The 288,358-nt window shown below is 40.5% G+C and overlaps 1 protein-coding gene across 1 annotated transcript; it reads right to left on the reverse strand.

Annotated features, from left to right (window-relative positions):
- Positions 1 to 3,168: 3,168 nt before the first annotated feature.
- Positions 3,169 to 231,556, reverse strand: KLF12 (KLF transcription factor 12). The gene is made up of 8 exons (XM_066545072.1): positions 230,595 to 231,556; positions 168,571 to 168,634; positions 144,452 to 144,541; positions 90,737 to 91,280; positions 75,756 to 75,891; positions 63,383 to 63,442; positions 24,643 to 24,800; positions 3,169 to 9,071 (listed from the first exon to the last, which is right to left on the reverse strand). The coding sequence occupies exons 2-8, from the start codon at positions 168,589 to 168,591 to the stop codon at positions 8,890 to 8,892; spliced, it is 1,191 nt and encodes a 396-aa protein (XP_066401169.1). The 5' UTR covers positions 168,592 to 168,634; positions 230,595 to 231,556; the 3' UTR covers positions 3,169 to 8,889.
- Positions 231,557 to 288,358: the final 56,802 nt, after the last annotated feature.

Here is a 288,358-nt window from a genome sequence, read left to right on the forward strand (position 1 = left end):
CAAAATATGTCTGAGACACCATTTAAAACGATAACACTTGTTCATTTAAATCTTTGAGAATAGAGTGGAATAATCATCCTCTGACAGAATTTCATTAGGGGACTCCCTTTACATTATCATAGGGCAAAAATCACCTTTTTACAGTAAGAGGAAAAAAAGCTCTGAGTATATTTACAATACATACACTATACATAAATACAAGAACAACACTTACATAATATTAATAAACTTATAACATAGGCATTGCCTAAACACTACATAGTATATAAATGCAGAGGAAACTATTGGGAAATTAGATCTTCAGAAGTTTACTTTAAGTTTTGAAGAAAAGTAATTTTTGTATTTAAAAGCTTTTGAAAAGAAGGCAAAAGAAAGTCTAAAAAACTAATATGTTTGCCTGCTAGCACTGGTATTTTTATTCCTTTTAAATGTAGGAGCTCTATTGACACTACTATCTCTATGGGGTTACTGATAATGGCCCTCCCTTTTCCATCTTATCTAGGAAAAAGACTGAGGTGCTGTACACACTAATTCCATTGCTGTGAAGCTTTCAGTCCCAAATGAATCGCTTGGTAAACTACGGGATGTTTTTGTATTTTTACACAGGAAGATTAAATAAACGCTTATTGGTGCGTACAACAGTAATGACCTAATTAGAAGGAACAATTTGGGGCCAAATACAATCCCATCCTTAGGTTTTCATTCAAATAACACCATGGGGGAATTTGCTTCGTCCATAAGTAACTTGGCCAAGAATGATATTTTTCAGTATTGTTTTTTCCTGAACACAGCTGAAGAACTTTCTGATTTAATGGTATTTTTGACCCCACATGTTGATAGCAGTGTCCAAATCTCTCTTTCCCTTGATGTGTGTATGAAATGCATGTGCCTGTGTGTGGGTTGAAGGTCTTAAGGCTGATGGTACATGAAACTTAAGTAATTCATTACTATCTCTGTGTATATTCTACAAATGTGCAAATGGGAAATACAACTTTGTAAGGACAGACAGAAGGTCAAGAGAGCATATTGTGTAGGTGTTCAGTGAAGAACTTACATTACCAAGGAAGCCATGTATAGGACAATCAGAAGAGAAATAAACCATGCGGGTTTTTTTAACATGGGAATGTGGCAGTGAAAAAGTCTGAAACCAGAAATGACAACAACGGCTCTGAATCGTGGTAAGTATTGGCTCAGCCATGAAGATTTGGCTCAAGCTGTCTTTCCAAAGCTCTTTTATACCTAGAAAGGCAGGGAGAGGGAGAAAAGTGGTATCTGAACCTATTTGTGTATTTCATGGTTGATGCTTATGACAATCAATCAAAGCCATCACCTGTGGTCCCGTATCAGACACTGAATTCATGTTTTTATATGCTGAGGTCACAGCACAGGGCAAGGTTTAGTGAGCCAATGTGTGAACCACCTCTTCTTTTGCTTCTGAGAGCACCTTGGCTCACTGAAACTTCTGATTCTGAATTGGGAAAGATGTTGCAGTTCATTTATATGGACAATAGGACCTCAAGTAATTTTTTGTATTCTTGTTTTTGTAATAGCTAAAATTCATATGCCCAGTTTTGTTTCTCTGGAGGACTGAAAAACTCTGTATTGAATAATGTAAAAGTTACCACAAGGGTAATTATTTCATAATTCAAAGTCAGGGAACAAGAGCTGCTATAAAATAATGCTTGCAAAGCAAAAAAACCCAAAAAACAAAAAACAAACAAACAAAAAAACAACAAAAAACCCAAAAACCAAATAAAACCCCAAAAACCCCAAACCCAAATAAAATAAAAAAGCCCCAAAAAAGTAAAATCAAAACAAAACAGACTAAAAAAACAAACCAAAAAAAGAAGAACCCTTACTCAGAGTTTGCTTTTTAGAATGAAGGCGAAAAAAACCTGTCTCATTTTGGGATGGTGAAGATAGGGCGCCCTTTCCTACCGAAGAACTAACACATGCAGGGTGGAATCAGCCAAGCCTTCCAAGATGGCAGCTTTCTAAGGGTGCCCTCTTGTAGTTGCTGTTGCTCCAGAACAAAGAACAGAACACTCCTCTCCAAGAAGGGCTCAGGTACTGGGTAAGAAACTAGATTCCTTTCTCCTTCTGACAACACATTCCCTGATGTTCCCCTGAAATCCCTAGCATGAGTTGTATTCTTTTATGGGCTTAATATCTGGAGATAAGCTCAGGACAACAGAATAAGTATAAGCATGTTCTGATGGGATTATTTCTGCCAGTGGTTAACATTTAAATTTGTTACTGAATGAGCAACCTTGTCATGTAATTAACTTGTGCATGAATACCTAATTGTTACATGTGTGTCCATGTGCACCTTTTTTTTTTGGGTGGGGGATTGGTTTTGGACCTGCACGTTCATCTGTGTATGAGCCTCAGTGAGACTCCAGCAGTACCCACTGATGGCAGCAGAAGCCTAAACAAAATGCAGGATTTCTCAAATACAAAATTATGCCTGGATAAATGACAGGTACAAATTCAGAGGATGGAAAGCAATCTTCCTGGGCAAAGGCATCAGGACAACCAGTTACATTTTGATTTCCAATAAATTAATTTTTAAAAATAGAAGAAGCATGAGGGCTGGCGTTACATTGCTATTTTAAGAATCCATTAGCAGTAGTTAATATTTACAAAAAAACTGAGAAAAAAATAAGAGTGCAAGAGTCACAGCTGGCCATTTTCTGGTAAGATCAATTAGTCTACGGATGCAAATGTTTAGGCCACTCAATATAAAAATCTCCATACTTCATTTTAGAAATATCGACTTCTTGTTTGCTATTCAAATAGTCTCTAGACAGACAGTCCCTAATTTTTCACTCATTTGTCCCCAAAAGAAAGCGAAGTGATATATTTTGTCCACTCATGAAGTCAACCAAGATGATATTAAATACTATGAGCATTACATGATGAAGAGAAAGGAGACATAAGGTGAACTCTTGTGTTTCCAGAGTTCAATGCAGAGGATTTTTCAAGAGAATCCCTGTTCTTTCATATTCCCTAAAAAAAAAGCTCCATTGGGCTTATTGCTGGTTTTGGATTACTTCACTAGAGAATACCCTGGATACATGGTCATATCCAACATAAATTGGGAAGAAATCCCCTAAAACACTGCTCTGACAACAACTTCCAATCACACCTACTGAGAATTGGTACAGCTACGAGTCATTTGTAAACTAAGATTTATTTTCTTCTTACAAATATATGACAGATGTTATCTGAGAAAATAACTAAAACCTCTAACACAGTATCTCAACATGTGAACATACAAATGGCACTTTGTGTTTGTTTCTGTGCTGCATTATTGTTCTCCAAGTAAAATTTCATTCTCACCTTACTGTTAACAGAATCCCATTAAGTTATTGCTGTGTAAAAGTATAGGAACATCCCATCAGTTCTAATTACAGGCACTTTCAGTTTCTGTTTCACCTCTAAAATAGATTTCAGGCTATCTCACTGAAGTGTATGAGTATTTTAAATGTCAGAACTGTCCTGCTACAATGGATATTCTTGACATGTTACTGCACCTAGAAGACTAAACTCCCCTGGAATCAGCAAAAAGCAGCTGCCTATTTCAGCTTTGCAACCTTTAATCAGGATGCATTGCAGTTGGGGAAATACAAGAAGAAATAAAATCATATGAGTGTTTGCCATTCCTGTATCTGCAGTTCATTGTAAAATGCCAGAAGGAAAAAAGAAATCACAAACCGACAAACCTTTCATATGGTTTTCATTTTGTTTAAGTGTTTTTTTCCTTTATTCAGTCAAAGACATTGAGCATTGACTTATTGACATGGAAGGACTCAGTATAACTTTGCTATATCACACACCATCTGCAAAACAGCAAAGAAGTGGCCACTCCATTTTGCAGAGAAAATACACTCTGATAAAACAGAACAATTTACTTCTTGAGTCTTGTGTTTTAGCTTTGCAAGGCATTATCCTAACAGTCTTCCGATGAAAACTGGAGGTAAGGATTGTTTAAAAATGTATTTCATTTCAGCTATTTAACACCCCACGTAAAACTTGAGTTTGAAAATTCTTTTCCATTATCACATGTATTACAGAATATTTTAACTGTTACAAGTATAGTAAAATACTTTCAAGTTACTTTGATTTCTAAAGATGCAGTATCCTTACAGTTACATTTTTATGCCAAAACCTGATTTATTGAGGAGAATATAAGCCTTTTCAATGTTCCAGTGGGCATTACTTCATAAGCATACATTACATAGCAACTGCTACACTATAGCAAAACTGAAAATACAACAATTTCTTTGTGCAATTCTCCAGTCACGAATCACAGGGAAAGGCATAACACAATAACATGAGCTGGTTACTTAAGGTAGTATTTTCTGTAACAGTGTTTACTTAAAATTCTTCCTTTTCTGTTCTGTTTTGTTTTGGGTTTTTTCCTAAATTTTAATTTTAAATAAACTTGTATTACCTGCACATGGGTAGAGACACTTGGAAGTTCTGGGGATCATATGCATGAATGTAAACATGAGCATGTGGGAATAGCATGGATTTACTGAACGATCTTAAGACTTGACTGCTGTGGAAGACACAGTTTCACACCATGACCTTTCCAAACTCAAATTCAAACTAAAAAGTAAGTGGGATATTGTTAGTCACACCTACTCTGATTTTGAAGTATCCACCTTCAATAAAGGGGAAAGAGATTTTTTTGTTTTACATTAAACAGCATTTATTACCAGAATTTAAATTTATAAATGGCAACTAGAATACATTTTCAATGTGGCTAATGGAAAAAGAGGCTTATGATCACTGCTATTCTCATTATTAAAGGGGAGAAAGGCTGTCCAGCTATTTGTCCATGCTCTGCACTGCAAGTTTACCTGAACATCAACATCACTGATGTAATTTTCAACACTGTTAATTTTGTTATACATTACTCCAGCAAATAATCATATATACAAGTCAGTCTAAATCTATTTAATTAATTATGCAAACATGAGAATAAGGAATACTGCATCTTCATCCCCAAATAAAAACTGCTGTTGCAATGAGCCAGTTTTACAGTGCTGAATATAAGGGGTGCTCAAAAAATAATGACACAATTAAAATTTTTAAAAGTTTAGTATCAAAGCTGTTTGCTCATTACTTTTTCCTAAAATGCTGGCTCCTGACAAATCCATTTAGAACTTTTGAAAATACATGAAATCTGACACTTCATGGCATAATTTCCCTTGCAAGCTGTAACATGCAATGTGATGGCATGGTGGACTGAAATCTCTTGTCTTTCTGAAGGAATTGGACACTGTATGCTTGTGTATCCCAACTGCTCAATTAAGATGGTCCTAGTGGATCGTGTCAGGATGAGTTCTGGTATTTCTGCATGCTACACATGATGTAAGCCTTCGCCACAGCCATGAAATGTCACAGTCCTGTGGTGGGGTACCAGGACTTTTGAGGAAACTACCCCAGAGCGATTGCCCATGGTCTTTGCACAAGCACAGAAACTTGGCAGGCCTGAAACAGAGCCAATAAAGGCAAAGACACACTGAGGATTTGGAGGACATCAGCTCTACATTCAAACACCCCCATCCTCCTGAGTAACTTCTCTTAAAAATACTTCTAAGGGGACAAAACCCAGAAAACAACTCCATGGAGTAACTGGAATCAAAGCCTGCAGGTGCTGGTATGAATGAGAACCTTATCAAGAACCAGACTGTGTATCTGAAACCCAGTGGTGGACTACTGCTGGTTGTGCAATTCATCTACAGGTAACAGCAGCATGAGAAGCCCTTGCACATGTGCTGAAAGGCTGAGGATGTACTTCCTGCCTGGGAAATAACAAAATGTAGCACACGCTCCTTTACCTTTTGGCTTCATTCTCCTACCATTGCCCCACTCTGTGTCTGTGTCCCTCAGCATTACTGCTGCTTTAGCCCTCTATCATTTTGGGGTTCTTTGAATAAAACCAGACCCTCTTTCTGTTGCAGTGTTTCCAATTCCTATTGTAATAGGCAACCAGCTGAAAAGCCAGGGATTTACACAAACCAACCTCGGCCTTGGGAGATGAGTCTCTCCAGGGTCTGTTATACACATGCTCTTCCACAGGGCATTTCAAAGCTGAACACTAAAATTAAAGGCCTCTCCAGCTCTCTTGTAGTTTCTCTGTCTTCACTGACAACAGGGGAAGCCTAAAAAGGAGCACTGATCTCTCCCAGTTGTGCCCTGCAACTAATGTTTGAGAGTAACATCACATCCTCCTGTATGCTAACAGAATGCCCAGCAGGAGCTTCTGCTCGAGCAAAATTAATTTTCTATGAGAGAAAAAAACCCCCACCCACAGATCCTGAAAGGAATTCTGTATGCCATTGGTTCTTCAACTGAATTACTGCTATTCAAATAATTAGTTGGTAAAATATTCTTGAGCAAGAAAAGAATTTTATCAATGGAGTTCTATCTGACCTGACTTCTTTCCCTAAATGTCAACAATGACAGATGCATTTAAGGGGATGATATTGAAGTCCACAAAATCCAGACCTCAGACATAATCCATGAAGCACCTCACATACAATACTTTGACAGCCAGTTTTTTAAATCAACAGTAGCAATGCTGCTCGTAAAGACACAGTTCTGCTGCCCTGCAATGCCTCATGGTCTATCCAGAAGCCCTGCTCTGTCCCTGATTTGGAAATGGAGTCTAGAATGTTGTCAAATTTGGTGGAAGTAGATCACCAACATGGTCAATGGGAATTGACAGAGGCATTTTTCCCACAACAGCTGTGAATAATTTGTGTTGAGTTTCTCTACTGATGAGTGGGCAGTGGGAAGCCTGAGCTTTTTGTAAGTTCTTTCAGAGAGCTGATAAACTATCCATACTGGGGAATATTAAGGATATTTGAAGACAATCAAACTCTGGATCTTGTGAATGCTGTTATAAAGTATAATCCCAGTCATATTAATCCTCAATTAACTGTAATTGTTTTTGTATCTGTATGGATACTCTGTGTTGTTTTTTCTTAAAGATTACCTTGATTCCAGAATCCCAACATTACTACATTTCCTTCAGAAATCTGGTATTAACTGAGATGGTCAAACATTTAAAAACAAACAAGTGGCATCACAAATTTAATCTGGAATTCCTGGAATAAATATTCATAATTAAATGCATTGCAAAAGACCTTTATGTTTACATCTTTCATCTCTAAGCTATGAAAATCTCAACACTTAGAAAATATTGCCAAGCCTCCCCTTTGTCAAATTTAGCTGAATAGGCAGATCCTTCTGAGGAAAGAAAGCAGAAAAACACTATTCTGTTTGCATGAATAACTGATGACTAAGAATTTCTCTCTTTCCTACATAATTCAATTAATACAAATTGGTTTGCAATTACAGGGCTGTATGGGAATGATCAAGAATTTCCTTTTATTTAATATGAAAAGGCTTGGATTGAGAATCCAAGCAGAGGCAGCCACTGGTACCCATACAGAGTTCCATTTAGATCATACTAGACAGCTGGCAAAATCTTGTTATTCCCTAACTTCCAGGGAGAACTCTAATGTCTTGCAGAGCACAACTGCATATTTCTCTGTCCTACTTACAGTTCATCCACTACCTCCTCAACAATCAACTCTTTCCTTTATCTTTTCTGCTTTCCAGACACAAGCATTATGTTAAAGGAAATAAAAGTACTTAATTGTGGCGCCTAGCAGGTCAGTGAAACCAACAAAAAGATTAATTTAAATGCTTAAATCTTACATGCTGTTTCTGCATACCCCCCACTTCTGTTGGTGTGGAGTAAATCATTGTCACAAGAGCCATTTTATTAATTATTGCTTTTTCTCTGCAAGAGATGCAGCCGTTTCTTCTCTGTTTTGTTTTGATGATACATTCAATTCCATCTCAGGAATGGCTATACCACTAACCTTGGTACCAGCAAGTACAAGATTTGACTATTTCCTTGGGTTCAAATAATGGTTGTGGGGAAGAGCATACCTGCATGAAAGAAAACAGCACACTGAGAATAGGGTAGTTGTTTTTAGGTGGTCTCTTTCTATACAAATCAGAAAATGGATCTAAATAATTCCATGGTAAAATACAGATACTTAATATGGTATTTCAGCAGAGATGCTGCTGCCCTTTGCTTATTTTACAGACTTCAACAACGACGACGACGAAAGAAAAGGAAAAAAAAACATAAAAGAAAAAAGTTAAATGGCTGGTGTCCTCTGGGGCATAATGACAAGTTGTGGTATGATATTAAAATGCCACCATCATTATTGCAAAAGTCTGATCAAGCAAACCTCCAGCTCCGGCAGCGGGACCTCTCCAGCAGAATCCTCTTGCCTACTCACACGCAGCTTGTCTGTAGCACGGCTCCGGTGCAGTGCTGACACCGGCCAGATGGTATTGAAAACAAGGGGAAAAGATGGCATCATACAGATCTAGCGGTCTTCTCTCATCATCATCATCATCATCATCACTATCATCATCGTCATCATCATCATCAGTTCATGGTATCTATACTCCAACCAGCAGTGATTTTTCAGGAACAAAATGTCTGGCAGCTGAGAAAACATACAAGCTATAAACATTTTTTGTCAAAGGATGCAGCATGTAAAATAATGCCCATTCCTGTAGCATCTCGGCTGCTATTTCCCAGGTGATTGTGATGACACTTTCAGGGGGTAGCCATGCTGAGGGGCAGACAGAGTTAACTTCAGATGGCGAGGAGAAGAGTGGCACTTCTTTTCCTGCTTTTTTTGAATTTCTGTTATTATTTTTCGTTACAGACATCAGGGAAAGCCCTGCCTGTTAACACTGTAGAGGGGGATTCAGCCCTGCTGAATTCACTGTGGGTAGTTAAGAGACCCAGCTCTTAAACTCAGCTGGAACAGGTAGCATTTCTCAAACCAGCATGTGCCTGCGGCGGTGGAGCGCCAAGTGATCCGAGCGGGAGAAGCTGCGGTCACAGTCTGCACACTTGAATGGCTTCACTCCCGTGTGCTTGCGGTAATGCCTCGTCAGTTCATCGGATCGAGCAAACTTCCAGGTGCAGCCTTCCCAGGTACATTTGTAGGGTTTTTCTCCTGGGAGAAACAAAAGAAAGAGGGGAAGGGGGAAAAACAGGTTGTGACTTTCCCCTTGTTGCCATTAATCCCCACAATCCCCTCTGCATGCCTCCCATGAACATGCACTGCCTAGGGGTTGCTTTAGGCCAAATTACACAATTATGAGGTACTGGATCTGCTGAATATAAGGAAAAGAGCCTTGACATTTATCATTCCCGTGGCATTCACGTGACTAAGAAAATCAACAGGATTAAGGCAATAATACAGATCCTACCTTGCAGGGGTGATGTGAGTATTAACATCACACTTGTATGGTAAATATGAGAAGAGGGCTGTGTAATTCTCATATTTACCATACAAGTTTGCAACCCTCATCCTGTCAGGCTGCACTTTCTCCCCAAATGACCAGATTACCTGATATTTCTGCAATTTACCATGGGCTGACACAGACTTCACATTATTCTATGATGTTTATGAAGGTTTTTGATTATTTGTGTAAACAGCATTCTGGGACATTTCTTAGTAAGCTGGTAAAAATCAACTACAATTTCCCAATGAAACATAAAAATTCGGTCTGCAAAACCTCCTCTTTATTTACTGCAGCTGCTTAGTAAAAATAATTTTGCATAATATGTGTACAATTTTTAAATGTACTTAGCCATGGAACTTGCACAACACTGTTCATAAATACCCATTTACTTCAGTGAGCTCAGACTTGGGCTAATGTAGATTTTTGGAAAATCCAACCATCTTGCTTTATATTTAAGGGTAAGAACAATGTTGTATCATGTCAGAGGAGAAGATTAATACAGCCAAACTGGATCTTGTGCTTGCATAAAGCAAAAACTGTTTAAAATCCCATTCTGGCCATGTTTTTAGGCTATACTTCTTTGTGACATCTATCACTCACCTTCAGTGTCTATAGAAATACTCTCGGCAGTTACCTTGATCCCATAATTCAGCATAAACCAAAACTGAGGAAAGGAGACTGTGTGAGGTCCGTATTTATCTTCCTTTTGTGTGTCTAAAATTTTACTTCCCCTTCTGAAACCAGCTAATCACAACCTGGACAACAAAAGGGCATCTCTGCAACAACTGTTTCCTTTGTTAGGCAGAATCATTCTTCAGTTATTTATTATCTCATATGAATCATGAGCAGCTTGCAAGGAATTATTTCAATTATATGAACCACTGACGCAACACTTGCCTTTTCATAGGCAGAACCTCCCTCCTTGCGTCTCTTCAAAAGTCAATAAATGCTTTGCAGAGAGCCCTTGGTTTCAAAAGAAAATTCCCAAGTAAGAGTATCATCACAAAGTTCAAACAGCCCTGAAAAATCCAGCTGAAATGGCCTCTGTTAGGAAACTGAGTGCTGTACAGACATCAGCATGACATGTCAGCGAGGTTGTCAGCAACATTTGAGCTCCTTGGGTTGGTACCTTCTGTGCACCATCTGGGCTGTGCTGCAGTTTTGAAGTCAGATGGGGGTGGGAAACAGTTGCTGTGAGGAGAACCCAGCAATCAGGGCTCTGACCACAACCTGTAGTTGCACCAGCAGCAGCTCAGCCTAGATAATTTTGTTCTCTCCAACCAAGCACAGAGCACCAAACAGTGCTCATTGCCACTGGGTGGCCACAGCGCTGGGCACCTCAAATCCAACAGCTGCTGCGAGCTGGACAGGCAGGCACAAGCTACATGGCAGATGGTGGGATGCACATTCTTGCCAATGACACAATCCTACAAAATGCACTCAAATTTGCCACCAAACTGTCTTACATAGATATTCTTGCCATAAACAGTTGGTGCAGAGCACTGTACAAATATAGCAGTACCCTCATCCAACTTGGCAGGTTGATTCCAAGGCTCCCATCACAACACATCAACGTTTTCCAAGTGCAGTGCTTGTCCTGCCCATCCCTCAACACACTTAAACTCTTGTTCACCAGATATCACCTCAGTTGGCTTCTTTGGCCACAGACACTTTCAGACAACAAATATTTCTTAGGCTCTGGATTCTTACTTAGAAGCATCTGAAATTCTAAACATCTTCAGGGAAGGAGACTCAACTACTTCATTGGACAACCCGGGTGAGGAATTTTTTCCTAATATCCAATCTAAACCTACCTTGGTACAACCTTGGTGTAACTGGAGGCCACTTCCTTTTGTCCTATCACTTATTATCTGGGAGAAAAGACTGACCCACACCTTGCAACAACTTCCTCTCCAGCATTTGTAGAAAGCAAGAAGGTTCTCCTGACCCTCTCTTTCTCCAGCCTGAGGAACCCTACTTCTCTCAGTCATTCCTCATAAGACTTGTGTCCACACCTTTCACCAGCTCCACTGTCCTTCTCTGGACACACTCCAGCAGCTCAATGTCCTTCTTTTAGTGAGAAAGACAAAATTCAACACAGGATTCAAGGTGTGGCCTCACCAGTGTCAAGTGCAGGGGCACAATCACTGCCCTGGCCCTGCTGGCCACACTCTTGCTGACACAGGCCAGGATTGGCCTTACCTGGTAATTTTCTTTTGAAACCAAGGGCTCTCTGCAAAGCATTTATTGACTTTTGAAGAGCTGCAAGAAGGGAGGTTCTGCCTACGACTGGCCTTCTCAGCAGCTGTTGATCAGCATCCCCAGATCCTTTTCTGATGGGCAGCTTTCCAGCCCTTTCCCCAGCCTGTAGTGCTGCCTGGGGATGTTGTGACCCAAGTGCAGGATCCAGCACTCGGTCTTGTTGACTCTCACAAAATTGGCCTCAGCCCATTGATCCAGCCTGTCCAGATTCCTCTGCAGAGCTTTCCCACCCTCCAGCAGATCAACACTTCCCAATTTGGTGTCATCTGCAAACTTACTAAGGGTGGACTTGATCCTTTTGTCCAGATCACTAATAATGATATTAAAGATATCCATGAAATCCTTGCCCTTGTTATACAGAATTCTAGATCTTCCTTCCCTCAGCAGGAAACAGAGAACTCAATGCAGAAAATGATGGTTTGCACAAGAAATACCAGAAAGAGTTTTTTTTAGTTCATCCATTAAAACAATACCATTTTAGGTAAGAAATGAAAGTCAGGTGACAGAAGGATATGAGTGCAGATCACTCAGCTGGAGTTCCCACACGTTGCTTCCAGCATCCCTCCTCAGTGAGTCCTGCCTACCCAGCCCTCATGAAGTTATGTGAAAGAGACAGGACTGACGACATTCCTTGCAAGGTATTTACTCCACTGAGGGAGAATCACTCTTACAAGCTCAACCTAAGAGAATCTCTTTTTGTTTTCAATTAAATATATATATTTAGTGTAAGAAAGAAAAAAACAGCCAAAGTAGTGTTACTGTGAAGATATTCACTCACAAGCTCCTTAAAAAGGCCGCTGTAAAGACAACTGTGAAAGATGATTGTTCATTAAGGTTTATCAACATTTTACACAAGTCTAATTTTTAGGGAAAGAACAGTACTTCTGCTTTTCTCTTAAAACAGCTACATTATCTGTGCATGCTCAAGTGCTAGAAAAAAAATTCCTTCATATACTAACTCTTAACCTTTTGTTTGGTGTCATCCCTGACATGAAGACTGACCACTGGGTTTGTCAAAACCAGAAGACCCAAGAGTTCAAATGATAGAGAAAGGACCAGCGGGAGCAGAATTGCTACAAGCTGAGAAGTTGGTGTCAGCTATCCCACACCAGCTTTGCCTGATGAGAGCTTGAGCACTCACGGCTGAAATCCTCGGTGCAACCAACAGAGAGGAGCTGGGCCTCAGCAGGGCAACCCAGAGAGCAGTGTGCGAGAAGGTGGACAGAACTGGAAGAACTTAACTGCAGTGCATATATATATCTCTATCTATCTATCTCTCTGCATTTCCAGACTGGATTGCAGTGGAGTTGAAATCAAACACTCAACCATTCTGACTCAGACACTTCTGTCTCCATGCGAACACTTGAGTTTAAGTGTTTAAGAAACTCTTGGGCTTAAAGTATGGGCACATTTTGACTCCTTGTGCACCCAGACACTCAAATTCTCATTCAGCTTTAAGGAGCAAAGGCAAGCTGTGTGAGTTTTGCCTGGGGTGGTGGAAACACAGGAATGAAGAAGTCAAAACAGCAGACAGTTTTGGGAAACTGGAAGCAAGAAGAGCTGCAAAAAGAGACTAAAAACATGTGGCAATTAGGAAGAGGAGAAAAGGAAAACTGGAAGAAGATAAAATCCTGTTAGTTCAACATTCTGAATCTGTGAAGTTTTAAAGAACCTATCAATCTAAAAACAGATGCCTGAAGCTGTGAACATTTGCTGACCCTCTAGTTTTGCATGTGCCTTTGTGAGCTCTATTGTTTTGTCCTGAAACCTGACAAAAATATCCCAAACCAGAGAAATTCTGATACTATTCTGCAGCTTTGTCCTGCAATACATGGATAGTGAACAGTATACCACAACAGCCATTTACATAGAACAAGCAGGACCCTGGAGCATAAAAAAGTATTTCTAGACAGCCCTCTGTAGAAAATGAGTATTTTCTATTATTTGGGGGAGTTAATTACCAAGTTTTGAAGGGATGAGTCAATGCTCCAAATGGGAATAGTCATTTCTCAATCTTCTATTAACACAACATCTATTTCTAAGAGCCCTCCAAAACCATGCCTTTTGTAGTCCAGATGCGACAAATCAAATTAGTTTAATTACTTTTACCATATTATTTTTCTTAACCTACCATGACTCCTCTCACTTAGGCACTTAGGAACATGGTTACAACTGCTGCTCATTAAATCCTCCAAAACTCTTCAAGTATTGAATTAATAATGCTGAATAATGACCACTGTTCAGCCACTTCAAAATTTTCCACCCTTCACACAGCCCAATATCTTTCTTCCCATATCTTTATACATGTACCCTGACATCTGGAAGACCATTCACTCAAGCAAATAAATCTCTTGAACTTTTACTTTATAACCTGATGACATTCACATATTCCTTATTAAAAAAACTCTGTGTAGGTACCAGCCCAAGACATGCCATGTAATAGACAACAGAACCAGGGTCTGTTTTGTGCCATGCAGAATTTCCCATGTAGGATGTTCCTCAGCAGTTATCCTCTGCCCATCAACTAGCCGGTATCAACAGTATTTAATGCCAGACCAGATATTTCAAAGACAGACACCACAAAACCACCATGTAAATAGTTATGGGTTATTCTGCCAGCAGGGAAACTGTTCTGGAACTCCAGGAAACAGAGCTGGGCTTATATTCATTCCTTAGGCAAGGAATCTTATTTACTGCAACTGCAGATGCCCCATGTACTCCCTCTGCCCATTTGCAGTTCCCTTCATTTATGTATTATTTAAGTTTCATTTACCCAGCAGTTTAGCAGGCTCTTGGCAACCATGAGGTAACACTGCCTACTACCATGACAGAAAATATCCCAGTGCTCAAGCTGTAAACAGTTCTCTTCCTCTGGCATCAGCTCCCCTCTCTTTCTGGTATTACAGATAAGTGCCATGTCCCTTCTTATTAATGTCCGCTTCAGATACCCCTATCTATCCATTTTTTCTGCACATGGAATTGTCACAGTGACTCTTGAGTTATTGTGTCACTTCTCTGCAGCTCCTTCCTGCAGTGGCACTCAGCATTTTGAAATGTTGCTAACACTTTTATTCCAAATAAGAGACAACGAGGAAATAAACATAGGGGACTGTTCAGGGGTAAAGGTTTAGCAATCTAGTCAGATTTTTTTCTATGTTAAGCTTACATCACCCTGCGAAGGACAAAGTTAGAAAGCATACGGAAACAAAACCTGATGTATAGGTTTGTGTAGTAATTCCAGACAGGGAGGATGGGGGCATGGAGAAGATGACCGCTAACCCCATTCACAACATACAATGGGTTTTTAGTGAAATTTGCACAGTTTAATAGGTGGAACATGCCCAGTTCTGCTATATAAATATTTATGCCCCAAGTTTCTACTGTCATTATTTTGGAGAAGTATTCCCCACACAAAAACAGAGTGAGGTCGTAAGGATTGAGCCCAAAACAAATTGGAAGAAAATAAATAAGCCAACAATCATGCCTCTGCCCATGTCTGATATGCTACATTTTCTAGTCAAAGTGAACAGATCTGCAGTTTTTCAGGGTTGAGGACATCTCCTGGTGATTTCTGGTTTGATTTCTCCTACAGGATGTTATGCAATATATGTAATGTGCAGTATTTATGTCAGCTGTTTTCAGCTCCCATGTAAACACCAGAATTGTTCTGAAGCATACAGGACAGTCCTAAGTGCACCCACACTGACAGGATGCTAGGAGAAGAAATCATACACTGAAAACCACAAATGATGGCTAATTAGATTTTGCATTTCTACTAAAAATAAGAAATTTCAGGCAGAAAAGAATCTTTTAACAGCAAAACACTATCTGATAATGAACATCCTCAGGCACTCCCAGAGGAAGAGGGGAGCTTAGCTTTCAGACACGGGGAAAGGGAAAAATGACAATTCTTACATTTTATGTGATATTTTTATTAGTATAATTTTTTAATGAAAAAATAGAGCACTTATCAAGCACTTTACAACTTTCAAGTGCCTTATAAAGATTTTTCGAAAATATAATCCCTCATAAAAGTCTCTTTCCACAGTAGTACTGTGTAACAAATATCAAGTCCATTCTGCAGGTAGGAAAACCAAACCAGTGAGTGTCAGCCTTCCCAAAACTGCTGAGAGTGAACAGCAAGGCTATGACTTATACATTAGGAAACACCTTACTTTCTGTAATGAAAGTGTTAGAACTTAGCTTAAACCCCTTAAAACTTTGAAATATTTTCAATCATTTTGATGCAAAAATCTAATTCAATTATTTACTTAATGCAGTCACTAATTCACTCTCTCTCTTTGGTGAACATAGGCAATTTGACTTTTATGTTTCAGTATTGTCAAAATATGCAAATAAAATATCTTTCCAGGAAGAGATTAGTTTCGTATCAGTTGAGCAAGTCTGGCAAAACAATTTCTACGAGCAGAACAGGAACATACTGTGCTGCCTGGGACACGTCTTGAAGTTCAGGTTTTTATTTCTTGTTCTCAGTCTGACTTAGGCAAAGGACAGGGACATGGTTTCTTCACGTGGAAACCAGGAACAAAACAATTTCTTCAGTTCAAATATACAGTGACAACCTCCACTCTAGAAGAAGAGACAGAACTTCATTACACTTCGGCAGCCCTTGAACTCACCATTTACAAACTCCACTTAATTTACAGCTATCCACTTGTGATAATTCAGGTAGGAGTCCTTTTCTCACATCAAAACACACAAACACATTTTCATTTCACTGCACTGATGAGCTTTGGTTCTGTTTGCCATCCTGGCCCTTCTTCTCACTCCCCCTGCAAGACCAGTCCCAAGTGTGGCAACCCTGCTTCTTTCCTTCCACTACTGTTGTCTCACTGTCACTCTAGGTATACAGCTGCCCCCGTCTGATGCTATTTAAATACAAATCCCAGCAAAAAAGCCTTTGGGACTAAAATCACAAAATTCAATTCACTGTAATTTCAGAAGGCAAACCCATTCTATCAGTCTCTGGTCTGTTCTGTAACCACATGCACAGAAAAATGAGAAAGAGGGGGAATCCAAGCAAATTCCATATCTTCTCTTTTTGGGGCTTCTGCAGAGACTTTGCCCCAGAAAGGGCCCTCCTAAGCACTGTGTGACATATGAATGAATTAATGCTTGGGGACAAGGATTAGTTACAATACATTGCCAAGGGCACTGCTGATGCAGTATGATAAATTTTGACTCCTGTAAAAATAAAAAATGTAAAACATTTGGAAATGTAAAAGGCCTCTTCCTGTACACTTGAATGCAGGAGCCAGACCAAATCCCAACAGTTCATGAAAAATATAATTTTATTAACCTTCCTGAAATTTGTTTCCTGTATGATGTGGTGTGTATATGTAAGTTTAAGTATATCTTAAGTGCATATACATATACACTTAACAGATAACAGGTATCTATTATAGATATATTTGTAGTGAAAGATGACATAGAGTTTTCTTCTTCACAACAGCCATAGCAAATACATGAGACTATTGAATTTCCAGTGCTGTGGGAAAAAAACTGAGGTTTTGCTTCTTATAGCAGCCTTCACTCACTAAAATATTTGGGAAAGGTGATGCAACAGATCCATACTTCCAAGCGTATGGAGGGTGCCAGCAGATCTGCACATTTACATTTACTCTCTTTAACTGGGGTGCTGCAGGCTTGGGCTTTAGTCGGGCCTTCCACAAATAAAACAACTTTCCTTCACTGTGGTCTACTACTGCAAGGGAAACACCAAACAGGTCACACTTCCCTACCCATCCACCTTCAATGCTGGTACTGTCACTCCTCCTGGCATTGTTCTACCATGTTCATCAAGAGAAATACTCATGTTTCTTAGTATGAAACTTAGACTTTCCTTTTGTTCCTTGAAAAAACCAAAAAACCCCAAACCAACAATGAAACTGGTCAAAGAAATAATAAAGAAAATCCCAACCAAAAAATAACTAAAAGGCTCCAAGGGATGAGCTTGGTCTTACAGTTTTGCACAACTGATTATTTGGTGTTTGCACTGTGCTAGAAATCAGGCTCAAGCAGAGGATGGGCACTGCAGTGCTGAGCTGTGTATAGAAACAGAGCATTAAAAAAACCTCACCTCCCATTTAAGTGAGTTGGAAATGGAATTAAACTTCCAAAAGAAAATATACCAATTTTTATCACAATAAAAATCAGATTAAATATATATAACACTTAAGAAAAAAATCAGCTGAAAGAAAAAATGCAGGAGAGGGGCAAGGGGAAAGCTCATTAATGTGACTGAAATATCACTATTTCATATCCTATGTGGAGAGAACACTGAAGTGTAGAAAATAACTCCTCATCCTACACAGGTTTCATCAAATCTTTTTACTTTCCCATGAAACAAGAAGTTTTTTAGAATTTACCCATGTTTCTAACTGCTTATTTACAAAATTGAAGACGGAAAACACTAATTTTCATGATCTACCTCTTGTTTGCTTTTATGCACGCAAAAAAAAAAAAGCAGGAAAGAAGAAAACATGAAAAAACATTTTTAAAAAAGCTTTTATGAGGCTTACTTGCAGTTTTGAGCATGCTGCACTCTCAAAGACTGTGTTTCTGATCCAAGGTTGCCCCGACAAGGACAGGATAGTCACGAGCAACTTCAGACACACTTCCCAAAAAACATGGGTTATCACCAGCAGCAAATTATTGTTCCCTCTGCTGGGGACTGAGTGGGCTGCAGGAGTTGGAAACCCTGTACTGTGTATTTATTCCTCCAGGTCTGGGTGCAACATCTGGGAAAATGTTTTGGAAGCAGTGGGAGTAAAGACATCTTTCTTGTCTTCATGGCACTTCAGGGCTACACATGGTAGACCACAATCACGCCAGAGACCTCAGATGAACTGCAGTTCTTTGGAGGTAGAGCATTAAGTACTGAAAGGTTGGCTTAGAGAAAAATCTTATTCTGCATAATGAAATTATCATTATTCCCTCGTGCCACACACAGACAAAACACATATGCACCCCATCTTTACAAAGTCAAGGGGCACTGTTGAAAATATTTTTCATAACCTTGAGACTGCAAATAATCACAGAGGCAATTAGACTTGCTTTCCCATCAAAGTGCCTTGGAATAACCACACGGGCACTCTTCCATATCGGCACAGCATCAGACCTACAATGCAGAGGAATGACTCCCTGTGTGTAAGGTGAATTCAGAGCTTGCAAACCTGCCAGAAATGAAAACATTTAACTTTCCACAGAGCAGCTATTGGAAGAGAACTGGATGTACAAGCTCTTTCTGGTATGGACACCTGCCTGTAACTAAATGGGCTCAGGCAATGATCTCACTACATCCAGAGGCTCCCACTTCTGCATCACCTTTCTAGGCTGTGGTGGCTCTGGTGAGCCTGCCCTCACACCCTTGCTACACCAGGAGATACCCTGCTCCAGGAGACAGCTGCTCTTAAATATACTTCTGTCCTGAAATGTGAAGCCTGCCACATCAATGAGAGTAGGCTGAGGTTTCCTTTATTAAATAATTAGTTTATCTTCTAAAGAGAAACTGCATGAAGAAAGAGAAGAAAGGATAGAAAGGAAAACTTCTGTGAAATATACTAGTTTTCACATTGGAAAGCTCTACTGTTTATTGAAACTGGCAGTAAAATTTAAACACTAAAAGAAAGTATTTCTTACAAAATAAAATCATCACCCAACACAAATAGACCCTCCTATTTTACTTAAAGCAAATTAATTTTTAAATTGGCTTTGTTTATTTAAATTCCCAGTTTCTGAAACAGCACATGAACCTGCTTTTGGAGGTTTTTTCACTTGATAGATTTTCATGGTACTGGAAGAGCTCAGGGACAAGAAGAACATAGGACATGAGAAAGAAAAGCTGGGGTTTTGAAGAGTGAGTCTGGCAGGTAGGTGACAAAGATGTGTTAGAGACCAAAAATCTACACAGTTCAAGTAAAATCCAGACAGATTATTTAAAAAAATGTTGCTTCTTCCCAATATTTGTATAAAGAAGGGATTACAAATCTGTAAATATCTCTCTGGAACTTATAGTCAGCAAAAGGCATTAAACAGACCTTAAGAAAACAACAGGTAATGAATGGAGTTTCAAAACCTACAGAACAAAAATAGCTTTTTTGGTGCCTCTGACTTTTTAAGTCCACTCTGAAAGCTCTCAAAGGAAAATGTGAACAAAGACTAATGACAGGGGCCCTTTCATATTAAAATAATATATGGAGCAACAGTGAGTGAGAGGAATGCAATGTTTGAAAAAGCACAGACTAAATAAAACACCCATGTACTCACTAGTTCTCTCTCTTCTAGGGTGGTGTCTCAACACAGCTACAAAGGAACATCTTGGGGAGGGAATGCTGTCATTTTCTCAGGTACAAATCTGTACTTCTGAGATGTTTACTGTCTCCATGTAAAACTGCTGAAGACCCCTTGACACTGACAAATAGGTTTCATTACGTCTGTGGCTAAGGTATTTGCTCTCATCTCTCAGGAATGATATAGGCGTTGATCAAGGACAAAGCACCAAACCCTAAAACAATTCACTTGGCCTGGGGGCTTTATTCAGCCTGGCTCTGCAAGAGCCTGACAGAGCAGCCCCTCTACTGCAGCAGCAGCACTGAGAAGGGTGACTGAGACCAGCACTGGCTGGGGCAGGACAAAGAGCAGCAGTTGCAGTCCAGTATCTGAGTCCCACAAAACTGCTCTGGTTACTGACCCTGGCCTCCTCCACTCCTCCATGCCTGTGGATATATGGTGCTTACACCCATGGATTAAATCCATTCCCACTTCATGCTGCCTGGAAAGTCCCAGGCTTTTGCAGCTGCTGACCCCACAAAGCCACACTGTCACGTTCTACCACAAATTTTTAACTAACAACTGAAATAAGGTTGCACAGAAATACAGAATGCTGATTACTACTACAGTAAATGAAAATCCTGTGGAGGTGAGAGACAGGGAACAAATCTCTTGTGTTTCAGACGCTAAAATTATGTCCCACATTACCTCAAAGCAGGCATCTTCTTTCTTTGTTGACTTCTTCAGGATGATTCATACAATGCTTTAAACTCCTTAGGCTTCTCCATGTGCTAAGGGGGTAACCATGATGAACTAGAACTGGATTTAACCATGAGCAACTTCAGATGTTTAGACGTTCTTACAGTGGAAAGAACCAATATTACTCAGTCTGTAGGACTCAGATGTCCTATTGGAAGTGTCAATAGCAACTTCAGTGTTGCTTAAAAGGACTGAAATAGCCACTACAGATCATAAAACAGCATTCTGACTTGTTTTCTTCTCCAACTTCAAAGTAAAAGCAGCAAAGTGAAGCAGGTGGGTCCCACCAGGGCTGCACAGGTGCACACCCCTTGGAAACAGCATTTACACTCTCCCCATTCCTGGGGCCAGCACCAGCACCTGTGCCAAGTGCAACACAGATGAACACAAACCAAGAATGCAACTCATGGCTGCTGGTTTTCCCATTTTTAAAGATTATTCCTTTGTGGAATCACACATTAGTAATTTTCTTTAAGTTCACTGAAGCAGAAACTAGCTCAATGCAAGTCCAGTGAGCCAATTTCTCACAGTTTCTCCTTGCAGAAAGAGTTAAACCTGAGCTGCAAGATTGCCTGCGAGCCCTGAAGGCTCTCCATCACACCTGATACCTCCTGATAGCTTTATTTGATGATCTGGCAAAACAAAAACAAGAAGCTGATTCTAGAAAGAGAAATTTAATACCAGAGCTTGTGCTTTATGCAATGCTCTATCTATCAGAGGTTTCACTTGCAGCTTTCCCAGTCGGAGAGACAATACATAATTCAAGTCCGCCCCCCAGTGGACTCCATGCCCACACCAGCAAACCAAGTTTTGAGGACACTGGTGGCAAGTATTGAAGAGCTAGATGACAGCATATTTAAAAAACCTAGGAGTTACTCCAAGAGAATTAAATTCAACTGTTACCATCTATAATATTTTGTTTCTGGTCTCCATTAGGATGAAAGGAAGTATACCTTCCAACCAACAAATCTGTTCATCCTATCATAACACCACATTGTTTTTCCTCCTGAGTCTAAACTACTGTGAATGTTTCAGTGTCTATGCACTGAATAATGCATACAAAGTAATGTAGTTTGAAAAAGACCTTTAAGATCATCGAGTAAATGAAAAAAAAAGTTCTCAAGCACATACTGCTTAGGTAAACAACTGTCAGCAAGATCAGCCTGCCTAAAAAAAATAAGGTACAGATTATGCAATGCTGAGTTTCTGTGATCTTTTCTCAGAAAGTTTCCTACTGAAACTTGCTCACTCTTGCGTGCATAGCTGTCATACTTCATTTATACTTATCCAAAACTGCACTAATTACTGTGGGTCATACGTGAATAACTAACTTCTTTTGCCTGAAGCAAAAGTAAAGGCCAAGATAAAAAATGCAAGATGAGATTAGTACATGGCCAAGTACAAGATGAGTACGCTCATGGCCAATGCTACATGTAAGCCTGAATATACCAACTTCTCATCAAGACCTCTGAAGTGTCCTGTAAAACACATTTAATTTTAACAGCATGACACAGGTTTTCTCACTGGATCCACTAGCTAAATTCAGCACTGACCATTTTTTCTAGACTACACTTCTTTCATCAAGCCTTCTGCAATGTCACTATAAAGCAGTTAGTTATCAGCTGACTATTTAATGAAGGTTTTGGATTCGATGTTATTTTTCTTTTTCCCTGAAGTAATAAACCAGCTACCAGCATGACTACGAACAGTTCAGCCAGTTGTATGTTGGCGTGGGAATTCGTTTCAGTCAGTTCACAGTCTGGAAGGTATCCGGGCTTCCTCTGTGCTCAGCAGTGAAGGAGAAGCACCTTTGCAAGCCAATCTCTGGGTATACCTCAAGAGGGAATAACATGCCCCAGAGGTGCCAATCCCTCTTCTCTGACTACCCAGAGATCGCAGACAGATAGCAAAGCCTTGACACCAGCTGCCAGGGAACCACGGCTGGGGATATGGATCCTACGATTACAGCAGGCAGACAAACTCCTTTTGTGCTGGTGGAGAGCTACATATGCTTAAACTGGGATTTACCTACATCCTCTCAAGCCTTCAGTGCCTACTTCTGAGCACCCTACGTGCACAGCCTGCCCCATGAGATCACTGACAAATTACAGACATCCAACAAATGTAATTATCAGTGTTTTAAAATGTTACAGCAGAAAAGAGCCTCCTCTGTTTCTGGGCTGCCTTGGGTGTGACATTTCTGAGATTGTCCACATCTAGTTTGGTAACTCACATGATGATTGCTTATACTCCTGGGCTGGTCGCCAGTCTGGCAGGATAAAGAAGAGTGACTTCCCTGTGGTGTAAGCAGATAAATGGTATTTTTGTTTCAAACCAAACCCACTATGGCTCTTCTCTGCTGGGCTCTCTGTCATTGAATCTGTTACAGCTGTGCAATGCTCAAAGGGTGATACAGGCAAGAAAAGAAACAACACATAAATCCAGCAGGGGGAAGGAAAATGACAGAGTAGGGTTAGACTGGGATAAAAGAGGTAAAACAAAAATGACAGAAAATGGTGACAGGGTAAGGGTAAATAAAAGATATTAGAAGAGTAGTGATGAAAGACCACATTTAAGATGGGAAAGAAGAGGGAAGACGGAAGAAGAATCAAGACAGGACATGACAAATAACGACAGAGCAGAAGGCTTGTCTTAATGGGAAGAGATGAAGAAACCAAGAAAATTGGCCTGGAAGGAAATGTAATGCAATTTCCAGATCACCAGAACATTTCTGTTGTTTAAGGAAGGTACTCATACCTTACAGAAATTGTTTTAGTAGGGAATATTAGGATGGAGCCTTGTTCCATCCTCCTCTCAACAGAAGTCCTACCAGCCAAAAGACATACTGGAAAAAGTGATGGAGATGCAGCCTCAATTGAAAGGGAGAAGCCTTTACTTAATTTTCTAAAACAATATGTCATACTCTTTAGAGTACATCAGATCACAGAAGCACCAGCAGATTCTCAGCAAAGAGCAACATTGTCCTATACACTGGATAAACACCATCTCTCCTCCAAGGAGTTACAGGAATGCTGAAGTCCATTAAGAGCACAGAGATCAATAAATTTGATTTAAGCAAATCAGCATCAGAGTAAGGAATAGCACTGAGGCTCAGAGTGTTCTTTTCACTGCCTTTCCAGCCATCCAATCAATCCCCTTTTAGACTTGCTCTTGACAGCTTCAAATTGCTGCTCCTGAGTTTATCCACAATAAAATTACAACTATTACACATCACTACTTCCGCTACCCTTACATGCCTGTCACACAGATTAGTAGCAGCCCATAAAGTTAATAAGGACACCAGGTATTGAGTGAGTGTTAAGTATGGTCACCCCTGAATGGGGCCCAGCTCCTCTAAGCATCTCTCTTGCACCTCTGCTGTAGGGATCTAGTGAGACTGATTCTCATACAGTGATGACTTCCCTCTCCAGTATGGGATAGGTACCTCTGAAAGCCTCCAGAAAGACATACTGAGGACTTGAGTTTACCCTTGAATTGAACTGAAGGATTTCAGGAGCTCTTGGCATCCAAAGGCTACATCCGTAAAAGCAAGTAGTTTCAAAAGAAAGAGTGAAAAAAATGTTGCTGAAGATTCATGACCACACTATATGCTCTTGAGACTTTTCTCTGGACTAGCTCTGGTTGGTCCCAAGCAATGACCACACTTTGTTTGTTGAAGCACAGCAAGTATGTCCCCAGAGGCCACTTTTCTGTTGAGTTTTACCTGAGAAGAGTCTGGTTGGTGCTGCCACCAGTCTTGTGCTGCCAAGAGGGGATGACAGGGAAGTTCCACTCAAAAGAACACTCCTGATCTGCACCAGAATGCCAATGCACTCACAGACATCTCTGTTATTCAGGTGCAGGCCTTTGGCTCTTAGTGTAGGATGACAAGCTCATTATGCCCTAAACTGGACAGAAAGGCACCTGCTTGTCTTAACCACAGTGCACAGTGCCAGCAAATCTCACCTGTGTGCGTTCTCCTGTGAGCCTTCAGGTGGGAGCTTTTTGTGTATACTTTGTTGCATCCCTCAAAGTCACACCGATGGATGCGCCGCTTCCTGGAGTCTGGAGACTCAGACCTCCTCTGACGCCTTGTGCTCTCAATACTGAACGGTGAAATTGAACTGAAAAACAGAACGGAAGCAAAAAAATGAAGCAAGAGTTTGGTGTATAGCCTGGACCCCAAAAAATCAGCTCTAACAGAAGTGACTGTGCTAGAAGGGACGTAAAAAAAATGAATTATCTATTTCCCTTTCAACATTTTGACACAATTAGTGCTTGAATTAGAGCATATTCTGCAGTATGAAATAACTGAAGTTTTGATTTAGAAGTGCTTATTTGCCCAAAAACCCCCACCATGATACTTGAAATACTGCTCCAATAGTGAAGCAGCCTGACTTTATCTGAGCTCTATTTCTATTTGACATGTGTCCAGGTACAAGCTCACTGAACTGTTTTCTAAACAAGTTTATATATAGCTTCCATAACTTCTCTTTGACAAGTTTAAATAGATAAAAAGCCTGAAACCTTTTATGAAAAAGTGTTTCCATTACCCAGATCTGAACTATGGATCCTCACAATAGGCCAAACACCTGTTGTTTGCTAGAATACAGACTGCTAACAGATCCAGATCACCCCGCAGCAGTGATTTTTCCATTTTCTCATTTAGCAGTTCTCAATCTATCACGTGCAAGCCAATGAAATTTATTTTCTTTCAAACCACTGATAAATGAAGTATAAGAACAAGGCCAGAGAACAATCCCCACAGAAACACATAAATGCTTATCAAAGAAACTCCATTTACAGCAATGTCCTACAGCCTATCAGTTACCCTAATTTTAAGCAATTAAAATACAGCATTGAAGTAATGTTGTGTTAGTTTCTAAGTACAGTGTGTGCTGGACCTATTACTTGAAACAAGCCTTGCTACCGCAATGCATTTGGCTTGGTTAGATAAATTATTATCAAGTTGGAAGGCTGTGATTCAAACCCTCATTGACTGCCAGTAATCACACCACCCAGCCATAAATCATTATTAACTGATCATCCTATCGACCTCACTATGGTTATATTGCACAGCAACCACCATCACCCACAGCTACAGCAGCCTGTTTAGTTAAGTACTGGCACAACTCTGCCCTTCATCAGGTTTCTGGGGCTTCCCAGGTTTATTGACATTCAGGGTAAATGGGCTACACACTCATTAGCCTGCTCTTTTAGACTCTTAAGATCAATCTGAATGAAAAGAATGAACCTTTGAGGAATCCAAGGTACTGAGGCAGGCATTTGAAAGGAGCACTGATGTTGAGGCATCTGCTGGGAAGCACCTCTGTTAACACTGACCTGCAGGCTCCTGTCAGAGGAGCTCCTGCACAGCTGTAGCTGTTACGGCACACACTGAACTCCTGGAGCTTTCCAGAACTTGCTGAGGAGTACTCATATGGGATTAAAAGTTTGTGTAAAGCATCTCACACCATTAGCACATGATTTCACTGATGTTCTAACTCTCTGCATACTAATCTCTAAGCCTTGAATTAGTGGTAGTCCAAAGTATGCGGTTTTAGTTTTGTTTAAATATTTTCACAGTAGAATCCTAATTTGAAGCACTAATGGGGGAAAAGAGTACTTTCTTTCTGAACAGTACTCTTTTAACACATATTCATATTTTACCTGCAGGCAAGAGATTCTCCAGATTAATTATTTTTGCCTATAATATGATGCATATAAGCAGATGTGCAGAGAATTCCTGGAATGGAGACAGAAGCAGACAGAGAGCCGTAGTAACAACATTAGTTGGCAAAAATCATCCCCAAGAGACTAAGAAAGATTAGCACTTTAACTATATGACTGGAATAAAGATATGTCTAGCTCTTACAGAAATGGCTTAAGAATTGCATTTAAGCAATTGTTCTGAATCTCAGAACAAATAAAAGTCTTGGGTTAGACAATTCACTGAGAATATCTTCACTACTCCAGTAGGGTTTTCTTTTTTTTAAACATCCTACCAGCTGAAATAAAAGCAAACTTGTAAATCAAATGTTAAAGCTCAATACTGAACACACAAAATCCAGTGCTCAAAACCAGGAAATCCTGATCTTTAAAAGTAAATATTTGTGCATCTTTTTTCTGCAAGCATCTTATGTCTTAAAACCCTGTTTTGTAACAGAGTGTTCAGATCCTGGATAGTACAGCTCACTTAAATAGGAGGAGGATCAAGCTTAAAATGCTGCTGCAATTTCCAGCCCCGAGACAAACAGAACCTTGAGAAGAGTCAGCACCTCATGAAAAGCTATTTATCACATATGAGAAAGTGATCTCACTGCTGGGAACCGCTCTGTGCTTTCCCAGATATTTATACAGAAGAGGATGGCACAGAGCAGTGCCATGAAGGTGGCACACGATCAATGCTGCTGCTTTTTAACTGGATTGCTCCCTCTTTTGAAAAAGTGCAGCACCCTACTTATCCCACAGGAGGGAAAATAACTGAGTAAGCCACAGAAGGTGATGAATATTGTCACCATCCCCTGAGAGCTTCACAGTCTTCGCTTGCTCAGCACAGCAAGGAGAAAAGCTCTTGTCAGCTAGAACCAGCAAATGTCACCTCACGCCTTCCCTTCGCAGCCCTGCAGCTTAAATGAGAAACTAACCAGCAGAGGACACCCACATGGCAAGCGAGAGCATATGTCCAGGGTGGTTTTCCTCTGCCACTTGAACTCCTGCGGCATGGGGGGACCCCCAGTGCAGACATCTTCAAGGGTGTTAAAGAAGCCAGAATCTACCTGACACCACCAGTGTGGTTTTAGCCATCACCAAAGACCCTTAAAAAAGCACAAAGTGCTTTTTTGAGCTTCCTCAGGTTAGTCCCTCTCACAGTAACTTCCAGATGATTTGGTGATGTTCCTTGCCATGTGAACAGGAAAGGGACACGTTCTCCTTTCTCAAGCAATTTCTATACAATACCCTCACTGATCACACAGACAAAAGTATAGTTCTCAAAACCACATTTGGTGCTTTTTGAAGGCCACAGAGGCTTTGCTAGGTGTCTCTGGTCAGGACAGGGTTTCCAAAACTACTGTTTGATGGCACCATGGTAGACAAAGACTTTGAAATGTGTCAGGGAATTCACAGGCATTTATTTTTTCAACTAACTCACTTCTCCTTTTTGTTTAAAATTCTATAAAACAAATAAAGGAAAAACAGCACAAAAAAGACCACAATGCCCCTCTTCCCCAACCAAAACCCAAACCAACCATATCATAGCAGCCTATTTCAAATTTAAGTGTCCCCCCAGCGACTGCACAGAGGGAAGACTCAGAAACCCATCATCAGCCAAGAGCTACCAGGGTACCCTGAGGAGGAGCTGCCAATTCTTCTATTAATGGCCATGATCTCAGGCAGCCTTCAACGTGGGCTTTTGCAGTAGGACTGATGCCACACTTAACATCCCAGCAGGAGGTATTAAATTACTGCTGAAACATGAAGTTTGAAAGATAAATTAACAAAGAAGAAAACTGAGTTCTGACCAGTCACCTTGATGTTTATTTATTTGCAGCTTGTTATTTCTAAAACCAGTGTAATTTCTATGTTAGTGTAGAAATTGTTAGACCTAATGGGAATCCTGGGAGACTGCTGGCTGCCTCCATGAGCCACTGCAACACCTGCAGTCAGTACAGTTCGTAGGGTGAAATAAATGCAAGCATTTAGGGTGATTTATAAAAATTCAGTCGTGTTACTTTCAGCTAGAAGTCAAAACATACATCTTTGCAACTCACACATGGCCAAGTTCTTGTCTCTCTGATACAAACAAGTCTGCAAAACCTAACACCGACTGGGGCTTCACCACTAGATGGCCATGAAGTTCTGCTGAACGTGATCTACACTGCATGATATGTGGATCCTAACAAACCTGGTTGCAGGATTATTTTTCCTTTCTATGAATGCTGCCCATGACTTCCTAGATGTTTTGCCTCTGTTCTGTGTGGACAGCGAATAGCCCTTGGCATAGGCAGTAACACTGTTAAAAACCACATGTAATGGGTGAATTTATACTGATCCTGTATTTTCTGAGCAATACACCAAGCAGAGCTGCCTGGGGAACACAGTTTGTTTATTAAAGCCTTGACCTGTGTTCAGTCTCGTGACACACCACAAGTCCCTGCACGCTGGCTGCACCCCACTCACAGTGTGCTCAAGTGCACTCACCCTTTGGCAAACACCCAGGGTTACCTTTGGCCACCCAAGCATGAGCTCCTGGGTGCTGCTGGCATCCCACTGAGATCGCCAAGGGCTGGCTGACAGGGCCAGCGAGGAGCGAGGGACGTGCAGCAAGCCACGCTTCGCTCTTTGCTCTACAAACGCAAACAGTGTCCCAGTGTTGCATCTTCACCCTTGTGATTACCATTTTTACTCCTCCTTGGCCCCTCCACTATGAGCTCAGACTCTTTGGAAACACATCCTGCCTGCCTCCAAAGTCCTCATGGAAAAATACATTGATCCAGGGCTAAGAGATGAAACCAGTTTGTACCCAACATCCCTGTCACCTCACCTAAGTCTCTCCTCTACAGCAATCAGGCTCCATTACCCTCTTCTCTAGCCGGTCCTGTAGTTAATTGAGAGACTTGAACCCTAGTAACAGTCTGTGGCTGCTAAAAGCAGATGCTCTCTTCCCTTTGGGGTGGGACCCAGGACGTATCAGCCATGTCCCCTCCACTCTGGCTGCTATGGGAAGAAGAACCAGATGGGGCTCAGGCCCGAGCAGCATCTGCTCAGCCTGGATCAGGGGCTCAGCAGGCCAGCCCATGTAACACCAGTTGTGGTCCTCTTGTGCTTCTCAGCCCCTGGGCTCTGAGCACAGGATTTGGCTGAGATGGCACATCAGGACAGTCCCACTCCAGCTGCTTTCTGTAGTGTTGGCACTGACACTTGTCTGATTCTGCAGCAGGGCAGAATTCTGCCAGGGCAGGACCCACAGTAACGAGAAGAAAATTCTGCCAAAAAACATCAGAGAAGCTTTTGGTAGCTTGACTCCCCAAGTAGGAGAGTGGGCCAAGTACCTGCACTGACATATGGCAGAGGATGGGAACCTGTGGCCGTGGGTTAGGGGAGTGTCACCACCCCTTTTAGTGGCAACCAGCTGTGATCACCACAGCTTCCATGTAAATTTAGAATATGTGTGAAGAAATTGAGAACGTGGACATAAGCAATCAACATCAGGAACAAATGGAAAATCCAGCTTTTGTTCCACAGGAAAGTCACTTCTTGTAATATGTGAGTATAAAACACACAGAAAAATAAACATAAACAGATAAGCTGAAAACAAAAACTGGGAGATATGACCACGCTGAATAATTATGAGCTGATGATGCGTTTTGGCAATACATGATAGAAGCAGTCGTATCCCACCCTCAGTTCAATTTTGGACATTCAGATATTTACAGGTTTTATGTTTTTAAGGGAAAAATATGTCACTATACAATACTCAAATATTCAAATAATGTATAAATTTAGCAATGTGAATCTTTACTTTATGAGACATGCAAAGCTTCTGGGTCAGCCCGTAAGTTATAGTAATTAAAAGTGCAGGCAAATTAAATAAAAGCAGAAAACTATTACATGCCTGCATTCAGATAGTAATGAGCAGTTGAAGAAAATCCTTGGATCTCTAGCATTTGTTCAGTGTTCAAAGGGAACCAGGGCTGCAGGGAGAAGCATCATGGGTTTTGGCTGCTTAACATTTATAGAAACTAGAGCTGTTAAGTGACTAACTATAGACATAATGTTTTTAAATCCCAGCCTTTGGATTCAGTGTGGGATGGCATCCCCTGGGCACACTGAACAACAGGCTCACACACCTCCACAGCAGCTGTCAATCCTCCTTTGGTTCTCAGGACAGCTGCCCACCAAGAGCCCTCAGAAGCAGGGATGACCATAGTCCCAACACCTTTGCTTGGCTCCTCTGGCACTTTTCTGAATGAACACACCCGCAGGAGCACACTACTAATTCATGGAGCTGATGTCACTTAAGACAAAGTATCTTCTATTAAGACCCTAAATTTCACACGCTAACAGACATGTGAGTACTCTGTGCCTTTTTGAAGAGCAGCTTTGAATCATATTTCCCAGATTCCAACTCTCAATTACTTTATTTTGTAGCACCTTTTCACATAATGCAATTTCATTTTCTGGTAGGCCATGTAATATTACCATCCCACTCAGGATAGTGGTTACACTACACAATACAGCATGAAGAAATATGACATGCATTTTATTTCTCATTACAATTTATAAAACTCCTTCTAGTAGTCAGATGCCAAAATCCTACAAAAACATAGCAGGTTTTTTGCTATAAAATGCTTAAATATCAGTGCCATCTCCTAAAAATCTTCACTCAAATATTTATTTTTAAAAAAATTACGAAGTTGCTTCTGTCCCCTGTTCATAAATGGATGCACATGCATATATACACATGTATTTTTTTCTCCTCTTTGATTCTTAGATCCTATTTAATGTTTCATGAAAGGCAAACAGCTGCCTTAGGAATGTTAGACATTAAAACATATCAAACAGTACTTAAAGCAATCATAAAAGGAAAATATGTGCTACTCTTTTATTAGCAGCAGTTACTTCAATCACTGTACTTTAAGGTGATGTTACACTCGAAATTATACTTTTTGTCAAGAAAGAAAGGAGGAATTTGGCAGCATACACAAACAGCACACATATGAAATGGGAAAATTACATGGATAAACAAGACAGAGATAAAAGAAGATTTGAATACATTTGGTTCAGAAAGTGCTTGAGCTGGAGCGAAGCTGCACAAGGAGCAGATGGGTGGATGGGAGTAGGAGCACACAAGTTTCTCCTGTTATGCTCTGAACTAGATGCCCCACCACTGGCTGCTGCCAGAGGCAATACCCTGGCAAAGAGCATCCTCTGCTCCAGCTCCATATGGCCATTCCCACCCATGCTGTTATATTCCTGACCTGGGCAGTCAGCAAACAAAACACCCTGCACATCTTTGACCTTATCTGCAGCATTTACTGTTGAGACCAGGTATTAGAACTGCCTTGCAAAACCCGAGTGTGCCACATCATTGCTCTGGCTGGGGTGGAAGTGGAAGCACAACTATACGTGGAATAAACTTCTGACAAGAAGAAAGAACTTTGGGGGCTACTAAGAAAAGCACTAATGTAAACCACAGCACACACCTTACCAAAACTATTCATCACTTCTGCTACCAGCTGCGTTAAGCTGAGACATGAGACATTTGTTTGATCTTTCTGATCTATATTCATGCTGTGGGATCCAGGAGCACTTTCCAGCTCTTAGGATTGGGTGCTCTGAGGTGCATTCCAGCTCTCAGTGGGCTGAGACCCAAATACACACCCTATTCTCCTCTTTCATGCTGCTCCTCTCTTCTGGCTTTCTAAGGAAAGGAAGCTGGGCCAGAAACCATCTATGACATGCTCCAACACACCCCCCAGATCTGGTGACTGGAGGACTGTAAAGCGCTTCTGACAGAGAAAATCCACAAATCAAATCTATGATGAACTCTGAAATGTCATAGGAAAAAAACCCATCAAAACTTTTCCATCTATTTTACACTTATTAACCCACAAAGTTTTACCCTAGAGAGCTATTGTGTAAAAAAGCAAAGGAATGACATGCTAACTACCTTGCACATAGGCATTGCCTACATTACTAATATGTTTCTTCCTGGTTTTGAGAAAATTCACGGATGTATGACAACTTGCACTGCTACATCCAGCAGCAGCCAATCCTAAGCAACAGCAACTCCCACACCAGCCCTACTGAATTACCAAGATGCTCCTTAACAAGGATGAATTTCATGTTTCTCCTAACAGGCCAGAACATACAGAGTTTGTTTCTACCTGCAAAGGTTTTAGAAACATTTGACAGGAAGGCTATTATGTTTTACACACAGACTTAACATTTTCAGTAATATTAAACAATTCCGTTTCACTGCTCTGCCTTTCCCTTGGTTTGGACAGACAGACTCATATTAAATGAGACACTTGTCCTTAGATTCTGTCAGAGATTCTGAGGTGATACATGACAGCAGCTTACATATATTTGAAGTATTTTTTTTCTAACATGTGCATGTTACAGAGGATGCACAGCTGCAATATTAACGCTTCCAGCTCATCAGGATGGTTGAACAGAGTGCAAAGACTGTTCTGGATGTCAAAGCCCATGTTAACACCTCTTTTTTAACATGGTGTATTATCATGGAGTAAAGACTAACAGAAAAACTCATCTGTGGAGGTAGATATAGATTTTCTGCTGAGCCAGGTTCTTCTGAGGTAGACCTAGTTGTTCACAGTCTTGTCTTGTTTAAGGATGAAAATGTTTGAAGACAGAAAAAAAACCCAAAAAACAAAAAACAAAAAACCAGCAACAGTTTTCTGGGCAATGAGCTCCAGTGCTCAGCCATGCTCATATTCTAAAAAGAGTTTCTAATGAATGCTTTTTGTTTTTTCTAAATAGTTCCTACAAGGTGTTTATATTCATAAACACATGTATCTACATTATAATGGAATGCTACTAAGTGACCATGAGCTAACATAAACCTTCACTTCTCTTAGAAAAACTTCCAAAATTAACTTTGTTTTAGGCTGATGTTTTTTTTCTCAACAGGAGTGAAAATTCATGAAAAAAGGAAATCTCAAGCAATGGGGAAACACATCTTCACAATGAACTTGCAAGTGGACTAAAGTGCATGGGCAAGGGTCTGTTCCTTGGATTTGAAGACAAAGCATTGTGTACCTTCCTGAAAGCAGGAATAATTCCTGAAATCCTATATGCCACACATGTTTGATGCGTGCTAGTTCAGGCCTGGGAGCTGAACCTGGGAGCTGGTCTAGCAGAGAAAAAGCATCTTCTTTCATCTCCTCCTTTCAGAGCTGGCAGAACAGCAGTGATCATTCACAGGATCTCCAGCCACACTAACTCTCCCTCCAGACAGAGGCTGCATCAATGCCGAGTCTGTTCTTTCTTTCTTGTTTCCTTCTAAACAGGGCAGAAAATTGGGTAACTGAGTACCTACAGCTCAACTCTGAGATCACAGGGTGCTGCTTTTTACCTCTCCTGTTGCTGATTCATACTTTTTCTTCACACTTTTCTGGCAACACATATTACAAACAAGCTTTGTCAATACTGGTAATCTCAGCAGAAAATTATTTAAAAAGGGAAATAAAAATGACTCTTGAGTAATTTTTATTGTCTGTACTATGTTGCAGACATAGGATAGAGCTGAAATGTTCATCATGGAAATAAGATGAGTATGTACATATATGTATGTCTTTCACCTTTGTTCTGGTTATTTGTTCAAAGAGCACAGGCCCTCCACTTTCTAGTGCACCTTGCACCAGAATGTTCCACCTTGCTCTCCAGATTTCACTTTCTTCTACTATCTCTAATTCTGATTCTTCACAGTGTACAGCACAGTAGTCAGCCCCAGTGACTGTACAATGACAACTCTTGCCTGTGCGTCCACCTCCTCTTGTTGACCAGAGTAACAAATGTAGTGGTGATTAAAAATTCTCTGTTTCTGTTCTCTATCCTTAGCTGACAAAATTGCCACTAACATCTTGCCAAGTCAGTGATATTAAATGAGGACATTGTTTCCATTGGGACTGAAGATCATGTGAATGACCTTTACTTTCCTCCTGTTCAGAAGGGTTATTACTGATAAGTTAAATATTTGATTACCCTAGATACCTATGTGAAATGCAATTATGGGTGGTCATCTGTCATACTCTGGTTCATCAAGCAGACTCTGTTAACTACTAAATGGTTGACCACACTGAAGTGTACATTTTGGTGTTTATTTACGTAAAGACAGCCTACCACCCCCAACAGAAAGCCATCTCAGAAGCCCAGATTTTTTATGCCCTACAGCCCTTTACAAGCTCCTGTGTGAGAGTATATATTGCCAAGTATTCATCTGTAACTGAGATAATATAACTACCATACCTATTTGATCTGTCTAGGAAAAAAGGGACTAAATAATTTCACTGATTTGGGGGACAAAAAAGTTACTGAGTGCAAGATCATACTTCAGGGATTTGGGTTTCTCTTCCTAAGATACTTTCTAATCAAAAAATTCTGAGATTTATAGTATTGTTTGTTTTGTTCTTCCAGAGCACCCTCTCCTATTGAAAGAAATTTCTTATTAAAAGATCAAGAGAAAAACACCCTATAAATCTAAACTGTACCACTCCAGGGCTCTACAGATTGTGTTAGCAAGCATTTTCATTAACAAGGAATCCTGATGTATTTATTTACACAAGAAATGAGGTTTTCTGTTCAGTATGCTACCTTGTTCCTGGCTTTACAGCCATGCATATCAATGATGCATTCCTTCATTTGGATTATGAGATCCTTGCCACACCTTCATGGCTGTTTTGTGTTTGCAAAACAAAGTAGAGTGAGGTCCCAGTACATGAACAGAGTACTAATACACTACCGCAATGTGAAGAAAACCCACTACCTCTCCTTGCATCTGTAGTTTTCCACACTTATTACAGCAATAGTCTCACCTGAAGCAATGCTCTGGGCTTCACCAGGCCAACCTCTCATAGGACTTTCCCAAGGACTGCCACTTGTCTCTTCCTTAATTTCTCCCCTCTTCCCCCAGATTTACCAATTAACCAATTAACCTCTCTAGAGAATCAAAGGGCCAGGTTTTGTCACTGAGTGTCATAGTTTACAGAGGTAGAAATTTACACAGTTGTAGTTTCTGTATTTGCGAGTATTTGGAAGATTTCTGGTGGCTTCATCTGTACCCTGGATGGAAAGTGTTCCTGAAAGCTGCAGAAACCACTCAGACATACAACTTCCAAGAGAGGGGAACTCATGACTACCATTTATGAGCTGGAAGAGTTACTGCATCTTTTTACTGGTCTTGCACAGACCTGTTGCATCATGTGGGCAACATTCCTTTTCTTCTCTTTATTATTAAAATCAACCCAATTTCCAACCAGCAAACAGTCAATCTGTGGTACGTAGAGTTTTTCCACTTGTAATTAATTACGCCACAGAGCACTAATGTACTTTTCACACACATCAAAAATCCAAATTTCAACAATTCTTTGTTTATCATTACACCAGCTCACCAGCCACAATGATATCCAGCTTGTACACAGGCCTCAAAGTCTGGCAAAGCTCCCATTCTCTTCAGTGGAGTCAAACATAGGATTTCCCAACAGAAGGAGGAAACAACAGTATTGTTTTCATGAACTGGTCCTCTTAACGCTTCCTCAACAAGGCAGAATTGCATTCAGACTCTCATGAGCAAGTTTCATGAGCAAGGCAAGGTTTGATTAAGACAAAAATTTCTTCTGTAAGCAGGCATATGACCATAGTTTACATTTTGTACTAGGAAATACATCTTTAACACATCTGCTTGTCACAGAAATTGTTCCAGTTGTACTCAGGGTACAAAGTCTATTTTTCATGATAAATACACCACAACACTTTTCCAAGAGCCTTGATTAGGCTGGTAGCCAAGAAACTCCACTCCTCTGGGCTTCACTGGGTCAAGGTGACTTCATGGGCTTCCTCTCATGGTCATCCACTTGAAAAACTAGATGGCCCTCACTGTTGCTACTCCCTGGTCAGGGAAAACTACCAATCTTTAGGATGACAATAACCTTCTTTAGAAAGGCAAGAACAAAATCCTGATGGCTTTTTGCCATCAAAATAAAGCTCAAGATTTCGCTCCGCGCATGCTCCACCTCTGCTAAAGCAAAAACTGAACTGAGGACCTGGATGTTTATATTCACTATTACTTTGTATGTGAATTTATGCAGGGATTTAAACTGGGTAAGATTTAAATGAAGTTGCCTCTTCAGGTTTTTTGAAATGTAACATAATGCCTTCTGCTGGCAAGCCACATTTCCCCACTGGTAAAAGGGCATATGTCTCCCCTTGGGATGTCAAGTATTCAATTATTTGAGAGAAATTATTCTGCTATTTCCAACAAACATTTCATGCTCTGTTCAGGAAAGGATAAAAACATACAAAGTTGAACAAGCTTTGCAACCATCAGATTTTTGTACCTGGCCCTTCCCAACACACCAGCAACAGGGAAAAAAATTCCATTTGCAGGCTTTATGAAATCAGTTTTATTTCACTTCATCCCACAAGAATTAGTTTGGTTAATCACTTGGTAACTATGCTGCCCAACAAAAGAAAGAGAATTCATAGTCATATAGCTCAGTAGTTAGATGAACATTTTTTAACAGGAGGTTAAATGGCCACCCTTTTTCAGGTTAGCAAACTTTGTCCTTTGATTTGAAATTGTCTCAGGGACAAGGGAAGGAACCGAATTTCCATCTATGCAGAAAAATCATCCTGTCACCAGCAGAATTTCTTGCAGACACCTTAGTAATGGAGATCAGACATCCTTCACCCACCTTGTCTCCTATTCAGTGTTACATAATACTTCCATGGCCTCGTTACCAATACTTGATGCATTTATTCTTTACACTACCATCATGACAATTTATTTTCACACTTGGAAGCACACTCACATTACAAAGGAAATGTTGCAAAGAAGCAAAGGGAATCTGCTCTCTTGGAAGCTGTCATATCCCTCCCAACTGTATCACCTACAATGCTGAGAATCAAGGGATGGTAACAATGGGACACTCCATTCACCTTGCTAATTTATGCATGTTGCTCATTAGCAGAGGTCGACACATCTGAGCGGCTGGAAGACAGGGCTCTGAATTTCAAGTATCTTAACTGTGCAGTCAGCAGAACTAGTCTAGGATCCAGTGGTCTCTTGTTTGCCACAGTCTTCCTGCATATATTAGCCCAAAGCCAGTTGTGCTGACCCAGGATGCAATTCCTTCATCTCCGGAATTCCTATTGCTTCCCTGAAAACATTTATTCTCCCAAATCTTCACCAACAGGACATTTGGCTTAATAACTTAAATCCACATCAGGACTCATTTAGTTCTACTTTTTAAATTTCCATTTTGGAGAAAAAACCCCAAGAAAATAGCCACACCCACTTCTAGATATTTTCCCCTTCCTAATCTGTTAAAATCTCTGCCTGTTTACTATATGAGATTTGCCAAACAGTATCAGTCACCAAATAAAGCATCAGCTAGTGCTGCCAATATAGTAATTAAGAACAACTAGTGTGCTTACACTCAAGCTTTTATGGGAGAAATCGGAGTCTGTTAAAATCTAGCAAAACTCAACTCTGCACATATGTTGTTTTGCTTTGTTTTGTTAAATGGGATGGAACATACCAGAACTTTAAAGATCAAAAAACACCCATAATTTCCTAAAACATTTGGAGCCTTCACATGCAGTAAAAAGGGATAATTATCAGAGCATTTTGCTGTCACAATTGTTCATTTGGAAGAGGCACAGGAAAAAAACAACCAAATCCAAATCCAAAACTCCCAGCATAACAGAACGGCATCGCTGTAACTGCAGTAAATAAGAGGAAGTGTTAGACAGATGGACGGGGACATCAGCATGGCATTCAGCACAGGATCAGATGAGACAACAATGGCCATCACAAGCAACTGCCTCAGTAAGACCAGCCAGACATGTCCCCCTGGCAATGGGGTCTCCATACCCCATGGGCCCCATGGAGCCACCTCCACTCTGGGCAGGTGTCCCTGCTGACACTGCCTCGGACGTGAGGGTGATTGCTCACGGCACCTTGTGACTCCTCTTTCATAGAGGTGAAGGAACACATTTCAAGGGGCAGAAAGAGCAGGGCTCTTCCTTTCCACCCCACTTCTCATTTCTTTGCCTCATTCCATACTTTTACCCAACACAGAAGGGATGGAGCAAGGAGGACTGTTGTCACAGTCTGAAGTAGAGTTTGACACACGACCACAATCTGGACACACAACTTGATGTGCTAAGCATTCTTTTCAGGAACAATGGTTTTGGGAAGACATTCACTTTAATTACATCCGTAAATCCTCTTTGGAAGCTCCCATTTCCAAGGCCACCTTTTCCCCCTTTGCCTGGGTAGGAAAGTGGAAGTCTGTACTGAGTTTCATATCAGCTGTAACAGCAACCACAAAATCCGTTTCTCATTTGTATCTCACACTTGGCCACTCAAATACTGCCATATGAGTTACACATATGTAGGTAGTGTTTAATACTGATAGAACTGATTTTTTAATAGTAATAATGTTAATTAAGTGTGACCCAGAAACATCTTGTGGCACCATAAAGTCCCTCTCCTGCCATGCACTCACCCCACAACAAGCATAGAATGAAGGTGTAGCACTTCTGCCAATGTATTTGCTCCAGGTAGTGTTAAACAGCTTTGTTTCTTGGCCAGTTATTTCTTGCTCTTGTTAGGGTCTTTTCTACAAAAATAAGCTGTCTGAATTTCAGTATATTTTATGTTCAGTAAATTATAGTCATTTTCATAATATCTTTAAGCTTTTCAGTGGCTGATGGCCTGGCAGGTGGACCTTTTGCATCTTTTCATACTAGAAGCCTGACAAATGTCTTCTGGAAAAAGCAGGCAGGGAGAGGGTATGTAAAATCACAGAATATCAGCCAAACAAGTGGTGCATAGTGCACTGCTCTCTACTTCACACCAGGATGGTAAATCCTACAGTCTTGTTTCTGTGGCAAAAAACTGAGCAATAACAAAAAATTGTCCAGTGCTCATCTGGTTTTGTGACAGGCTGCTTTTATTTCAGCCTCTCGAGTTCAAAGAGCAGAGATGTAGTTTACACAGATGTCCCATGGGTGAGCTTGTATTTCTGAAGGGCTGAAGTCTAAACCTGCCCATCTGAAAGCACTGCATTTAAAAGCCATGTTGAAATACAATTCTTATGAAGTCTCACATCATTATTTCAATGCCCACTTTACTCAACAATACCCTTTGAAAGTATAGACAAATTAAATGCACAGCTTCTCATTAAAGAAATGTGTTACATTTTAATAGAGTGAAGACGGGGAAAGGAGGAAAACATGGCTTGGAGCCCCAGAGCACTGCACATGATTTCTCCTGGGTATTCTTAATCCTGCTCTGTATGATCTTTGTAGGGGCAATTGTGGGCATATTACCCCTACCTCCTCTCCCTCTTCCTCCTGCCACCACAGTATCAGAGTGGTATCATCTTTTTGGGATGGGACTGAATCACATGGCTGTGTGAAAGCACATGTTTTCCAGGCAAAAGAGTAAATATTAGCACTAAACACAACCAGCAAATGCTGGAAGTAGGTATAGAAAACATCAGAAAGTAACCTGTCCTCATTTCTGACTGGGCTGTAAGTCAGAAATGCTACTTTACTGTTTACAATGATTGAAGTGAGTGTTTCATCCTTCAAGTACGTGCACATTTTAGGTGATTATCATTAGGAGAAATCCTTACTGACACTTATATGGTGATGATGCCTATGGTGCTACTTCATGCTTTTCTACCACATACACATAACCAGACAAAATACAAGCCAAATACTGGCATGAGATTTCTAAAAAATCTCTTAGGAAAATGTTAGGTTTTCTTTTTATAAAGTAGTGATTTAAAAAATAATTGAATAAAACAATTGTGTGGCCAGACTGCTTCTGCTCTGCTGGCAAACCTGCCAGAAACTACAGGCTCCCAACTCTGGGACAAAAGAGCCATTATAGACCAAATATTCACAGGAACTCAAAGCTGCTACCTCATGTTCTGGCAGAAGTCCCTGAAAAAGGTGGTGCTGTGATTTATGTGCCATTCAATGTTGTTTTCAAGACATTCACTGAACTGAAGAAGCACCATTAGAATACATCAAGCACACATCAAAACCCATCTAAATCAACAGTGGCTGAAAATACATCATGTGTTTGACATACAGTAATTGACACGTCATATTTTATTTGACATTTCAAGGACAGTAGTGCCTATTTAAATGGAAACACAGTAATAAAAATATTTTTTACTTGAGCTAACCAAAATCTAATAGGGCATCTTGATGAAGAGCTGTTCATTAAATATCAGAAGAAAAAAAATAATTAAAGCTTTAAAATCTCTAATGACTCAAATTATGAAACACAGAAGAGTCAACTTACAAGAAGATAACTCTACTAAAACATCATTATCTTGGGGGAAAATTCTGGCCACACCGGCTAACAACCTCCTACTGATTGCCATGGAGCCATCGTTTCAGCCATCCCTGTCCACTCCCTTTGCAGCTCTGCCTGGGTTTAGGTTTACAACTAAAACTGCCAGGACTATCAGCATGACAGCTGATACAGAAACATGGATTAACATGGTGGGAGTACAGGGAGCCATGCACACAGCATGGGTCACGCTCTTTTTCCCAGCACAGACAAGACATTGTGAGGTAGCAGAATTTTGAATCACATATGCTTCACCTGACACCTCATCCTCTCTCCTGAAGGCAGCTGCATAGGGACATCACCTGTAATAACAAAGGTCCTACAGGACATCTTGACAGAAGAAAGGGGGATGTAATATAAACCATTCAAGGAGCAGCAGCCACATATGTTACTCTTTACAACAGGACTAGGAGATTCCCTCAAATTTAGCACCCAACAAATTGAGAGCTCACTGTCATAATTTCTTCTTTCCCACTTATAAAGATCACTCACAAAAGGTCCTTACATTCTTTTTTTCTCTTAAATAAACTAAAGGGTTTTTTTTTTTCCCCTCACCATATGTTGTGATGCAAAAGTAAGGTGCTGACAGTTTTTAAACTGAGGGCTAAACTGACTAAATTAATCTGCTGTCACTGCTTTCATCTAATGCATGCTGTACAGTCTTAATTGATTATTTCTTGTTCCATCTTCTCTCCATTTCCAAGACATGAGGTTGCACTGCCCTGAACTGCCGTTCAGTCAAGCCAAATGTATTTAACTCTTTTATTCTGCCCTCTTAGCTATACCCTCTAGCAATCTAAGCAGTTTGCTGCTTCTCTCAGGTTTTATTCAGATTTGTACATGTACTGAATGCAGCACCCTTCCCTGAAATAATGCCACATAACCACCAAATGCAGGCCAGGACCCACGTGCTGTATGTGTAATCTAATGATATTGTGTTGTGTGGATGCCATGTAGGAAAAGCCATTGTAAATGAGGATGGGTGGCCAGCATAAACAGTGAAGCAAGCATGCAGAAACCTAAAATCCCAGTAAATACCTGCTGTGATGCATTCCTCCCCTCCATTTTTTTTTCTTTGTAAGCTCTTACTTCAAAGAATGCAATGAATTTATTAATGAATAAATGTTCAATCTGCCAGAGAATACAAACAAACTAATTTACCTCTTTTTTTAAACTAAGGTCCTCATAAATTCTGAGATGTCTATGCCCAAGTAAGAAAGTAAACAGAAATCTTTTGTTAGTGTAGAAATTTATTAAACCAGAAGCAGGAAAAGGAGATGAGAAGGCACTAATCATGTTAGGCCAGCAAGCAGAGAATTTTAATCCCCCCACAACCCTCAAAAAGTTTTTGGTGAGTCTTTTTAATTGCAGCAACTACAAAGAAAAATAGTATGAGTAATGTGTCATATGTCTAATTCTCCTTTCAAAACTGTGGAGAATTGAGCAAGGTAGAGAAAGATACAGTGCCAGAGTTTCATTTTAGGCTTCAGAATTAAATACAGAGATCAAGTAGTTCAAAGGACATGAAAGAAAAAAGACTTTACGTACTTTGTGAATTTAACTTCTTCTTAATAGTTATGTCTACGCTGCCATAACAAGACAAGAGCATGCTGGGGGAAAATGGAAAAAGACAAAACTACTAACGAATGTGAAGTCATTTTCAAGACTCAAATAGGATAATTCAAAGAATTGAGAACAAAAAGGAAGGGTAACACTATAAAGCAATTTTGACAGCCCTCCTTTTAGAAAGTGGCTGAGCAGATTTATCAAAGTATGTGAAATTCCTGATCCCAAGCTGAACTTCCATGAAAATAGAATCATATTCCTTGCTGTTCATAGGTCAAAGAAATGCTGCCAGCACCAAAGGAAAGGACAAAGAGCACTTTCTGATTTTAAATTAGGGAGTGCTCCATGTATAGACACAAGTGCCTCTATATATCTAGCTAAAATGTGGTCCCTGAGCACAGTGTGTTTACACATTTAATTGACTAAAACCGAGAGGTCAAAGTCTAAATAGCTGAAAATTAAAAGAGTATTCAATGACACAAGTAAAAAGCAGGCTAAGTGAAATATATAGAAAATGGAAATATGCAAACTTACTCAAAATGCTTTTTCTAATTAACAGCTATATCAAGGCTCTGGAAGCAGGATGCACCAGAGATGATTAGACACAATGATCCTGTAATAGGTATCTTTTCTGAAAGCACACACAGAACCAAATGTTAGGACCCAGTATTTCAAGCCAGTAGATGCTGTGCTGAGTCCAGTTCTGCTCTGCTCTACCTGATGTTTGCCCTCTTTCCCCCGGCCCCATCTACAACCCATCAAGGAGAATGAGGCCCTGGTGGTGAGTTCCACCACCCTGCAAGCCATACATCAGGGATGAGCCATTCTCATACATTCAAGTCAGGACAGTCTGGTTGAAATGCCATACTTCTACTCCTACACACATGCAATGGGATCCATCACTTCAGGAACTGGATGAGATGTGCTGCTTTATGCAATGGCTGTGCTATGATGCAGCTTGCTTCCCAATCCTCATGAAAACAGGAGCTTCTGCTTGCCCCACAGCAGGAGAGCACAGGTACCTGGTCTCATCAACAGTGTTTGCTTGCTCCTGCAAGCTCAGAGGTTGGTAGGGCACTGCCTTCATAGGAGAGACTGGCCTTGTGCAAGAGAGGTTCTCTCCCCAGAAGGACCCATCATGGATCTTCCCTCGGGGCTGTGAAACTGGATGATGAGGAGCAGAGGGAGCAGCAAAGGAGACAAAGACAACTGAAGGCATCAAATGTGACAAATGTAACACAGGACAAAATGTGTCTGTCATTGTTCCAGTTCGAGGTGCAAGTCTTCAAGTTGTGCAGACTAAGGTCATTAATTGTAAGTGCAATTATGAGAGGGAAAAGTGTAAGACAACTAAACGAGCAGTTCTTCCCTTTGATCTTTGAGTCCAAAGCCACAGCCTTACTCCAATCAGCTCCACACTGATCTTTTTTGTGCACCTGCACTGCTCCATCTCCCCCATTAAGCTGCCTCCTGTTTGCATGCTAACTTCTCAATATGGTGTTACACAAAGGACTGAGAGGCTGGAGCTGAAGAAAAATCTGAGGGGGAGGGCACAAAGCAGATGAGAAAAGCCCTGCAACATCTCATTGGGGAAAGCCCCTCTGTATACACCCTTTTACACACAGGCTGCCTTTTCATCCATACTCCCAGGATACTCTGCACGCCCTTGCAAAGAATGCCATCAGCTTGGAAAGTACTGAGCAGACTTTTCAAACCAAGCAAGAACAAGCAAAAAGACACTTGTTGGGTTAACAAGTCCTAACAGAGACCACAACTCTCACAGCATCTTTACGCCTACTCTTCCAAATCCAATTTGCTTTCAATGCAACTATGTACAGAAATACAGCCACAGAAGGGTTTAAAATTCAGGTCAAATATTTAGTTGGCCAGAAAGAGGCCATGCCACCACAGAAGCTCATCTTCTAACCACCTTGATTACCTGCTACACACATACTTTCAGGTCTATTGTTATGTTACACAGTTTGGGTTTCAAATGAAAATTTAAAGAAGACTCAAAACACCTCCACAACTCAACTTGGCTATTAGGTGAAGTTTGGAATTCAATACTGTATTATAAAATTCAACATTTCAAAAGATGAAAAAGTAAAACAGGTGTTTCAGCATATCCTAGCGATATCATATCTTGGAATGAAAACTACATCATACTGAATACAATGTTGAAGGGAATGTTTTCAGTCCTAGTTATCTGTACCCAGCTTAGCCAAGATTTTTTGTCAACTCCTCTAATCATGTAATAATTGTATGTCTATTGTAGGTGTATTGTCCTCCTTTTAGCACTATGTTAAGTATCAATTTTCATGTGATGAGAACATTTTAATTGAAATTAATACATTAGATTACATGTAAACAAAAAAGCACTTACTAAAAATAAAAATTACTTTTAGAATTTCCTATTATTACTACTGAAATGAAAAGCAAAGAAAGCGGTTCCATTGCTCTGAGGGGTTTTCCTCTACTATTGTTTTCACATGCATATTACTTGAATGCTACTCCTGAAGAGGCAAACAACGTCAGGTCTTGACTCTAGATGGCAGCAGCCTCCTTTAGATTTTGGTTTCCTCCTTCCCTAGTGTCCTGGTCTTTGTTCCTTATCGCTCCAAACAATCCTATACTTCCTTCTCTTCCCCCAAAATAAAGATTCAGTGCTCCAAGCTGCACAGTTTGGGGAAGGTGACTGGAAGGCATTTTCAGTTAAAGAAATTAGGCCATTCCTGTAGTCAAGGTTCTTCAAAGCATACAGGATAATTGAGGTCTGAAATGGGAAAAAAGAAAGGAAGATTTTTCTTCCCCCGCCCCCTTTTCCTATCAGTCACCTGGAGAAATATTGGAAAATACTGCTTTTTTTAGCTAACAACAGCCCCTCAGAAAGGCAGGGGCAAATGACAAAGAAAAAGGAAAAGAAACACCAAAGAAATGGAACAAAAAGGGGCCATCTCATAATGAATCTGAACTGGGAAAAAAGTCTAACTAAACAATATGGCTTTAAAGCACTGAACAATTGTACAAATCTCTCTCTTTGGACATGGTATACTGACACTATGCTGGTGCAGTCTACTAGATGAGCCAAGGCCACTTTATGTATCATAAAACTTAACACACAAAGAAAGCTACTGCTCAAGGAAAAACACCTTGTCTGAATGCCTCTCCTTTTCTCCTAATATTTACCTTTAGCTCTGGCACTCAGCCACCAGTATTGGGCAGTATGTCCTTGCCCCATCCTGTTGCTAGTGTCTTCCCCACAATGGGTTTAGTTTGGATACTGTAACTCCACCAGCTCGTTATTCACATGCCCATTGATATGATCACAACTCCAATGAAACACATGAATACCTTAAACAGAGATTTCCAGAGGTTCATGTATGCATAATTCCCTAACATTCGTAAACTGCTGCAATTAGAGCTGATTCTGTGAGCCCTAGAGCACACAAGACACTTTATTTGGGCAAACAATCTCAGTTCAGCTGGATCAGACCCCTCTGTGCAGTTTCCCATAAATGTGTTGTAAAAACCAAGCTACTAGACTTTAAGTTCACAGAATTTCAGAATTAAGTTCACAGTTATCAGAATTTTGAGGATTCCCACATACATGGTATGGCCATGGTTGGGACACACAGAGATATCAGAAAGCACTCAGGGAACAGACTTTTGGAATAGTTACAGATGGAAGGCACTTATTGTGCTGCTCTAGAGCATCAACATGTTATGTGTGGGCTATTTTCAAAACTCTAACCCTAACCCTCTCCACCCCAAGCCACAGACACCTCTAATGGTATGGAGAAGCAGGTTAGGGAGCTAACATGTGCCAGTGCCCTCCCTGGCATGATTCACCACAACTCAGCTGAACTTGGGTACCCACACAAGACAAGTGGCAAATACCCACGACTAGGGACAGAGACTGGACTCTGCCTGTTAGATTTGCCCATTCATCTGTGCAACCAGGTTATCCCTGCTGCTTTTGGGAAAGGAACTAACATCACCAAGTTATGTCACTGCTAAAGGGCTCAAATGTTAAATCAACAAATGAAGACTTCCACTCACATATATTTCAAAACTTGACTTCCTTGTCACATCACAGCTGAAGCATCTCAGACACAGAGTGTCTTCTAGAGGACCACACTCACGCCATCCCAAAGCTTTTTAAGGAGCAAACCCCTACTACCCAACACTGTCAGAAATAGTTCTGTGTTGTGTGTGGGCAAAAAACCCTGAAACTGGTGGATTTAAACCTTAAATTCTGCAATTGGATCCAAATGGTCAAACTTGTGTCATTGTGGGACCCCACGAAAATGAAAGGCATTCTCTGAAGGTGCAAGGCTTGCTTGCATGCCTGTACTTGCACCACCAGGATCAAAATCTTTGCTTTTGGGTCTAACACAATTACAATTCAGAAATGGCAACTGAACCATGGCCACTTTCAAAACTGCATCTCAAGGGCCCAACACAATTTATGAGAGCAGCAGAAATCACCAGTGGTCTCATCCTTAGGACTACAGTAATAAACAATTCATTTTCGTGCTACCAGAAAGAGCAAAAAGAGAGCAAACAAAGCAGTAAACCTGCATCTTCCCTTTACTCTCAATTATTATCAGGTTTATCTATAATTCATTGGTTTTACTATGAGAATCAACATAAAATCTGTTGAACAGACTTCAGATTTATGAATTTATTTTCTCAATACCCAAGTGAGGCTGATGGACAATGTTACTACCATTTTTCAGAGAAAGCAATGACTTACAGAATAATTAACGGCCCAATTTTTTTTCTTCTATCTTCTTTCTTTCTTTGTATTCTTTTTTACAATAGAAATATAGAATGGAATGGAAAATATGGGTGATTAGGGCATCCTTAAAAATGAGAAATCTATGCTAACCAGGGTGGCATTTGGCAGATAAGAAATCCTTAGTCACAATCCCATATACTTCCTGAATGTAAAGGTGTGTTTGATTCAAGATAATTTATCTTTCAAACTCCGTTTTTCTAGCCTTCACTGGGTGCTCAGTTTAGGATTAGAACTCACATAATAATTTTCAAAGAGGGAGGTTTTTTTTCTCCAGGATGATATCTTTACATCTCCATTTGTTATGTTCTCTTCAAAACTCATTCTTTTTTTCTGTTTCAACTTAGTTTAGTAGTTTGCTTAGACTCCTTTGATGGCCAAAGGAAAAACAGACCCAGGGAGACACTGACAATCCTTGGGATAATTCACCACATTTGTCTTAGACATAAATGCTTTCAAATGGGATGGAAAAGTCCACCTCTCTCCAGTAAATGCAGAATGAACTCTTCTCATCAAAGCAGTCATACCAAGAGAAGCACCTAATATTTATTTATCTATTCATGGCAGTATCTTTAGCTGCTATGCTGAAGGCAACAGGTGACACTGGGAAATCATGGTAACTATTTTCACACAGGTGATAAAAAAAGGTGGGGATTTGCAAAATATTGTTAAGAACAGAGAAAACGGAATGGAAAAAAAAGGAGACTTATTTGGTTTAGAAGCTGTTTGATTGCTCAACAAATTGCTAAGTCATTTGCCTACTTATATTTACATATGTGTGCATTTATGAAAATACAGTCTGAGTGAGGCACAGTGGAAGGTGTCTGGAGGCAACACATGGCATGCTGATACACTCTTGACTTTAATGTATCAGACTTGTAATGAGGGACTAATTTGGTTCTAAGCACTAGCTTGGCAGAAACAAAATACTTATAGACTATTAATAGAGAAACTTCTCACAGAAGCTGTGACCTTTATGACTTAGCATGGTTTACAGCCCTACCTCTGTTACAATTAAGCAGAGCCTTACTGCAAAGCAACAGATTTCTGCCTTTTTTTTTTTTCTCCTCCAGTTGTAAGGAAAGGACTGCTAAAGTAGAGCTACTGTTTAGTACACATCCTGATGCAAATCCCTTCTGCAGTATGGAGGTGTACTGAAACACAGCAGGTTTGTGGTGCTCTGAACAATGTTCCCTAATGTCCTGCGAACATCTACCCTCAACAGCCACCCTAAGCTGAAGGCCTAAGGAGATTTAAAGACAATGATCCCTAAAAAAAAATTAATAACTAGAAAATATTATCAGTCACAATGTTATTGTGGAATTGGGGGAAGGGGTTAGAAGTTTATTGAAGAGATTACTTCTTTCACTTCCAAGTCAGACATATGTAGTAAGTTTCTAATGACTTTGAGTATAATTAAACATTTCAAATCAGTATTGCAAATGCCTGATGGAAAAGAGTCATGAAACACATCAGAGAGGACAGTCCATTTACTATTTCAGCCTTTATTTGCCAAGCCATTTGTCAACAAGAATACTGGTTGTTAAGGTCACTGAGACTGGAAGAGCCAGGGAAAAAATATATCAGGACCATTTTTAACACAAGTGATGCAAGTCTATAACTCAGGAAAATATGTAATGCAAAATACACATTATCATTTTTTAAACACACTAAATAAAGTTTTTTTAAATCGTAAAAGATTCATCCAACTCCATCTGCTAACTTCTGTAGTTCACAGCAGCAAAAAGCATCAGTGAAAGTAAGTATAAAAGCACAGGTGCATGAGATTAAAAAACAAAAACCAAAAGAAATAAAATAATGCAAAAAGACAACAAATTAGTTCCAGAAATACAAGCTAAAGAGATATTTGGAAATAATTACACAAATAGGCACAGTAATCCTAGTTCTTCCTGGCACTGCAGAAATGAGGAGCTCTACAGGGATATGCCAAGAGGTCAAGCAGCTGAACAAGCAATGAGCATAATTTTGCTATACCTAAAACAATAACTGAACAAACCACCATCTCTTCAGAAGTAAAATGTGAGAGCAGCTAAATGACTGGTATTTCTGCAGTTTTATGTTTTGTAACTAGTTGTGCCAGAAGAAGTGATGTTCCCAATGTTATGAGTGACAGAGCAGTTCATGGTAAGCATGTTTCTTTAATTTATCCTAGTCTTAGTAACAGATTCAGACGATGGCAGATCTAGGATTAATTTGGTCTCAAGAAGAGAGTGCAGAGTGGAAAAGGCTCCCCAGGAAAATGATTTCAGTCACCTCTTTGACAGCTGGCCCACAGCCATGTTACCCTGTGAATGCCAAACTTGTGAGATAACTGAGGGGAGATAGTAGAGCTCTGCACAGCCAAGAATGTAATGATAGGAAGTGGTTATTCACTATTTTTTTCAAAGAACTGGGGACCTAAATTGAACAGAGGGAAGAACTTCTTTATTTCTTTCACATAGCACACACTTAGAGCTCACTGCCACTGTATACAGTAGGGGCCAAGAATATAGATGAGCTCAAATGAGGATTAGACAAGTTCACAAAGGGCAGGGCCATATATGGATATTAAACGTAAGGGTCAAGTAATAACCTCAGAAGCTGAGAGGCAGAAACTACTATTTTTTTTAATGCTGTAAGGTAGAAGATGGATAGAGAAAGGGGACTCAGGTGTTCCAGAAGAATAATCACTCTATCACAACCTTGTTTCTCTGCTCTTTTAGTAAACACTAACCAGGTTACTGGGTTCACTTGGACATCAGTGGGAAGGATTTTAGACTTTGGTCAGTTGTTTCTACACACACACACTAGTGAAACTTGCCCTTTTGAAACCACCTTTTACATGCCAGCTTTAGTGAAGGACTCCCATATCAGAGGAGTAGGTTTGCTAGCTCTTATGCCAACAGGACTAGGAGGACCTTCACACTACTTAGGTGCTTACAAAATACATGACAGCTTTAAAATGACAGCTTTAAAAACAGCAGACCAAAGGAAACATGCTCATCAGAAAGGAGAAGGTTCAACTTGCAATACCAGGTTGTCATTTTATGCAAGGCAGGGCTGTTCACTGTACATTGTCCATTGTTTTGTTCATGTCCAACCAGATGACAAGCTGATGAGCATCATACCACTTCTTATTCAAGCACATTTCACAGGCCAAGAAGGACAGGCCAGCAATCTTCTCAGTATCATCTAGCCCAGGAAACAGGTGTAGGGAGTATGAAGAAATATCTAAGGGCATGGGAAAGTGAAATATCTAAGGGCATGGGGAAGTGGCGAGTGGGCTTCTCAGTCTCACTGAGATAGGCGAGAGGAAGGGTAAGGAACCACTGCCAAGGCAAAAGGGGAAGGGACAGCAGCAAAAAAAAAAAAAAAACAAAACAAAAAAAAAAAAAACAACATGTAGGCTATGTAGGCTGCTGAGGTTCCTGAAAACATACTTTAAATGGCAAGAGGAAATCTGAAAGGTTGAGAAGTGGCAGAGATTTCAACAGCTAGCTCAAAAGAGCAAGTCTCCTTCCTTGATCTCACTTTTGGGACAAGTACCTCCAAAAACACTCCTGTTCTCAGAACAGGGTATCTTAGCTACTTTCCTTCACCAGGTCTGGTGGTAGAAGTAACAATAGCATGAAAACTACTTTAATTTTCTCCATTGAAATCACTGTAGTGTTTAGTGCTCATACCAGGCTCAGACACAACAGTGTTTAATGATATTACCATGACACAGTGATAGAGAGGGTGGATAAAAACCTAAAAAAAAAAGAAATCAAAAACCCCTCCACAAAATTGCTTGACAAGTAATTTTTATGAAATGAAAATAATTTACACAGCAGTTTTACAGAAAAAGGGAATTATGCCATTAATCAGCACTGCTGGATAATTACACTGTACATGAGGCCTTGCTTTTAGAGAAAAAATATAAGCTAATAAAGACAGTCAGACGATCGGTAATGGCAGGGCTTTTGGGAGATACCAGAGACACAAAGCTTAATAATTTACCACTAAGGAGTATAATGACTGAGAAACCAAATTATTTTAAGTTTACATTAATTTTCCACCCAATTACATATTTAACATTAAATCCAAAAGCTAGAGAATTCCCCTCAGCTGTGAACAACCACAGCAACAATGAGAAAGCCAAGGGGATGTGATCTCGAACATGACTGGACTCTGAATGTATCCTTCCAACTGCTGTGTACATCCTTAATATTCAGAGGTCTGCTCGAGAATTAAAGCCAGTTCACACTTCCCTCCAGTTACTGCCGGTTCAAATAAGGTCTCTCCCTAATACAGTCAGCTGCAGTCAATCAATTTTCTTTGTGGTGTCTCTTTGCACCTCCCAAGCACCAGCAGCAGATGGCTCAGCCTGGCTGTCTCACTGCCACATTTGTAAGGGAGAAACCAGTGAAAAGTTGAACAACATTGAATTAACAATGAAAATGAGGACTGGAGTGTAATGAGAATGTTTCACTACCTTTGCATCGTAAGCAATTTAGCCCTGATTATTACTGACCTCTGGCAATACTGCATCCAAGTAAAATGTGCCATTCTAAAAAGCAGGGATATACTGGAAGGCAGACATTGCTTCTGAGTGTACTCATAAATAAACCAGAGCATATCCCTTCCTGTGTTAGAGGCTTACCTTACAGCTGAGTTATCAGCATTCAGCAGTCCCTCCCTACTTTGTGTCCGTGCAACAAACAACACAACTTGGTATAATACACCTGGAAAATTATAATAATAGTAATAATAATAATAATTATTATTATTATTATCACTTATGTGGCACCCAAAAGAGCATTAGGTACTTCACAAAGTAGTTAAAAAGACAAACTATGTGCTACAAAGGGCTAATACTCGCTGAAACAGTAGAACTACACAGGGCGGAAAAACAGGAGGAGGTGGTATAACAGGAGGAAGTATACAGGTTACAGGAATAACATTAGGCAGTTACTAATCTGGGGGACATGAGGTTCAGTGCATGCTGCCTCTTCTTATTCCACACTGAGTTCACAGGAATCCCTGTGACAGGACATTTTGTTACTGTGCTTTCCAAATCCACTGATTTTTTCTGGAAGTGTTGTTAGCTTGCATGCTAATCTTAATCTTTTTGTCTTTGAAGGTGTTACAAGCTGAAAGCAGATACATTTAAAAGTTTTGCAGTTCCAAAGTAAATATGCCTATTAAGGATTCAGCGGCAGCAGGCATGGATTTTGAAACTTTCACTGGTTTTACGGTGATGGCACAATAGAGCCCGTGACTTTGGCCAAGCTGCAGTAGGCACAAAGATGCACAGGAGCAGCTCTTTGCCCTACACACTGCATAGTGCACCAACATCCCACACTGAGGGGCTCTGCACACTTAGGGACCCTGCACACCACTAAGTGCAGCTGAATGTGTAGTCTATTGCCACTGAAGTGCTATGGTGCTGTGTGAGCCTGCCCCTGCTGTGCACCTTGGTGTCCCAAGAGCTCTTCCCTCTCTCCTGCCAGAGGGATCACAGCATCCTTCACGTGCTGAGCACACTGGGGTCAGCCCAGGGAGCAGGCAGAATAGAAGGAAGGTGAATTAAAAAAACTGACCAGGAAAAACTACAGTGCTCATTATCAGATCCATCTACCCATACTAAAACAATGGCCACACAGTTCCCTGCACTCTGGGCAACCACATTCCATCCAGAACAAAGCATGCTGCTGGCGCCTCCAGAATATTAATAATAGTAAGGTATGTACTGCAGCAGGAGGGAGAACCACAAGGGGTAGCGCTCCATGGGGCTGGCATAAGGAACGGATCTGCTTCAGGCTGCCTGCCAAAGGCACTGGAAAACTTGACTTTTCAGAGGCTGCCCAAAGATGCTTTTCTCCTGCCTGCAGGACTCTTTGGAGGGTTTTGCCCAGACCAGGCTGTACTGTAGCCAAATGCAGGTGGGAAGTATCCCTGCTCTGCTCACTCTCCAGCCTCTCCAACTGGTACTGCTGCTTCCTGATGGAACAGTCACCAGGATCCCTCAGCACCCTACAGATAAAAGCTTCTGGTTCCATGACATCCTGCCATGCACATGGGGCTTTTTAGAGGTCACTAGAGGCACGGGTGAGTATCTTAGAAAGAAATCACACTCCCTAGTCCTACAACCCAAGGGGAAGCAAGTCACAATGGAGGCTGCCAGAGGGACTATTCAGGTTTGCCCAGGACCCACTGCAAATGCAGGGATTACAATGGTCTCCCAAGACACAGAGGGGAGAAGAGAAAAATTCACAAAATGCTGACAGAAACACCTCACTCCTTGCTAACAGCCTCTTATACCAGAAGTTTTGGTATGGGGCAAAAGCAGCAAACCAGCATGGAGAAAGGAAGGGACACAAGGGGGAAAAAATATTGAGATGCCAGTGTCCATTGCACAAATGCAATGGTGCAGCCTTTAGCATGGGGAGACATGTCCAAGGGAAGTGTGTATTCATGAACAATCTGCTGCCAGTTCAGGTCCTGCAGCACCCTTAGGCTTGCACACACACACACACACAACACATCCCTGAGATGCAATGTATCTCCCACTTCCTTCCCCATCAGATGGCTGACAAACTGCAGAACAACACAAAGAAAAACCACTGCTGGCTTAGTCAAAAGGATTGCAGACAGATAGCTGCTAGAAGCATTACTAAATATGTTGATGTTTCATAACAGTTTGATCTCACTGCTGTTTGTGTTTCTGGTTTGTGTACAGCAGGAACAGCCAGTCAAGGTGATGCATTTGCTGTGCAGATCTGCTGCAGCACAGTTTCACCGGTGGAACCGATCCAGGCTTCACAGTTCCCTGCTACCCACAGCTTCCCCTTGCTCTGGGAATGTGCTGTGGTGTACTGAGAGAGCCCAGCTCCCTACAGAAGTGCACACAGAAAACTTAAACCTTGCCTACATGAAACTTTCAGCTTTCAAACTACTAGCAGTGAGTCCACAGGTGAAAGAAACAACTTGGCTTCCATATGTACTGAGCAGAAAGAATTTGAGATACCATCTATTTTTCAAAGGATTAAAGCTAACATGTATCTATCTCAAAACATCAGCCTGCCTCACAAATACAAACATGCAGTTATAGTTTTCAGGGATACATTATCTCACATCATGGTATATGCCAAGGGATTAACCTAAGCCTTGGAGGTATGATTTAAAACTGATTTTGATAAGCCACTGACACCTACTAAATATAACTTTGTTTTCATAGGAAAAAAAAGTTCTTTAGGAGTTTCTTCTGAAAAAAATAGCTCTTTGAGGCAATCCTGAGGGTTCCTGGAATTTTTTCACATGTTCCAAAAATCATCCTTGTGAAACCCTGCACAGTCATGCCTCCCATCAGTGCTGCCCAGAGAATGCAGAGCTTGTATGGCTCCTGCTCCAGGTGCCCCCAAGCCCTACAGCTTGAGGTAGGTCCTTCCCAACCAGAGTTAACTCTCTGTGCCCAAGTAATTTCCATGTGACTTTGCAAGCTACTCCTTGAAGAGAAAAGCTTAACTAAATGATCACCTCATTCTAAACTAGTTCCTGTACATATAAGAATTCCTGTGAGCATAACACTGAAATTTACTGAAATGCTTACTTTCTTGCACTGGTCGATGGAGTGCATGTTACTTTACAGAAGCTAATACAACTCTGTCCCCGTTCCTTACAAAGGACCAGCCACAGTTTCTCCCCAAGAGGGAGCACATCTCTGCACTTACACAGCCTATATTCTTCCAGGACTCTTTATTACCATTTTCCCTACAGCTGATCTGCTCTGCACAGATTTTCTGCTCAGTATGAGGGGCTGGGGAGGGGGGCATTAATTATACAGCAAGATGGAGCAGAGCCAGGCAGCCCCTCTGGTGCACTGTCTCCTCCATGCACAGCCTTCTTCCTGCTGCTTTGCAGCTACAAGGATCACCTGTTGGTCTTGGCACCTTCCCAAGCTGGGGCCTAGCGGAAATGACAGAATCAGCTAGAAATGAAAGCCAGCTCCTATTCCAGCAACCCAAATGAGGGAAATACAAAAACAGATGATGGCAACGTGATCTAGCTGCTGCACGTGAGAGACAAGAGGGGGGTGGGGTAGAGGGGATAGATAAAGGGGTAAATGTTAGACAAAAACCCCAAAACAAATAAAAAAGCCAGAAAACCTCCAAAACCACTAAAAGGAAGCTTTTTTCCTGCTATAGTTCTCTTTTCATATTCAGCACAGCAAAAACATTAGGAGAGTTTTTCTCCATCTGAACACCTGCCAACAGGGAAAACTAGCTACCTTGTTCCTGCTCCTGCTGGAGTTGTCAGATGTTTCCATCTCCCAAATGAGAGATGTCAAAGGGATATTCAGGTACACAGCACAAACAACCTGCCTTTTTCAGGCCAGCTCCTCTCTGTACTGCACGGTGACACACAAGCTGTTCCAAGAGCTGTGTAAGGAATTCCCTTCTTCCACACTAGTGCTCAGCAAAACCTTTTACTTGATGTTTGGGTGAGATGCAATGCTGTGTAGCAGGAAGATTAAACATTACTCGCCTCTCATTTTGATCTTCTGGGCAGAAAAAGCAGATAAGTAATCCAACAGAAAAGGTAACCATCACTAACTATTTAAAACAGAGCAATGCTGCCTTTAAAATGATAAAAATACAAGCTAATTGCACACTGCATTTCCATATCTAAGTAGTTTCAAATGAGCCCTTGAAATCCATATTTACTCAAAGCAGTAACCATCCTAACATCCTAGATCTCTCATCAAATTTCTCTGAACCCTTGAGTTGAGTGACACCATATCTATTTACTCTCTCCAATACCTTAGCAGGCTTTAAAATGAACTTTAAACATTTTTTTAACCCAATAGTTTTTAGAAACCATAACAATAAAAGCAGGAAAAACCTAATTCTTAAAAGGAAGTTTATTTCCTCTCCAAGAGCAATGGAATGGGTCCCTAGAGCTCCCTTCTTCCTGAGAAAACACTCTATGAATAATCAATGTAGAGTCCAATTCCTCAACAAGCACCGAGCCTTTAAACACACCCAGCATTCAGCAGTCTCTGTGACTCTGGCCTTTAAACTGTAACACTCTTTGCCTTTCTCTCCCTGGTTTCCCAAGCATTCTTTATTCTTTTCTTTCCAGCAACTAGGTAGGTAAGCAGAAGCAAAATTTGAGCAGTGGGAGCAAGCTGGGGCTAATTTGCACCTTATGAATTATTCAGGCCCTCCTGATTCCTGCACCTGCACTGAGGCAGGAAGCTTGCGAGGAACAGTCATTACTCTTCTCTTGGGTTTGCACAAGCTTGGTTACTGCTCAGACACTTTGTTCTGTAACCAAGGGCTTCAGGTCTTGTACTAAGCAATAGGAATGGGAGAAAAAAAAAATAACTGCATGCTGTCAACCCCCCTCTCCTGCCTCAAACCCAGGATAATAATTCAATGCTGTTGTGAGACAAATGAATTGTAGGGTGTATGGACTGATGCTGAATTTATCTTACATATGCTAATCCAGATCAGAGCATCAGGAGAGAAAGAGCAAATGGGTGCTTGAGTTGGTCTTGTCAGACATTTACTCAGCTGCATTAAATTGCACATTTAAACTTCTCCCTAGCTCAGTAGGGAATATTTCACGTGCATCAAGTATTTCACAAGCTAACCTGATCATTAAGGCATCCTTCTCCCCAGATACACCACAAATAAATTCTCTGCCTGGCATTCTGGCTGACATAAGGGCTGCTAACAGTTTAATACTATTGGAAAAGCCTATATTGTGTTTGCAACAGGGTGGATTTAACAAGCAAACAGGTCTTTTTCATCTCTATCTACTATTATCTTGATAAACAGAATGTGACACCTAACTGCAATTCCAGATACAACCCATGAATCTAGAGAGCCATTAGGAACACTTGCAGAGAGGAGATACAAGCCAATTAGCACTATGAACATTTTAAGATAATGGTATGTTTTTGAGCTAATATGCTAAGGCAAACAGATCTAAAAGTATTACACAAATTCAAAGCAGCAAACACCATCTTTACTGTATCTCATGTCCACAATTGCACTGAGTATCATTAGGTCTTGTCCTTTGTTAACATTGCTGTTCCCAACAAGTTCTCCAGTTAAAAGCTCGTCTCATTAATCCCAAGCAGCTAAGCATCATGCTTTGATTGATTCAGTAAAACAGATCTGTGGTAACTGATAATGAAACCTCTTTAATCCCCTCTTCTAAAAACACCAAGTCAAACACAAGCGGTGAGCATTCAGAAAGGTACAGTCAATCCTTATCAAATCTTTGCTTTTCTTCTTTCTATGCCTAAGGAAGTTAATGCATTTTCCTGTCGATGCAGGCCGTGTGATTGGTCCTCTGCTTCTCTTATCGCATTCCGATCCAACAATAGGTACTCTGGCGCTTTTTTAAGGTATTTTAATCGAGCATGTAAACACGTTTTATTCTTTGATGCTCTTTCATTCAGCATCATTAATCCCCAGCATGAAATCAATAGACTTAAAACATTTAATCACGTCAAAACGCAACATACAAATCCACAAATGACTTCAGTTCATCACACACACTGAATAGCTTGCAAATTGGAAACTATGCCTTCTTTTTGCCTTGGGAATCAGTAAACCCTAAGCTAGTCTTCCACTGAAGCAAACAGATCCTTTCTCCAAGAATCTGCCATTAGGCAAAAAAAAAAAAAAAAAAAATTGATAAACAAAACATGGGGTTTTCTGTTTGCTCTGTCATCTTTTTTTATCCCTTACAGTCTCACTGGCCTTATGAGAAACCCTTGTTTTACTGCAATCTCTTGACAGTATGCATGTTCAAAAAAAGTTTAAAAACAATTACAGTAACTGGGTTACAGAATGTACTGGAGGTAGGTGTAAGAGAATGGAAAAACATCTTTGTGGTTGCTTGCTTTCCCTTTTTAACAGCATACATTGTTTCTCTGCTTGACTAGAATGCAAAAGGGACAATAATCCTAGGCACTTAAAAAAAAGGAAAAGAGAATAAGCTCAACCTTATATATGATTATTATTTCCAAAGCCTGTAGGACACAGAAAGTGACAAGAATCACTTTGATGGGGCAAAAGTTGTGGCTGAGATGAAAAAAGGGCAGAAACAGGTAAATAGACAAAAGAAATAGTCTAGGTAATGGAATAATATCTTTAATTCTACTACATTAAAAAGCACTGAAAGCTTGCTAATTTCAAAGAAGAAAATCCACTTTGGAAAGTGGTGAAGTGTGAGAATGGGCATGCTGAAACCCTGATATGGGAGGCAGACACCAAAAAGCCTGCCTAGATCCATGACCCCATCCCACCCACTGTCCCATGAAGAGTCCTACACAGCCTCCCCCAAACCCATGAGGTCCTTCACTATTAGGATGGAGCTTCTCTGGGTACCAACCACTAGGCACATGTCCACACAGACTCATTCTGGCAGCTGCCCATTTTCCACCTACAGGCAGAGCCCTGTCCTGAACTTTGCCTGTGCTGTGTGAAGAAGCCCCAAAAGGCAGGCAGAGTGCTGATGGTGGTGGCACTGGCAAGGTGCTGTACTGTAGCCCTGCAGTCAGGTAATTCACCCAGAGAAGGAGCACCACCCCAGCAATAATCTAGCTATACAGATGCAGGACCTTCTGCCCAAGTGTCCATGGAAGTGAGGCTACTCTGTAATCAGGAATGCAAGATCCACAAGGCTAAAAGGTTGGGCAGAAAAGGGGGATCCTGGCTCCATACTGGAAATCTGGACACTAAGCATCTAGAGAGGAACAGTGAAAGGTCTGTTTCAGTATCCATAGCTGTTTCTGGCCCGATGTTGCTTCAGGAAAGGGAGCCTACAGTCCCAGTCCTGTCCATGCTCAGGCAAGGATACAGATTCTTCTTACCCACTCTCCTTCCCCATCCCATAACTTCTGTGTTCCTGTTTATACAGCTGCCCATATTCAGCAAGAAGGGAGATGACACTCCACTGCTCCCCTTGTATCTTATCTGATTAGGCCTGCACCAAGGATCCCAATGAGGCCAGCTTGTGCTCAGAACCTACACCTCAGGTCTCCCAGTCTGTTGATGAGCTAATTAATGAAGCTCATCTGCAAAAGTGGCAAAATTGCTGCTGCTGCTGCCAGTTTGCTTGACAAAAGACTCATCTCTCCTCCATTATAATCCAGAAAGGGCTACAGAGTGTACCTCTGAGGGAAAACGATGCTTTTATTTCCTAGTGGTTCTCTATACAGTCCATAATGATTGATCTGATGTAACTGGGCTGTGTTTCCAGAGAAGCACGTACATTCCCTAGGCCACTAAAGTATACACCTAAACTAGATGGGTAAGGGCTCCTTTTTGGTTGTTCCTGGGACATTGAATTCCCTCTAGTGACTATAATGAGGAATTCAAGTGCTTTTCCTCAGAGGTCAGCTCAACACGCAAAGCTTAACCTTAATATACAGGTAGAAGTTTCATTGCACAACGAAGCACAAGTGCTACTCATTCAAGCATTAAAAAAGTTTTCTGAGAGTGTAACAGAGGTATCAGTGCCTCTAGTGTAGCACAACATAGTCCCACTCTAGTTGAGAGAGGGAATGAAAATTTCATAATAGGTATGACTAATCTAAATTTTACTGTAAGTATACAGAGTATAAGTGACCTCTTGATTTTGCAGTTTTTCCATTGAAAGTAATGTTTATGCACTGAGCTGCATGAAGGAAAATATGTAGATTAGGGAATTGCTTCAAATGCTTTGCCTATCCTAGATGCATTAATTTTTCATTACCTCATTTATGGAAAAAAAAAAAACAAACCCAAAAAACAAAACAACAACAAACTAAGAAAAAAAGCCCAATAAAAACCTGAAGTAAAACTAAAATGTGAAATGAGGACATTCCAAATCCAGCAAAGAGAAGATCAAGCATTTTCTGCTGGCAGTGCACTTAATTATTACCAGTAACTTCCTATTTATTATCATCATCATCATCATCATTATTCTTTATCCTTCCTTTAAAAATGATCCAGACTACCTCTGCAAATGTGTGGGGTTTTTTTTTTCTGTTTGACAGATGCTAGATTCACTTTTGGCTGAAAGAAATCAAAATTTAGACACAAGAAATACATCCTTTAAAGCCTGTGCTCTTCAGTTAACAATTTGGTTCTGGAGATGAATTGCAAGTAGAGACTTGGGCCTAAACAATCTTACTAACTAATGGGAATGCTAACAAGTAAAGCAGTGTACTCTGCACTGCAATGCTTATTTTCTCTTTGAACTCATGACAAATGAGAAGGACTGCTTCGAATTAGTCTTACAAATGTCAGCAATACAACAGAACACTGCAAATGTTCGTCTTTGAACAGTGGAGAGTCAAAGCGAACTGAGGTGAAAATGGTGTCCAGCAGAGCAATTCAGATCAGGAAAGCCATCCAACTCCAAAGCAGCTTGACCTGAACACAGCCCCAGAGGCAGTGCCACAGCTGCCAGCTAGACAGTAGCCAAGAAGTTAGCAGAGGTGCAAGCCAAGAAGCCAGCCATGAGCCCATGTGCCAATGCAGGGAAGCTGTATTCCAGAATTTGGCATCTGGGTCCTCCAGCTGCCAAACATCTCCCATCTGGCTGAGCCTGTGGACGAGGTGTTAAAAAGAAGATCAGGGAAGATTATACAAGAGCTAAAGCAGTACCCTTAGCAAGACAGCAAAGATGAAGAGGCACATTGTGCCCCCAACATGTGAAACTCATACACATTATCACTTTGTTCCCAGTGGATCAGAGGAGGCAGTCTGGACAAAACGCTCCACGTTTTAGAGGAAATTAACAGTTAGATGTGCATGAACTGAGGCAACTGTCCCAGCCTCTGGCCATCCACAGAGGTCAGCAGATGCAGATTTGCGTGGAATTGGTTTGGAGTAAAACTTGCAACTTTTAGTAGATTTGATGAACCCAATAAGAAAAATTAGAAAAAAAAACCTACAAAAATGTTTCTTCAAGACTTTGTGATCCTGTGATTCTGTTCCTCCGTCATCACAAAGAAATTGAAGTATCAAATTCTGTACTTTCCTAACTGGAATACCATATTTCTTGGTGTAATTTTATGAAAGGATAACCTTCTTGCAATTTAGTGGAAAAAGATAAGTTTAGTAATACCAAGTTGAAAAATACCCAAAACTGGGTAGGCATGAAATTTAATTCAAATGAAATATATCCACGTATGTAGCTGCATTTAACTGCAGCAGAATTCACTTCTGACAAGCATTTACTGTTCCCAAACTCCAGCAGTGCCATACCCCAAGAAGAGGGACCAGCTGTGGGGAAGACTCCTAGCACTGTCAGCAGTTTCAAGTGCACCATAAGCATTCATATTTTCAAATAATGCACCGACTTTGATGTTAATCTAATTGATCTTACTTCCACCTTTCAATCTACAGGTCTACCAAATGAGGTTTGACAGATGTGTCTTCTTGATCAATTAGGTTCTTTATTTTAAAAACACGTAACCCCCCCCCCCCCCCCCCAGCTCTTTTCCAAATTTCTGCTTTCATTAGAACCTATATGTCTTGCCAAATGTTACCTTTCGGTCTCATCTCGCTCCAGCCAGAGCATACCAACTTTCAGCAGTTTAGAACTGCTGCATGAGATGACTTAGCCATCTTCCTCTACATCTAACCATGCATGTTTTTCAGAGGGCCTCATGAGTAGGATCTCATATTCATTACTACGGTATGTAAATACCAAGTAAATTCATGAGGGATTTTTAAAGCAAAATACTGACAACATCAACAAAGACCAAAAAATTAACAACATAAGTGTCCTTCTTGAAAATGCTTCTTGCAGAATAGATGCCAACATGCAAAATGTTATATAGTTAATTTAATGCCAACTAAAGAAGGCTGCATTAAAAACTGTATCTGAATTATGCATATGTTTTAGAAACACAACATTTTGAGAGACTAGTAGGCTCGTCAGAATAATTCCTGACATTGCACTGATAATACAATCAGATCAAAGAACATTCTAGGGATTTTTAAAAATAAATGTATCGTTTCAATTTCATAGTAAAGGAAACCTTAAAAGATTTTTATTAGCTCTAACAGAGAAATTGCTCTTGCTGCTACTTTGAAAATGTTCAAGTAATAAGATCCTGCAAATTTTTAATATAAATATACCAGTTGTAGTACAATTAACTGCAAATTGGAGATAGGAGTAGTCTTGAGGAATGACTTCTGTATTTGACTACTCATTAGCAATTTGAAAGTGTAATTGCTCTTAAACATGCTTTCTTCCTAATTTTATTATGAAGCTTAGCGGTACTTATAAATGTGAAGAATTTGATTTATTCTGGAACATACTTGTTTATATTGAATGTGTGAAGTTGTTTTTTCTTCTGTACTCCACAGACAGACGGAACACAGGTCACTAAGAGCAGACAGAGCAGCAAGCTGATGGGTTTACACTTGCCCCATAATAAACACAACTCCAAAGAACATTCAGAGGGGCGCACAAAACAAACAAAAGCAGGGAGGAGGACAAGCAGGCAAGCAAGCACACTGAGAGTGGACATTTCACTGCATACTGCTTTAAAACCCACTAAAGCAATATCCATGAATCCCACAAAAACAGGAACCCTACCAGCTTTGGTACATCCTTCTGTCCTTTGACATCATTTCTACCTGGGCAAGTGGGGTGAACCCAAGGGCCTTTATGGTATCACAGCACTTGCTGAAGCCTCCCAATCACCCCCTGCCACTGGACTGGCATGTAAGCCCTGTGCCATCCATCTACTAGGAACATTAACACAGGAAGGTTTTAAAATTGTGCCCTCCTTGAAATAAAATGAAGAAGATGTTTGCAAAGAGCTCTTCCTACATTTTGCAGCTTTGCTTCACAGTAACTGGCGATGATCCACTATAACATGAGCTACATTGATGCACATCAACTTTGTAACTCAAATTCAGTAGACTACTTTGAACACTTTAAACTATATCATTAAACATCAGAAAAGGTATTTTCTATTCTTATATTTAAACACCGTGATTTATTAAAAAAAAAAAATTAAAAAAACTGCAGCTTTCCCACCACCCTCTGAGCCCCAAGATAAAAAAAAGCAATTGCAAAACTCAACTTCAGATCTTGCCTAGCCCCACATACCCCCCAGTCATGACATAAAGAGGGAAAGAAACCTGAAAAGCACTGCTACTAGACTTCATCAATAAAACAGAATATTATATAATACACAATAAAATGCTTCATACCTGGAGTTGAAAAAACGAAAAGGGTTAACAGCTGACCTGGCACAGCCCCACATGCTCTCTCTGGAAATTGAACACAGACAATTAGGAATTTTAAGTTACCCCAAATAATCGAAGGGGACTTAGACAAGCTTGAGGAACACTTACTGCAAAGTTAAGTAAGGCACATAGCCTCAGTGTGGAAGACACTTTAGGATTTTCCCATTCACTCAAAACTCTCCTCAAACTGAATTTGCTCTGCAGATGCCCCATCTAATGATAAGTAATTAATTAGGAGCTCTGTGATTGATTTTCATGGCAGCAAAGTCAAAGCTTAAGGACCCACATGTCACTCAGTGGTAATTCTGGATCATGATCTATCATTTTTTTATTAAAAAAATCATCAGCAACAAAGAAGTAAACTCTAATGAGAATCTACAGCAGGCAGACATTGCATGAAATGGCTGCAGTGAATGTCTGCTCCCAGAATTCTGCTGCATCAGTAATATTATTTCCACACAAAACCAAAAAACTTAGGCTTTAACATTTTTACTTAGAACTGGGACTCCGGGGAAAATATACAATCTTCTAAAATACCATTTTGAATAATGAACAACACCAATATACAGTGCCATAGCTGTACAAACTCCTGTGCTGGTTGAGATTTGGATTACGTGAAATGTTCCTTTTCACTGACAAATTCTGATCTACTGCAGGTGCTCAAATAAGAAGCTCCATACAGATGGCTTTCGGAAAAAGTTCCACCAAGTTAGGGGAAAAAAAAAAGAAAAACCTGCAGAAAGCCAAGAACATGAATAAGCCCCTTTGGTCCTTCTATTTGTGATTCAGACCTCAAATGTACTGTGAAAGCAGTCTGAGGCCAATGCCCAAGAAACTAGCAAAAATATTAGAATAACAATATGAATAATAAAAAGCTCTAGCACACTAGCAGTTGAATGTATTTGTACTGAATATGTTTTGAATCTTTTATAATGCTCAATTAAAATATCCAGGTTGGCATAGGAACTGATGAAAGTGAAAAGGAAATTTTCAGAAAAACTTTGCTTCATTTATATAATTGCATTTTACACTGGCCCTTGGAAACCTACTAACAATCCATTTTCTCTCAAAATTTTGCACTGAATGTTTTGAACCTGTCACACTTCCCTGCTTCAAGTCTACAGTAAATAATGGCTTTCTTTACTGTTTTTGCCATTTGTTAGATGCTAAATTTCTGATAATGACACAAATATGGTATGCAGATGACAAAATGATGTACAGAATTTTTGAAGTGTAAGTTATTAGCTCTATCACTGCCTAACAATTTTGGTTTTTTCCCACACTCCATGTAGAGTCTTTTCCTTCTCAGAAATATGTATCACCTACTGTCTCACTGTATCAAATAGGTACAAATTTTATTTTACAGCTGTGTCAGTACCTAATCAAAGAGCACTGTGACAAAATCTCCCCTGCCCAATCAGCCCTCAAATGAAAGCAACATGCACTGGAAAAATGGTTACTGGAAACCATTAAGACCAGTGGTTCTCTTCCATGTCAATTAATTTGCAATCATCTCTGTGCCTCATTGGAAAATCATTTATTTGCACAGGTGACATAAACATCAATTTATTACCTGGAAGTCATAACACTAAATTTTGGACAGTCCTTTTCATAAAGTTCCCTTTTTAACAACTAAGCAACAGGGCAGACCAAAATACAGTTGCTGAGGTTAAGTATTTGCATGCTGAATTTTTGACAGTGGGAAATTTAGCAGGCATCTAAAACTCTGTTTAGAACCTACAGTATCCAGGCACTGAAGCAAAAGACAGTCAGGTATCATCCAACAACCTCACTGACACCTTAAAGTTATTGTGCTCCTTTCTGTTTGGTGTGAGAAGCAAACGGCTGTGGCCTCCCACCCTGCCTCTTCTCCAATCCAGAAACTATGGAGAGAAATACCTAGTCCTTGCCTCTGGAACTTGAAGCTTATCTGTGCTATGAAAATGGCTAAAACACATCTCAGACCATGTTATCAGCATAAAAAGGATCTGTAACAGTCACTTCCCAATCCAAAATGCAAGTGTAGAATAAAGAAGACGAAAAGGACCACTCCTGAGTATCTTTTGCACACAAATGTAGATATTTGGCTTCCTGAGTTAGTGCTCTAACACCAGGTTTTTATGCCAGAGGTGGGTGGCTGCACCACTGCTGGCTGTCACAGTTTCACACAGAGAGATGGTCAATGGGAAGAGGACGGCACACTCTGGGTGTTACAGCAGGCAAAAATAGGTAAGCTCAGAATTTGATCTCTTTATTTCCACACTGGAAAGTTGGGAATGTGAGCTGCTCTTTTTTTTTTTTTTTTTTCCAAACTACTTTAATGAACTATTACAGTTCAGAAGCCCAAGCTCCAAAGAGAGCAGAAACAACTCACAGCCAAGTACCCACCCAGGATGTAAGCGGAGACATCTCTAGGAAGGTGATTGCTCTGCCCATTGAACTTCAAAGCCTTTAACTCTTTGTTGACTATACTGTGGGAGTGTTAATGCCTGCCTTGTGCAGGTGCTCTGCCACAGTGATGGAGCCAATCACCTATTTCAGAAGCTCACAACACCTCCATCAGACCTTCCCCAAAGCAGAAAAAGCTGCATCTTGTCTCAAGTGCCTGTGCTGCTGTGGCTCATCTTGGTCCTGGGTACCTGCAGTGCTTCATGTGTGTTGCAAGCATTTGGGGATAGTTGAACCTCTATGTGATGCAATATATTGGCAAGGATGTACCTGTTACAGAATTGCATGTACTTGTAGTTCCTCTCAAGCAAAAGGAGAACCACCTTCTGTTATTCTGCCTATAGGAATGGCAAAAGATCTCAGAAATCATGTGGTGATACAGACAGCCGAGCAGTTCTGAAGTGGAAAAATGGAGTGCAAAAGGAATCAACCTGTTCAGCTTGGTAAATAATTTTCAGCAAACAATTTATTATACAACATTACTCTATTATTGTGCTTTTGAAACTTTTATGACTGAGATTTTGGTCATTATTATAGTTCCTCCTGTGAACTTATTTATCAATGGTTTGACTCTTTGGCCCTGACAAGCAACTGATTATAGAAACAGCAGTGCTCATCAGTTCTTAAGAGAAAAACCATGGTGACTTCTATGTCTATCTGACAGCACTGCGTGTCCCTGATTTATCATGCATTATCCCAGCACTATGCTAAATATTGTACTTTTCATTCAAATAATTGAGGTACATATTTTGACAAGACTGGGACTGCTGACTTTTAATGAGTACATAAACCAAGTATTTCTTTTACAGCCTGATGTCAGCTTCTGGTGATTTCCAGGTTAATTTATTTTTCAGGCTCTGTTTGCAGTGCTGGGCTTTTCAGCCAGCAGCAGATCCTGTCCACAGGCCTTAAGGTGAGCACTTTCTAGGGCAGCCTCTGGCCCCAGTGCCTGCCAGCCTGCTCCATGCCCCCCTGAGCTAGCAACACAGGCTAGACAAGAGAGCTCTGGCAGTTGCTGCCTCCTCTGATCCACCCTGGTCTCTTCCTTATTTTCTGCCTGCCTCAGCTTTCATATTTCCTTGCACTGCTTTATCCTCTGGCAACTCAGTATATTTCGCAAGGATAAAAAAAAATATGACCCAGAACCTCATGCTTGACACATTTTGGTCACTGCTCTAATGATGGAGGTGCAGAGTTTGACTCTGAAACCTGTGACTGTGATTACTCCAGGATTAGATACTATAATATCAGCCATTGTGTGCTGCTTTACTCCTTGTTTTAGCCTTCAATTCCTTTATTTTGACTAGAGTAATTTCATATGTGTGGCGGCTGTGAGGTCCAAGTATCCTTTCTGTGATGTATTCAGAATAGTAATGCTCATGTTCTAAGTCACATACACATGGACAGTGGCACCTCCTTGGCACACAGGCTCAACACAAAAAAACCCTCTCTTCATATCCATCATCCAAGAGCTTCCATTCCCTCCTCTTTTATCTCCAGCATAAAAAGAACTTGCTGTGAGAAATGAGGTTATGGTGAAATCACTACTAGTCAAAGAGGATTTAACTAATAGATGGGGAAACCTACCACAATCTTTTCCCATTATGCAGGAGAAAGGAAAATGGCAGGACAAAAAAAAGTAGGTTAATTTTTTTTATTCCTGTATTTACATGCTCATTCAATTATGCCTTGCCAACAGTGTTCCCCTCTTAATAGTTCCCTCCTTTTACATGCAGTTTACATACCCGTGACCTACACAACTTTTGTGTAGGTTTTGCATGCATTGACCTGAACACTCAGGACAATATTTCCATAAATCAGTGTAAGCACTGCTATTAAGATTTAATTGTGCCGCATGTACGTCTGTCAAAATCACAGGAACTGCCTTATGGAAAAGGAAAGATAAAAACTTATCTAATCTAGATAATGAAACAAGAAGTAATTTTGGCTCAAGTGACAACAGAGGACAATGCTCTTTCTTTTTCTTATCAGTAAGTCAAAGTAGCAGTTCGCTGAGGAAGTTTTATTGTGGCTTTTCCTGGCAGTGTTCTGCTATCCAATCCACACCTCTGAGTATTTGTTATAGCTCTAAATTTCTTCAGGCACACAGCTCTGTCCTTGCTTTCTGTGCTGATTTAGAAAGACAAAACATAAAAAGCTGAATAACGAATCACTGGGGAAAGAGATGCCAAACAGGTGTACAAACTGCTAACTGGGTCGTAGTAACTCATAATGTTATTTATAATTCATTCTTTGGAGTCATGCTCTTCAAGCAATTACAGAATGCCTGCCTCACTATCTGTAAAATGCATTTCACATATCTAGCAACTAATGACTTGAGCTTCACTCTGGAGCAACACATTTTAGTGGATTAAGCACGGGAGCAAGAGGCAGATGTACCTGATCCCAACTCATTCTCTCCTTGGCTGCATGGCCTTGAGCAAGTCACTAACCTGTGGATAATTATAATATTTAAACACACAGGGGACCTGTACAATTTAATTAGTTAATGTTTGCAAAGCACTCCAAAGACAAAAATGCTTTATGAATGATAATCACACGCTATTGTTTCATGGCATTTTATTCCAGAGCATGTTTGTGTAAACATGTTTAGAAATGTAAAATTCCAGTAATGGCAAAGTTTGACAACTACCTTAAAATGACTGGCACTTCTCAGACTGAAATTTAAATTAATTAACAAATTTAACTTATGCTAAGAAGACATTTATATGTGAATTAAATATAGACACTAAACTGAAGCTGGGAAACAAGATCTTTTAAAGTTTCTTTGTGACAGATAAAGGAAGTGAAAAAGACATACAGAAGGTATCAATGAACCAATACGTGTAACTCTTTCACTGCAAGATAATGGTGCCCCAAATAGCCGAAGTGTTGAGTTACTTTTCTTTTCTTTAGCATCCAGACTTCTGTTAGTTTCAGGACTAATCATTAGACCAAACAAAGTTCATGGCAAACAGAAATGAGATTTTGGACTTTAAGAGAACCAGGATTCCTTAGTTCTTCAAGCTTATTATGTAATTAATTTAAATATTTTTCTCAAAAGGAAAAAATTACTCCTAGCAATGGTATGGTAAAAGCTCTGGAATGACCCACTCAACAGTCACGGAAACTTATTTTGACAGAGGAGACAGGAAGTTATGATTTTATGTAGATCAAGGTAAAAGCACTGTTATTTTCAAATTAGCTTTCTTCAGGGAACAACTGACAATACCCCAATCTCCTGATACACTTCCATTTAAGCAACACAGCCCTTTCAAAGCAGGAAGTGATGTTAATTTCTCTGTAGAAGCTGGTTTTGATTTACAGTTGCCATTCACCTGGCCATTGTTTCCAATGATCTTTGGCTGATGGGGAATCCTATTATTCTGGCAAAAGGCCTTGGGACATATAATAGAAAATTTTCATACCAAAAAATCCTAGTGCATGCACAAGATGGCATCCTTTGATTTTACTGCCCTTTTGTCAAACATCACATATTTTAAAAAAGGAACCTTTTTAGAACAATATGGGTTTATTGGATTATTGAAACCCCAGGTTCATACTTAGTGCCTAAAGAGCAATTCCCAAAGGTATATAGGTCTTTCAAGCTCTTGAAGTCCTTAATAAGGGCTTCAGGCCAATTCATTTTTATAAACAAACAGATGTTTCTGAGTATTCAGATTTTGGTAGGAATAGCTTTATAAAAGGTCATATAAACCCACTGTAGAAGAAGTCAGTACTTCTTCAACAAGCTGTCTGAACTGCATGTAGGGAAGGCACGTGGGTAGGAGAAATCACACCTGTAGTAGTTGGGGCAAGTCAAATTTAGATGTACTAAGTTCAGCTTCTTCTCAAGCCACAAACTTCCAGCACAGCCTTAGAAAATAACATAGAAGGGGTTTCCTCATAAATAACTTCAGCAATGTAAAGTTTTATCACTCTCTAAACCATTTGTCCAGGTTTATTTACAGCTGCTGGGGAAGACAGATACCTTCTGAAAGGTAGATGAGCATAACTGATAACATGATTAGACCCAGAAATATCTCTCCACTAAAGAAATCCAAAATACTTGAGCCTAACTTTTAGATATTTTGCATTGTGAGAGAGGAACTTTGCTGCAAGGTAATGTCCAAATTGGACAGCCCAGCACTACCAGAGGGTGCCTAAGATAGCTGAGACACAGCCCACTGCCAGCTCAGCAGTGCCCTTGGCTCAGTAGCCAGCGTCCAACCCAGCAACAGTTTTCACTGCAGAAACCTCTTCTTTTCTGCCACAGGATACTTACTTGAGACTGCTGACAAAAAATAAAACAAAACTAGAACAGAAACATCCCTGAAATAATGACACAGCGGGGGCACCAACCATAACAGATGCCTTGCAGGGCTCTATGTCACTACTGTCTTTCGCTTACGTATCTGCACAAATGGCTCTCAATACTTGTAGCAAGTCAGTTCAGTTTGTAGAACAACTCTGGAGGAGGCCAAGGAGAAGTCTCACCATGTTACAGCCTGTGGGGACGTCAGAGGCCCATAGACAGTTCTTTCTGAGTGTGTGGTCCAATCTCCCTGCAATTCCAGCAACTATGTAACCTTCTGCTCTAAAGTCTTGCTGCAATGGAAAAATGCATCCCACACTTGGGTACTCTTCATGAGACAAGTAAAATTGAAATTCATATATTCCCACAACTTCACTTCGAACCAATTAGTGTTCTCCAGTGGAAAAAAAAAATCCTTTATTGAGGAATTCTGGATGAGCACTAGCCAATTCTCCATATGTAAAATCACCACGCAGTGTGATTTTGTGTGCCAGTTTTAAAATGAGCACGGGCAGATGTACCAGAGAAGAGGGAAGCAAAGTTCACACAAACACTACTGAAACACTCTCGCTTATGTTTTTTGGAGACTCAGGAAAAAGTATTTTGTCTGTAAGTGGAAGGAAAAAATGAGGTGAAAGTTCCCTATAATGAATAGCTCAACAGTAGTAATGATTGCAACCGAAGCAGGAACACAAACTAAAACAAAGAGTAGAAAATGAACAACTGATGGCAATAAAGATACAAACTTCTAAAGAGGTAAAAATAAACCACAGAAGTTGATTTACAAAGAAGAAGAGGAGGGAGAAAAAAAGAGATTTAGGAAAAATAAATCAGATTTGAAAAGTATGTACTAATTTAAGAGAGTACATTGGTATGGTGGCTATGCTGTCTGTCTGTTGTGGAGTCTCCTTTTTGCTTCTGCAAATACTGCTTTGCAGTATTCAAAACTAACTCTTACTGTACTGCAGTAATAGATGCCAGAGAAGTTAAAAATAAAGTAAGATGATCACATTAACACCAATGTATCAATCACATAAAGTAGCCAAAGAGAACAGGGGTAGAGTCCCTCATCTCATTTTCATACAAGGACTCCGAGGCACCCAGCTCAGCCTAAAGAGGAATTCATGTTAAAAGTCAGAGCAGTCACATACAAATGACAAATCCCATCTCTGTGAATTAACTGCAGCTATAACTACAAGTAGACAGGATTTTCTCTCTGAAATTTCTGTCTCTCTCTTACTCCAGAAAAACAATACGCTATCTGAAGCATCATCAGTTTATATGCACAGTTCCTCTTTTCCTTGACATTTAAAAGAAAAAATGGTTCCATCAAAGGAGTTTCCTCCACTTACAACACCTAAGGAGAAAAGAAGTCTAGAGAGAAAGAGCAATTTCTGCACCTTTGGATTTTTACCAACATACTGGTCAAAAGTTCATGCTAAAAATCACCCTCTGCCTCTCCTGCTTCTGCAAGTAGGAGATCTTAAATTATGCATATTCAGGGAGGGAAAGCTTAATGCTGTAAAATAATATACTTTATCACACAAGTGTGCAGGAAATAAGGAGATGAATGCTCTCTTCAGGGTTTGCATTAGTAAGTGCCAAGAAGATGGCTCCTGAGGCCATCCTGCATCAGTTCTGCCTAGGGATGGAAAGGCTGCCAGGCTGAGGGAATAGCATGCTGCCTCTGTGAGGGACCCTAAAAAGTTTTACTGGTCTTCAAGGGGTTGACTAATGCCTTCTCCTCCCTTGGCTTCATAAAGATTTCTGGAGTGTATCTGAAACTTGGTGCTGAATGTATGATGCTATTCTTGCTGTGTAATAAGCATCGGTGGTGTCAGGCATATAGAGGCAAATCTGCTCTTTGTTAGATGTTACATGTCAAAATGAGTTTGTAAAACACGCCACAGAAAGGATGAAATGCTGCTTACAATGCAAAGCCCACTGAAATCTACATAATGTTGCAATATTTATTATCAGCCAGAGCGTATTATCTGAGATTAATAAACAATTCTTAGTCCATATTTTGTAAGACATAACAACAGGAAGAAATTTCACTGAAGTACCCTGCTTGAAATAATGACTTTATTTATCTATAATTTTACATTATTGATTGGGTTTGTTGAACTGAAGGAGAACTATGAACTCATTCCAAAAGAACTACTGAGAAAGAAGTCTGGAAGCTCAGCCAACATAAAGCTTGCAGCAAGAAGGCAATTTTCCTGAGAAAAAATAGTCATACTTGGTCACTTTACAAATATGCAAGCAAACTACATTCTGTTTGTGCAAATAAGAACTAATGCCAAACACGTGGCTCTTAGTGTTTCCTTGTCACAATTTTTATTCGTAAGAATTTTGTTCCTATAAGCCTACAGTGGACCCAAAACAAAGCAGCAACATAGGTGGATGCCACCCAGTTTAAGAGGACATGAAAAGCAAAGCCTTCAAATAGGCATTCCAAACCGCCCTGTGACCCAGCTAGGTAAGCACCATTTCCAAAGCAACAAGCTTAAAAATGGCTGTATTAAAACAACAGTTATTCCCCAAAAACGGACAAGCTGATTTCCCTGTGGTTAAAAGGTGGCAGACTGAGATGCAAGGGAAGATGCAGGAGCATTCAGTACAGTGCTGCCACTCCCAGTTTCTGGCCCAGCAGCTCCCCAGTCAGGGACTGCCGTGGCCTCACCTGGCACCAGGGATGCGCAGCGCTGACCTGTGTCTCAGGCAGCTGCTGCACCACCCCTGGGCCATGGAGAGGAACGGGAGCTCACAGCCTGGAGTCTTTCTCTGCCCCTGAATTAGCTCCAACAGGGCAGAGGGATTGCTGCCTGAGCGTGCCAAGCACTACCCAGCCCTATGAAGGGCATGAGGTAACTGGCTGGGATGCAGATAGCCACACAGGCAAGATCAGTCCTGAGCCCCACAGACTGCACACAGGGAAAGGCAGGAGGCAAGGGAAGGAAGGCAAGGCACTGAGGCAATCCTTCACAGCCCCACATGCTGTGTGAGGAGCTCTAGAGCATCAACCCAAAGCAAATGCCTACCACCAGATTCTGAAAGTCCCAGAGTCTGAACTCCCTTCCTGCTCTTAGAGAATAGGTGGCAGTAGGCAAATATATACACACACACACACATATATATATATTCATAATCCTTATGCAGAATAATTTAAAACATGTCTGAAAAACAAGCAGGAAAATATCAGCTGTTGTCTCACACCTGCTAGCAAGTAAGCAAGCACCTCCAATTTGTATTTTGTTTAACAAGACAAGACAGTACAACAGCAATTGGTACTGAAGAAAAGGAGGCTCCCATCACTTTGGAAGTACTGAGGTGCAGTTCCCAGCCACTCTCTGCAAGAAGTTATTTTCTGGGCAACTATTCACCAGAAAGAGCTTACAATCTCACTTAGAAAACAATGCACTCTGTGGGACAGTCATCCAGACTCGAGGGCCAGCCTGCCTCCCTCAGGCACTAAGCTTTGACCTACACTTCACTGACTGCTGAAGAGTCTTTCTATGCATGTCCCTACGCTGCCCGGTTATTCAGCAGAACAGTAGGTGCCTTTCCATGTCCTCAGAGGAAATTCCTGTCTGCTAAGTTTAGATGCTGAAATTGAGCACACAGGATCTCCCTCTGGAAGGCTTCAGAGGCACTTTCCTCTCTGCAACAAGGCTATGTAGAATGAGAGCTTCTTTTTCAGTGGACTCTTTTGCTAAACATCTAATATTAAGGTACATATTAAATGCCTAAAATCAAAATAGAGCCTGCCCTGTAGAGCACAATATTGCAGACCAAGTAAGAAATAGACTGAGTGCAGTTAGCATGAAGTGCCAACATTCCTTTTCAACTCAGCAGCTGTATGTGTGGTGTCCGTGACTGAGAATGAAGTAAAGATGACAAATTGCAGATCACAGTCAAATTAGATTTTCCTAATGGGGCTTTTGAAATAAACTAACAGATTACTGTTTAAATAAAACCTGTAACAAGAAGGAGTTGATGTTGTATTATTAAATTTCTTAATTTGATTCTTAAGCTCCAGAGCCAGTCAAGTAATAGTCAACATATTTACCTTCACAAACTGTGGAATGCATTGTACGAAAGCTAAAAAAGCTTCCCATGGTTTGACCAATTCTCTAAGTGTTCAAGCAATATCCATCACGGAGAACAGTATCTGCCTGCCAGTCATATATTAAAATTATCTGCTAGTGCTCCATACTTCCTTTGTTCAGTAATTAGACAGTGCAAAATCATTTACTGCAAAATCACGATGCATTGTTTTATTTTTCTGGCTTAGTATGTGTGCTATAAATTGAGAAAAAATACTTAGCACTTCAGGGCCTGCTGTTGTGACTAGAAAATTGAAAATACATATGGGACCTGTCTATCAAGCAATAGCCTCACTGGCAAAGAAACCCTCCCCTCCTTTATCACTGTTAGAAAGGGAGCCTGCTAATCACAGAACCAACACCTTGTCTTGCCTTGCTCACAAACACCTCTCTCTCTGCTTAAGGAGAATATCAGTTTGAGATTCACAGTTATGGTGCCTGGCTGACAGAGGAGGTAGTACATGTCTGGCAAAAAAAAACCCCAAAAAACCCAAAGGCAGTACCTCCCCAAACATGACTTAGCTCTTTTAGCTGCTGATGTCCAGGAAAACAAAGTAAAACATTTTTAGATACCATATTAAGACATTTAAAATGCATCTATAATAACTTATACAATAGCAATGTCTAATGGCCTTCATTACAACCATTTTTACTTCATAATGCCCAGAATGCCCATATTTTGAACTTCTCAGATAAAGTAACATGTTTTGTGGGTCTAGCACAGGCTTCAGTGCCTGGAGGCTCTAGTTCTATTTCCAGCTCTGCTTCAGACCAACAGGGTGACCTTTACGCATAACCTCATTTTCCTCACCTATAAAATTGGGATATTAATACTTATTTACCTCACAGTTGGTTCCCTTCCAGCTGCTACAGTGACTGACCAACCTCATGCATCTACAGAATTACAAATGTTCATGATAAACTGCTTCCTTCTTTTCAAACAAGCAGTGCAGGTACTAAATTAAGAAAATATTTGTCCACCCAGTTAGCAAAAGTACACAGAAAAATAACCTCAGTGGAAAATTGTTCGAAGCCCCTCAAGTAATTTCCTTCAATGACACTGTCCTTCAGGAGAAATGCTACTAGTTCCTATCTGACAGCAACTAGAATCAACTTCTTGATGCTGCTTTCAGTCAAGGAAAAAATACACGGTTTTTGAGTGGTAATCTAACCCGGTCTCTCTTTGGAGAGGATATAAACCCACTGCATGCTTTCCAAGTACATCAAGGAGAAGAAACAACTTCAATATGAAACTCAATAATCAGGGCAGAGAGAAAGAAAGGAAAAGATGGTGAGAGAGACAAGAGATACAGTCATCTCTCCCAAAAAAGGGAATAAAGCTCCAGGGAAAGGTGCTGGCAGGTATGCTGCCTGCAGGCAGGAGGACAGCCCTGCAGCAGCGGTGCCTCTGTCGGCCTGGGAACGCCTCAGCAACACTCATCTTGTCTGGGAACGCGATACTTACTCTTGTACTGCTCTGGCTATGGAGAGCGCTGTAGATCCAGTTTCATTAACGCTATCTAAGGTCACATTTGGCAGGTCGTCATCATCACTGTCACTTTTAATTTGTCTGGGAGATAGGCCTCGGGGGTCCATTTGTGCTGGAAAGAGACATATAATGGATTAATATGAGTGTGCTGAAATTAATCTTGTCCCAGAACAACATCAGGGTGCACAACACGTCTGCCTGCTCCGGCTGGAGAGCACCGCTTGTGCCGAGCTTCCCAAATCAGCTGATAGGTGGGCAAAGCCACCCAGTGGTGCCATAGCTGGATGTGAGCACTTCCAGGGGCATGCAGGTCTGTGAATTCACAGAGGCTACACCAATGCACTCAGCAGGACCTTAAAACCACTTCTAAGACTGCATCCAACAAAATCCCAGTTTACTCTCATGTAACTTATGCTGCCTGACTTCAGAAAGCGAAGGGAAAGGGAAGAAGGGAAAGGATTACATCTGCTTTGAACAACACAGAACACTCAAGAGTACATTTGACAGCAAAATTTCAGGAGCAATCTCTGATTCTGAACGTTCATTGTGAAGTATCAGGATGGAACCCATGTCACTCCACTCAATGAAAATTTAGGCATCTAAAACCCCAGTCCTGATTTCTGACATAATTCAACACCACTGTCAGCCTCTGAAGGATCCTTCACTCCACACTACGTGTAACCTCACACAGGCAACCAACATTCAGGTGACCAGTATCAGTGGGGCGAACACATTTTTTTGAAAAGTCACCCAGTTTCAGGTCTTACAAATATCTGAAGATCAGGAATTGCAGGATTGTTTTACCTGTCCACAGCTTACAGTATCCATACTGCATGACAGTGGAGTAAGTGCCCAGGTGCTGGCAGCAACAGCTGCAGGAACTTGTATGAGGAGCAGCCAGGGCTGCCCCGTGGCAGACACAGTGCTGGGCATAGCTGAGCCCTGCGGACAGTGTGGGTGTCTCAGGGAAAACAGGTTTAAGAAAAGGTAAAAAAACTGGCCAGGAAAAAAGTGTGAGAATCACTTTACACTGAGGGTGGCAGCGCACAAGAACAGGCTACACAGGGAGATTGCGGAGCCTCCCTCCCTGGAGACATTCAAAACCCACCTGGATGTGTTCCTGTCACCTGCTCCTGGTGACCCTGGCTTGTTGGGGGTGTTGGACTGGTTGATCTCCAGAAGTCACTTCCAATACTAACAGTTCTGGGATCATGTGAAACAGCTCTGCAGATACCAATGTGCAAGGAGATGGAGGGGAGAAGGTTCTTCATAATGGGGCAGTCCCTGGAGGAGACTGCCCTGATGGGATCTACTGTCTACAGGGAACCAACAATGGAGCAAGGGAACTGTGTGAGGAGAAAGAGCAGCAGAGAGGAACAATTATAGACTAAACAAAGCCCCCAGTCCCCATCCCCCTGGGATGGGGCGGGGGAGAAGAGCTGGGAATCAAGGAGGGGAGTCCTGGAAAAGGGGGATGGGGACTGTGGTTCTCACCATCCAAATCTACTTTTAATTAGCAATAAATTACCTTTCCCTGTGCTGAGTCCTATTTGCCTGTAAAGGTAATTGGTAAGTAATCTCCCTGCCTTTATTTTGAGCCTTGAGCTCTTGCACTTTATCTTCTCCCCTGTCCTGTGGAGGAGGAGGAGGAGTGAGAACAGCTGGGTGTGCACCAGGCAGATGGCCACCAGAGTTAGCTTTTCTGCCAAAAACATACAGGGAAGGAGAGTAGAACAGAAAGGCAGGTGACCTGCCTTCCCTCTTACGATGATTGCTGTCCTTCAAAGGGCAAGAAAGCAGAATTCAGCAGGATAGGGGGAGGGAACCAAGAGATGGGTATAGAGGGGAAACACGGGGCACAACTGTGACTTGGGACTGCTGAGAGGAACTGGGGCTTGTTTGTGCCATAGATGTGGAGAAAGAGACATTTCTCCTTACTCAATAAATACCACACAGGATTAGTAGGTGCTGAGAGGCACCCAAAGCAGCTGGGGAAGAGAGTTAAACTGGAGAGAGGTCTGAATCTGCAAGGAAGGCATAGGAAGGGGAAAGACAGGCAGAGATTTGAGTAAAAATGTGTTTATTTTGTCTGCTCTGGTGAAATAGGGGAATTCATGGTTATTTATTTAAAGAGCTAACTGTTGCAGTTTGTTAGCTTATGCTCTCCTGTATTGCAGAGGGGACAGGACACTTTCTTCTGCAACATGATTCTTGAGAAGGGATTTATTCCTACTCAACTCTGGCTAACCACAAATCTAGACAATAGGTATCACAGGCTCCCTTTAGAGACCATGAACAGTTCAGTGGGCCCACAGCTAGGGAGCAGCTCCAAAAGTCATAGTTAAATCTGCCATTATGCTATCTTTCTTATGGTACAGTGTTTACTGACTCTACAAAAGGAACTGAGTTACAATGAAAAATGGGAGGGCTGCAGATACTTCAGGAGCTGTGCAGCCATAACATTAGGACTGATGAATAGCTAGGCTCTTGAAAAGAAAGCACTCCACAAATGAGTGATGAATCCAGGGAAAGCTGGTCCTAAATTTTAATTTATGTCTTAGCTGCAAACCACCTGTGAGTAAAAGAACACTGATTGTAAACTAACTTTCAGCTGTGCTTTTTATGTTACAGAATTTCATAAGGAAAATACTGTTAAATACATTCAGTAAGCTGATGGAACAACTCCTTCTGGAACCACATTTAAAGTGCATTTACAGTGGCACAGTACTTCTTCTATTACCTTTCTACAGGTACAGGTTAGGTGCCTCAGTAATGCTGGCTATGTTTGGACTGCTTATTATTTCTTCATGGATGGCAAACACTTTTTGCTTATCAAAACAAAGGCTGTTGACAGTGAACCTACATCAGACAAACACGACTTAGAAGCTGTTGGAAACATTCAATTGTTTTAGGCAGAATGAGCACCTTTCTGACCATGCTTCTTAAAATCACAACTTACACATGATGATATTCAATGTGTAACCTCAACCTGAGCACTAGGGATAATCTAGTACTTTATTTAAAAGCAACTGAACCACCTAGTCAGCTGATTTAGCCCCAGAAAACTATTTTGAAAGAAGTGCCATTCCTGCCTTGCTCCCTAATGTTTCTTCTTAAAAGAATGGTTTATTACTATGTATTTCATTAATTCTAAATCTAGAAAAGATTATATTCTTTTCATAGAATCACAGAAAGGCGTAGGTTTGTAGGGACCTTAAAAAGATGATCTAGTTCCAGTCCCCCTGCCATGGGCAGAGATGCCATCCACTAGACCCAGTTGCTCAGAGCCTCATCCAACCTGGCCTTAAATACTTCCAGGGATGGGGCATCCACAGCTTCTCTGGGCACCCTGCTCCACTGCCTTACTACCTTCTGAGAAAAGCTTTTATTTCCCCCTTAAAGTGAATTTCATTACAAAAAGTTATGCTTGTATCTGCCCAATATTTAAATGTGCTACAAGTGATGCACTTGTGAGAGCTAGCTATTTGTCCACAGAACTAAAAATTGTAACAAAAAAGCTATGTATGTTAACTGAGGTTTAATGTGACTTGCACTACAGCAAAGGTGTTAAGTAAGTAGCTCAGAAACTAAACCTAACTTGAAATGATGGAAGTTGTTACATAGCTGAGTCTGTAATACAGTTCTTAAACGTGAATTCTGATCACTTAAGCGTGAATACACCTACATAAAAAGAGATGGTATAAATGTGTATGAACAATCTTACATACTTTCGTTCTTTGTAAGACATGTTGTTTCATTATTACTGCAGATTGCTGGCTCTCAAGATATTAATGAGACTCCTATGACATCTGGTATTGATTTTAGATTACTACAGGCATGTGCCAGGATCAAAGCTCTCAATTACCTTCTCCTTGTTTCTGCTTGGTAAGTCCTACTCTGTACACTTCTAGCACAGACACAAAGTTGCGAGCAGCATTTTACTTTTTCACCCAGGGACAATTTACTGTACTCACTGGGTACAGCTGGCCGCATCAGGCACCAGTGCTTGAGCATATAATGAGGTGCTGCCACACATAAGTATGGAGAGGACAAAAGGTGAGGAATGGAAATGTATTAGTGGGTAAATTCAAAGGCAGGTATTTCAAGCACTGCTATATATTTGCAGAAAACCTAACTAAAGATTGTAAGTAAATAAAACAATGCTCTTGGGATTATTCCCTTACTTTTTATGTCAGTCCACATATACATCCTTTTTTGTCTCTCTCTTTGTTTGCCACATCCTTCCAGCTCGCAGCCGTGGGTGGCCGAGGCACTGGGGAGCCGAGGTGACTGACCAGGAGGCTGAGTCTTGCTGCTGCCAGCTGGTGCAAACTGGCCTGTTTTCTCATCAGCATGGCTGCAGCTGCTAGGGGAAAACAGCCTTTAAAGCAAGTCTCCTCCCTGAAATGAGCCATGTGAATAACCAACTGGCCAAAAGCCTAACAGATATCTCCTCCTCACCACTCTCTGCAGTGTGCAAACTGCAGCACAGGACTGTTACACATCAGGAGTTCATGACTCCTACTTATGTCAACAGCTCTGATTTTGTCTTGGACATCTAAGAACAACTGTCAAACTCCTGGCACCAAGGTTTATGAATACCAGCCTCAGTTCATAAGGACTGAATTAGAAGTAATTACTGGCCTAATGAACATCAAACAGGAGAGGATGAAGAGATGCAGGCAAGAGATAGTTTAGCAAATGAGATAAAAAAGGTGGAGGATAAGTGAGTAACAGAATGCAACTGGCAAGCAAGGTGGAAGAAAGCCCACAAAAAGCCAATGCATTTTAACCTCCCTTCATGCTTTACCTTGCTCTAACAACCAAACTCTTCCTTGAACTCAGGACCATGGGTCCAGAAGGGACTTGTCTGGGTCACTGAATCAAGTCCTCCCAAACACAGTCAGACACATTAATTAATAAACCTTAACTGGTTTTCTTGCCCTTGCTATGCCTCTTGAAAGGCAAGATTTGTCCAACAGAGCTATCTGGTGGTTTTGTGAAGTGTGAATGAGGTTAAGGCGAGGCAAGCAAAAAGAAACCAGTCAGAGACTGCTGCTTTCATGGGACAAAGGTGCCATTGAATGAATGCACAGGAGGTACAGAAGCAAGCTGTTAGCTCTCCATGCTGAATAGACTGGTGAGCCAGAGGAGTTAAGAACGTCTGCAAGTGCTGAAGGCTGCAAGCAGCCACGTTGCTTCCCATCCTTGTTAGCCTCAAGAAACAATGATCCTTTTTTGCTAAGAAAAGTAGAAAGAATTGCTCATGATACACACAAATACATGCAATCACTTCTCAATGCCCCTTTGCCAAACTGTACCAAAAAGGAGCTTCCCTCTGGGCACTACAGAGAGCAAATTCACTTCCTGCACTTGCTTTAAGTGAAGATGTGCAAATAGATCACACATAAAGCACATAACAGCCAGTAAATACTACACAACTTAAGTCTGTCATCATTAATATTGTATCTGCCAGCTGCCAGTTGCCAGTAGGAAAAAGCCTGATCTGGATCAGATATAAGCTTGCTTCTATTTCTGTCAAACTGAACAGTTTGGGGCTTTAAAATTTATTCTGGCTGTGGGGTCAGACAATACCTGATCCTGCTTCTGAGGACAAAATTGCCTGTTCTACAATGCTGGAAGAGATTTAAACTTGCATAGGAGCTTTTTAATGAGCACTGCATACATTTGTGCTTTCTGGCACACGGCTGCATTGGTTTTGACATGGTACAGGATTAGCCATGTCACAGAAGCACAATCTCTGGGAAGGATCCAGCTTGTCGGTTGCTAAGGGCAGATGAACCCCTTGGAACAGGATCAAGCCTCCACCTCCCCAGGGGAATAACCTGAGCCCACAGCCACACTATCAGGGGACTTTTTTCCCTCTTCATTCCCTAAACTGGTGCTCCTGCCCGCCTACATTCTGGAAACTCCTGGGAAGGAAGGGATTGTGGACTTAAATCACTGCAGGCTGACAAGAGCCCAGCATCCCTCCTCCCCCTTTTCACACATGTGCTGCTGATACCAAGATGGTAGAAAAATTTTCTCCCTGTCTGTCACACCTGGGTTTCAGCCAGGTATATCCTAACATCTTTGCTTTTTTTCAGTGATTAATCAGGGATACAAGTGCTCTGCTGTGGTCAGACAAAGCCAAGCACTGTCAGAGGCCCTGCACCTGGATGCCTGCAGGTGGCATGAAAAGGGCCATACACCGCAACGCTGCTGTCACCACTGGCAGTTCTCAGTTACTGCAACCTGATTTACTTTCCCTAGTCAAAATTCCTGTGAGTGAGAGGGATGAAAACTCATCCCATCATTAGGCTCATGAACATCCACTAGAAATAATTTTATGTCTACATCCTATCTTTGATTTAAGGGCAAACATGAGACCCTTGGGCTAAAGAGGAATGAAATATTTAAGAGCAGGAGAAAACTAAGTAACCATTAGGAGTTTTGCCTCAATTTATAGCTAAGCCACACAGTAATTAACTGATGTTGAAATGACTCTGTGAGATGATGCTTGGTGGTATGAAAGCAGAGAGAAAATTTCAGCATCCTGAAATACCTCTGTCTCACTTCAGATTAAAAACTCAGCTTTCTGCACTTACTTAACTTCTGAGCTAATAACTTTGTAAACGTTCCCACATGTAGGTTTGCCAACACAGCACACCACAGTAAGAATCACTGTCACTCTCTTAAAATAATTAAAAATCTGTTTCTGCTCTTTGAAAGGATTTCCAAATTCAGAGTTTGCTTGCCTTTGTTTCACATTTTAAACTCCCCACCCTGCTTTCTCTGAAGGATGCCTTATCAACCTGCTAACCAAAATGATTGTTCATGATGGGATTTCCAACTGGCCCTGCCATTCAACCACTAGGACTTGCCTGTCAGAAGCAGGGTTACACGGCTCTGCAGTGGGCAGTGACACCAAGACCTGTGCTAGCTGAGACATCAGCCTGGATGGTGGCGAGGCCCCTCCAGCCTTGCCAGATCACGCCTGGGGATGGGTTTGGTCTTGCAAACACAGCCACAGATTTTTATTGTGGTGGAAGTTTAAACGAAGCAGAAACATGGCTCAATAAGCCAGAAAGGATCACCTTTGATGTTTCCAGTAAACTCCTCTCTGGTTGATTTCAGTCCATGTTAGCATACAATAGATTAAAGACTGTCTCCAGCTGCAAGTAATGCTTTTCACTTACTTCCATTAGGAACAGAAAACAAAATACTACCCTGCATGTCAAAATTAACATTAACAAGAATCTCATTACTACTGCTGTTACACATGTGTGACCCTGTGTCTGCAGAGCATGAAGGATTGAAGTAAAAACAGACATTTGCTGCCAAACTCCTAGAAGGATGGAAATGGAAAATATGGCTAAGAAAACGGTATGGCACTCATGTTTTAGCTCATTACACAATTAATCTGCCAGCATCAGAAACATTGCAGTTATGAATACTGCAGTGCCTAAAGCATAACTTTGGACCCTTAATTTTGGCACACAGCACAGTTCAATATCTAAAATATTGCAAGAAAGCTCCTGACCAAGAGCAAGTCTTCCGCTCTTTCTTAAATTGAAACTGTCTCAAATGTCTCTGATAACAAATGCATTGGGGTGGATCGAACACCAAGCAGAAGGAAATCATCTCCATCCTTCTTGGTTACTCCTGGAAAATGGGTTTTACAACTGTGGAAGTCAGCCTCATAGCACAGTTTGATGTTTGAAACAAATGAACATCCCCCTTCTTCGAAATTTTTTTAGAGAACAGGACACCAGCATGGACTTAGCAGGAAAGCATCAAAAAAGATTGCAACAGACATCACTATGCATTTCTAATGCTGGAAGCAACACTTCCAGATGCAGATGTACAGGAACTACTTAAAATTATGACCTCAGAGACTGTGTTGTACTCAAGTTTATTTAATGCATTCTAGGAAACAAAAGTGTGTCTTTACAGACTACCAAATGCACGTGAATGACGCTATTCACGATTTCCTTCTCCTAAGCTGGTTCATACTATATAAAGCACATATACAACATTTTTCTTCCTGTTTAAAGTTCATTATAAATGCTTTATGCATTGGAAAAATGCTCTGAGTGCACCAATCAGATTTTTGATCAAAACAGCTTGGTGCCTGGTAGGGGCAGCAGAATTGGTCGATTTATTTCATAAAACTTTATGTACAAAGCAGCAGTATCCATGAACATAATGGTCAGAATATAGAGTCTACAGGGGTAATTTTTATTACCATTTATAGCAAGATTACCCATACTCCACAGTTTTCAGATTTTATTAAGATTTTATGGGACTATATGGCTTTAGCAGTTAACTGCACCTAGCGTGGTTATGGTTCACAGAGAATGGGAACTGGCACTGAAATGCACAGTGTAACTAATCTAGCAGAGAATATTAATTGCTATGATCCAATCAAAGGCAATATTTAAAATCATTTCAACAGTCAAGTAATTTGCAATAAACCTGTAAAATAATAGCTATATGGAGAAATACAGAGGTAAGAGGGATCGCATGGTTGTAATATATGCACATACTTAAGCATCTCTGTCATTGGGTTGTATACATAAAAATACAAACCCATTTTTTAAACAAAGGACTTTTCTCTTTCTAAGCTATTTCAATGCCAGAAGACCTCATCTACACAAAAAAGGAAACTGCTAAGACTACTGAGATTTATGTCTCGCTGAGCATCCAATATACAAATACTCTATCATCAAAAGTAAACAAGGAAAATAATAAGGACAGAATGTATTTAATATTAGATAAAATACTGTGAAACTACTACACAATGGTAGCAGACTGCAACTTACACACTGCAACAGGCCAGAGATATTTTAGACATCAGGAAGCTTCCAGCAGGTTGGTCCAAGGCACAATAAAACCCAAGGCAGAGAGAAAATAAATGAGAAGTTTTAGGCATGTGTTTCTGCTGGATCCAAATTCATGGAATAAAAGCAAGCAGATCAAAGCTCAGCCCTGGTGAGAATACAGAACTGAAGGGCCAGAGGCATTCTTGGCGTGGAAGAGAAGGAACTAACAGCTTCCAAAAGGTGCAGGGACTCAGGATATGTCAAAAGATATTTACTCATCCCGCTTATGCTGGGTTCGCAAATCAAGTTGGAGTATGCCTGTTCCTCATTCCCCTCCTCAAATCCCTCCTAGCTGAAAACGAACAATGAACATCAACATGAACAAATCATATTGATGAATCTTAAAAGAGCATTTGCTTCTACAGTGAAAGAACCCAAGTATGTCACTAGTGAATCATTAGAAGTAGCACTTTTCTGGAAATTTAAGTAGAAGACTATTTAGGGAAGTCTCTATAGTTAAACTAATCTGTTTTGTCTTAAATCAACCTCCTTGGTTTCAAATACCACAGTGTCTGTGTGGTAACTTACAGTCTGTGTTTTAACTCTCCACTCTGGCAAAAACTACTGTTTACTCTAGCTCTTAAATAATGTGCACCATCTTCAGGAGCACAGGTCCCACCGTGAAGACAAGCCTCTCCTCTGCCTGCCTCTCTTCCTGCCAAGCCACTACCAACCTGTTCCTGCTTTCCCAGAACCAGGAGTGTTTCTTCCAGCTGAACCAACCAAACAGGAGGAGACAGAGCCAACATTCTGGGGGGCAGCAGCGGGGGAGGTGGACAGGCTGAATACAGACAGCCACAGAAGATCTTTGGAATAACAACAAAATAATGGCAGCTAAAGTAGAAACTCCCAGCCTCAATGCAACTCAAATCCAAAATAACTGTCTACTAAAATGCAGAAAGGATAATCACTCCACATGAAACAAAAAAGGCAACACTACTGATTTTAATTAAATGTCTCTTCCATAGCATAACTTATACAAACAGACCATATAATCTGACCTCTAAACATATGGAACATCTTAGTTTCTATCTTTTAACTGCAAATTGCATTTATTTTTGCAAAATAAACTTTACAGTAGGCAGAAATAACAGGCTGTACTTTAAAAAACAGTAAGGGCAGTGGATAATGTAATCTAATGGTACTACCTGTTTGAAGTCACAAAAAATCTGCAGCAAAAGATACTGCATTTACTACTTATTACTATATCCACAGTGAGGAATATGCAAAACAGTGCAAACTGTGAAAAGAAAAAACCGGTGTATTTTTGCCAGGTCTACATATAGATACAACATAAAAAAGGTCCAAGACCATGTCGTAACAGCTGTTTATGTACAAGAGAAGCAGACAAAGTTCAGTTGGCAAGTTTAAATTTATAATGTTCTGACTGGTGAATTTTGCAAGTGATTGTGCCCTCTGAAAACATAAAAACTCATAAGAATGAGAATCCATAAATTTGATTCCAGAACTCTGGAAATATCAAAGTTGCACCAGCCCTTCATCCACCATTATCAGGAAGGAGCGTCTAAAAGGCTCTTCAATGAAAGCATTAACTCCTCTGAACTACAGAAAACAATTTTCAAGGATATTGTATTTGGCAAAACCTGCTGCTAGAGGGACATGATTTGCCAGTAGTATTCATGGATATCTGCTGAAAGCAAAGAACAATGGTCCAAACCAAGCATGAGGTTCATGTAATTAAAAACACTGAGGTTCTAGTTTTTCACAAAAAAAAAAAAAAGGAAAAAAAAAAAGCTGGAATAAACATTTTCAACATAGAAAATGCTACATTTTTTTCCTCTATGCTAAGTCTCAGGAAGAGTGGAATAGTTTTTCTTCTTGAAAATTTCCTCTTAAAGGAAGAAAAATAAGAGAAAACACAGAAATAGCTTGAGGCAGATATGCAGTATGGGAAATAGTCTCAATGGTTTACAAACAGACAGACTTGGAGCAACTGAAGATTGGGTTTTAAGGGAAACCATCAGGCAGTCTTATCTATAGGTGCTGCTACCTGCTGGGCCTCTAATTAAACTTTTAGCAATGCTTACCATTGCTAAACAGGGAGCAAAAAAAAGCAAGGAAAAAGCTTTTCTGGGACTATAATACTGTTTCATGGAATATTTCAATGTACAATAATGTCTACAATAAACACCTAATCTTTACAGTCAAAAAACGTCCAAGCACCATTTAAGGCTGTGACAACAGCAGTGACCAGTGAAGGAAGTGAACTTTGGGTCTGCCATGGTGTGGGGGTGGCACAGGGCACACGAGGTGTCTGGTGTCCATGGGGACTTGTGCCTGGTTCCCTTCCCCTGCGTGCCCAACAGCCCTAGTTCATTTCTCTGGTTTATGTGTATGAAATAATGAGAGGAGAAGGTTGTAGAGGGCAACTTGCGCAGCCGGGCTGGTGCTGTGGGGGCTGCAAGAGACCCTACTGCTCTGGGGATCACCCTTGAGTGTGTCCTCCCCATTGGGTGCATAGGGGCAGGAAGGTGCCTGGTCAACAGGGGGGTCTGTACATAACTGTGCGTGCGTGCTCATAGCTGAGTGTTGTGGTGTTAGCAACTTGTAGGAATTTACTAAGATTTGTAAATGGTAAGTGATGTATTACCGACACCGAAAACAGTGTTCTCTAACTACCTTCTAATTAAGCATTGTTAATAACTTCCTAAAAAATGCACCAATCCTGATTTTGATTTAGATTAGGTTTTTAATCCTGCAAAAGCACATCACTCTGACATAAGGGTGGTTTTGCAGCATGACAGCCCTGTGTCCCATTGCCCGCCTTGGGGTGTAGCACGGGGCACAGGACCTGACAGGATGCTGCTAGCACCTTGTATATACAAGGGCTACGTGTCTTCAAAACAAAAAGAAACCTTGCAACCAAAAAGAAAAAAAGGGAGAGAGGAGGCAGGATAGACAGCAGAAATAAACAGCAAACTGGGAGGCAGAAAAGGAGATCTGAGACTCTTCTGAAGGATGGTGAGACAAAGAACGCCATGATGAATGGCACCGTGGAGAACGATGTGCAGAGGCGGAGGAGGAGATGACAGTATAGGTTAGAAATATTAACAGAAAAGGAGGGGGAGATGAAGCAGAGCTGCTGAAAGTGGCACTCAAAGAGCAGTCAGCAAGATGGGAAGGACTAGAAAAACTAGAGAAATAGAAAAAGACAGGGAAACAGAAGACAAAGTAGCCACTTCTTGTGCCAGAGGGAAGAGAATATTCAAACAGAACATGAAGAAAGAACTATTTGCTTGAACTGCCTAAAAAAGCAAGCACCAGGAGAGTTTTGTCTGAGAGTGAGAGAGAGAGAGAGAAAGGAGGTCTGGGAGGCATCAGGGAAAGCAGAAAGCCACCTGTGCAAAACACCTGGAGACCGTATTAGAGAGATGGTGACAGCCTGAGAAGATTTTGCAAAAAAACCTAAAAATTAAATGGTTCTAGTCAAACCTGGAAGGAAGAGGACAATTCAACATGAGAAAAATAAAATTGGGAATTACAAGGAAAAAGCTTTTCTCTGTGCCCTGTTTCTTGTATTTGCTCCCCTCAGCACCTGAAACCTAGAAAAACAGGAGATGCCTGAGCTCAGGTCTGATGTAATTTTCATATTAAAAATACCTCTTTTCAGGAAAGTGCCTTAGTCTCAATTGTGTGAAAAGGGCTTAGATAAAGGGTCATGCAAAACATAACTTTAAGTGCTTCCCAACTGGCACTCCTGGATCATCAACATTGTCTCTGAATTAGCACCAATGCAGCAATAACACAGGGATTATGCTGCTGATGCTCTCTGTGGATCAACTGTTTCAGTGTGCATATTTTTCTGTTTCTGAAAATTAGCAGCATTCATGTAGAAGATGAAAGCTGTGAGTCTAGATGACTCCAAACCTGCATTTGTCCATCAGCTACTAGAGGATTAGGAAGTAATTCAATTTGGCAACAATGTCCGGTTAGGATCTGTGTACATTTATTTTTTGTTATCAGCACAAGAGCTGATTATTGAAGAGAATTTAGTCTGCACACATATTAAACTAATTTAATTGGTTAATTTGTGCAATATAACTGCATTGAATTATTTATATTGTTTTGCACTAAAGAATGAAAAACACTCCAGCAAAAGCTGATAAAAGATTACTACCTAGAGTGGATTGCTGCCCAATTTACTTCTATTGTATTTATTTAAATTATACTGAACTTCTTAATCAAAAGAATTAAGGACAACAAAATGAGTACAACTCATGAGAAAAAATTAATAAACTGAAGAACTGTTAATACCTTCTTTTAGTTTAACTGTGCATTAATAGATGATGCAGGGGCTAATGGCTAATGACCTCTACCAATTAGAGCACAAAGGCCATATTGTCAGGGCAGGTCTGGAGGCATAGAGGGCATGGGCTGAAATCCCTACAGCACATTAAATTCTGGAATTTTGTTGATGAAACTGGGGTAGTGAATTTCCAGTTTTACAAGATCAGGAGGTGCTTCCTACAGAGGAGACTACTACCACAGCCAACTAGCACCTTTGAAAAGAAAACAAACAGGAAAATTTCTCAATTAGCTCATGGTTAGGTCCACCTTGATGCGCCAAAATCAAAATACAGACTAAAACTTTCCTTTTTCTGTTTGTTTGGGTTTTTTTTTCCTAGACTACATGGTACAAAGTCCTAGTTTTATTCATAATTTATTGACAGAAAGGCACAAAGGGCTAAAATTACATCACTGTATGAAGTGCAATAAAACTTAAACCATAATTTTGAGGCTTAAAACTAGACTCAGATCAACAATGAGTTCATTTCCCATGTCCAAGCCTACTGAGAGGGCAGTCCCCCTTTGGGTAGTGAGGGAACAGTAGGAGAGTCACAGACTAATACACAAGAGGATGCCCCTAAACATCTGAATGACCCATCACTGTAGGCCTGTACAATAACACACAGTTGCCAGTTCATGAAAAACAGACATGAGAGGTAAGAAACAAGTTGTTGAGACCTGTTCACTATGCAGTTAGGAACACAAGAGATATTATAAGACTAAATGTCCTGCAGTCTCATAAGCCCCAAAGTAAGGTTATCTGTCAATACCCTTCCTTTCTGCCTCAAGCAATACCTCATTTCAAGAGAAAATTACCCTATTTTATTCACTCACGTGCAATGAGCCTTGAAATGAGTATCTCAATCCTTTCCTCATATTCCCATATCTGTCACTAATGCCCCCTTTAAAGCTGTGCTTTCAAAGTTTCTGGGCACATCTGTTTTTTCTTTCCTTACTCCACCCATCATCTCACTATCCCTAACAAGCTTTTGCTCCCTCAGTAACTGTTGGGTTCTCACTCTTTCTTGCTTTCCAGCTCCCCTTTCTGTGTTCTTTGGAGACCTCAAGAGTGTATCTGTCCTTCTGACATGTGCCTCTTCCTCCCTTCACACCTCCCTGTGCCTCTTGGGTCCTGTGTCTGTAAAACTCATTCCCAACATAAACACTCTGGGTGGCTTCCTTCCCTTCTCCTGTTTAATCTGGAAGAAGAAACCTAATTCAAAGTATTGCACTGCCACTCCTTAAGCTTAGTAAAACCTACTTCTCTGCATCTGCTAATGCTCTTTGGTCCACAAGCCTTTCCTTAAACACATTCCTAGAGCCTGATGATTGCTTTCTCCTTGCTGGGGAACAATCCCTCTGACATTCCTCCTCCTTGCTAAATCTGAAACACCTGGTGAGTTTTCCATGTTCATCTATGATGTTTTATATATTGTCATAAATATCATACACAGACATTTTTTCCATTCTCCTACTTCTTCAGCCTCTGGGGAGGACTTATTTCTCTCAGGACAGAACCTGCCACAAGTTGTCTGAGCATCTAACACCACTGCTAAACCCAAACTTCATTTAAAATCTTATTTACTTTAAAGATCATCTGGGATAAGATTTTTAAAGGTTCCTGCAAATTGTGTAACTTGTACGTCTTTTCAGCAACAACACAGTAAGTATGGAAACGAACAACTTTACAATTGTCATTATGTTTTTCTCATACAAGACCAGTTTCAGAGATGCCACAGATGCACAAAACTGGGTCCACCTTACCTTTGACATGGCTTCTCCCATCCTCCAACAGTGGTACTACTATAGTGTTGTTCATATTCCCAGGTGATCTCACAGCTGTATAGACAACAGGTACCGACTGTACCACCACGGGGATACGGTGCACGTGACTCATTTTGTTGGACTGCAAGTTCATGGGACTTGAAGGTGGTACTGGATGGATAATGTGCAAAAACTGCTGGCCTCCAACACCAGATGCAGAGGCCACAAGAGGACCTGGAGTTAATACTGACGGTACAGATGCTGCTGAGGAGACTGATGTTATTACTGTGGGGGATGAAGCTGGCCGACTGGAAGAAGAAGAAGTAGAAGTAGAGGAAGGGGAGGAGGCTGATGCTGTCATGGAAACCGGGGAAGATGAAGCTGCTGTAGGGGACGACCTGGCTTTGTTTATTGACAAGTCCACTGGTTCAGTCTGTGTTTGGAAATGGTCTGTAGATAATGAATCCTCCGTGGGGTCGGCCTTCATGTTGTTTAGTAACAAGGGTACAGCATCCATATCTGGGTAGTTGTGGACGTTTGGAGACTGCTGAGGAAGAACAAAGGGACATAGTTACACATGTGGCTAAAGATGACTTGCACACCCAATTGCTAATGCACACCGCACAACTTGATCTGAAAGCCAGAGAACTTACTCCCTTTTCTTGGGTCAGCTCATAATTTTAAAGTACAAATCATGTTAGAAAGCACAAGCATGTTCTATTTGAATAGAGTATTAAAAAGAATAAAAATTCTACTCCCATTCCTTAGAAAGTGTCAGGATTAACAGTACAAAATCATCCTGCTTCTTTGCACTATGCAAAGTCACCAATGACAAAACTTTCAGCATCTTCAGCAGTAAAAACTATTTATATTGACAGAACATTTTTTCCCAACATCAAATTTTAAACCACAGCATTACTTCCTTGTGTCATCATCACTCAGACATGAAGAAAAAATGGTTATCACCATTTCTCAAACAACTTTCTGCATGCTCCAAGACTGTAATTTCCCCCTACTTGTCTACCTTCTTCTAGACTAGACAGACCTGGCTGTTTCTTTCTGTCATGTCTGCTTTAAAAGGACAAGCCTTAGTACCCATTTGCTTTTTACAGTGATCTTTGAAGTTGTGTTTACAACAGATTTCAGAAGGTGCCTTATGCTACTCTCAGTCCTTCAGTTCTATGTTTGACTTCTGCATTCTGAATGCTCATTGGTAATGAACTTACAGGTCAGTACAGAGCCAAGCATTTGTACGACTGCCCTGTCAGACTGAGCAATGGTTACAGCAATTCATTATTCTGAACTAGCCCATTAAACAGCCTTACCCATTGTTATTATTATTATTATTTCCATACTAATTGAGAACAATTTTCCTCACTTCACAAAATGATTTTATGCTTTAGATTAATTCTTTCAAAGCTGGTTGGACTAAATTTATTCTAGATCAGTGCCGTCTGCTATTTTTATAGTTTTTCCCTTATTTCTGTCATCAAAGAAGTTAATAGAATTTTTGAATAATGCTAGACCAAAGACAGATCCCTAGAGAAGTTCATTTGATATATCTTTCCATTTTGACAGTACATCATTAATAACCAGTCTTTAATGATGTTTTTTCAAGTAATTTTCACCAGGCAGAGCAAGAATGGAAAAGCCCATCGATAATCTGGTCTAAGGCAAAGCAAGCTCTCAGCTCCCTAGCTATGGAATTCCATGGCACTGCACTGCAGCAGAGCTTCTCTACAGACAGGCAGTCACACAGTGTAGAACCAAACCCCAACCTCAACACAAAACACTGCTCCTTCAAACCTCACTTGACCCAAAACAATTATTCCCTGTACAGACCTAAGCAGCTCTAAATGCATTAACTTCATCTCTAGATTACAGTAGTTACAAAGTATCGAAAAATATTAAGTCAGAAATATTTAAGCTAGAAATATTTTAATGCATCTACTGTCAATAAACTAACAATCAATCAAGCTATGAATTCCCTTTGGGGTTTTTATAATCAACTACATTAAATATTTCCAAGAAAAGACTTCCTTGTTTTGAGTCAGAGTCAAGCCTCAACAGAGAATGAAATTCTGTTGAAAAAAGGAAAATACAAACATTTATATTGAAAACTGCAGTAATAAGGACCTAACTGGATATTATTCCTGGCATGCTGAAAGATGAGATGTTCTAGTAGATCTCATCTATTCAGCTGATTTAGATGGTTCTCAGATCTGACATTCCCCCCCATCTGAAAGCAAGAACATCTCTGGGATGTTCTCTTCCTCTGTTCATACACAAATCAACTTAAAATAAAGGGACCACCATCTAAATAATGGATTCACCTGAACCCTGGATAGCAGGCTATTCTGTTGTATTACAAGTAACAAAAGCAAGATATCCCTTTTCATAAAGACAATGGGAAATTCTGCTAAAAAGAACACAAAGTGAAGAACAGGTTACTTTTCAAAGCACATAACCAGCCATGAGTGACAAGGCTACGTAAAGCTCTTCCTCAAGAAGGCAAACCTGCCTGTAATTGTCAGGTGATGATTCCTAGTAACTTCCTCTGAAACACCTTATCCTGGCTGATGTCCATAATGTGACCCCCCCACCATGCCTCATAAAGACAAAGCCATAAACATAGATGGCACAGGAAGTTAATTTGTCAGATCTTGACAAGTCCCACCTACATGCACTTGGGCAGACAGACTGGTCTTGCTGAACTCAACAGACGGGCACCAGAGCAAAGGCAAAGTGGAGAGGGACACCTGCACCTGAACCCTCATAAGACCAAGGCAGCATCTCCTATCTTAAATGTTTGAGAGGAGAGGGATAAATGGCATCAGCTTGTGCAAGAGAGATGACGGATCCCCTCATGCACACGGCCACACAAATGTCATCTAGAAGCAGCGTGAACCACCAGCTCTATCCACAGTGTAAATAAATCCATCATGCAAGAAATCCTATGTTTCTTTACTCCAGGTTTTCCCTGGGTGCCAGAGGCAGATATCGGGCTGACCCACTGCCACAAGGGACTGAACACAAGGGATCTCAGAAGCTATTGCCAAACAGGGTACATCTGCCCCAAAGCCCTACCTGGCTTTGCAGCAAGCAGCACTAGGTCCCTCACAAGAAGAGTAAAGAGCCCCAAATCCTCCTGTAGCTGACATCACACAAAGTATTTGTTCCATGGATAGAGTTAATGGTCTTTGAGACAAAGCACAGGTCACGACTTACAGATTTTTCTAAGTTGTGCTAAGAACAGACCTTTGTTTCACTACAGTAATTACACCTACTCCTTTGGGAATTCAGGAAAAAAGTAAGATGTAACTTCAGACTATCCAACAAATCACTCTCTTTTAACAACTCTTCTACATTTACTTTTGTTTGTACATTCCTTACATTCCCTATATCATTCCCTGGGTACTCTCTTCTTGTCCAGAGCTGCTGGAGGGGTCACACAGTCTCTATGTACTATGGTAATGCAGTTGATATTATTATTTCAGTCTTCAGCAGTGAAACAAATCTCGAAACCTTTACAATCCCTTCATGAATTTCTCCAAACAGGATGCCAACTGGCAAGCCCTTCCATAGCTGCCTTTCCCTGACAAAACTCTAAGACTAAGGATGCCCTTTGTTTGGTGAATTCAGGATGTGACTGATGTCAGCTGACATTACGAAAACCAGCAAGATCCTTGTCAAAACAGGTTGTATGTCTCATATTTAAGACAAAAATTGTAAGCAAGTGCTGTATTTTCTTCTGCTGGTGGTAAACAAAGAGATCTGCTCCAACACTTACACTCCCTTACAGTGAGCTACAAAGTGGTATATGCTCCTCCATGACCTCAGATTTTATCTAAGTTGCCAAAACTCTAATCAGTATGTGAACCAAAACTTGGAACATTAAATTTATCATTATTTTCTGAAAATGAATGGTATAAGTAAACTTCTCCCAATAATGACAGCTATTCCAGAATGAGGAACTACGGGAAGAAGAGCAGCAAGGAAGCCAAAAGGAATGGCTGAATTCTCAGAACACTATTACTTAGCATCTCCCACTAATGTTATTAACTGAGAAATACCTGTTCATTTTCCTAGACACTGAGTGTTGTTGTTAGTTTTAACTAATGGAACTACATATTTTCCAGCTGAGAAGATAGTAAAGCTGTGGCTGCGATATTCAGTGTACCTTTGGCCATTCTGTCAGCTCAACTGGAAGGGAAACAAATAGATTTCTTCTGTCTCTCTGTCTTTCCATTCTCATCTAGTGAACTGGGCTTCTTGTGGTGGTGGTGTGGGCTCAGAAGATTGCTACTTTGGGCATCTGAAGCAGGCTTTTCCTGTCTGGCTCCCAAAAGCATCTGTGTTGGTTTTGCAAACTTCATTTTGGTTTTAGCAGTCTAAACTCTGTTGCTGAGAGTTTGGCAGCTTTCAGAACATTTGGTGGCTTAGAAAGGGTTCATCCTAAGGTCCCTGTAATTCAGTGGGCTGCCCTGGACACCAGCCCAGACCATGGAAACACAACATGAGGGGTTACATCTCCACGTGGCCTCCTTCATCTCACTGCTCAGCCCACTGGTACAATGGAGAGGGACAGCTTCAGCCCTGCCACCAGCTGGGACTTGGAAGCAAATCTCAGCAACATTGCTGTTGTATCCTTAGCTGTTCACCATCCACTCCAATCCAGGCTGAGCCAGAATTGGAAAGCAGGTAAGGATGTCTCTCTGCTAGAAAAGGCTTTTTAATAAAGCTGCAGCCTCTATTAATCAATGCTCTTGGCTCATGCTTTTTGTGTCTGCCCTTTTAAAGCTGTACACCAGTATTCTCTGCAGTCCTCTGTTTCATTAGCTTGCCATTAATAAATACCACCAGGAACATAACACGTGATTTCCCTATTCACAAAGATTTTTTTGGCTGAATAAAAAAGCATTCCTTACTCCTTCTTCCCAGACTGTTAAGGAAAAACAACCAGTCTACCTCGCAAACAGCCACAATACCTGGAGCAAAACACAGTGACACCGTGGCTAGTAACATCCTATCTGTTGGGCAGCCATCCTTTCCTGCACAGTTCTTCATCTTCCTTCCAGCCCCCTGAATTCCACCTCCTCTTAATTTGTAAGGAAATTTTGCAACAGCCCCTTTTAAATCTACTCTTATTCTACTCATGGCAACTCCTCTGTATATTAGCACTGTGTCCTACCCTAAAGAAGCCATGAAGAGCTCACAGTTTCCACACAGCTGAGGTTAAAACCAGAGAAAAAGCAAAAATCATTTTGTTGTCAGCAGCTCATCATGACACCTCCTTGCAGTTCACCAGCTTCACAGGGCACTAAGCCACGGTGAGTCTTTAAGCCTTTGCGGACTTCTACTGAGCCCACACAACTGAGCCACACAACAGAGTTTACAAACCTTCAACAATCAGCTGTCAGCTTTTGAAGTGTCTTCCTTTCTGGCAGCAATCTCCCAAGGTCAAACATTTTGTAAGAAAGCATACCAAAAAAGCTGTCCTTGATGACGGAAACAGAACACACTAAATTTAGCGTTTATAAAATAAGCTAGCTTTGAGGACAGGAAGTTAAAAAATAAATTGCTAAGCGTTTAACTCTTCAGTCAAAATCACACAAAGCCCCTTCTTGGTTTTCATTATGCTCTCCCACCTCATTCTGCTCCAGCAGGAGCAATTTTAGACAAGATGATTTTGTTTTGTCAGTGTTAAAGAAGACTGAGATAAGAAAAATCATACTCTATCTGAAAAGCTCGCCACAATTTTAACCCCGTTATTGCCACTGCAGCACCAAAACGCCAAGGCTCAGCAGTGCAAGCATGCAGCTTCTCCTGGGCAGGCAGTGCATAACGTGTGCCCAGCAAGAGCAGCTTTCAGCTCTGGTCATGATGCCTGGAGGGTGAAACCTTAATAATCAGAAATACTGTGCAGGTCAAAGATTTTCTAACACTTCACAGTCAATGAAAACCAACACATTTTAAATTACAAAACCCACTTGCTGTAGAAAGAGTCATTTTGCTTTTGCATAGCACACAGATGTGCTTACAACTCTGATACCATGAGATGAGCAGGTGGATTGGGTTTAGAACATGGTGTGCTCCACACAGTTTGCTTTTAAAATTAAAATGGAATATTTTTCTTATTTTTCTCGTGATATGGTAGAAAGTTCATGCCCCTGAAACTGCAGTTCTGTAGGTGCTGGCCATGAAATATATCTGCCTATGTCAGGTCTTGTCCTACCCCACCTTGTGGGCAATTGACGAGCACAGAGGCTGCAGCTAGCTAGGGTAAGTACCAGCCTGGGCACTTCAAAAAGCCATGTAGGTTGTGGCTGAAGTACCCAGAGCTTTACTTGGAGGGCTTATTTTGCTAATCTAGGAGTGAATTCTCTTTGAAGTTACAGGAAGAGATGTTTTTCAAAACCCCTTCCCAGCATGGGAAATTACTTTCACAATATTCACTTCTGCCTGAAAATCCTCACTTGAACCAAAGCAACAAAATACTCTCAGAAAAAGAAGTAATACAATCTGCAAAAATATGAACTGAACAAGCTCTACTTTAAACACTCTGCTATCCCTCTGAAAAGATGACACATCCAAGACTCAACTATGCTCAATTTGAGATGAGGCTATTATTATTAATCTATACATGAAGGATGCACCAGTACAGCAGTGACAGACAGCTATATAAAGGCAGAAGGACAAACACACACACAGCTGAAAACTAAAACAGAGCAAAATACTTAAAATTTTGTTTCCGCATGCTAAACCACCAAGAGAACAGGCATTTCTGCCTTTTTGCTCAAGGCTGCTCCTGTAGGCTTTTCCAGGCTCACAGAACTGCTCAGCTTGGACGCACTGGAGAAACACAGGAGGTCATGCTGAAGAAGAGGGCAAAATGAAAGACAACGAGATCATTCTGCTTTATTTCTGGAAGCACACATTAAAATGTGCCTTACTGTCAGTTTTCAACAAATAGTTGCTCAGGGTCAAGGTTAAATTTTGTTCCAGGCAAGAAAAGAGAACCCCAAAAGATGGCACTGCCAAGTAAGGTTGACTCAGACTCTGTCACAATGACTCATATGGAAGCTTTTATAAAAGCAGCAACCGGTGCTGAGAAAGGCAGAGGGTAAAGTCAAGGAATTATTAAAATAAAAAAAGGCTCCATGAAAATGCATTTAACCAAACTGGAAATCATTTAACAGTAGAGACTGAGAGATATCCACTTTAAAATACTCATGATTCACTTAATGTATCATTATCTCTGCATAACACTTGGAAGTTTGATTTAAAAGTGGAGGTTTCCAACCCTCAAGGCCTAAAAATAGTATTTCTATTCTCTTTGTGAGTCTGAAGTGGCTAAAGAAACTCCCATAGCATATCCTATGAGGCACAGGTGGCCTTGTTAGCTGAGCATTGTTAAATGTGTAGAATCTACAGAGAATGCTCCAAAATAAAAAGAGAATTACCTAAGAAATGAGGAGACCAAATGCAAATCAACCATTCATAAACACACAAGCAGAATTCAAGCTCCAAGGCTGTCAACACTATCTTCTAACTTTTTCTGATCAGTGACACTGTGATGTTATTCCACAACTACTTCAACATTAAAAAAAGTACCACATGCTGCAACTTGTAGTAACACTTCAAATTAGGACTGAGCACACATGCTTCAAAATGAAAGGAGATCCCTATGCAAACAGCATTAATTTTTAAACACGTTTAACAGTAAGTGCAAATACATCTAACATGAAATGACTTTTTTTAAAATAATATGTTTGCAAAAACATAAGCGTTAACATTACTTTGCATCCAACTCTCCTGTCCCAAAACTGACAGGTTAATCCAAGGATTTCTATAACAGGACAGAAGGAAAATGAGTGATTATAGACCAAACAAACTAATCTGACCCTGTAGTATCTAGTATGTTAAATGTAAAAAAGATCCATATCTTGAAAATCTGGACAAATTCTCAGTACCTCAAATTCTACATGGGCCTGCTGTGATATTTTTGATAAGCAACAAAACTGTAACAAAACCTTGTTCCCTAAATCATGAACACATTTGGAACACTAGATGTTCAGCTTAGATGTTTTACTTATATCTGACAAGTGTCAAAGGAAGAAGTCATTGAAAGAAACAAATTAATGCTCATTGCTATGACACAAGTCTTGAAGAGAAACAAATCTAATACAAGTGCAATGCTTGGATTATTACTTGCTTAAGCATAACAAGAATATTGGCAATATACTTGTATTCCTTGTACTGATCCATTTCTGATGTGAAAATAATTTCTGAATAAATGGTAGATCCATAAATAGCTGGTAAAGGGAAGGTAAAATACCAGGAAAAATATTATATTACCCCAATTCAATTTAGGGGATTTTAAAAAAAATTAGTTTGTAAAATTCTAGACAACAAGAATTCATACAATCACCTAGCGGCTCCCCTTCTAACCCTTCCCCCCAACTTACAATGAAAACATTGAAAGCCTGAAAAAAAATTTGCAGTCAACAATTTTTTAAGTTAAGATTTTGATGCCAAGTTTTGGTATACATTTTCTTACCCTGCACTTTACTCAGAAATATTCATAAGCATATTAGCAAAAAGGACTATGACAAATAATGCAGGAAACTATTATTTGTACCCTTTAACCACCTCAAGCTGTCACTGAGTTCAGGCAAAACTCAGCCATGACCAAATCAGCCTTTGAGCTGGGCTCTGTGCACCTGGTAAATAGGGCTGATGTGGAAAAGTCACAAAAGACTGTGCAGTGCTCCTTTAAATCATTCCTCATTACTCAGGCTTGCTCCGAGGCATGAGGGTCTCTGTTAACTGCTTCAGTACCTGTGCACCTACTGGACACGTAGGTAGTGGTGACGGAGGTGCCATGCCTGAAACTCTCATCTAGTGTGTCATCCACCCTCTGCAATTGAGCTTCTCCATGTCTTTCCTTGCTTGTCATTGTTCATCTTAATTTCCACCAGAAGAATTCATCTTGCCAAATGAACCTCCTTCTGTTTACTATCCTTCAAGCTGAAGTTTAAATTAATTTTGTTCTTCTGAGCTCCCAGCTGAGGCTGCACTCAGTGTCGACATTTCTCCAGTAAAATAAACAGATGGCACAGAGATAGGTACAGTTAGGTCTGACTGAAATTAACCCTTTCAGTGGCTTAAAAAACATGTGTTCACTCCAGAGAGAAAATATTTCAAGTTTTACTAAAACTAACACTTTCTGTGGTCTGTTCCTCAAACTTATTGCTGGTCCTAGTAAAACAAACATAGCTGGTACTGTTCACTGCTACTGAGGGAACATGGCCTGAGTTTGTATATCCAAAACCTCTCAACTTCCAAGCGTGGGTAGCTCTACTCCAAGCTCTTTAACCTGGGTGAAAGCAGTCTGCCTCATTAAGCCCCTTGGAATCCTTGCCTGCTTCCCACTGCCGCCCTTCCTCTGGGAGCAGGCAGCACTGAGGTGGACATGAGCTGACCTCAAGGAAGGAAAACCAGACAAATTCATGAAAATAATAACACTGGCTAGAAAAAAAGACCTACAGAGGCAGACAAAATGCAGAGATTGGGTCGGGAACTGTCTGAAAGGGGAAAGTTATATGGTAAGTCTTGGCCAGGAAGGCTGGGATACTACCAGTAACGGGACCCAGGCTCCAAGGGGTCATGTCAAGTGAGTCTGTAAACTAAAGAAATCATGCACTTTAAATGCTACAGAAAGCATTAAGTCACCTGATGTCACCTCAGATCCAACAGGGAGGCCTACAAGTTGAAGATGAGGGTGGGAAGGAGATGGTGCTCATCCCTCTGGGTGAGGGGTTGGCTGGAAAGGCTGCAGGGGTTGGCCAGGTGCTAGGGCATGTGCCAGCCTGGAGAAGAGGAGGCAGGCAAGTCAAGCTTGGAGTGACCACACAAAAAGGCTTGTGCCCAGTAAAGCAAAATGCCCCACCAGTGCCTGGGACCTGAAACTGCTGAGGTTCACCATTCCTCTGCTGTCAGCAGGCATCCCAGAAACCTGCTGGTGAAACATCCTGTCCCTCTGTGACACTCGTCCACAGAAAATGAAGACAAGAAATGCATATTGCAGGAATGGTCCACTAAGGGTCTGAGCAAAACTAGCACAGACAGCCCTCCTCCCAAAGGCAGACCAACACTGCCCAAAGGCAGACTGCTTCAGCTTAGGCTCACCAATGTTCTTTTAGCATGGCTTTTGGAAAAGTAGAATTGGGATGGCTATTTCTGACTTTTTACCCTTAAAGCAAACAGTCATATAAACTATGAATATGTATATTTGGAAAATTAATTCCTAATGCCTCTGGACTGGATTTTGACTCAATTCACTGTCCTGGTACATCACAGTACGTATTATTACAGGAGAAGAAACTGAGACTAAAAAACAAGCCCTCTCTGCGCACCTACTTTGAGCCTTTATAAAAAGTTTACAGTTAAAGACTAAGTAGAACAACATGTGGATAATGAGATGGACAACCCACTGATAGCACACATGGACCAGCAGACAAACACTCCAGTACAGACCATTTAATGCAATACTCTGGAGCTGACCATGAAGATTTCCTTGGTTCAGTTCTTATCCTATGACAATAATAATCACTTACTGATTACTGTAAAATTTTTCGTCTTCAGAAATCTCGTTTACATGTACATAACATAGATTACACTTCCACTTTACAGAAGGAGAAATGTAGGGAAGAATCTCTAGAGATTTTCTCATACTACAATATCAAATTTAGAGCTGTAACAGTAGAGCTAAAACATTGTAATACTCGGTATAAAATTAAATGCATTCTAACTATGAAACCCTCTTTATATTATTTTATTCTTTCTGACTTTTAAGGGCTGAATAAAAATAGCATAAAACAAAGTACCATTATTCAGAATACTTCTGCTCTAAAGTAAAGCCTGCAATGTGTATCTGTAACAACTTTCATTATTTGAAAAGCTCACCTCTGAAATCTGAGACAACTCAATATTCCACACTCAATATTTCATTATACTTTTAATCTTAAAACAATAAATATCTTAGCAACTGAACTAAAGTGAACTCAAACTAATTATTTTTTAATAGCCAACAATAGTACAGTGATATTATTACACATCAGAAGAAACTGGGTATTTACTTGTTTTTCTCAGAGCAGAGTTAATACAAAACTATGATCATCATGTTATTACTTATGGATGACATCACTTCAAGTTGGCTCTGAAGAACTAATTGCTTTTAAACAGAAAAAAATTAACTTTCAAAGGTGTTTGTAATAGCTGCTTATTAACTCTTCATTTCCAACTCTTAGATCAACTTCAGAATATATTACTATACCTAAAATTAAATTTTGTTAGAGACAAAACAATTGGGTTTTGATAACAAGTAATGCATATAAAAATGCCATATTAGACACTTAAAACTAAACTTCAGGCAAAACAATGCTCTTGAACCCCCCCCCTCAGAGATATACATTTCAACTTAAAGAAAACTCCTTATATGCTACCCATGGTGACAGGGGCAACCAGACACAAGCTATTTCCCTTGCTTGTGAAAAGAAAACATGGACGAAACGTAAAAGGAAAAAAGGAAGCTTTTATTTTGGTGCACAAATTATTTTTCAACAGAATAATTAGTTTTACTTCAAAGTAGAAGTTTCTATTTTAAAATAAAGGAAGAGAGGGAGAAGTAAATATTAGAATGAACCATTGTTAATGATACACATTGACCCATTTAAACTTTAGGTAAAGAACACATCAGGTATCTTCTGATCTCTTTTGTTATTTCTTTACTGATTATAACCAGCTAGTGCATTTGAAATGAATTCCCAAAGTTTTTTGTTGACCTAAATCCTCTCTCCTCACCCCTTCCTTTGTTAACAAAACAACATTCTGTACAAAGGGGAAGGATCCAAGGGTACTAAGCATTCCCAAATACTCTTCCTGACTTTTGGGGAGTGCAATAGTTTAAACTCCAAGAGCTGATCCCTACATGTGTGCTGCCTTGCTGCTCTGCTTCAGAAGGAAAACTTGCAAACTCAGTGTGCTTGCTTACTTTGGGAGAGGTGCATGAGGTAACCTAAAAAAAGTATAGATTCAATCACTCTTTTTTTCCAGTAACCATAAATACCATGCTTGGCAAAATGGAGATGAGCACACCAAATACATCTCTGAATAGGCATTCAAACAAATACTCAAACACTCATACATTCAAACACTCAAAATTCTGCTTCTTCTGAGACACAGTCACTAGTACTCTTGTTGAATGTGGGTCTTATGCTCAAGCTATTTTACAGTGCTAATTAGTAGTGACAGCTTCTAATATATTACAAATTAAACAGGGGAATTCACACTTGGGTTTTGGGATTCTTTTATCACTGACTTTAAAAGAGTATCTGTAGCTTCAATATATATGTAATTGCATGTTACAGGCATGAAAATCTAACAGGAGAAAACTGTAGGCTGTAAAGTGCAGCTGCTTCATAAATGGCTTGGCATCTCATAACTTCACTTTGGAAATTCAAGACTTCTGCTGTCGAGCAACACAGAAGACAGATTCTAGCACAGAACATCACCTGCACAGACAGGGCCATGGTTCCTCTGTGGAGCTGCCCGTGGCAGGGCCACAGTGTAACTGCGCCCATTGCTTAGCTCAGGCACCTCCTTCAGAATGCCTGTACGCTCACCACTTTGCTCTATTTCACCTCTACTACTGCACACACTCACAACACAGATGTAGGGATTTGTAGGAAAACTTGGCTTGGAAAATGGACCTTGAAAGACCATCCAGTCAACCCACCTGCTGCAGGCAAGGACATCTTTCACTACTCCAGGTTATTCAAAGCCCCAACCAACCTGGCCTTAAACATTCCAAGGACGGGGAGTACACAGCTTTTCTGAGCAGCTGATTCTTGAGTCTCACCAACATCATCGTAAAACTTCTCTTCCTTATGTCCACTCTAAATCCATGCACTTTCAGTTTAAAATCGTTGTCCCTTGTGCTGTTGCCACAGTCTATTATTCATCTTTCTTATAAGCCCTGTTTAAATACTGAAAGGCTGCAATATGGTCTCTCTGGAGCTTCCCCTGGCAACTGAACAACTCCTGTCTCAGCCTTTCTTCATAGGAGAGTTGTTAGATTCTACTGCTCAGTTTTATAGCCCTCCTCTGGACCAGGTCTAAATGTTATTCCTCAACACAGAAGTAGTTGATACAGATCCAACCACTCCCCCACCCACCAAATCGGTTTTCTAGAGGCACAGTGATATAAATAAATTAAAATCATGCTTTGACAGTATATGTAATACCCTTTTGCAGTACTCTTCTTGCTGTTTCAACAGCTTGTCTACTCCATGATTTGCAATCCACTACATAGAGTAAGGTTGGTGGCTACTGCCCATCTTTACAGATATTTGGCCGTGGCAAAAAGCTCATCTTCTGTGTACTTCCCAAGCAACAAACTTCACAGTAACTGCTGCACCAGTGAAGAACAGCAGGTCTACTAACTGTGAACAGGCCAATTTTCCCAAGAAATGTATGGAAAATTCTGATGGCAAGGAAGGTTTCCTACACCCTCAGTAATTAGGTGCTAGAGAGAGTTACATGCTTCAAATTAACTTTGTAAGAAGGAAAAAAAAATATCCCCGACACAAAAAACCCCATCACACTGAATAAAAACCTTAACTTGGCTAGAAGGGAAGTGGTTTACTCAGGGCAGCAGAACATTACACTGTCTGTCCAGCTGGTGCTGGGCTAAACCACCCAGCACCCTCACCACCTGCCACTAGACTCCAGCAGTGAAGTTCCTGTGGAAAAAGGAAGGTTCAGTTGGGAAAACTGAGATTCACACCAACCTTCACTTTGCATTTTATAGGAAAATAATGACACTGAGGAGGCAGTCTGGAGTTCTGATTCTACATGATTTAGATAATCACTGGATTAAATCACAGTGAAGTGTATTTTCTAAGCAATGTCTGAGGTGGTGTAAGCCTGTCTTCCTCTAGCACAGCTGTCAGCAGACTCTGGCTTACGTGCTAAATTGTGACATGTGGGTAGATTGCCAGTAGCACACAGCAGGAATTAGATGCTAAAATCATCTGTCTTTCACAGAATCAAAATATCATTAATTACCTCTCTGGTAATACACAGCCAGTTAAGAGAAAAATCCTGCTGAGAACAATTCTTGAAAATTTGCCTAGCGAGTAAACTCTGATCAAAACATTCTCTTTCTCTCTCTTGCTGCTGTCCTGTAAATCTCAGAACCTGTAAAGCAGACTAGTTTGAAGAGGATGCATCAGAAGATCCCATCTCAGAACAAGAGCCTCATAACTGCACCTCATAAATCACAAAAGCCTCATAAACAGAGCTCTCCTTGCATGTGTAGGGGACAGACTTGAATCCCTTCAGGCACTGGTGCAAAATGAACCCAGGTCTTCCACATCATTAGTGGTTAAGTGACCCATGCTTCTAAGTAAAAAAGAGAGCAGGAACATTACCTGCTATTTCTCTACTTTAAAATATGGGGTTTCAGGGCATCTAAAGCAGAGTCTGAGTCACAGCAGTGGAAATTTTAACATTTCAACCACCAGGCCAGGCACCCTCAATGGGAGAGATCACCTCTGTTCCTAGTCCTGATTAGAGGCACGCAGCACTGAGCTGCTCTACCTTTAAGGGGTCCACAAACTCATAAAAACAATTTTAGGCCTTAAGAAATGCAATGTATTATAGCTAAAAACAATGACATTCCTCTGAATTTTTGTAGTCAAACAGAAGATTTAAGAATTTCACTTCTGAATCCTGTCACTGAAACCCCTATTGATGGTCCACTTCAGGAACAGATCAGGCTAAACACCCATTTATTTTGTTGTGTACACAATTAGAATAAAGGATTAATACTTGCCTATGACAAAGTGTCCAAGTGGCTAGCTGCCATGGGCATCATTTAACATAAAAACAGTGCTGTGAAAAGGTTTTATAATCCCACTACAAGACTTTGGTAGAAGAGCTCACAGTTCATATAAAATGAGGTGGTCTTCACAGACAGATGAAGTACTTTATCGCATTTCATGGTAACAAGAGCTTTTTATATACAAGGGACTACTCCTCAAGTGCACTAAGCATTTCTGAACACTGTTCAACTTCAAATCCTGTGACTTTACAGCTTAGAGAGCCCTTTATATTTAACTGCTAACTAATCCAGTGCCTGCATAGAACATAATCAATAGCTTTATGGTCCTGGAATCTAATTATAAGATTGATCACCATTTTTTGCCCTTTCTCTCCCTTTTCAAATATGAGTTTTCTCATAGGGAATGAAAATAACAGTTTTATTGTACTATCTGTCATAGATACAGTATTTTATTAAATTCAAAGGGAGTTCATTATCGTACTGAAAGGTCTTCATTTGGTCTTTACAAAGCCAGCTGTACAAGCCCAAAGACTTTACTACAGTATCTGTGCTACATGAAGGAATACAACAAAGCTGATATACTTCTAGATTAATTTCATTTTATGATGTATAATGTGTTCAGAATAACATTAGATGGTCAATCAGCTCAGTTACCAGTCCTGTCACACATGGGCATTGCTTAGAGGGACCAGGGCTGCTGCTGAACCAACTAATGACTTCTGTTTTGAGGGAAGCACCTTTCAAATGGCCAAGAAAGGCAGCTTACCAACTGATCCACTCTGACTATTAAAATTACATCCCAACAGGGCTGATCGTTAAAATAGCAGAGCCGACCACCTGCCAAAAAAACCTCAAAAAACCTAATGTGTGAAACTATTGAGGGGAAATCTCAGGTTATTTATTCATACTGAGGATCCCAGAAGAGAGAACATTTGTTTAGGCCAGAATTTGCAGACTGTACCCTGCTTCAGGCATCAATGCTCTTTCAAAATGCCGGTGATGATGTGCCTAACCATGAAAGTTTAGGAACAGCAGTAAGACAAAGCAACCAATCTTTTTATAGTATTACATAAGATGTAAATCTAAGAAAAGGAGAAGTTGGGCAAGTAAAACTTAATTCATGCTTTGCCTTTATCCTACCTGTCTCCAAAGAATTCTACATATAGAACGATATTAACACATCTGATCTTAGAAATATTGATTGCACACCACAATTATGATATTTCAAATCACCTCTTCCTTCCATCCTAGAGTAACAGATACTACCATGCAGGGATATGTTTATCACCTGAGGCTAAACCAGTTACCTCTGGAAAATTAGTTTACTTTATAATGCTTTCAAGATACCAAAATAAGTCTTAGGATGGTAATGCAGCACTTGCAGTAGCAATTGTGTACAACAAAGGCAACAAATACAGTAACTGGTGGTGCTTGGAAAGCTATCATTAAGTTCATGTTGAGTTCAATAGGCTTCTCCTGCATGAGAGGTTGTGAATGATGTGAGGCACTTTTTCCAGTATTTCCCTTCCAGATTAGCTTTGTCCAGTAAAAGAACTAGTCAGGCTATACTCAAATGAGCAGTCAAATCCTCCTGGGGAACAGAAGTTTCTGGGTCTCACCTTCAATATTTCAGATCTGTCAGAAAGGTGAGATCCATGGTACATAAATAGTGCAAAGTATGCCACTCATTTTCCTTCCATATACATTTTTGGTAATGACACAGAATACTGTAAAAACTAAGGGAGAATAAAAAAATTAAAAATTACATGAAACAGAGAGAAATTTGAATAGATTAACTCCTTTAGTTCATCTAGCTCATAACTGGAGGATCTAAGAAAGAAAATTAGGAAAAGCAAGCCCTCCTTTTAAAATTCCTGATCTTGCATTTGCCCTATAGAGGAGTGTTCAATGTACCCAAAGGGAAAGATCTCTGGGCAAGGTGATCTCGAAACCACAACTAGCACTGAACTCCATTCCTCAATCAAAAGGATATAGGCAAATAAAAAAAAACAAAACCCAAACCCCGGGAATAAAATGGCTTAAATCTCAGAATAAACTATGTGTTTAAATTATCATAATATGGTATTTCTGGTATGTTACTGCCATTGAATTAATCCAGACAAGCTTCCTTCCTTTACAGGTAAGTAGCTTACGAAAATTTGAGAGGCCCTTAGTTATCAAATATTACTCTACTTATGGCATTCATGGGTCAACATGCCTCTTGGAACCTTGTTGTGAGCTTTAAGAGCTGGGTTTTAGTCCACTTTAAATTAACCAAATAAACTCAAAAAGCACTACAGCTTAAGTCAATAAACTAATAACCTACATTACACAAGATAAAATCCAGAAAATTTACTAATGGTGAAAGGAGTGTGTCAAATGGATTTTATTAAGTATGAATATCTGGGGAGAGTATACTTTGAATATTTTAAAAAATCCACTAGGACCTGCCATCATAATGGTGTACCACAAACAGGTTTCAGGTAGACTAATATTCCCTGATCCTGCATTTCAGTGTCTACAATGTAATTGTTCACAGGTGAGCTCAGGGAAAGTAATCTTTGCCTATAATCAGTAGAGCCAGGAGAGGCCAGAGGGCTCCTGGCTTGAGCAGGGTTGCTGTCTCCCCAAAGCATGAGATCTGGGCTTCCATCTAAAAAAGCTTCCCCTCATTAACCAGGTCCAACTACCAGCTTACATACATGCATTGCAATGGGCTAAAACTAAAGTAAGAAAACACATCCCTTGGTGATTTTTCTAATATTCCACCTGTATGGTGAAAAAAGAGATCTCTCACCCGAATTAAAACGTTCAAAAGGATAAGCAAGGTTTCACATTGAGAGCTGCATAATCAGCCCCATTCTAACTCTTAACTGTAGACCTCAAGCTGCAGGGTGGGTAGGTAATGAAGAAGGGAAGCAAAATATCGCTATAAAAGGACGATCTCATTGAGAAAACCTGATTTCCTCCATCTGCCAATATCCCTTTCATTTTGTCCAGATCAACTTTTGGCCAAAGGTACACATGGGTCAGAATGAAGCTGCAGTAAAAATAATAAAAGCACAGTAGGGAGCACAAATAGCTCAATGTTACTCATCCAAACTAAAACAGAGCTGACAACAGGATGCTTCAGAAAGACTTCTTTTCTTTTTCTTTAAATGAGGCACCATTCATAGGCTTTTAGAAGGCATTAGGTCAAGGACGTTCAGAATCCTGAATTTTAACTTCAGCTTGGCTTTCCCAGGAAGGGTATTAATACCTTGAGGGCAATCAAGAGAACTACAGTTATTAAGCCAATATATTTAATACCTGAAACCAGTGAAGTGTTTCAATTTATTCTGAACAGAAAACTGAAGTGACCAGAACAATAAAAATATCTCTATAGTAATGAATTACTTTGATAAAATGGTGCAGAGTTCATTATTTGCATTCATGACAGAGACATCTTTGAAAAGGAAAATTAAAAATACATGGGTGATTAGAAACAATGAGCAGAGTACATGTGAATTATATCTTTTCTGTTCTACAGTGTATCACAAAACTACTGAAAATTAAAATATTGTCTGAGTTTATATTACTGAAGCGACAATATAACCTGATACAATTTGTGATTTACATACTATTACTACAGATATAAAACAAATGGAAAGATAATACAACACCTGTGTGGTTACTAAACAGCACAGGTGCCTGAGACCAAGTTCAGTTTGGCACTGAAGTCGATGAATTGGTCCTCCTTACGGAGTAACAATTTCTGATGAAGAAGACTGCAAACATGAAAACCAAATCAATTGCCATTAATAGCAACTAGATTTAACTCTCCTCCAAGAGCAATAAGCTGTAGCTTTTTTGCTTGCTTAAACTACCAAAAAAGGGGAGGACTGCAGACCTGGCCCCACATGGCCCAAAAGCCTTGGGGCAGCTACAGGACCTCCACTCACCCCAGCCATGCCTGACTTCATCAATGGTTAACTCTCGCCGCCCTCCATCTGCTTACACCACAGTCAGAGAGGTGGCAAATGCTTAACGGGGAGGAAACTGATGACTGAGTATTTGGCAGCTATAATCAGCACAGCACTTATTTTTGGGTGATGAATCACTGCTTTTATCCCAGCCACACAGTGCTGGTACATTCACTGCACAGAAAACCTCTTTTATGCAAGGGGCTGATGGCAGGACAATGAACACCTCTCCTGGCAGAGTCATGACAAGAGACTGCTTTGGAGAGTTCAGATCTCACGGCCAAAGGCTGCTGTGTGCAGTACTGCTCACTATCATTTGCCAGCCACACACCAAGCTCTGGGAATGTGGGACTACTTGCCAGGAGATCTCTAAAGTCTGTTTATAGTCAATAAGGATCACGTTTTCCTTCCTACTGAAAACAAGACTGAGGATGCCATGAAGGCATGCAAGGTGTCAACAACGGTATCAAGGGAGAAAGTTAGGTCCCCTCTCTTTTGAGCCACTTGAAATTGAAGTCAAGTCACATCACAAAACAATACTTCAAAGTTCTGTCAAAACCTTGAATAAACGTGCAAAAATTGGAAAATTGGTAAAAATGACTTAACAACATTTTCATACACTCAGCTGAAGCACATCTCCAAAATCCCGCTCCCCACAAAGCCCTTGGCAGCCTCACCACAGGCTGCCTGGGCCCAGGGCCAGGAGACCTGCCCGATGTCATCATGTACCAGAAACAGCGCTGCAGCCACCTTCCAAAGCCACAGCGATGGCACTGAGGGGCAGCACCTTTATTGGCACTACAGTGCACATGCTCTTCAGCACTGCTGTGCACTGTCAAGATTTACTGCTCTCCTCCCCCCTTGCCTCTCAACTCAGAATTTGGCATTAATTCAAGGACTGACCCAGGCTTTTGGTACATCCTCCATGGTCTCTTGAACACAAATTTCCACCACAGCAGCACTCTCAGTCACAGGATAATTACATATAGGTCAGCAATTATTTTTTTCTGTGGCGTATCAGCTGTATCACAAATGACATTCTAATAAAATTATAACAGATCCACTGACATTTTTGCCTCAGCATTAAGAGATGTGACAAAGTCAATAAACACGTCATATGTGCTTCAGGGTAGTGAATGGGTGAGATCAGTGCTTTTGCTTTAGTGTTTACTATGGTGGAATCCAGAATCCCTAACAAATGCAGCAGACTACTTTTGCCACCCCAAAATAGGCACCTCATAATTTAAAAATCTGCCTTGCCACCACCTACCAAATTACTCCATCCTTTTCATTCTGACTTTAAACTGATACCAACAAGTGACAACACTTTGATATAAGCTCAAGTCTGAGAATGCATCTGTTTATATTAATGTCCACCCCAAATCCACTCATTTTAGGATCCATCAAGAAGAGTGGAACAACAGCTATTATTCAGATAGCGATACACATACAAAAAGTATAAAATATATATGAAAATATTTAAATATTATTGCATACAGATAGGTATGTCTGTTTATAATCACACCATGTAATTTTTTAATCTCTACATATAAAGATGTAAATATAAATACATGTATTATAAAGACAAATTTTTTGAGCCCAGGTCTATTCTTTGACTCAGAGTTTCTACTCAGTGACCTGAAGAACAACTGAAAAATCTCTATGAAACATAGACTTCACTTGAGTATCTATTTTTTCTCTGTTTTTTTTTTCACCTTTGAAACCCTTTAGAAAAAAAACAACCAAAGAAAGACTAAGGAGCACCACTTCTTCCTTTTTAGCCAGTTGTTTTTATTACCATTCCTGTCAATATTACAATAAATATTTTAGTTTGACAATTTCCTACTCATTTCTGCTTATGACATCACCAAAAGCCTAATATTGTCCTAACATTGTCGAAGATCAAAAGAGAAAAGAGTGAATTCTAATAACATCAGCTCTAATCCCATTAGATTTCAAGCTGTGCTCATGAATCTGCTCCTTAGGGGCCAATCACTAAGATGCCTTTTTCAGCTCTGGCTTCCTATTTTTTTTGTATCTTCTTCAGAAATTCAGTAGCCGCTCATGATATTCAGCAAGAAGTATTTTTGTACTGAATATACAATATATTGTGGTGACTATTTCCCAGAAACAAATCCCTAACATACAATACACACTTGTTGCTTCAGGCTCGCAATCCTTCAGTGTGTTGAACAGACCTAATACCACAAGGCTATTGCTGCTCCTCTTTTCCACTGTCACCACTGGAGCACAATTGTAACTGATCATTTACAACTCATAAATAATTGAAAGGATAACACAGAAACATGTCATACATCGCTCTATAAAGCAATGATGTCTACCTAAACACCCCTTTATCAGCTGTCCTGAATCTGTATCTAAATTCTAGCCTAAATTATCATACACAACAGTAGTAATTTTTTTTTTAAAAACCCAAAAAGTTCCTCATGATACTATCAGATACATCACTACTTTTTACAGTGATCAATTGAAAATGTGCACTTCAAAAGCACCATACAAACACAGCGAGGTGTTCTGCATTGCAAGCTATTCTTTACGTAATATAGTATCACTTTCCAAAATAAGAACTTCAATAATCAATATTCTTATAGTTTATTGTTAGTTCAAGGCAGTTACAATTAAAGTTTCAGTACAGTCATGTACTAAGAGCCTGTAACAAGACTCAACAGTACCACAAATAAATTAACCTGTACATGAGGTTTCAGTAACATACATAAAGAACTAAAATATGTAGAAATTGTTTTGTAAGTTTACACATTAGGATAATCTTTTTAAAAGGACACGTAGACCAAGAAGGGTTATTTCAGGAAGGATTATCCCTCTGCTATGGAATATTCTATTTCAAAATTTCCATAGAAACAGTAAAACCCATTTAAACTGCTATAAGGCTACCACCACTATTACTGTCTGAAACACCTGAGCCCACATCTATAAAGCGTTCAAATTTTTTGGCACAATATCAGAGCGTGGGTGCCTGATACCTTGCACCCTGAGTTATAAGGTCTCTGAAAAGAGAGCAGGGCCCATGCTACAGCTGGAAAAATACATCTGTGACTATATATACATATTTAAGGGACAGAATTAAAGAGCTGATCTACCTATCTAGATCGGTATGTAAATCCCTGTTGTTGTTTAATGGAAATTGGAAATGTAAGTGCTGTGGTGAGTCTGGAGCACAGTCTGCTCACTTTAGGGCAGACATTTACGTTCAAGCCCATATCATCTGTCTTTCTGCTTCTTCCCTCTCCTTCTCTACCATGTGCATGGCTGCCACCAGTGTAAAACCAAAGGTGATAATTTCTCAACCAACCTGTCACACAACCAGTGCTGCACCGCAGCCGGTTAATCAAACGTGTCCCTTTTGAAACCTGCATGATGGCACCGTATCTGCCACTTCAAATTAGTGCCTCCAAATATTCAGGTCCATTTGCAAACCACAGTCTGTCCCAATCCATTATCACATGACACTTGGTCAGCAAGCAGATTGTAAATTAACATTTCCATCTTCTGCTGTAGCCTTTTAGTCATAGTAATTACAATAAAATCTCTTTAATCAGCAGACTCATAAAATAACCAAGATGGATGTATTTTATTTGAGAAGACCTTGTGATACACGTTCTGTCACCAGCTGCAGGGGGAGAATATCAGGCTTTGCTAGGGCAGCAAAGCAGCAAGCTTTCTCACACTCAAGGCAGGAACAGCTATTTGAGTTTCTAAGTGATGCAACGCTTTCTGCTGTGATTAAAGTGAAACAAATAACATATTTCTGGTTTCCTCTTTTACTTTCAGTGTACTTCCAATGTTCTTAATAAAACACTCCCACAAAATGCTTGCAGATCACCTAAGCAAAGACAGACATGCTCTGTAATGTCATTTCTTCAATGTTCAAGGCAGCCTTTTCAACGGGGCTTATAATTAAGAATGCTTTTGATGGTGAAATTGGGCCTCTGCTGTTAATCAAAGGACCAAAGACACCGCTCAGCATGCATAATTCCACACCTCTTTGTTTCAAGGAAATCTTGACAGGAAAATAATGGTTCATTCCATTCCTTTCTTCTCTGCCAGTTAACCACGGAAGGTTATTCTGCTCCAGCCTCCCAACTGCTGCAGCACAGATTACTAGAACGGGAAAGAGTCAGAGGCACAAACTTCCCAAGAAACCCTCTGCATCATTTTTGCACTGGGGGTGAATGAACTAACCTGAGTAAAATGGCCTTCACCAGAACCTATGGGTATGTCCCAGGGAAAATTCAGTGCTTGTTAAAATTGAGGAAAATTGCAGTCAACTGAAACAGTCTGTCCTTCAAACCAACTCTATTTCTGATCTCTTCAGATATCCCTAAGTATGATCTCAGCTCAGGCACAGCTGAGACTCAGAAGGACAGCACTGTCAAAACTCTTCAAAGATTTAAAAGATCTGGAAACAAAACACAACGCAGCTTTGCAAAGCTTCTGTACTGAAATGTGTTCCATTTTTGAGAAACCTTCTCAAGATTACCAAGTGACTGCATTTCCAAAGAAAATTCATAGGGTTTGTAGGACAAATCTGAGTTTTCAAGTGGTAAAGCTAGTTGGTACTCAAGGCACAAGAATTTCTGCTAACAGAGAAACAAATCAATTAAAAGATGCACAAAAAGTAACAGGGAAAATGTATGCAAGTAGAAGAAATCTAAGAAACTTTGTTCTATCTCAGTCTTCAAGAAAGGTCAAACAGTTCCTGATCCTGCTTTTCAGTGTTTTGATCCTGTCATTAATTTATCCACCAGAGAAAGTAAAGAAGTTTAATCTTCAGACAGTTACTGAAATCATCACAACTACAGAGGTAAAAAGCACTCAGAAATAAACCAACCTCAATTCCAAAAGCTTTTTATACTTGCAAATTCCATTAATCATTCTTTTTACAAGGCGCAAGTATAAAAGCAACAAATCTAAACACCTAAAAATTACCAAACTCGCAAAGATAGAGGTTGTAGGGCAATCTCAAACATGAGTTAAATACTCCTGTGCTGCTTCTTTAATGTTACTGGCCAAAGGGGCTTGTAAGAAATGTGGACATCCCTTCACCTCAGCTCTGTTCCCTCTGTGCTACATCCATGTGCCTCCCCCATACATAGCATTCATAATTCACTGAATTTACAGTGTTATTAGGAAAGGATCCATTTAAAGAAAACTCTGACATGAATTTTACATCAGTTTGTTCCTTTGGGTATTCCACTAGGCTTCAAAGAGAATGTGTCAGTAATTAATGCAAGTTCATAAGTTTATTTCCTAGGAGTCGGCCCACATTTGTGGTTTTGTCCAACAGGATACATCCCTTGGCAAAGGCCTGAGCTGCACTGGGAGCATTGTCAGCTCTCTAGGGAACCATCACCACTTTCATGTAGTCATCCACAAGTCCTTCTGAGAGAAGCATGGTCTACATTTTTCTTTCTTCACACATTTCTGATCATCTTGATATTATCTGAATACCTCCTTTCCTAACAGACCTTATTTTTACTGCCTTTGTATTTCTTCTACACTACCCAACTAGGTATTAAAAGACAAGTGAAGAAATTTCAGAAGTAACTGAAATACTTAATGTGTTCTGAGGAATGGAACAAAGTTTCTGGAAAGAACGTTACTCCTATCTTCTTGCCAGAACTGGAGAGAAGCAGTGGTAACTACAGCCAACTCCTTCTGATTTGCAGTTACAGAGGGACAAGAATTGCATTTACAGGAGATGCTACAGAAAGACATCTGGGAACACAAAGGCCAAAGAAGAAGGAAAACCTGAGGGAAATAACAGATATGGCATTGCCAGTTACAACAGCAGCTAAATCCATTTCTATCAAACATCATCACGTGGCTCTTGGAGCAGACATGAGGGCACAGAATTACAAGGTATCTTAGAGGGCTGCAGCAAGTCATATTTTTAGTTTTAAATCAGATACCATCATAAAGACTATGTCCCTAAAGGCCATTCCCACACATTAAACATTATCTCTTGCCACCCACAGAGATCACACGACATAGCCTCTTCTTGCTCTACCCTGCACCCCATACTTAAACCATAATAAAAGCACGGTCTTCTCACTAGCTCCCCACTGCTGCCCCTGAAATTACCTTCTTGTCCAGAATTACCAATTCATGCTGTTGTGAAACGTCTTCCAAAATTTACTTGGACTTTCTTTCCAGACATGCTAGTCCAACCACTGGAACAGCAGGAGAGAGACTAAATTTGATACCAGAAGTTCTGCATCAAGGAGAAGCCAATTTTTAAATGAGGAGCTGTTTTCAATCACTACCAACACTCTGTGGGCAACAGGGCTTTAGTCTGATCTCAAAAAAAAAGAGCTGTTAGTCTGAAACTGAAAACTTCACAAAAATTAGATTCTTGTTTTTTGCATGCATAAATAAATGTTCTAACCACAGCCACAGAATGGGCCAAAGATAATGAACTTCAATATCTGAAGTCAGGAAATATACAATGTAAATACTGAAAATTCAACAGCAGGCACCTTCAGATATTCCCTGTGCCCTGGTGAGTGGATTCAACCAAACATATACACCAACAATCCACAAGCCCAAGAATCCAGAAACTTGTCTGTAAAGGCAATCTAAACCCAAAACACTTCCATGGACTACACTTGCTTAGTGCCTCTCAGCTTTTCTATGTAAAAAGTGATGTTAGAAAATGAGGAGCAAGTGGTCCTCTGCTACTCCATTCAATCTTGAAAGTTGGAGAAAATACAAGTAAGCAAGCAAAGAAAAAACCAAACCCACAGACATCTTTTTTCTACTCAGTAGCAAGTAGAGTTTCTTTTAAAAAGAAAGCAGTATCATGACAGATACTCCAACTCAGACTCCTTCTTTAGGACTTTCCTCCTCTTTCCCTCCTTGCTCCCCCTGCCATAGAATAACAAGCTTATATGAAGTCTTTGTAAGTGAAATATACTAGTTTGGTATTTTTCTAATACATACCATTAGGCAGCATTTGGGGTTATTTTTACTACTTTTAAGCTAAATTTTCATTGTAGTATAGCTAGAATCCTGCAGACAGATGTATCTTGAGTTTTGACATTTGAGCCCCACTCACTGTAAAGTTGGACATGCTTGCAAAAACTAGACTGTGAACTGAGGCTCACACAGCACAGCAAAGCCCACTGACGTGTTATCTCCCTGCTCCTCTAAAAGTTGTGTATTTTCCAGAGCACCCTCATTGTTCAGGCACTTTCAACTCTGATCCCTTGCTGGCTAACTATCAATTTTCTTTCAAAGTCCTTTTCACTACCACTTTCCAGCAGCAATAAACACAGTTCTTTCAGGTAACAGCTGCCTTGCAGTTTGACACCATTCAGAAACCTATTATAATGACTGCTACAGGAAGGTATCTTAAAATCAAGCTTGTCTCCAACCAACTTTGAAATTATCTAAGCTTTTAAATCCAAGTGTATGAAGGTCATTTTCTTTGCAACACTTGAAGCTAAGCAGTTACCTTAAATGACCCAGGGAAGAGTGAAATGCCAAGCAGCAGCTCTCTGATTTGGACATGCACAGAGTGTGCAAACAGCAGCACGCAGCACTTGAAAGAAAAGTGTTGGGATTGCTTTAGTTTGTGTTTTGAGTTGCAAGCAGTGACCACATTGCTTTAAGTATTTAAAACATAATAGCAGATCAGAATTGGTTGAAACATGATGCCTGTCATGGTATTTTTGTTTTCAAAGACTATTTAAGAAAAGACTTGGAAGTGTCCACAAACCCACAGTGTCCCAGACCCCCCAGCTCACTCCAGCACTGCTCTCCCTGTAGCACTGCTAGATGTTTGTACCTCTCACAGAGCAGAAAATGCAAACTTCACACTGATGTTAACATGCACACCAAATATACCACTGCCCTTGTTTGATTGTAATTATGACTAGGACATACAAACAGGGCATAAAAACCACGTATTTCTCCGACACCTGTGATGTATAAGCAAGCATGCAATGTAACACATAGTGTCACAGTCAAATGCCTTGGATTTGGTCGTGTGCAACTTTGAGACACCAAAATTCTTCAGAAAAGCCCTCTTGCACCCTTCTGTACTTGATGGAAGCTATGGGGAGTTTAAATCAATATGGATTTAGCCACTCTTGTGCTGGAGAACCCTTGGAAAATAAACTGAAATAGCTACGTGTTCAAATACAGACATGCTTTTGCACTGAGTAGTCTACAGAATAAAGGACAGGATTTCTTTCAGGCTTAGGGAGCCACAAACAGGACAAGTTCCTATAAGAAGGAGCTCCTGTCCCGTGACAGAATTTTCTACATCCCAAGGCAATACAAAATCCAAACTGCCAGTGCAAACACCACTAGGGAAGGAAGGACTGTATTAATTGCATTATGTTACTCACCTCATCTACAGATGCCAGAGATTACAGCTGCACCAGTCACTTTCTCTACACTTGCATGAAGCATAGAGGCTGAGGCAAGCGCCTCCTTTATTTAATTTACAAAGAAAAGCTTTACAAATAAAGTCTTGGGGTTTTGTTTTCATTTTTATTAAAAACTAGTAGATGATTAAGCCCTTACAACATTAAGAAAGTGTACTCAGCATGAGACACAGTTAAGAAGTAAATACATCAGCTTATCATTCAACTCAGAGACTGACTAGCCTCAAGCAAGTACATCAGGATCTCTGCTTTCACACTTCTAGAACTGTGCAACCATCACTGTCTAATTCAAATAAAATAGACAACCCCCCAGGAATCTTCCTGCAATTAACGCAAGCAGCAATTAAGCACAAAATAGTTGCAAGGCTCTGAGAAAATAAGTGAATCAAAATGCTTTGGTTCACAAGGCTCAAGGAACAGCCCTGTGTTTGCAAGACCACTGCTTTTCTCTTCTCCCCATGGCCACTAGCCCAGAAATAACTTGCAATTAACTTAATAATCGATAAAATAAAGTCATCTTCAGGAGATGCTAAAATGATGACCAAAAAGAAAAAGAAGAGGAAGGTGAAAGTACTTGCTCAACTGTAGGTAGCTTCCGTCTTCTATGCTTGAGTTACTTTCTTTTTGTTTTAAATGTTGTAGAAGCAGTCAGAATTTCTCTTTAATTTTTGGAAAGTTTCAGACATTGATAAGGCACTGTCAAAGCTCTGCTGAGACAGGTTAGCAATAAATCAAAGGTTGATATGCTCATCTTCAGGTACACAGAGACATTCCTCTTTAGCAGATTCAGTTAGTCTTTAGCAGATTTTCTGTTATTGGGGTGGTGCATTCTTGCTCCCATATCAGTTGAGATTTTGTACCACACAGTAATATGCAAAATGCCTCTATATCAATATGAACAGAAGAGCACTGTACCATATTATTCATGCAAGATTTTATTATGAAAAAATAATTTCACAAATCTATTTGCCGCATTTCTCCACCCCTCTTACTCGCTGTTTACCTAGCTGCCAAAATCACTAAATTTCAAATGCAGATGTGAACCTTATCATGAATATCAACTAACATCTTCTGACTGAGCTACAGTTTTAAATGTCAGTTCTAGGCAAACAAGTGAGCAAAACTCATGAGGGCATAATTTATTAACACTGTAAAATGGACTGCTGTTAAATGTTTTCCTCTAGTAATGACAGAGCTGGCCCCTAATCAGACATGCACACAACACCAGGAGTTACAGGATCACCCTAATTCTGACCGCTGACTCAGGTTTTCACATTTGCTTCCGTTCCAAACTTAAAACCGGCAAAACATTTTAAAAAATAAATTCTAACACAACAGTGACAGACTACATTCTATAGCACATTCAAAGGATACCCCACCCCTCACAACAGTGAAAAATCCCTTTGTAGAAGATCATAGCATCATAGAAATGGAAGATTGCACATGATAATAAGGTAGAAACTATGACTTTTGTTGTCCTGGACGTTGAATCAGATAGGTTTAGAAAGGTTTGTTCAACTGAATGTTAAAACTTTGAGAACTAAGGTTTTACAAGCAGAGAACCTGTTAAGAGTGCTTAGCTATCATCGAAGTTACATGGTTTTTCCTGGGAAAACAAAATTTTCTAATCATACTCTCAGAGAATATGAAATATTTATTTTGCTGCCTATGAACAGCCATTTAAAAATTTTGGATGCCACCCTTTTTTCTCCTTTCTAGACTAAATTAATGATTACCCATCAAACTTCTTCTATCCAGTTAGTTTATGCCATGCATTTACTGAATTCATTTCCTAGTCTAAAATTATTTAATATTTTTCTGTATTGATCTTAAATGATTCTGGATCTCACCTCCAGCTTACCAATTTTAATCTGGTCTTCTATAATGCTTGCAGTCCAGCTGCAAGTTCACAGGCTTTGTTGTCTTGGTTCTGGCCAAGACAGGGTTAATTTCTACAGTAACAGGGAAAGGACACAGCCAGGACCTGGAAGTTTATTCTATACCACCTCATGTCATTGCCAGGGACAAGGGGAGAAGAAGGGAGTCTCTTCTAGGAAGAGGGTATTCCTTCCAGTCAATCAGTGTGGTGGCAGTTCCCAGCTGGAGGGGATGGCTGGATACCATCAGTTCCAAGCCAGAAGGAACAGCTGGGTAACTGGTTCTGAGCTGGAGAGAGCATTTGGAAGGAACTTAATCTTTATAACACATACCTATCAGAGAGAGAAGAGAAGATGGAGCCAGACCTTTCCCAGTGGTGCCCAGCAGGACAAGAAGCAACAGCATAAACAGAAGCACAGAAAATTCCATTTAAACATAAGAAAAAAAAACTTTTGTTCTATCAGGATGAGTGAACAAGTTGCCAGGAAAGGTTGTGATAGAGACCTTGGATATGCACACAGGGATTGGATACAGCCTTGAGCAACCTGTTCTGGGTGGTCCTGCTCCTGAAGTGCCTTCCTGTCCCAACTATCCTGTGATCACGTTCAAGTGCACCCTATCATCTGTAATTTGATAACCCCACCAGATACACATCCCTCTGTTAGACAGATTACCACCACCATTTAATGTTTGCAGTCATCCCCATCACATGCTTCTGTATGTTTGCAGTCATCCACATAGTAATCACTGCATATACACTGTAAATCTTCCAGATTGTTTCTGAGATGTCGCATATGACTCCAATCAGAGCCTTACTGAAGTTGAGAAGAAACTCTTGGACTGTTCTTCCACCCCAGCTGAGGTACAGTGCCACCAAGTCGTTCTATCTCAGGCAGAAATTTCATAAAGCTCATTTCACAAGCTCACTACATTCCATTATTACATTTTTGTCCTCAGTACTGTAACCAACTAGAAGACCTAAAGTCTATGTACTTTATTACAAAACTGTCATAAAACATCAGCTTACACTTACTCATGACCACGTGCTTTTGCAGAGTTATATATCTGAACATCTTTCAGGTTGCCAAATTTGTTTGAATGGTCTGCAAACACATCTTCCTTCTTTGTCTCTTTTAATAACATACTCTCTATGAGCCCTCTTTTGGGATACCATCTGTCCTTTGTGGTTCTTACAAGGTAATTGTTCTTGGACTCAAAACTGCTTCAATTAGTTGTTTGGGTAGAAAAGAATAAAATCCACCTTAAGCTTATGAACCTGGATGCTCGTAACTCAAAAGTGTTCTTCAGCCTGTTCTTTCCTTTTTCCGGCCTGTGTTCCTTCCACCTTGCTGTTAGCTTCAAGCATACTAAGTTACCTTATCTTCTTTGTAAGGACAGAAGACAGGTAGATTACTATTCCAACTTCTTCTGTCTTCAATTATTTTCTCAGTTTCTCTTCCAGATAACAGTCTTATAGTTTCCTTTGTCTTCCTTTACTTACAAAAGCTTTTTGCTATTTACAAAACAATATTTTGTTGTGCACTACATCCCTTACTATCTGCAGCTCTGCATTTTTTAATTTGTCCAGCATGCTTCTCATGTTCTTTTATCTTTAATAATCACAGTGCCAAAAGAGTTTGTCAGCATTTCAAACTATCATCCTTGTACTGCTGTTTGGATACTTCACTCAGATTAGCCAACAGTCTCAAATGAAGTCTCAGCTTACCTGCAGAGAGAAACTGCTAAATGATCTCAGGTTTTTAATATTCTTTTGTAACTGTATTTCAAAGCTGTGCTAAACAAATCAGTCAGAGAAGCAGTACACCCACGTTCACAACCTTTCTTTAGCTAATGATAATTACAGATTGTACTACAGACAGCCTTTAACAAACAGCATCAGGTTTAGAAAGAAGACATCTGTAGGGACCTTTCTGTTGCCATGGAAATATCTGCAGGCCAAGCTGTCTTTAGCTCCACACATTACCTCTGTATTAACCTATTATTATGCTTTTCTTTGAGTATTAATACAAATTACGGACTAACTCACCCCAACAGGATTATTATAAATGATAATTTTGTCTGACTTTGAGGGATTCCAAAGCAGGAGTCACAAATGCTACATAAAAGGGTAAAATCCTGGACTTTCAGAAAACTGAATATTGGCCCGATGTTGCATGGCTTTTATTCCATGGAGTCTTGCATATCTGCAGCTTGCTTCAGTAACAGGGATAGGTCAAGGATCCCAGCAATCACTAATGCACTTCCTGAAGGCCAGGGAGCAATTCACAGCTACATTTTTTCACATCATTATAAAAGTCTGGATGAAACTTAAACCATGCCAGCTCAAAATATTAAACAGATGATTACTTTCTGAAACTATGTGATTAACGCAGTAACCATCACGAATGCCATAAACAATAATGACAAATGGTGTGGAACACTACAGCAACAACCACAATAAATGTGTGCAACAGACAGTCTGACGTGGAATACTGCTTTGAAGGATCCCAAAACATTTTGCAACTATGTACACTTAACACTGCTGAAATGCAGTCATCTCAAAGGGTGGACGGTACTAAGTAACTTATAGCATAACAGGGGCATCTTTAACACCCACACAGAATAAACAGGATCTCAGTTTTTAAGATCTCATCCAAAACCCACCTACACAGCCAAGTGTATTCAATTTACTTATTTCATATAAATGAAGAAGAAATTAACCTCTGCTAAGGTATGAACCACTGGACTCCAGAAGAGTGAGGGATCCAAGCGCTATCATTCACAGTTAACAACAGCATTTTCACTGCTTCACAGTGAAAATTGCACAGGACATAACTGAAAATGTTCCTTACTCTGACAATATCTCATACTGCCAATAACTTTGAACAGAAGATCAATCAGAAGTTCTCCCTAACGCCTTCCATTGCAACATTCATTTTTGTCACCAAGTATTTGATGATAGACCTTTGAAGAGAATCATTAAGAGTGCTGCTCAAAGAAGCAAAGGCAACCTCTTTAGCATGAACTTGAAACTTGTAGATAAACAGACTTAAAAAGAATTCCAGGAAATACAAAGCTATTGCTGCTGGTTCTTACCCAGTATGAACTATATCCGTTAGTGAAAAGGCTCTAAGAGAGTTCCTCAGATAAAGAAAATCATAACAAAAATATTTTCTATATTTTTATGTATTTTTCTAATACCTTGTAACCTCAAAATAAAAAAAGAAAGTAATTTTATCAGGCTGTCCAGAGTGTGAACAGCAATTTAGGTTCTATTTCTGAACTGCTGACTCAAATAAATATGTGGAAATCTCTTCACAGACCCTAGAAAATCTGTGATTGTTGCCCAGAAGTGACACCGAATACAGTCAACAATTAAAACCATCTATTTTCAGAACAAAAGGCAACTGTTTCTCTTTTTTTTTTTAAACATCTTTCTTTTGTTTCTTGATCTTATTCCCTCCAGTGGAAAAAAACCCACTCTTAATAAGCAAAGGGATATGGTTTTAATACAAACTTTAAAATTATAAATGCTGGAGAACAGGCCTTCAGGCTGAAAATCTTCAGTGGCCTAGCTACCAGCAGGTAAGGACTTAACTCATCATCTTGGTCTTTTTAACCAAGAGTAGCATGTGCACCACATCAGTACAAAATGATATTAAAAGCTGATAATACAAGAGGCAGTAACCCCACTGCCCTCCTGCCCCTAACTTGCCTCCTCCCTCATTCTGCCACGGGGACTTGCACACCTGCACTAGGGAACTGGTGGACTGAAAATCACCTCCTTCTCCCAAAAAATTAGTCATTTTTATTGTATATCCATTCCTCAATATGATGCACTAGGAATAAGGAAGGAGTTTGAGGTCAACCATGTGCAGCCAAGACAACAAGGTAGGAGCGTACTGCTGTGTGCTGGCAGCAGTACTGGCATATACCATGGGATGGTGACAATGAAATGAAGTGGAGGTCTGAGGGCAACACAAATGGGCCATTGACATGTGCCTGAGCAGCCAGATTCCTGTATCACCAACTCACATTCAGTGGTGCCTTCTGTCAGTAATCCTGCTGGGATTAACAGGACCATGCACGGATGACTTCATTGTACCGCTGTTCCCAAAGTGTTTTCCCTGTGTTTCATTTACGTCATGCACACTATCACTTGTGCAAAGCTCTCCATTCATTCAGTGCTCATGACAAACAACCCTCAATGAACAAGAAAACAGTTTGTACTCGTTATTCCATCGTCACCGGTGACTGCTCAATGCTGCATTTCCTCTGGAAGATGCACTCAAACACTTCAAGCAATACTGAATCTTTCTTGTTCATGTCAAAGAGGAAATAATCAATCCAAGTTCAAGGTTTACTGAATTCCCCACTGCCATACACACATACCAGCTGGGCCTCAACACCATGGGAAGCCAAGACCCTGGAGTGTAATAGGAATCACTGCCTCCAGAAGCTCCACTTCTGTTCTCAGCAGGGTGCAGGAAATGTGCTGCTTATCCTGCCACCCTACCTGTCTAGAAATCCTCCTTCACATGGAAGTGCCACAGGGATGAGGCTCCATGTACGTGAAAAACACACCCATCGAACTGAATTACCCAAAGATGGGGCAATAAAGCCAAGGACAAACTTTATGTGGAAGAAAAGGAGGATTACACTTCAGAAACTGAAGAAGTTAAAGACAAACAGCTGAATAAGAGTGGAAACTCACTAGATTTGATTTAAGCTGTATTATATCCAAATAATCCTTTATGAACAGCAGGCACAGGTAAGCAGATAAAAAAAGGTAGTATAATTCTTAAATTAAAAGACAAACTAAGATCTCTGCAGATCCTAAATTCAATATAGTTCCAGTTAAGAACAATGAGATAGCGACAAACGATCAAGCAGCATTTAGTTTACAGAAAATGGTCTTTGGTCATGTCACGGACTTTACAAATAAAGTATTTGAAAAGAACAGTGCATCTGCTTAAAGAAATAACCAATAAACCCATTAGTACCTTGCAGATATAAAACATATAATCCTGTGACTTCTGAGGGATATTTTTTTACATTTCAAAGTAAACACAGAAAGGATTGAAAAAAAAAATATACTTTCCATTCAATCAAGCCTAGAACTCATGAAAAAGTGAAGTGAGTAATGGCCAGAGCACAACATGCACAGTTACACTGCCTAGGCAAGAGGGCTTCACACTCAGCAGCACCGTGCCAAGAAAGAACTTGCCACTTGACATACAGAAGTTGCTTAAGTGAGAAGACCGATGCTAATTACATCAAGAGACTGGCACTAAAGGTCATGTTACTTAATATGCAGTATTCCTGGCCCTTTAAAGAACACTTAACATATGGCATTTCTGGCTTTCAAGTCACTTTTCAGAGACTTTCCTTATATTCATATTGAATATCCATCTACAAAGACTTGCAGAATGAACTTGAAAAACTGAGTGACAAGGTAGTGACACAAAATGCATGTGGAAGAACTAACCCTTACTGTGCCTGTACAAGGATGACCCATAAACTGGACATGTAAATCTAACTGTCTTGGTGGCAATGGGCTATACTGGGAATATATAAAATGGGTTTTCTCTTGGGAAACAAAACATTTCCTTCAAAACAATGCCACATTATGGTATACAAAGTGTAACCCATTCTTTTAAATGCTGCATGGAAGACAGACATGGGCAAAATGGTAATAACCTGATATCTTTCAAGAATTAACCCCATTTAGGACTTGCCTGGTTTTGGCAGGGGCTGGGGCATTTTTGGTAACATTTTTGTTTTAAGCCAACCAAAATCTAAAGCATGAAAACTCATTGGAAATCTGTAGTGGGTTGAGCCTGGCTGGATGCCAGGCACCCACCAAAGTCACTCTATCACTCCCCTCTATACCTGGACAGGACAGAGAAAATAAATACAAGGAAGGGTTCACGTTGAGATAAGGACATTCACCAAATACCATCTTGGGCAAAACAGACTCAAACTGTGGATATTAACTGAATTTCTTACTAAAAAAAATCAGAGTAGGATAACATAAGATGTAAAATAAATCTAAAAAACACCTTTCCTCCACCCGTTCCTCAGCTCTACTTCCTCCCCTGCAGTGGCACAGGGAGACTGAGGATGTGGGTTACAATCAGTTCACGACGCATTTTTCCTGCTGCTGCTCAGGGAGAAGAGTCCTTCCCCTGCTCCAGTGTGGGGTACCTTCCAAAGGACACAGTCCTCCACAAACTTCTTCACTGGGTCCATCCCACAGGCAACAGTTCTCCACAAATTGTTCCAATATGGGCCACTCTTCCACAAGCTGCAGTCCCCTTCAGGCACAGTCTGCTCCAACACAGGACCCCCAGAGGGTCACAAGTCCTACCAGGAAACCTGCTCCAGCATGGGCTCATCTCTCCAGGGGTCCACAGGTCCCTGGTAGGATCCTGCTCCAGCATGAGCCTCCCATACAGTCACAGCTGCTTTCTAGGCATCCACCTGCTCTGATGCTGGTCTCCTCCATGGGCTGCAGGTGGATCTCTATATCCCCATGGACCTCCACAGGCTGCAGGGGGGCAAGCTGCTTCACCATGGTCTGCACCATGGTCTGCAGAGAAATCCCAGCTCTGGCACCTGGAGCACCTGCTCCCCGCTCCTTCTCCACTGACCTTGCTGTCTGCAGGACTGTTCCTTTCACGTATTTGCACCCTCTGGCTACAAATATATCTGTGCAATATTTTTTTTCCCTTCTTAAATCTTAACAGAGGCATTACCACCATTTCTAACTGGCCCCAGCTTGGGCCAGTGGCACATCCATCCTGGAGCTATTGATGCTACTGATGTGTTTGACACCTTAACCTGCACTGGGTTACTGTACTCATTCTACCCAGTGGAGAAAAATCAAGGGGCCAGAGGATTTTTGTCTTGCCAGTTCTAGAGATTAAGGATGATTAGCTCAGACACTGCTATTTAACATTTAAATACTTAACTTACTGAAGAAGAACCCTGAACCTGATATTTAAAAACGTATGTTAGCATACATTTACAAGGTTGATGTGAGACGTGAACTTTCAAGGATATATAAAGCAGATAATACGCTTAGGTTTTGGAAAATGATGACTGGAGTCCTAGGATAAACATCCAAGTAACGATTGATATGGAAACTGTTCTTCACAACATAAAACCTAATGCAATTGGCAGACAATAGCTGCAAAATACCTGAAAAGTAGCCTACATTTGCCACCACATTACCACCAGTATCCCAGAACTCAGAAGGAAAACAAATTAAAAAATGGATTAAACAGTTTTACTGGGAAGAGTTCATCAGCTGCTATTAAATACAATGACTCAAGTATAGCAATGGGCTTAAAATCACCTAAAAAATGCTGATCAAAGTTATGTCCAAGGAAGGATCACACAACATGGATCTTTCCCATCTCCCCTGTTTTCCTCACTTGTTGGGGATCCTGCTGCAGTGTGTGGTCAAATGGGCCTTTGGCTTGACTCACCGTGGTGCTTATGAGCATTCTAAATAAATCAGCCTGCTACTGCTACCACCTCACTCCACACAACCAGACTGTAACCATAAACTGCTTTAATGCACAGTATGTTTCACCACATGCCCACGTAACAAAGGCTAAGTGTCAGCTAAGCTCCTTTGTGGATATTACCACATGATGTCATGCCATGTACTCAGTCAGATGCCATGTGGATACCAGTATAAAGAACAGGTTGCCAAGCATTTTAAAAAAGAGCTGCACTTAGATTTAAGAAGAGTAGTGAAACACACAGGTTGATGACCATATTTTAGCCATGATTTTCAGACTGGGGAAACATGACACAGGGGTTAGTGTAACATAGTAAAGAGGAAATCAGACATATTGGATGAAAAGCTGTTTTTTCCCATTAGGGACACAAAGTCTATTTGGACATCATCTAGAGCAGCATTCACCTCACTCCCCAAACAACAACAAAAGCAATACCTGGGTTTTGTGAAAGGCACAGACTTACTGTTCTTATCAGGGTGCAATGGAAGCAGCTGTTTTTCATCTATTAATTCCTTTCTGACTTAGAGGCTGGTTAGCCCAGATAAACTCTCCTCCATACATTCTTCCCTGACAACTGAACTCAGATAAGGTTCTCCACCTAACATCTGACCAGATTAATATGTTCTGGGCATTTGTGACAAGAGTGCTTCCCTTGGCCTAGCAGAGTCCAACCTTCTTTTTTCTTCCCCTCCCCAAGCTTTATGAGAATGATGAGAAGTTCTTTGACTTCCTCAAGGTCAGACTTGAAGTGGTGGGTAGCTGTAAAGTAGATGATTTACTTGGGAGGAGTAAATCATCTGAATTTAAAATTAGACCAAGCCTTTAACTGAAGCTCGACCAAAATGAATACGTTTATCTGTATCTCATACGAAGAGGGCTATTTTGAAAGCTTCAATTTAGCCACTTTTTGCCTAGAGCAAACTGATAAGTGAATTTTAAGAAACATCTCTAGAAATACACAAAGTGCTATAGATAAACAAAATACTGAGAACAGGAAATCCATAATGGGAACAGTCTTGGGCACATACTGAAAACTCTGGTGTTGCAACTGCTTCAAAATCTTTATGCTGTTACAGTAATGATGTCCAAGGAGTAACAGTATTATCCTATCTGTGCTGATCACCCAACGTTGAATGGCATTCTGAACAAGTACCTTCTGCTATTTGCCAGTGACCTTCCTTTTTAAGACATTCCACTAGCTATAGGCTCTATCCATGCCAAAACATTGAAATTTCATGTTTGGTGCACCACTTACAGGTTACAAAGCTCATCTCACAAAAATCGGCAATTTATTAATTTCAAGTTCCTTTCCTGGGATACATACTAAGATTACAGAATCACATAACGGGTCAGGTTGGAAGGACCACAGTGGGTCATCTGGTCCAACCTCCCTACTCAAGCAGTTTCCAGACAGTTCTTGAATTATATTAGCACTTTATTATTACTTTGTAGTAATGATCCCCAAAAAATAAACCTATGACTGTAGCCAGAACAGCATGTCATGGGATGGATCTTGAGCTGTGCAGTCTCCAAGTTCTATGGACAGCTGTAATTGCTGATTCATTACACTGAGAAGAGAGGGTATATTTTGTATGGAGCTTGTTCTTCCTCCAGGTCAATAAGGAAAGGGATCAGTCTTTATATTTCTTCAGTGTAAACTTCCAAGTCAACTGCTCAGGGGCTTATCTGCCGGGTTTTATAGAAGCAAACAGAAGTCAGGAGGAGAAACCATACCCACTTACAGAGTCTCAGTAACTCAGAGATGAACACATCCCATCTATGGAACACACTGAAGAAGAAAATGTGATGTAGATCCAGCTTCCCTCCTTGAAATGACTGTATTTGAAACTACGTGAAACAAAAGACCTCACTGTTGAGGATGCCTTTGCTTCTGAAAACGTCTAGGGATAATCAGCAGGTCGACAAAAGAAATAATGGTACTCTCACATTATTGTTTTTGTTCAGTCATGCCAGGACAATCTTACTGTTTCATGTGAGATAATGATGCAATAAATCTTAAGAGATCTCTGCCACTGCATTTTAATTTTTTTTTTTTAATGACATGCTCCCAAGACCTCTAGCATACAGATACATCACCCTCATAAAGGCCTTGATCCTTGTGTGGCTGCAAATGTTGATATACTCCATTACCAGCAATAGCACAGGTTACACAGAGTGCTATGAAGGATGAGCCTCAGACACAGCTCTCCATGGTGTCTGAGAACTGCTGCTCTTTTACATGTGCAATCTCTCATGCTCAGAAAAACAGATTCAAAAACAAAACAAAACATAACAGAAGATTCCATGAGAAAAAGCAGAGTTTTAAGGAAATCTCGGTATCACCCTAATAAGCACAGGCTGTGCTGTCAGGCAGCTCCATTCTTTCATGCAGTGTCACTTAGCTGTCTTTTGCTGGAGTCAAAATGCCTTCCTTGTTCAGTCACTTAGCACCTGCAAACTGCAAAAGCAAAGCCCTAACAGCATTTCATCCACATGGCATGACTAAGAGCACGAGCCATGAATTAGGGTAGCACATATCCAAGCACATGTTGTCACTCTTCCCCTTCCCTGCACATTCCTTCTGCTTTGAGACTACTTTGACATTTGCCTGACTCCTAAGAAAGCCAAAATTTTATTGGGTTTTTCATCCCCTCCCTCCAAGCTACTTTTATGTCAGATTGTCAGGCTGAACTGGCTCACTAAGCAACCCCACAGTTACCAACATCAGTTCAAGGATGGCGACTGAGGAGTTGGGGAAGGAAAGAGGTAGGAAGAACAAAGGAATGGGACAACTTCTTCAAATGCCTGACCTAGCCTTCACTACAACTAATAGTAAGGCTACTACTACAAGGAGTATTAAATCTTGTTAAGGCTGGTAAGCAGTCCTTGCATCCTGCCCAATAAAGCAGAGGTCATAATTAAAAAAAAAAAAAGCACAGAAAGTGGAGATTTGTGCGTATGCAACAGAAGGAGAAGGGAATTGAGAGAAGGCAGCAGAGAAGCACAAGCCATCCACACAAGGTGGACAGCACAGCTATCTGCTCCAGGCCATGCTGCACAAGGCTTTGAGGCTTTTTCAGGTTCTTTAAGGTCCCTTCCAACCCAAACCATGCTGTGAGTCTATGAAACCTGGCCATGCCAGGGACCAGCAGCAGCCTAGCTGCAACAGCTCAGATCTCAGCAGGAGCAAATTTATCCAGAGATAGTCCCTACTAACATGTCTGGCTTCTCCTGATCCCAGAGGTGGCTCACACCACCCTAAGTGCACAAACCATCACAGTGGGAGTACTCATCTAAACAGAGATCACAGCACAAGCTGAACCCTGCTTTAAGGGCACTGGAGGTAAAGTAATGCAAGTGCCTTGCACTACTAAATCCTCCTGCAACAACTCAAGACAAAAAAAAGGAAACCGAACATTTTGGATAAAGTTTCAATGTCTTTTTTTGTTACTCCTTTTATAAAATCAGAAGGCTACAAAGAGCTACAGACAAAACATGAATATGTGTTACATGTCCAAGTTCCAGAACACATGGCTTATCAGGGTTTAGAAATAAGTATTTTTTAAAGATGTCAGTTCTCTGCAGAGTTTTCACATTGTGTTAGAAGAAATAGGGAAGACAAAAAGTAAATATGCTAGCCAATGATTTAAGGGAACGCTCAAAACAGCTACTAAGGGAGACTGACTGGTGAAACCCACATCTGGCTTTCACAGCTGCTTGAAAAACGATTCACAAAGGGCTCGGGTCAGCCTGCAGCACAGGCTCAGGACTGGTACTCATCACCACACCACAGGCAGACACTTCCCAGATTAGCAGATGGGCACAGCAGGGTCTGGTACAGGACAGCAGGAAGCTCCGACAGACAGATTGCCAGTGCAGAATTTCATAGGGGGAATGGTGAAGGTCGATTATCAAAAATGTAACCTTTTGGTTTTCCACAGAGCATGTTTTTCTCTTAAAGTTCCCACTCAGCAGTTATTCATTACCAGTTTCCTCCTGTTAGAGAAATTACTTGGTTGGCATGGCAACATATTCCCACCACAAATTTCTATCCCTCTGCCTACTTTCAGATCCTGAGGACTGAGAGCTTCACTGATCCCTCTTCACCCTTTCATGCCATTACCCTCTATACCACATTCCTTCACATGGGCTTTTAATAAAATTGCATCTGGCACCCATGGGTGTGCACAGTCATTGTGTTCTCTGGCAATGACATTATGCAGAGGAGCTGCAGTTCAGGAACACACTTAATGTAAACAGCAACTCCTAAACACACTACAGACATGGTCAAGGCTAAGTTACTGACCTACATCATTCATCTTTTAGATGGTAAAAGGTATTTTCCTTTATTTTAAAATGAGTAAGGCAAATTCATCTAATGTTATTATGGAATTTTTAAACAGAAAGCTAGCTTAACAGAGGATGCACTCCAATTACATTTGCTGATGTAATTTGTACTCACCACTAACTGATGGATAACAATAAAAACATTTATTTTTTAGAGATTATATGGTTTTAGAAATCATTTGAGTGAAGGCAATGAACATATTAAAAAATCAGGGTACATAATCAACAATATACACTTCATCCCAGCATTTGATATGAATAAAATTAGTCCATGAAGAATATTTAAAGTTCACTACTTCACAAAAACTTTCCTTGTTGTCGATGTTCTGCGTATTAGCTTAACAGCAGGGTTTAAACAAATCTAAGAACAAGCATCATGTTAGTAATTACCTAACATGTCATGTATTACTCTGCCTGAAAATGCAAGGACATTTAATCCAATTGATTTCTTCCAATTATTTTAAAGACTGTTAAAGACTTCTAGAGATTATGGTAGCAGTTTTTATAGATTCAAGGTTCCTGCATGGTACACCCTGGCCCTGAGTCAGTAACAGATCTCCTCCAGTTCTTAAAAGTCAAGCAGATACTTATATTCTCTGCTGAATGCTTAATATCCAGTATCTTTCAAAAACAAGCCCACAGCATGCAGACCAGATAATTCATACTCTGCATGTGTGATCCAGATTTATTTTATCAGGTTGAATATTAGGACAAAATTGTTCACTGAAACTGGTTAAGCATTGGGACAGGATCCCCAGGGAAGTGGTGGAGTCACCATCCCTGGAACTGTTCAGAAAACAAGTAAAAGTGGTACCTTGAGAAATGGTTTAGTGCACTTGGTGGTATTAGGTCAAAGACTGGATTTGACCATGGAGATCTTTTCCAACCTTAATGACTCTATGATACTTTGAACACCATTTTGTTTCTTTTCAGCTTGGGGTTTGCAGACAAACTTGCAAATACCAATTCAACAGAAGCTCCAAGTGTCTCTCCACAATCCATTTAAAGCTACCAAATTTCTAGAGCAAGCAGTTATTTTATTGTTTAGCCTTTAAGAAATACTTGTTGTTCTTTCTGAAAACAGTAAGGTCACAATCTACACAGTAAAACTGTTATGAAATTCAAGACAACCTCTTTTTAGACTAGAAGTATTTATGGAATTTTAACATAAGAATCAATTAATATTTGAGTATTCAATACTAACTTACATACCTATTTTATGTTGTCTTAAACTGGCTCTTTATCTTATCAATACTATGAATGGTTATTCAATCAAAAACATATTTCAATTAATTCAGTCTAAATCCATTCATGAAAACTAACATGTACAGCAACAAAGGAAAGAAACTCAAGCTTCAATAAACCAAACTATAAACTATTTTCCAAGACCAGACAGAAATAATATTTACCGTTTCATTCTATATTTTTAGCTTACTCTGTAAAATGAATATTATTCAGAAGACAACAAGACTGTTTTGGCTTCTATTCTATTTCTTTATATTTATTTCACAAGTTTTCTACGATGAAAATCAACAATGTTTTCTGCACCATGTTTGCACAGCATGTTTTAACCTGCAGATCACACAGAACTGTGGATGTTGCAAATCTAACACTTCATATAGTCTATACCTATATACTATATAGTCTATACCTATACCTTAACTTGGATCTGTAAAATAACCTGAATTTAGAGAGGGAAAACTCCTAAAGGTGTTTCAGTTTTTTCCTTTTTTTTTCCCTAGCTTAGAGCAAATCTCTGCACTGGCACAACTTCAGAGGAGTTAAGAGTGGACAGGAGCTTCCAAACTGCTGTTCTGCCATATAAACCATGGACCAGACTACTTCTACTTCCACAGGGGACTTTTCTTTTTGTTGACCGCTGTCAATAACATTACTACTTTTTACTGCTTGTTACTCAACAACAGAACAACATATTAGTAAAAAAGCCCTTAAGTACTCTATTAAACATAAGGTTTATAGTACCATGAAGTTATCACAGAGCATTGTTCCACAATACCCAGCAGCTGAAGGAAAAAAAACTAAAGTCTTTTGTTCTCAAAAGCATAGCTTCTGCCCTCCCCAGACACCTCATCATATGGACTCCCCAGAAATCCACAATTCTGTTCTACTATAAGTAATGGGAAAATAAATCAAGAGCGTAACAGGAAATGCTCTCACTGCCACCACTGTTCATACCACTTCATCTTAAGCTCCTACTGCAGTCTAAGGATGGCAGTAGGCAGGTGCAAGACAGGGTTAACAGGTGAAAATCTACACCACAGCCTCTGGTTAGAAGGGGAATCTCCATGGAGCTCAAAGAGCAGTGAAAACTTGCAATACTAAACATCACCTTCTGCTCATGTGGTCCCCAGCTGCACACTGACAGGTACAGGAGGGTGTACCAGGGCACTGTTGCTGTATGCTTGCTTTTTGCCTGAGCTTTCTGGAGGTACATGATTTAAGAGCTGTCACTGTATGTGTAAAAAGAACCTCTCATTAGGTTCACTGTGATCACTCCTCCATTCTCGTAACATCCCATATGGACAAAACCAAAATGACCACTGTGGAAAAAAGAGTAAGTGGAGCTGTGGTAATCAGTGGGTGTGTTGACCTCTAAGCAATGGAGTTTTAGAGGAGAATGAAGAAAGAATGTTACTAACAAACACCCAGTCCAGGTCAATCTAGACTCTCAACTAGAGGAGAGTAGAAGTTGTCAGGGAACTAAGCGGGATCTCATGGGAGATACCTCTAAAAGGGTCAAACAACACAGGAGTACTGGAAGGTCTTTAAGGAGATCAAAGTACAACACTAGTATATGTAACCACACAGAAAAGCAAGAAACATTAGGATAACAATTTGGGAGACATGAAACAAATGAAGGAGCTCCAGTACAAAAAGGCAGTAGAGCAGGAGGAGCATAAAAAGGATGAACACACAAATATCACATGGGAACATATGGGTAGTGTTGGGAAAGCCAAAGCCCAGCTGGAGTTCAGACATGGAGGAAATATCAAAGGCAAGAAGAACTTCTACCATTACATAAGCAATAAAAGGATGAACAAGGAAAATGTGGGTTCGTGGCTGAAACGGGACAGCTCGCTGATATCCTTGCAGCACCTTCCTCTACCACGTGTGAAAGATGTTAGGAATTGGCAAAAAGCTATCAAAGAAGGCAGAAAATGTCATGGAAGGGCACCTGCGATATTGAAAACATACCTGTAACCCAGACAGGAGAGGGTGATGCTGCTGTCTTCCAAGGACAAACTGATATGACTGCTACAGAATTTCCAGTAACTCCCTCACTGCAATGACATAAGTTCCACACAGAGCATCACAGAGGAAGATCAAAGTCAGTGTCTCAGCATCACTATCAATCCCTAGTGTATCCTAGTGTATATCATGAAAGTAGGAAACAAGCTACAAACATTCTCAGAGGCAAAGGAGGCAGGGTGCATGTGACATCTGCGTGGTTGGTGTTCCCTCCAGGCACCAGGGGAATGGAAGCAATTTGGAAGAGATGGGGCTGTGTGGGTTAATCTAACACAATCCTTTCCATGAAAAAGCCTTGCCTGGGAAGACCACCTGTCCTCCCTCTACTTCATCCTCAGCACCTCTCCTCCTCTTCCCTTGTTCCCTGCCCACTCCAATGAGCTGGATGTTACCATTCTTGTCTGCTTGGACTCCACCCTTGGACAATGGGAAGCATGAGCAGTGGCCTGTGCCAGCAGGGGAGGACAAACACCACCTTTGTTGCTGCTGGATTTTTCTGCCTGCAATTCCTGTGGTTTCCTGGTATGTTTAAGTGATGAAACCAAGCAATAACAACATCTGTAAAAGAATGTCTGAAAGCAGATACTCTCCTAAATAACAGTTTATTAAATACTCATCCTCACAATATGAAACAGGGTGGGGGTGGGAAGAGGAGAGAGTGAGGAGATTGGGAAGGGAATTTAGAAACAAAACAAAACAAACCACAAAAAAAACCCCAAAACAAGCAAACCAACAAAAAAATTAAAGAAAACAGAAACCTTACAGTAATTTATGTAAGGACTCATCTCCACAGGGAGAAATAAGGAAAAAAGCCAATGATGCTAAAAAATATATACAGCTCTTTCAGTACTTCCCCAGCAGGATACAGAACAAGAGTAAAATATACATCAAAAAGAGTACAACCTCCAACAGAAAAGAAAAGCTAACAAAATATCAATGAACAAGAGGAAAGTAGAAGTAATCCTTTCTCATAACGAACAGCAAAGATTAAACTAATTTTCGTATTTTCATAACAAAATGGTATTTGTCTCATGATGCTGAAGTGTTCGTGATATTCTAAATTATTGAGTTATATTGGCTTATGCTTATTTTTCTCAGGCTAGCCACTATATAATATAGTAACAATGCACACTTACACAATACCTCTCACTTCAAGAGTCCTTGAAGAAATAGAGTATAGCAATTACCAAACTGAGAGCCATGAAAAGAGATGATTTCACTTCACTGAAGTCAAAGGGAAAGGACAAGAGCCCACTCACTTCCATCTCATTTCTACTTTGAACAAACCAATGTGCCATGGTGAGCAAAATATAGATTGTCATAATGAACTGGCTACTCTAATGATCATTAAAACAAACAAAAAAATTCCATTACCCACTCATCTCTGAGTAGAACAAAATGAAACCTAATGACTAACTTTTCTCCTTGCTAAATAACTTAAAGATTTTGTGAGTAACAATTATTTCACAGAGATGTTTCAATGGAAAACATTTTTAATCAAGAGCTATTTTTTGTGGTCCAGAGTATGCATATATAGGTCTGCACCATCCATGCATATATATAATCATAGACAGAGGTAATTCAAGGTAGCTTTCTTTTAAGAAAAGCAGGATTACCTAACTCACCCTCCTCAGTTTCTTAATATGAACAGAGGGGTTATGTACACTTATAACCTATTGAATTTCACTGCCACTGCAGTCTGAATTAAACTTCAGATGCCCAACCAGGCAAGTGACCAGACAAGAGGAGTAACTGCTTTTTATATGCCCATAATAGTTTCACACATTAAGTCTAAAATGCTCATTGCTGTATCTTAGAATTCCACTGCACTGTGACATGAAACAACACAGACCTGTGATGAGTTTCAAGCAGAGGTGCAACAGGATTTTAGAATACAGTGCTGTATACCAGCTGATGTATGGCATGCTCTGAGTACCCATGACTACAGTGTTAATACCCTTCTGGCACAATGCATAGAAGCAAAACTCTGTACCTCACTGGTTTCTCAATTAGGATTGCCAGTTCAATCACAATTACAGCTAAATTGTCAACATTGGAGTCCCCAAAGAGAAAGAAATGGAGCACACACAAGTGTCATGGGAACTTGAGATATCAGGGAGAGTTACATTAATTGTAGATATGTGGATGGGGTTTTTTTTTAAACCATTTTCAATGACTTCTTTAGTGCGGTAATGGAAATGTTGACCTTTCACATCTTGAAAAAAGAATCTATTTTTAACCCAACATGTAGATTTAGGAATTCACAGTAATCACAGATATACAGCTTGTACATACCATGCTTGTTTTTCTTCATGCCCAGTTTCTCAGCTGAATTAATCTTTCAGGAGATTCCCATCATAAGCTCCGGTAGCAGCGCAAGGTGAGAGGTCATACATCACCATAAAAGCAGACTGGCTTGAAGGTGAGCTCACTAAATAGCTGACTGGGGATAGAAGGCAGCCAAACTGTAATACTGCAATGAACTCCAGCACTACACTCCAATCAAAGGGTCGACTTTTCTTCTCTCAAAGGCAACCTTACTTTTCTAATTCATATAAGCACATAAAACATATCAATTTACATATCTAACATGATATATTCTGTAACTGTGTTTTTGCTACGGAACTGTAACAATATTAAGCTATGTTAGTTTCTCGGTAACATCCCACACTCTCTATGAAACTTTCTCCAGTCTTGGCAGACAAAGTATTATCCTTCTCCTCTATCAAATGGTTCTTCATAAAAATCTAAATTTCTTGTAATTGAAACCATATTATTGCTGCCCTTCTATTACTATAGACATAGGAAATTTCTTGGGCATGGCACTGTTGGCTAAACACACATTGTTTGGAGCAGAGATCTTCCTCTGCTTCACTCCTTTACACTTGCTGCTGAATTCCTAATAAGCACAGCTAATATCTAAAGAACACCATTAAAGGACTGTCTAAACTTCTGATTAATTAAACCTGGATACCCTGGGACCACCCTTTACCAGTACAATGCCGCACACAATTAAGTTTTCATCCAAAGTGAAAATCCCCCTGTTCCTACTGTACACACAACAAACAATACCAGACAGAATAAGGAGCACATTCCCTGCTGTGCTCTGTAACAGCCAACTTAGCTGCCTAGGAAAGGAAAGTAATGGCAGACAGTGGTCAGTAAATTAAGTCTCAGAGGATCTGGGATACTTCACTTAGTGTGAATTTCAGACAGCATCATACATCTTACAACCCCACCTGCATTTTTAGTCTGCAGTCTTGGTTAACTTGGCAAAAAGTCTGCCTGGCAAGTGTGCTGAGCTGGTTAAGCTATCCTTTCCTGTTAGTCTTAAATCTATTACCTTTCTATTGCATTTTTGGGTCTGATTCCTGGAGAGAAAAAACAAATAAAAAAACAACCACACCAACATCCATGACAAAATCCCTTGGCTCCCTACACATGAGCTGACTTCCAAAGGAATCAGAAACATGAAACACTGAAAAGATTCAGTGTTTGATAATGCAACACTGCAGAAACATGCCAAAAGTGGGCAGCTGGGGTCCCAGAAGTAGTAAAAATCTCTCAGGATGCAGTTCCAGATACAGGTCACCAGTTATCATCAAAAGAGCACCCAGGATCTTTTTCCCACTCTCCCCATCTCCATATAAGAGAGGATATCCATGACTTCACATGCAAGTATGACTTGCAGGACATATAACACCATTCCCTTTCTCCCTTTGGGTAGGTTTTTCTTGGACCAGTGATCAGCTGACCCTACATTCCCCAATGTCAATGAGTCACTGGCAATAGATTGAGCAAGAATGCCAGGATCACAGCAAAGATGTAGGAGTTGGCTACCTTTTTTCTTCATGCAAGCTTCCACTCAACATGAACAGCACCCACAGCACTCATGAGCTTGTGATGCTTGATTTGACCTAATAAAACCAACTGACATAACCCTTCTGGAATGTGACTTGCACCCTTCTGGGCTGTGAGCACAACCTTCAGCTGTGCTCAGGAAATACAGTGTATTTCCTTAGGTACATCTCACAGGGCTTGGAATCCTGCCCTGTAGGTTAAGCCCTTACTGGATCTGGAGTCAGATCATGACCTCTTTCTGAAGACTGCTCTACATTTATGGCACTGCAAAGCAACCAATGAATTGTACCAGCTCTGGTTCTAACACCTCTTAACTCCTTGAGTGATGCCAACTGCAAGATGAAGAAAACCAACAGAAAGCAAGAGGGGCTTCCTTTGCAGAAGAGATCGATACACGTGCATTGTCCACATGCAACTTGTTTCCCCAAATCAGTCTTGCTAAACATTAAGTAATTCTGAAAACAAATAGGTAATTGAATGAAGCAGAAACTCACAAATGACAATAGCAAATATCAGAAGTGCTCTTTCTTCTACTAATACAAAGAATGTACCCAAGCTGAATGAACCACTGCAAAACAGCTCCCCATATAGCCATGGAGTAAGCTTTGTTACTGAGACTATTCTCAACTGAATGTGAATAGGTACTGGTATTTTTGGAAATCTTTAAAAATAGGAGATTTATGTCAGATTACCCAGGCTGAGGTAAAACATGTTTATGAATATAACAACGTAAGGATGGATGGCATTTTTCAGATAGGAGACAAGAAGATAATTTGGCTGGCTATGAAAGACACCGAACAATATTGGCTTATTAAAGGGTTTTGTCATTTTAATAATTTCTTTTCATAATTCAGTCATGATAAGTGATTTGAATGTAGACAGATCAAGAAGAATTAGGAGGAGACTTCAGAGTAAGATATATAATCCCCCAGTGATTATTTGAGAGAACAAAATGTAGGCAAAGAACAGATGAGACTGCAGATCTGGAAACAAAAAGACTGATGAAAATTAGCAGTTCATCATTCAGTTTGAAGATTGATTGGGGGATCTAAGTCCCACATTTATATCTCCTTTTAACAACAGCTTACAGGCAAACTCAGCAAACACTTGAAAAAGTGCAACTGAACACCAAGTTGCACACATTTACCAATTTTTAGAAACTGGGCCACATTCTGCAATGACTAGCAGACTCAACACTAAAGCCAGTCAACACTATACACCCTAACTTCTTAATAGTAGCCACCAGCTAATAAATTCTCCACCCAGTCTTTATTAATCCAGCTTCCACACATTTTTGCAATAAGAAGTATTTCTCCCAGAATAGTTTTTGGCACAAAGAATGAAGATTTTTTTTTTCCTGCTCAAGTACCCCACCTTCAACCTCCTGGGGAAGGACCACCTTCTTCTTCATGTCCTTTTTTGACGCTGGTAACTGAGAAAGATTTCACTGCAGCCCAAAAGATCTAAAGTTGTAGGTCACTGGAGGATATTAAATGATAAGCAAATTCATATTTCTAAAGTAATTCTCCCAATTTATTAGCAATGCTAGCTCCTGTTCCACAGTAGGGGAGATAATAATGAAGCCTTGTTAAAGGGCGATGCGATATCTTTTATGTAATGTCTTTTTTTCATTTGTGATAAAGTCATTAAAGCAGCACTGTGTCTTTCTGAAGCCTTCAACAATAGACTGCATTAAATCTCCTGTGCAAAATTAAGGACAGTAGCTCACTGGAAAAATAAGCATGTGTTCTTGCTAATGCTGATGGCCTTCTAAAAAGCATTAAACTACTCTAAATTGGTGACAGTAAAACAATGCAGAACTGGTTTAAGTTTTTCCAAAGCAAAGAAAAAAAACTATTTCCCTTGTAAATACCTCTTTGTTCCAAATCTGACTAGTAACCTCTATCTCATAAGGCATGTCAACCTTATAGACTGCCTAAATCCTAGTCTCCCACAATGATCTAACCTCAACTCAGTGTCTTAAATCTGGGCTGGTAAAGGTTTGTCTTCACTACACCAACAGAGGCTGCAGTTCCAGAGTCCTGCTCACCTCTTCTCCAGTCACAGGCTCCAATGACCTCGTGCATGGGGCATAGCTGAAATGTCAGCTTCAATTTCCTTTCAGACTCAGCTAGAGACTGGGCTGGTTTGCAGCTAGGAGTACCTCACACCGTTTCATTCTCCCAGGGCTACCCTAAAATCTCAGCTGGACTACACTTTCTTTGCTTATTCCTTCTGCAGTATTGCATTATAAATTCACCTTCACTTGCTCTAGATAAGTAACACTTGTGCAGTGTAATGGCTGAGACTACCTTTTAAGAAAACTACTTAAAAAACTTTCCAGGGGTATCAGACCAAGTTTGGATGGAGCACCCAAATACAGCGAAAGAGCAATCGTGAAAAAAAACATGTAACACAAAAGTTAAAAATCTTGGAGCTCATGCACAAATGGCAGAGAAGAATTTTACATTATACGTAACCTCTTTTGCAAAAAGACTGAAGTCTCCAAATTAAAACAGGAAACAAGGGAATATAATGGATTGATTACCTAGCTTGGTATCCAAACACAGCAAGAAGTGCTAGTATCTGCTCTGTCCTGGTTCTCATCTACATCATGCATGACTTCTACTACCAGCATACACAGTCAAGAGACAACGTGGTGAAGACCAAGTTGCCCAGAGCAGTACAGGGAAGATGAATTTCTTATGAATGAAATGTGTATGGCCACATGGCACATGTACGTAAGAAAAAGTAAGTGAAAAAAGTAACTCAAGGTTAAAAGCTAGTGTTGTTTCTATAAAAACTTTCATTTTGGTGCTGCAGGTGGGAATGTTCCCTCTGAGATTTTTTTACTTCCATGTTGTCCAGTTATTGGAATGATCCTTTTTTACTTTACCAAGAATTCTAAGCTGGGTATTTTCTATTTCTTTAGTAAATAGGTCAAGGGAGGACCAGCTGGGTGTGCAACACAGTCCTGCATTCATAAATGGCCAGACAAAACCCAAAATCCCCCAGCAAGGTTCTGTGTGTGAAGCCCACCTTGGAAGCTATGAATCACAAGGTAGAGTTATCCAAGGCACAACTACAGAGAAAACACCTTTTCTGGATGATATATTCATGTGTCCTGCAGAAAAGCATTCAACATACCTACAAGGAACAGGCACATATCCTTAAAAAATTCTTTAAAATTAAGAAGATGTTTACTTGAAATATGGGCTCAGACTTAAACAGGAGACAACTCAAAGTGGTCCTGTAGCACTTCTACGACAATAGCACCCTAAAGCCTCATGGGCAAGCATGACAACTCAGTGTTCTCTGGTCTGATAGACAATGCTCACCAACCTGGTCAAGGGCCACTGGTGGTCCAGACCCTGTTGGTTTTCCTCCTCCACAACTGATATTGCCTTCATGATTCTCCAATCACAGATGAAACCTTTTTTACATAAACCTTAACCCATGTCTCACTTCTGCCCTTGCAAACCTAGAGCTAACCTAGAGCCAGCAGCTGATACCAAGCCAAAACAGCAAAAACCCCAAATGTCTTCCTCTGAGTATTGGAAGTTTGTCTGGTGTTCAGCTCTTAAGTGATGAAGCTTTGGCCATTATGCTCAGAAGACTCAAAATGCCATCCTAGTTCCCAAAGTTTCAAGAAGTTGCATCTCCCTGTACACACATATGCTGTGATGGAAGTGCAAATCTAGGGACTTTGGGTGCTATAAAACACAGACAGACACCACAATTTCAAACTCCTACTACTTGGATCACACTTTAGTTCCCACTCCATGCTTCCCAGTTATGATATTCATCTTCCCAAATAGCTCCACGTGCTGATTTTGGTAATCACATCCTTCAAACACTTGTCCCTGTTATGTATACCAACATCTACATTCAAAGCAGTCTCCGAAGTACATGCCAAACATCTGTTTCAACCAGCTCTCTTTAGAGTTTAAGCTGTTTGCTGGAAAATTGCCATCCTAACGGCCAGCTCCTCTGTTAGTGAACTGGAGAATTCATTTTGTATTTATTGATTGTTCCCTAATGAAGAATCATAAAGGTGCCAGAGACTCTTGACCAGACACTACTTAATTAGTACTAAAGTGCATAAAATTCAAAATCAAACGAGCTCTTTGTCCAATGGCTCAGTCACTGGGGGAAAAAGTGACATCATTTTCTGCTTATACAGAAGTCCATAAAATTTTATTAAAAAACTCTAAGGAAATTAAAAAATTATATAGATTATTCATTTCCTTCCAGTTCCTAAGATACCAAGCAGGTCTTCCAGAAACAACTCACAGTTGGCTAAAGGAAGTACTCTTCATAAAGGACCCAGCAATATATATCATACACAGAATTCATTTTGTACTGAACAAAGGCAAACGGCAATGGAATCTTTGTCTTCTAAACACTATACAGAAACGTCTCTTTTACATAAAAAGACATAATGCAAAGCATCCAGAAGGTATTAAAAATGAATGGATCCTATCTTATCATCATCGTGGCTCACATAATAGTTAAATTTTTACATTCCCACAAACTACATCGTATTGGAGTAATTTCTGAGGGTACTTGCTCTCAAGAAGACAGAGGTGAGCAAGAACTTGATCAAATGCCAGCCTTTTTCTTCCTCTCAAACTTAAAGCCTCAAAAACACCCTGAAAAACTGGTATTTCCTTGCAAGTATTTCAAATTTAGTCATCCTGAAGCCAAGTAACAGAATTAGGCAAAAGCCCATCCCTACAAGGCAATAGCATTGCTGCTTCTATTAGGCTGCTTGTTGAAGGCATCTGTCTTCAGATTAGTAAAGTGGCTTGGACTCTCTGGAATAACATACCATGTACACAAGGAAACAAAGTTTCATGATTAAAAAAAAATCCACTAGAACAGATATCCTTGCTGTAATCTACAATCATTGATACCACATTGCAAGAAAATACCCTCCCATGTTCCTAAAAGCTATCACTCCAACACCAAGTTCTGCATAAAAAATCGAAATCCAATTCATGGTCTGTACCACATCCAGCAGCTGATGTGATACCAGCCTTAGTCCTTTATCTTAATGATAAACAAGTGCATTTCACCAGAGGGAGAGAAGGTTTCCACAAACAGAAAATGGAGCAGGACGAGCATATAAAGGATTAAACAATTGCAGTAAGGCAAATATCTCAAGAAGGCAGAACAACAAAGATACATACATACATACATGGACTTGCCAGACATATGGTTTCCTTTACTGAAAGCTATTCTTTTTTCCTGTTTTTTTAATTAAACTCGACTTTTTTTAATAGGTGTAAAATTACACCAACAGCATCTCAGCTATCTCAGATGATTTCAGTAAGTGTTCTGCAGAGTTGTGTTCTGTGCTCCCAGCAGATCAGACTAGTTGCTCACCAGTACAAGTCCCAAGAATATATGTTCCAGAACAGCAGAAATAAAGGAAAACATAGAAAAGAAAATGGGAGGGACAGCTAACCACAGAGAAGCTGGGGAAGGGTTACCAGAGTGAGGTCACACAAACCTCTGCTTACCCCTTGCTCAGATTCCAGCAGCTCTGTTTTGACTCTGACTGCCGGCATCCCATCAAGCATTAACATTCTGTTCTCAAAGGCGCTGATGTCCTAAGGCAAAAAAAGGACAAGGTTAATAAAAAAATTATGGAAAAACCACTTTTTTCAATTCACTGGTTTAAGTTCTACAATACTGTAGAAGTATGTTTCTTTCAGTGGAAATGAAGTTAACGAGGAGGATGTAATAGTAATTTCAAAGAGTAGCTACCAAGTTACTACTTCTGCTAAAACAGTAAATCACTCTTTCAGTTATCCTTAAAAGAGAACTAAGTCTTCATAAGCAACGAGGAAAAATCATCTCCGATTACTATTTTGTAATTTGAAATTAATTACACAGGTACACGTATATTAATTCCTTGCTTTAGAACTGAAAAGGAAAACAGTGGTGTCAAACAGTTTGAAGGTTTTGGCAGTATGCTTAGATATAGCTGATTTCAGTCAAAACACTTTTACTTCTGGTAGAGAAAGCTTTTATCAAGAGAAGTTACAGTGAAGGCCTGTATGCACACACATTACAAATGAACACACAATTGCTCAAATTTCTTACCATTGTCTTATAAAGTTATCAGCATTTGCTAATGAAAATCTCCACACACCTCTGAGACAAAATAAATTATCTCTGAGAGAGATAAAAAAGCAAGTTAAAAACATGCACTGTCCATATAGTTATGGGCACTATATGCTGAGAGCTTCAGCTGAAAAAGGATTTGCAGAACTGTGGTTCCCTGAATCAACATTGCTGCTGTTACCAGAGCAGTTTATGAGGACATACAAAACAATTCTCTTGTGCCTTCAATTCAAACAGCATCTCAACCTGAATCAAGTTTCTACTCCAGCCAAGGCTCAAGGCTGGTGTTTGAAAATAAGTGTCTTCAGCTGCCATTTAGTCTGGATAACATGGAGAGAATAAAAACCATTTTATCCTTCAACCTAGAATGTGAGCTTACAAATCCAGACACCTTGGTCAGTGCTACAGAAATCTGGAGACATCACACCCATTTTTCAAATAATGTAACTGATGCACACTTCACCTACAAGTGACTCATTCACAGTCAGTTATTAATCCGCAGCCCTGTCTGGAAGACTCTAGACTGGAAACTCACCTCTGCTCTGGTACCTCGTAGTCCTTTAACTGCATGAGAATGGAAAAAAAACCACACTTTCCCTGTGTTTCACAGGCAGTGGATGCATTCAGCACTGCGTGGTGCCATTATTCATAAGGAATGTATTCATAACCCTGTTCCTTATCATGGTTGCTTCAGTGGAAGTTTAAGGAAAATGGTCTGTCGGAATGGAGATTCCAAAAGTACATTTTAAAACCTTAAACTACTTTAAACAGTTTCTTTTTTCCAATTGATACATCTCATCCCAGGACCTCCACTTTCCAGGATATAAATACTGCAGAAACTGTTTATTTTTTGCATACTCCTTTATTGTAATTTAAAGAACATGATGAAAAAGGAAACTGATATGCCCAACATGCTGCCAAAAGCAGAACAAATGACCTGTTTAAAATCCCTGTCACCCTCACTTTAAGTCCTGGTGTATTTTAGCACCAGGGCTGTGGTTACTTACTACAGGACTGGAAGAAGCCTGATGGTGAAGCAGATAAGCAACTGCAATCTCTATTTCTTTCCTTTAAAAGTAGATTTAGATCATTCACAAAAAGCTCTAAGTGCTTAGAGTTATAAAATTTCAGACTGAAGAACTAATTTTCAGCAGGACACCTCTGCATTCAAACATGTGAGAATGGAAACCAGTCAAGCTATTGAGATGTCTCACTTCATGCTATGCCACTGCTGTGCATCTAGTGTACTTTTAAAAGCTGGCACAACAAGAAGGGGAAGAAAAACAAGTTCTTCCTATGTTTGCTGAGCAAATTATTTTGTGCACCTTGATCTTTATTCAGTGTTTGAGGCACAAGCTGGAAAAAACACAGGAAGGGTCTCTGATGCCACAAAGAAGCTGGATGAAATTGTGCCTGGCTTTACATCTTTCTCCCCAGCAAGGGCCCTGCACTGTTTACTTATTAGCAGCAGATCTCAGGTGTCACTGAGCCCCATCAGTTTGGCTGTGGTTTGAGGTGGATAAAGAGCAGAAGCCACCGTGGCATTCCTGGCTCCCCCAGTGCCTATTTTGCAAGTTGAGAGGTCCCTCTGCTTTCTTGATTTATAGGCAGCACAGTTGAATTTTACAGCAAGATCAGGAATACACCATCATCAAACATCCCTTAGGCTGTTTAGCTCATAGACAAAGAAGGATGAGCTGATGCTGCACCGTGTCCCTGAGGAAGTTTTACCCGCCTGAGCAAAGGGACGAGGCTGGCTTACACAGGAGGCACAGGCAGAAGGAGGGGGGAAGACAAAGTGCCACGGAGGAAAGGCAGGTTTAATGAACTGTTAGAATCTGATTAGAGGCTAATGTCCCTTTTAGTGCTTTGTACCAATTTACAGCTGATATACTTGAACCATTTTTTCCCCACTGGCTGTGATAAACTCATTAGTTTTAAAAATGCAAGCTAAACAGAGCCTTTGAAGTTTAAAACTGATAAATCATGAAAACCTGACTAGTTCATGTACCATTTAACACATTTACATTTAACTAAATTTTCATCGTGTTTTCTTCTCCTTTTGTTCTCCAAAAATCTTATTTCTTAGAAGCAGCCTTTCGAGTGCTGGTCTGAAGAGCAAATACTCTGGCTGCGAACTGCTCTGCCTTTTGGGTAATTTATAATTCACAGGAGCAATAATCACAGGAGTAAATTATTTCCAAACTATCTGATCTCTTCTGCATTTATAAATTGAAGTACATTGTATGACACATCCTGAGAGGCCACTGCCGAGTAGATCCAGTCTGTGTGTGATCACAGGGATGAACATTCGGCCCAAAGTCACCCAGATCCTTCCAAATGGTGCTCTCCTGCCATAGCCAGTGCTTGCACCACAATATCTTCAAAGCCATGCAGCAAACCAGGTATAATTGTTGAGGTTTGCACAGAGTGGGCTGTCACTTAAGGCAAAGGGGCTTGAGTTACTCCCACTGGGGCTGGAGATACGAATTGAGCTCTTCCAGGAGCCTTCAAGGTCAGGCAAGCAGATGGAGCATCCACACCAGAGTGAGGCCAGGCTGCTCCAGTGCTCACATTAACTGATGACACTCATGAGACCCACTGGCAGAGACAGGTGATGTGATGTATTGAGCCAATGCATTATTCAGGCAAACTCATTTTCTTCATTAACTGTGGTAGCTAACTTCCAGCCCCCAAAATCTCTCAGGTGAAGGGTACCTTAATTTGTGTGACAGTCCTTCCTTTTCTAGCCTCCCACCTCAACCCTCCTGGTGGACTCCTTTACCACCTTCGTAAAATGCACAGCAGATGTAGGTCCTCAACCAGGCAGACAATCAAGCCAAACACTGCATGACCTTACCAAAACATCTGTTCTCTCAGATGAGTAACTCATCCTAAAAGAGATAATGCTCTCAGTGCCATCCGCTGGAACCTGCCACTAATCACTTTTGGACATTTATTCCCTTGAAATATTAATTAAAAACACAAATCATACCCAGGCCTGTATGGGCAACTGCTACTAGAGCAGTTGTTACACAAGACAGATAAGTTTTCAAGCTTACAAGCTCTTCTGAGAAGCTGTGGCAGTCAGCTGATAACCAGACTCTCCCACTCCTAAAAATCCTACATTTTCAGCACAGCACCTCTAGAACCATCACTGGCATTTTCTTCACGAAAACAGCTTTCCATTGCAACTCTTAATCAAATTATCTTTCACTATTTTAGAGGAAGAAAAAGATGCCCCAAAATCTCATTATTTCATCCTGACGCAAAGTCCCTCAGCATCCTTTAGTGTTTATTTAATTATGAATTACACTATTAGGACATTTGCCATTCACAAGAAGTGCTAAGGTTCTGTAGGCAAGTTTTTCACTTGACCAAGCCATACATTTTGGGACACACTGCAAACTTTTAACAACCAGAGTATCTGATGCCACAACTGACCTCCTGTTCTGAGACACCACCAAAGACACCCCTTTAAACACCCTTTATAATTTCTTCTAAGCATAAGATGACAGAAACCAGATATTCCCACCCCACATCACAGGTTTTTCTCCCTCTCCAAGATTTTCACATCTAGCTGCTCAGTACTAAAGCCCTACTCCTGGCAACCCCAGAAAGCAAGCACTGAGCTCAGGCTTCAGAGCACCCAGAACTCAAACCTCACATTTCCTGCATGGATTGACAAACACTTACATTCCTGTGAAAGAAAGTCTCCTCGTCTTGTTCCAGTCCTGAACACACAAGCAATACAGAGGCAAGGCAGATGATGCTTCATACTACTGCCACTAATGAAAGGCTCAGTCTCACTCTTCTCACTGAAGAGAACTTAGTTCTCACTGAAGTGTGAACAGAGTTGCACACTGGTAAGACAGAGACATTGATGGTTCTGTTTTTTTCCAGGGTGACCTGAAAGGTTCAGCTGACAACTCAGTTTTCAAAACTCTTGTGGGCTTGACCTTAGGCATCTACCATATGGCTATACCCATCCAAGCCACTGCTACATTCCTCCTCTCCCTCAACAGCACAAGGGAAGAACAGAATATAGAAAAGCTCAGGAGATGAGATAATGACAAGAAAATCACTTATAGGGTACTGACACCAGCAAAATGGACTTCATTTGGGGAAAATTAATGTATTGCAAATAGAGTTGGATGAAAAGAAAGAGAAACAAAACTAAGCACCTCCACCCCCAGCTTCCTTCTGCCCAGGCCCAGCTTCATTCCAAATATTCCTTTACTTTTCTGTACAAACTTAACTTTTAACATTACACTCTTTGATTTTGAGAAATGAAGTATCAGTTGAGGGAAGAGCAGTCTCAAATTCACCATTCAAGCTTACAGTACAAAGTTTCAAGCTTAAGGGGAGTGCATTTGAACAGCTAAGAGCCGTGAACAGTTTTCAGGCAGTCCTTCTGACCCAAAGCTATGACACAAAACTTCCCCTGCCTCATTTTCAGGTTTTTTTACACAAGTTTTCTGTACCTGCAATTATTTCCTAATTCATAATTATATTCTTGGGGTAATTTTTATTATAACAATGTTCTTGACAGTTGATAAACACAGGGCTTTAAGTCTTGCTTTTTTTATACAGACATCTTAGAAATATCACTGAACTAACCATGAAGTAACCTATGTCAGTTATATGCCCTATGAATAAGATTACCTTGTTAATTTTTCCCAACAAGTATACCCAAATTTATATTATTCTCTTTGCTTACATTACTACAATAAAGTTATTCATCAAAGCAACAGTCAGCATAACACACCAAGACAAAAAATGTAAAGTGATCCACTTGAGGTAAAGTAGAACCTTTTAATGGTATGACTAGGTAGGTTTTTCAAAATGTGAAATTTTTTTTTCTCATAGTTTCAAGGGATAATATAAAAATGAAGGATTAGCATCTCTTATCAAATATAACAATCTTCATAGGGAAAGGAAGCCAAGGAAACCTGTCAACTAACTTAGTTTTGTTAAGACCTTTATACACTATACAATGAGATCTGTTATTCACTTTAATGCAGTTCTGTCTGAGATAAAACATACCAGTTAAAAAAGTATATTCATGTGGCTAGAAGAGAATCACTTAACTGGGAGTTCTGCCAGGGAACTGGGGGTAACAGCCCATGTCTTGCCATAAGATCTTCATCATATGTAATTATATCCATAGCTGTGTGAAATGTTCATAATGAAAGGAGAGATTCTGGTAGTTCTGTATTTTACTCCAAACTTGAATTTTCAGTCAAATTCACCAGAAACTACAGTTTGCCTTTACTGATGCTTCAAGGAAAGCCAAAACAATTTGTGCAAAAAAAAATGAAGTAAAGCTTTACACTTCTTACTGTTTTCATATGAAACTGGGTGGGGTTGATTCTAGTTCATTTCAATTCACATTAATTTTTTTTGGTGAGAAGGGACACAGACTGCAAGGCATCCAGTGAACAGGGAGGCATCACAGCTGTAAGCTTTTTAGGAAGGATTCTGAGTGTGGTCTCCTATTACAATTGTGCCTGCCAGGTAGAGCCCAAACCTCAACAGTGGCTGTGACTTGATGCTGTCAGTGCCTGAGGCACATGCAGAGTTGGCCCTCAGCACATGCTCCCAAGCTCAGATCCTTGCTAGAAATACCAGACCTGTGCAGCTGTATCTCACTCACACCAGTACAAAGATGTGCACATGCAAAACAAGTTTCTCCAATTCCTAGTCCACTGCCTAGATCTCTTGAAGAAAATATTACTAGTTTTGAAAACAGCAGACTTTCAAAATTATGAAGTACTCAAATCCCTAAGGATGTAGCTATGCGGTAATTTGCAACATATTTTTACAGATCTGTCTCCAGGAAAAGACTTCATGTCGAGACAATACTCAGTGAAGATAACAGAGATCTCAAATTTTGCTGCTAAAATCTTTTTTATTAGCTTGGGTTTAGGTTAGTTTTAGGGAATATAAATAGAACTGAAGAGACATGAGCAGCTTCCAGGTGACAGAGGATCATCAAGTGCATTGGCAACTAGAGGCCAATCTGCTATTTCTCAAACTCAGCATGCAACCCTTCAGCTTTGATGGCTTAAAATCCCTTTACATCAGCTCTGCTGTCCCACCAGTTTTAGTGCTTCTACAAAGAATCATGGATCCTTCCTGTGGTACAGAATTCAGACACAATAGGTGACAACCAACAGTACTTACACCAGAGCCGCACATTTAACTTTCATCAACATTAATGGCTTCATTGTTTTCCTTCTAATACAACATGCACAGAATATTTGATTTTTGTGAATATCAATGGATTAATTAAGTATCTGTGGATTTTCTTAACCTTATACTTGGAAGTCACATAATGAAAAAAGCCCAAACTCTCCATCAAAAAAAGAGAGGGAAAAGAGCCATCATTTCGGAGTGGCACATATTTAAGAAAGGGTACATGTGCAGAAAGCATGTACTACATTTATCTTTCACAACAATTATTTTAAAAGACATCTTTTCAGAACACTTGATACATAATAGCAAAATAAACTCTTGATAGTTTCTCCTTTGGGTTTTTTGAAGTACAGACAAGTAGTAAAGACTACTATCAAGCCAAAACTCACTACTTTTTCCCAAAAACCCAACAAAAACAAAAACAACAACAATAAAACCCTAGTAAATGAATTGTCACTTCTCCTTGACCACTATTATAAGACAGGTGTTTTTTAAAAACTCTTGCTCAATTTCCAAAGCAGTGCTCTAATATCGTATGTCAACTGCCCTCAAAACTGGAGAAGAGCTTACAGAAGAGTTTGAAGATGAATAAGACTTAAAATTAAAAACAAACCTCACCACCACCTGGCAAAAAAAAAATTGGAACAGGAAACAGAATAATTTTTCTAGTATTACATTGACCAAATTTGCACATATTACTTAAAGGTTACCTTCACTGTTGTCTAAATTGTGACTATTTTGTATTTGCTGAGCAAATGAATATTAAATGGCATTGCCCAGGAGCTTGCCAGCAGATACACAGTGACTACAATTTTACTCTGAATTCTGACTGGACCTGCTCTGGTCAGAAAATTAGCTGCTGAAAGCACAGGGAGCTGGCTGGCACAGTTCCCCCACCTTCCACTGTGCAGAGTCTGCTTCCATAAAGACAGATACAACATGGATTCTGTGTGCTGGAGAATAGAAAGAACATTTAGCATGTAGCAGTAGTCAACAATTTAGTCCAAAATTTGTGCATGAGGTGTTATGTGGCAGGCCAAACATTGTTGGCTCTTTGCCAATAAGAGAAGATGCTTTCTACAGTATCTGCTTGGCACCATCATTCCATGCAGTCCAAAGCGACCATCACCTCAAAGCAACCACACCTTCAGCTCTACAACTGCAAAGCTCCAGATGGAGCAGTGAAACAACCCAAGTAAGCTCTTTCATAGGCCTGGGCATCATCACTTGCTTCAGAAAATAAGCCAGCCCTGGCCATTTGTGTTTCTAAGTAAACAAACACACTACCAATAATACTGTCTGTCCCACTGCTGCATGGGATCATACCCAACCCTTCAGCTCATCAACCAAACTGAGGTTTTTGTCCTCCTCCAGCTGCCATGTTCACTCCCCTAAAATAAAACATGGCAATAAATTGATGGTCAGGGCCAAAATCTGGCTTCTTATAAACCACAGACATTACAAACTGTATCCTCTGAACGAGAGCAATATAAGCTTATGCCGATGTTAAACACACCTAGTGCCTTCTAGCAGCTGAGGCACAGAAATGTTAGGCAACTGGCACTGCTTCTATGCAGCAGGTAAGTAAGGGTTAATTCCTTGTTTCTCACTGATCTGGGAGCTCCAACACAGAAGCAGAACAAAAAGGGAGACAAGGAAAAGACAGCCTTTGTAACAACCAAAATTCAGAAATTTCAGCTAAGACTTATTTTTTATTTCAGATTTTCTTTGTTCACATGCAATTTTTAAAAACTTTTGGGGTTTCTTACTATTAAAAATAGAGCAGTATATGACACCCATAAGAGAACAACTTGTTTCCGGCAGTGGCTCATTTCCAGCTCAGCCTGTCATGCTGCCCATGACAGGAACAGCAGCCTTGAGGAGCACACCTTGTCTGCATTGCACCTTCCAACACCAGGTACCATAGGAAGGTTCACACAGAGCCTCAGAAACCATCTGTCACAGTTAATGTACAAAGTCACAGGTACCACAGGCAGTAAGTGGTGAAACCAAGTGCTTTTTCAATGGCCCTGTTCCAGCTGCCAGTTAGAGCTGTGACCACAGTCTCAGCCTCAGAAGCACACTCAGATAGCAAAAGCATATAAAGCTCACTTGATTCAAGGACAGGCCAAAATAACACAAGATTAATTAAACAAAACTGAATGACTGCACACTCAGATGAAAAAGTCAGACTACATGCCAGAAACTAAGCATTACCCCATGACCTTTCCCCACACCTTACACGCATGTGCAGGAGCAGCCATTGCTGTACCTGCTTCTCACCATGGAGCAAACTCGCTGCTTATTCTGACATGTTTAAAGAAAGGGTGTATGCTCTGATGAAACTCCCAAACTGCAAATGTTTAACACCCTGTCCCAACCCAATCTCTGTTTTATTTAACAACAGTTTGAGGTTTCCTGCTCCCCACATGCTTCAGTGGAAACTCCTGAGAAAATACTAATATTGAAGTTGGTGAGTAGTACAAAGCACAAAAAAAGGGAAAACACAGTTCAAAAAAAGGGGAAACTCCTGACTTCTGTTCATTTAGTGAACAAAATACAAAGCACCTCAATTCATTAATAAGAATTTTTAAGCATCCACCAAATATTTTTAAAAATTGTGTAAAATAACCTTTTGATCTGACTGGCTGCATCAACTGCTAGATCAAGCCAATACCTAACTACTCACAAGGTATCTTCTTACTCAAGACAGAATGATCAAAATGCTTATGTACAAAACTGTCAAATTAGACTCCACAAGCAATAAATTATAGTAGAATCAGGGCCAATTTTAAAGGCAATTCTAATTAATACTAAGAATTTCTAATTAACAAGTTTTAAATGTCACCAACATGCATTTCCCACAGATTCTCAAAGAAATCGTGATTCCTCAAACATGTTTAAAAAACAAGTGCTCTGCACAAAATTACTGCAAATTATCAAAATGATGGAAAACTTCAAGATTAAAGAATAGTTTAAGTAACTCTAGACAGAGCCATAAAAATCTGGAAAACATCAGAAAGAGATATACAAGTAGCACACATAGTAGTACATTAACAGACACTCTGAACTTTTATTAAAACTTCTTTAAAAGGCAGCGACACTGAATTTGCTATATAAAGCCAATCAAACTTGGCAGTTATATTAAATTAGAGGTTATAAACAAAATATATGAGTGTGTGTCTAGGCAAAAGACAAGCTAATGCATAATTCATTTATACAAAGTCATTTTACCGCAAGAAATATCATGGAAAAACTGGGGGAACAATGAATGCTATAGCCAAGCTGGCTTTTTCTTAGGATCACAGGATAATTTAGTGGGAAAGCATTTCAGGAGATGTCCAGTCCAACCTCCTACCCAAAGCAGGTGCTAACTGGAAACCATGGGATTTGCACTGGAACTGTAACTTACACACAGAGAGAAGCTGGTCTCATGACAAGTCTGCTTGTCTGATGGGCTGGGTACTGGCTGAAAAAACCTGGACTTTTCTACAGATTTTTTTACCAGGAGCTATCATCAAGCACAAAAATATAGATACAACCTCTGGCTATGCAAACTTGGAAGAGGTACTGGGGCATCACTCACACAACAGCCTTGCTACAGTCTGTCCCTAAGCATCCATTATTGACTATTGAAAGCAGAAGCAGTTAAGATAGATGGTCATTTGTTCTAATAGAAAACACATTTCTATTTTTATGTCTTTTCTTTATGTATAATACACGCCAAAAACATCAAAGGTAAATCAGCTCTAAACCATGGCATTCTGGTCTCAGGAGCTGCACTCCAGAATGAATTGACGTTCTTCTGCTGAGTACCTGGTACGGATCACTGCCAAAAGGTACCTAAAGCCAGCTAGGCCACTGTCTGTTCTTCTGCAGGATCTCACTACCTGACATTTACTGCAGAGGTAAATGAGATGGCCAGCACACAGCATATACAGCTTGGTATGAACTTCAAACAATAACTTCAGAGCCTCTTCCCTTTGTTCCTCTCAGTGACTATTTAAATGCTGAACACGCAGTGATACAGCCTACCCATGTGTACTGCTGCTGCTGGCCAGCTTCAGGACTGGGAAAAATCACAGCCAAACAACAGCACCTGGCAAAGCAACCTATTGCTGCACTCTCTGAAATGCTCAGAAGATTTACACCAAACTATACAATAAAACTAATCATTCCTACCCGCTTTTCAACTGTACCTTGCATCAGAGGTGCCCTTTGCAAAAGCATTTGACAGAATCATATGTGACTGCTAAACGTGCACCACTGGGTCTTTAAATCCTCATTAGTGTTCTTGAAGTCAAGAGCACCTGATTATACATTGCACAGCAAGACCTAACAAAGTGTTGTTATTTGTATCATCCTTTCATCTTGTATCAACCTAGCATCGTGCTCCCTTTAAAAAATGTATAGTGACCTTACCCATGTCAAGGCTTTCAAGAAATAATGCACTGAGATAATTGGTTGCTTGGCATCATACATAGCCTTCAGAGCATGTGTCAAGCCCCAAGTCATACTAATATATTTAACATTTCTCATTAGGACATAAAAGAAATTGTGTCTGTATAAATCACATATTTATTCCCAACACGTGGCTTAGTTACACTGTGTAAAATGATGAAAACGATTTCCTGTCCACATTAGCTATGTCTCACGTAGACTAAAATGCTTTTATTAGATTTACTTTGCACCACAAGAACTGGATGGGTTAAGTTGCTCATATTTTTAAACAATGATCTCTGTATAGAGAGTTATGTGTACTGCATCTTTCTGAAGATACCCAGACCTCGAACATTAATAACATGACAAACTACCTCCATCATTATTCTGGTTGCTGAAATTCAATAAACATTACTAAAATATTCTCACCACTAAAATCACAGCCACAGTTGTTTCAAGAACAGTGTTTATCAGACACTGAATGATGCTGGACACAAATCTGGTGAGTGATTCTCTCAATCAACATAGCTGATTCACGAGAATGCTTTCTATGCTGAAAGCTCATGCCAAGTCACCACTTCACATGTAAAAATATTTTAAAGAATTTTTTTTCATGAAAACATACCTTTTCCGAAAAATCACTCCTCATGGGACTTCAGCTAAAAGAATCTGGGTTTTGTGATGAAAAGCACCAAAGTTACATCACTGTTAGTGCTGATTCATAAAATGTTCATCTCCTGGCTCAGCACCATCAAGACTTCCATCCAATGTCTGTGGGCATGTGCATGCCTTTAGTATTTCAAGGTATACTCTATACTGTCTGAAGAGATTAATGAATTCATAATTTCAAGAATTTTAGAAAAAAGCTTGGTAATTTTATTGCCTGTTTGGCGCCAGGGACAATAAATTATCCACTCTTAAGTGAAAAATGTGAAATTCTACCATTATTTATTTTCAAGTTTAAAATGGTGTCCGAAACATTCGGGGTGGTGGTTTCTGTTCATATTTTGTCACTTGTTTGGGAGTTTATGGTGGTTTTGTTCTTCTTATTGTTTTGGTTGGGTTTTTTAAGTAATGATAACTCTCAGCTGGTCATGTGCATGAAGAACAACAAATTCTCTAAATTTATTTGCAACATGAAAGAATACTTGCAGAAATCAATTGATTAATCTCTTACTCCAAAGCACAAATTTAAGTATTAACCAAAATATACCACAACTGTGAAAAGAATAAAAAAAAAAGAAGTCATATCACCCATTCAACTGTGAGGAACTACTAGATTAATCAAAGACATCACTGTTAATACTATATCTGATTATCAAGTCCCACAGAACCCTACTCAAAAGGACAAAGCATGCCTTTTAGAACTAGAAAAAAATCCTTCCCATTCTACCATACAACTGCTTCAGGGTCAGATATAAAGGTTTATATTTGGATTGGATAGTTTTTGTTGAAATTTTGCAAGTGGATACCAGTAAGTACTTCACATGCTCATCACTCTGAAATGCCTACTAAGAAGTAAGTAATAACATGCACCTATGCAGGGCAGAATCCTGGCTATCTGCAATGTTCCCCAGGGTTCAAAGCAGTACAAGCAAATATAGGAAATGCCCAGCTTCATTCCTCATTAGCAAGGAATACAGGTTCATCAAAATGTGATAAGCATTTCTGAGTTGCTATCCCAGAAAGAGCTGAAGGCAGCAGACACTTCAGGGTACAACAACACAACAAGCAGTAAATGCTTACTCTTTAAGATCTGTACAACTTGCAAACTTTTACAACTGAAACCTTCAGGATATTTAACTAAATGAACAACAGTTTAAGAAAACCACCACAATCATGCTAGACCAGATCAAGACCAGCCCTGCTGAGAAGGGCTTGGGGGTTCTGGTGGGTGAGAGGCTGGACCTGACCCAGCCATGGGCACTCACAGCCCAGAGAGCCAAACGTGTCCTGGGCTGCATCCAAAGCAGTGTGGGCAGCAGGGACAAGGAGGGGACTCTGCCCCTCTGCTCTGCTCTGACCCCACGTGCAGGGCTGCATCAGCTCTGGGGTCCCAGCACAGCAAGGACATGGACTGTTTGAGCGAGTCCAGAGCAGGGACACCAGGATGTTTTGAGGGATGGAACAGCTCTTGTGTGAAGAAAGGCTAGGAGAATTGGGATTGTTCAGCGTGGACAAGAGAAGGTTTCAGGGAGAACTTACAGCAGCCTTCCGGTACCTGTAGTGAGCCTACAAGAAAGATGGAAAGAGACTTTTTACAAGTGTATGTAGTGATAGGACAAGGGGGAATGGTTTCAAACCGAAAGAGGGTAGGGTTAGATTAGATAATAGGAAAAAAATTCTTTAGTGTGAGGCTGGTGAGGCAATGAAAAAGGTTTCCCAGAGAAGCTGTGGATGCCCCATGCCTAAAGTGTTCACAGCCTGTTTGAATGGTGCTCTGAGCAACCTGGTCTAGTGCAAGATGTCCATGCCCACAACAGTGGGGCTGCATCTTTAAGGTCATGTCCAGCTCAAATGATTCAATATTTCTGCCTCTGTGCAGGCAAATACTGGTAGGTCACTTAGGTCTGGATTACAAATAAGACACTTCTCTGATACAAATGCACACACAGCCCAAAGAAGGGCATGAGGAAGCTGTCCTAACCCAAGGGGATGTCCTTCAGACACCAGGACTCTTCAGAATCCTCTCCTGCGTACACAGGGTCTGGTGCTGCATAGCTACACAGTGCAAATACTGAGTCTGGAGGCTGAAGTGAACTTTTCCCCTTGTTTGCCTTGCTCATATCATATTTAGGATTTTACTGTTGTTTAGGGAACAGTTACAAACACTTTAAATCACATTTGCCTGGTGTGATCTTTTATTTATTTACTCTAAAGATCCCCACGTGGGAGATTTCAGAGCCAACGGGGTGGAAGAATTTCAGTGTTTTAAAACACTTTCTGATGAAAACAACTCTGTTCTTATAAAAGACTCCTTGGTCTCTCATCCCATCAGGCTGGCACTGTGGAGAGACACCAGCAAATATAAGCAGATGGGTTATCACGTTGGTGCCCTTCCTTCCACACTGCAGTAACTGTTACTGATACACACTTGTGACTTGACAGAAATAACACATTTACTAGAAACACAGGAAAAAAAAAACAACCGTCAAAAAAAAAAAATCTAACTTTGTACATCAACTGATAAACAATAAATGCTATCCAGTATCCAGAGGAAATCTGGCAGAACTAATCCCAGCCTGCATCTGGGAATTAAGAGTGGAGCACAGCATACCTAGTAGATTGACTAGTGATTGTCCATCACTGCTGAAATCACTGGAAATATGTTTTTTCATTAACAAAAGCAGAAGTTCACATAATACTACATTCAATAAATGTTGACTTTTTTTTCTGATAACCTTGTTTCACATTAGGTAAATAAATGCCTTTTTTCTGTGCCACATTTTATTATTAAATACTCGCCTAGGCTCTTCTAGAAGAACTAGCAATTGACATAAGATTAATACAAAAGAATTCTTAAGCTGCATACAGCTCACAAAAACCAGAACCTAAGGACATCATTAACTCTTGTGGAAACTTGCTATGCCCAAAAGTAAATCTTTTCCTTCAAGCAAAAGTGCTAAGCAGCCTTGATCGTTAGGAAGTTTTGCTAAAGATCAAAGAGCAATGGCACATTTATATTCAGAATAATGTAAGAGTCCAACTCTTGCTTGAAGCCAAATACACAGCTGAAAAGGATACAACAGGAGTTGATTGTTCTTATTACCACCTACACTCAACTATTTACTTTTCCAGTGTTTCCTTGTCCATTCTCCATGCTGAAGAGATATTATCAGCTGAAGTAGAAAACCAGAAACTTCCACACCAACCAAAGAGGGTAAATTGGTTTGATAAAAAATTAAATCCTACAACCTTTTAACCTTAAAGCATCTTTACAAAATGCACCCACTTTGAAATGACAAAGGCTCCAAAACCTTTGAAATTATCATTACCACTATAGAACTAACAGTAGGTATGCTTGGTTTATAAATGCTTTCCATATATTTAAATATATAACAGAATAATTACCCAACCTGTTATGAGCATCTTATATCAAGCCATGAATTACCATCTCATTTCACTACATACAAGACGTATTTTCAGAGATGTATGTTGCTTGTCCTCCCTGAAGAGCTTTGAAAGTCCTCAGTAAGAAAGCATGATAGCTGAATGGATTCAGGTCATTCTAAAGAAAGGTTTGGGTCCTTGTACATAAAAAGCCAGGATATTGTGAACTCTCAGGCTCTCTTTCTCCATATTAAAAAAAAAAAAATTAGCCTTGCTTTCTGCAGAGATTATTAAGGCAATTCACTTGTTTTACATCCTGTGATAAAATAAACTCCACTGTCATGCTGCCTGGAGCTCCTGTATCTCATCCATTATGTAAATCTCCAAAGAGTAGTTCAGCAAACATGATCTCAGTTCCACTGCACTTAAGACAACCTACACATCCAAGTTAATTTTTGTCTTCCTAAGACCAACAGGCACTCCTTAATTTGCAAGAGAGATTCTCACTGTCATCTCACTTCAGAAACACCTAATCCCAAGTCCATATATTTTAAATGAAACTCAAGACTGTACTCCAAATGTTTGGGGTTTGAGGGTTGTACCACACTCTTTAAAAAAAAAAAAGGAAAAACAAAGCCAAGGAAAAAATAATGTTTTGTATCTTGCTATTTCTAAGACACCTTTTGTCAAGTGTTTAGCCATTAGTGGTTGGGGGTTTTTTGTTTGGTTTTTTTTTTTTCCCTAATACAAAATACTGAAATATTTTTATATTACTTAAAAATTAAGGTAGAAACTCAGCACATTTACCTATAATGTTTGAAAGTCTAGGCTTTTGTTGTCACTGGAGCTATGCCCACATGTCCATCGCAGCTGACTGCAATCACAGCTGCAGCTGACTGCTATCAAACTGAACACCAAAAAACTTCAGTAAATAGCAAAGTTCAAAAGAAGGTGACAGCCTCAAAGCAGAGAACTTGCCCTTTCCTGACTCATCACCAGACCTCTGGATAAGAAAGACTTAATGAATCACCACGTGGGAAGCACAAGAGCGAGATTTAGATTAATACTGGGAGCTTGTTTTCTCTTTCAGACACATGTCCTTGGGTATAGGAAATACCATATCCAGTGGAATCATTATTCAGGTCTGTTAGCAATGGATCTCAGTACTAAACTGTCCTCTCCTTATGTGCTAGCTACTGAATTCTAACACATTCTTCTACACCACCATATGAGAAGTGACAAATTGCCATTGTTCGACATCATGCTCTCCACAGGATGTCAAAAACACTAAAATCCAAATACATTTATTTCTACCGCTAAATTCTTATTGTCAGATACGTAGGAAAAGGAAAACAAGAATACACAGTATTTCAGTATCTGGTTCGATGTATTTTAATCAGCACCACTGTTCAGATGGAGAAGATTCTTCTCCTCTTCATCACAAAGAAAAGATTAACTCCAAAATGCAATTAGTTGTGATGCTTCATAACACTGAGAATTAATATCTCCACACAAGAGAAGTATCTTTTTTCCATGCAAACTTACATGCCTATAACTAATGACCAGAAAGAGGTCATTATTAAATAAGCTGAAGTAGCAAGTCCTGTATATCTGTTCTTAAATTGTTTTATTTGATGGACCATGCTCAACAGAAATAATGATTATTCTGTTTCTTGGAAACTGTAAACCTGAGAGTATGAATTTAAACATTTTTGTCCCCATTAGGCCCTTTGGAAACTGGTGTCATACTTCTGAAAATACACACATTAAAATGGTCTTGTCAAGCAGCTTTGAAATTAAATGCCTGGTGCTTCCCTCTCTGGAGCAGTATAAATTTAGTCATTACTAGAATTAGTGTAATTGTTCACTAAGTGCACTAGGATTAAAAGGTGAAATGATGGTGGTGACTGCTCTTTCCTTCCCGAGAGACCACGTGGCAGCAGAGAAGTCAGGCTGCAAGGGATGCTCAGGGGTGGAGAACGAGTCCAGCAGAGTGGAGCCTCGTGTACTCACAGTGTCTGTACCATCACATCTTACAGGCAGAACAGATGTCCTTCCAGGGAGGACAGAGAAATCCCATGGGAAAAACTGCCCTCTGGAGATGCTTATTGCTCTCTGCTGACTAGTAGAAGACAGGAGCCTTTAGCAAAATGACTGAAATTGAAAAGAACAAATCCAGGCATTCGCAATCTAGTTCTCTGTGGATTATGTCCCATCAGCTTAATCTAGTCCTAGTCCCCAGAAGAGATGTCAAGGCTGAAAAAGGAACTGAAGAATGTGGTTTGAAACAGACAGTGGTTTGGAAACACCAAACCAGGTTTCTTCCAAGTCACCTAATTTGTGCGGCCCTGGGCCATGCTGTGAGGTGAAACAAAGCCTGCTGGGCCAGGACACGCATGGAGGCATTTCCTGATCTAAGCTAAAGCAGTAACACTCTTGGCTTGCTTCCCTCTACAGCCTGAACCGGGGAAATGTTCACCTGAAAACTTCTCACCTAGATCTTTAGGCTGTTTCCACTGTTTGACTTCATACATAGCCCGCAAGACAAATTTTGGAGACAAAGAGCCCACGGTATCAGTTTCTGCTCCACCTGAGATGCAGGAACTCTGTTTTTAACAACATCCCTCCCTCCCTCCCTCCCAGTAGGGGAACGCCAACACACACCACACATTTTCAACACAAGAAATGGGAACCAAGGATGTCTTTGCCCATGTTATAAAGCTATTTGTTATTTTATGTTCACAGGCTGGTTTTTGTTAACTCTGCTGATCTTTTCAAGATGAAGTTTTTTGGATTCTTTTTCACTCCCAAACTGAATTAAAAGCCACCTGACAAAAAACTCCTCAAACTTCAAAAAACAAAGCAACATTTACAGGAGGATTGTGATCACAGGATGCATTTAAAAGCTCCCTATGACCTCAGATAATCAGACGAAGTTACCATACCCCAAGCCTTATCACCAACAGCAGTAAGTAACACAAATTATAGATGGTAACGCATTTACTAAGATCATAAAGGGTTTTCTATTAACTTTCAGAAGTAGTTTAAACAGCACTCTGCAGAACAGAGTCATGTCAGTAGGTGCTGAAGCAAACTCTTAAACAGCTTTCACCTACATCCACAATTTACTACCCACAGACCATCCTCACCACCTATCTCTTTATGGAGAAGTGATCCAGGCAACACTAGCAAGATCTACCTTTGCTTGAAAATGACATTTAGTAATTTTCATGACTTGAACTGTGAAAAGATAATTTTAAATATTCCACATTCTTATCACATTTTTTCAATTCTAGACAAACTACTTTCCTGTAAACTGCACTATAATATGAGCTGCCTTACTCCCCCACACATCACCTCACATGAAAATTGCTGCCATCCTCTTTTATACAATTCTCCATTCTTCCTATTTCAAAAAAGTGTTTAATAAAAAATTTTAATTCAAAAACGAACACACCTGAAATACTCCACAGCAGCTCCAAGCAGAGCAGAAGTCTGTGCAGACACTGGATGGAAACCTTCCACACCACTACTGAGCCAAAGACCTTTCTCCCAGTTGTGAACAAAGCCTTTGGGCAACTTTGTTCTGACTATTTGAGAATACAACCTTATTTATAACATGTGAAGATATCGGTATTGATTTTAGAGCAAAGCTTGAGATTTTGCAGAAGACCAGGCTTCAACAGGGCAAGTTATACTCACCCGGTGCCTACTTTCTATGCCTTTCTGAGTGCAAAAAGACCACAGCTATCTTCAATCAGTAAAATAACACTTCTGAAATAGACTGCATTTTTTATAGATAAAAGCAATAGTTAGGATACCCTATGGATGTTTTACCCCCAATGCACACTGGCAGAAACTAAATACAAAGACAAAACCCTCAAAATCATAGCCCAATCTTATTTAAACAAGGTCAGATCACAAGCCATCTGCTAAATATGATTTGTCCATAATCTACATGTATGTGTGTCACCAAAAGAGTTAGGAAATGAAAGGAATGTAGCCAAGATCCAGGATCCATAAACAAGAAACTGAGATTATGAAAGCATCTGTCTGGCAGAAATGAAGAAAATGAGCTGTGTAGATAAGATTTTGTACTGCTGTTCATAAGGAAAGCCTAATAAGAACACCAGGGTCTTTCCAGAAATCATTCTGTAACTTTGTAAATGCAAGGGAAACAGGAAGGAGTTCATACGCAAACTCACAAAGCTGAAGTGGTTTGTTGCAAGCAATCTAAAATGCCTTTTTCTCCTTGGAAAATTTCAGTGTTGGAAATGACCCCAGCAATTTTTCAGTCGTAAGCATCAGCTCCAAATTCACCTCACCCCACCGGCAGTAGGGCTGAGCCTACAGTGAGCAAACATGGAGCTACAGCACGCACCATGCACAGCCCTCCAGCACTCAGTGGGAAAAGACAGGAGCAAGAGACAGCCCAGTATGGGGCTGCTGATGTAAGGAACAGGAAAAGAAAGAAAATCACTGCTGCTCCTCCCTTTCCGCAACATAAGGTTTGGGGAAAAGCTTTCCTCCCACTCTACAGTTTCAGCATTAACTTTTACATTTTTCAGTGACAGCAAGTAAAAGCAGATCTGTCCTATGAATGTGACTGAGCTCTAGACAACTGCCTGCTATCTATTTACATTGTGAAATATTCATTAAAAATCAACTGTTAAGGGACCCATCTTGATAAACGCTAGACAACAGATGAAAGCAACAGAACTTCACATCCCCATGCCTTGCTGAATGGGGCCATGAGTCATTTTTAAGTAGTCATTTGTTACATTGTTTTATCCAACTAATTTATAATCACAATGAATTAAGACGAAACATCAAACTACACCCTCTTTGCCTGAGAGTAATCTAAACTGAAAAGCACATGACAAAAAGATAGATTGATGGTCAGTGCAAAGTAATTCCCTCTAGATTAATATATTTCACCAAGCTGATGTTTCTAGTCATAACTATATTCCAAGAATCCACTGAACGATGCTAGATGAGAAAGGCTTCTTAAGAGCAGCCGCTTTCTTTCTAGAAAAACTGCATTTGTTTGCAATACAGAGGGGACAGCTGACAAGAAAAACCAAACATATCATCATACTGTTACCACTATACTGGCTATGCAAATAAAACCATAAAACTTCCTTGAAACATTCTCAAATACATTTTACAAGGTCATTTTTTATCATGACCAGATTTTAAAAAGCATGAAAAAGCAAAAACATGAAGTCCAATGAACCCAAACTCCACACAAAACCAAGGCAGATCCTGAGTGAGATGAGATGACCCAGGGGCTTGCCCAGCTGGCAGTGGAGCATGGGGTAGAGCCCTAGGCCTGCAACCAGTAGGTTCTGCACCCTGCCATGCCCTGCTACATGCAGGAGCCAGAGGAGGTGAGGCAAGGGCACATAAGAGGTTGGGAGGTTGCTGAAATGGGGTGAGCTTTCAACAGTTCAAGAAACACCTCCTTGAGTCCCTTCCTCTAAACAGGTGAGCTAAAGTTTGCTCTTGGTTGGTTGGGTTTCAGCTTTTTTTGAAGACATGACACACAGAAAATTAGGAGTCATCCTTATGCCATGAAACTTAGTGTTGTTCATCACTTTTCCATCATTAAATAACTTAGAACATCATTAAACTTGATCAACTGAACTGCCCAGTGTTATTTCTAGAAGCTGTTCATGAAACCACAGTGTGAGTGGTGTGACTGCACCCATGGCCACTCTTACAGTACAACCCAGATCTGTGCTTTTCCAATCTGAACAACCTCTTTTTCCCCTTTAGTTTTGCTCTCTGACCTTCTTTCAGTCCTTTTTACCTGGTTTTGAAGTCTTGACCTTTATTTTGCCCAGAACCTTTGAGCTACAGTTTTTGTCAGTTACCTATTTCCTTGCCAGCTCCCACCCAAGTCTCGCCCCCCTACACCCCCATTCAGCCACTGTACACTGAAAAACATAAACTTTAAATACCTGATTCAACAGACAAATGAACCTCTGGATACAGCTGTCAGTATTATGGAAAATGCAGAAGTATCATAAGCTGCATGCATTCAATACGCACATTTGCTGTCAGGTTTATTTTTGCATATTTCTTTTTTCTGCTAGATATTCATCTAACCTCATTTTATGAGATAGAAAGAATTATGCTCATTTTTCCTTCATCAGTTGCACATATGCTTAGATATCACTTATTTATGCAACACCACATTTACATATATTTTGAGGCAGACCAAGGAAGACCTTAAATATACCAATATAACATACAGTCAATGCAACACAGGCTGTTTACACTCCCAACAATACACCAACATTTTCATGTCAGCAGTGAAAATCTTTCAAAACTAGATTAGAAGAGGAGCAATAAAACAAAAAGCTAATGCAGGGTGCTGGCTGAAATCCAATCTCTTCCCTATTGGAGCCAGAACTTTATCAACTGATCTTAACAGTGACCACAGAGAAGCCTTCTCCACCTCTATTGCTTAAGCTTTCTGGAATCATTTCTTCCCAGAAAAGGAATTTTTAGCCTCAAACTTTGAATTCCTCTATATAACCAGATTTTTTTTCTTATACAGTGGTATGATTTAATCACGGTACTTTCCTTACATAAAAGACTACCAGGAGGATTCAGAGTCCTACATTTGCAAAGGCTGCCAAACAGAATACATGTAAAGAAATAACTCAGAACCCCCTTCCTTATCTGCACATATTTAGAGCAGCTTCCCCACAATCACTGTGGGATATCATCAGAAGGGCATGAGAGAGTGGAACTATGGCTTGACAAGAAAGAGGTCACTCTGTTCTTCAGTTCTTCCTTCCTCATTCCACCACTCTGTGTTAAACCAGAAAAGCAAAAGCAGAGAGAAGAACAGCAATACAGAGCTAACAGAGATACAGCTCTCATGCAATTACAGAAACCTGCAAAAAGTTCAAATTCTCCCAAGAGTCTTTTGCTTTTGCTTGATCTGGAAGCCGTCCCTCCTCTGCACAGACTCTGGGCATGACAGCCCCTCTCAAGAAATAAATCCTTAACTTTTTCTGCCCTGGTGTCACTTCCCAAACCAAATACCTAAGACATAGCCTGTCCTAGTTACTTCTCAATCCAACACAGAACATTACCACACTATGGTAGCACTGCTCTGTGCTGTCTCCTGGACAGCAAGAGTAGTCCACTGTAAAAAAATTATATCCAAAGATGGCTTACAGATAATTAGTTTGGTTTTTTACCCTCTCACACTTTGTCAGTGAAGTGCCTTCCCAAGCTTGTAAATACAGGAATTTATCACTGCACTTCTGAACGATGCAAAAGTAAGGTTTGGAAGGTATCAGTTTTTCACTCTGCTATTCATAGCCAAGAGATCTGAGCAGGGAAGTGTTTGCTCTGCCACAACACTGGCCCATCCCAAGCTATCAGACATCGGTATGGGCAGCAGCCGCTGACCTGTCAGCAATCAAACCAAAGGGAAATTCCTCAACATTCTGTGCTCTGGTTTTAGCAGGCAACAACTGCTGCCTCATGTGGGCATATGGGCCCCTGACCCCATGGAAAAAATTGTGTACATTTCTGCACAGCTACTAATACCACTTTGTCTGTATCAGGGTTTAAATTTGGCTCTGGGAGGCTGGAGGTGTTTTCTGGGACCTGCAGCATACAAAGCAGATGTTCTATGGATGCTTCTGAAGATTGTTTTGCTGGCTGTTATTTCAGGAAACAAAATTCAAAGACACAGATGATTCCCTCAAATCTCATGCTGCTTGTGAATTTGGAATCAGCATGTCCACTCTCTGTTGCGAGCACTCAAGAAGTTTAACCAAGAAGGAATTACACTCTTCTGTATCCAGGTCAGTAGTTCATAAACTGTAAAACTTCTGAACCACTAAAAGCTTGATAAAACCAAATTACCACTGAGAAAAATAAGACTCTGTCTTCTTGAACTACTTTGCTAAGTTAATAGAACTGTAGACTTACATTTCTTGTACTGAACTAACACTGTGCTTTTGAAAAACAAAACCTGGGCATTTTGCTGGTTTTTTGATTGTTTCCACCCCTGACTGGGATTCAGGGGTTGACAAAAGTTCTCAAGGAAACAGGCTTCCCACAGTAACACCCCTGCTTGACTAGTGGAGTTTTCAGAATGCTTTATTTAGCCAAGCTGCTGCACAGCATCGCCCTGGACTGTGCCCTGCATCCCAACTGTACCACACCTTGCAGTTGTCAATACAATTAATTTGCTCTGGTGTAAATCCACAGGCAGCAGATTGGCAGAGATCAAGGCTTGGTGTATTAAAACAGTAGCCAGTCATGGAGGTCCACCAACAGCCTCTTCCTTTTTAACCATCACAGAAAACTCACAGGGCAAAACAAACTTCTCTCTATCACAAGAAAACAAAGCACCAAGATAACTTTCAAAAAGATCATGTCCTGTTTGACTTCTTAAACAGCACCTGTCGATGTGGCATCTGAGTGCCACTCCACAACATTAGGCATCACAGTCAGTAGCTATAATGGAAGACAACACCCTTCTAATTCTCCCTTCATCTTTGCATGGAAGAATGAACACCACTATGTGTGATCCCACTCAAACACCTGGCTTCAAAGGAATTGCCTAGTTCCCTAACATACTACTGGATTTTCTGCTGTACATTCAGGTATTGTCAGCAAACACTACATTAAACCACAGCTGTTTAGCTACAGTATTCCCCTGCCTCAAAGACACTACAGCATACAAAGCTCAGGCCAGTTATTTAAGCTATTCTGTTTTATAACACAGTGTAAATTTTTGATACTAGCATTAATACATATAATGCATATGGCTGTAAAAATGTCAACCAACTTTTATGGCTTTCCTCTTCATATGAATATTCAGTCATCCATTTGTCCCTAGATCCACTTCAATCCTGAAAAAGAAAATATTAAATCATGTAATCCATGTATTTTCTGAGAAGTTCAGTAATTTCTCAAGTATGCTGTGTATGTAAATACAAAAAAATCTAACCACAGACATCTATTCCATAGTAAAACACAGCTCAGAAGAACAGTAATTTTATAAGCACTTAAAACAAAAATGAATAAATACAACAAAAAAAGTATATTGACGAAAGCCTTATGTTTCCTGTTAACTAATGATTTTATTCTAAGGTCTGTGTTTTTAACTTCTGAGCTGCTATTTGAGCTCACCAAATCCCAACTGCTTCAATAAGTCTTCTGAGCCCACTATGTACCAGTACCCTGCATTTGTACAGGAAACTTTCCAGCAGCTACAGAGGATGAGCATTCTTTACCAATATTTCAATCTGTATTGCCTAGAAATACTATGCACGATCCCAAAAGGGACACATTAAAAAACTGTCCAAGACCACCACAAAATCTGAATATGTATTTCTTTCAGAGTTTCCTATAGATACATGATCAGTTTAGTTATGAGGGCCACAAAGAACAGAGCAGCATCCCTCCTGTGAAGTGGGGCTGAAAGAGTTGGGGTTGCTCAGCCTGGAGAAGAGAAGGCTCTGGGGAGACCTTACAACACCTTCCAGTACCTAAAGGGACTACAAGAGAGCTGGAGAAGGGCTTTTTACATGGGCACATACCATAAGACAATGTTTCAAAGGAAATGAGGAGAGATGTAGATTAGATATTAAAAATAAATTCTTTACTGTGAGGATGGCAAGGCATTGGCAGAGGTTGCCCAGAGAAGTTGTGGATGCTCCATCCCTAAAAGTGTTCAAGGTCAGGTTGGATGAGGTTTTGAGCAACCTGACCTAGGGGGTGGCGTCCCTGTTCATGGCAGGGAGGTTGGAACAAGATGACCATTAAGTCCCTTCCAACTCCAGACATCCTATGATTCTGTGTTAATTTATAAAAGAAAAAAAAGCATTTAGAGATTAAAATATTATGTTTTGTGAGGCTCCTTCAGTTTTAAAAAAATAAACAAGCCTAGTAGTCCAACTTTTTAAAAAAGCCTTGGGGGAGAAAAAATCTTCAGACATCTAAAATTTAAACAATAGACAAGATGTCTTAAACCCCTTTACAGAATATGTGCATGTATCTGGAAGCAAATGCTACTTACATATGTCTCTCTTAATAATGGAAATGGTGTGAAGTCAAGAATCTAAATCTGCTGTCAGATTTACTATAAACAACCTGCTGTTATTTTTCTGTCATTCAAAATAAGGTCATCCTTCAAATACCAGTAGAGCATCACCTGCCTGATTTTAAACCACATTCCAGTATTTCATTACTGTTGTATATACGACAACATGACAGGTTTCCAAATACTACACAAACTTTTACAGAGAAAAGAAGACAAGAAGCTCCCTTAAGAAAATAAAAATAGTCCATTCATACAGTGTGTTATTATCACACTGACTAAACATCATGCCCTTGTATTTAATCTCTAAGAAAATATTAAGTTTAGTAGAAGAAAGTAAGTTTCAAATATTTGTATGACTTATAAAAAGCTGCAAAGTTACCACAAACACTGACCTAACTGAATACCACAGACTATAAGCATGCTAACTGTTGTAGACCATTTGTCTTCTCTTGTGCATCTTGTAGATTCTCCTTCCCTTTTGTTATTTAATCTCCCTTGGCATTATTTGGATTACTTCAAAATTTCATGTAGTAGATTCCTTTTTTTTCTTTTAAAACTGCATACTTGAAGAACCACCTTTGAGTTTATAGCTGCTCTTTCCTTTGTGCTCTTGTCCAAAAACGGGACAACTGGACCACATTTTCCATATCCTGGACTCAGACGATGTGGTCACCTAACCTGTACAGGAAATTACTTAGTCATTTCCTTTTTTTTAAATTAAATGCAATGTATCCAAAAGCTTCATGGAGCCTCCATGAGAGAAGACAGTGTTTGCCCTGTAATTGTTTCCAGTTCTCCAGGTTTTCTCATCATTACTCCTCTCTACATGCACACAGACACACATGTTCCTACAGCACAACTTAGCTTCAAGTTACACACCAACGCCGGAGTCCTATTATGTTACAGTGGCTATGGTGACACAGCAAACACGGGTCTCTGTTTCAGAACTAACAAACCACTACCCAACCAGCCAGAGCTGCAGCTGTGGTTCTGCGTTATTAAATCATGTCCAAGGGTCCTCCTCATGGAAAAGCTACTTCTTCAGCAATGACAAGTTACTGGGTTTGCTCATTAATGCTCTTCAAGTCTGCACAATTAACAAGCACTAAATTGCCCACATCCTTGTACCACTGGGTGCTCTCCTTTATGGAAGGGCTTCTATTGTAGGCTGCTTTTGAGAAGATTAAGAGCAAACTCTTTTCCTCTGAAAATGGCATTTAACTAGTAACTTTGCAAATGTTTGCCCTGATTTTCGAAAGTGCTGAAAAGCTTTGACTTCATATGATAGGACTTTGAAATGCCTATGAAAAAAGGGCCCATCCATTCTGCCACGCATCATCACCATGAAAACCCGCTTTGGACTTTGGTTTTCAGTTTCCTGCAGTGAAATGTTACTTTCTACTATCAGGAATATGAAATCAGACATTGAAGTCCAAGTAGAAACATCTTCCATTTGCATCAAGCAGGAAGAAACTCTACCCAATGAGACAGCTGCACAATATTTCTGATTTGAAACCTTTAAGTTAAAAAGGCTCTTTAAGTAATCATAGAGCAAAGCACAAATCATTTTCAACCAAAAGAATAAAATTTAAGTAGCAAACACAGAATTATGTCCTCTTCTACCCAAGCCTAACTTTCACCTTAAAACAGTGTTTTAGGACCCCAGGAGTTTATGAATGCCACCAAACATTAGATTCCTTTTTCTACAGCAAGAAGAAACCAAATAAATTTGGTTGGTTACACCTAGTCCAGTTTGAAAACCTGTCTTGATCAGATTAGATGCCCTGGTAGTGCCACCCCGAGCCATCCCCTGGCGGAGCTGAGCAAGACTCCAGGACCACATTAAGGAGCATGAGAAGAGTTTCAGGACAATCATGCTGAGCATATTTCAGGAAAAACCGAAGTCCCTACAGGTGCAGAGGTAGCCATACTTCTACAAATAAAACACTTTTGAACATATAAACCCACATTAGTTCATAAGTCCACACTGGTATCACTTTTACTTATCTTGTACATACTAATAATTTTAAAGGAAACTCACATTAACAAATTACTTCTTGTGCTATTTTTACTCTTATAATTCAGATAGGTATGAGAACATACATTTGGAAAATACCAACTCATTTGCAAAGTTAAGTCATTTGCTGAATCAGGATTTACTAACTTTTCCCTCTATAAAACAAACTCCTTATGTGGACATAAGGGGCTAGTCACCTTCTTACATCATCTATTTTATTTTTTAAAAGTATGCACTTTTCTTCTTGAAAGCCCTTAGATCTGTATTTTGACTTCTGCAACTCCTTTCAAAGGCCCTGAGTCACACTAAACTTCCCCAAAACCAGCATGACTTCTCCCAAATTCATCAAGAGCACCCTGGCCATCAGGTAAGGTAGGATCACTGAAAGCTCAGTTTCAGCACTATTCAGAAATGAATGGAGGTTATCCTCAACCTAGTGTTAAGGATAGCTACCCTTGTAGCAACAGTAGTCACACACTTGTCCTTTTTTTCCCTAAGTTTCTGACTCTTGCAGGGACATTCATAATCTCCATAAAGTGACATTTTGCACAAGCTACAAATAAAATATACATTAACCATAAGCTACAGATCCACAACAGTTCTTGATGCTTAAAACTGATATGGGATAGGAGATGCTGGCATACAGTCCCAGCACTTACTGAGCAAATCCCAAAGTCTTCCTCAACTGCATTTCAAGTGTCTCCCTTTCCTGACCTGTGTCTGGTCCCCAGGATACTTGTAAACTGAGTGCTGTACCACTGTAACTGAAACTAGCCAATACACTTTGCCACAAAGCTGTCTGCAAAAAAAAAAAAAAAAATTGAAATTCCAATATAATGCACTGTCCCACCAGCAGTCACTACAAGCTGCAAGGCAAACCATGTAGTACAGCCTAAAAGTCATTCAGTTTAGGTTGAGTGTAACTGCAGACCTCACAAAACGAAAGGATCACTTGCTATGCATCCTAACAACTGTGATCATAAGGGTTATTCTGTCTCCAGCTGAAGTTTTTGCTAATTTTTGATTGCAGCTGCTATTCAGACAAGGACTTTAATATGCCAGCCCCCACACCAATATCTTTGTTGCTCTGCTGTAATGTCATAACAAAAATACTCAAAGTTGCTCAAAATATTTCTGAAAATTACCTTAATGCTTCAACTTCTGGTTTTGAGATACTTTAATAAAAGTAAAGGGAAGCAGGAGGTAGAGAGTGGGATGCTTGTTGCTAGGTGATACCTAGCTCTCCTGAACTCCTAAGGACTGAAATATTTATCCAGACTCCCACAAAGAATGACATCTAGCAGAGAGAAGAGACACACACGTACTAAAGTACATCAGGATTCAAAGTAAGAAGCAGCAACCCTGCCACCTGCTTGGTCCCTAGGGCACCTGAGAAGACTCCAGTCTGGGATGGGGATGATACAGTTCCTCCTAAATATCCACCCCAGTTTTTGCTGAGCCTATAAGGAGGGATGCCTCCAATACATTCATGCCAAACCAGAATGGTCTCAATCATGGCAGTGCAAGTAAATACATCCTTGGCTACCTGACCATAAAGCAGTGTTGCTCTCCTGATGCTTGGGGTACTTTTCCCCAAACCACTATACTCTGACAACAGGTTTCCATTAAAAAAAAAGCATGCAGTTGGCCAAATGTGGATGAACAATAAATCAACTGAACACACAACCTTCATGCCCTGTTCCTCCCGCTCCTCACTTTAAAAGGTTTACACTAAACGTTCAACAAGTGCTTACACAGTCCTTCAGTAGAGGCTTAGAGGAATAAACATTATTCTTTACAGGGTCTTTTATTTGACATTAATGAATTATTCTGAACTGAACAGCTTCAAGGGTCAATCCCAGACCTTCTGAGTCTTCAAGATGAATTCCAAAAACAATTTGTTCTCCCTAGAACTTAAATGTCTGGTCTGACAACTATTAAAGTTTCAGAGAAAGAGGATGGCTTTCAGTAATACTTAAAAAGTCTTGCTATTGTATCAATGTACCCAAATGAAAGTACAAAGTGTGTGCGCACATTGATAATATCTTAAATGCAGAATGGGACTTAGTTAACAATCAGTGGCCAATCTAGAAGAGTGCAATAAATTGCAGGAGCAGAGAAAAACACAGCCAAATGCTACTCTTGACTTCTTATTCTAAAGGTAGTGAATTTCAACATCCAGTTGCTTGAAAGGATAGCTCTGAAACCTTGATACTCCCTTCACAATTCTAGCTTAAACAGAATGGCATTGTTTTTCATTAGATCCAAATGAAACAAATAGTGATAAACACAATCACCCATCACTCTGGGCAGCTTCTCTGACATACAGAAATGCTCATGTTACTGTGCAGGACAAGGTCTGTCAGTTCACCACCTTATCCTCACACACAGTTCAAACTCTCTTAAGAGCAAAAATTTTATTTAGCAGCCTGTGTACTATGTCAAAGGACTTGATGAGCCTTTTCTTGTTACAAAAACTATAGCTTTTTTATATATACATACACACACTTGTTTGTATATATTAATATAAAATATGCACATGTTCAGTCAGAAATTTTTGATGGCTTTTTTTGGTAAATAATTTTCTGAAGGAATGTGCAGAAAGCATACTTTCTAATATATCATTCGAAACAACACATATTTTAAAGCATGGATGAAAAGCCTAACTCCCTTTCTGAATTCACAAAGAACTGCAATTAATTTTAAAAAGTCACCTTTTCCCCTTCAGACTTTCTTTTTCCCCTTTCTTCAGCACACAGCATGTATTACTCTCCATATAAGGATTATTCAAGATTTGTACTCATAAGGGCTTATGAGCATCTGAAATAACTATTTAAAATAATATTTAAATATTTAAAAGTGGTTATTCCTAATTCAGATTGGGATTATTTATGTTCTGTTTGTACATTTTGTTTGGACTTCAGAGGAAACAAATGTGAGTAGGTGTACTAAAAATGAAGTCAAACTTTAAATGAAAAGGAAGGTAAACCACAGGAAAACTGCTTGTGCCTCAAGGAGGATAACAGGGAAGAGACCTGCTGGTGATTTTTCCGTATCTCCACAATGGGGGAAGGGATAAAGATCAAACTCTCCAGCAGGAGAGTTCCATCGAGACTAGATTGACACAATAGATGCTGCACAGGAAAGATCCTAACTTTATAGGTTTCTTACTCTTATTTTGCCCTGATAATACAGACTAGCATTACCAGATACTATCACCCATTGTCCCACTTCTGGTTTAATGCTTTTACTCAAACTAGGTTTATGCGCAGTCCAGAATCAAGCCAGCTTTACTTGAGGTACAGGCAGCAGTACTTAATCTCTCTTTTCAAAGTTGCAATATAATCTTCTATATTCTAAATCATTCAAAAACAAAACAAGGATTTTCTTTACCTTTTGTTAGGATGCTGCTAAATCCTAGAGACCACAAGAAGAATAAATAAGCCTCACACTTGTATGCACTTATAAATGAAATTACCAGATCTTAAGAACCAGTTTACTTAGGAATACAATTTCTGTGTGGACCATGTCTCTGATGTTTCTCAATGTGATGGAAACCTCCTGACTACCTCATGTGAGGGAGGGTGGATGAACCCCCAAGGCCTCATGCTACAAGTCCAAAGGAATGAGGACAACTTCACTGCACACCTGTGTCAAAATCTGCCCTTTGGTCAAGCCAGCTGTAGTGAGCAGAGCTATCGGTGGTTTAGCCTGCAAGAAAGTCTGAAACACATGAATGTCTGAAACATATCACTACTGTCTCAGATTACAAATACTACCCTTGCACAACCCAAAATTTTTTAAAGTGTATCCTCACAGTTGACTTCAGAGGGAACACCAAGACAATTGAAAAATCAGAGCGGGAATAAAAAATGTAACACTATGTAGTAGCTTATATAAACCCTGGCATGTCTTCCCTTTTTACACTGTGCAAGATGTTGTAAAAGAAGTTAGAAAACAGCAGTAACCACCATCCCACTGCAGACAAAATACTGTGCAGCTCTCCACCACAGTGTCAAGCACTCTGAGCCAACTTTCACAGCAAAGACACTTAAAGAATTAGCAAAAACAGAGAAGTTGTGCCAATTAAAATTCCTTTAAATGAGGGAACAAAATCACCAGAAGGTAGTTGTAAAATCAGTGTTGATGCTGCTGAGGCCTGCATAGGCAGCAAGAGCCAAAACCTCGTCCCACCAAGCCCCAGCCTGGAGATGGTCACCACTTCAGAAGTGTCCACATATTCAACTTCTACCTCACTGCATCAATAAACACAAGATAAGTTAGCAAAAACCCAAACTGCCTTAACAAATCTATTTTGATCCTGCAAAGCAGAGGTGGTAATAGGTATGAGGTGGCCTTGACCTCTCTAACTATAGCCACAGCATCTAAGGACAGGCTTCCACAATTTACCCTAAAGTTGGGAAAAAAGAGCAAAGAAAACCAAGCACATGCTATTCCAACTTGTGATATACACTGAAGAAACCCAACTTCCAGGCTCCGTTATGCTTTTAAGAAATAAAGTTTTAAGCTGAATGCATCCTGCTGTACATAGTAGGTAACAATACTCAGGTCCTATTCCTGCCTTTGCACAACAAATTCCAACACTGGATTTTTGACAACTTGAGCCCCTTCTTTTGCTTTCCATTAGAAATATATCAATATCAATAAAATGCTTTTTCAAGAAAACAGCATGGTATCTACAGCATTGTATCGATCTATCTAATGTGCCTGTGTAGTTACATAATCAGGCTCTAAACGAGGGGCACTACATGACACCAGTGATGCTATTAATCAATTTAAGGAGCCTATTTGGCTGGCATCCTACAAATGTGGGTGATGAGTGTCTATTTTAATAGGAAAGTACACTCTCTAAAATTGATCAATTGACCACAAGTGTTTCAATTAATAATTTTTAATGTCTTTTCTCCTAGCCTGCCCTTCCTTAAAAGTGCAGACTGGCATTATTACTAATAAGCATCTCCCAGCGCATTGGAGGCAAAAAGTTCAGAAAAGGGAGAAATCCCAAAATCTGTCAGTACAACATTCCCATCAGGCACTGACCAGCTTGAAACAGCTTCACTACCAGATTCAGCAGCTACAAATCTTTTAGTAGCAATTTGAAATCCAGAGAAAATCACTGAAGCATACTCATGCTCTTGATGCCTTCAGAAGGAATGAGGAGAATAAAATTTATCTTTGTACTGTTCTTAGAGAATTTCCACTGTAGACTCTCCCCAGCTTTTCAAGCTTCCCAATACATGGTAAAGCTCAGCAAAAGCCATCATTAACCTTAGGAAATGGCACATGTGTCTGGAGATCCACCCAATATATACCTGGTCATATTCCATCAGCCTCCCTAGGCCTCATCATTTTCCTCCTTGTTCCAACAGCCCTCAATTTTGACAGGACACACAGATGCTCTGATTATTTTCCTGTCCTTGCTTAGACAGAAATATATCTGCTTCTCCCCTTTGGAGAAGGGGATGGTTGGGAAATAATTGCATGCAGTATTCCAGGGGGACATTAACCTGCAAATCTGACTACATACCTAAATCCAAAATCCAGAAGTAGCTTGATTTCCAAAGGTAATTTGTACTTTCCAGTCTCCTACTGAGATGACTGCAGCAGCCTGCAGGACTCACCATCTGCATGCAGCAAGCCAGTGACATTTCATTCTGCAGACCAGCACAGGCAAACAACCCCCTTAATCATGGTTTGGCAATTGTTCACATCCACAGCCCAGAAACCACAACCTGAAGAGCAACTTTAGCAGATAAAGTTGTTGGCAAGTGGCAGGTACATCTCACCTACTGACGGACACCTACACCTGTGCTAGCTGCCCTTCATGGCTCTGCAGCTAAAGGACAGAAAAGGGCAGTGTAAGGGCCTGCGTCACTGGCACTGCAGCCAGTCCAGCAACTGCTTCTGACCAAGAATCATTTCAAATAAATGTTGTCTGCAAAGTGAAGGGTACTGTAAGCTTTAATAGCTTTGGGTTTTTAAACCAGTCTTAGGTTCCTTTGTTTTCCTGATCAAACACTCTAAATTTTAATACTTAAGAAGAGACCATTTCAATGGAGCCACAAGGACTTGGTAAAGAATCCCATTTTTACAAGAGCTTAGAGGGAAAAAAGGAAAAACAGACAAGTAACTTAATCTGGTTAAATACTACTGTCAAGCAGGAACTGGTGACACCAGCCATGCTAAGTTTCCTGTACACCAAAGCTCATCAGTTGTACAGACATCACCATAAAAAAATTATTACAAAAATTAGAAAATGAGAATGGCAAGAAAGTCATGCTGCCTGATTTAGTAAATGAGAGACAAAAACACTGCAATGAAAAAATCACGTATTTTATGGGGAAACATACAATTGTAAAGACCAAAGTTTTTCACAAACTTGGCCAGACTGCTGATCCCATACTCTGTGTCACTCCAGTGAAACAAATCAACTCCAAGTTTATGCTCCCAATATTCTCACTCCCATAGTAGAAAGTGGACTCACTGTATTTAATTATCTTTCAGGGAAGAGAATGCAACAAATAAATTAATAAACATAATTAATCACAAGAGACATGAAAACCAGAGGCAATACCACTGAGGAGAAACATTTTTTCTTCCCCTTCAATACTCCAGGTGTAACAAAAACAATGTGATGATATAGATGCTGTTTAGAATTAAACATGCCTTCTATCTGAGACACCCAAAAGACTGTCCTTTCCTAACCTACATGATGCATAAACCCCACAAACTATCCTGACTCAGAACACCATGGATTACATGAACAAATTGACTCACCACTTCCCCAAGGATTAAATTCAACAACTCCTTGACAATCAAAGCTTTTGTTTTTCTACCAGTTCCCTCTGATTACTTTTTTGACTTGCAGGTAACACCTGACATGATACATGACTTCATATGCTTAAAGCAGTTCAACTGGCAATAGGAGACACGTTAGTTGAAGATGCATTGGGGCTAAACCCATCCACAGCTTATTGCCAGGAACACATCTATCTGGTATTTTGCAATTTTGAGGAAACCCCTAAATTAGATCAACTATTGAAAAACATTTCTGTAATTTGATTATGTAAGAGATAGCTAACACAACTTCTGCTATTTTACCAATTTCAAACAGTTGTCCATCATCTACTGTCAGTATGGTGGAGTTTGCCATGCCTTTTCTACCAAGTACCCCCTCTGGTGACAGTTTCTTCTTTCCATGTTACTCTAACACAGAAACATCACAGTTGTCCATCTCAAGCCTTAAGGATCCTCCCATCTTTCTCAGGTTCAAGAACCCTTCAGCCACCCTTGAGACACAAGGTCCTTGCCCAGGAGGGAAACACACCCCTCTCAACCACTGGACATCCCTTTCCACCTTCCCTTGCTTCCAGGACAGGCTTCGGGTAGGTGAGTTGGCAGCTTCTGCAGCTAAAATGCAGCTGCCTCTGTGCACACCCCACCATCAGCACCATAACTGGCACCTTCACAGCTCACACTTCAGCCACGTGAGCCTGCTAACCAGACCACCCTGTTCTCATCCCATGGAGTGAGCAGTCTCATGTTCCACTGCCTGACATTCAGTGGCTTCAAAAGAGTTTAAAATTATAGTCTAAAACAAGGTGATGCAGAATTTGCGAGCCCAACACTCCTCTGTGACTTGTCCCACCTACCCTCATCACTACTCTTACCACAGCTCTCCCTTCACACTCTTCCCTGAGCTTCAGTCTTGGGCAGATCACTCATCCAGTGGCAATAATCCAACAACCACCCTCTCAGTATCACTGAAAGTGGCTTTATTCCCACTAGAAAGCGAAATCCTGACTCCATCCTGCTGTTTAATCCATTACTATGAAAGATTTCAAGGTTGGGTTTCTTTAGTAATACAAAAGCTAATTATTTCTCCTTATCCTAAGTTGTGCTCCTGATTGGTCATTAGGTACAAATATTCCCTGTTCTCCACCTTCTGAGTTTTCAATATCCTGAATTCACTGCTAGCAGTAGAGAAGGCAGTACTACCTACTCCAAGACACCATGAAACACAACTTGTCTCACACAATGCTCTCCTACTGGAGAGCTTTTGTTACCAAAGACAAAGCAATTATGAGAGCATCACCACAGGAGCAAACTTCAGTTAATAACACCATCAGACACAATCGAAATACTGACAGTGGTCCAGAAGCAAACAGCAGATTTCACCGCATGTTGGAATATTTAGACATTCTGAAAACAGTTTTATTAAAAGCAGAGGTAGCTGCAACAGTCTTTGTAATAAACATAAGGAATACTGCAAACAACGTTCCCACAAGTGGCAAGTGTCATCATCCTAATGATAACCCCTACCGAGTTGCATCCTGTAGCGTTACCACAATTAAGATTCTGTTAAAATACCCATTACAAATATCTATTTTTAATTAACTGTAATTCAGACTTATAATATGAAGCAGGTTGTAACTTGATGATCTTGATGATTTTCATAAGACAATGAATTAAAGATTAGAAAAACAAAATAAAGATTAGCCTCTTGAGGGGGGAAAGGAAATCAAACCAATTTCAATATATATGGGAAAAAGTAATATAAGTCAATAAAAATAAAAATTATACATTTTTGTTACACAGACCAAGTTTTATAGATAATAAAAAAGTAAACTACTGAAAATAAGAGTCCCCTAAGTGTGCATTTACAGTTTAAAAAATCAGTGTTATAGCCCTGAAGTTGATATGGGAGAAAATATGGAGGTAAAAACAACGCCTGGTCTATGCTCTACTAGACCCTTCACAGCTTAGCTTAAAAAAAAAAAAAAAAGGGAAAAAAATACATTTAAAAATGCATGCAGATATTTCTACAAACCCACACAGGGAATGCACATATGGGTTAAAACCCAAACTGCTCCTAACAGGGCCATATTCAGCACACACAGATTTACTATTCCTCCTTGGCCCATCAGGCCACAGTACCAAATCAAAGGCTTACAGCTGGGGAGGGTTAATAGGGCTTCTTACATTTAAAGGACATTTTCACCAGCTCCATCACTTTTAGTCTTAATCCCATTCATGCATTAGTCAGATTATTTTGCTTTACCAACCTGACACATGGAGAAAGCCCACTTTTCTCATCTCTCTTTACTTTATCAACTGACCAAGTGACAAGAACATGAGATCAGTCCGGTGACCCATCCTCCCGTCTGCTTCCATGTCCTGCTGTGCACAGCAGGCACGCTAAAATACAAGTGTCAAGCAGTCAACAAATCTCAACAAGCCCCTAATCTTAAGGGCATCAAATATGGTTAAGTCATCCTCTTTTGTGGGAAAAAATCTCATGGACTGGGGCCAGCAGTTTAAAGGGCTTTGACAAGCAGAGAAGGATTAGAACAAGCCAGCACCATTTCAAAATGAAAAGCAGAGAGGTCTGGCTTCCTAATAAGCAAATTCACCAAAAAGCCACAAGCTTAACTGGAAACATCTTAACCTGCAGTATGTCAGCAAATACAAATAAGCTCTTTCAAACATGTACCGAAAGAAAGAATGCCATATTTTCTTTATTGCTGTTTTTCTTATCTGCATTTGAAAAGAGCCCACAAGGAAACACTCTATTGAATGAGTTCAGGAGGAGCATATCATCTAAATACGCACATTTGTATTAATACCCAGGGATGACATTCACAAATGTCTTCCTACTATCCTGTAAATGCCCTCAAAACAAACATCTCTACACTGTTTCAGGGATGCAGAAGTTTCTTGAGAAGCTTCCTGAGGAACAGCATGCCAGAAAGGGCAACTGCAGCACCTTCTCTCTCTTATGATCTTTTCCATACCCTGCCCCCAGTGCACTCAGACTGTCACTGTCTCTGGACTCCAGAAAGAGAAGGAGAATAAATTCTCAAGCAGAAGACTTAGTAGATAGTGGTAACATGCCTTCTCTTGAGGAGGGCAACAAGGACAAGATGCAACTGAGTCGAGTTCTACTGCTCCAGGACTCAGCTTCCTGCCCAAGTCATCTCCTCCCCTTCCATCTCCTAAGGTAGACCAAGACAAATCACCCCTTCCACAGAAGTGAGGTGCATTTACACCATATTAAGCGAACATTAAACTTCAAGCAGCTGGTCTACATTAGCTTGAGCTGAAGCTGTCACCACTCTGGAGGCAAGGCCTCACAAGACCATGGCATTTTTCAAGCTGTTCCCAAACTGAAAGAACTGAGCAGGAAGGGGTTGCATAGCTAGAACAGAATCTGACATTTTCCTCCACTCCTGCCAGCAGCATGCCAGATCAGGATTCTCATCACCTGGCCCTCTGTTGCTTTCACAATTTCATTCTCTCTGTTGCCACCTAAAGAGCCATTAATAGAAAACTCACACAAATTATAAAAACTAGGATAGAGGAAACCTCAAAAGATCATCTAGTCTCTCCCTAGCAATTCGCACCACTTAAAAAATCATTCAATCTTAATTATATCTAGTATAGATAAACTTCAGGAAAAGAATGACTGGACCTGTGAAGAAAAACTGCCTGTAGCACCAAGATTTCATCCTGATTCATTCTAAAGACAGAACATCTGCTTTAGCATACTACTAGGACCATAAATTGAACAATACTCAGGATATGGAGCTGAGAGCTTGCCAGAGCTCTGATATTTACTTTAATTGCTCCTAAAGACATCCATGAAGTAAACATTTTTCAACACAAAATTAGGATCAAACCTGCCTACAAAATATGACTAATTACATGTCTTTTAAGGATGTTTTCCAGATCAACTATCATAGATTATGTCTGCAAAATTATTTGAAGACAAAAAGCACTATGAACTTCTATGATAAAGTTTTAGCTGTCCTGAACAAGACGGAATGTAAGAACAATGTGTTTTCATTCCTCAGCATGAGATAATAAGAGTACTCTTTTAAATTGAAAAGAAAAAAAAATGCATACACAATACCAATCATTCCTCCAGCTTCTTTAAAAAACTGACTTCATACACAAGCTTAGTGATCCATGCCCCCCCAAAAACAACAAGAGTGACAAAAGGCAGTTCCTTCATGCAGAAGTCCATGTTCCCCTGGCTAAATTTACTTTCCCAGAGAGAAAAGGCTATTGCAAACCCTAGTCAGATGAAGTTTCGAGATACCACTGAACTCTAATACTGGCACATCTAGGTCATTACAAAGTCTGTGGAGCTGATGATCTAATTGGTTGTGATCCCTAGTGAAATATGAGTCAGTACTTGGTCCATGTTTCGGTTTTTGTTTTAATTTCAATGCATCTCAAGGTACAAAAAGACAAACATAAATTTGTGACCATAAATCTACACGCAACTCTGTATGTTAGCAATGAACAGTAGCAAATGTGCTCAACACTGTTTTCACAACTACAATGAAAATCTTTTTAGTAGAGTAAAAAGACACAAGAAAATTTAGACACTCTCAAGGTAACCACATGCAGAAGTTATACCCACAGACACTTCTAAATACCTCTGATCTCTTAGGATTTGGTTATATCAAATAAGCCACACCCCGAGAGTCACCACAAATAATACCAGGATTTTTTTCATATTGCATAACAAGACCTGACAAGCTAATTTATTTACTATTACTATAATTTGATCATACAATGTGAATATAGATTTGGCTATGCAGATATTTAGGTGAGTAATGATCAGAATGATTCACTGCTGTACTGTGACATAGGGATGCACTGACTGAAAAGGCTATTAGTAAATCCATTATTGTAAGCTTTCACTGGTACAGACCAATCATGTAACTTTTAATTATCTTCTCTTATATGTTACAGTCACATGAGACAACAATGCTGTTAAAAGCAGTAAGAAGCATCAATACACACTTGTGAAAGACAAGGCCAGACTAACAGGAATGGAAAGGAAATAGCAAGAAGGGGGGAAAAAAAGTTACTCAAAAGCAGATGAGAAATAGAGAAGGAAAACAAATATGTTTGCTGGAACTCAGTCTACTTCATCTGCATTTTCTCCACTCCTCAGAAATGGAATCATAGGCATATTAATCATAGGGAAGACCACCAAGCTTACCGCCACCACAGAAGAAACCTTCAAACCCTGGAGTGTAAAACTAGAGTAGTACACAAAATTTCTTTAAAAATATTAAACAGATATGCAAAATATAACTAATGGAAAAAATACAACTTAAATTTATTCTGCTTTGTTAATTCCTCTGTGGAAGTCTAGTATTTTTATGAGTTTTTTTCAGGGAAGTAGCAGATGAGTCCAGCAACTGACTGCTCTTTTGTGACTGCCCTCCTACTGCCTTTAAAACAGTTGTATCTGTAAATTTCTGCTTTCTTGCTCACACTCCAGTGCCCCAGTTTTGTCATTTTTAGCGATTCCTTCCTGTGTGAACAAGCCTGAGCCTAAGTGTTTTGTTTCACACGCCAACAGGAAACCCTGCCTCCAAAGCTGCAAACAGGGTGCACGGAGAGGTGCAAGGGAGAAGCATGGCCAAGACAGAAATTTTCATGTAAAACCAGAAAAATGAGATAATAGATAAGCAGTCTAGAAGAGGAAGGGTTAAAATTGCTATCTAGAGCAAAGCAAAAAACCCACTATGATTTATCACGTACACCAGATAAATTGTCTTTCGCCTCCAATTACTGAACTACACAGCACAGCTAGATCACTTGGCCTCATGATGTATTCACCAGCTACTCCAAATTCCACTAGCAGCCAATTTCTAGGTGCCAACACTGTACAACAGCTTCATTAAAACAAAGTTTCAGCAGGTTTGTAGGTGACAAAATTTGGGGAGGCAGAACACACTCAAGGGCAGCACTGCCATTCAAAGTGATCTCAGCAAGTTAGAGGAATGTTTTGTCAGGAATATTGTGAAATTCAGCAAAGGCAAATGGAAGGTCCTGCACCTAGGGAAGAATAACTTCAAGCACCAGTACATGCTGGGGGCTGACAAGCAACTTGGCAGAAAAGGAGCTGGAGTTCCAGTGGACAAAAACTTCACCATGAGCCAGAAATGGGCCTTCTTGGAAAAGAAGGCCAACAGCCTTATGGAATACATTAGGAAGAGCATCATCAGCAAGTTGAAAGAGATGATCCTTCCTCTCTGCTCTGGTGAGACAGTTGGAGTCCTGGGTCCAGTGCTGAGCTTCCCAGTAGAAGAACAACATGAACACAACAGCATCCAGGACAGGGACCAACCTGAAAAAGATAACTGTACTTATGGGCCAACAAGAGAGCTGTAAGAGTGGAGCTCTTGAGCCTCAGGAAGGAGAAGAACTGGTGGGGAACTCAGTGGTCTCTGCAACTACTTAATACACTGCAAAGGCAACAGAGGAGTCCAACTCCTCTCTGAAGCAGGCAGGAACACAACCCAAGGTAAAGGCCACAGCTGCAGCAAGTGGAATTTCAATTAAGGAAATTAGAAAATGATTTTTTTATGATAAAGGTTATCAAAACCACAACAGATTGACTAAAAGGTTACTGAATCTTCATCCTTGGAGATACTCAACACTTGACTACCCAAGGATTGGAGCAACCTCAATGAACTTGGCCCTACTTTGTGCAGGAACTAGACCAAATGAATGGTCTACAGACATACCCTGCAACCTATGTCAGTCTGTCATTCAGAGTTTTTTTTTTCCCCTGTGTATATTACATTTCTCCAAGCATTAAGACTTTACAGTTCTTGAGAGTATAAAAAATTCTATCCCAGTGACACAAATTTTTAAGACCCAAAGTTCAGGGCAGCTTCACACAAGTTTTAGCATTCGTACATTTGGAATGAAAAAAACCCTCCAATTTCTGCTTTCGTTGTCATTACAGTGCAAGAGTTCTATTGTCATTACATTGCAAAGGTTCCATATTGCTAGAGTTTCATACCTCCTTGATGTTTCTTGTAGGCATCTCCTCTAAGCACTGACTCTTCCTTGGCCTCATAGTAGCCAACTGATTCCAGTTCCCCCACAGCCACCCAATCCACTCTTTTATAGCACTCTTCTGATTGGCTATAGGTATGGCCTGTTAAAGGCAGGCCTGCTCCTAATCCTTAAAAATTAGCTCAGCTGCAACTCTTTAGGGGGTAAGATTACATTCTATACTTCCTTTATTTACTTATATTCTATTCCCCTACAATTCCCCCCTTTTTTCTTTTAATTACAGAGTTGCAGCATTTCTAGAAGGACATATTCAAATAAATTAACATTATCACACATTCATATATTTCATTTAGAACTAAGAGTTATACAAATGTTCAAATATATTATAGTACAAATATATATATATTTCTAAATGTTAGTTCAGTTTTGCAGCTTTTCTCAGTTTACAAAGTACTTATCTTCAAGATCTTTTATACTCATATTTAACAAACATTAATAGCTGCAATTAATATATTTTACCAATAGTTTAGTATTCAAGTCCTTTTCCCCAAATCCACAGGGTTATATAGTCGAATCATGTTTCCCCAAATCCACAGGGTCGTATAGCTTAGTCCCAAATCCATGGGGTCATACAGCCGAGACCTTTTCTCCAGAATCCCAAATCACATCGGGGTCACCATTTGTTATCGTCACAGTGCAAGAGTCCTATTGTCATTACATTGCAAAGGTTCCATATTGCTAGAGTTTCACACCTCCTTGATGTTTCTTGTAGGCATCTCCTCTAAGCACTGACTCTTCCTTGGCCTCACAGCAGCCAACTGACTCCAGTTCCCCCACAGCCAACCAATCCACTCTTTTACAACACTCTTCTGATTGGCTATAGGTGTGGCCTGTTAAAGGCAGGCCTGCTCCTAATCCTTAAAAATTAGCTCAGCTGCAACTCTTTAGGGGGTAAGACTACATTCTATGCTTCCTTTATTTACTTATATTCTATCCCCCTATATCTTTTCCTTCTAAACTGCTAAAAAAATGCAATTTTTCTTCAGAACACCTAATCATAAATATGCAGATAAGTGTGTATGTAAAAATATTTATGGTCCATTTATATGTATTTGCTAACATATCTTGAAGCCTCCAATACTCATGGTTCTGAAGAGGTAAAAGAACACAGCAGCTTCATATTTAAGTACTATACCACAAAAATACAAATCACATAGTTAGTTCTGAGTGTTTACTGTTTATTTATCTCACTGACATTTCAGCTTTCTCATAATACAAACTGTATTTTAAATCAGCTCCTGTGCCACAGGCTTCCTATATTCATGATGCCGACTAGTGTAACAAGAGCTATAGCCACAGCTCATACAGACAGTAGAAAATTGACAGAATGTTTTCAGCTGAAAATAAAGACCTGCATTACTTCAGTGCTAAATTACATGCCACCACAGTACACACTATTAGACTGCATCTAAGGGACTTCAGTAGCTCAAATCAACTGCTCTGTCAAAGACTTTGTAAACTTTCCAGATGTAAAAAGCAAATAATAATTCCACCAGTTTGGATTGTTTTCTTCTAGGCACACAGGATACATTTATGTAAGCACGTATAATCCATCTGAGACATAAAATATATGCCAAAAGGAAATTTAAAATTTCAGATTTTTATGTACAAAGAATACAGATCACAGGACAAAACAGAAGGAACAACAGATTTCTGTAGTTTCCCATCATCTGTGAACAGAGCACCAGGACACATACATGATATTAATCACCCAGGACTCCACAGATTGCATCAGCAGAATTACATATGGAATCCACAACTATTATTATACTTTGATGCTAAAGTTAGACTCCACACAGCACTGAGAGGACAAGTTCAGTTCCCTTTTCACTTCAAAAGTGGTACAGCCTCAGATGGTATTCTTTCTCCCTTCTAGAAAGATAACTGTGTCCAGATTGTATGTCAATTCCAAAATACTTAACTCCACATTGAAAGTGTGGTTTTCAGCAACATCAGTAATTTTTAATTTTTTTTTTTCAGTGGTATAACTGATTCCATATAGAAACAGCAAGAAGGAACACAAAGCAGACTGTGGAAAATTCTGCTTGCATTTCAACCATAAATCATGAAGGTCATGCTTGGTTTCGGGTCGTGGGACAAACCTATCCTTGGGAAATATCTCAAAGAGAGCAAAGTAGCTCTGCCTTGGTCCAGCTCACTACAGGCACAGCACCTTTGGACATCTCTCCAGAGCAGCCACTGCCCCCAGCAATGAATGCTCACCAGCACAGCACTGCACAGACTACACCATCAGGTGCCCAAGGGCAAGCAATCATACCTTCCTATCTGTGCAGCACCACACCAGGGGTAATCAGCATTCAGCATTTCTGCATAAGAAAGCAGCAACCAAGAAACTGGCAGTAGTACTCAGTGCAAAATAAAAAAAATTAAAAAAACAAACCCCAGAGCTGACACTAAATATTCAACTCTGTCCCATAACCATCTGTGCATTGCAACAGTAATTTCAAAGAGAAACACCACATTTTTTACATGATCAAATCATATGCTAACAAAAATATACAGCTCTGGAGGCAAAAGAGGAAAAACAACCCAAAAACCCTATACCAACAAGAAAGAGAAAAACACAACCCAACCACAAAAGCAAAGAATCCTCTTCCTCAAAATATAGTGATAAGTTTTAGCTGTTTTAACTTTTAACCTGTATTCTCCAGGGGATGGATGAAGCGGGAGGATAAATACATGTCGCCTAAGACATCTTAAAAATCTGTTAACTGACACATTTACTGTCATACTATTCATGAAACACAAAGCCAGTTTCACCCTCATGGATTTTGAGGAGGAAAACACAGGTGATTTAAGTTAATTATTATATTGGTGAATAATAAAAGTATTAAGAGAAGTGTGGCAAACACAGTTTTACATATTAGCTCGCACTGAAAATCAGAGGGAAAAAACCATTTGTGACAATTATTACAACTGCATAAATATAAACCAAGGCAGGGGGAAAAACTCCACATTGGTCAGTTCCAATTTTTAGTATCAGAAATTTGTAATTAATCCTTCAAGATAATGTATCAGTAACGCTACAGGCCTAGTGTTTCCTTCATCCACACATAAAAACACTGCCTAGATTGCGTGAGGCAGCAGACAGAGCACAAGGTAGTCCCCAACTCCAGGAATGTTTTTCATGCTGTACCACCTTTGTCCACCCCAGCCACAGCTTCCTCAGTTGTAAAACAGAGCAGCAACTCTACCAGAAGACAGTCATGTTCTTGGTGAGGGCACAATTCATCAAAACAGAGGGACATACTGAAAAGCAATGCTGCCACTAGCTCCTTCTTTCCCACCCTCACCCCCACTCTCGGCTGACATCACTGACACTTGGTTCACAAGAGTTCTCCACCTCTGATGCTGAACTGAATGCTTTGGAGAACTAAGGTCACCAAATGGGCAAATCTACAATTGACTTTTAAAAATAACTGGTTTTCAGCCAGATTAGTGAACTCTGCTTACCCAGAGGCCAAATCACTGCTGGAACCAACACAGAGAAGCAAGGATGAATAGCAGGAGAAGCGCAGATGGAGACCACTGCTTCCAGCACAGCAAGGTGCGTGGTTTGCTTAGAGTCTCACCCAAACCGTAACTGGTGGACAAATCGGAGAACATGCAAGCTCTGCTGCTACTGCAGAACTGAAAAACTTCCCAGAACTTTTCCCATTCTTCATTAGTGGCATGAATTTTTAAAATTATGTAAGACAACACTTTAAATTGGTGTATCAAGATAGAGACACCAAGAATTCATCAGCAAGAGCTGGCAGAATCATGTCCTCTGGCTCTGTAACCCTTTCATTTTTCCTGTAATTCTGAAATTGTCTCAGGACTCGTCTACTGTTGACAGAGATATCTATACATTTTCTCATTAAACTTCACTAGGTTCAATCTTTAATGTAACTGTACTCCCAAAACAGTAAGTGAAACATAAAAAGAACTCCAAAAAAAAGGATATGAAGGGGCCACAGGAGGATTTTTATTTCTTAAAACACTCTCTTTACTTTACAGATATACTCAGAAGCAAGCTGAATTAACCCACAAGTGCTATTTATCTGTCAGATACAATGCCAACAGGCACTTTAACAAAGACCAGACAATCAGAGACCAGGTAGAATATGCTGTGATGACTTTCAGGACCTGGCTTCCATACAAATAAACGTTCTAATCTATACATGCATGGCCTCTGACAGCAGGCAGCACAGAAGTTATATTTAAGTTACATTTTTATTTCCTGAGAAAAACAAAGTAAAATTGGAATTAAACCTCCAAGATTTGCCTGTAGGGCCAGCAAAAGAGAAGCAGTATTCTGGACCCAGCTGCTAAGCCAATGGAGAGCACATACTCCTACATATATCTAGGAATAGCTTGGCATAGTCTCTACAGACATTTTCATTTCCTTTTTCTTTAAGGAAGCTGATCCCTTCAAGGTAATTCAAAGCTACCTGTATTACTGAGCAACACCTTAACTCCACTCACATCCAGACCACTAGCCTCCTTTTCTGGACAATACATCATTTCCATTACATAGAGGATTCCCTTGCAGCACAGTACAATGGATCTTCCCCAGTCCGGTTGTTTTCTACAGGCAGACTGTAATTTATACCTGACATGAATATTTCTGCTGAGTTATCCTATGCTAAGTTTCTGCTGAGAACACGTTTTTACAGCTGAGAATTATCAGTCCCTGAAGACAGGAATTCCAGCAGACATATTTAACTTGAGATGGTAAAAGAAATAGGGGGTTTCAGCTACTTAAAATCATCAAAAACTTTTATGGTAACAATGTAAAAAGAAATGGACAGTTCAAGGTAAACCATTATCTACAATTGCTTCCATACATGTCCTATCTTTATGACTGCAAGCTGCAATATTTTTAAAGCACTTTCACTGATAGTGCTTATCTCAGCCTTCACTTTAAAAGCTTTTTTCTTTCTTTTATATGATTTCTTGCAATGAAGTATTCTTCAAACTACAGATCAAACTGCTTCATTTTGATCCAATGATTTTGATCCAATTTTGTCCCAATGATTTTTCACCATCAGCTACCTATTCATAATCCCAACTACCTTCTAGTATGAGAACCACAAACAAAAAGATCCCATAAACTATGATGCTTAGAAGGCAAGGCTAAAGGAACTTCCTCATTTTGTTGAATTATTTGGCACCCACAAACAGACCTGAAGATCAGATTGAGTACACAAGAGTGTCCACAATCCCCCCCCACTGCAGCTCCAAGCTCACAGGCACCCAGTCCTCAGGCTCTGGCATCCAAAGCTCGTGATGGGGATTTTGTGCATGGGAAGAGAAAAGCACTTCACAGCAGGATCAAAACCTTCACCCACACTTTTAAGAGCTGACCAGAATTAGCAAATTTCTAATGCACCAAAAAGAGGCTGATCTTGAACCCAAATCCTCTGCACAAGGTACCAGTTCTGTGGTTCCCACAACCAAAGAACAAATATTATTTACTTGAGAAGAGCTGACAATGTTTCATTCTTCTAGGCTAAGACAGGGCAGCAGTAACAGGGGGTCAGCACCACTCTATACACCCACCAGAAGCTGCAGAACAGGCTAAGCTGCTCCTCTTGGGTCAGGAGGGTCAAAATCCATGCCCAGTTTCTCCCAGTCAGGAACAAGAGATTCACTCTTCCAGAAGGCACTGAGACGCATGGGACAGCACAACCAGTTGTGCAGCAAAGGCAGAGCCACCTTCCCAATCCTGTTTCATTCATTTGGATATTTGCTGGAGAAAGCTGCTAAATCCTTCACTGAGGTCCAGCCTCATCCATACCGTGGATGACCCTCCCTGGTGAACACCAAGTTGCCTTGCTCTGTAATTAGAACAGATTCTTCTCTGAAGCTCCTAGAACAGCCACTGGCGCAGTAGTTTCATCAGTACATAAGCATACGCTGATTTTTCAATTGAATTTAGGCACTCACAAACTTTCACCCTGAAGGAACAAGATGAACAGACCAAGCACATCAGCCATGCAACAAAGAACGCAGCTGCACAAGAGCAGAGGAGTGTCCTCCAAGTCTTTCACTAACAGAGGAAAACAAAGAGAGGGAAATGGCAAGCAGGAGCAGTTACCTTTAGGGACAGGAAGAACAGCAGCAGTATAACCTCCTCTCTAAAAAGAAAAATGATGGACAAAGGAAGGGAAAAGAGCACTAGATGGATAAACATGAGGACAAGAACAGAATATACAATGTAAAACATGATGGGCAAAAGGAAGAAAAGCTACGAGATGGAGAGATAAAATATAAAAGAAATGGTGTACAGCTCAATTGCTCTTTCAGTATGGAAAATTATAAAGTACATTAAGAATCTTCAGAACACTCCTCTCATGAAAAAAAAGTCCTTTCAATCGCTGTTGTTTTATTAAGTGTAGTGGAGCTTTTTTTTCCTGCTTCTGCTTATATAGAAATTGTTGGATCAGAAAATTGAGTGAGTTAGCCACTATCAGGAAGTAAAATGAAGTCATTGAGACAAACTGTATCTATTGATGTTACAAGTTTTTAAATAGCAAGAGCATCTTGCATATGCATACTCATGAGCAAGAGACTAGAATGAAATGAGACACAAAAAGGTGAGCGAATGAAGCATAAAAAGGAACTGTCGGACAAATATAAGACACTAGTATGAAGATGAGCCAGACACAGAGATAACAAATGCATTCAAAGAAATTAGAAGACAAAAAATTCAGAAAAATGCAGAATATCAAGTTACACAGCTGTAATGTTTGTGCTCATACAATACACACATCTGACAATGTCCTGTATTTACAAACATAATAAAATGGTGATAGGAATGGCAGGAATACTTTCATTATACCAGTATTTCTGGCTATTCTGAGTTTTAGCAAACCAGTAGCAAGACACAAAGAGAAAATAACATCTACTATACTCATGCTCCAGCTCTGCAGGAGCATGGGAGTCCTCTCTCCATACAGGTTGCTGTTTACTTGAAGAACAGTTTCTTTCAAGTACTTCCCATTGCTGGCTACTACAGCAACCTCAGTGGAAGGGATAAAACCCCACAGCAGGAGAGATCTGTACTATCCTAGAGAAGTTCCTGCTTTTTCCAACCCCTACTGGACAGTAGCAAATTAAAGCTCATGATTGCTTTTAAAGCCTCGAGCTGGTTTTACTCCCTCTGCCATTACCCTCACCTAGAAGTGGAGCAGCACTCTGGGTCCAGCACACTTCTGTATTTTCTGTTCTCCACTTAGTAAACATCTTGTTTTCTTCCAGCTTCTTTGGCTGTTTTCCCACCAGATGCATACACATATAATAATTTTAAGAATTCCCTAAAAATGTTAGTCTGAGTATTCATGAGGAGTAACAGTTGGACTCAATGATCTTAAAGATCTTTTCCAACATAAATTATTCTTTTTTTCATCCCTGTTTCTCTCTCATATCTTCATTCAGTTCCAGCCAAAAAGAGATTCAGAATGGTAACACCACCTTTCCTCAAAACACTTGGCAAGGATTCTTCCTGCAACAACTCTCCCTCATTAGATGCACCAGGTTCACTTCATATCAGAAGTTGCAGGGACAAAATGCTGTAAAGCCTCAAGAAACTGCTGAGGAAGGGAGGGAGAGTAACACAGGACTGAGCTGTGATTTCCCACCACTCTCCACACAGTGACACAACATGCCAGAGGGCTCGGGCACATCAGTCCCAGCCAGAGGGTACCCTCTCTTCAGACCCAGTATTTCCTGTTAGGGAACACTAACACACTCAAATACCCTAAACACTTGAGTATGTAGCAACTTCTGATGGGGGTGAGGCTGGGGTATCAGGTTTCCATGGAGCTCCTAGAAGATGGGAACATAGTCTCACATGGCAGTTAGTTTGTCATTTGTATGCTTCTTATAGTTTAAAGTCCTTCCACATTAGCATAAAGAGCATTTTCAAGAGCATCTCAGCCATTCAGACACATCCCATTGCAAGCCAGAGACACATTTAGTTGCATTATTCCATTTGAAAATTCTTACCTTTTACATTACCTTTGCCATCACAGTCTATGTCTCTCTACCCCCAGTGTCAGGCATCTAATCAATGAAGCAGATGGGAACCCAAGGTGTCCTAGACTCTCACTACAGGCAATTTACACTGGAACAGGCATCTCTGGAGGTTGTCACAGTCCACACAAGATCTAGAAGGGCTTTTTAGCTCTCCCTTGCCAACAGCACTGTGCTGTCTATACATTGACTTGAGCACAATACCCCCACCAGGTGTTAAATTTAATAAGCCTAGGTCACCTTCCCTTACTGATGTATTTCATATCCACCTACACATCTTCATGAATGAGTACATACAAATACATACATATACATGCACTTACATTCCTCAGCAAAACTGTTCTTGATATTCTTGCACTCAAGCAGTAAACTGCTTTAGCAAAGAAATTAGCTGACACAGGCCAGGACAGACATTTCTTCCACCCACCTTTACAGAACCTCTAAGCCTGTAGTGGGTGAGGGTGCTTCTCCCAAAAGACTTTTACACTGGCATAGCTAGAGTTACACACAGCAGAGAAATAATCCCAATTAAGTTAAAAAATATATTCTAGAAAAAGTAGCTACCATAGATTAAAGAGAGTGAGAGATGTGTAGTTTTGCAGATCACTCATGAATTTGGCAGCACCTTCCTAATGATCGCTTCTGCTTGCTTTCCTGAGTTGCCAGTGCAGCCAAAACCTAGCAAGCACTTGCTTCCAAGCAGGCAGAGCTTTAGTAAAGAAGGAGTCAGAAGAATGATTTCATGCTTTCGCCTACTACTTCCCAGACAAGGGGATTTACAAGGTAACACAGCTCTCACACAGTTACCAATCATGGACATGCATTTGGCAATGTGGAATCTAGAAATTAGGAATCAGCCAAAAATACTGATTTGCTTCTGTTTTTAACATCAAAAACTGGCACTCTGCCCTGCCATTACAGCAGGCTGTACCAAGATGAGACAAGAGGGTCCTCTGCGTTCCACCTTGTTCTGTCCACTCACACTGTATTTACCAGACCTCATGCAGACTGTACTGCAAAGTCGAGTTCTGTATTTCTACTTAAAATATTGGTCATGTTTTTGTGGGGCACTCACACACCATCAGGTAGACAGATGGAATCACAGTCTGTTGAAAAGAAACAAACACAGATCAATAACTACAGTCCAATTTGTGTGCTTTAAATATTGTCAAAACATGCAGGAGGAAAAGGCTGGTGGACTTCACAGCACAGAAATCTTAATGCACTCCAATACTCCATCCAAGGATGTAGCATCAACAAGAGTTAACTACAGTGGGAGAAGTGTCTGCAGGCAGACAAGTAAATAAATAAATAAATAAGGATGGGGAGCATTTCACATTCTTTCAACCATTTATATTTAATGATCTCTATACAACATTCTACAGTTCTCCCAATAACAGAGCCATGCAACATGTGAATGAGAACAGGAATGCATAAACTCCGAGATCAAAACCTAAGTCCTCTGGCTTTAAATTGAAAATAACAGTCCTTTCCCTATTGATTTTTCCCTCCTCTTTCATTTGTGAAAAATTGATTTTTCTAGGCTGTGTTTGCTGAAGTGTCCACACCTGCAGCTCACTGCTTGCTTTAATCTTTGTATTTGTTCATCCCTACTTCCAAGTAAGCCATGTCAAATAAGCACCTGAGAGCCCCAGTCCCACACTCACCAGTGGTCTTAACAAGTCTCAGAAATCCTATCCCTCACACATTATGACTGAAAGATGAGAAAGCTGCTCCTGCCTTCCAGGAGGATGCTCAGAGGCCATTCCTGTAGCTGGAGACGCTCAGGACAAAGCCGTGTCACGTATTTTTGCAGGACATCTCAGCGCAGCACAGACACCACAGAAAAATGCAACAGAATCTCATGCTGCTCTCCCAGCAGCTCCTGAGAAGACAGCAGAGCAGTAACTCCAGGCTTGCCATGTCTGAACATCCTCAGGAAACCTGGCACAAAAAAAGGGAAGCCTTGGAAGAACAGAGAATTTTAGGAGATCCAGATGAAAAGACAGAAAGTTCTCATACAATAAAGCCCTCACCACAGCTACTGCCTGTTTCTCTCTCTCTGATGCATTTAACAAAGGAGCTCACACCACACTTTGCCAACCTACTCAGTTCCTCAGCTGGACTAGCTGGAAAAGTGCCAGACAATGCAAGTCCTTCAAATCCTGTGGCTATAAGACTTCAAAATTGTAACATACATTTATATTTTTCGTTTTTTTAAAGGAAAAAAGTTTGACTGAAATTTTCCAGTAGGAGTGATTTGCGGATTAATCCAAATAATTAAAAAACTGTAACAATTGAGGCTAAATCTGTACTGCTTATGAAACACTTGGATTTTAGCATGAATCCTTCCTACAGAAAAAAGGAGCTCTTAACTCTCAGACCAGGCCAGTCTGTGCAGCATTTGTGACGTATGCACATGTTTGTTCTGAACACGTATGGCTTATTTCACTTTTGACCTGAACTAAGACTTGCAGATGTGAGAGGCATTAATCCACTTGGGCAATCAATCTCTTTCATGCTACAAAAACCTGCACGTAGCACAAAAAGACCCAGTATTTGCATGTAATAGTTAACTGAATTTTAAGGTATTTTAAAGGAAATTTAAGGTAATTAGCCATGCTGCAAGCCTATGCATTTGAAATCCTCAAACACATTCCTATTCCAGAATTCTGAGCATTAACTTTTGGGGGGTTTGACTTAAGTCCAATTATTTTAAACCATTCATGCACTCTCTGCTTTTGCCTTGCCCTTTGGTCCAAGGCACAAATAGAACACAAATTATGGTGTAAGCCAACAATTATACAATTCTACAGCTCATTTATCAGATGGGCAAGAAAGTCCAAATGATTATGACACATTAAGCAAGATACACAAATTATAAAACACATCTAAAGCTCCAGGTATCTATTTACTATAAGGCAACACATCCTGCTTGTAGGAGATATGGGAATAGTAAAGAATGAAATTAACTGACTGCAGGTGCCAAAAGGGGACAGAGACCCCAAGTGAGGGGACACAGGGGAATGGTCCTCTATAAGGTTACATCCTAAATGAACAGCATGCACATGGCACATTGCACTGTGACCCCAGAGACATCCTCCAGTACTCAGCAAGGCAAGGGGTGAATTGTTTTTGTATAGCTACATCCTATTTGGTTGATCTTCTATGCAGCAGCAATTCCCAAGGAAAAAAACACAGCACAAGTTCTGCCACAGTACTGTTCATTAAAAAACTGAAGTCTCTCACCCTGTGCAGAGATAAATGATTCATCCATGTGCCCTGAGGAATATCCAGGCCAAACAAAGATGCCAGAAAAGAGACAATCCCTCCACAAACCAAGTTCAGAGTAAATAAATGAAGTGAGACCTCTTACCTTTCTGAGAAGGGGAAGAAGCTTTTTGAAGTAAATTTGGGTCTGCTCTAAACTTCAGAAAATTTAGTGTGCAAGAAATCTTTCATCAAAACAAGTGAGAACAAGAGTCATGTCACAGGACCCTACAGCAAAAGAAGCAACTTTTTACAATCTTTAAGCAGTTGAGCTTCACTGCATGTAAGTTCTAAATGCCAAATCATCCTAATCAGTTTAGTGACCCTAAGTTTCAAATGCATTTAAGAGAGACAGAAGAGCTGAACTTTCCCTGCAGATGTGTCCATCTCAGGAGATACCTTCCAATAGAGACCACCTCTGCACCAGCAGGTTGGCCTGGACTATCAGCTCACCCTGGTTCCCAGGAGAACCACAGTGCATGTAAACCAGGTTGCTTCTGGAGGAAGCTAAACCAGAAGCCCCTCTTCAGCAGCACAAAAAATGTACTCCAAACCCCAACAAGGTAATAAGGTAATAAGGGCCTGCAATAACAACTGCTCCTCTCTTTTACATCTGCTGCTGCACAGCTCAGGAGCTCTACCTGCTCATGTAGACATGGCCTCCAGTACACAGTTAGGAAAAACAAGTCTAAAAATGGTAATTTCAAGGTCCTGCAACCACTTAAAATCCCTTATAAAAAGAAGCCATGCTGCTGACATAAGACATATAATTCATTAATATTACTAGATCAGTATTTGTTGGAGGTTTTATGGTTCCCTTTACTCTGCTTGGCTCCTGCTGCTTCTATGAATTACCCTTCCTTATTTTCCAGTTCTTACTCATCACCTCCCAGCTCTGAAATATTTATCACATCCCCCAATAATGGCTGAGAAAAAGAATCACAACTAACCTATGCTGAATTCTGAAAGCCAAAATATAAAATATATCAAGAGCAAAAAGGTAAGCTGCTCTCAAAAAAATAATTTTGAATTTTAAAGTTGAAAACCCTTCTCTTCTATATAGTGTCATTTTTTGCTAAGATATTTATCTTTAAATATAAGGCATTAAATATATGTAACTTATATAAATTATATATTTATATAAGAAAGATATCAACTCTGCATGAGATCACCTTCATGCAATGATCTCCAAATTTAGTTAAATTACCAAAGTAATAATTTCCAGTGCATTAACATTTCAAATTACTAAAGCACACAGTGAAGTGCAGAAGAGCTGAGCAGTTCAGCAGCTTTCTATAGGAAGCCTGTCACAGAAGGAAGAATGCATTGCTAGCCTTCCAGCTTCTTGTCTGGAATCAAAAATACAGCTTCAGACTTCTGCCAGCTTGCTGCTTTGAAATCAAAAATGCCACTGTCTTGACAAATACTAGGTAAAAACCAAATCCAGGAAATACTTTGGCATTAAGAAGCCAAATCTTTGTCACAGAAATTTTAGATTATTATCCTGTAAGGGGTTTCACAACTGCAGAGATCAATGTACTAAAAGGAAAGCTCTCTTACAATATATTGGTATTTTTTGGTGTATGAGTAGTTCTAAATAAGAAAAAAATGCGAGAGTTTCAAAAAGAGTTTCATGCATTGTTAGTACATTTTAAATGTTTGCCTCAGGCAGGAAAAAAAGATCAAGCAGTTATAGAACAATCTCAAGTCCGCTGACCATAAAGAAAGCAAAATGTGAAAGGTACAAGTATATTTAAACAAATAGAATGAATTCAGGTCCTTTGCTCTACAGTGTCTGAGCATCTTCTAAAAGGATGCAAAGAAACATAATTAATAGATGTCATCTTAGGCTCAGTCTATCAAATCTCTCCTGGGAAAAACCACATATGCACTGTAGTGTTTGGGGGATTTGGAGTTTTTTCATTCTTTTTGTGCCTCACATACATCTGCACATTTGTTTATCCTTAGTCATGAGAACATGGATGATTTGATAATGGCCTCAGGGAAGACGGATGGAGCAGCAAGATCTAGATGAGTCTAAGCATCATTAAGGAAATAGATGGTCTGTAGCAAGAAACTGAGAAAAGTCAAAAAGAAGAAAACATAAGCTACAACTCACTTTATCCAACATGCCTTGCTGTATAAAAATTAAACACACACTATGTGCATCTTCAGTTCTCTAAATAACTAGAAAAAAGGATTATATTGGGGGAGATCAAATTTCTCAAGGTTTTCTGTTATAGGGTACAGACCCCGCACATGCTCGTTTCATTTCAATCACCTCTCGCCATAAAAACAGTTTCCTTTTTTTTCCTTAATACTTTAAGGCAATTACAACTTGAGTATCTAGAAATGTAGCTCCAAGCTTCAAAACTGCTTTCCATATACTGCACAAGGAATGCTCTGCCTCCCTCCTGTGCTCTTGCAGTTCCCAAAAGAACCCAAAGTTCCCACTCTTCGAGATCTATAAATGGACAAAAAAGTACCTAAGTATCTTGCTGTAACCCCACCACGTTCAAACAGGAAACAGCCCCAAAGAGGAAGACAAAGCTGCAATGTATTTGGTAACAACCACCAGGCAACACCTGAGAAGGTCACCCAGGCCTTATTCCATGTTTCAGGCACTGTAGGTAATTTTAAAATAACCCAACTGTTAACTGGTTACCACATCACACACCCAAACACAAGGAGATATTTACAGTCACCAAGCAATATGAAGTTTAATGTCTCTTTCTTTGGAACAGAAGATACTCAAAAAGGAAAGTGGGCAATATGATTAATGACAGGGTGTTAAATTGGACAGTTTAACCCTGTTGAACCCTGGAGCCACACAAGCATTGCCATCCTAAGTCTCTGGCAGCCACTTCAGCAGGAAGCTCCTACCATTAGAGTTCCCACACTTACACTGTGCCTGGAAAGCAGAATTTGGTTTGGAAAAGACAAAGATTACAGCTTTCTGCCCAATTTTGAAACACAGAAGAGGCAAAAATGTAACCATGTCCACAACTGAATTAATTCTACTCAATCACGACCTGCACCATCACCACCAAAATATTTTCAAAGATCTTCCCTTCTTCTTCTTCTCCCCACTAAAAAGAAACTCAGATTTCACTTAAACATCTGTGCTGGGAAACTCTCTTGAATCACTATGCTTACTTCCCAGGGCTTCCCTTACTGTCATCAGATCACCTGCACTTTGATTTGGCAAATGGATTCTACCTTTCTCTTCCATGCACAGGCTCTTAAGATATAGCACATTTCTGCCCTTAGACTTCAGGGAAAGTAAGGGAAGTCACTCTGAAATTCCAAAAATCAAATCTTGTCCTACCAGCCCATTATAAGTTTTAGATCTCTGAGGCCCAACCCAAAAAGTTCTTCGATGTCTTTTGAAGCTAAATACATAAATGGAAAGCTCTGGACAGGTAGGTGGGAGCAGCCAAAGCCAGAAGTTTATCATAGAACCTGACAAATTTCACTTAAGAGCAAAAAAAAACCCTCTTGTGGGTATTTGGTACTAAGGACCACTGGGTCATGCTCTCACAGGCAGCAATCACATGTTCCAGCCAGGCCAGCAGCACACAGGGACTGTAAACCCCTTCCTTCCCACTGGAGGACCAGGTCTAGAAATGTGACAGGGTGCAAGACCCCCACCACCATGTGTTGTGCCTGTCCCTCCCCACCACCATTCCCCCACACCCACCTGCACTCCCCCATGTCTCAGACAGACACATCAGTCCTCCAGGCCTGCTGGTTCCCATCTGCCCTGATCCAAACACCCTCAGGTCTTTGCATTCAGGTACACATCCCGTGACTTGCACCACAGCAACAAGAAAGTAAACCCCGGTTTCTTTCACCAGATGAAGTGCTCCACCAAAACCCTGGTGCTGGGGACAGACACGGAATGGAAGAGCAAAGGTGTCCAATCTCCAATGCATCCCCGACTCCCTCACAGGGCTTTCAGGCTGCTGCAAACACTATGGTTACAATTTTGCCAACTCTGGAGTGTACAGACAAAAATCCACACCCCAAGAATGTTAAAGAAATGAAACAAAACCTGCATTGTCAGCCAGAATTTTTAGAAGAGGCTGGTCTTCTCAGAGCTTATGTATCCAACTGGAGAGGTCCTAAAGTGGTTAGAATTTATGTTTGCTATTCCTTTCAAAGCTAGTCTTTAAGGCTGGAAGCAAATCTTCAAAAAAATCTAAGACTCTTGTGGCTTTCAGAAAGTTTGAGAGTCAATGCAAAGCAGCATTTTGAACTTTAGCTCTTCCTTGCAGACGTTACAAGACTAATTTGTTGTAATAGATTTAATAGCATCACAGCCTCCTATGTATTTACACTGCCCTGCAATATTGAAGTTTTCCAACCCAGCAGCTTCAGATCTGTATCACAGGGGAGCAAAAGGGAAAAAACAAACAAACAAACTCAAACCAAAAAAAAAAAACCTCTCCATAGTTTTAGTCACCTCCCGAGTCTGGTAAATTTACAAACTCAAGAAAGCAGCCAGGAACTGTTCACTGAAATCCAAAGGCAAAACCCAAGCCAGCTGCAAAATTCATTTCTTTGCACACAAATTACAATGATCCTTGCTCTTTAGAGGACATCCAGGCATGTGTGGTTTGCACTGTGCTCTACAGTAAACAGTGATCTGGGCAAATTCATCAAGTCCAAAGTCCAAAGCTCCCACGGAAAATGTCTTGTTAGTAACAGTCTCAATGTGGCAAGGACTCCGGTTTGAGTAATTTTTCTCATCACAAGAGCTGAGGTATCAGAGAGGAAGAAAAAGGGGTTTTTACACATGCTGCTCCCCAGAGATTTACTACATGGTAAGTCAAACAAAAAGCCACATAAACAACCTGTATAAGGAAATTTCACATTCTCTACAAAGACATCTCAAGACAGGGGACTGCATCAACACCTCTGCAACCCATCAAGACATTTTATGACAATACCTCTACATTTAACCAAGTTATCAAGAATCTAGACCATCCATAACTGCATGTTATTTGTGAATGCTGGGCAAGAGCAAGGTATCCGGTAAAAAGACTCTTAATCTAGTTATTCAGTTACAAAATGAGGTGTAGACCAGCCAGATTCCACCTCTTTGTTCCTCCCTTCCCAGCTGGAGGGCACACCTCATATGTCTAACTAACATGCCATACCAGTAATTCAAACCCAACAGTGACCAAACCAAGCTCAAGTTTTCTTTTTCCTGACTCCTGAAGCAGGTAACACCAGTGAAGATCAAAACAAACCACATTTTGCCAAATTCCTCTCTGACGCAGAATGCCAAGAAGCACCAATGAAGAGCAAAACTATAAACATGCAGCAGCTTTCCCTGCACAGCCCCCACCCCCACCCCTCCCTTCTGCACTGATTTCATGCACTGTGCTTATGCAATTCATCACAAGTAACCTTGTGGCAGGTTAGCAAAGGGTGGCAGGGGCAGGCTGCCCTTGTCCTGACTCCCTGGGAGGGCGAGCAAAGCCAGGAGAGATGCCCCAGGCACAGCAGAAGCAGCACAAGGCACTGAGTTTTGGCAACCAGGTACCCAGTCCTACAAGGATCAAGGCAAGCTCAGCTCAAAGCTACAAAATAGGAGAAATCTCGCAGAAGTCAATACTGACGCAGAAGAAACAAAAGTCAGGACGGAACCTGGTACCACAAAGGCTCAGCATCCTTTTAAGCATTCACAGTAACATACCAGAGAAAGATACCCAAGACTTGAAAGAGTAAAGAGATTAATAGGGTGCAGAATGAAAAGCCAACAAAGAAAACAAAACTTCTTTTGAAAGTTGATTTATACCACCTCTTATGTGGAATAATATAGCAGGTTAAAAGCAAAATCCATGCCTCCTTCATGGTAGAGAAACAGATTTGCAGTGGAAAAGCTTGGCCAAAAATTCTCAATTTATCTTTGGCAATTTAAACCATTTTCACATAAATGACGTTTGAGAAGACAAAACTGACTGACACTTTGTTTCACAACACATCAGCCAAAAATCCTGGCTCTTATGCTTCATTTGTTATCACAGCCACAGACTAGGAAGTTCACATCTGATGCTTTATGCATAAATATAATCAACCTACACTGCAAAACACATTGGAATAGAGTCAGCCTTAAGTGAGGTATGTAACTTACATGGATTTCCCTGTTCCCTTAAGACAGAATAGCACATCCCTTGTACAAAAAAAAAACTACTGCAGAACTTCAGAGTTTATTTAACAGTTCTTATCTAAATTCCAAGTCAGGCTGAAAGTGACATGTATTTGTGTGGCAGTCAAATGATTAAGACATTATATCTACAGTTGGGCTAATGCAGCCTATCATTTTCAGAAAGCGTTTTAAAATAAAAACAAAGCCATCTGATTTCTGCAACAGAACAAAACACTGACAGGAGAGGTCTTTTAAACCAATAGTGAGCAGCAGACTATAAGGAGTTCATCTTTTCCACGTCTACTGAAACAAACCAGAACTATGGTGGCCCTCCTCTTTCCACACTCCTCCCACACATCAGCATAATTGGTGTTTTGGAATTATTTGATCTTCAATCCTTTTCTGTCTTACAACAACCATGACAGGTGCAGAACCACAAATTTTTATTGTTATTGGGAGACAGAACTCACGTCTCCTTCACACGGTGTCTCCTGCTGGTATCTAGTTTTTCTTTCCCCCCGAGCTTTCAGCAGCCGTGGCTGCTATTCATAGCGAAAGCCACAGCGGAATCTTTCAAGGCCGCTGGCAGTTGTGGTTACTCGGCTCCTTACAAACACAGCGGCTCCCTGCCAAGGCTCCCTTGCTACATCAGGTTGAATCATGGCATCCCTCACCGCCGTGACCCCCGAACGCAGTCATGCCACAACTCTGTCTAGTTCCATTAACTACACTGCAGTGAGATAGCACTTCTGTGCCTACCTCCAGAAGAGCCTGCCCCTTCCCTAAGCCGGCCAAGAGGCCGCCAGCACACTCCTTCAGGCAGCCTTCAGTTAATCGCATTTTCGTGTTTCAGAAATAACAGTTCTCACTAAGTGCCCACAATATGAACTTCATGGTACACCTTTAAATATGCTGTAGTGGCAAATATGTAATCCTCAAGGCAGGCTCCTATTCGTCATTCACTCTTCTAACCCTGCAGATGCAAGCACAGGAAATAAAGCTCTTAGATTAAGTGGACAATATAGAACAAAAACAACTTCTTTTTAACTAGGTGAAAAAAAGGTGAATTAAAAGAACAAACAGAGCATCTTATCACTCTTTGGTGATCCTGTAGCAGATACATTTATTGCACAGCAGGGTATTAAATGTGTTTTCCTACACACTGATAAATTATAAATTATGTGTGTCCTACTTCTGGTAGTACCACTTTTCTTATCTCTTCCAGGATTGAGTCAGCTAATAGAAGCCTTAGCATTTCTGACCTTTACTTCATCCAAAAAAAATTACCATTCTGCTGTTTAAATTAAGGATTCTGCCTGCCGCCCCTAACGGTCACTGTTTCAGCCACCCCCAGCAAGCCAGTCAGTAACAGCAGCTTGACACTGAAACAAATGCATGAGAAGCTGAGACCAGCTTCTTTAGATGACATATGTTGAGGTGCCCCTTCAACACTTCTAGCTGAGAAGTTTCCATCCCCTTCAGATCACTCCATCTACCAAAATCTCGACAGGGTTGAAATGGTGATGCTGTCAGTAAGCAAGAAAAAATTTCTGCTGCTCAGGAAGCAAAGGAAGGAAAAATAAACCCCACCCTCCCTCCCCTCCCTAGCTTGTTGTGTGTCTGCACCTCCAGCTGCCTTGGTGCACTGTGTCAGTGGATGAAAACAGATGGGCTTGACAACTTCACTGGCTCTCTCAGAGAGACCAGTTGGCAGAGGCAGCAGTCCTGCTCCGGGTAGAAAAGGATAGTTTATTATTTCCTATTCCCCAAGTCTGAATGTTCACTTTCATTTTGACTACACAGGAAAAAAAAGAAAATGTTTCTCTATTGAACACATAACCTGAAAAATTCACACATACACCTACTCCTGGCAAGTAAAAACACTTCACCAGTGTAATCTGGTTCTGCAAAAAGTAAACTTCTGTTTGAAAACTAAGACAACCTAAAAGTTATGACTGTAGAGATAACCTCTCAAACATGAGGAAGTTTAGAGCAAAGCAATGAGCTACAGAAATGTTCCCACTAATTCTTTGCAGCACTTCAGAGCAAAAACGTTCCTGTCCAGAAAACCTGGGGACAACCCCAAAACTGACAAGCCATCCCAAATGTCACACTTCTGCTATTCTGCCCTAACTTTAGGGTACTCTGGAGAAACTGACTAGAAAGAGATGTAAAAAGCTACAGGGAGACACAAAAACAGTTAAGAAAAGCATGCAAGAGTGAAAGTACCCAAAATACCTCCAATGGAACCAGAAGCAGTAGGAGATGGATGTTCAGCCTGCTAAACAGTACAAGATAATCCAGAAGATGATCTAAATTCAGTACACTTAAATGCATATCAGCAAGTTCACCATAAGGGCATTTGTGGCAAGCTTTGCCCCAACAAGATTGTAAGTGAGTGGGCGATATTTTACAATCAATGCTTTACATTTCAATGCACAAACTAATGCAGAGTGCAAGTGCCTGTAATGCATCACAGCTTCACAGCCCTGCCTCCAGGCAGAGCCTGAAGAGTTATGCTGCCACAATTGCATCTACCCCAACCACTTGAGCTTGCAGAGCTGTGTGTCAGGAGACTTCAGCATCTCCCTTGTGCACCTCAAGATGCAGAGGAGTAACCCCGAATTGTGTTTACAGAAGAGGTGGCATGGTCAACACAGTTTGGATTTTTTTGGCCCATAACCACTCCACATCTTTTAAGAATCAGATTACCAAAGATGTGAGTCATCCATGTAAGATATTAGCCCGTGCCCATGATGCACTGGCAGCAGTCAAGGGTGTCAATATTACAGTAGGTTTTGTAAGGCAAAAATGCTTGAACTGAGCACATATGAAAAATCTATGCTAACTATTTCACTACCACCCAGGTCATTTTCCCACTCATCTCTCCACTTCAGATGCTTCAGAAACACTGCTAAAGCTGCTAGGTCTTGTAGCCTATTCTCATTCACAGTCAAGATCACCAAGAAGCTTTTTGAAATTTTAACTCATGATTTATTTCCAGAAATAAACTAAAATATGAGTGGTTTGAACAGAAAAATTGGCTATGAGAAACCATGAAATAGGAAGGAACTGGACAAGGCACTAGTTTTAAGAGCAGCTGTGACATTCATGCCAGAAAAGTCATCATGATGGCAGCAAGGCAGAGTGCCCTGATCACCTGTCTCCTGGCTGCACAGGCCTTCACTTCCTCCCTACTAAAAAGGACCCTTTGCAAGAAGGCACTCCCTAAGGAGACATTTCTACTTTTAGTAAAACAACCATTGTTTTACTAATGCTTCAGGGCTAGCTTGTGAGAGCAATCTTCTGCACAACCGTTAGCTGTCTTCTGTGAACGCTCTCACAGATTGTATCATTGCTGTAAATACTTCTGAGAGTTTTGTACTTCAAAAGAAACAAATCCCAGCTGACAGCCCAAGAGCATCAGTAGAATTTTCAACAGCAATTACTTGGCAGGTTATTGCAGGTGAGAGCTCCTCAGAGCCAGGATGACCAGAGCCCAGAACACAACAGAACTGCTCAGTTGTCTCCAGCCCCATAGCACAGAACCACTGCAAGCCTAAGGTGAAACCTTTTTACAAAACCTAGAAAACACCACTAAAAAAATCACTGGAAAGTTGCTGGGGAATGTCCACTAAGGAGTCATTTCACACCTGTCAGGCCCATAGGCCTCTGAAAGGGCTCACTGGCACAAATTATTCAATCCCTGCACGACACTGCAACTGGGTCAGTGACTACTTGAGCTAGTGGCCAGGGAAAGTAAGCAACACTTCTTCCCAGGATACAGAGACTGTGCTGGAGATGCATCAACCTCCTAGCAAAGGAGAGAGGTCAACAGCAAGGTTCACAAGCCTTTCACAGCAGGGAAGAGAGGCAGAGCAGCAGCCAGGACACAATCCAGCTGCACTGAGTGAGAGCGCAGGAGAGGGGAGGAAGTTCCTAAGAGAGGCAGCAAGGCAGGAGGCCAGAATGGCCAAGCCCACATACCAAACTCACCCTGTGCTCTGAGGAACACAAAACATGTACATCAGCCTTGAAGGAGCTGGGGGGAGGTGAAGATGGATCTCAGGGGGTCTCATTCTCAAGCACAGGCCATGGTGCTCTGTATGATAAAGTCCAGAAGCTTCAGTCTCGGGAGAGGCTGTTGGCTCATCTCCTCCTACAGCTGTGCATTCCAGCCATCCCCAAGCTCTGTGCCAGAGCAGCCCTGCTGCTGGACACTTCTGCTTACACGTGAACTGTGAGTACTGATCCAGCCACTTCACCATGGTGATCCATCTTCTCCTTGCCACCTCAAACAGCCCAGCTGAATACTGGTGATATTGCATAGTGGAATAGATGGGCTAAAGGATCCCTGAACTCTCCTGGGAAAACTTGAGTTACATTTTTCATCTGAGCTTCAATGAACAAGTTTGCTGATACTCCACCCAGAACACCAAGCTCACAGGCAAATCGGCATTAACCTACTGGGTACTTCAAGGAAGCCTCAACACAAATTATCAATAACTGGGGGGGAGGGTCCAGACACAGAGAAAAATAAGCAATTTAGAAGAACAATGCTCTGGCAATCACCTCACATTCACTGCCCTTGGGAGAAGAAGTCTCCCCTTTATGAGCTGCTCTTGGGAATAAAGGAAATTCATTAACTTGCCAAATAAACTTTTCAGAGGGAAGAGAGGAAGATGACAATTTCATGCCTCTTCCCCAGCCAAGACTGAATATACTTACTGGTGAGTGAAGGGAGTGAGGGAATAAACCTGATTTGCAAAGAGGTAGATCAGAAGTGGGGAAGAAATTCAGAGGAAAAAAAGAAGAAAAAAGCAAGTAATTTGTTTTGATTTTTTTAATAGCTCCACTAAATCATGGAACAGAAGGACAGGAATTCAGAGTAAAAGGAAAGGAAAGAGTGACTAATGAGAAAATTTACACATGCATGTTCACCTCAGTGCCTGACTGATCTGATAACCATACTCTGGCACGTTATGTAAATCAAGTTTCCAAGAAACTTTACCTTTTACTCAGGCCTTGTTGTGGGGATATCTCAAACACCAAAACTATTGCACCCTCTTCGGGTTTTGTTACTCAATATTTTCTGAATCAGCCTCCTCAAATTTCACCCTCTCAGTCTGCAAGGTGACAGAATTACTGGGCACTTGGAAGAAAATAACCTAGAGAAAACATACAAAACACATAGAATTTTAATTTCTTGGGGGACAAAGAGAGGTGTGAAGACACAGGTGAAGAACCACTAGTGGAAGCATATTTATTACTTACATCTAAGGCTCATTCTTCAAGTCAAAATTAAGTAAACACCTAAGAGGTTAGAGACTTTCCTGGTGCACAGCACTTAACATCTCTTCCAATGTTAATAGCACAGAGCACAGTGAGGGACACCAGCACACCTTCCTGCAGTCTGCAGAGGAGTAACTGGGGGATTGGGCTCTGACTGATCAAAGTAGAATGCTGCCAAAACTTAAGGACAATAAGGACAATGAAGTGTGATGATGGTGGAAGCTATAAAGAGGAATGTAAAGGAAGGAACTAGGCTGATGGGCAACACTCAAACTACCGTGAATTGCTGCAGTACTATTAACAAACTGCATTCAATTCATCTCTGGCTTATTTCCATCATGTTTTATCAACTTGTTCAAAGTGAGCATTAAAAACTCCTTAGTACCTTGCTACATTTGTTACTCCTGAGCAGAGATAATTGCCAAGTAAGAATCTATCTGGCCTGCTCATGCTCCAGACAGTGGAGGTCATGATCTGGAATAGTCTGACCTTGAACTTATCTGAGTTTCTAACTTCAACTGAAGTTACACACATGTGTATGACAACTGAATGACAAAGAAAAATGGAGATGAGAATCAGAGATGCAGCAGAGCCTCACCTACTCTAAAATCTTTTTTACTTCTGAAACCATACAAGAAATATTAGGAATTTATTTGCCCCATTTTTAGGTCATGTACTTGAAAAAGAGAGTTACCACTGGTGAAAATATAAGTGATCCTTGAAAAATACATGCTGGCCCTGGTATGCTCCATGCTGCCTCCTCTCTCCAACCAGTCTCTCTCACAAAGATGCATGGAAGTACCAAACTCTATTCTGGGCTCCTTGAGGAAATTCTTTGTCCGTAAAGTTTTCTCTAAAAACAGTCCACAACCAACTTTCTTTTCCACTTCCAGCACAGCAGGATTCCATGTCAGTGCCCCAGCTGCTGTGTGAATCAGAGGTGAAGGAGTGAGCTTTGAAGCCTGGCTGTGCAAAGGCTGTCCCACGGGATGCCGGAAGCTCCTGCACACAAAGCACCAACACCACAGAACCACAGGGACCAAACCATTCCAGCACATCACAGAAAATGCCTCAGCTGAGGAACCAGTCACTCTTGCCTGAAGATCTCTCTCTACCCGCAGTAATGCAGCAGAAAAAAAAAAAAAAAAAAAAAGATAACCACTACTCCTCTGATGGCATTTTCAGGCTGAAATGACATGAAGCAACCTCATTTTTACATTTCTTGTTCAGCTATACATGTTATGGCATAAGAGTTAAGCAGTATGGCAGTAGCTAGTGTCACTTGAAAGCTGACTAAAACTTTGTAAAGCATAAGGATTTGCATGATATTATCAACAACTGTCATAAACTTCCCAGACTCCTGCAAAAACCTCCTAGCTGCCATTAAACCGTTAGCATTGTCTTTTGTCCCCTACTTTCTTTTTTTCATCAAAGTTGCTGAGTTGCTGACCACACAGCATCACATTTCACCTTTCTTACTCTCACAGCTCACACAGCAGTAACCCTCTTATCCACCCAAAACCCTCTTTTCCTGTGCACAGGGCTGCAAACCCAGCAGGACCAGTCCTGCCTGCAAGCACCCTCCCCATGCACAGAGCAGGCTAGGGCACCAAAATGAAAGGTGTGCCAAGAGCAAAGCAGCTGCCACAGGCAGAGGTGCACTCCACTTAGTGGCGGCAAAGCCCTTAACTCTGTGCGTCCTGTCTGCCCTCACCAGACTCTGGCAGTCTTAAGTCTGTGTTTCACTACTTTTACAGATGGGTGTAGGTTAACAGGTTGCTAGAGTGGGGGAACAGTTTTGAAGCCCATCATGAAGCCCAATTTCAGATAATGTCTGTATCCAGAAGGACTTAAAATCTTTAAAAGAATGCACAGTAAAGACACAGACCAGAAAATACTAAACACACAGTAAGGGACAAAGTTGTCTCCTTGATAAATAAAAATTCTGAGTAAATATGACAGAAGAGAATGCATGTATCCTTTACCTTGAAATGGCCTGAATGTAATGTCAACCATTTAGGTAAAATAGGAGGAACAACAATGAAATGGCAACAACAAGGAAGTAATTTTGTTGCATCTCGGATAGACTTGATGCAAGGAGCTGCCTTCTAAGTAAAGAGGCAGAACAAGAGGAGGTCAAGAAGAGCAAAGAGGCGGTGAGAGCAGTGAACCATCACTGCCATGAGCTCCTTTGCTGCGCAAGTGCCAGTTGTACTGAAACGACAAACACTCAGAAAAGAGTAAGGCAGCTCATGTACAACACAGCAACAATCAAATGAAGAATGGCTGAAACACACAGAAAAGACATCTTTATCTACATAGGTAAGTGCAGTATCTATAGGACACACATATATATGTATCTACAAACAGTACATAGTGCATTTTGTAGTCACAAGAAGGGTTTGTCCACATTCTAACTTTCAGCATAATGCTGATGTGCTAAGACCTGGGCTGTTTTTCCATTTGTCTTGATTTGTTTGTGGCTTCTTTTTCTGTGACAAGTACCACCTCATGGCTCTCCTGTGTGTCTGCTTGCATCCATCTACTCCCCCGTGTCTTACTCTAAAGACTCTTAAAAGTTCCTTTGTGGAAAACTTTTAATAAGATGATCCTGACCTATGACCTGTCTTGTACAAATACATTGTTTGAAAATGGAACATTTACAACACATTTATAGATAAAATTCTCCAACAGAACAAGAAAAGCACAGCTCAACTCTGTGATGATGCAGAAACGCTGATTAACATAACTGAATAGCTTTTGTGCTCTCAAAGCAAATTACACAATTTACAGTCGCTGAGTCTTTGGACAGACCCAAATGAGGAGATCAGCTTCTCTAAGAAGGGACCACCCATGTACTCTTTGTTATTCTTCATGGCCTTATGATCAGGCACTACTGTTAGCAAAACTGAAGTGTGCTTTGAGTACTGATTTAATTACAAAAAATCCTGTACAAAAGATCTCAGCAAACAGGTTGATTATAGTATTCATACACTTTCTGAAAGACTTACTGAAGAAGAATAATCCATTTGGATGCACTGTAACGCTGATATAATTCAGTATGAAGACAGAAAAGTTAGTTTTAAAACTTTCCTTTTCTGATTTCAGTTTAACAGAATTCTGATGCACTAAACACAGATAGAGTTATGTGTTCATGTAGTTGGTACCTGAAGAGAAAGGTCAAAATCATTCTTCCTCTCTTCATTCTAGTAGAAACATTGACAGAAATCCCATACTATCCAAATCCAGCCTCTCCAAGATTTCATCTCCTTGTCACTGCTGTGCTACAATTTGCATCAGTTAAAACCTGAATCACATTTTCATCTGTCTGAAACCATTATCCTGGTAAAATACGTAAACCTTTAAAGCGACACAATGAAGAACATCTCATACCATTCCCAATCTGTACTGATGAAAATGATGGCAACACTTCTTGAGAAAAGAGTAGTTAATATCTCCTTTGTGTTGATATTAAACCAAGTTTTATGCCTGGGAACACAAAGGCAAAGGATGCAAAAGTAATATTTCTTTGGTTGCCTCTCAGTACCTCCCAAATGTGGAAGTGCAATAATTGTCTCCAGTTACTTACTCATGCAAGAACTTTTAAGGAGAGCCATCTATGGCTTCTCATTAACAAGAATGCTTCTCATTAACATTCTATGTTTATTTATAAATACACACAACCCTCCATTTTTCAAAATCTCAATATTAAGACTAACACCCGAATCTGTTCTGTTTCAAAAGCAGATGCACTTCTTTCAGTACCCTCTACAGATACCTACTGTTTACCCTACGGGTAAATTTTCAGGCTAATTTTACTCCTTCAGTAAATGTGCTGAAACTCTGCACCTCTAGTCTGTCTCAATCCAGTCTAATACAAACCCCAGTTTTAGTAGCTTTACAACAACACTCACCTCCCTCAAGTATTATCATCAATATTTAAACAAGAGAAAAATGAACACTGATACCATCTCCAGATTCACACAGACAACCTGTACCAGGGATGGAAAGGGAAAGCCCTTGCCTACACTCCCACAATCCCCAGTCCTTATCTTCCTCTGCAGACTACTGCATCAGCTAGAGAAGTTAGTCACTGAGAAGTGAATTTGAAGAAGGCTGTTGCCCAATTACCTGGTTAGATTTCAAAGCCCAAAAAATAAAGGACATCATAACAACACCACAAAAAAAAAAAAAAAGGGGAAAGGAAATTATACACACAGAGATTAATTAAGAGGGAACAGCTGGACACAAGTCTGGAGGGACCTTTAAGTGCTTTGAAGAATATAAGTGCAAGATTGAATTAATAGTTTCTTCTATGTATTATGCTTGAACAAGATGAACAATGCTGAGTTCCTGTATTTTCCTAATGAAGTTAGCTATTTTCTTAGACAGGGAAATGAAAGTAGACAATGCAGCAGAGTCTGCATTTAATTCCTTTGCTATCACCTGCATGATGGAGGCCTCTATTTATCTGCTGTGCTTTTATTATGAAAAGGAAGCAAACAGCAGCTCAAACTGTCAAGTATTAAAAAGAAAAAAAAAATAACCTTTTTTTTTAACTTGAAGCCCAAACAAAATGATCAAATACGAAAATCTGCATGAAGGAAAATTAGCTTAAGTATCTATGAAAAGAAGCAAAGGCCCCAGAGTATCTACAAACTACAGGACTTTTCACTATTGGAAATCCAAATACTACAGTAAAACTGTATGAATACTTCAGTTTAGCTATAGTGACATTCAGGATACACCAAAGTAACAACCCAAGCAAAAAGCTGCTAGTGACAGAACTGAAACTCCACTGTGCAATGTCCCTGCTGCTTGCAAATTAAAAAAAAAACCTTGACTTTTCAAAAGCACAGTTGTTTAAAAAAAATCCCTCAGTGGCCATTTTAGATTTTGACATGAAGTGGTTTATTTCCCTGAATAGATACTCTTCTATCTACTGTGTAAACAGTGAAAACTTCACTCTTTAAATTTTCAGTAAATCCAGTGTTAACACACTTTTTTTTCCCCTATGCCACAGTTTCTGTATATTTGTAGAGCATCTCAGCTCCAGCTGAGATGAACCTCTGGTTCAGAGAGGTGTGCCCTCCAGTCCCCTGCAAGGATGAAGCTTCTGCTAATGAGTGGGAAGTGACATAGTCAGAAAAGAGCCAGATGCTGTGCAGGTGCACAACTCTGGGCAAAGAGCTGCCCTTACAGCCAAACAACCTGGATGTACCCCTGCAGAAGCACAGGCTCTTCAGCTGGCAATTACAAAGCCCATCAACGCATATTTTTAATATTCCCTGTTCACCAATGCAGGTGGCACCCTAGCACTTTCAGCACAGCACTTCCAGTAGTTTATCACTTCTGAGCAGCACAACCTTATTCCCTCATTCCATGCTATTTGGGGAGTCAATCTGGGTCTTGCTGCCCTTGCTCTGTTATCATCTGTTATTCTCCTAAATAGCCTATTGGCAAGTGGGAACCCAACCAGTTCTCAGATTCCCCTGAAAGATACGAGATGTTGTGGTCCACCTACTGCCCACTGCCCTCCTACCAAAAGTCACTTTTGTCCTCCAGCAGCTCCCCTCTCAATTACCCACCTTGATCCCCAACTCTTCCCTGCTTTAATTCAATTACTGATTAATTTCAGAAAAACAAAACACCTTTATCTCAGTAAGAAGCAGATGCTCCTCCTCCCTCCTCTCCATTCCCACCTCTATCTCACCCCCCACACATAGAAAAATACTCATAAGGCTCCAATTAAGAGTACATTCTTAAGTCCTGTCCACAAAATCTCAACATTCATTAGTTTGAGACCACCACCATGACTAAGTAAGGTATGAACACCACAGTGTTCGTTTGTACTGCCCCGTTTTGCAATGTGATTTTCTGAACAACATGCTCATTTGTACATTCTACAGTATTTCACAACACATAAAATGTTTCATTTCAAAAAAGCTAGCCAAGTAAACATATTTCCCATTTTACACAGACATGATTCTGCAGTTTGCTAACTAAAGAGGGTGTCTGGCAGTATCTCAGATTTGGGGTTGGCTTTAAGAGTACATGAAAAATGGGCTGTTTTAACTTGCCATTTGACAATTGAATCATTCTCCCTTAAACCTAGTAATCTTCATTCTCCCAGTAACTTTACTATTTACCTGTGCCCAGTCCAGTATATTGCTGTTTGGTGAATGTATTTTCAAGTTATACAGATCTGAGCCCAGATCGAGTAAATCTGAAACACAAGTCCAGATTAATTAGCTCCTTCCAGTCAGCGAGAATGACTCTTTGGGCTTTGCCAATTCCACCACAACTCCTCTTCCTCATCCTTTCCTCTTTCTCAGAGGAAGCCATCTGCCACTGGCTCAAACCTCACACTCAGCAATGACAGCTTGGTGACAGACACAGAACAGAAGACATGAAATAGCCCTTTCTGATTTGAAGGACTTGCTGTCTCCAACTTACCTCCACACTAGCTCCTCTCATGCAGAATCACAGAATGGCTCATATTGGAAGGGTCTTTGAAGATCAGCTTCCCTGGTTCCAAACCCCCCTGCCATGGGCAGGGACACTTGACTAAACCAAGTCGCTCAAAGCCCCATTCAACCTGGCCTTGAACACTTCAAATGGCAATTTCAGCTTCATCATGAAAAATGTCTTACCCTGGAGCTGAAAACAGAAGTCTCCATCTTCCTCTAGCAGAAACAGCTCTCCTTTTTTTCATAATTGGCTTACAGATAACACAAGAGCTCTGTCCAGAAAGCTTTAACACCTTGTAGCTCTCATGCCTGGTAAGACAACTGGCTGACAGTCACACACCTCATGTCACAGGCTGAAGGTAAGCAACAAAGAGATACTTACTTTTTACTTGAATTGATATTTCTCTTTATCTGTGCCTAATGTCATCTCTCACTTCTTTCATCACCTTATTCACAAAAGTCAATACAACCTAGAGTAAGAGCTGATGTATCTGAGGACTGACACTGATGCTGGGCTGGAGCTGCTTTAGAGCCACCACAAAGATGAGAGGTGCTCTGCACCTCCAGTATTATACAAGCAACAGCTAAAAAAATATCACAGAACTGTTTCTAAATCTACCTAGACATGCTAAAAACAACAAGGATTCTAAAACTAAAAATAATATCAATATTCTGCCAGAAAAACTGTGAATATATAAAGTTCCGTTGATGATTCTACAGGAGTGAGTTTTTGCAACCACCAATTTAGTGGTGACACCCTAGAAAAATCAGTAAAAAACAATAGGTCCAAAGGTGTTTTTTTTCCCCAGCTTCTCCCTTAGAGGTTGCATACCTTCTATGGCTATGATTTAATCACTTAAAGTGAGTGATACTCAGAAGACATTCATCATATTATGAAATGAAAAAGCCCAGAATAATGGAAGCAATATCACACTGCCATCTCATACATTTCTATCGTCTACTTTTGTATTCTAAGAATTCTCTATACATCTTCACTGCAGTTATTCCTTCGTCCTTCTAAGTTTAAGCTAGTGTCTTCTCTCCAGACTCCTCTGGAGGCATTTATCTTATAATCAATCCTGCAATATGAAATTCATTTTGTATTGGCACAATGGCTTCACATGAAAACAATCCTAATTTTAGTAGGATTCTTACGCTGTAAACCCTTGTTCCCATCTTCAATGACTTTGCAGTAATCCATGTAGTTTATTTGGTTACACAAAGAACTAGAGTTAATTTGATATCATCATCTTCCTATATTTGCCATCCTAAGCCTTCACACCCAATTTTTGAGGCACGGTTATGATCCTCAATGAACAATTCTGTATACCTGTTCTGACTTCAGCCATATACAACCCTACCTTCTGCTTCAATTATCTGTGGACTTTAAAAATAAGCAAACAAAAGAACACCCCACCCTAAAACTCAAGCACTGCCCTTTCTCAGTTTTCCCTCTGCAAACACCAAGAAGACTTTTTTGCAGTTTACTGACCTCCCCTTCAGCTTAAAGCTTCAGCACAAAAGTTACCAACAAGAGTCTCCATTGTTTTCTGGGATTTTGCAGCATTGCCGTTTTCCACTTTTTTGTATTTTTTCTGCATATGAACTTTCTTTTCCACAGGTCCCTAATTCCCTCCTCCTGTTCATTAATCTCCCTGCCTCCTCACAGCCTCTTCCACTGTAATCCATAGCCATTGCATGGGGCAAGTCAAGAGCAAGCTGCCGCCACCAGCTAGAACCAGCCTGAAAAACAATACAGATGAATCCTTCCTTAGCATCCAGAGAGACAAACAGATAACCTTCAGGATGTTAGACACTATTTACAGAACCACTGGGCAAAGCATTTCTGCTTAGTTCAACTGGCTGATGAGAAAAGTAGCACCGCTTGGCCCATGCAGGGAGGTGTCTGTGGTGTCCTACTTGCTCTCAGTCCTTGGTCTCACAAGACACACAGCTCACAGACATAACCATCTTGTCTAAGACACATTCACCTACAGGTTTCAGCAGTCCTTGCTTGCCTGCACCACCAATGCCTCTGCACACTGAGGACCTGATCCTTACAAGCACCTGTGCAGCCACCTGTCTGCATCCCACTTCCAGGGTAAAATCCTCTTGCAACCCCAGATGAAGGCAGACCCAGGCTCATCCTGCCTTAATTAATATTGCTACATAAGGCCACCCACCATAAACACCTTTATAATCTCCAAGCAAAGCACAGTTCATAAGGAGTAAGGATGTTTTGTATAAAAGGTGGAAGACATCCTGGGGGAAAAGAATCCAACGGCTTGAGATAAAATCTTACCCCAGTCTAAAACAGAGGCACAGACTTGCATGTTCATATTCTTTCAAATTACTTTATCTTTTCATCCTAATATATCATATCTTCTTAAAAACTCTGCCTTGCCACCTCCTCATGGCCATGAAACTACTAGCACTACAACCAGCAAACACATGGCTTTTCTGCAGGAAGACCAAGATCTCACCTCATCTCTGCTCTGGAGGTGCTCTCCTCCAGATTAAGAGCGCAGGAACACAAGGCTTTTCCACTCTTAACTTTGGGAATGGCTAGAGGTGCTTTCATGCCTTCAACCACCTGATTGCTCCTGCACAGCCATAGCTGTTTTGGGAGATGAACTGGGAAAATGACACATGTTAAGAATAACTCAGTGAAACAGAAGAAGTTTGGGCAATTTCTTGACCCAATCCAGTCTGCTGACAGCAGAAGCTGTCTGAGTGACAGAGGGACACGCACCATAGGAGATGGGTGGTAACTGGAACCACATAAGCCAGTACTGACATCAGAAGCACAAATTAAACCATGGCCAGCAGGACCTCAGTTAGACTGACTGAACCAAGACCTGTTCCTCACTGAAGAGTGCAAAGAGGCAATCTTCACCCAGCAGTCAGCACTCACAACATGAAGGCAACACTGCTGTACGCTTCTTCTCCCATATTGGTGCCCCTTTCCACCCCCCCAGCATAAATCTAACACCAATTTCAAGATAACCTAACACTGTGTTCCAGGGATAAAGCAGCCTTCCATTAAAAAAAAATTAACAAGGCCAGCAAGACCAAATTATGACCAGAAGTTTTTAAAAGCAAGTGTATATGAAAATTCCTATACAATAAAAGTTATCCAGTAAATGTAATTTACTTAAGCTTATCACACAATCTCTTGCATGAACATAACAAGGAGCATTCAACTCCCTCCACAGTTTTAAAACATTTAAAAGACATGAATGACAATTTACAGCATCTAGACTTCACCATGAAGAAAGTATTCCACATTGCACTCCATCAGTGGTAAGGCACTATCTGACTTTTAAGAGAAACCATTTTATCACTTTGTCTGGAGTTGACCTGTTTAACACAGGTGAAACTGGAGCCAGGGCTCCCAGTATCCCTTTTCAGAATCCCTTTTCCATTAAAACTCAGATTTTTTTTTCCCAGTCCTCCAGCATCCAGAATTGGCTATTACATCAAGAAATACAGAATTATTATAAATGTCATTCCTTGGACATGCAGTAACTTTCAACATGGCCAGAACTCTTTAGAGATATTAATTTAAAAGCCTGAACCAACAGTTTAGGATTTCCTCTAAGCTGCAGTTTTCTGAAGTCAATATTTGTAAATCATGTTTCATGTTTCCAAGGAAACCAAGTGGGTAATACCTCTTGCAAACAGCCTCCTTCAATACACTTTTCAGGGCTACAAGGCTCACAGAAGTTATTCTCAGCCTGACAAAGAAGTTACGCTTTTCCTTATATCTTCCAAAAAAACATTATCAGCATGCAGAGGCAACTGAAGTAATGTACACAGCAAGCATCTACAGAAATCTCTCTGGACCCTGCCATCTGAAGCACACATCTTAGAACTATTGCATTACTCAGCTTGTGTATGTATTTTTCCCAATGGTAGACCTAAAAGTGTCCTGGGTAAATAGCATTACATTCATTTTGCACGTGTAAAAATGAGGCACTTACTAAATGACTTCCAAATCATCAGGCAGTGTATCACTTACAGTGTGTATCTCACCACCCTCTCTAAGAACATTATTATGCATCTCATAGTAAAGTTCAAATATTAATGAAGATAGAAATCAAACCCAGGAACAGAGCAGCATATTGTAACAGAATGCTGCTTCCTTGATCTTTTTTCTACTATTTTTCTTATTTGACAGATATTTACAACAATTTAAGGCATGACTGCTCACTGCAGCCTGCAGACATAAAATGAATGGTGAGGAGCACAAAATATACTGAAAGTAATTTTGTTGATGGGATCTTTGGAAAACGCAAGATCGTAAGCTAAGCAGCAATAACATATCGTTACCTGAAGAAGAAAGGAGGAAAAAGTAAAGTCTTAAATAGAAATAACAAATTTATGAATTCCACTTTGATAACTGTGAAGACTTAAAACTTTAAAACAAAATGCCTGCAACAGTATTTTTGTGCTCTTGCACACTGAAGGCAGATCAAAGCGACACAGAAATTCATTTTCCTGTCTGTTAGAAGTTCTGTAAGACTTCTGTTTCCAAACAACCAGGTAATGTGCTTTTACATGATATATTTAAAGTGCAATTTGGGTCCAAACATTCCTGCTGAAAAACAAAGATTCTGAAGCTTCACCAAAAGAATACAGACTAGAAAAATACGTATCACACCTTCTCATCTGCTCACATCTATCTACAATATACCTTCAGCAATTGTTTTACAACACAAAACATACCCAGAGCTCAAGATGCTGCATTTTGCTTACTCAGAGAAACTCAACCCTGGTTAAGACATGGATGCTTTCTGGGGGCTCAGGGTAACCAAAGAAACAGTAGGTCTTCAAGAATCTCCTCTGGAAGTAATATGCACAGAGCCAAACTCATGGGCTTCAGCTGTAGCAATTCACTGCATCCAGCACGAATCTGCAACTTACAAAGACACATATTCAAGAACAGCACATAAAATAAAACCCAAAAACCTCAAAGGAGAAGCCAGAACACTTCTGACACTACAACAGAGGATTGTTCTAACAACAAAAATGAATCCATTGCACCAGAATCACTTAACACAACACACCAGACATCACACTAGGTACATAAACTTCTTTGGTAAGCAGTGAAAACCTTGCAGCAAGTCTCAAAGTTGCCTGCAGAATAAAAAACATCATTTCACAGCTCATGACTGAGATGTCAGTAATGGACAAGACATTCAGGGGACAATAATCAGTGCTGCAATAAGCAAATCCATGTAGCATGGTAAGTATACTCAGAAGCAAGTTTTCAAAACACCTAAGTCAACACTGAGCAACAAAGGGCTTTCTTTTGCCACCATTTACTGATGAAACACACACCTTCACTTTTTTTGGATCATCTATGTCCTCCCCACAGCCCTTAATTTAGTAGTTTCTTTCCCCTGCATCCTGCCTTCATCCCAGAGAAGGGCAACGCACAGAGTCCAAGAGCACCACTGGGAAACAGATGGGAAAGAACAGAAATATCTTCCCAAGATCCTGGAGGCAGAACAAACACAAGGACACATAGAAAAGGCAGACCACACCCAGACAGCAAGGAGAGGAAAGGACCCCAGGAGGGGTCCCCAGGACCCTCCTGCTGGATTGCAAGTAAAGTCATGGTCACCTCAAACCTCAGCTGTCCCAGTTACAGAAGAACAGGACACATAAAGCATCTGATAGCCTGACCTAAATGAAAGAAATGGAGTTGCTTTCCATGTAGCAATTTGTGAGGTACTACAAGCTTTTCCAAAGGTATAACAAGACACCAGCATTGATCCACCATGTGCAGCTCCAGCTGCCTATGCCACCAACCCAGAAACCAAGGGGTTACTTCTTCACCACGCTGTTTTCAGGAACTGCTGCAATAAATCCTCAGCAGAAATTCAGGGCTCCGGGGACCTGTAACATGCTATGTCAACTATAACACAAAAATGTAAATTAAGGTTTTTACATTTAAAATTGTGCAACAGAAACTAATTTTGTATTAAAAGACCCTAAAACCTCAAAAGTACAAATAGATAAAAGGGCTAACACTCGTTGCATAGAGAAGGCAAGAGCAACGTTACTGGCGAAGGAAAAGAAACAACACCTAAAGATTCTATTTGAATAAAAAAATGGAATCAGTACTAGCCTTTGCAGGGAAAAGATTTTAAGCTAATGACCACAAATGCTTTAGGCTCACATTTCTTCTTTGCCATGCAAAGCACTGTACTCAGATGACAAAGTTCAAAAGTTCTGTGTTGAGACGTTCATGAGCTTCATTCAGGAGCCTTGCACACGACTGCCAGATAGCGCAGGGCTCCTTCTTAATAAACTGGTGGTTCCTAAAGAACATAAAGATCATAAACAATAGCAAGCTCAACAGAGGAAAGTGAAAGCATCCCACTGGAAGCCTCAAGAGACACTGCAATGAAGAACAGTCTGTCAAGGAGGAGGAACTGGAGCAAATTCTGGGACTAGCAAATCACCAAAAGTCAACTGGATCTTAGAAAGGCGGTATCTTTCCTCACAGGCCCATTTGTTTTGCATGTGTGCATGAGGTGACTGTAAAATTAGCTTTGTAATGTATTTCATTTTCCTTTTTAAAAACACAGATAAGTAAACACCCATTTGGACTCCTCTCATGAGCATAAATATTCCTTCATCAGAGAGTCTCCAACATGCCAAGATGTATTTCTAGTACTCTTTACCTGGTTCATTTTGCTCTCAGGCAGCTTGAAGCATTAATAAAACCTTTCCTCTGATCACCACTTTCCAGTTTCCTAACTTGCTGCAAAAGGCTAGACTGCACAATGGTCCTTGTTTCCAGCCCTGATCCTTTTCACAGGATCTGCACTAGTTACGTCAATTTGCAAAAAGAAAGCAAAACAGCCAACAAGCTTCCTTCTCCCTCTTTGAGGAAGAAGCAAATTACCTTTCCAGTTGTACTGCTTTTTGATAGCTCTGTGTCCTACATCATTTTGCCTGGCTCCATGACAAATACAAGTAGAAAGGAAGTTATCACACTGAATGAAACTACACAATCAAAAAACTGGCAAGCAAAACAATCTTGCTTTGGTCTTTAGTTGCTATTTCAAGAAGATAGGGAGAAGGCAGGGGAAAAAAAGGAGAGAGGCACACCTTTAGTTTCTCTGTAAAATAAAGTTACTTATGATCACAGTTTTAAAGTCAGAATATACAGAAATTAAGTTTTATTTAGATAACTGTGTCTCTTTGAAGACTGAGGAAGTAGAGCAGTGTATACTTAAGCATTGAGAAATGTCTCCAAAAAAAAGATGAAATAATTAAAGTGAAAAGGTCTGGTTTGTTTGAGAACCAGCAGGGCTTCACAGATAAGATTACTGTTAAAGAGCAAAACTTCCCCAAGTTGAGCAAAGCTCAGCAAAATCACCAGGTTTTCTTAGTAAATCTTTTCAAACTCGTATGATTAATGAAAAGCAGTTGCAGGGGAGAGGGAGCGGACTATCCCATTATTAAATTTGAAACAATCTCTAAAAAGGAAGAAAAAAAAACCCCAAAACCAAAACAGAGTAAGAGACTTAAAGGTCTGAGAAGTGCAGCACCACGTAAGCACACCAAACACTGGAGGAGCCTGGGTGCTCCTGCTCAGCTGGTACCTTTGGCCAATGAGCATCCCATTTCATACTTTAGATAACACACTGAATAGAAATGCCCAAAAAGGCACCTGAGAACTGGAGTGTCAGTGTCATCAGCCAAGAATAAATCAAGTATTTGAAAAAATTATTTTCATATGCAGTTTCACAAAGCAAGAGCAGCTGGCCAATCCTACCTTTTGACAATGTTAAGAAGGAGCACGTTAACCAAGGCTGCTCCAAAACCTGTCTGGTAAAGGAATGGCTTTTTCCTGTAACACTATTATATGTTTCAATAAAAAATTCTGACTCTTACTTAAATTTTTCACCAAAATTACATTTGAATTTATGAAACCAATTTACATTCCTTCTTTCATGGATGCCCAAGCAGTACCCATTTGCTGTTAAAGTCTCAAAGAAACTACTTACCCTATAAAAAACAGACTAAACAAAACTGAAACACAAACTAATCAATAAGCAATAAGCAGAACAGAATATCTTATTTCTAACAGCTTATTCAACCACCACAAATTACTGGATCATTCAGAAGTTCAAAAAAAATCTACCATGAGCAAATTAAACTGGGTAAAGACGTTTCTCTTACAGTATTTAAATATAAACAATATGCTGAAAGGTGATAGCTACTAGTTCTAAAACTCCACAGGATATTTTTAACAGAAATTTAGAGGTTTTTTAATAACAAAATACTATTTTTCCTTTATTCACCATAAAAGTTTATAACATTAATACATTTTATGAAGATATTTTAAAAAAACTGGTATATCAAAAAGAAATCAAGATATCATTAAAAATTATTTTAATTATGTTTTCCACGGTTTACGAGTTCTAAGTACAGTTGACAAAGTCAATCATAAAACTGAACTACCTAGTAAATCAGAAACACATCAGCCATACCATAATATTAAACACCTGAAAATTCAAACACAGCAAATGAACATTAATTCCATGAACTTTTAAAATGTACAGGTATGCATACAATGCATTCTCTCAAATAGCAATTTGAGTATACTCTGTGCAACGACTATTTTGTCCACTGTGTATCAGCACACTAAGCATCGCTTACCCAAAAGACAGCACTAGGAATGGAAAATGAGTAAGAACTCCAGAAACCAAACAAGATTTAAACTGATTGCTTAAATCAAGTTTTCCTGCCCACTACTTTGAAGTCAAAATTATTTAAATCAATTCACCGTCTTTAACAGCCACAAAGTAAAACACTGTTCAATTATGCATATTCTGAAAATGAAGACAGAGAAGGAATTGACAGGAGACTGGTTGACCACTCATTTAAGAGACAGAAGTACAACAAGGTTAAGTGGCTGGAAGCCAAATACATGGCTAAATTCAGGGAAGAAATAATGCATAGAGATTAGAGTAATTATAACCACTGGAACAGCTCACCAAAGACGACAGTTGATAGCCCACTGCATAAAGTTTTTTTACATTACAAACATCTACTCACAGAATGTTCCAGCTCCAAGAGACCATGCAGAGTTTGTGCAGGACAAGGTGATACTCTACTGATGGTATTATTGAAATTGAATTAGATGACCACAATGGTCTCCTCTGATACACAAATCAATGAAACTACAATTTGATCCCATTAGAGATACTATAATATATCTTTCTTCTCACTTCACCAAGTCCTGCGTCCAGTGAATATACTGAATTCGACGTGTACACCTCCGGTGCTATATACTTAAATGCCAACCTGTCCACCACCAACTAAGACTCTGAACATATGTGGCTAAATTCCAACTTGTTCATCCAGGCAGAAATCCCTAAAAGTCTTTGCAACTTGTATGTTGGTTAAATGTGGCTTTGTGGGTTTACTTCTTCTATGGCATTTCAGCACTGTCAAGGCACTTTTAGGACACAATTTCTGTACTTGACATAGCTGCCAAACCTCAAGCTTCAAAAGAGCTGCAGTCTAGTCATTCAACTTTTAATCTGAAAACTCTATAATGTCTGTCAAATACTGACTGGAATTACTGTTTTAGATCATACCAAATGATTGCCATAGCATGTGTCTCATTTCTGTTCTTTCCTTCAAAAATTACTGTTACAGATTCTTTGAGAGATTAGAATTTTTGGGTTTTCTGAACTAGTTCTAACATTGTCTAACATAAGGAGAATATTTCCACTGATTATTTTTGTATTTCTAATACATTAGCAATATGAAAAGACTTTTCACACTAACCTCATGTTTCTATTTTTGATATCACAGTAATGTGCAAGGAGTCAGCTTGGGTATGGGAGTAACCCTAGCCTGCTCTGATCTGAAAGATACTACAGCACTCACAATCAAATGCAGGGAACACCTTTCCCTCTCTCTGCCACAGAAAACTGTGCTTTCAGGAGAGCAGGCCTGCTCCAAGGGCTTGCCAGTTAGGGACTGAACTAATGAGAATATAATCCTTATGCAAAGCAAGTAGCAATTTTAGCAAATATATATATATATATATATATAAAAAATAAATATATATATATATGTGCATGTGTGTATTTATTATATATATTTGTATATATATGTAAATGTAATCTATAAAGGCTTCTTTGGTCAGATGTCTTGAAAACACAACTGTACAAGTAGACATGTTAAGAAAAAACAGGGGCGGGGAGTTGTTAAAGTGGCTAAGTTTTTTGTTAAAGGGAAGCCACTTTCAAATAATCCAGTATCCAGAAAATGTGGCTGCTTATAAGATTCAGCAGCTTTTTAATGACAAAGTCATCAACAGAAGGGTTACAGCAAGAGGAAGAGAGCAGCATTCCTCACCCAAAGAGAGGTTGAGCAGTGCTGCTAGCAAGAGACAGAAAGCAGTGCAATAATTAAACATACAAGGATGAGAACTGATGGATGGGAACATGCAGCATCAACTGCACTCAGAATCCATCACAAGGAGGAACTTCCTTCTTTTACTTTAATTCCTCTTTTTTATTTCCTTTTTGTTTAAGGCAAGAAAAAAAGATGCGTCCATGAAAGCCACACAAGTGGAACTTCAGTAGTATTGGGGGGAGATGGAGGATCTGAAAGTACAATTATCTTTCATTTCTGTTGATGGACTTCAGGCTATGACCTCAAGAGGACTTGGGTACCAAACCACTCTGCTCCTGATGCTGTCCCTACTATAGAAAATCCCAGCCTGGCTGGGTCTACCTGGTCTCACAATATATGGGCTAAGTTAAACACCAAATAACTAAATCCACAAGAAGAGCCCACAGAAACTGCTATTCCTTCTTCACCACCACCAGAGCCTTCAGGGCCTCCAGTGCTTCTGCCAGGATTTGAGCACTGCAAGTGCTCTCTCACTTATTTTTTAACAAGTACAATGTACTCATTTACGTGTGAACTAAACATCTGAGACTTCCTGTACTGTCAGCCAACAGAGAGGTTTTCTGAAGGCCTTTTGACCATAAGAATTACTCTGGTGTCACGATTTTAGCACACACTTCTGAGGCAAGGATGAGCTAAGCTCTTCTTTTTTGGAAAAGGAAAGTACTTTATTCAAACTCTCCACCAGAACTGACTTAGGCAGGTGTCTGTGATTGCTATGCATAGAGTTCAGTCTTCCATCCCTGCCTATCCCACATACTTCTTTAGCATTGCAATGCAGAAGAAATGCTGTGTTCCTAAATGCAGCAAAACGTGAAACCCAAAGGACAGCACATTTCCAGCAAGCACAAAATAAATCTATCTCAGATACTGGCTGGGATGCAAAGCAGAAAAAGTGCACTAAATCTCTCCTTTTTTTTTTTTAAAGTTTATTATGTTTAATTGTTTGATGTGACTGTTGAAAACTTTATCCCACTAAAGCCACAATAAAAAATTACAAATCTACCATCTTCTCAAATTAAGAAGTCTCCAAGTATTAAGATTCACTCTTTCAAGACAGACATTTTAGCCAAATATTGATTTAGCTGAATATATAGCTCAAAAGTAAAAGTGAAAATGGCAATGCTATCAGAAATAGCAGCCTCCAAATCTGCCTCCTAACTAGACCAACTCTGCATGCTCTCACTTTCAAAACCTCATTTTTTCATTTCAAAATTGTGTAGAGCACTGTCTGTGCAAAAGATTTCCTTGGCTAGATGGAACAAGTGAAAAATTAAGTCACTTCGTAACTGCTACCAATTTATAGAAAGTGGAAAGGAATGTTTTTCTCTACTTTTTTTTTCTTAAGAAAAATCTCTTCATTTCCCACTCGGAATTTTCTTGCAACTGAAATATTCTCTGAAAAAGGAACTGGAAGAGCTCCAACTACTGTCCAACACTTTAAAAGATTTTAAAGTGTCATCAATCACAGCTCTTTACATGCTCTTCTAGAGCACTGCCAACTTGTATTTGAAGACTAACTCAAAAGTGTTTCATGCCAGCATTAAACACTCAAAATAAAGACAGATACAAAACAAAAAAACCACTTCTATATTAATCTGATTTTAAGTTAAGTCCTGCTCAGATTCCTGTCAAATGTTACTACATAATACTAATAGTCATTATCTTCCCTTTTTTCTAGGAGGAATTGGCAATAGATATCATTAATCAAATATCTCAATGGCTACCTCAGATGGCAACATATTAATTATTATGCCTGCTATAAAAGGTCCCTTCAATTCTTTGTAGACCATCTTTAAACGCTGGTACCATAGGGAAAAAAAAAACCAAAGAATTAATATCCATGGTAAATAACAAGTCACAGGTATGCTTTGAAACTCATGTAACCAATTTCTAATACGGCATATTCCAGTTAACAAACTTCAGTCATTTCAACAGAAATGCTCAGTGACTGGTTCTTCAAAATCTGATTTGAAAGTATCTGAGAACACTGAGTATCTGAACCAGCCACTTCTGACAACTTTGGTAGTAAAAAAATTAAAAAAAAAAAAATCACTACTTTTTCTATAGAGTACTTTTTTAAAAAAACTTTCCCTCAGGTATCCACAGAGAGAAATTGCTGGGTTACAGATAGTTGCCTTTACCCCTTCAGTGGCAGCCTGTCAAGACTTGAACAAAGTATATGACAATTACAGATCACTCATGCTCAGGAAGGCTTCCAGAGCTCACTGATAGCATCTCCAGCTCTGCGAAAGGACCTGACCTTATTTCCAGCTGGCCTGAGCTCTGCACACACCCCCTGCACCCACGCAGCCAGCCAGCATCATTGCGCTGCCCGTGCTGCTGCCAGGGACCTGTAAGGCTCCAGAACAGAGAGGCAACACCACCACCACCAGAAAAGCTCTTCTTGGACAAGGCAGAGAAAAAGAAATTATGCAGGAGGATCAGCATTAGCACACAAAACCTTGTGCTCTTTGCTGCTCTGACCACTGGACAACACCCCGCATTAATAGGGAATTGGGGTCAGTGCTTGCCACCTTACAGAGAGGGTAACAAAGTGCCTGTCCCAGGTGACACATGACAAAAACGAGACTAGAACTCGGGTCTCCCGACATGATACATCATCTGATTAATTATCCCCTTAGCAGGGCCGATGTCCAAGGTCATGCATTTGATTGTTCTATGTTTAAACAACGAGAACATACTCGCCGCACAGCCAGGCCAGGAACAAAGCTCGGGATTTCTGAGTCCCATCATTACTCTGCTATGTAGCAAATACCGTGCCAGCCATTAGCAAAGAGCACGCCTCATTCCCGTCCTGAAGGCTGGTTCACAGAGAGGACAAAAGCTTGCTACTGCTAACCAGACATTCCTTAACTCAAGTGGTGCTGGTCTGCGCTGCAATGCCTAACGCTCTTAATGCCAGCACTGCCAGCCACCCACAAAAGGATAAACACCACTGCATGTGAGGGCGTTTGTTACAAGAAACAAACAAACAAACAAAAATTTAAAAAAACAGCTCTACGTATAAAGAAACAGACCAGATTTTTAAAAAAGCACAGACATTACTAAGATCGCATTCAGAGGGTCAGAAATGTCAGCGTGTGACAGTCTTGGACAACTTTATTTAGTATCTCTGAATATATACTTTTAATAGTCTTCAATCATAGCATCTCCCTTGATCCTGACAAGGATCAGTTCAGTTTCAGTTCCAATAAACCTTAGCTTTTGCATCCTTGTGGTTTTACTGAACTTAAAAAAAAAATAAAACTCAGCAAGCCAAAACTGAGGTAAGTCCTACCCTTGTAGTTGTGGCTGAAGGGACTCTTCTGGCACAGGCAGTGATGTGTACAGATGTTGAGTGCATGAAGAAACAGACAGTATAAAGGATACAATCCCTGAATATGTATCACATGACTTAACATATTGACTGCCAAGTTTTACCATGTATTTGAGAAACACTGGGATGGCTCATGCCACCATGCCATCCCAAAAATCCAAGAGATTACAGAAATAGCTACAGAACCAAGACACACCATAATTTAAATTTGTCTTCTCCAGACCAAAACACATCATTCTGCAGCAGACATAGATTAAAAAAAAAAAGTATACAATAATTCAATTTTAGTCCCAAGTTTAGATAAGGCTTTCTAATTCATATGAAGAGCTATTATACTGAACTCAAGGAAGTCCACATAAGCTGTGTTACATAGAGCACAGATACACCTTCTGGCAAAGCCACGCTCATTTTCCCTCTTCTTCCTATCTCTCAGTATTACTTTAAGAGCTTTCTGCAGTCAAAAGGTAAATAGAACTAATTAAAGAACAGTCTAGCTTTTTCACACTGTAGAATCACAGAATGTTCTGACTTGGAAGGGACCTGCAAGATCATTGAGTCCAACTCTTAAATGAATGGCCCATACAGGGACAGAACCCACAGCCTTGGCATTCTAAGCACCATGCTCTGAGCAACTGAGCTAATCTCCTATGGTCACTGCTTGGGAGCAAACAAGAGCACAGACTTCACATGAACTTCAACCCTATCTGTCACACAAAACTCTGCAAAAGTATGAAAAAGCTCATATATTCAGGGAACAAAATCTAAGCAAACTTTCTGCACAGAAGACTCAAAATGCAAACACAGCAGCCCTAGCTGGAATTTATATATATATATATAAAACACCAAAATTGACTCTACAACTTTCTTCAGATGTGCCCAATTTTACCCACTTTTGCAACAGTGCCACAAGGTCTAATCAACACTTCAATCAAGTTTGTCAACATATGTCCGTCTAGTTATAAACTAATGCAATCATTTTGACACTGAATCATCAAACATAATTTCTGCTGTTGTTTGGAGGTTGAGTTTAGCAGCAACTTTAAAAAAATCATTCAGTTGAAGCAAGAGGACTGTCTAAAGTTCAGTTGTTGAACACAGGGTAAGATTACATGGAACTTTTACCAATGACAAACAATGTTGACAGTGTCATCCGTACTTTAGTGCAAAAGCACTTTCTCGTGTAAGCATGAACTTAGTTTAAAAAAAATTCTTTTTTACTGCATAGGAAACATGGACATTTCATGCTTACACATTTTGCACTTGCAAGACTCAAAACCTGTCTTACAGATACAGCACAGTGCAATTGGCACAAAGGAAAAGAAAACCCTCAACCTGGCTGCTCAATACTTTACTTAACAACTCACTTTGAAACAGCATGTTTATTACATGTTTTCCCCTTAGCAGGAAAAGTGAGCATGCTTGTGTTTGCAGCTCCTCCTCTTTCAAAGACACACAGCTGCAGCTGTAGTAAACAACCACTAGTCAGAAGCTGAGAAGGTCAAAGTCTGGGTGCTGCATCCATTTCAGCTTTTCTAAAAACAAAAATTTTATTTCAGGAAATTAATTTTTTTACTCATTTTGTAGTTAAGCCAAGGAAAGGCAAACCACAATCATTCTCCAACAAAAGAAACCAAGATACAATATTTCAAAAGCCACAAGCAAGACACTTCAGTAAAAATAAGTGTTTTCAGATCTCCATCTTTATTAATGAACAAACACATCATTCACACTCTCCTATTTTACTTGATTCAAACTAAGACTTGGTCAAAACCAACTTTGTGCTGATGAGACCTGGTCCACAAAGCAAACAACACTTACTGAAGGCAAGAGCAAGGAAGTTGGCCACGCAGAGAAGTGGTGCCAGCAGCCGAGCAAGGTTCATATAGGTCATCCAGCAGCCTGAAGCAAGGAGGCTACAGCACTCCATCTCTGGGAATGCTTGCATAAGTGGACATCACGCACCCAGCGATGACAAAAGGGCACTCAGCTTTCCCTTATTTTACAGACCATCCAAAATCTAAACAATGGCATAGCCTAGCAGCACTGAAAACTCCACCAAATTACACAGATGTTCTGCAACCCCCTGTGCAGCAGAGACCTCCCCAAGCACCCAGGAAAGGCACTGCCCACTTTCCTCAAATACAGGGTCTGTATTTCTATTTAACTGCAGTGGTTACCATCATACACCACCTTGGTCTAGGCAAAGAGGAAAACAGTCACTGCCACAGGGTTCTGCAGCACAAGCCCTTCACTGACCCCATTCTAACATCTCCCAGGGGAAGAGCTATTTCAGCCCCACATTTCTGCCTCCTCTCATCTGGACTGAAATTCTGCTCATGCATGTTCAGGTCTGGCTGATCCTGACAGAAACAGCTGGCAGAGGACTCCACGATTAGCCTGTCCTGGAATCTTTAAGTTGATTTTTAAAAGTTGTTACAAAGAGTCTTCTTGGGCTGTCAGGGGCCTTTCCAGAAAAGGTTTTTCTACAAGAAAGCAAAGAAAGGCCTGGAAATATTATCATGAACTACTGCTGGGGGGAGAAAGCCAGAATTAAAAATACATGATTTCCCAACCCCTCTATTTACACATCTGATATTGCCTCACTATCAGAAACAGAAAACAAACAGTATCTCCCATATCCTAAACTCCTTCTCAACCCATGCGGAATAGGTGCACTCACTCATCAAATGACCTACAACATACATCTCTGTCAAAAAGCTTTTCTCCCCCCACAAAAATAGGTGCTCCTCAGACTGCTGCCCTCCTCCCAGTTCCAGGTACCACGCACAGTTTAAAAAAAAAAAAAAAAAAAAAAAAAAAAAAGGTGGGGGAAAAAAAAAAGCTAAAAGGAGAAAGAAAAACAATTAAGAAGAGGCAAATGCCAGCAGTGTGTTGTTCTGGCGGCAGTGGGGGGAGCGGGCGGGGGTGCTGGCCCAGGGAGGGGCGCGCATGGGTGTCACCACCGAGGGGGTGATGTCATCCACCAGCCTCCAGCCCGGGCACCTGCCAGCAGCAGCAGCCTAGCAGCGGCTGCCAGAGCCTCCGGCAGCACGGCGAGGGGAAAAAAATAAAAAGACAGTGAAAAAAAAAAAATCCGCAATATTTCCCTTCGCTATGCGCGGTTGGTTTGTGACGATAGGTGACATGCCAGCTTGCGGAGAGCGGTTTCAACTTGATTACGTCCCATTAGAAAGATATTCAAGACACTCCCCCTTCTCCCAGCACGAATAATAAATTAAAAAAAAAAAAAGCAGCCTCGGTTTATGCAGCCTTACGTCACTAATAAAATGCTCCTATCGCCCCATCTGTGACCTATTCAGCACAGCTACTAATCCCACGCTGCGACCACTTTGCTGTTCCTGTGCATTTCAGAGTTGTAGACCAACCAGAGAGCAGAAAATGGAGCCCATATGCCAGCGCTATATAAAGCAGCCTCGCAAAGTTGCCGCGAATAATCTACCTGCCGTGGCGAGACGAAAAGTGAAAAGCAAAAAAAAAAAAGAAAAACCAAAAAAGGGTGGTGGAGGGAAGAAGAAGAGTACCGTTTACTTCACGATGGGTAATTAAAAAAATAAACTAGTTTACTGTCTTACTTAGGGGAAGGGGGGCTGCCAAGAGCTAGCAGGATTTTACAAGCTCTATACAGACCCCGATCAAGTGAACTTCTCTTCAGGGCTTCCTACCGAAACGGCTTCTTCCTCCTCCCTAAGCGCACAAAATATCTTATTTCCCAAGCAAGCCCGTCTGCGGGACTAAATGCCACGCCAAGATCCGAAAAAAAAGCCCAAAAAACCGCTGTCTGGACCGGAGCATCGCATCCCTGCAAACCGCGGGGAGGAGAATATAAAATAACCCGTCTGGTCGCTCCTGTCCGCCTCCCCCAAAATCCTGCACCACCGCTGGTGGCTGGATGTCGGGGGGGGGGCGGATAGGAGCCACATCTCATCCCAGAGGAAATTTCATCCCAGCAGCGGAAAGCTTTCGGAGGGCTTCACAGGGTGACGCTGATGCCATGGGGTAGGTAACCCATCTCCCGCAGCGGCTCTGGGCTCAGCGTTAAATGTATACACCATCGGCTTGCTCCCCAAGCTCCCGACTTCTGCAAGAGCGAGCATTTGTTCCACAGAAGATCATTATTTCTGTAGAAGGTAGTACAGCACGACACTCTTGCTTTTTTATTTTTTCCCCCCATAGCGTGTTATAGTCCGATTTTTCTCCCCATACAGCGTTACGCTCCGATTTTCCCCTCCAAAGAGCGCTACACTTTATACTTTTTCGATATTTGTTTTTATATAATTATTGCCCAGCCCCGAATGCGCACGGGGGCCGCCCGCCCCCACCCACACCCCCCCCGGGGACGGCAGCACAAAGGGCTGGGCGCTCCCAGCTCGCTGCTCATCACTCCCCGCTTATCGCTTTTTATTTCCCCCCCTCGCTTTTTTCACCGCCACCCCCACCCCTTTTTTCCCCCTCCTAGAGCCTCAGCGGGAAAGTTGAGGGAAAAGTTCGGGCCGGCGCCTAGCACCCTACCCCGGTATCGCTGCCGCCGGGGCACCGGCAGGGATGGAGGCAGGCGGGAGGAGGGGATGGATGGAGCGGGGGAGGGAGCGGGGGAGGGAGGGCACCGCCGTTAACCCCCGGCTCGCCCCGGCGGCGCCGGGGGAAGCGGGGGGGCCGCCCTGCCCCCCCTCCTGTTCTTCAAAATTATTTAACTTCAGTATAGGAGCGGTATTTTGTTTGTTTGTTTTTTTAAATAGAGGCTGGCTGGGACAGCGGCAGCAAAACCCACACACATTAGCCGTTTATCCTGCTAAGAAAGGGAATCGGCACAGACCTGAGCAGAAGCGGCAGAGCAGGAGAAGAAACTGTTTCCTTCCCTGACACAGGGTCCCCGCTCTGTGTCTGTCTGTCCGCCCGCCCCGCGCTCCCCGGGCAGTGCCCCGCGCACTCGCACCCCGCACCGGCGGAGGCAGCCGGCGGCCGTCCCCGGGAAATGAATGGGGGCAGCCCGGGGAGCCGCGGCGCTCGCTCGCCGCCGACTTACCCGCGTCACATGATGAGCCCGGGCAGGGTGGGCCGGGGGTGGAGGCTCCCGGCGCCGCCTGGCCGCGCCTCGCCTGGGGCCGCCGCGACACCCCGCCGGCCGCTCAGACAAAGGCTCCGGACCGGTGTCCCCCTCCCCAGCTACCGGCCCCTGCTCCGGCCACGGCGGGCGCCGGTGGCGTCGCTGGCATGCGGCGCGTCCCCGCCCCCACCGGCAGCCGGGCGGAGGGAGGGAGGGGCCGCGCCCCCGCCCCGCGGCCGCCCCGGTGCGCCGCCCGCCCCGCCCCGGGGGGTGGGGACGGGAACGCCCGGCCGCGCCTCCCCCTCCCGGCCCCGGCCCCGGCTCCGGGCCGGCCGCGGGGAGGGGCAGGGCAGCGGGGCGCCGCGGGGAGGGGCCGGGCGCGGCCGGCAGCGGGGGCGCCAAGGGGAGGCCCCGGGGCGAGGGGGCGCCGAGGGCGGGGCGGGGTAAAGAGGCGCCGGGGGAAGCTCAGCGGGGTGTGGGGGAACCCGGAGGGAACTCGGGGCTCTGGTAGCGCCCAGGGGACAGTGAGGGGAGCGAGGCGCTGGGGACGCCTGTGGGCGCCCCGGGGGTACAAGGCGGAAGGGAGCAGAAGGGAGCTCCGAGGGTCGGCGCGGGGCGGCAGCAGCAGCAGCAGCTGAAGGGACCCGGGGGACACGCGGTCGCGACACTGAGGGGCGTCCCGGGGGAAAGGACACACCGGGCGAGCTGTCCGCCCCAGGGCCGCGCCGCCGGAGGGTCTGGCCGGGCCCGGCCCCCGCCGTTACCTGGGGCTGAGCGCTGCAAGCCTTTCCCTTCTCTTTTATTTTGTTTTCTTCGCACAGCCAGACTGCAGCTCGTGAGAAGTATGCGAGGCGTGGGGTTGTGGTTTTTTTTTTTTTTTTTTTTTTGGTCAGCGCTCGTAAGCCCGAGTCGCGCCCCTGCAAACTGAGAACTTCCTTTATGGGGAAGATTTTTCTCACGTAAGGGCTGCGGATACTGGGTTGTAAAGGTTTTAATAACAACATACAGAGGAACAGATTCTATAATCTTAAAGTTTGTTTAAAACACCAAGGCTTTGTTACATTCATGTTTTAAAAGAAGAACTTTCAGAACCTTAGGAAACAGAAATATAAACCCTAGGAGTCAGTTAAACCTTTAAAAGCAGAACTCATTTCTTTTCGCAAGCATTCTTACACGTGTTTACACTGTGAAGTATTTTGGTGGAAAGATCCTGGTCCATGCCTGGGCACTATTGAAGCTATTAAGCTGGCCTGACAGGTTACCTGGGGATTCTCTTGCCTTGGAGAGCCTTTTGTTAATGTAAAGCTGATGTGGCTGTTTTCTGCCGCCTCCCCCGTGGTTGGTGTTGCATAAAGTAAACACGGTGTGGCCAGAGCACAGGTGAGCTTTGACCAGCACTGCCTGCTTAGATGGTTTCTGGCCATGGTCGGGGGCCATTCAATTTAAGGAAGCTTAATAGCCTTTTGAATAATCAGGGTGCTGTGCTGGCCCCCGGCAGAAGCCATGGTCAGAGCAAGTACAAAACAGTAAGTTCTTTATGAGTCCCACCCCTTATTCTCTCAAATTCACAGTCAGCTCAACAGTTCCTGAGAGTCCCAGTCATAACAATTATTGGGTAAATAAAAAGCAAAAAGAGGGATGGATCTCGTGTCTAGAGGTGGGCCCGTCATGTGAAGGTGTTTGTAAATGCCCGTACAGCTTGTGTATTTACACAGAAAGCCAGGCGGAGCGCAGGTAAATAATTGCTACTAAAATGCTATTACTTTCAGTAAATAGAAACTAATATTTGCTGCTCATCACAATATTTACTGAGAAAGCCAGAAGAACCAGAACCCATGTTTGTTCCCAAAGAGGATTTCATGCCAGCTGCCAGAAAAACGTCTACTCATCTCTTTCCCTGTAATGATCCTCTGCCTTCTCTTGGCATAGATGTTTTGGATAATATAACTCTTCGCTGTTTGTCTCTACATCTTACCTCTACTTCCACAAGGGGGGAAAAAAGGCAGAATAATAAATAAGAAATGTTAAAATGGCTATAAACAGAAATATATGCCTCCACAAGCCAGAAAGAGGGTTAGGCATAATTTGCTATTGTAATGTTGCCTCTGGTCTAATAATTTCCTTTGGAAAAAAGTGAGCATAGAGTTAAAATACAGTCTAATGACCCAAGCAACATATTTCCTTATGCTAGGAGTTTAGATCAGAACCAGCTCCAGCTACTCCTGGTAATTTACATGTGTGATTCATTAGATTTCACCCAAGTCAAAAGTTAACGTTGTAACACTTGTATTTTAAAAGATAAAATATTCAATCCCCTAGGAAGCGGGCTACTATGGAAAACAGCTGGAAACATTCCCTGGACAGATGCATAGCTTATATTCAGATTTATCAATAAAAAAAACGTAAATATTAACAACATTCATCCTTCTTAACCACTTGGAACAGGGAGCACTGAGTGTTCTGCAGGAAAAAACTGGTTTCTACCTACCGAGGTTAAAGGATTAATGAATACTTGGCACATGAAAAATGAATAGTGATAGCAAGAAGAAGATTGCATGTAGACAGTGTGATAAGGTGCGTAACAGAGAAACATCACATTACACACATTGCTGTGCCCTGAGAAAAAGACAAAGCTCATTTCCATTGAATTTCAGATAACATATTTTAAAACATCAATATTTATTTTGTCATACTTAGAAATATTTTATTCATTTATATAAAATATCTAAAGAAATAATCTAGAAGAGGGGTTGGCTGACATTGGGTGATAAAATTTGTTCTTTGTGAGTTTCATGATGTGCTATGTCGGCTGTTTACATGGTCTATTGCCTGCTACTAAAAACTATTACCCATATACATGAATTTGCAGGGCAGTATCTAAAACCAAAAAATATGTGGCTACGTTTGCAAGAGGAATGTATTACATGATTATATATCAATAGATTGATACAGAAGTAGGGATATTACACATTAGTATTTGATATATAACACAGATTTATAGAGAAATGTAGTTCTCAATCACATGCTTTTATGGAAAACCTGTCCTACTAAATCACCATCTTGGCTCACTCCATACACCTGACCCCTCTGTTTCCAGTCTCCTCTAGCTTAACAAAACTGAGAGTACATAGTCTGTTTGAAAATGTTCTGGCTTACATTTTAACACAGAAATACTTTGAAAGCATTTAGTATTTCTCAAGATTTAGAAAGTTCTTTTTATTCTTTCTTTTTCCATTGAAAGAAGAAACTTGAATTCTATTTCCCCTGAATCAACAGGACTTTTCAGCATTTTTTCAGAAACACAGCCCTAAATTTTGAAACAGGAACCTTAACAGTGTACTGCCGTATATTATTTAAAATTAGAAAATCATACTTTTGAAACCAGGAGAACAAATCAGCTCACAGATCATTTTTGGTTGCTTTTTTTTTTATAAAGCTCAACAAGTGTGTTAATGTGTGATTTTAGGCTTTTTCTATAGTTCTTCTCCAATTCTACCCCATTACCTACGGAGCAGTACTACTGAATCACTTTCATTGAGTCCCACTGCTTACAATATCAGGTGGCTCTTTCCAGTCTTCCTGTAGCTGTTCTTCCCCTAATGGAGTTTCCTAAAACTTACCAAAAACAAGGTACTACAAAATCTCCCCTTAATGTTCCTCAGCCTCTCATCTCTCCTATTTTTCTTCTCCACTGATACAAAATTTTCTTCATTGCCTTCTTTGTTTTATAATTTTGTCTTAGATCCTAACCCATGTGCAAAAAAAATAATACTGTTCAATGCAACTTAGCAATTTAGCAACTTCTAACTTCAGGCATGCATTATGTTATTTTTTTATTAATAACCAATCATTTCTCAAAATGGAGAATGGCACCACCAGCAGAGAGCACACTGGAACCTCACAACAAAAGAAAACAGAAAATCAATAGCATATTTTAACAATATCTGCCTGAAACACATAAAAATACTTCTGAAATACATCAGTAATGTGCTGAATATTGAGAGATTTTTGTAATTTAAATTAACACCAGTTATAAAAAAACCACTTAAGCTACCTATTGTTTATTCAATTTCAGATTGTATTCAATTTTCTAATTCAAATAAACACACAAAAAAAATCAACCTTACTACCCAAACCAAAACCTAAATGCATTTTTATTTGGGATGCATGGTTAGACAAAAGCTTTAACAAATTACATGATGCATTTTAGAAGACAGATTGTGTTCATTTGCTGAACTTAGAGAAACCTTTGGGTTGACAGATAATCAATTCAAATACCTACAGCTGAGGGATTGTATTACTAATTCCTTTCACAAGCCTTTCCTTTTGGATACAGGCAAATAAACGTGTTTTCTTTGCCAAGGAATTGACCACACCAGCAGATACAACCTTTCAGGTATGGTTGCTGTCTTGCAATCCAGCCTGTAATCATCTGCCAAGTGCTTCCTCCACTCTTTCTCCATTCAAACTGGTGTTAAACTCAACATGAATATGTGGACCTTGCCCCTTTATCTGACAGCTGCCATCAAGCATGAAAGTACAGGCTCTTTTGGGCCAGGACATTGACTTCTGTTTCTTTGAATCTACTTAGGAAGTGTTTCAACATGCATGGCACTCTGCCATCAAGTGCTGAGCTTTGTAGTCAACTTCTAGGTGGCCATTAACCAAAGCAGTCAGTCTAAAATGTGGAAGCACAACTATCAAGTATCAGGGTTGTATTTCACGTGCCTCACTCAAAGATTAGCAGTAGTATTCCTTGTGTATGAATGTTGGAGATTTTGGACACCGTGTCTTTTTTTTCTTTGCCATATAAACAAGTTGTTCTTAAACAGGCTATCAGGAAATCTTTCCTTCAGCCCACTGACATTAAACCCCCCCTAAAAATACACAACCTAGCTCATTGCATAAATGGTAGTGTTAGTGTAAACAATGAAGCCTTTCGGATACAATAAAGTATATATCAGAGAGTAATTCAGTTACACTGCATAAGAGAGAAAAATTATAATCTGATATAATTAATAGGTGTATGTTTTTCTCCAGGGACAGAGATCAAAATGTTCAATTTGCCAGATTTAGACTAGCAATGTTGCCAAGACACATATTCTAGGAAAGTGGGGCCACAAAGTATTAATGCTTCATTCCCTTGATCCAACAGCTCTCTGCCCTTTTTATAACCTTGAACTGAGATCATGCTTTTTATGCTTTTTTTTTTTTTTAACCTGCCTTCTTTTAAAAAGAGCCCTTAAAGGCTTATGATCTTATTCAAAATCCAGAAGAACAGGAGGAACAGTTCCTTATTTAGTATAATGTGAGACTGGCAAAATTTAATAGCGAGTAGGGAGTCATCAAAGGATGTGTACTGGGGAAGGTTTGATATGTGCATGTCTTTAATGTTTGGTTAACATTTTTGCAAAAAAAACAAAAAAAATGGAGATGAGCACTTCCTGGCTCTGAACACCATATCAAAGCAATACCCCTGAATGGAATGCTCTGGATTTTCATTTCAAAAGTCTGTAGTTTGTAGCTGAATTTATGAACCTAAATACCATCCTAATAAAATTTCTTACATTATTTTAAGGTCTGTGTTCAATTCCATGATCTCAGCTCCTTGCATTAAACACTGTTGTTTGGTTGTTTTGGAAACAAAAAAAAAGGGATCATTGCTTAAACTACTTTATAAGGAGAGGTACACAGTAGTCTCACATGAACATTAGAGCTACTACCTTTCCCATGGTATGATAGAGACATAGTATAAGACAATCTTTCCCAATTTTCCCCGTAACTCCCACTGTCTTGTGTTCTCTATGGCTCCTGATAATTTTGTGTTCCACCTGGTCTTTGTAAAACCAATGATGTCTAATTTGTTCCCTGTGCATGGGTTCCATTGGCTCCAAAAGAAGTTCTGCATGTTAAAGACCTGGAGGAGAAGATTCAAAGCCAAAAGAAATGTTTCAAAAACAGCTGGGGGTAGTGCACAGGAATAAGGAGCATTCTGCCATCAGGTTAGCAAAGGAAAGTGTTCAGCTGGACATGGATTTTGCATCTAGTAGGCAGCCAAAAATATCTGGGATATCTTCTTTGCAGGTATCATAACAATCTTTCATGCTTTTCCTGACAAATTTTAGGTATAACAAATATTTTCAAGAACTTCTGGTTTTTATCCCAGTTGTTTTTAATTTAGCAAAGTTCTTTGTTCTCCATGGAGGTGTTAAATAAATTACAACAGAATAAATCTCCTCTCCATCTTACAGATGCTTTCTGGTGTTACTAAAACATTCATGTTGATAACTTTTGATTTCAAGGCCATTCAACTTGGCTTTTCCAGTACCAGAAACTCTTGGATTTAGGAAGCATTTACCCAGCATCAAGAATGGAGGAGATTAAGAATCAGATTAGAAATGGGGCAGAGCTCTGGGGAAAGGGACCTGCAGGTTGAATGTGAGTCAGCAGTGCCCTGGCTGCCAGGAGGGCCGACCCTGTTCTGGGGTGCATCAGGCCCAGCATCATCAGCCAGGCAAGGGAAGGGGATTGTCCTGCTCTGCTCTGCACTGGGGTGGCCTCATCTCAAGTGCTGGGGCCAGTTTTGGGCACCACAATTTAAGACATTAAGCTATTAGAGAGCATCCAAAGGAGGGAAACAAGGATAGGTCTGGAGGGGGAGCCATATGAGGAGTGGCAGAGGCCTTGGTCTGTTCAGCCTGAAGAAGAGGAGGCTGGGGGAGACCTCATTGCAGTCTGCAACTTCCTTGTGAGGGGAAGCAGAGGGACAGGTACCACTCTTGTGACTGGTGACAGGGCTCAAGGAAATGACATTAGCTGAGTCAAGGGAGGTTTAGGTTAAGTATCAGGAAAAAGGTTTGTCTCTCAGAGGGCAGTTGAGCACTGGAACAGGCTCCCCAGGGAAGTGATCACAGCACCAACGTTTGAGCTCAAGAAGTGTTTGGAAAACACTCTCAGGCACATGGTTTGACTCTTGGGGTGTCCTGTGCAGGGCCAGGAGTTGGACTTCGTGATTCTGATGGGTCTCTCTCAACTCAACATATTCTATGTTTCTGTAGCTGAAAATGAAAAATGGTTCTTTTCAACTCTTCTGTTATGTAATTAGGTTGGCTTGAAATGCCTGGGTTTGCACCTGAGCATCATGGACATATCCACGATCATGGTGATTTCTGGATAGTATGCTTTCTTGATATGGAATGTTGATGACTCACAAGCATTGAGAGGCTTTATCTGGACTCAGTTGTACGTATCACATTACAGATGAATAAATTGAGTAAATTTTTTTTAATGTGTTATAGGGGTTTTTTTTAATGCTGAATTTCACAGATTATTGACCATAGTTGTACCACTGGGTATCAATATAACAGTTGAAAAAATCTAAGCATTGTGTTGTAGCAATTGCTTACTTAACATCTGGGCTTGTTTTTGTGATTTTTGTTTTTTGAACTAAGAGAATGAATTTGTTTGAGTGACTGCAAAGCTCAGTAAGTACCAGTTATCAATTCCCTTTCTAATGACAACTGATGACATGATTTTTACAAATGGTTGAGCATTTGGCAAATGCTAACCATAGAAATCGAATGAGCTGAAAGAAACTCCAGTCTGCCCTATTGTCACTACTGAGCTGACAGATGGGAAAAAGAGGAGGAGGTTGTGATGCTCTCTCAGAAGCCCAGGGGCACACGGCAAAATGACTGCTGAAGTGCCTTGACAGACTGTGAGAGAGCAGCAGATTTCTGAGGAGCAGACATCACCTATGTTTTGCTTTGCTACAAGCATTACCCTGTCTACCACAGCCTCCCCAAATGGGCTGGCCAAATTCTCTGTGGAGCACTTAGCACCAGAACTCATTTGAACCTCAGCAGTGGAGGTAAAATTGAATTTCCCTGGCAGAAGGAGGAGCTGGAGCCAGGCTACCTCCTCCAGCAGCTGCTGGAATAGTGAGAGGGCATACTATCCTTACAGCTGCCCCAGGCAGGTGGCCCAAGTGCCAGCATCTGCTGCTGCCCTTGACACTGTCACCTGCCTGGGCGCTAGCAGCATGGCCAGGGCGCTTTGCTATCCTGGCTGTCTGCTGCTGTGAACATCTGCTTGCTCTGCTGGTGCCTAAGCAGCAGGGAAAATCACCCAGTGTGCAGAAAAGCCTGTAAACCCCAGAATAAGAATTGAGAAATGGGCAGTGGAAGTCTGTTGGGATCAGATCGCTCAGCTTTGCATTTCCTTACCTTTTTTTTTTTTTTTTAATCTCCACAATTAGGCTAATGCATCTCCTTTGGTTTTGTAAAAAGTGACTTGAGAAGTTAAAAGTACCTAACTTCAGTAGCTTTACCCATATGTGCTGCATGCCTCAGGCTAGACAGCACATATTGGTAGCCAGACTGAGAAGAACATTTACCACATTACCTCTTCAAAACTCACTTTATTTTTCTTGTTGAGCTGGCCCCCATCCAATGTGACACTCCAGCGTGAGCAGTGTAGTGACAGCAACAGCCTCCATGGAAACACACCCGAGCATGAGGCCAGCCATGGGGTAGACAGAAAAGGCAGCTCTGTCCTTTTCCTTAGTCTGTGTGGTTTTGCTCTGAAGAAGCTTTCTTTTCATTTCTAAAGCATTATTATGAGTGCCTCTCCTATGCTATTTTGTCTTCGCTGTGTCTCTTGTAGCAGTGCAAAGTTACTCTGAACCTGGAAAACCTGGGGCTGTTTGCAAGGCATCACCATTACTCAGCCTCAGAAACCTCCAGTCCTCTTTTACATGCTGGAGCCAGGAGGGAACCTGGCTTTCCAACTGAGACACAAATAACTGCTGGCTGCTGTGGGTGGGGGTTTGAATGTGCATTGTGGAGTGACTGGCTCTTGTGGAGAGTGCCCTGCTGGCAGCCTTGGTGCTGCTGTGCCAAAGGTCCTGCTAACTGAATGCCTCCTCTTGGCAAGATGGGAAGAGCAAAGGGAAACAGCATCTCAGAAATTTCCTTGATGTCTCAGAATTTGATATACCCCCTGTGTCACCCAGGAACAAGTGTATTGGGAAAAGGGCAGGTGGAGCGGAGGTGTTAAGCAGGTTGATTTCCCAGTGGAGTACTGGGGAGACTTTGATGATCAGGATGCCCTAAGAACAAAACACCTCATCATCAGGGTGATGATCATCACCATGCCTTCCTCTCCATCATACTAAAAACTCACTCCCCAGGTAATAGAAGCATGAAAAGTTGTCTAATGCCATTATAATATAATTCATTATATCATTTCCCCTTAATATTTATCTGAAATTTTCCTTTTTACCCCCTAGACTACCCTGAAATAAATCTCTCAGTCTGACTATCCACTGTTTGATGCAGACAGTGAACCAGGTAGCTGTTTGCCATTGTTCCAAGTCTTGGAGCATTTCACAGACAACAGCACAAATCCAGCAAAATCTGTGCACCTACAGGGTAGCTGCTACTGTGCTAAAGTTCCAGACACCTGGCTTTACATCCACCAACAACATGACAATAGTGACTTTCACTGCACATCACTTGTAGGCTCCCAGCTCTAATTCATACTGCTTAGTGGGAAATACCTATTCTGGATATGTCATGGGGAGAATCAGGTGCCACAGCCAGAGTACTGAGCAGGGAGTGTCTTAAACTAATCAAGAAGAATGACTGAAAGCAGTTGTATAGTAAAATTTCCCATCTCAGCATGTAAGGAGCCTACATGCAGTAGTTTTTGGTGGTCAGGAGTCACAGTGTGGTTCCATTTCGAGCTGAGCACCTCAGCCATCTTCCTAAGGAGCTGAATTAGCTCTTTTTTAAAATTTGAATGATACATCAGTACCTTGGCCATATATGGCATGTAACACAACAAGAAACAAGCACATTTTAGTGTCTAATGCTTTAGTACATTAGTTATGAATAATAATAATAATAATAATAATAATAATAATAACAACAGATTGAGCAGATGTCTTTGTGATATCAAACATTTCAGTGGACATCACGAGTCACATTTGGCTTCCACATGGACTCCAGCACTTCTGACATTGATTTGGTTGCTCCTCATGTCTTTGCTCTCCCAAGTGCTTTGGGTAGATCAGATCATCTAGTCTAAGTCTGGTGCAAAATCTTTTAGGTATAGCAACAATATTAATAAATCTGCGCACTGTTTCCTGAGTTAAATTTCCTTGCAAGATTCTTTGTTCCCTGATGTCTCAGACACACAAGAAAACTAATCATGCATCATCCCACACACCTGGCTTCCTAAGTAACACTTCTCATCTACTGAAATGACTTCTCCAAATCACCACGGGTTCTAGAACTCCAGTTAACACCCTCAATATCAATTTCCAGTGTATGAGTCTAGGTCTTGAGATTATATTAATTTTAACATCTACGTTAAGTTAGTGGTCCTCAGTATGTTTATCAAGTTGTTGATGTGGCCCATGAATGTGTGAACTTCCCAGGATCTTTCACATCACTTTTCACCTTTTCTCTTCCTCCCCTATCTGTCCTTCTTGCCTATCTCTCATTCCAAAAGAGCCTGATCATTCCAACATCTTTACAGTGTAACACATTGAAAAGAAACTTTGTTGGCTACCTCTAAAGTACTTTATATCACTTTATATCACTTACACTACCATAGCAATATGGCAAAGAATGCCATCTAATTTACATAAAGTCACACAGAGGTTAATTAGTATATGGAGGTTAATTTCAAAAAGAGTGCACTAGGAAAAAAGCAGCAAAAAGCAATTCTTTCCTTAATTGGTTTTGTATGCACACCTCCTTCTACATTTTACAAATGTACTCAGGAATTTCTATCTTCATTTTCTGGGAAGATTGCATGTCAGGTAGAAAGGAAGTCTGACACTGTCTGTCTGAGTGGTTACTTGCTGACCTTTCATTGTGGAATATACAATTTGGAAATATTGCCATCATATGCTATCACAATTGCATGGTGAGCACTCTAATGCTATGCATGAATGCATCCTCTGAAGTGGAACAAAAATAATTCCCAGTTGTCTTTTTCCTTGCCTAATTTGATACAAACATCACATTAGAAATAATAGATGTTGATACAAACCTCACATTAGCAATAATATGTTCCCAGCTCTGACCACAAGGAATGGAGGGAAAGTGTTAATTTGGTGAGCCCACATGCTGGAGGAAACGCAGGGCATTTAATGTTAGAAGGCAGGGACAAAGGTGATTATTTTTCTGTTTGAGAAGAAACATTCTGGGGGCTATCAGAAGCTGCTCCCAGGTGACAAAGGAAGAAGGCAGTGTCTGAGCCTTGCTGGATTCATCTCTAAATTTCAACAGTCAAGATCTCTGTATTGGCTCCATATCCATCTCTAGATCCTGTGACTTCACTGGAAGTGGTTATGTTTTTCTACAAGAGCTTTGATGGACACAGTATAGTTTAATTTGAAAACACTTCTCTCAGCAATAATAGCATACATTTCTACTATCAAGACCCAAAACCCATGATGGGTTATACTACAGTGTTTTTAATGAGTCATTAGCATTATCATTTATTGCAGCTAGACATCTGCTTGAGCTTGGATCTTGATAACCTAGAACTACTCATCAGTGTTGTTTCACTTCTGAAATACATGCTAGAATCCTTGAGTTCACAGAGGCTTGGGAGCTATTCTAATCCCAAAATGTTTCTTTCTCAGAAGTAAGTATGAGAAATCCCTGCAGCAGGGTTGAACAGCAATAGCAGACTAAGCAGACTATGAAGACTTCAGTATTATTTCTGTCTCTTCATCAAGATGGCTAGATACCGAACAAAACAATTAGAGTGATGGAGCCAAGGATCTACTCAAGCTCCTGGAGGAGCACCTTCTGCTCCTGGATGGAGTGTCAAAACCATGGGCACACCACGCTGCCTTCCTGACCACTCCTCCCCTCTTGCTGCAGCAGTGAGGTGGTGGCTTCACCGCTGCTCCTTTGAAGGATGAAGTGGGTTTGCAATTCTGCACATGTTATTTCTGGTGATCATTTGCACAGAGGCTGTATAGAAACCAAACCTGATGCAAGCCTTTCCATGATGAGTGGATATATAGTGGTACAGCCTCTCCTAGGTCACACAAAACTGGATGCTACATTTGGCAGTGGTAACAAGGTAGTCAGCACCCTTCCATTTTCCTTTGTCATGAATCAATCCATCCTTGACAATTAACAGCTCAGTGTTCATTCAAAAGATGAAATATTATAAGAATACCAACAATCAATATTGAACTTATTTATTCTATCTACGCATCCATTTTATTATTCTTGGTGCCTAGGAAAATGTCTTTTCTCTTCCTTTAAACTCTTGTCCATTGTTACTGTTTACAATCTCCTTATTGTTGCTGAGGGTTGTCCTATTCCCTCTCTGTCAGCATTTAGCAAAGCTAAATGCATTTCATTATTTTAATCTTTCTTGAAAAGTCAATCCCTTAATTAGAATCTATGGTTGTGGAGCTCCACTGGTGTCCACAGGCTAAACACAACTAAGGCTGTTTTCTTACTAATTGTGCTCACAGGCAGGACATTTGTTACTGTTGTTGATGGCATTAATTTGTTTGGGGGGTTTGGTTTTGTTTTTGGTTTTTTTTTTTTAAGACTATTTATCTAGGTGAGAAGCAAAAGGCAAAAATCATTAAATAAGATTTTCAAAGGATCAAAGCCTACAAGGCATAGAAAATGATGATTTTCTTGTGTGGGATTTTAAACTGAAACATGCAAAGGCAAACCTAAAAGTCTGGGTTTTGTAGACTGAGAACATCAAAATCTCTCAGCAAAACATGGAGATTTTAAGAGCATGCTTTTAAAAGAAGGCAGTCAAATGCTGGTCTGCTCTCTTCTACCAATTCCTAATGAGCATCAAAAATGTGGAAACAGTCCTTCATGCCTAATCAAACACATTTTGCTAAAGAAGCATTTGGAAATTCAATGGGAAGGACAGTAATGCCAAAAAAATTGCTTATCTTGTCCTTTCTCACTTTTGTCTCTAGTTTAGCTCACTAAATCACCCTACATGCAAGTTTTTAGGAAGGATTTTGTTCTTCTAGCATGCAATTGAAGAAGAATCAAAGAACCTTTACAAAAGTCACCACAATGACTTTCTGAAGTTTTGATGAGCTTCAGTTTGTAATTTCTTTTCTACATACTTAGGGATGTAAATTTTTACACATGCCACTGCTCTCCACAGCACCACACATACTAGCTTAGACAATAAATGTAATAACTGCTACCTGAGGGATGTATCTTTCACCCTGTGCATAAACTTACTGCAGCTTGAATGTTTCTTGTGCTGGTATATGTCCCATTTGATTCAGTTCTATTTAAATCAATTTTTTCATTGCACATAAGTCAAAGTTGCATTGTTTGGAAGTACAAAGTAGTGGTATTCCATCAGGCTGTGTTCAGAGTAGGTTTCCATCTATCTCTTCTGGCCACAGAGATTGTAAGGTTCAGCTGTGTAGTGTGGTTTCCTCTAGAGTGCTCAGGATGAATCCTGCTCTACCAACCATCATGCAGTCAATTCTCCTGTAATTTTAATCTACTACCTACTTCCAGTCTAAAAAGTAGCCTTTAAAAGGCATTTCCCCTTTACTTGGGAGATGAATTTTAGCAGTTGGGATTTCCATGGCCTTGCCATGGCCACAACTCATGTTTTTCACATCAGTGCTAGACTTGATGTGTCCTTACCCCTGGTGACAAGTGCCAAAATAGCACCAGATCCCACTTAATGATTTAACTGTGTGACTCATAGCTAATGTTTGAACCTCTGCCCTGGTTGCCCACACAGATGTGGCTTGAGAAAAACTACCTGTTGGACCATAGCATCAGCAGGAATTTGGAGATGCCCCTGCTGTTGTATATGAGCTCCTCAGCATTCAGTAGCACCTGCAGCATCTATACCTCCCCTAAATGTAAAGCTGCTGAGGCAGACAGGCTTTATCTTCCCTGTTCTCCTTCTGCACAAGCAGCCTTTCCTCCATCACCGCTTAACTTGAGCAGCAGAGTTTACTCCCTCTACAAATTTCTCCAACATTGTGATTTAACCATTCTTGAGGTTTTTAAGAGCTGCAGCCTACAAACCTGATAGTTCAAAAACCTTCCCGTTTCTAAGGTGAGGTGGCAAACACTGAAAACCCTGAAAGCTGAACTCAGAGCCCACTAGGTTAAGGCACCTCTGGGAATTTCAGAACAGGTTGGGCAGCTTGTCTGGTCAGTCTGGAGTATGAGAGATCTTAGGTGAAATGCATGGGGCATTTCCTGACACTGGGCTGCATCTGAGCTGGTTCAAAGATTTACTTTGAAGGATTTGACAGCTCACCAGGATGTTTCTGGAGAGTGAACATCTAGTAAGTTAGACAGTGCTAAAGAGTTGTCAGGCTGGATCCCTGCGATTTAGGCATGTGGATTTTGTTCAAGTCCCAGTATAATTTTGAAAGGTGTATGTGTTGCTATTAATTCCTGCTCCTCAAAAAAAAAATCTGGCAAAAAATTCCATGTGCTAACACCTGTATACCTATATCCATATATCTACTGACTGACTTTCAATGAAACCCATGTTTACACAACTAAATGATGTGTCTGCATCAAAAGGCCCTTGGCATCCAGCTCACCACTGTGCATTGTACACTGCAGCTCAGTCCCAGGCTCAGGGCGAAACTCTCTGACGTTCAGCCACCCTGGTACTGTAAATGGAGAGATTCATTCCTCCTGTGTAAATAGGAGACAAACCAGCTTTCAGGTAGCACAGAAAAACAGTAGTGAAGGCTTTACTGATTAAAAGAGTAAAAAGCATCTGTAGAAGGAAGACCTGTCCTTTAAAAGCATAAAAAAACCCCTTAAATTTGGCAGAGAACAAAATATTTTGAAATTATGCAACATGAAACAGTCACTGACACTCCTACTGAAACATGACACTGGTTCCAGGATATTCAGGCACTCCTGCTGGGATAGATAATCTGCATTTAAATTACAAGATTCAGCCATATGTCTGGCTGGGAAATGAAAAGTATGGAATGATAGATACTACCTTGTGCTTCTGCTCTTGGAGTCTTTTTCATCCAGCTCAGTCACTCTCATGCACTGAGGTCTGTTCCAGGATAAACCCTCTTCCTATTAGATAATATCCAAATGTCTCCAGGGCCTGTTTCAGAATCCAGCAGCCTCTTTTTTTTTTCTTTAGAAACTATATATCAAATCTTTGGTGGGAGCAGGCTTTTGACTAATGCTCCCCTCTGGTTATTTAACTTGTAATAACGTATCAATTTAACCCATGCAACTTTTATTTGAGATTTAGGCTATGACATATGGTTGGGGATTCATACTGTTCTATTTAGGAAAAGACATATCTTCTTCATTTACAAAAAAAGTATACCCCACCTCCCCACTCTTGTGTGTGTGTCTGTGTGAGTGTGTGTGTGCATGAGTTTTAGAATAAGAAGTCAGTAGTTCTCTGTCATTTAAGTGATTTTTTTCTTCTCAACTTGTGTTGACTATCTTTTGCTATTATCTTTCAGGGAGAAAAATGTATTTTTGTTGGACCTTCAAGTCAAAGAAGCATCTTCTTTGTAGCTGCTGAATATATTCTGTAATAGTTTGGGTTTTACTTTGTTTAGACTCTGAGAAGTTGCTGTTATATTTCCAGTAATTTAGTTGCACATTCTGAACTAAAACAGAATTAATTGGTGAGAAAAAAAAATCTCAGTTCTAGTATTATGAAGAAAAAATACTAAAACAGCATAAGAAAAAAAGAGGTTTGAAATACAGAGACTTTTCCCACATTTTCAATGTCTTACTATTTTTGGACTTTCTTTTTTTTTTGGACTTGCCATTGCAAATGGCTTGGATTCAAGAAACACAGAACAATCCAGTCTCAGTGATTTGGTCATGGTACCTGTGAGTGGTAAAGGCACGATCTGGGTTTAGAAATCTGGTTGCTGTGCTCTTCAAATTAGAAATACTCCCATAATTTATAGTAATAATTTGAAACCATGCAGGTAGCCAGGAAGGAAGCTGCACAGCATCAACCAATTGCCATGCTTGTAAATGCCACTTGGAGTTTGATGGGGACATTTTAAAGGTACACATGCAAGGAGCTGAGCTGAAAACTGGTGCTCTTCTGAGGGACAATTAGCTTTTCTGGAAAAGACCATTTTGCAGTTGAGCAACACAGCAGTCAAAAGAAGCTTTACTGTGGTCTACTCTCTGTCCATCCAACCTTGCTCTGGTTTGCCCTCCCTGCTTTTGAGACCCTCAGTTGGACTGAGCTCCTGACTGACCCCTGGCCAAATCAGTGTGGCATGAGGGGTGTCACTGTCACTGGGGATGACAGGGAAACTCCACATGGTCCCAGGCTGCTAGCTGGATTCTCCTGTCTCCAGCCAGCAAGGCAGAGCTTTGAACTCAGCTCTCACCAGCAGATCTCACTGCTTTTATCACCACTTTTTGAAAAAAAAGGTAGAAGGACCATTAGTTTAGACCAAGTGTGAACTGATAAAAATGAATGTCCTTGTGAATTGCTCTTAGAATTGTCACTGGTTTCTAGTAAGAGCAAATAAATACAAGAATTAGCATAATTACTCTGAAGGTACTTATTTTCATACACTCTTTGTTGTTGTTTTGTTTCAGGACAGGTTTAATTAGAAGTAAGCACTGGCAGTAATCATGTGGTATATGCTTCCTTTTGAAGCTTTGAAAGATCTTGCCTTGTGAGGGTGATAAATCATCTAAATGAGCATGCACGAAAACTTGTAAAATGTAATTTGGTACAGAATTTTTCACACATGGCATATATCCTAGGCAAGTGTTTTATAAGTGAGACATGAGAGTTTTATGGAGCGTGGTTTGGTATATAGCATAAATAAACTGAACTTTGCATATAGGCCATACACAAAATACTATAGATATCTGCTTAAAGGAAGACAGCATGACAAACCTCTAGGAGCCACAAAGTCTACCTGGTACATATTAGGCATCTCAAAAACAATTGCCTAATGGATGTGCTGATGCCAAAAGAACCCTTTGGGTCTTTCTGAAAAGAATACATACATGAGCTTCCATGAAATATGTCATCCCTTTCACTCATTTTACTAAGGAAATACCAACAAAACACTGTTTTTAAATAGCTTTAAGGATCTGATATAAATCAACAATAGCCAGGAAATTTAAGAAAGCCAAAGACTGACACTCCCTCTTCAGCACATTACACCCTGTTTTTTACAAAAAGCTAGAAACCTTGGGTATCCTATCTCATTTCCAGTTCTTGCTATGTCAGACCCTATGGAAAAAGTACCAGCAACAACAGAAGCTTCCACCTCACACCTTGCGCGCCAAGGGTGAAATCACAAGAAGTCATATGTGCTTTACATAAAGTATCAGTAACTTTTTCCTCTGACTCATGACCATTCAGCAGCTGAGACTTGAGTCCCTGTCCTACCCAGCTGCTCTCATCCTGAGCTGCTGCTGGTGCAAACACCGTGGCCTGAGGAAGGGACAGACAATGTACACATGCCAGAGGAGCTGCTCCCCAAAGCCTGTGTGAAGGACATTTTCCATTCTGGCTTTGGATCAGAGGCTGAGGTGATCCTGGGGCAGTAACACTGCCACTATCACTGCTTTGTGTCACACTGATCCATATTTATTTGGCTCAGGCAGGTGATAATAATTTCAATAAGAACCTAGACATTTTAAAGAAATGTCTATAAAAAATTCAGAAGAGAAACCTAGTCCTACTCTGGAAATATGGGTTGATTGGATGCAAATGAAAATTTCTGGATTATGACTTTACTTCACATCAGGCTTAAAATACAGAATATTTCCATCTTATATTTAAATATGAGAGAGATCAGATATAAGGACATAAGAAGCCCTGACAAGTTCTAAATAAGCATTAAAATCCTAAACATATGTGTGCAGAAAACCAGCTCCTTGGAGCCAAAACTTTTAGAAAGGGAAGTAAAAGTTTTTAAGCAGGCACATACTTACCCCTAGATTTACTGTTTAATCCCTTTAAGCACAACTGACCATGTCAACAGAGAACCAAACTATTCTGTACAAACCACCCGAAAACCTTTGACTGATCATTGTTAAAAGGGCTCTGTGCTAGGTGCCTAATTGCCATAAATACTGATTCCCCTAAATTCTTTACACATTCCCATCTAAATTCTCAATAATGATAGCAATCAGACAAACCATTTCAAAATCCTAATCAAATGTCTTCTCAGAGCATTCATAAAATGAAATGCTGATGCAGCACATTCTATTTAATTGAGATACACTTAGATTAGGAAGTCCACTTAATCAGGATGTCTCTCTGGGAACAATTTAAGTCCAATGACACTGAATGGCAATGACACTGCTGCTCCCACATAACAAGCAATGGGACAAGAGGAAATGGCCTCAAGTTGCCTAAGGGGAGATTTGGATTGGATATTTTGGAAAATTTTGTCACCAAAAGTCTGCCCAGGTAAGTAGCTATCTCCATCCCTGGCACCACTTAGAAGATGTGGTGCCAGGACATGGTGGACTGGACAGGGTGGACTTGACAGTGGTTGGATTCAGTGATCTTATGGTATTTTCCAGCTGAAGTGATCCAATGATTCTTTGAAAATATTTGATTCTGGTACAGGGTTAGATGATAAAGGAGGATTAAGTAAAGACTTTTCAGACAGGTACTGCTTTTCTTCCAGTCTCTTCTGTTGCAGTGATATCTGCAAGTTATCAAGTGCCAGTGTCTATTTTGGACCCATGGAAAAGGAAGGAGGTATCTTCTCCAAAGACTTCTGGGCATCTCCAGCCCCAGCAGCTTTATCCTAAAGCAGCAGCTTCTTTGGTCTTATATCTTTTGTCCCAGGGACCTCCCCTTGTCATGCCTGGGCCTAGGGGATTCCTCCCAGACAGAGGCAGAGCTGTCACCACCTCTGCAGCAGCAGGAATGTCCCAGGACACAGGGTGGTAAGCCTGTAGGACTGAGGGTGGTAAGCCAGGACTGAGGTCAAAACAGGCCTTAATGAAAGTCTCATCTCCTTTTGCTGCTTTGTAATCCTAGTTACAACTTTGATTCATAGTGAAAGAATCTGGTGAAGTGAAAAAACAAAGACTTCCCTGTAAGAAGATTCCTTTTTATTGTCAACCTTCACACAGTCAGAGTATGAAATTCCCTAGGCAATTAGAGCTTCTAACATTACAGGCACAAGGCTTGTTTTGAGAAAACAAATATATGTCAGCATTTTAAAAGTTATTTTTTCAACCTTTAGACATGCTGGCAAGGCATCCATTCAGTGGGTTTTTTACTTGAAGGCATATAGACAAGAAAACACAGTACCAGGTGGGAGTGCAATATGCTACTTGTCTGTTAATGATAAAGAGCAAAAATGCAAAGGAGCCATAAACCAGACAAAGCAAAGGAGGAGAGAGGCATCCACAGAAGTGGGTGTGTGGCAGTTACCCAAGGACTGGAGATTTCCCTGGCACTAATATCTAAAGTAATTAGTGTAAAAGCAGCATTGGTTAGGGATATCTGCATAGCTGTGAGTAGCTGAGGGCTTCTGGTTCGGTATTTGCTTGTTTGGTTGGGTTTTTTGTACCTAGTCTTGCTTTCCATAGTGGTAGGGGTATAAAAATAAACTTAAACTAAAATCAATTTACAGGGAACTTGATAAACACAGTGTAAAAATGACCACTCATGCAGCTTGCACCCTCTGTCTATTAAATGTTAGCCTTGACTTTTTGTAATACAACTTAACAAAGATTACAGCACTTAAAATGAAAGGTGATCATTCTGTGCTTTTATCTCAAAGTGCTGCCTTCATTTGTGCTAAGTAACCCCTCTGACTCAAACTTGTTTATTACTGTACGGTGGGCTGTAATTGTAGCCACCAGTGGCAAGCAGGAGATAGTTCATATCTAAACAAAATTTCAGTGTTCCTGAACAATAAGTTTGAGCAGTGTGAAAGGTCCAGCACATACAATATTTTTTTCAGTCAGCTTGTTGAACCTGTGTTGAACAAGTAAAATGTGAAAAACCAAGAAAGCAGCGATCAAAAAAGGAGAGGAGAATTTAACAAATAGTGCTAGAGCCAGGAGCTATCAGTTTCATATCTTTTTCCCTGAAGTGTACCCATGGCACACAGAGTCAGTAGCAGAGGTATTTCCCAAATTTGAGCTCCTGACCTTGCAGCAGGACCCTGCCCCTGCACAGCCTCCCAGTGCCCACAGCCGACTCGACTCGCAGCCAAGCCCAGGCGGTTGCGCATACAGATGTGATAACTTGACCAGTGACCTACATAAGACACATTTCCTAACCCACAGGGCAGACAGTTTTAAGGGCACATTACTGCCTCCCCTCCACAGGAGAAACTTACCCCAAAAGGATATCTCTGTGTGGGACAGCTGTGGTTTCAGACCTTGGCAGGGGCTGTCATTCAGAGGCAGAGATTGTGCATGGCAGCTCTGTGAATGTAGCAAAGAACTGGAGGGAAAATATGAAAAGAAGATGAATCTGTTCAGCACTAAACATGTTTATTTTAACTTTTTGCAGCTTCTGAAAAATCACTGAGCAAAACTCCAGGGTATAAATCAAAGTGAGAGAGAGAAAGAAAAATGGCAAGCGAAAGAAAGTCATTACTTTGATTGGCAATGAAGGATTACTCAGGATCCATAACTGTGTTTACCTAGCTCAGCTTAAAGTTCACCATTCTAAACTCCTCTAAAAATCTCATCTTAAAAACAAAAAGTAAACTAAAAAAAGCCAGTGTTCACAAAAAATTACTTGTGTAACAAGTGGGGATTGCCACCTCTGCTTACACAACTATGCATAAAACGCATACTTTATGTAATTTCAAGCTTTGACTACTTAGAATTTAAATTACAGAATAAAGCCTAAAATTATGAACATAAAGATCTGATATTATTTTTATCCTTTCAATTTCATGTTCTTCAGCTATACCTTAGCACAGCCCAATTTACAGTCTAAGGCCAGAAAGTTAGTAGTACTAGGCACACAGTTCCACTAAGTACTGCTCTCACTTGTTCACTATAAGCTCCCTATTTCCTTCTTAAAAGTTGTTTTCAAAAGGATCTGCTTGCATAATTGTGCAGCAACAAGGCCTGGTAGCCTCAATCCCCAAGAATGTTTTCAATGACCTCTTCCTGCCCAGTTTTTCCATGAGAGAGAGAGAACTGTTGGGAAAGGGGGAGCCAACAGTGTTACCAGAGGGTAAATGAGTAGACAGATGCAGAATAGAGATTAGTGTTTTAGGAAAGAAAAAAATTCCCCCTCTCTGGTGTTACAATTGCTTTTAAAACACACCCTCTCCTTCTAACATTTCATGTCCTTTTTGTAGGCACTTCCAGCAACAAAGTAGACCATAATTTTAGAAATGAGAATATTAAAGCAAAGGAATGGGCATGCAGCGCGGCTGCCAGCATCAAACACAGACTGTGGGTCAGTCCTGGCAGTGAAGAGGCTGGGCAGCTTTGCAGGGGCAGTGTGAGTCAACATGGCCATTTGTGGACAGATAAGTGAGTGCAAACAAAACCAGAGCATCAAAAGTGAAATGTCTGCTTCAGAGGGAAGCCGAGCTCACTAACACACACATACCTGTACCACGTGCCTAGCAAATCACGATTTGTTTATTTACAGTATCAGTTTTGGTTATGGAGAGCTCTAAAAAATCTGAGGGTAAAATAACCTTGAGAAATTCACATTATTAAGAATTAATTATTACCCTCTGACAGACCCCATTTATCACCATAAACACCAGATACATTAATTCCAGCCACTTCTGGCATCACAGCAAACCTGTTTCCTTCATGTTAGATTTTGGTTTATATTTTGTTCCTAGAGGCACAACAGAAATTGTTACATGTGCCAAAGAGCAGTTTAAAGGTTTTTCCACTATGAAGAATTTAAATTCAGGCTTTTTTTTTTTTTGTCCCTGAATCAGGCTCCATAGTAACCTCTATCACCAAAGAATTATCTTTGCTACTGACAGACTAAATTAATAATCAGAGTTTTGTTTTTAACCCTGTCACCTACAGCACTGATACTGAGGACCATGGGGTAGATTATTCAGCAGTGAACATTGTGTGATGTTGCTGAATACAGCGTATTTCCTGTAGCTTAAAAACATGCCACGCTGTGGCAATGCAGAGTAGGCAGCTTTTAAATTTTGGATTAAATCTTAGTGAAAGTCTCCCATGACTCATTCAACTCCTGCCATTATCTTATGTATTGTGATAATGGTGTAATGCAAGGTAGGGATTTAAAAGGACAAGAACATAAATCTTTGAGATTGATGGCATTTTGCCATTGCCTGTGTGTCAAGAGGACTGAGGGAGCTTGCTGTGTTACAATTTCCCTTCCTAGTCATAGTGGGAGTGCAGAATTAAAGCTTTACATTCAGATCAAATCCAGATCAAATCTTCCCTCCAAGACAAAATTTCCTATGAGATTAAGACCTACTAACTGTGGTCCCATAGGGAAGAACTCAGAAATTCTCAATAACATCCCAAGGAGGCCCTACCACTTTTTTATCCATGATCAGCTGAAAATTCCCCACCACCACTTTGGTTGCATTTTTCTCTGGATGGGAGAAAAAAATCCAGGCGAGTGTGATACCCCAGTGCTCCATAGCTTAGCTATTCACCACAAATGGTCTGCCTCTTTAAATAAAGCACAGGCTGGGACACGCTATCTGCTTCTCAGAAAGCTGAAGGTGGATGCGTGCCAGGGATTTGTGCAGCTTCCTGGCTTTGCTGATAAAGAAAGGCCACTGTGAGGTAAACCTCTGCACTGTCCCTGACACGTTTTCCCAGTGGCTGCCCAGAAACAAGGCACCCCAGAAGGCAAGGAAAGCGTGGATCCCGTGGTACCACAGCTCCTTGTGTGCACCACAGGGCTGGGAGGAAGCCTCCGAAGAGTCCACTCGGGCTTGTGCTTCTACATTTAGAAGTGTGAGCTTCTAGCCCGAGCATTTGCATCAGCAGGTGGAAAGTATGAGAGAGCACATCCAATGCTGAAAGTTAATGATAGCATTTGACCACGTTAACCAGTAAGTGACAAGGCAGGGTCACGGGAGTTAATTATTCATGTAAGTGACTGCTAAAAGAAATGTTTAAGAAATGTTGGTAGTTTGCACTGACTGCAATGGAAAGTGACTAATCATTTCAAAGTTTAACCTTGGCAGCTCTAAGCAGACCCTTCTGGCTCTTTTTTTCTGGTTTTGTTTTTTAAATCAATATTGTCTACTTCACAGGCAGAACGTTAGAGGTTTCACAGCAGAAAGCTGGCCAGAAGGGCAGCTGTGCCACGAAGACCAGAGCTCCAGGAGAGAAGCAATCTGGTTTAGAGGTGTTCAGCTTTGGGAGAAGGGGGTGCTCAACTCCCAGTCTCCTGAGTGATGTGACACCACTCTCCCCAGCTCCCAGTACTTGTGTACTTAAGTTATAACCTCTTTGGGGCAAATTCTACCTTGTTTGTTCAGTGCCAAGCACAATCAGTCCCAGCCTGTCACTGGTGTCCCTCGGCAGTGCCACAATATAAACACTAACAAAGACAGACTGCTCATATCTGCCTAGCCACAACTGAATCCACCACTTAAAAAATGTCATTATTTTCGTTGGTGCCCAGATAATTTAAAAAATTCTCAGGAAAAAAACAATTACTGCCCTGCCAGAACTGCTAAGCTTCTGTGGGACATAGCTGCATAATTTTAAGAGCCAAACATTCCACTAGATCTCTTTGTTTCAACAATCAAATACCAGAGAGGGAGGTAATACTGACAACATGTTGCTCTTCTTCTGTATGCTGAACTGTTTTATAACTTCTAGTCATGATATATGAGTCTACAATTCAAAAACTAAGGGCAAATATAAACTAACAGTTTATAACACTACGACATATATACAGCACTTCTCATCCCAAGAGTACTTAGAATACTTGAGGTCTCAGAGGAGTACAGCTATCTGCAGGCTGGGACACAGCATGTGTTTAACAGAAAGCATCTGAGGCTTGAACATGGAGAGCAGCAATTTTTCCAACTTACACCTTTGGTAAGGATAAAGCAAAAATAAAGGCATATTTGATGCACATAGCCTTAATAAGATACTGATACTAAAGGGAAGACAGACTTGGAGAACTTAAATATGAAGAATATATTAAGAGTAAAAATGAAATTTGAGCTGTAAGATGAGAGGACAGCTAAGTGAATATTATTTTTCCTTAAGAAATAAATCCTTTAAGATTGCAATTTGGTTATTAACTTTATGTGAAAACCAGAACCCTCAGTACCCATTGGTGTGGGCACTGCACTGGGACACAACATTTGGAGATACCTCAAAGGAAGGCTGCAAAATCATCAGGGAAGTTCTGCAAAATTCTTAATGAAAAAAAATTAATTGTTCAAAAGAAATCACAGAGTTTGTGGGAACTTCCTGTTCTTCCTGCTCATGTAGGAGGGCTAGAGGTGTTATCTTACTGGGCTCTCAAAGAGACAAGGAAGTTCATTTGCAGGATGGGTCAATATGTAGGCATGGTCAACCCTCTGTTGAATGTTGCTTTCCATCTGTTGCCCAAAATGCTTCTTCAGTGACAGAAAACATTGGCAGAAGGACGGTGGGAGGCAAGGGGCATAAGTGGAAAAAGAACCTTCAATGTAAGTAATACATAAGAATAAATATAAAAGAACATAAAAAATTTCAAAGTTGCTATTGCAAACAATCCAGTGCCAAGTCAGCCTGCATTAAGGGTAAATGATAAGCATGTAAATTAAAGACTGCAGAAAGCAGACGTTTAGGTTTTAAGCCACATTGCTCAAGTCAAGAACAATTTCCTCTCGTGTGGTACTTGGACAGAGGCAGAGGGACATGGTAAAGGCAGTGTGGGTGGTTCATAGTGTTCACTTTGCTTTGGCATGGGAAGCTAGGAAGCCACAACAGTTCTTTGCTTGTAAGCTTTCTGTTGCTTTAAGCATGAATGTCCTTTTTGTCCTCTAACAATCCCATTTTTGTTTTTAAGAAGACAGCCTTTGACCCTTTCCTGGACTAGGAATGAAAGTCATCTGAAAGAGCAGTGTGCTGTTCTTCCAAACCTACTTTGTGGTGCTCTCTTTTGATATCGTTGCTGGCATCATGCAAGCCAGGTGACTTCAAGAAACTTTTCTAATCTGCCTTCATCAGCCTATACCAAGAGTGATAACCGGTGCTCATATGATATTTTCAGTTTTTCCTGCACCAGCCTCATTCTCTAGGGGTAATTTCATCTGGTGGCTACAGACCTTCAGCTCAATCCTATGTCTCCCAGAGCAGGCAAAAGGGACGGAGAGAGGTCCTGCACTATCCTCCCTTGATGCAGGCCTGCTTATTTCTCTGAGTATCTGCACAGTGAAACTTTCCATTTTCAGTCTGTTTCAGTCAGTTTCAGTGAGTTTTGAGTTTTCCTTCCTTCTGTAAACCTCCCAGGGTGAGGTAGTGTGGCAGTGATACTTTCAGATAAGTGCTGGGACCTATATGTCCCAGAGCTCTCTTTACAGACATTGGACACGATTTAGAGACAAGGGCCATATATTCAGTGTACTTATAGGAACTCCAAAATATCTACTGTTCTATCTGTCTAGACTCCAGCTGCCACTGGGGAAGGGTCTTCTGTGGGTCAGCCCTGGGTCACATCTGCCACATCCACATGGATATTTTGGGTATCTTAAGCAATCACAGTGTGAGATCCCTACCTGTGTCAAATAAGTGAAGCATCTCTCTTATATCAGCTAGTTCTGTCTGTACCTATTGATAAGAAGCATGTGTTTCTTTCACCTATCTGAGAATGGGCTGTGCCCCCTGGGGATTCCTGTCTCTGTCCATGGATTTAATAGGAATTTAGGTGAGTAGATGGGATGTGATGACTAATTTTTAGATAGCTATAGTGAGATGAAATTAATCCCATCCATCCTGGCACATGATTAATGTTGGAACAGTAAGCACCTTGCACTTTGCTCTTAAATGTCGCAATAACTTTGGTCAGATTTAATGTTTTTTTAAAAGTGTTAATGTTCTTATTAAATTGATCCTTGTTAATTATAATCCAATAATTTAAAAAATAAGATTTAAGGGGTGATGATTTATGTGTCTGTGTTCAAAAATCAGAAATATCAGACAGCAAGGCAGCAAACTCCTACAGAATTTAGAACATACATTTGAGAAGTGATTTTAAATCCCTATGCTATCAAGCACATGGAAGAGTATGTACAAGACATACTGCTATATTGTGACAAACCACAAAGAAGCTTTCAGCTTTATAGAAACTTGACAGGCTGTTCAAAATCAAGTGTTTAACTTCACTCTTTACCTTGATAATCAGGTTTCCCTCTTTGCTTCACACATATATTATGCCATATTTAGCACACAAAAGGGAAAAAATGGCAGTAGTTTCTTTAGAGACAGCCAACTTTGCTGTGATGCACCCCATCACTCTTCTTGTCTTTTATTGTAAGAAAAGCATCCTGTACTTGCTTGTATAGCAATCAGATCTTTCTTAACTGTAGTCTTGATATGTGTTATAGGGGCTTATGAGGCTCTAATCCTATGCCTCAGGAATAACTGTCTTATTCTGACAAAAAAACCCCAACCAAACAACCAAACCTAAAACAATCCAAATCTTAAATTTTTTTAAAGTCCTGTCTCTCTAAAAATATGGGCTTTACTTACTTACTCTGAGTAGTATTCACATTAGTGTTCCACTAATGCTCATAAAACTTTCTAACTGTATTTAAAAAATACTTATGAACTAAAAAATATAAGTCAGGGCATGTCCTAATATAAACAACACTTCTTTTACAATATTTTTTCCACAAATTTAGTTATTCATTGCTCAGGCACACCGAGCAAGACACCTAGTCTTTCTGGACAATAAATACCTGTATACCTGTTGCTTTTCATGCATTATCTATATAATTTGCTTTTCTTAGATTGCCTCAAATAATTGTATTTCAGAGTAGACGCCCACCTCTGTGCCCAAATTCAGTGAAGGTATAATAAATGTGAAACAGAGAAGTGATTATTTTACTTCAATTTACCCATGTACCCTATGCTGTATTTATCTTTTTTGGGGGAAAAAAAGTATAAAAATAGACATTACTAGCAGTAGGAACTCTGGATGAAGGGACTAGCTTCTAGGGAAAGAAAATTCATGTGATTTTGAATGCACCTATACTAATCAGAGGTCAGGCACATGCTGGTCTTTACTTGTGTTTTAATAACGAAGCAGTCAACATGTTACCTGGTAAAAATAACAGCCACTGTACCAAATATGGCCCAGCACTCTACAGACAGTGACAGTGACATTTGATGATACTTGTGACAGATTATTGTGGTCCTCCATCATAACACTGCAGCAAAAATTCAAGGCTGCAATAAAAATTAATCTGGCCATGGAACTGGCCTGTAGTTATTTTTTCCCCCTTACTACTGCAACACTGATGTATGGAAGCCATCAAACATGACTTTGTGAGGGTATTAGATGTACATAAAGCTTGCAGAGAGAAACTGATGGTTGCTGCAGAAAACTCAGAAACCAACTACTTAGAAGGTGTCTTTTCACATCTCCTGCATCATTATAGGTAGTTCCATGAATATCTGACTTACTAGTAGGGTGTTCTGAAAACCTGCTACCAGAGAGCTAGTAATAACACTTTACCTTTTCTGCTCAGACTATGGATTCAAGTCTGGCCTGAGTCAAGGAAATGATTCTAATGTAATCACTTAATTGCTGATTTGAAATAAGTCAGTAGTTTTAGTGAAAACCCTAAGGATGAAAGCCTTCTTTACAAAACCAGGGCCACCCCTAAGATTCCTCTGGATCCTCAGAGAAGGTGAAGGAGCTAAATACCCAGAAGAAACTGGCATCAAGGTGGGTAAAAGCCAGGGGCACTCTATGTTGCTGCTAGTGGCAGGGCAGTGTAAGAAGACTTCTCTCTGGGACTTACCAAAGCTATTAATACGACACTCGTTCAGTCACTTGACTTGGAAATCAAAAGAAGCACTGTCTCCTGCTAAGGAGAGGAATATAACTGTTCATAACATTTATGTATGTTAAACTATGTCCTGTAAACTATGTCCTTGGGTTTTCCTGCCTTGTGTGACCACTTTAGTATTCTCTCTTTGCAGAGCATCTGTATAATCCATATGTGGCAATAATTTCATGCACAAACTTCAGGACGCGCAGTGCCGTAGGAGTTGAACAAACCTTGTCAATCACTGAACACAGGAAAACCTGTTGGTGGAACAAATTTACTGCATGCTTTAATTGTAGCCAAAGAGGCCTAGCTTCCCCTAAATTTTCATGGTTTGTCGTTCAACTACAATTTCTTCCATGCATCTGGAATTTGCTCCAGGTTATATGACGTTTTGTGGTCCATCACAACATGGCATATTACCAATTGATACTATATAATCCACGATGAAAATATGCCCTTAATGCCCCATGACAAATGGAAAGAATGTGGATATCTTATTTAAAACAGTAGAGGGGAAATGGAATACAGCTCAGCTCTGTTTTTTAAATTTATCATTTTTGTTAAAGCAAAAGAAATATATAAATAAAAGGTACCTGAAACTTAACTTAGATTATTCATAAGAGGAACTTAATGACTTCAGCTCTTCTGAGCTGGCTTGTGCATTTTTTTACTGCTTCTGTGCATTTTTTTGCTGCTTCCTATCCATACTTATTTCTGTAATAAATGTTACAGCACATTTTTTGATGTGCTTTTATGATATTAACATCAACTTTCTGGAAAAACAAAATAGAAAACTTTACCCTTTTGAAATCAGTGAAAACAGCCCTATTGTTTAAGATTCCAATTGCACCATTGTTTTACTTTCTTTTAACATTCCACATCATGGTAGATGAAATGCCAACACAAAGAAATGTATATGGTCTCTACAAACAGCAAGCATTGCCAAAGAGAAAATTTTCTGTTATATTCTACAAACTAGTTTCAAACTCAGTGGACATGTGGTTTAAAATAGATTCCATAGGCTTTTAAAATGGTATCCATAAATTCTCTCATTGCAATTACTTTTAAAATTTCTATCGGCCTTTTCCCAGGGATCTGCTTATGAATATTAGCATTATAGTGTTAATACTTTTTGGTTCAGGCTTGTTTGTAAGTATTACTGTGACAGTACTGTAGGAGAATAATTAATTATGATTTTAAATGCATCCAAATATTTTGAAAAAGAAATAAATAGATTTGATTACTGCTTATGATCTACTTAATGCATATGTAAGTACATGTTTAAATACCTTGCATTTGCAACTGGAATTGAACCTTTTTATCCTACCTGCAGCTGGGCGATGAACTGAGTGCATAAATAACAGGTGTTCTGGTTTCACTGACTCATTTCTCAGCTTCCTCAGGGCCAGATAAACCACTAAATATTTATCAGATGTGCTTACAATATAGGGTCTCAAATCAAAACACTATCAATGTGGAATGCCTCAGGTTGAGATTAACCATCCTCTTCTTTGAATATCTTTCTTCTGGATCAGTGGCTGGCTGTTCTGGAATGGCCAGTGTTCCTGGCCACACTGGACAGGCACAAAAATATCTCCTTTTCTTTCACCAAAACTTGACTTTGTCTTTCTGATGCTGCACAATACATTTTAATGCAAATGTTTTAAGGACCTGAAGTGAGATAGGGCCTGGAAACTGTTTCACAGTCTTCTGTGCTTTACAGTTCTTCTCTTTCCTTCCCTCCTCTTTTTCCACCATGTGAGATGGACTGCATTGCAGCAGTGCAGTGGCAGGTGACCAGCAGTGTTACATTTAGCTGTTTGTAATAAATATACCTTGAATGATGTGAAAAATTTCTACCTTGGGAGCAAAGTATGATACATTTTTTTCTTCTTTTTTATTCTGCCTGAATGAGCAAGAGACAAGAACTGAAAATCAGTTCCAGGAGCCTTGTATGACTTTGCAAAACACTGCCATTAAACTTATTTGTCCCTGGCAAAGCTGGTATAATCTGTAGTCATTTAAATTCACCTTTACTGATTGAAGGCTTAATTATTGCATTTTGAGGCATATACTTTTTAGGTATAATTATGCAGTTGAAGACATTTCAAGATCATAATTAACTGGAAGACTGAGAACCAAATCAATTCAAAGTCAATATGAAACATATTTACTTCACGGGATCAAAACAGCAACTGTAAAAGAGAATTCTTCACTGAATAGATATATTCCTAGATGATTTTGGCCTCTATGCTGTTGAAATTGTTGTCACACATAAAGAAAAGGCAGAAATATGCTTCCTAAAGTCTGTAGAAGTCTAGAATATTAGGGGAGTAATCAGACAATATCATAGATTTTGGTTAATACTTTAATAAGGCTACATGTTTTTTTGGCATGGTGACAGGAAAACTCATTCATCTACAAATAATGGGGAAAGAAATAAATCTCAAGAAGCCTGAGAGAAACAAATCAGGTGAACAGACTCTCCCATGGTAATGCAATTCTTACACATAATCCAGGAATTTATACTCAAAAAATGTAGGAAAGTTACACAATGCTATGTGTCATCCTGCTGGAACAATAAGCCCAGCTCTGGTGTCTACAATTTGATAAGGATTCTGAAAAATCAAAGACATTTCAGACAAGGACCTCAAGAATTATTAAAATGGAAATTCTTCCTCATGGAACTCATGGAATGAACTACTTAAGACATTGAAACAGGGAAAAATTACTTAAGTACCTACCTGGAGAACAGGAATTCAGTAATAACTGGCTCTTTGATCTCACAAATAAAGGTGTGGCATGGTAAAGGCTCAAAAGGCTGTTTTCAGTGATTTCAAAAGGACAAGGCTTCCTGTTCCACTGAAGTGACAGAGACATGATCGGTATTAAAAGTTCATCAGTTCAGGGGTCTTCAATCATCCCTTATGACAACTGTTGATTTTCATGGGTGAGGTAACTGACTGTAGTGGGAAGGACACAGTTCTTTCAGTTGCAAAAGGGAAAAGCCTTATGAGCAGGTTTTTGTACTGGAACCCAGACACTTCTTGGAGAAGCACACTTAGAGCATCTCAGCTAGGTGCTGAAATAGGTTAATTGATAGGAATTTCTGAAGTCAGACCATTGAAAAAACCAAAATGAGAGTGAGGCCTTGAAACAAAAAATGCTCAAACACATTTGTCATGTAGACCAGTGGAGAAACAAGCCTGACATGTAAAGGGTCTCTGGGTGTCAGTGAGCAGTGTTGGGTTGAGTAGACAGCCCAGTGACCATCAGACACAGGCGTGGCCACCAGCCAGGTGTGAGGTCAATCCAGAATGATGGTTCAAACAACAATTTGGGCACAGGGACACCTCCAGGAATTTCTCAAGGCAGGGCTGAGTGCCTGAGGCTGGACTGAAACGGCGCCCCTGGATCATGGGCAAGGTGGGGGGAAAAGCCTCAGGCAAGGGTGGCCAAGGCCAGGAAGGTCCTTTGGAGCATGGATGGAAGGCTCATAAGGCTCAGCAATTAGCATTTCTTTAGGTTTGTGCCAGAGACTTTGTCAGGGGAGACGTTCTCAGCATGACAGCATTTTCTGTGGATTGCTAATTTGTATCTCTTACTACCATTTCTGAGAAGGGGTCACCCATCCTTTCACAGCATATTTGAAGAGTGATGTTCTCACACAAACATGACATTGTCTTCTGAGACCGTGATTCCCTGATGCATAGAATCAGTTTATGAAGTGATGGCAGCTCTTGGATCATATCAGTCTTTTTATCCTGCCATTCTCCTTTCTTTATGCAGCAGACAGCGGGTTTTAGTAGTTTTCAGCATCCTGTCAAGTAAAATATCAGTGGATGACAACCTAAATTTAATCACTGCCCTTCTTTAATTTAATCTAAATACAGATGAGTCTGGTTCTGTGGGTTATTTTACAGTGCTTTATTATTTTGATACTGTTTTTTAGAAACAGTTTAGATTTGAGATAACAAGCATTCGCAGTTACACAACTCCTCTCCCCACAAAATTCTAGAAGGTGTCTTTATTCTTTAATTAATTTCTGTGGCTTGTGTTTGGTTCTTTCTACAGTAGAAGATAATCTGTTACAAATAATTGCTTATTTAGTTGCAATATTTTCTAGTAAATATATCAGAAGACAGTGAAAATAGTAAGTTAAGACAAATATTAATTTCTTCAGCCAGCATAAGCAAACCTATGCCTATGTTGCTACAGGGGTCCAAACAATTCTGTGGTGCCAATAAGAGCTCTGTCATTTGACTTGGCTTGTATTTCTGGCATATGCAACAGACTTAGAAATATTTCCCTTTCATTTCTTATATTTCCAATACCTACGTTCCCTTTTTGTGGCTTTTGAAGCAGTTTTTGTGCAACATCTTGGAAACATTATCCAGGCATGTTTAGACAAAATCTCAGCCAGTATTGTGAGGATCATTCATAAATCAATAGCAACAGCTGCCCATACAAGATTAAGATTAATTTAATATCTTATACTTTTGTTTTAGATATTGTAATGCAACAGTAAAACCAGTACTTCCCTTAGTATCTCACCTCCACCAGTAATCTGAATTGCATCTAAGATCAGACAGTTTGGAATTTTTTCTTTATCAGATCTACAGATGCACAGTCTGCCTTAAGACTTTGATTTGTTGCACTTCTGCTAAACCTTCATGTCAGGGATGTCTGACCTTTTGAATCGGGGCTGGATACCTGTTCTGGAAACCTCTGCAGTTTGTGCTCCCACACTACTCCCTTGTGCCTTATGGATGCAGCAACAGTTCTCACAGCAGTATATCTGGTAATGCATAAATGCATTTTAGAAATGTAAAAATTATTTTTGCGGGGCAGATTAAGTTGTCATTTGTAGAGCCCTGCTGTTGTGAACATTACAACTAATGCATTTTTCCACAGATGTGAATTCAATCTGAAAAAAAGAAAGCATGTGCTCTCCTAAGTGTAGAAAGGCTGTTTGTGAAGTGCTTTTGACAATGGCAAGAGTGGTTTATGATTACCTTCCATCCACACCTCATAAATTACATTCTCACTACTAAAGACAAAAACTTGATATACCTAACCACTTATGCCAAAGAGTCCCTCTCCATTTGCTCTCATCACCATTCTGCATTTTTCAGTCTCTCTGAGGTAGTGACCTCTAGTTTCGACAATACAGCTATGAGAAACATGAAAATAAAAAAGAAAGTACCCTCTGGCTTGTTGAGGCAGGAAGGTGTTGGCCTTAGCTGTACTTTCATTTCCCTGTAAGTATTGTTGAGTTCGTTTCTGAATGAGATTTGCTATTTCCACTGAAATTTATGTATGAAATTTACATTTTTTTGTCAGGTTCGGCTGTCTGTCTCTGCCCCGACACGGTTCTTGGGTGGCACGCGTTTCAAAGGACAAGTCTGGACTCTTCAGCTTTTCGGTCTTCAGATTGTTTATTGTTTCTTATCTACAAAATTTTCTGTCTGCCCAACAGAGGTCTGATCTGCAAGGCAGCCACAGGCACTCTCTGACCACCCACAGGGCGGTCATGTCTTTTTATACTAAAATCTACGTACATGATATTTACCTTTATTTTCCAATACTTTTCACCCATGTTAGCAAGTGCACCTTCACCATAAACCAATCCCCAAGTGCCAACATCACCACAGGAGATGGAGGACAAGAAGAAGAAAGAAGAAGGACGAGACACGCCCTGATCCCTCCATCTTGTCTCCATAACCCCCCTGTACCAAAAACCTTAAAGTCTATATTTCACCCTCTAAATGTGTCCCTTTTACACCCTTCACTCTAAAGTGATTCTCATGTCCTCAAACTCTTGTTACTTCTGTGGATGGATCAAAATCAAGCCACCAAACACTCTTGGCAACATTCCAGGATTTCCGAGACCCCCAAGGGTTCTCCTGGCATCTCTGGACATCGGGAATGATGTGCTGAGATCCCACACTTTTTTCCCTCTCTTTGCTTTATTCCAGAAGCTCAAACACTTTTCAAAGCTGCCAGGAGTCTTTTGTAAACTGACTGTATTCCTCACATCAAAGCTTCATCTATGTGTAACTTAACAACCTCTAGACTATCAGAAAGTTGTATTTTCAGATTAAATAGCTCTTAAAAATAACTGAGATGGTGATGTTCAAAAACAGTATTTCCCAACAGGGAGGGAAATAGTCAAAAAAGCAACTTTATTTTCCTTTTGCATCAAGGGCAGAAAAATGTTTCCTTCTCTTCTGTACAGGAATGTGATGGGAAACATTCTCACTTTAAAGGTTTTGGACCTATACAGAAGTGAAAGGTTCCACCCTTTTTTCCACTGTGCCTTGTGCTCTGGCCAGGAAGCTGCACCCATGCTACCTGCTGTTTCACTAGCTCTCCTCCTGCAGAGCAGTAACTCTGTCCTGTTCCAAAGCAGCTTCTATTTTGGGATGAAGGGCGTCCTCCTAGGAATTTGAACAGGGGGGCATGGGAGAGTGGCAAAAGGAAGAAAATATGATTTTATCATCTGTGCTCTGAAACCAACTGAGTCCTTGGAAGACCAGCTCCAAAGCTTTTGTCCCTTTCTATCCACTGTAATCTCTGCACAAGTATTAAGTCCTAGATCTTAATTTCGTGTTGCTCATTTAACAGTTATCCCTTCACCCCTCAGCCCTGTAACACAGCCCCTCGCCTTCTCTTCCCATGTAAAAGAAGGAAAAAAATCCTCTAAAAGCACAAGACTCTCTTGGTGAGCTCAAGACATTGATAGTTTTACTTGAGAAATGTTGCTGCAAGGTTGAAAATCTCCTGTTGCCTCCATTGCTGTCACGAGTGTGGGACTGGCATGAGGAAACCTGTGCATGTGCCTCTGCTGTGCTGTCACAGAGGCTGGCAGCTAGTCTGAAATCACCAGCCAAGGTGGGCTTGAACAAAGTACAGTTCTGTACCCAAGGAGATTGTGCATGGGCATACATTTCCTCCTGTCAGTTCTGCTGAAGGGTGATGACCTGTTACAAAAAGACCATAGCAAACAGCTGGGAAGAAGCAACTTAGCATCTGAGCTGTTCACTAAGCAAAGCTGAATGAAAGCCCTTAAACCAGTCACAACTGCTCATAGTTTCATTTTCCACTTTTGTTGGTTAAAAAAATATTTCATATTTTTTGGTTTCGTATGAAGTGATATTTTCCTCAGATTTCTATAGCACTCTCATCATTAGTTTCTTCTACTGATGTTAATTGAAAAGAGTTAAAAACATTAAATGATTCTAAACCAGCTCTTGTCAGAAATAAAGTTAAGTTTTGACTCTTTCTTCCATGCACAACTTATGAATGGAGAACACTTACATTTTTCTAGTTGTCTTACAAATTCAGTGAGCTTTAAGTCTCAGAGTGTGAGTTTTTGCTCTCTAGTTCATTTCTCCCTATTGGAATTTTTAAATGCATTTTATTGTTGATACCTTGTGTGATTCAGTGGTTACTGAATGTGTGTGTTTCATTCAGCATCTGAACTCTTCAACATTTGCCATAATCCTCTGTGACCAGTGACCCAACTGGGTAAGAACCTTATAAAATATAGTTCCCACATTTTTCACTTCATACTGCTTGCATTCATTGACAAACTTTCTGAAAACTATCATGGTGCAAGTGTAAAAGTGAAATTAGGATTTCACTCACCACTCCTCTGACTTACCTTTTGACATATTGCAGTACATGGGACTTTTTTAAAATTTCAGGTGGCATGGACTTGAGGTTTTGGGGGATGGAAGTGTAAGTTCTGTTGACAAAAACAGTGGAGATCCAAGGGCTCATGAATTGCTGCATGGTAACAACTGAGATGCTCCCAGACAGGCACTGATATATTGCTATTGGTTTCTTGTCAAATGTGTTCCCCTCACTGTAATTATGCACAGAACATGAATACATTAAACCCATTTCAACTACTACATTTTGCCTCCTCAGCTCATACAAACAGACCTGCAAAAAACATGCCAACATTTTTTCCTCACTTTCAAAAACCCATGTCTTTGCTTCCCACCTTTAAAGAAAATCAATATTTGGCAGCTGTCTTATGTTTTTGCCATGTTCCTGATTTCCCTCTGTTTTTGGCATTGCCAACACAATCTGCAATATGCTGCAGTGCCCTTAGTAACATTTCGGAACAGCCTTGCTAGAAATGCCAGTTCACAGAGGATTGAATTAGCATGCATCATTTACACTGTGGACAGTTAAGAGTCTTGTGCCTTTCCTAGAATTTTGTTGTTGATATTTCTTTTCAGATAGGTTATACCTATGTGCAGAAGGTCCCAGTTCTGTGACATGCTTCCATTTTTTGTTTTGCTCTTACATACTTTGGCTTAAATATTGCTGATGGTGCAAAAAAATCTGCATTCGTCAACCGACCAGGCATATCGTTATGGTTATTATTTTAGTTCAGTTTCATGTTCCATTATTACTAAGTGTATTTGCCATATACAGGTTGGGTATCTGTGTTCTTTGGCTGAGTATCAATCATTTTCAGAGCCTGAAACTGGATTCTGAGCCTCCAGCTACCCAGATAAAAATAGGAACTGTAATTTGTCACAGGTGTTTGCTGGAGCAATTCCAGCTATGGACACAACACTAAAAATTGCAGAATAACATTAGATTTATATGACACAGTGGGAACACCCTCAACCACTATCTGGGATCTGTTTCTACAGTTTGTGGCCCTGCGCAACTTTCTATGCTAATTTCTAGGCATTGTTGTTATAAATACATCTTCATCTCCACTTGAGAATTTTGAAATCAAGTTACAATCAATACTTACTTCTTCCTCCCATTATGGATTTTATAGAAGGAGCCTTAGACCAGGTGACACAGAATCATGGATTTGCAGAATCAGGTAGACCAGATCCGTGTGACATGCCACTCATCCACCCTGCTCGAGGCAGGACTAATTAGATCAGGTTCCTCAGGTTTGTGCCCAGTTAAGTCTTTTAACGTGTCCAAGGATGGAGTGTTTTTCCCCATAGTGTCTCTGGGTCTCTTCCAGTACTGAAACAACGTCATAGTAAAAAAACCTCAAATTGTATCTAAATGTTCCTCCTTGGAGCCACTGCCTCTCATCCAGTTGCTGTGCATCTTCAGGAATAGTCTGGCCCTGTCTCCTTTATGTCTTCTCATCAAGTGGTTGCAGATGCAACATTTAGTTTCAGATTTTTCCCCAGATCTCTCTTTTCCAGGCTAAACAGTGCCTTTCCTCACAGGTCCATCACCCAGCGCCTTCCCTCACAGGTCATGTGCCTCAGCTCTGGAGCAGCTTGCTGGCCTTCTCAGGACTCAATCCTCTATGTCCAAGTCTTTAATTTATTGGAGATCCCCAAACTGGGCCTGCTATTCCAGGCACAGTCACAAGTGACAAATACAGAAGGAGGGGTCAAATCCCTGGATCTGCTGCCTGCAGATCTTGCTAATACAGTACACAGGATGCTGTTGGTTTTCCCAGCCACAAGGTCACATTGCTGGCTCAACTTCTCCTCCACGATTGCCAGGTCCTTTTCAGAAAAGCTGTTTCCTGGTCAGCCAACCCTCAGTCTGTATTGTTGCATTAGTTTATTCCATCCGAGGTGCAAGACTTTGTATTTCCTTTTGCTGAACATCATGAAATTCCTGTCAGCCCCTTTCTCCAGACTGTCAAAGTCCCTCTGAACAGCAGCAACTTCTCCCCCCAGCTGGGTGTCACCTGCACACTTGTGGAGAATGCAGTTTGTGCCATCAGCCGGGCCATCAATGATGAGATTAAACACTGCTGTCCCAGTTGGGCTTCCTGAGGGACACCAGTAGCTAGTGGCCATCATACAGTTGACTTTGTGCCACTGATCACAACCTGCTGAGCCCAATATTACAGCAAATTTTCCACTCACCTTATCATCTGTTTTTCTAGCCCATATTTCACCAGTTTGGCGATAAGAAGTCTACAGGAGATTGTGGCAAAGCTTGCTAAAGTCAAAGTATCCAACACACATTGCCCTCCTCTTGTGCACAATATTATCATAGAAAAGAAATTAGGTTGGTCAGGCATGGTTTGCCCTTGATAAATTTATGCTGACTGCTTACAGTCACCTTCTTGTCCTTCATATGTTTAGCAACAGCTTGCAGGAGGATTTGCTCCATAACTGTCTCAGGAACTGAGGTGAGGCTAACAAGCCTGGAGTTACACAGATGCTCTTCCTAAATACAGGTGCAACGTTTGCCTTTTTGTAGTTATTGGGAATCTCCCCCCTTTGAAACTGCCATCACCTTTCAAAAATGTTACCAGCATCACAAGGGCATTGCCCAGCTCCTGCAGCACCCTTGCATGCATCACATGTGAATGTTTAAGTGGTTAAGTACTCCCTGATTCCATCCTCTCCTACTGTGGGTACTACTTCATGCCCGCAAAGTGCTAGAAGGCCTGGGGAGCTGGAGGGCCAGGGGGCAGAATTGCCAAGGAAAATTGAGGAAAAAACAACACATCAAGTACCTGAGTCTTTTCCATATCCCTTGTCAAAGGATTCCCAGCCCCACTGAGCAATGCCCATTCTCATTGTTCTACATTCTCAGTCTTTCTACTACTGGTGCACATAAAGAAACTTTCCTTATCGCCCTTTTCCTCCCTTGCTACTTTAATCTGGACTTGCAGATTGGCTTTCCTGACTATTCCTGCACACTTGAACAGCGTCTGTTCATTCCTCCCAAGTAGTCTGTCCCTGCTTCCACCTGCTGTGTACTCCTTGTGTTTGAGCTCAGGCAGGAGCTCCATGTTCATCCACACTGGCCTTGTGCCATACTTGCTCAACTTTCTGAACATTGTGCGCTGTTCTTGTGTTCTGAGGAGGCTGTCTTTGAAGATCAGCCAGCTCTCCTGGGGCCTTTTGCCCTGCAGCACAGTTTTCCATGAACAGACTCCCTGAACAGACCTAAATCTGCTCTTCTGAAGTCCAGAGCTGTAATTCAGCTATTTATTTCGCTCACTTCTCTTAGAGTCCTAAACTCCACAGTCTCACAGCTGCTGCAGTCAACACTGCCCTTGACCTTTAGGGCCAACATCCCCTCATTGGTTCACTGATCATCTGCATCAAGAAAAAGTTTTCAACACAGTCCACAAATCCAATGGACTGTTTGTGCCATATTATCCTTCCAGCAGATACTGTGGTGGTCAGAGTCATCTGTAATCACCTGTGCCTCTAATTCTGAGGCTTTCTTCAGCAGCCCAAAGAAGGATGGATCTGCCTTCTCTTACTGACCAAGTTATCTGTAGGGATATCTTTTACAACACTGCCTGTGCAGGTCCATTCCCTCATCCTTACTGTTGTGGAGACATAAAGTTCAGCCAGTCTGGGAGCTTTTGTGGTACTGGGTGGTAAAAGGCAAGCCATTAGCATGGCATCCTATGCCAGAGCACTTCATTGGGAAGCTGTCAGCATTATCAGCACTTCACCAATGACTGATGCTGGCAGGCACCAGCTGAGATGGGGAGCAGAGGCTGCAGAGTAAAATGAAATTTGCACTGGCAGAGCTCAGTTCCACACTGCAACACCTGAATTTAAGTGCTGGTTATATAAGGAGGTCTGATCTCAAGGTATTGACACAGGTTTTATCTGCAATGGGATGCATCTCATTTCTAGGTAAGGCAGGTGAAATCAGAACTGTGGAGGTGGGCTACATTTCATCAGTGAAAAAGGGAAAGAGCCCTGCAGCTGGAAGATGATAACTAATAAAATGCTCACTGTAGAGCTGTAAGAATTTGAGAACCTCTAAGAACCAGCTACAGAGAGGCTTGCTGGAAAAAGCCCCATGAGAGGTGAGTACCTGTACAAAGCAGAGAGTTTGTGCTGAGCTGGGGGTGATGCAAGGCCCCCAAGGATGAGCTGGTTTGGTATAACACACACTGCTATAGCAACGTAACTGGAGCCATTCAAGATGATTCAGGAATTTAAGTCTATACATAGACCATTGCTGAGAGATTTTAAATCTAATGAAAAAAAACCTCAACCTTTTACTAGCAATAATGAATATGGATCTAAGTTTCTTTTCTGAAGCTTGGTGGCATTTAAACCTACAGGTATTATAACACAATATATGTATTGCTATGTTGCACTATCTTTTATTGCAGGAGAAACTAATTCCCATGTTTTAAAATTTCTTTTAAAATTATTTACATTCCCCAGAATGCTAAACAGGAATATTACACCTCAGATAATAATTTACTTTCAGGTAAGTGCCATAGCCCTAAATACAATACTTTTTTTCTCTCTTGGAGATCTGTCAAGATTTTACGGGTCAGATATAAATTTCTTGATATTGGAGTTTTTTCCTTTCTGCTCCACATGTGTATTTGTTTTTTCTTCAGACACCTCCTTGTTACACAAGTCAGGAAAAAACTTGGCAAGCTGGTGCTTCTTGTTATCTTTCTCTCTGTTTTAGTCTCTCTTTCTTCTTTGTTTGTAGTTGCTTATGGGGGCTCTCTTTGACTCTTACAGCCCCTGGTCAAACTCCAGTTACCTGCCCTGCTCCTTGAACTTTACTTTTGCTTGCTGTTTGCTTCAACTAGAAAGCCAGCTGCTTTCTCCTGAGATTATTTCACCAACCCCAGGAAATCTACCCTCATCTTATCAAAGGTGATAAATGCTTCTCACTCTGCCTCTATGCTGCTATCTAGAACAACTATTCCTGGACATTCCTATAAACCTGCTGGTCTTGTTCTCACCTTCTGTCAGCAAGGCTGAATTCAGGCTTTTCCCCATCCTTTTCCTTCATTATTCAGGACTTGGCTGACTGTTCACTTGTGCTTACTATTTCATTTTAAGGTTCTGATTGTTCAGATATTTTGGAAGTCAGGATACTGATCCTACAGTTCATAATTTCTCCAGAAAAATTGGCTCAAACATATATATGCACAGAATTTAGCTCTTTAAAAGAAAGAAATGTTTGTATATAAAACGAAGTACATTTTTAGGTACATTGCTAAATCTATTATAATAACAGAAATTGTTCTCCTGCTTGATTATCACAAAAGCTAGCTAGTGCCTTTTCCACTGGAATCCAAAGTAATATTATTAATGTTAATTAATATTATTTCAAAAATACACTTTTGTAAAATTTCATTATCCAGTGTATGACAGTTACTACAAGCAACTGTAAAATAATAAGTTCTTTCACAAAAGCCTATACTAGTACCAAATGACACCCAATCTACTGAATGTACTGTAAAATCACCCTTTTTGATGGGGGACAATAGCAGGGTATTACTGTGAAGGTGGTTTATGTTGTCAACAAGAACTCACAATAAAAACACAGCATTGAGATCAGGCTGACATCAGGAATGAGTGCAGATTGTCAATCAGCTAACTTAAATCACAAAATCAACTGAATTACATTTTTCCTTGTCTGTTTTGTGAGTATTTTATATCATAGTGTGTTCCTTAATCTGCTGAACCCCTGTTTAATTTCTCATCCTGGGGTTTCAGAAATGGTCTTTGCAAGAAGGGTGTCAGAGGGGCATGCCCATCTTAATTCAGACAAATCATCCTCCTCAGTCCCAAAAAAAAAAAAGGTCTTGTGAAAGACCATTCTGAGATCTTAACTGCTTTAAAGAGGAGCAATATTAGCTTTGCATTCCTGTCTGGAGGATAAATGACTGATATCTAGAAAAAGCCAGGCCAACTTGCACAGCTGTAGGTAAGAGACCCAAGTGATATCTTGCCATAGTTTACAGAAGCTTCAGCTTTCACTTCAGCTAAATTCCAGTTTTGTGACTTTTTTTTTAATGTGTTTTGTTGGTTTGTTTTACTCATGGAGCTGTTTATGTAAATGTGTAAACTATTATTCAATATTGCTTCATAGTGAAAAAACCAGAGCACAACAAAAAACTCAGTGTGTTTTTGTTGTTTGTCTTCCATTACAAATCTACCACATTCTTCCTATAGTATCTCTCTTCAAAAAATCACCCAGCCTGAAACTGCTTCTGAGAGTTTTACTCAGAGCTCTGTGCCTCCTTAGAGATGAGAAAGCCCCACTTATTTCAATGATGCCACCTCTGGATAGAAATGTACTCAATATAAATTAAGCTATCCAAAATCAGGCTTACTGACATGGTCAGTAATTTATTGCAGGCTTTCAGTGCATCCTTCTCATAGAAACAATCTCTTATAACAGCAAACTTAAGACTCTATGGAGAAACTTTCAGCATGTATCACAAGCACTTTCACAAGATCTGTAACACAAGGTATGAGGTTATTAAAGCGCCTCTTTACTCCAAAGACAGAAAATACATAGTGCACACCCCAACTCATACGGGCACAGGTGATTAAGCTGGTCAGATTATGTTCTCATGTATTCCAGTGAAATCCTAATAATTTTACTCATTTCAGGAGGCTTTCTCTAGTCTTGAATATTGCAAAGGAGAATCTGAGCAGTGCGTACACATTAGCAATGCAGATTCATTAGTGTCAGAAAATTACTTTATTGTAGTGCCTGGAAATTACTTCCTCACTTGTTAAGCCTGCCTTTCCAGGAGGAAGATATTTACTTTAAACAAAACCCAAACTTGGAGCTGAAGCCTTCTCGTGAGCAAATCTGTCAGCTTGAAAGACATTCTTTTTTTAGTTTCCTTCCTCCTACCACATGCCCACTATATGCAAGTCTCACAGATTAGGAAATATTGCTTTGTAACATGGATTCATGAAGAGTTTTTTTCATCCAAATTAACCTTTGCAAGCTCCATTACTTTCCTGTCAACTTTCTGGTTACTGTCATAATCAGATTTCTGAAGGTTTAGCTATGTTTGAAAGACAAAAAACTGCAATGGGCATTTAATCACTCTAGTCAGAGCTCTGGGAGAATGCTGTCATGAATATTGAGTGGGCACATGCTGGTATATGCTACAAAATGGTAATGACAGAGGTCTCTTTCTGTGGCTGTCCAGGCTTGTTGGCTCATAGGGAGAAGAAGTATGGACACTCTCTCTCCTCATAGCCACTTATATCACAGTGTGAAGGCAAACTGCTCGAGAAAGACTTTTAACAGGGTGTTTAGCAAGAAATCCTGTTTGTAGGGTGTGTAAACTAAGGAAGAGATATTCTGAGTTAAACATCTAAATAGGTACCTCAACAAGCTAGTGCTGAACAAGTAATTTTGTATCTTTTTGGAGACAGGAAGTAAATATTTTGTTTCCCCCCAAATTCTTCAAATGCAGATTGAATATGAGCCTGTGGACAGGGAGATGGTCAGTTGCCTCTGGAAAGCCAGGGAAAGCTGTTAAGAAGAACTGGGAGCTGCATTCTGAGGACCCCTGGTTTCATGATGAAGGGAAGGGGCCAACTGCCAGCAGTCCAAAACTCTGATTTACAGGAAAACACACATTTGAATTTCTCTCCACCACTCAAGTTTTTGCTCTTCAAATGAGGTATGTTAATGATTATTGTATGAATTAAACAAGCAATGGTATTCCAGGAGCTTAGAAAGCTTAACCATTGCTCATGTTATTGGGTTACACTTAAAAGAGCTGCAAGGTTAATCTGAAGTGATAAGAACACTTTTGACGTCTTTTTCAAAAAAATTAACAGACTGGGTGGGTTCCAAGCATTTCCAGAGGTGTGAACCACAACTCTGAAAATACTATTGATTGCCATCAGAGATATCTCCAACATACAGGTTCTCTACCTAAAATTTCCAAGGACAGTGTTTGTCAAGAAGAAGGACATAAATTTAGTTAGCCTTGCTTGTGTTTTAGCTTCTCTGGTACCTCTTTCTTCAGATAAAGGGAGGGCTATAACTGTAGGCCTGCACAGTCTGACAAAACACCAAAGCACTGGAAAACTTTGGCCCGTTTAAAATCACACTGAGAAAAGCAACATTTAATGTGTGTAAGGTATTTATTGTGAACATAGTGTCTGTTGTGGAAAAATGTCCTTTTCAAAAAGTACCAGTTCTGACCATGAAAGCAAAATACAATTTGTGAGTTTGCTATAGTAAAGGGGATATCTGAAATTGGAAGCAATTCTTTTTTTTTTTACCATCTTTTATTTCACCAGAAATTATATCAGTGGATATGTTCACCACATCTTCATGAAAATTCCTTTCAGACTTTAACTTTACATCTCTCTGCTTAGATTTATTTCAGATAATCACAACATTTTTTAGATACTGTGCTTGAAGATTTTATTTTGTAAAACTGCTGGTTTTGTCAATCAATCCATAATATTTCTTCTGACTTTCTCAAATGCCAAACACATTTGAACTGCTACATTTTCTTTAAAATACAGGTTTTTAAGCAATGGTAAAAATAATTACTGTCATCTCACACAGCTCAGTAACTGCATAAAAATAAATTCTATTTTTTACTTTGCTTAACACACATTTGCATCAGCCACAAAAATGGTGTTTTCCTAGGTAGTGAAAGTAGAGACCAGAGGTTCTGCTGCCCATCCCAGCTGAAACGTTCACTTATACTCAAGAGATTTGGTCACAAAATTTATGTCTTTACCCTAATCCAAGACTTGGTTACATATTCAAACTGGATGTGGTATGGTTCTCAAAAAGGGTAAGGAATGGAGAGTTTAAAAAGCTCCCTCCCTGACAAGAAGATCTCAGCAGAGGTGTCTGGGCTAAGGGACCACAGTTCCACCAAAGCGCAAGGCAGTGCCCAGCTGGTGCTCCAGCCCTGAGGCCAGGCAGCATCATGCAGAGGGAGATTTTCAAATGATTGATAGCAAGTGGAGCTTCAGTGCCTAATTGATGCTTATAACTTTGGGGAAAAAATCCCCAGCTATCAGTATCTTCGACAATTGGGCTCAATTTTCTCTTCTCACAACAATAGCAAAAATGCACCTGAAGGAATCTTGTCTGGCAGGAATGATGCATGGGCAGCTCATTCCCTCAGTGTGCCAGCAATGATGCAGTTCGACCCATCGGAAATCCAGACTAAAGGCTGCAACGTCCTGCTAATGAATTGCTCTCTACAGAACATTTTCCTGTGCCTTGTTGCTTAAAGTGACCACTCCTTTGCTGATCTGCAAAAACTACTCTGTGCTGCTCTGAACAGCACTGGGTACCTTCGGAAGCTGTGCCTGTAGAAATCATCCTGAGGATCAATTACTCCCAAGGGAATTAATTCAGATGCTCCCACCACGTCCTGCATGCCCTGCTCCCAGCTAGGGAGATGCCCAGTGACAAGTGGGATTAGAAGACCTCAAGGCCTGCTCCTGGTCTTGCAAAATTCAACTGCAGAACTTCAAACATCTTGTGCTGGTGAAGGATCAGAATCTCCCTGGGAAGAAGAGGTTACAAAAGAGCAAATCTGTGTTATCTTTTCACAAAAGATCGCTCGGTGCCACTGCGTAATGTGAAAACTCACCAGAAATTTTCTTCAGGCTTACACACAAAATAAATAATTTTACACAGAATACTGTAATGGTGGCTAATAGTGTATCTCCAAAATACCATGTAAAATACATAAGGCTGAGATCAATGGTGACAAAAAGTACTGAAATGATGGCCTTTCAGTTCAAACAAAGCACAGTATTAAAATTCTGGTGGGTGCGTTTGGAAACAAAAATGGTCAGCTTCTGACTGATGGAGTCACCTCCCTGGCTGAGTGTCAAAATAGGTCAATGGAGCTTTCTTTTCACAATAGCTAGAAGTAAATGGAAACTTTGCTGTGTTCCAGCCTAGATCAGTAGGGAAAGAGACATTCTCCCCGACATGTAGCTTTTCTATTTGTTACATGATACTCAGTGATATTGAATAACAGCTGGCAGGTTTTCAGCCAAAGAAAAGACTCTTGTCCCCGCGGATGGCACCACCCCTTGCATGCTCGCACCTCAAACCTTACAGCCCAGCGATGTAAAACACTGCAGCACCTCAAGGTTCAGCTCAGCCAAGCGTGGCAAGGTCAGCCGGCGGAGCAGGAGGAGGGCGGGGAGGGAGGCTGGGGTGGAGACGGCAGCCTGACCATAACTCCAGCACAAGGGCTCAGTTTCTAATGGCAACAATCTCAAAAGCTTCTCTGTGCACAGCTTCATAATTAAGTGTTAAATAAAAGTGCTGTGCTGTGAACACTGCATCCTCCCTTACAAATTCTGACTTCATACCTGGTAGTCTACTAAATAATTCAGTCTGAAAATTCCTAGCACTTAAGCAGGGACTGTAAAAGTAAGACATCTCAACTGTTAAACACAGTGACTTCCTTCACCAAATATGGCATGTGATCACTATGTTCCTATGGCTTGGAACCACATTTCCATGTTAATACATTGCTAAGACATTTTCTAAATGCATGTCTAGCTTCATCGTGGAAAGACAAACTTGATCAGAGTAATAGATTACAACCACAGGATGTGTGCACAGAATGGTGTAAGTGGAATGAAGGTCAAAAAAGAGATGTAACTTCTTTTTCAAACTTACAGCAGAGTTCTTCCCAAACATGAAATATAATCCTTTTAAAAACAGGCTTTCAGTCACACAACAAATCTGCAACAAAGCAAGGCTACCAGCAAAGTTAGTATGGAATATTTGAGTATTTTTAAAGGAAACACAGAACTCACACCACAGTAGGAGAACTATACCATAGTATGAGAACTATTTAGTGAAGTAAAACGTAATGCCTCAAAACATCTAAATGAGAACATATTATTCATCACAATGCTTTCATGATTACAATTAGCACAAACACATTTGTGATGCTTCCAAACATCGGTGGGAATGTTGATATGTTTACATCTGTGTAACAGAGATTTGTCTATTTTCCATGGAGCAAACGATTATTTTTCAAACAGTGTAGGAACAGGAAAGCAGACATCACAAAGAAAGGTTGATCTACTATCTGGTTTATAGCTATCACTATTCTTATGCTTTTGGGGAGAATTATATATAACCCACATTAGAGTGAGATTTTAACACTTAATGTGCGATTCCACCGTGTTACAGATGCTACAAAACTGTTCTGTGCATGCCCTGGACACACATTTTTCAGTACAGGGTGCATTAGTGTACTGAATGAGGTGTGGTTCAGAGAGTGATTACGGCAAAGGTTACTTCTCCTCAGGTACAGGGGTACCCATGGTGCCCTACAGCACCGTATCTGGTTTTTCAGGTAACTGCTCATTTTTTTCGGCTCTCCCTTTTCTTTTTGAGTGTATGCGCCTCTAGGTGTGGTGCTAATGAAGGGAGGAGAGGAAGAAGAAAAGAGGGTAGGGCTCAGTATGTCTTCCACGACCCTCTTAAAGCTTCTCTAGAGCTAAAATAATGGTAATATTATTCGTCTTCTTTTTGGGGAAAAGGACTAACATTAATTAATCAAAGCAGATTTTTCCCATTCAGCGAAAGGCGTTCAATAGGAGAGTTTTGGCTTCTAGCCACTAGAGCAGGAAAAAAAAAAAAAAAAGGAAAATCACCACACCACCTCCTATGGCTTCTGCATAAAGTAAAGCTAATACTCTTAGATTATTTTTAGATTATTATTTTTTTTTCCTTAATTGCCCTGCCACCCCGGGGCGGCCCTTTTGTCGGGCGGGAGAGGGACGCGGTGCGGGAGAGGCTCGGGAAGCTCCAGCTTTCCACGGGACGCGGCACCGCGGCCCCTTCCTCTCCCTCCCTCCCTCCGTCCCTCCCTCCCTTCTCCCGGCCGGCGGCTGCTTCCCCGCCCTTCCCTCCGGACCGGGGGCGAGACCCTGGCGTGGCCTCGCCCCTGCCGGCACAGGCGGGAGCTGTGTGAGGGGCCGGACGGAGCCGCCTTTGTCCGCCCCGCTAACAGCGAGCCCGGCCCCGCCCCGGGTTACCGCGGCAACGGCGGGGCTGCGGCCTTGCCCTTCCCTTCCCTTCCCTTGCCGAGCGCTCGCAGGCAGCGGGATGCCCCCCGATGGCAGTCCTGTTCCTGTGCCCTGCTAGGTGAGAGCGATGGGGACGCTGCGCTCCGCTGAGTGCTGCCAAGCGCCCCCCTTCGCCAATGCAGCTGGAGGGCGGGCACAAAAATCGCATCTCCAGAGGTTTCCGCAGCGTCTCGCTGCCCTTCCCGGGCTCGCTCGGGTTAGCTGAGGGCTCCACACGCTGAGTAAGGGACAGGCGGCTGAGCTGCTCTTTCGGCTGAAAACCGTGGGCAGCTGTGCCCGGGCGCTGATGATCCCAGGTTGAGCCCCTGCCGATGACTCACTGCGTGCGGACATCTGCTCGGGGAGCTGCTGCGCTCCCTCCCGTGTCCTGGAGCTGGATTTCCTTACTGACGTTTTTCAGCTCCAGACAGGGTTGTATTTAGAAACAATTTTCTGCTGGGAAGAGTTAAATTGCCGGCTTTATAGAGTTATATAATATTTTCTAGTTTTTGTGCGTTGGGTTTTTTTCCCCTTTAAGATTTGTCATCGGAGACCAAAAATAAAGCAGAAGAGAGCAGAAAAAAAATCTGGGCTGAACTGCACTATGAGATCATTCATGGGATAGGTTTTGATTTGGTAAGCTATTTAAGATGAAATTGGAGAGGAAAAAAAAAGAGGATAGGAGATTAAACACTACTTTAAATAAAGCTAAAAGTCAGCAAAAATAAGACTTAAACTAAATAGCATAAATTAATTTCATTATGAATTTTGCTACTGTAAAAGCAATAAGCAGTTCAGTCTAAGAGGGGCTGTGTACCCTGCAGAAGAATCGTGTTATGTATGCTCAGTTATAAATTAAAGTGAAGCCCTGGCACTCAGAAGAGGGGCACTGCTCTCCTGTGTGCTTTCATTGTATCTCACAACTTAGTGTATCATGTCATTTGCATTATGTAATGCCTAAAGAACCCCAAAATACTAATTCTCTTAAGACATTGCTGTTTATTTAAATACCTGATCCCGAGCATTTAAGAGGGTGATACCGGTTAATCTTCATGATTAATGATCCTAATGTCTGATTTCCTAGGTAGATGATTTTAGGGAGCATTTGTATTGAAAAAAAATACCACTCTCAACTGGCTTTTTGGTTGTACTTAGCAATATATTGCTATCGTACTTAGCAAGGTTGCTATCGTACTTAGCAAGGTTGCTATCATACAAAATGAATGAAAAGTGACAAAAAGCAGAGACTGAAGAAAAGCACTGGGAATTTTAAAAGACTTTCAGTTTAGCACTACCATTTTTCTCTTTTGCTGTATTCTCACCAGCAGCTTAAACTGCAGGCAAGCCAGGTTGTGCAGGTGGAGGCGGTGTTTAGCAAGGCATGCTGCTTTGGTAAGTCACCTGTAAAACAAGATGATCTGCAATGTTTGGATAAATTCAGTTGTTTTTACTATTTCCTTTGTCACCTGCATTATCTGAAGTGCAGCTTGGAGTATTTACCTATGAGTTAAGCAGTAAGTGTTTTGTCAGTATTCATGAAGCTGGAGTAGTCTTCCTCTGTGAATTACTTGTTAAAAGCACCTCTTTTTGTCAAGCAAATCAAGAAAAATCATGCCTACAATTTCTTTTCTGTGACACTCTGTAAAAAGGGAATATAAAATCAGGGAGTTACAGAAGTATATATGGATATGGTGGGGAGGGAGGAGTAGTCTGGAGAAGTTTCTCTGAAACTCAGAGAAGGTCCAGCCAGGATGCCAATGAGGTCATAAGAGAAACAGAACTGAGAAAGAATCTAGAAGCCTTACCAGAGACCTACTGCTTACCCCAACATTTCAAAATGGGGTTTTGACTTTGAGAAATAAGTACAAAAATGAATTATCTATACTCTGTGGTTCCCAAGGTATTTCAGAATGCCTTTAATGTTTCCACTCTAAAAGAGGGTTAGTTCTTTTCTCTGCACACTGCATTTCAAAGGCAGTCCCCTAGAGTGAGGTTCAGCTTTGGCTTCAAGCACAGAAATTTAGTTATGGGCATGTGAGTGAGGTGTCTTAACTTTCCATTGCAGCCAGTGGGGGTGGGTTTCATGTTCCTCTGCAGGAGCCATTTGAGCCTTGTGCTTTCATACATCGAAAGGAGGCCTTTGAATGCAGCACCACGTGACTTCTGGAGAGACAGCCAGGGGCCAGGCAGTGTTAGCAAAGACAACTCCAATGGCACAAGATGCCTATTTAGGCAACTGAAGTTAACCCAATACACTCAAAGGAATTTGTACCCCAAAGTAGGCACTTTGGTTTGGTCCGCTGAGCAAGTCTGTGTGCTCCTGCTTGCACTGGCAAGATCTGTTGTGACCACAATATGTGGCTTGGACACCTGGTTCACACCAAGGTGTCTCTGCTCAGAACCTTAAATTCAGGCATTGATCTCTATACTTACAGACCTAACTTACTTGACTAAATGCTTGTGGGTAGCATTGTGTGAGACAGCTGTACAGCACTGTCAGTTATCACATGGGACTCCTAAGTAAGATCCACATCTTTTGGAGAGGCAGCTAGTCCATGCACCCAGCCTGTCTGGAACTCTGTTGGAACTCAGGACATCCCTCTGGCTGTCCTGGACTGCCAAGACCCCTGCCAGGGGGCTCAGAGACCCTGGCACAGGGTCCAAGACGTTTGTGGTTTTGATTCTGACCCATGGAGCAAACCTTATATGAAGATCTGCAAGTCACTACAGTTTAAGTAGAATGATAGTGAATTTATCATGGGGTGAAAAATAGTTTTTTTGGTTTTTTAGAATGGGGGTTCAGGGGGCAAGATGGAGGAATCTGGGCGTGTCCAGCCTTTCTCCTTCTTCTTAGCCTCCATCTTCTGCTGTGATGTTGGCACTTTCAGATTGGTTTAGAGTAGAAGCTCACTGTCAAACGTAGGTGATAGGTTTGGAAAGTAATTGTTAATATTGTACATGTAGTTTTTAGTATAAAAAGATAACACCGCCCTGGGGCAGGCAGAGTGCCTCTGACTGTCTTGCTGAGAGGACCTTGGCTGGACAGGAGAAAGAATTTTATAGATAAGATACAATAAACAACCTTGAGACTGAGAAATGAGGAGCCCTGACTCCTTCTTCGAGCGCCGGGCTGGGAAAAGAGACTTTCTAACGTATCTTGGGGTCACTCTGACCAGCTAGAGAACCTGAGAGAACTCCTTTCCTCTGAAAGCTTGCCTCTGAAAACTCAGTTTGCCAATCATTTTTCTGAGAAAACACCCCTCTTTAAGATTACCTTTACCCATCCACAAAGATGTTTTATATATATATATATATATATATATATACTCAATCTTTTCTAAAAATTCAAAGCTATCTAAGTATGAAAGAACTAAAACAAGACCTTTCTTTTCCAGATTCTTTATTGCTATAGAAAGCAGACCTTTGTTAAATGGATGAAAAGGGCGGGGAAGGGAACCTGGGTGCCATTTAAGAAACTGAAAAATGTGATCATAAAGAACGTGTTGCTCTGTGAAGTTAAATGTTGATCAAAACCTTTACAAGACAGGGCCAAAAGCACTTACCTTGAGTGGTTTCATTCGGGGAAGGACTGCAAATGAAGGGTGAAGGAAAATCAGTGACAATAACAGTAAAATAAAAGCATACAGACACTGGGAAGAAGTCTGGGAAAAAATAACAAGCAAACATGCTTTTCTAAAAAGGCAACACAGAGAAAGAAAATATGATATGTATAGAACTTATCCTCAGAGACTATTCACTCTTGAGCTTAACATAAATTTGAATAGAAGGGAGGCAGAAGACCCATCCCTAGCTGCAGAGATCTCCTACCACTTTCTTCCTTTATGATATTTCTTTATATCCATTCCCTCAGAGAAACCTTCTCACTGTTAGCTCCAGAATTTCTCTTATTCGTCCACGTTTTTTTACCTCTGAAAATGAAAAAACTTCCTCTACCTTCAGAGGACTTCTCTTATGTGACAGAAAGTTGGGTCATCTTTTTATTCTTTTCAATTTTTTTGTAAGAAGCTTGGCAGGCTTCACAGATTCTTTAAGTTTCAGGACTGTGAGAGAAGCAACTCAACCTTATGCTCTTGTGCCAAGATTGAATGTGCTTTTCCTGGTGCAGTTTTTAAGCCAGCCACTCTAATCCTCCAACCTTTTCACCTTTTCATATCAATATCAGCTTGAACTCTCAGCAGCCATAGATACTATCACAGGGCTGAAGGCAATAGAAGAGTTAAAGCATCTACAGCAGGACTTGAGTGGAATTGCATTGCCTGAGCCCAAACTGCTGATCCAAAATCCAGCTGTTATTCTGCTGCCTGGCTTGATTAGGTGTCTCCTTGTAGCGCTGTGAAGTTCTTGAGACACTTAGAGCCAAATGAAAGAGCTCAATACCTTTCTTTTGTCCAAAGTAAGGGGAAGTTTGGGAAAGCAGGCTATGCTCCATCTACAAATGCTTGAGGGACCCAATATGTCAAATATTTTTGGAGCGTGCCAAATGGATTAGACCTCACAAAAATGCAATGGATGCTTTCCCTTGAAACACAGCTGAAGAGGAGGCAGAAGTGTTTCCATGCCAAATAGACATACATGCATGCTTGCACACCAGATACATCACCAAATGTTCAGGACACTCCCACCCCCAGGAATGGGGAATGTAACACTCTTCTCAGCCTGAAAAATTCAATGGGCATTAACTGTGTTTCACTCATTTAACTGTGTTCTGCTAGAGATAGGGACCCAAGCCTACAGATTCAATTTCCTGCTGATCACCACAGCCTCTGACTTACAATGTTATGATGTATCAATGCTCTTCCCTGCTTTGCTCAACAGAAGGATGGAAAATCCATCCATTCTGGTTAGTTATGTGACTGATTATTAGAACTCTTATTTATCAGGTGGGTGATGTGGGTCACACTGTTTCCTGGGAGAAGCTGGAACCTGAATCTTCAAACTGAAATGTGGACACCATACCTTATATTAAAAGTGGGTGTTGGCACCACTTCTGTTGTGTTTTTAAAACAAAAAAACTCCAAACCAAAACAAAACCCCTATCAATCCAAACACATGAGTTCTGCTACATTTCCTCAAGAAGGAGTCAGGATACCATGTCTTTAAAAGACAGAGGAACTTTTCTATAGCCTCAACTAATCTAAGTTCTGTGTAGGGATGGATGTAAGGTGGTGTTGTGTTGTCAGTATTTCTTACTCCTTGGCTCTCAGTAGCTCCTCACTCAAGGTGCTGGCTGTTTGAGAACATTGTTGAGAAGTTCTTAAGGATTCCTGCCCAGAGAACAGCTGCTTAACATCGATTTTGAGGGCAAAAGCATGGACATGATGCATCTAAGTATGAAGTGACCATATTATTATCTACTCTTTCTTAAACTGTTTTTGTTACAAATGTTGCCCTAAATCTTCCTCTTTCTGCACATACTTCTTTTCTTCAAATCAAGGAAAGGAGATACTTCTTTGATCAGTCTCAATCCTCTCATAGATGTGCAGTCACCCTTCATTGCCATGTGACTTTGTGATAAGCTTTAATCGTCTTACCAGGTGGTCAACTGTTTGGTTACCGGCCTTACTTGGGTGGTCTGGGCATGTCATGTGTATCCATCTGAACAACAAATTACCAAGGGATAACAATCCTCCACTGTTTGTCCTATATCAGTTCAAACAGGAAGTAAAACATCGGGAGGGGCACAGACCAACCTTATAATCAAAATGCTTGCACAGAGACAGAAAACAGAAGAAGAATATTTATCAATGGTCCACTGTTTAGCTAATACTGCTTTTGAAATTAGTAATTACCTTCAAAATTTTGATATATTTTCATCTGATTTAATGTTGTTTTCTCTCTCTGAAGAATTTATGGTAATTTTCTACTGTACATTCTGAAAGGGCAATTTCACCTTTATTGCCTCAGAAATTTGAATCTGAACTTAACCAGGGAGATCATCCCTCTGTATTTAAAATCTGACATCCCATGGGCTTTTTTCATTGTGTCCATCTGCTGACAGGAGGAGTTTTAGCTAGAGTTTGAGTTTGCATACTAGGGCATGTGGAGAAACAAATTACCAGGTAAGAAATTACCATTCTTCAGAGTTATCTGTTTTTTTATTTCCATTTTCTTTCCCAGTAAGAGGCACAAAGATAAGTGGCAGCACATGGCTTGTAGCTGCCCTATTATAGCAGCCCTCCCAGAGGCCAGTTCAAAAGTCATAGTTCTGATACTAGCTAATCTGGCAAGAGGATTTCAATGGGTGGATGAGAGAATAACATCTGCCTTTCAAATCTTACACTTGCCAACATAGGCATGTGAGGTTTTTTGTTGTTCCAAGAACCTTTCATGCATAGAGAAGGTAAAAGTCCTATGAATTGGAACCACCTGCTTGAACTAATGCTTTGGCAAGCTCCTGTGTTCCTGGAGCTGGTTCAGAGTATTCTGAGCTATGTGGAACGGGAAAAATCCACAAAAATTTCTTACCGCCCCATAAATATTTTTGATACTGTTGTGTTCACATGGGAAGAGTGTAGAGAACAAGCCTAGTAAGTGTGAAACACATACTGTGTCTATGTGACCACTCCCTTTACTTCACAGTCTGTTGTGAAGTATTCCTGTCTCAGACAAGAGAAACAGAACTTAGAGATCAAGAGGGAAGCCACTTTCAGACTTGATGCTGCAAAGAGCACAGAGGATTCATTTGCTGTTTTCCTGAATC

Source organism: Molothrus aeneus, chromosome 2 (assembly GCF_037042795.1).
Source record: "Molothrus aeneus isolate 106 chromosome 2, BPBGC_Maene_1.0, whole genome shotgun sequence".
In the NCBI taxonomy this organism is placed as follows: Eukaryota; Metazoa; Chordata; class Aves; order Passeriformes; family Icteridae; genus Molothrus; species Molothrus aeneus.

What these genes read in the sequence shown, in the direction of transcription:
- KLF12 (XM_066545072.1), bottom strand. Translation starts at nt 168,591, where the DNA reads ATGAAGAGGAAAGCCATAAAA. An exon ending in TGCTGGAATCTGAGCAAGGG is followed by an intron (nt 91,281 to 144,451) that starts GTAAGCAGAGGT and finishes CTTCCTCAGCAG; the next exon opens with TCTCCAAACGTCCACAACTA. An exon ending in TGGGAGAAGCCATGTCAAAG is followed by an intron (nt 75,892 to 90,736) that starts GTAAGGTGGACC and finishes GTCTCTTTCCAG; the next exon opens with CACAAATGGACCCCCGAGGC.